This window comes from Phoca vitulina, unplaced genomic scaffold (genome assembly GCF_004348235.1).
Source record: "Phoca vitulina isolate PV1807 unplaced genomic scaffold, GSC_HSeal_1.0 scaffold7, whole genome shotgun sequence".
Taxonomy (NCBI): domain Eukaryota; kingdom Metazoa; phylum Chordata; class Mammalia; order Carnivora; family Phocidae; genus Phoca; species Phoca vitulina.
In genome coordinates, this window is record NW_022589710.1 from 28,225,473 (window position 1) to 28,513,830 (window position 288,358).

Sequence of the window (288,358 nt, forward strand, 5' to 3'; positions counted from 1 at the left end):
GACTCAGGGGTACGACTGATTACTCGTGTCCCTCTGTCACTCGCCATGACCGCCATGACCGTCTCTGCAGTTATCAGTATGGCTCTCTTTCCCTGCCCACACTGATTTCTTTTCCTTCTGTTACTACCCTCCCCTGTCCTGCTTGGCTCCCATCTTCCCTGCCTCCCTTTCTTCCTTACACCCCTTACCCAGTCTGGATCCCACTTCTCCATCCTCTGTCCTGTCCTCCTCAGCCTCTTTCCTGATTTCTCTCCTCCCGGCAACCCCACTTCTCACTTAACTTGAAGCCTTCCTTGTTATTCAACAAGTAGCTTCGGCTGTTATTGGCAAAGTAGAATTCTAGAGGTTTTTCCTAGAATACCCCATTTTTTATTCTAAAGTACTAAAGATGCTGGCCTCTTCACCTCGGCCCCAGGGACTGGGAGAAAGCTACAGAACTGTGCCATAGATGCCACACATGTGAGACTCAGCTGGGATGACTGGTTCCTGCCAAGAAAAAGCCAAATGGGCCCCCCCCCAGGTGGACCCTACAAAAACACTTCATTAGGAATGGGAAGCTGCTCCCTTCTAGAATCTTCTTGACCCTGTGCCTGAACATGAGGCTCTCTACTTGTGGGACTTCTGAAAAGGCACAGTTAAAAAGATCCAGGTCAGCCTAGACCCTGGGCATCCTAGGACTGAGGACCCTCACTAAATACTGGAATGGTCTGATGGTCAGGGGAAAAATTCCTGGTTCTCAGAGATGTCATCTGGGTTAAGGAAACAGGCCTGCTTCAGGCAATGGCAGAGAAGGCTCAGTCTTTCCTTTTTGCCTTACTGACAACATAAAACTATGTCTACCTGGCCCGTTACAGCTGGGGGCCCAGGCTAAATGCAATGAGCCCTTGCGGTAGCAGGAGCCATAGCAAGAACTGGCCTGGTGGGTCGTGTGCGCCTGGGTGGCGGGAGCTGCCCAGAGCTGCTTCTCTGGGGTTTTGAGAGTTCTGCCCACCCAAGCCACACTTGGCTGAGGGCTTCTAGCCTGAGATGGAAGCTGTTATCCACCCAGCTGGTCTCCCTCTGTCTTGTATGTGTGGGGAGATGCCACGGATCTGTTTTTATCAAATACACAATTAAAAAGTCACACTATTAGGAAACTCTGGAGTGTGAACATATGGGCTTCTCCCAAGACTTAGAATTTTTCAGAGCCACTCTGAGAGTGGTGGGGGTCGTGACACTCTAGCACACCAGAGGGAAGAGCTGAGGGAGAAAAAGCAACCATGCCAACTTTCAACCTAAAAGAGCAGCCACTAAGGTTTGGAGATTCTAGAGCGGAGAGCCCCGCATTTCTCAGCCCCCTTTTTTGAACACGCAGTCCTAGGCTTGGAAAATGGCATTTTGCTGCGTGTTGGCAAGAAACCCTGCAGCTGAAACACTTCTCTCCAAATGTCGAGCATCTTTATTTATCCAAATCTTTCCACAGTGTTTGTTTAAAGGGGAGTGCTAGAGAGTAAACTAAATTTTACAATGAGCATATGGATGGTTATAATTGCTGAGGGTTTTTTTTTTTTCATATTTGCTAACTGGCTATATATAAAACTGTGTTTCTATTTTATAGATTTCACACCCTGAAGGCTGCTAATTTTGCATGCATATGATTTTCACATGAATGGATGAAAATACTAAAATACTCTTCCCTCTGGATTGTCTAATTGCCCCGACCCTACTCTGAGAGCAACAATGGGTGGGGGTGGGAGAGACCCTTCCATTCTCCCTGGCTCCTGGCCACCGGAAAGCCCAATCGTCCTCTGTTCATGAATTGGCACCAGTTGCCTTTCAAACCCATTGACGCTGGAATTTGTGTCAGAAAGAACCCTATCTGCTCCCCAGTGCTTTTCGTATTGATCCATTTTGCCCATCTACTCAGAATTTTAAACAACAGAAATGACATCTGCCTCTGAATTAGCCGATAATGGGGAACACAGATTGCAGAGAAAACCTAAATGTATAGCTCATCAAGGAAAACAAATACTTTGGTTTAGCCATTGGTTTCAACTTCCTATCCCACTAAACCACCAACCCCTAACCTCATTTGTCATCCCGCCCACTAGCCCCAAGTGCCCCCTGGTGGAGATTTAAAGGAGCAAGGAAATGGCCTGAAGCTTGGGCCAAAGGATCCTTTCCCCACTTACAGACTGAAGAGCTAAGGCCCAACAAAGAAGAGAAGTTTCCCAGAGTCGCATATGAAGACAGTGGCAATGTTGAGATTCCCAGGCCCTCAGAACATATCCCACTGCTGATTTTTGTCTGCCCCCCAACCCCCATCGTAGGATTTCACAATTCTAAGCTGTCAGAGCTTCCACTTTTTCCTCACTCAATAGACATGTGTGAAGTGTGCCAGCAGACCGTGGCTGGGTATTATGGGAGATTCAGAAAGAGATAAAAGCACTGTTGCTGTCTGCAAGGCGCTTCCAAGCCAGTGAAAGACCCTCAAGAGCTTCCCAGGATGAGGGATGGGGGAGGTACTGACAGTGAGGGCCCCAGCAGAACAGAGGAGGAGGTTCCTTCGGGCTGCTTCCCACTCGGGGGGAGGAGGGACTGGAGCCTGGAGAGATAGGGAGGGTCCAGATGGTAGAGGGGGCTTTGTGGTTAGAATGCACACAGCATGGCCCCAGGCAGTGAGAACCCGCCCAGCAGACATCTCAGACCTTCTAAGTGGCTGGAGGCCGCGAGCACCGACTGGCGCTTATAGTCGCTACAGCATGCAGGAGAGTACCAGCTCTGGAGTCAGACCCCCATGGGTTCTTGTGTTAGCCAGCCAACCTGGCCAGTCACTCCGAGTCCCGCTCAAGAACTGGGCACCTGGCACAGTCGTGGGCTCAGAAGGGGTGCTCACCAATGCTGTGGTTTCCGTTTCCTTGTAACAAAGCAGAAATGCGCCAAGCCCGCTTCCAGGCCCAGGGAGCAGCAGAGCCAAGTCCTGCTCCAGTGAAGTGAACATGGAACTGGGGGCAGGCAGCAAATAAAGAATGTGCCAGATGTTGGTGACAGCTGTGGAGAAAAATAAAGCAGAGGAAAGGGATAGGGCTGGGAAATTTCTGCTCATCTCTAATGTCCTTTCTAAAGAGACAGTAGAGCCAGAGACGTGAAGGCAGGGAGAGAGAAAGTCATGGAAACATCCAGGGACCACCATTCTGGGCAGAGGGAACAGCAGTGCAAAAACCCTGGAGTAGAAGAGGGCCTGGGATGGAACGAGGGGCGGTGAGAGCTGTACACAGGCAAGGGTTAATCAGGGCCAGATCACGTGCGCCTTGCAGGCCATGGCAGGGGGTTGGCTGCTATTCTGATGGGAAGCCGCTGGAGGGTTCTGAGCAGAGGCCTGACAGACTCTATGACCAGCTATTTTTAGTTACGAGTTTTCTTCCAGCCGCCCATGTTCACAATGGACTCTGTGCGTCTAACAGACTCATAGGTTGGTTGAAACCAGAGTGTAACTTACCTCCGTGAGGATCCTCACAGTCCTGTGAGTCCTCCCGGGGTGGAACGGGTGGAGCCCCACAGCACCGTGCACACCTTCTCCTTGTTCTCAGAGTCTCTGTCACCAACATAACCCTTTGTCCCTTGCAGAATTCCAGCTTCCTGTAACTGAACCGGACATCAACAACAGGCTGGAGTCCTTGTGCCTCAGTATGACCGAGCACGCCCTGGGAGGTGAGTGGGTCCTCCTGCATTTTACCGCATGCCTGGGAGAACTAGCAGCCATCTGCTGTCTGCACTCTGCAGTAGCTCAGGAGGAATGGGAAAGGCACAGTGAGAGGTGGGCAGGGGACAGAGCGAGAGAATGGCTTCAGGCTGCCGTGGGATCCCCATCAAGCCGTACCACACCGAGTAGCCCACGATGCCCTGCTCCCCCTTTTCTGAGAGGTGAGTCAGGGACCTGGAGACCAAGGCTGTCCCTTTTTCCTCAGAGCCACCCACCCAGTGCACACTGAGGTCCTACTGCAGCAGCTGTGCCAGCCAAATGCTGGGAGCTGGAGGAGTCAGAAACACAAGACATGGCTTTTAGTGGCAACATCCCCCCCACAGAATTGGATTCTTTCCTTCTCGGCACTAGATCTCCCAGTCTGGTCCAAGCATATCCCAGCTTGTTCTAAAAATAGAATTTTTGAAACAAAAATCCCTGCTTGTTTTTATATCTCCCTGTTCCAAATGGCTTCCACGATGCCTGGAACCCCAAGCAGTCTGAGATGTCCCTCCCAGTGTGACAGGGATGGTCTAGTTCGATGTGCCTATGGGCGGCAGCCCCACAAGGAGCGCCAGAAGCAGCTGGGTGGTCCCACTGTCAGTTTGGTCTGAAGCCCTACATCATCACCAGAGCCCCAGGAGGCCTGCAGTGCCCTCCGGGTACTAACCAAGTGCTTTTCTCCAGCCCGGACTCCGCGCCAGCCCTGGGGATGTTTGGCAGGCAGAGGAGAGATAGCCACCCCTTCCTGCCAACCTCCGGGAGGCTCTGAGTCAGAGAGGCCTCCTGTGACCCTTCCCACCAGTCCTCTCCAGGCGGGATGTGCTCACCCACCCTGGAGATGGGCGGTCGGAACACCTAGAGCCAAAATGTGCGCTCTCTGGCCATGGTGGGGAGAAAGGCTGCTGACAGTTGCTACTCCGGAGAGCTTGGTCCTCCCTACCAGGGACTTTTAGATTTTTAGTCCCTGCAAACACAGTCTTATCCTAACACCAAATATGAGACCAGTAAATGCTCTGCTTGGAGCAGATTGGAAAGCAAGGACTGTACCTACCTGACCTCAGCTGGGCGGGGCTCTCCACAGCCCAAAGGCAGGCTCCACTCAGTACCAGAAGGGAGCTAGCTCAAGGCCTCCCAGGGCTGCTGACTGAAAGGATGGTGGGAAGGCACAGCTCCTAATGTGACCTCCCCAGGGTTCCAGGAACTCCATCTGCAAACACTGCTCTCTCCCTTGGCCACTCATATCCTAGAAGCTTCACAGCATCATTGGTCCATCCCTGGCCCCTCTGTGGGGAGGTGCCACCAGGTCCTCTTCTCCACCTAACCAAGAAGACTGGGTCGGCACACTGATAGCCCCTGATGAGTAATGGGAAACAACCCAAGGGTCCATCAACAGATGGAAATGGATGAACGAAATGCAGACAGTGGAATATCATGCAGCTTAAAAAGAAATGAAGTACTGATCCATGCTACAACATGGATGAACCTTGAAAACATTACACTAAATGAAAGATGCCAGGCACAAAAGGCCACACGGTGTACAATGCCACACAGGAATTTATGATATGTCCAAAATAGGCAAATCTATAGAGACAGATGGTATAGTTTAGTGGTTGTCAGGGGCCGGAGGGAACTGTTGAGTGGAGAGTGACTGATTGATGGGTACCAGATGAAAATGTTCTGGAATTAGATAGTGGGGATGGCTGCACAACTCTGTGAATATACGAAAACCTCTGAATTGTACGCTTTAAAAGCGTGAAATTTGTGGTATGCAAATTATATCTCAATTTTTTCAAAAAGGGAAGCCTCCCAGACCCTGAGAATTCAGACCAAGCTCAGCCCACTGCGGGCAGCCCAAGCTCCCTCCCACCCAACCATGGCTGGTGGGTGAGGAACTCCCAGGCCTTTGAGAGTCAGCAAGGAGAACTGACCTTCTCCCCCAGGGCTTGATATATCTCAGATAATTGGCATGTTGGAAGCCCTTATCAAACTGCTAAGTGCTAACATTATCATCATTAGTAGCAAGAATGCCAAATGCTCTTTATTAAAGGGAGGTTTTCATCGAAAATGCTTCATTTTTTAGCTCATTCTTCTACTTTTACAGAAAACCTCTCTGAACTGATGGTTTTTTGCTAATGTTTTCATCTTGTTAATCTCCTAAGCCTTTTTATTGCTGTGTTTTTCCTCAATAATCCTCTCTGGTGGGAAGCCTCGTAAGCAGTTTCCAGAGCAGAGAATGCAAATTAAGTTCAGGGTGGCCCAGTTGGGCACAGTGGCAGTGAGCCTCCCACATTAGGACTGCACCCTTCTGCTGGCCCACCTCGTCCAGGTGCTGGGAAGATGACCTTGCTGGGGACAGAATGCCAATGAATTAAATCATTTTACAGGAGGACAAATAATTAGGGAGAGGAAAGCAAAGTAAAAGAGGTTCCTCTGCCTGTGTCTCAGGACAGGAGGGGAGGGTGGCCAAGTTCCCGGGACACCACATCCTACGACGGTCTTTCTACTGTGGCTGGTCCACGGGCCCCAGGCCTTGGCGGCCCATCCTTTTGCACTGACATCTCTACTCTCAGTGTCCTCCACTAAGTACAACCCTCCTGGTGCCAGTCTAAGCCATTTCTCTCTTTGGCCTTCCCTTTCTGTCTTTTCCTTGCCCTTCCCTTGGCCCCTCCAACAGAACCCATGAGGAAGCCCAGGAGGTGGGTTGCCTCTGCCATCTTGGTTTGTGAATCTTCATTTAAGGCTTTCATCTGGCTCTGTTGGGCCTGCTCCTGATTGGTGGCTCCGGGTATAAAGGAAGACTCAACACCAAGCCTGGCTGCTATCTTCCTCCTGCACAGGGGTTATATGGGCAGGAACAGCCACGGCTACAAAAGCAAGGCTCCTCCAAGCAGGACAGAGACTGCAGTGAATTCTACCATAAAGAGGAATGCCCAGTCCACTCTCTGATGCTCCAGGATTCATGTTTTCACATGATCCCCTTGCCATTCCTTCTCACCTTCTTTCCTTATTCCTTCTTGGGACTTAACAGCCTCACTTTTAGCTGATATGGAGACTTTGTGCAAATTAGAAAAAGACTCCACTTTCTTAAGATGCTGTTCTGCCATTGGTTTGATATTTGTCATAACAACTATAAAACCTATAATGAATACATGTAAATGGTGCTCCCTGGAGTTGTACACCTTGCACAACTGTAAATGGTGAATCTGGACTTACCTGTTGGTCATCTCCCTGCAGATGAATACTGTAACCCTTGGAGGATGAGGCATAGGATTGGAAGTCAGTGAAAATGAGGCTTGGGGTTGGGTTAGTTGAGATTTTCATGTTTCTAGCTCCCCACTTACTCACTGGCATTAATGAGGAGGCCAGTGAGCCCTGGCAAGAGTGTGCTCCACTCCTACAGACAGGGGAGCGGCCTCTACACACCCACACATGTGTGTGTATATTTACACGCACCCACTGTTTCCCATGAGCCGTTACCACTGCAGAGCCACCACAAGAGGCTCAGGTTAACACCTGCAGAAGTCAGAGAAAGATTACTGATTATAAGCTCACATCTGGGGGCCTCTATGACTAATGGCCTGATTACCATAAACGCTCCCAGGGTCATTTGCTTTTCTTCTTTAAAATCTCTCCAAAAACCATATGGAAATTTATAGACACACACAAGTACAAGTAAAATTGGGAAAATCTGAGTAAGATCTGTGAATTGTGTCAACATCAGTTTCTTGGTGGTAATATTATAGTTTTGCAAAATGTTACCACTGGGAGAAACTCAGCAAACCCGGAAGCCTGGTACTGTCTCTTATAACTGCATGTGAGCCTACAATGATCTCAGTAAAAATTTCAATTAAACATTTCTCCTTCAAGTCCCTGCTGGCAAGACACCAGACTGGCACCACCCACCAGGAGGCTGCGAGGCCTGTGCAGTGGACTCAGTACTCCTCCATATCACTGAGGTCCTCCAGCTTTCCCTGAACACTCTGCCCTCCCCTCTCAAACCTGAGTTCTGCCTACTGGATCTAGATGCTCCTCCTGGTAGACCAGGTTTGTGACATCAAGGCTTAGACCAGGACTTACCTGCTGATGTTTGGATATCAACAAAACCAGGGAGGCATCCTGCATTTACTGGTCACTGAACACAGTCATTTCTACCTCCTACAATGACTCATCCATGCTTCTCTCTGCTCACTGGATAAGCCCCTGTCAGACAAGCCCTAGCGTGGGCCATCATAGGGGCCATCCTGCCACCAGCCTTGTCTTTTTTTAGGTCATCTAACAGCTGCCAGAGAAACCATTCTAAAATCAGATCTAATTACCGCTTAGAATGCCCCAATTACCAAGTCCAAGCTCCTGTTCATGGTACACAAGACCCTTATGGCCTCATTCTGGGGATTCTCCTATAGTCCCACGTGTAAGCAGACAACCATAAAGGAGCTGGGCAGCCACTGGCTCCCTTGGCAGTCTGTCTCACTCGTGGCCTCTGTCTCTGACCTGCACGTCCTCCACTTTATAGCCTGGTCTCACCAACTCTCCATAATGTAGACACAGCCTGTGTTGTGTAGCCTCAACATTCACCCACTTCCACAGGGTCTTTCAGTTCTCAGTGCCCACAGCCTCTAACTATGGTGTCTACCCCTAACCAGATTCTTGAGACAGAGAAGCTAGATCAGTTTGGGTCAGCTGCATCCCCCTGGTCTGTTCAGCTCAGAGTCACAACCACCTCATGCCCGAGCTTTCAGCAGGGACTCGGTGAGGGGGAGATGCTGCCAAAGAAAGGGATGTGAGCTAGACAGGTCCACCTGCATGTCCGTTGCAGCAGCCCCCTTCCCCCGTTCAGCACATCTCCTGCCACTCCTCCATTCCCCCATCCCTCATCCTAAACCTCGACCCAGCCCCCCAGCCCCACCATTTGATGACCAACGTCACACCTATACATGAGCTGTATGCCCTCCGCACACCCTCTTCCTTTCCTGCCTCCTCCTCTCTTCTCCTACCAGCACCATCTTACAAAAGTCATTTCCTCTCTCTGTGAAACTATCCTTGACTTCCAGGGGCAACTTAAATCTTCCTTCCTCCATTTTTCCTGCTGTGCCTGGTATATCCTCCATCGTAGCAATGATCACTCCTACATCCCTGTGGCTTTACAGATCTGTCTCGACTAGGATGTGTGCACTTACAGGGTGAGGACTAGGTCTCCTGTTTGGGTTCCCAGACTGGTTACAGTTCCTGGAAGAATGGCTACTCCGCAGACGTTGAGTGGGTGGGTGTGTGAATGAATGAGTGGATGAATGGGTAAGTGTGGTCTTCACCTGTCTTCAGAGACCAGGAAGCCCAACGTGCACGGTGTGCGACTAGGGGGCCATGAAGGGGACGGTTTTGCTCACCTGTGCCCGTCATGTATTCTTTCTCTCCCAGACGGGGTTGACCGGACCTCCACAATCTAGAAGCTGAAGATGAGAGTGACCGCGCTGGCCGTGAAATCGACTGCTGCGGGTCCAGTGTCAGCCATCTTCAGGGTTGCACAGAATCCTCGGAGATACTTTGCAGCCTTTTTTTTTCCCTGGTCCCTCTCCCATTTTGATTTTGTGAGAGCGTAGGTCGTCCTTGTAAACATATCAGTAGACCGGGGATTGGTTATTTTGTCATTTGTTTCTGTCACGGGATGGCTTGGTGTGCGGGGTGGGGAGGGGTCTCTAGGGAAACGTGGGACTGGGAGGGGATGGAGAGGGAATGCAAGTGGCTTCTTGGATGGAGAGAGGGGGAGAAACGAACAAAAAGAGTACCGCCTACCGCCGTGAAAGAGCTGGGAGAGACGCGGGAGGGAGGCCGAACCCTGGGCCCGGGCGCCCCTCACAGCCCGCCTCCGCAGTCAGGCCCCAGGACGCAGTCGTGGGCGAGTGCGACCAAAGCAAGATGGCGGCCCGCCCTCCCTGCCGCCCGGATCGGCTTTCCCTGTGGACCCGGCTTGGGGTCGAGCCGCAGGAGAGGGCTGCACGGCCCCGGCGGCAGAGGGGGAACGTTCCCTCCAACAAAATTTCAGAGAAACTTTGATTTGTGTATTGTTTACATAACAATTTTAAAGGGTACATAATGTGTAAAGAGTTTGGATAGAACTTCTCTTCATACTATGGTTTTTGTAAAGGATTTGTTGATACGGATTCATTTTTTCCTCTATTTTTGTAATAGCAGCAGGGTTGTCTCTTAAAATGGCTGCCGAGCCGTGCCTGCGGGGAAGGCGGACGCGTCACGTAGGCCGAGGCGGCGTCCGTCTTGCGGCCGCGGCTGCGCGGCGCGTGCAGGTGGGCTGGCGGGACGAGCATGTGGCCGGAAGCGCGGGGAAGGGACGAGGAGGACGGCACCGTGTGATCAGTTAGGGTCTGTTCGCAAGTCACCGCGAGATTCTAGAAGAATCCTGCGGCCCCTTTCTGGGCTGGATTTGCTTCTCACCCAGAGACCTCTCTCCCTCCCCACCCTACTGTGCGGTTTCATCCTATCGCCCCCTGCCTCGCTTCACACACACACATACGCGCGCGCACACACACACACACACACCCGTGGGTACAAGTTCCACTGGAGGAAAAACGACAAGGACCGACAAAAGGCCTTAACGTCAGATAATGAGCTCAAAAAACCGCTTCCACTACGATTGTGCGCAGGAACCTGAGCCTGGGGGCTGCACCCCTCCGGCTCGCTCACTGCTGAGGAAGAGGAGGAGAGCAAGACCCAGGACAGTGTATAACTGGTCAGTGAGCAAGTGGCAGAGAGAGCGTGCGGGGAGACGTGCAGTCCACGCGGCCAGGCGGGCTGTGAAAGCAGATGTGGGAAAGGGCAGCTGCAGGATGGAGACGTGGTTCTCTCCACGTGTACGTCGGGGATTTGCTGTGTCGTTGGCCGATTTATCTATCCAGCCACACAGAAGAGAGAGAGAACCAGTCCTGACATGGAGATTAACAAACTGTGCTACCACAAAGTAATAGCTCTGTTTCTTAAGGGCAAGAAAGACTACGTTTGGGATTCGATGCAATGGAGGGTATTAAAGGAAATCAAAGAGGAGTTGTGCTCTGCACTGGAAAATTGGGTTCTGTAAATGATGGTATGAATGCTCAGCCAGAGGCGAGATCGGGGAGACGGTGTAAGGCCTGTTTATTAAATGGGTGAGTCTGGTGCCATTGCTTTTAGCGAAGTCAAAGTCAAAATTGAAGAGATCAGACCATGAAAATAACTGCGCTTGCTTATGGTTATTTAAAAAAAAGTTAATGAAGTAAATACAGATTTAAAAGGCCTTAATGAAATCTAAACAACTTTCTTTTACCTTCGAGATTAAAAATGTGCACCCAATTCAGCCTTGCTTTTGAAGTTTTTTAAGGTTTGAAAAGGTGGGAGCATCTTAACTGTAGAGAGCCTTTAGTAAGCAGAGGGGGCTTGAACCCACTATATCACATTTTACGTTAAGAAAACAGACCTCCCCTTGGGTGACTACATTCTAAACATGCAAATCCATGTGCAGAAAGAGGCAGCATTTTTTAGTTGATTTTTTTTTTTTAAAACTAAGTGCCATTAACATTCATCCTCCACACCCCTTTTCTAAACAAGCTTAGTGTTATTTGGGGAATGTGTTGGGATGGACGATCACATGTAAGGCAGGAAGACTAGATCAAAAATTTTGAAGGCCAAAGGTAAGACCAGAGGGTTTGTGAAGGTGTTTTTTGGATGCTAAGAAAGTTAATAAAGAAGAAAAAACAAGGGTATTACACATCTCGTGGAGAAATGAGAAAGCATTCAGATCTGCTGCAAAACACATATATCCATAAAGACTTGGGTTGTTCAGAAAACAGATTGTGAACACAATCACATTAGCATGAATCCTTTAAAAGGAAGAAGACCTTAAAATATTTGCAAATCTGGATTTCTATTTATTCCTTCACTGAATATAGAAACAATGGTTATCTGATTATTAGAGATATTATTTTGGATATGTTACTTATTAACTTGCTATGGCTGGTAACCATGATAAAGTCTGTTATTAATAACAACATAATTCTTTTTTTAAAAAAAAGAAAAGCTTATTTTTCATTGACTGTGTATAGATTTATCTACTTAGTTGTGTTTTGCTATTAGTGTTTTAATTTTTTTTTTTTAAGTTGAGTGTTCTGATAAATTTTAGGAGCCTGTCCCCACCTTGTTTTGAGTCCTGTGTTGACTGCAGGTATACAGCTCAATTTTAAAATCCTAAAGCAAAAGAACTTTATTTATAAAAGAATCAAACAGTTGCATGCATAAGGCTGTGAAGTCGGATATTTAGTAATAAAGTGGCAGTGCCTTTTTTTGTATTTACCCATTGACCCCCCCAAATGCAACTGTTTTATATTAATAGTAAACATTAAAAATCTTAGAATAAAATCTATTTCACTACATGTTTTCCCCCCTTTTTCTGATTTAAGCAGTATGTATTTGGCATCTCTATACTGTCCTAGGGACAGTGGTGGTCTATGATATTGTTACCATGTATGATGTTTTATTGGTGCTTTTTATTCATAGTGGTTTCTTACCAGAAACAGTAGGAAGACACACATGAACTGTGTACAAGAATTGAAACATTGCTGCTGATATGTGTCTTTTACCACACGCTTTTTGAGTTTCACTTTTTAAAACAAGGGCCAGCAAGCAAAATAGACGCTGCTGGGCCTGCCTGCAGAGGGCGGCTGTTTGCACCAAGCTCTCAAATCCTGTGTATTGATGGTCCCTTTTTGGTACTCAGGATTGGAACTACAGCTGGGCCCCCATCTCCCATTCCTTTGAAGAGACACTGAGGGAAACAAGGTTTTCTTTTGAGGTGTCACTGGCTGCCTTTTCCGGAATGGGAGCCTTCTCCGGGTCTTGTGTTCTTCTGCACCTCTTGTAGCGACTGCCAGTGCAAGGTTGGTAGACGTGCATCCCCCAGCCAGCCCCGGGATCCCCCCAGAAGCCTGGCTGGGGGAACTGAGCTGGGCTGAATGCATAGGCATGCAACCAGAAGGGCAGCGAGGGGAGGAGAAGCAGGCCTCAGGCTCGTTGGCCCTCTGGAGATGTCTGCAGCGGGCGGCTCCAGCTTGGGTGCAGGGAAGCAGCCTGACCAAGGCACTCAGGGGTGTGCCTGTTACAGGAAGGACCTGCGGAAGGATAATTTGCACATGGGGCTGTGATAACACTAATGTTGATTTTTTTTTTTTTTTTTACAAGTCATCAGAGATGTTGCAAAGTGAGTTTTATTTTTTCGTAATTCCTTTATCTTTACTTAAAGGTGAATGTGTATTCCTCTGGGAGGAATAGGAAGAAAACAGGAATGTTAATAATGTCAAACAGAAGACTTCCTCCCTCATTAATATATAACCCTCATGTATTTATGCCTAATGTAAGCTGACTTTTAAAAAGCTTTCTTTTGTTGCATGCCCCGTGCAGGCATCCCTATTGTACATGCATGCCTCTCGTCCTGTTTTCCTGTATAAAGTTAGTGAACAAAGAACTATTTTTGCCTAGTTCATGTTGCCAAGCAATGCATATTTTTTAAATTTGTCATATATGGAAATAGCATGTTTGTTACATGTAAAGCTTTACTGATATACAGATATACTAATGTTTGAAGATGCTGTTCTTTGCAAGTGTACAGTTTTCAAATGTTGTTACCAGTGAAACACCCTTGTGGTTTAAACTTGCTACAATGTATTTATTACTCATTTCCTCCCATGTAACTAAGAATCATGGCTATATTTCATATCAACGTTATATTGAAAGTGAAGGGAAATGATTAATACAAGGTTTTGTAACACTGGTGTGTGTGTCTTTTTTCCTTTTTGTCGATATGATTGCTTAGAAAACAAGAACTGAATCTTAGAAATAAGCCAGCAAGGAAGAATGAGCATGATATCCCTGTAAACTATTACCACCTGACCTGTCTATGCAAACTGTGTCTTCAACTATGATTCACTTTTTTTTTTAACAAAAGAGTAGGGGGAGAGGTATAAAAATTTATGCAGCTTGATATGTGCTCCAAATAGTCAATAAATGCATCACCTGACTTGAAGGCATGTTTTTAAATACAAATTCTGTCCTTGTAGATGATATTGCTTATAGCTTCCTCTCCATCCTCAATGCTTTTGAAATTCTATTTCACCCCTTAACCATGGCATAAAGAAATAGCAGCCTCCTTGGAGCCTTGGGGTTTTAACTGCATATGGTTTGAATCTCATTATAATACCTCTGATTCCAGTATGATATTTGATATAAATAATGTCAAGCATATGGTTGAAGAGACTAATGTGGGTTTGAAATCTCTGGGTGTGTGATATGCAACAAGTTACTTAACCTCTCTGAGCCTCCGTTTGGTTTGTTTTTTGGCCTATGATACTCAAGGTTTATATAATTAAACCAATAATCCAAAAAAGAAGGTAAAGACAAAAGAAAACATAGGATATAGAAGTTATCGCAGTCCAAGACTTCTCTGAGGCAACCACAGCTTGAACATTGTAAGAATGACCACACAGTGACTCCCTTTTCACCAGGCTCAAGCTGCTCAAGTGACAAGCAAAATCCAAAACAGTCCCTGGAAACATGTAGAAATGCCTCATAAGCTGAGATATTAAATGAAATTCTTTTTTTTTTTTTTAAGATTTTATTTGTTTGACAGACACAGCGAGAGAGGGAACACAAGCAGGGGGAGCGGGAGAGGGAGAAGTAGGCTTCCCGCCAAGCAGGGAGCCCGATTCGGGGCTGGAGCCGGATGTGGGGCTCGATCCCAGGAACTTGGGATCATGACCTGAGCCGAAGGCAGATGCTTAACAACTGAGCCACCCAGGCACCCCTATTAAATGAAATTCTGCCTAAAGTTAAATTCTCATAACTCAAATGAGCTATAGCTCAGTGTATGACCAGAGTATTCTAAAGGGAGGGGGATAATGCGCAAGAGAAAAGTCGAGCCTCACTTTTGCAATGTGTGAATTGAGGGTAAATGTGAAAGGTATATACAAGATGAAGAGAAACAGGGCTCAGCACGGTGCCTGAAAGGAGTTGGTTAGTGATTTTTGTCAGCAAAGCTGCAGCTCTTTGCCACTGACCTGAGTAATGGAACGTTCAATCCTGGAGAGGTTATTCATATAACAAAGCATTTAGGACTTCCCCTAACAGTACTCCCCACAGAAGAGCTTTAATTCCATTATTAAAGGGGGATGAGTAACACCTCTCTAGCATACTGGGTGGGAGGAGGCTGCCGTGGGCTTGTGTGAGCAATCCAGAAGCAGCACAGGTGGGCACTATCAACTCACGCTCTCTATGCTAATGAGGAGACTGCCAATGGGGCAATACAAGGAGAATCCAAACTCCTGTGACAGCACCTTAGCTTGGTCCCTTGAACAGTTACTACATCTAGCCACGGCCCTGACTCCCTATCAGCCCAAGACTTGCAGAAGTTGAGAGGAGGGCTTGAGGACAGCAAAAATGTCACCCATAACTAGAACCTGATCCTTCTCTACAAAGACGTGGAGGGTCAGCATGGACCCGGCCCACCAGGAAGCAGAGCGTGGCAGCCTGTAGGTCATCCGTTGCCCCGTGCCCTGGGGGCAATGCCGGCACATTGCACTCAAGCGCTATCTCACTGACATCACTCCCCAGCCTTCCACAGGCACTTCTGTTCTGTTTTCCAGCCACACATCCCAATACTTGAAAACCACCCCTTCTCTGAGCACTTCAGCCTCTGGATTGTCAACAGCAGCTCTAGGATGCCCTAGCTCACTCTGTTTTTCAAACCATCTATGAATTACACTTGTAGTGGTGGCTATTTATTTTGAATCCACATAGCCCAATTCTTTTGTAAAATACAATAAGCCTTTTTTTAAGACAAGCCCCCGTGTCATACTAGAGTCAACAAAATTATTCTGTCAAATTGCTATAAAAAGTAGCACTGTGTTGGCTCCCTAAGCTCTCGGGTGAGTGTGCAAAATCAGTCTGGGATATTGCCCTCCGGATGAGATGATGGATCCTCATGTCAGGTCAACAACGCCCACAACACAGTAGAGAGGTGCCCATCAGGTCTGAGAAATACCTAGAAGTGGTCCCAAGAACAGCGATGGCTTTATTCCCTATGCATTTCTAAGAGCTGAAAACAAACCAGTTGAGAAAGGGGACATGTTGGAAGGGAAGGAAGAGGAGAATCCAGAAGGTAATGGGACTGGTGGTGGGAGGTGAGAGCCTGAACCTGGAGTCTCTGGAAATGGAACAATAGGACACTGTTTCCAGAGCAACCCCGAGATGGGTCTTCTCACTCCCCACGCTCGGCTGCTGGCCCAGATGGATTGAGAATGGAGGATAGCTCCTCTGTGTGTGTGCGTCTGTCTACACATTGAGGATACAGGTACATGAAGTAAGAAATGTGGGTGACTGGGAAATTGGGGAACTTAGGCAAACTTAAGCATGACATCTCAATGATTGCTGAGGAGCTCCGTTGAAGTCAATGGCCATTCACAGTATCCTCCCAGGTAACATCTTGGCCCAAGGGCTCCATCTGACCAGCTTTGCTCACAGGGCTCTTGCACACAGAGAGTGACTTCTCTGGAATATAAACCTGGGAATTCAACGTCTGAGAATTTCCTCCATGGAATATTTTTCACTCTTAAGTGGTTTCTACTTCAATTTTTAAAACTGACGGAGAAACATTTTGGCAACCTTATAAAGCTCAGACTTCATAAAAAGACAGCTTTGTGTTTATGCTTGACTCCAAATGCATGTTTTTAAATAGTGTGTTCCACAGTTTTTTGAAGTTTGTTTTTTTTTTTTTTTTTAAGTCCTATCCAGGAGAAACAAAATCAGAGCTTTGGTGAGTGAAATGGCCCCATCAGAGCTGCTGGATCTGGAGACAGTAGAGAGGTTCCAGTTAAGTCTTCCTGTGGCGACCACACCCACGACTAGGTGTCCGTTTGCGCCAACATTCTTAGGAGATGGTTCCAGTTTTCCATGCCATAAAATTCTAACAGGCTCCAGAGTGAAGTCCGATGAAACAACAAAACCCCAAAATCCAATCTGTCCAATCAGACCTCACCACTTTATTCCAAACTGAAGTACATACAGAGTCAGCAAATTGTGAATGAGAGAAATAAAATGTATACATGACAAATCATTTCCCCCATCCATCACCAAATGCATATATCTAACCCATGGACAGAGAGCATACACCCTACAGGTCTTCTCCCATCCCTGGGCTCTGGGGTCCAGGCTGCTTCATCTACTAACCTACTCCACTGTCCTCTCCTAAGACACAGAATCTAAGCCCTCGTTCACCCCCAGTTCACTGTGTTTATCCAGGTGTGCCTCTAAAGTGTTCGTGTCATGACAGCAGGCCCTAGGTTTGCTGTCTTCCTCCTACAACAGGACTTCCTGAAGACTCAGTGCTAACCAGCCGGCTATCTGAAGACAGAGGATACCTTGCAAGACACAAGTGCCAAGTTCTTTCTGGAACAGGTAGGTGAAGTTCAATTACAGTGAGGCCTCTTCCCTATACCCACCTGAGAAAAACAGAGATGCCCCAGCAGGCCCTCTGGGGGGTCTTGTGATTCTCTTAGCCTGAATGATATGAGCCCAGGGACCAGGGGTCCCCAAAAGGGCAAGAGGGAGAATAAGGACGGCTGTACAGGTCCAGAGCCCAAAGGAAGCCAGTGGGCAGAGCTCGGTGCTCATCCTTGGGTTCCCTGAGGAAGCCAAGCTCACAGCAGAGGAACATCAAACACCAGCCATGCCATCCAGGTCCCTAGGAAGAAAGGGAACAATACCAGAAGGACAAAGGACAGGAACTGTGGAGAGAGCCTCAGGGGCATTCCCGGTTTGAGGCAAGAGAGAGCATGTGAGTTTAAGGAATGGAGATGAGTAAATATGGGACTGGTATGGAGAATGCAGAGAATAGGGAGCCATGGGGGTGGGGGTCAGGGGCAGGGATGGGATAGAGGCAGAGGTAGGGTGGTAAAGGACCTTATAAATCAGGATGAAAAATGGAGACTCCGCCTACAGGATCATTGCTGTCCTTGTTGGGGAGTGATACAATCAGACATGAGGGGTTTTGTTTTGTGAAACAAAGGGCCTGTGGAATGTCTCCCTCCTGTTCTGTTCCCCAGCCACCACTGCCCTGCCCTGGAAGCATTCAGTGGTAGTTTCTGGGGTGCCCACTAAAGATATTTTATATGTTTACAAACACCGAAATATCCCCCCGCCTTTTACACACACAAGAGCATAGTACGCACACCGTTCCTCATCCTGTGGTATTTTTCTTTCTTCTCTTCATTCAGTTTTGGAAACCATTCTATATCACTGCCTCATACTCTTTGATGGCTCCACAGTGCTCCACTCCATGGCTTAACACGACTCCTTAACCAGCCCCTTACTGATGGACACGCAGGTTGCCTTCACTCTTTCTGTTACAAACAGTGCTGTGATGAAATAAATTGTACATGGGTCATTCCCTTGTGTGCAAGGGTTTCCACAAGTGAGAAAGTAGGGTTGCTGGATTAAAGGATAGCACATCAGTCAGGATGCTCCAGAGAAACAGAACCAGTAGATTACAGAGGAGAGAGAGAGAGACTTATTTTAAGGAATTGGTTGTGAGGGCTGGCGAGTCTGCAATCTGTAGGGCTGGCCAGCAGCTTGGAGACTCAGACAGAAAAGAGCTGATCCTTCAGTCCTGAGGCATAATTTCTCCTTCTGCTAGAAACCTCAGTATTTGCTCTTAAGACTTTCAACTAATTGGATGAGGCCCACCTACATCATCAAGACAAATCTCCTTTACTTAATGTCAATTGATTGTAGATGTTAACCACATCTACAAAATACCTTCATGACAACACCTAGCGTTGGATTAAGTAACTGGGTACAATAGTCTTTCCATGTTGACAAATGACACTAATTGTCACAGGCATCATTGTCATTTTGCTACTTTTTCCCGAGGTACCTTCCATAGAGTTATACGACCAGCAGCAATGAATGATGGTGCTTTTTTCCCTACAATCTCAGCAATTCCTATATAATCAGCATTGTTATAGTTTCCAATCTAATATGTGAAAACAAATATCAGTGTCATTTTCATTTGCATTTCGCTTAGTTGAGTGAGGTTGAGCAGATTTTTATATGTTTAATATTCATTTGTATTTTCCTTTCATCACTCCATATATTTGCCCATTTCACCATTGGGTTGTTGGTCTTTTTCTAATTAATTTGTAGAAGCTCTTTGCATAGTGTGGAAATTAACCTTTTGTCTGCGATATGATTTACAAATATTTTCCCCAGTTTGTTTGTCTTTTGATTTTGCCTATGGTAACTGTTTCCATAGAGAATTTTTTAAATTTAAGGTGAATTTCTTGATTTTTTCCTTTTTGGCTTCTAGATTTTAAGTCATATTTTAAAAGGCCCTCTCCACTTTGAGATATACTGTTTTTCTCCAGTACCTTTCCTGATTCGTTTTTTTACCATTCCTTGTATGAAGTATGAGGTATGGATCCAATTTTATTTCTGTACAAAGTTGACTACCCAGTTGTGCTTATGCTATTTATTGAGTAATCTATCTTTCCTCCACTAATTTGAAATGCTACTTTTTAAATATATAAACTTCCTCTATATATTGAAGTCTATTTCTGGACTTTCTATTTTTCTTTCCATTGATAATGTTTGTCTATTCATGCACCAGCACTCCCACTGTTTTAATTTATGACTTTAAAACTTGCTTTCATATTTGGTAGGGAGACTTGTATTTTAGAGAGATCACTCTAACTACATTTTGGGAAGAGGATTAGAGGAGCATCAAAGTGGGGAGCTAGGGAGACCCACCAGGGGCTACTGCATTAGTGCAGACAACCCACAGGGTGGGGGGTGAAAGGCAGTGGCAGTAGGAATAGGGAGAACTTTTTTTTTTTTTTAAGATTTCATCTATTCATCAGGGAGAGAGGGAGAGCACAAGCAGGGGGAGCGGCAGGCAAAGCAGAGGGAGAAGGAGGCTCCCTGCGGAGCAGGGAGCCCGACACGGGGACTCGATCCCAGGACCCTGAGATCATGACCTGAGCTGAAGGCAGACGCTTAACCGACTGCGCCACCCAGGCGCCCCTGATCTATGAGATTCTTAGGGGGTAGAGTCATCATGGTTAATGATGGGCTGGGCGTGGCAATTAAGGGAGAGACTAAAGAGTTTGGAATGCCTCCCAAGTTTCCAGCTTAGGCAGCTGGGGAGTTGGGGTGCCATGCCCCAGGGAAGGAGTAGACTGGGATAAAGGCAGCAGATGGAATTTGTTGTGACTTCACCTACCTCATCACTCAAGTCACCTGGGAGAAATAATAAATAGCCAGTAGTTACGCAGAGACTATTGTGCTAAGCCAATAAGGCGGACATTAGCTTACCCACTTTGCAGATGGCTTAGAGATGTCAAGCACATTGCTGCAGGTCAGAACTCTTACAGGGAGGGGTGGGGTAGGGCCTCAAATCCAGGCCTGTCTCCCCCCAAATCCTGCTAGGATGGGACCATGGCTGGCTGTCTTAGACTCCAGGAGCCCCTTTGAGCTATGAGCCCTCACACTAAGGAGAGACCTCAGTGAATCTCCAGTCCAACGTCGGTTGCAGCCTGAGACACAAGGTTCTATGTAGACAGTAGAATTCTGCAAATTGACCATCTCAGGACATTGGAGAAAATATGGTCCCCAGTGGAAGAAGAGGAGCCCCCGAGGCTGTGGCTCTCAGCCAGCTGCATAGTGCTCACATGGGGAGCCTTGTCAGCTGCTGGTGCTGGCCCACCCTCTGAGGCTCTGACCGGGTTGGTCTGGGGCATGGCCTGGGCGTGCGGCTTCTGAGCTCCCAGGTGATTCTAATGTGTAGCGAATGTGAGACCCACGCATTAAGAGGACCTGCTTCTCTTTTACTCAAGTGGCCTCTGATATGCTTCTGCAGCTTTAATAGATGAGGGTAAAATGTAGCTGCTTCCATTGACTCATTACAGAACTATAAATAAGCACCTGACCTGTCACAGTCCTTGGGTGTCCTACCTACGGGGAGTCTCTAAGCCAGGGAGAATAAGTGGTGGGGGTTAGCAGGCTCAGAGCCACGTGCCAGATTTCCTCCCCACTGGCTTGCAATGACGCGTGCAGTGCCTACCACAAAGACTCAATTTTGGAAATTAGGGGTATTTTAACTAGGTTAATAAATTTTGTTGCTTGGGATGCATAACACACTAGCCGAGTACTCCATAGTCAGAGTTCATCGATCTGCCTATCCATGTATGTATTAGTTAGATTATGCTGCATTAACAGACACCCCCCAAATCTCAGTGGCTTAAAACCACGAAGACTTAACTTCTCAGCTGCATGCCCATCACATGTCAGCTGGGCCCTCTTCTCCATACAGCACACTCTGGAACCCTGGCTGGCACATCTACCCCCAGCGGGAGCACTGATGTTTGCCCCAGCTGTGGGAAAGAAGGATGTGGCTTCCACCAGCTCACTTCTCCTCCGCCAGAGAAACTCACACGGCCACATCTGACTGGGAAGTACCATCCTGCCCTGTGCCCGGATGGATCAGGCTCCAGGATACCTGTCAACACAGTGTCCAACCCCACCGTTGGGGCACCCGGGTCCATTACATAGACATGCTCAGGTTATTTTATCTGGGTTCACTGCCTCTCTTCAGTCTGGAGGAGCTTGAAGTGGTGTCACTGGACTAGGGGGTGTCCGGAAAGCGAGGTGACCTCCTGTCCACCCATGCTGTGGAGTCGCCGGGGTCTCCATTTCAGGCCCGGCTTCACATTATCAAACTCTCCTACTTGGTCAGCTCCCACTGGACTCTAGGCAGGCCAATTTCTTTTATCACACATCTCCAGCTGGGCTGCAACCTGTGGCTCACTCCAGGTTCAAAGACTCAGAAGCAGAGGAATTTAATGCTCTGAAAGGTGCTTTTATGAGCTGCAGTTCTCACCTTCAGGGCACGTTTGAGGCTGCTCGGACTCAGTCTCCCATTCAAAGGCTGGGTTCCGTGGAGAGGCAGCAGGAAGCCAGCAAACCTGGTCGTTTGAGGGACTGACTCAAAAAAATAAAATTAAATTAAAAGGAACCGCCAATACAGCAGCCAAAGTGCCTGCAGCGGCTTCCCACCCACTTCCACTACCTGCACTGGGAGTGAGGAAGCTTCCTCTCAACCCCTCCCTGCAGCCAGTGGAGGCCCCGGAGGGGAGAGCTGCGGGCCCTCTCCTGCTGGAGGAGGTGTGGAAGGCCTCCGCAGCCTCCCATGGTCTCAGCTGTACCTTAGAGACACTGCCCCCGGGACCCTGGCTCCTGAGCAGGAAAGGGTCTCTGCTCCCAGCATGCACCCCCAACCCCAATTCGGGTACATATTCAAGGTGCTTTGCTTTTCAAATTTATTCCAAATGGGGAATTCCTTGACCAGGACTGTGGAGATCCTAGGAAACTGAATACAAAACATTCATTTTGTATTTATTTTGGAATCTAGCTTCCTTCACCTTGAAAATGAGATTTCTCGCCATCCGGGTGCCTTGAAGAAGGACTACCAGCCTGAATAGACTGGCTTCAAATCACTAGGGCTTTGGGCTCGATTTCCTGAGTTGAGTTCCTAGCTGTGCCCCATACCAGCTATGTGTCTGTCCTTGGATAAATCACATCCCATCTCTGTGCCTCCATTTCCCTCTCTGTGAAATAGGGGTAATACCCAGTGGGGTCTTAAACAGCCAGGAAGGTATTGAATCCTCTGTATTCAGAAGATTAAATGAGGTGATGTATGCAAAGCACCTAGAACAGTGCCTGACACATAGGACATGCACTTGAGTGTTCGTGGCTATTATCATCATCATTATTACAAACTCCAAGTGCCATCCAGTCCACAACTCTTTAGCCAATGGCAGGGGTCATAGATAGCTACAAGTCAGAACCTGGGGCCATTCCCAGCATGCTCCCCCACCTAGAAATGCCTGCAAAGGCCATGACCATTTCTTCATTCCCCTTGGAATTGACAGCCATTGCTTAGGCTTGGAGACTTGATCTTAGAGCCAGGAGCTGTGAGTTCCCATGAAGACGTCACCGAGAGGCTCCTGAGAGAAAATGTCCTCTAGCCCCTCTGCGTCTGCTGTGAGGCGGGAGGTGGAGGCAGAGGGCACAGACACAGCCTACTGGGGGCCCTGGCCAGCACCAGCACCGGCACCAGCAAGGGCCTACAGAGAAAAGCTTTTGGAGCATGGAATTCTCTTGGGGTTTCCTTCCTTCTCCTGTTTGGGGGAGAGATAATTAAGAAAGCCATGCGGGAGGTGAGAAATGACGGATAAACAGGACCAGGGAGAAGTAGTGCTCCAGGGTAGAAGGAGGGATCTGGGAATATAAGGCATTCTCCAAATGTAAGGTATGGGTCCTACAGCCTGACTGCTCGGGGCAGAGAACAGCAGCAGCTCAGTCCATTTCAGGGCAGAGGACCCCTCCGGGCAGAGGACCCCTAACTGACCCAGGACTCGCAACCCACAGCCCTGCACTCATACATCTATACGTATACCATGCATGCTCATGCATGCAAACACACACCACACAGCCTAATGTATGCACACATACACCAGCACACACTCACACACGTGTGTGCACACATGTACACCGTGCAAGCCCATGCATACACACAGGCACACACACACACTCATCCCCAGGGTTGTTATGCCAGTTCCTACAGCACCGTTGGTGAGTAGGAATCCCCCAGGCCTAACAAGAACCAATAAGCAATGTATTCACAGCCACCATCAGGAGGAAAAGGTCACCTTAGACATTTTCCCTGGCAAATCTCCTGTCACATTCTGGCAGCCCAAGAAGAGATTCCAGAAACGAGAAGGGAAACAACGCAGCAACTGACGCCCTCTAGTGGAAAGAGTAGTCTCAGCTACTCGTGGGTTTGCCGGGAGAAGGCAGCTCCGGAACAGCACAACCCAATCTGCCCAGGTCCACGATGCCCAAGGCGTGGAGGGGACGAAGATGAGAAGGAGGCTATCCTTACCCTTGAGGTGTCCACGGTCTCTCCAGTCACCGTCGCTCCCAGCCTGAGATTGTTCTCCCCACCCTGGCATCCAGATGGTAACAACTTAAACAGAATCATAAACAACCACGGAAGCTCCAATTGCTGAATCCCCTTCATGTGCACATCCCGCACAAGGCACTTCTTATCCATTAATTCCCATCATTATTGCAATGCTGTGATGTAATTCTCATCGGATTTTACAGAGGAGGCTCAGAGACGTAAGTGACTTGCCCAAAGTCACACAGCCCATAAATATCAGAGACTTCATTTAAATATACTTTATTTTAAATACAGACAAATAGTACAAAACTCAAATTTTATAAAGGAGTTTATAGTAAAAACATAGCTCCCTCCCACCACTCACCCTCCCAGGTCACCGCCCCAGGGATAAACCGGGTTTTCAGTTTCTGGCTACTTGTCCATACATATTCCCTGCAGATAAAAGGAATCTTTTTAATAAAGCACACAAGGTAGCATACTATACACTCTTCTCAGCTTCGCCTTTTTCACTCAATAATATTTCTAAAGATCCTTCTGTAGCAATAAATGCATAGTGCTGCCTCATTCTTTTTCAGAGTCTGTCGTATGGAAGAACCACTACTGATGGGCATTTAGATGTTGCCGAGCTCCCACCACTACGAACACACTGCAGGGAGCCTCCTTGTGCATATGTCCTTTTGCACGAGTGGAATTGCTGGATCAAAGGATAGGTGCATTTGTGATTTTGAGTGATGTCATCAAACTTCCCTCTATTATCGTTGTACTAACTGATATGCCCTCCCCCCCACTCCACTGTCCGGGAATGGAACCTGGGATCTACTGATTCCAAAGCCAGGACCATCTCCCCCATGCCCTGCCTCCTCTTTGACAACCCCCCAAAGTCATGACTAGGACTCACCAGGTAGATACCAGACATCTTTGGCTGAGCTGCACCAGTAGGCTCTCATGAACCTCCTCAGAAGCACCAGGTTTTTTTTGGGGGGGGGGCGGTGCTTGGCTCTAGGGATAGAATGTCCAGCCAGTCAGCAAGCAGTAGCTTCCGGACAGACTGGGCCCTTGGGGGACATGCCTTGGCCTCTCCAGGCATTAAAAAGGAGGCAGAGAAGTGACCTTTGTCCCCAGCTACTCCTTTGGCCACTCTCCAGACACAGCCAGGCCTCTGCTGAGAGGAAGAGGCTGTTATCAGAGACTTTTGAGACTTTGGCCCCACTGCACTGCGTTCCACACAGGTGAGCCCAGTTACCTGGTCACTTACTACTGAACACCACTTGCCTCTGAGGAGAGACAGCAAGAGGAGGCCCTGGCATCTCTCTGTCTCCTCATGCAGGCTTCTCCACTGGCAAAGTTCCCTTGCCTCGTTCCCTATCCCCTGCTGGAATCGAGGGGTACCAGGTTAGCCAGGGCCAAACCAGTCTTACTCCTGAGGAGACCGTCGTGGATCGGCAGCAGTGCTTTCACCAGCAAGAGACAAGACAGTCGGCCAGGGAGAGTCACACCACACCCTGTAGAGGGCTCCTGAAGGAGGGCAAGCAAGGTAAGAGTCCCCGCAGGACCAGCTCTGCCCACCAGCCTTGGGGGCTCTGGGGGTCAGGGAAGCCCAGCTGGCCCCTGCTGAGCACCAGAAAGGAACCATGACTAGAGCCTGGCACAGCCAGGTCGGGGAGCACATGACCAGCATCACCACACCGTCCCCGGACTCCAGCAGGTATGTAACCAGGCATGGTCACTACTGTCATTATTTCAAGCAAACACCCCCGTGAGCTAACTGGGGCAAAGGACCTCATCTTATAATGCACTTAAGAAAACCACACAGCACATAAACTGCAGAGCCATGAATCAAACCCAGGCTTCCTAACTGGACATGTGAAAGCTAGCATCATTTCAGGAAGCCCGCAGAGTGACGTCATACTAGTAGCCCCAAAGACTATTCCTAGGAAACTCAAGGGCTGCTTCCTTCTGCCCTTTAGGTTCAAATACAAAATTTGTTTGAAAAAGAAACAGAAGGCTTCTACTACAAGATTCTCAGATTCCTAGGACTAAGAGCCAGGAACCCTTTTGCAATGCATGTCATCAGCCTGACTTTGTGCTGTTTTCCTCTTGTGAGTGTGGATTTCCAGAAGCAGAGCTCCTGCCAGCTTTAAAAACACACATCCTCCTCCAACATGTGTCAGGGTGGCTCCTGCTGGCTGAGGAAGTGACCTTCCACTTGGACAAGAGAGCTTATGACCATGGTCCTTACACTTGACTCTGTGTAAGAAACACCCAGAAATTACTGCTCATTTTTTAGGTGGGATTTGATACTGTGGATATGTCTTTAAAAAAAAAAAAAGCTCTGATCTCTTAGCCATACATACTGACCTATCTATGGATGAAATAATGTGATGTCTGGGATTTGATTCAAAATTAATATAAGGGGAAAGGAAGGAGATGGTTAGAGACAAAACAAGATTGTCCATATTGGGGGGCGCCTGTGTGGCTCAACAGTTAAGCGTCTGCCTTCAGCTCAGGTCATGATCCTGGGGTCCTGGGATCGAGCCCCGCATCGGGCTCCCTGCTCAGTGGGAAGCCTGCTTCTCCCTCTCCCACTCCCCCTGCTTGTGTTCTCTCTCTCGCTGTGTCTCTCTCTGTCAAATAAATAAATAAAATCTTTAAAAAAAAAAAAAAGATTGTCCATATTGGGACCTGCTGCAGCTGGGCTGTCGATACATGGGGGTTTGTGATGTTATTCTATCTATTTTTATATATTTTTTAATGTTTCCATAATAAAAGATAAACTGTGCAGGAGGCAGGCATGTGCAGAGGGCTTGGTGAGAACTCAGCTTCCTCAGGTCCCTGCCCCAGGGGTACTGAATGAAGACCGAGGGCCCAGGTATCTGCTTTCATCAAGCTCCCCCAGGTACACTGAGACCTCAGCCTTGGGGCCCTGGGCCACGTGGGGCTGGGTGGTGGGGGCAGAGAGGGGAGACCTGCTGAGGGTGGAAGGTGCCCCTGGAGCCTGCTTGCAAAGGCACCTCTGTTGTCAGCCACCATGTAGGCGACACTCACCCATCAGTGCTAGGAATACGAATCGCCTCAGGCTCAGCCTTTTCATTCCTGCCCTGCATCACTGTCAAGATCACAATAAGAAGAGTGGCAGAATCTACGAGCACCGAGCCAGTTCAATCTTTATTAAAATCTTTTTTGCGCACAATGTTCCCAATTTGTTTCTTTGTTCCTGGTATCTGGAGTCCCACAGCTTCTGATATTCGTTGTGCAGATGGAGTAAGTTTGACTGACATGCCATGGTGGTGGAAAAGAAGTGTTCATATCCTGAAATCCTTTTCCATCCAGCAAGAAACGTCATCCCTGGAGTGAGGCTGCTGGGTCTGGTCGGCCTCTGAGGGGCTTGGCCTCCGCCACCAGCTTGGATGACCCCACAGAAGGCTTCCAGCATGGCTAGCAGAGACATGGGCAGCCCAAGCCTGGACATTATCACGGCTACTCTGGCAGGTGCAGAATTCAACTGAAAGTCAAATCCAACTGAACCTCACCCATGCTTGTAACCTAGAAGGGGTCTTCACTCTGTGTTACCCTTGGCCCAGAGTTGGGGGAGGTGCCTCGGGGCTTCGGGCTCCATGCACCTTCCCAACCCTCCAGCCAAAGCACCTGTCTCCCTATCTGCTTTACTTACTGGGGGTCTAGATATGGCCTTTTCTTATTTTTAAGGTTCTGCTTCTTTAAAAACAATTTTTTATATACAAAAAAGAAGATAAATACATATGTATATGTATATGTGTATATATCTTTTTGTTTGGAAAGCACCGACTTTGCTGTAAGGGAAAGAACGGAAAATGTGTGGCTAGGGAGATTGTACAATTGGGACTGGTGAGAATGTAAAATGGTACAACCATGTTGGAAAACAGTCAGCAGTTTCTTAAAAAGTTAAACATACACTTACCATATAATCCTGCCAGTCTACTCCTAGGAATTTGCCCAATGGAAAGAGTCAGTGGTGAGGAGGGTCTGAGTCTAGAAACCTCAAAAAGCCTCAAAAGTCCTGATCATCCAATAGGAGCCATGAGCCATTCCCTGGGGCTGTAGACACACACAGAGGCAGGATGATCTGGACCTTGTGCAACCAGGACACCTTCACATGGAAGTCTTCCCATGGACAAACTCCATCTTCACATAGACCACTGAGCTCTGAGGGTCAGGTTCAGCCAAGGTGAGGGAATTCCTATGAGTGTTCACATCTTTTAAGGTGAGGGAGAATATAATCACAGGACAAGCCCTACTGTGAAAGTAACCTGTTCCCTGCATTGTAAATTGTAAACTGTAAAGGTAGCTTGTAACTATAAGCATTTATAATAAACATAATAATAGGCATGATAATAGGCTTTTATTGAGCCCTCACCAGGTTCTAAGAACTTAATTTGCTATCAATTCTACAGATATCATCTGATTCAGTAATTCCAACAATGCTATATTCTTCCCATTTTACAAATGAGGAAGTCGCAGTTCAGAGAGGTTAAGTAACTAGCCCAAGATTACACAGCTGATAAGAGGCAAGGCCAAGACTTAGAGGACAGCATTCACTCTTTCAAATCTTGGGAACCCATGTGAGAAGTCACTTTCCTGCTCCCTTCAATGTAGTTGAAGAGATTAATGAAATTCTCAAGGTCAAGTTTTCCATTTTGACCAATTATTGTATTATTGGATAAACTCACAGGTCTGGTTATATTTCCATCAGCCCCTTCCAGAAGTAGATAGAACAATAGCCCTCATACTCTTCATCATGTCCTCAGCAAAGCCACAGAGGTGTAAAGTAGGTATTCACTGGAACCTTGCCAGGAGATAGGGCTATCATGTAACCATCCCAGGCTGCCTCCATCTGGGACATCCAATATTCATGGTCATCACAACTACTGTCATCATAATAGTTAATAGTGCTCACTAATAGTGCTCACTCCATGCTCTAAGTGCTCTTTTTTTTTTTTTTAAGGTATTAACCCAGTTAATCACACAATTCCTTGAGATGAATACTATTATTATCTTATTTTACAAGTGAAAATTAAGGTCAGGAGAGTTTAAATCATGAAGCAAAGATAATAGCTCTCAGGTAAAAGGGTCTCCCATTCCAGTTACACACAGATCCTGGGACAAAAACGAGGCCTTAATGCCTCCAGGTGGAGTGGGAGGTAAGGTTCCAATGGCACCTATAGTGGTCCCCGCCCCCATCCACAGGTGACATGTTCCAAGACCCCCAGGGAATGACTGGAAGCACAGATAGTACCAAACCCTCTATATACTATGTTTCTTCCTATACATACATACCTACGATAAAGTTTAATTTATAAATTAGGCACAGTAAGAGATTCACAACAACTAGTAATAAAATAGAATTATAACAATATACTGTAATAAAAGTTATGTGACTGTGCTCTCTCACTCTCAAAATATCTTAACATTTTGGTCTTCCAAATCCATCCCTGGACCTTCTAAGTGAAATGAATGACATGATAGTCCATTTTTGTATCGTGAAAGGAGCTCTGTACTACTCACCCTTCTTCTTCGTCTTGTGATGACATGAGATGATAAAACACCTACGTGATGAGATGAAGTGAGGCGAATGACGTAGGTGTTGTGACGTAGCGTTAGGCAGTAGTGGCCTCCTGACAATATGTTAGAAGGAGGATCATCCGCTTCCAGACTACAGTTGACCCGCAGGTACCTGAGATCACAGAAAGCGGAACCACAGATAAGGGAGACCACTCTCCTGTGGTCTGACTCTGGGATCTTCACTCTGCCCACCACTGTTCCACAGCACCCCTAGCAGGACTGAGGGTCCATGCCTGACTCCTTACACATGTGCTACCATGGCTTATAAGACACACGTACCTTCTTCCTCCCCACACCTGTTATAAAATGGCCCCTCCCATGAGCTTCAGCAGGTGTTCAAATACTGACTGAAAAACTGAAATTCAATAAACCTGTGGAAAATATTTTATATTATGAAGATCAAATCAGATTTACAAGAAAATACAAAAAAAAGAAAAAGAAAAAGCAGTTTCACTGTGATGATTAATAAAGCCTGACACTCCTCTAAGTTCAACCAAATGCCTCCAGGTTCTTCCATGAGGCAGTTCTCCTCTTCATGGCAGCCATTTGCATGGGCCACCAGTCCCTCCCAAATCCTCCCCTGTGTGCACTCAACACCAAAAGACCCCAAGTCCCTTCACAGCAAAGAGAACTAATGTAAACCCTGTCATGATGTTCTAATAGTCTCAGCCTCTAACTCTCAAGGATCTATGGAGGGTCCAGGATTATGACTTCCGAAGAGCTTAGAGCCCACCTATGCCAAACCTGTTTTTTCCATTGTGAAAATCTTCATCTCTGTGGCATGATGTCACCTTGCAGATCCCTTTTCATAAACTGACTGCAGTAAGCTTTGGCCAAGTTACTTTAGAGTCAAAACCCACAGTGTAAGATGCTATTTGAATTCCTCTCAGCTTCCAGCTCCTCAGAAATGATAGGCATTCATGTTTAATTCTCCTGCCTGTTGCCTCTTTGGACTTATTTATGACTATTTTGGATTCTGAGGAAAGGAAATTATACATAAAACCTCCACTCTCTTTCCCACATTCCAGGTAATGAGGTCATTTCTCTCACACCTCAGCGGCTCTTCTGGGAGCACCTGCCAGTTTGGGATGATGGAGGGGCCATTCTAGCCCAGCCTTCACAAGAGCTACTCACACCACCTGCTTCAGCTGGAGGGAAGCCAGCATCCCCTCAGATTTCACTGCCTCCCAGGCCTTCCCCACAGCCATTGCTTTTCTCCCCATAAACTTGGTTATCGAAACCGGCAAAATACCTCATGATTTTGCCTTCTAGATCCACCCCTGGACCTTCTAACTGGAATGAATTGCACTAAAGTCATTTTTGTATCATGAAAGGAGCATGGCGCATCAATATGTCCTCAAAGCCCAGCCACACCACCCCAGGATTGCTGGTCCACCCAGCACATTGCACATTACAGATTACAGATCTGATCCAGAGTGCACCACATGCCTATAATGCACCTCCCAAATCCAGCTCCCCTGCTGTGACCTCTCTCCTCACCAATCCTATGAGCCTACATACCTAGAAACAACAGAAGCCTGGCATTCATACACAGCTGGTCCTAAACCACCTCCCAGGCAGATTATCCACCCAAATCACACACAAAATATCAACAATGGCACCAAACACTCTAGTTACTCCATCATTTAAGGTAACAGACACCACAAAACAAATGAAAGCTATTTGATATGTGATTATCTGCATGAATGAGAGGAAGAAAGCGGGGGACGACTGGAGGTGGAGGGTATCATTCCATTAGGGAGCCAGGCACCCTGTCTGCAGCCTGAAGCCGCCCCAAACCTCTTGTGTCCCACATTGTGCTCCATCCAGCTCTGTCCTACAGGAGGCCTGGAGGACAAGATTCCCTCAGATTAGAAGGCCCACTCAGGGAGGATTGAAAACAGACACTTAAGAAGATTGGTTTTCGGCTCTGAAGGCTAATAGCCACTACGTTCACTGCCCTCAGCTGCCTGGCAGCACGCCCCAATTTCATCTTCCTAAGTGGTAACTAACAACACTTAAAATCCATCGTCTGGAAGCAGGGGAGCACAAAATATCCCTGCCAGCCAACTAACGGCAAGGAGAATGTTTAACCTCACATAATCCAAGATATTAAAATTAACAAGGAGATGTTCGTTTTTCACCCACCAAATTGGCAAGTATGTTTTAAATTGCAATAAAAGGCATCCATATGCAGCTGGTCAGAAATATATCTACCCTTCAGGAGAATGATTTGGCAATATCACAGTCTTTTAAAAATGCGCTGAACTTTGGGATGCCTGGGTGGCTCAGTCAGTTAAGCGTCTGCTTCGGCTCAGGTCATGATCCCAGGCTCCTGGGATCAAGTCCCACATCGGGCTCCTTGCTCAGCAGGGAGCCTGCATCTCCCTCTGCCTGCCTCTCTCTCTCTCTCTGACAAATAAATAAATAAAATCTTAAAAAACAAATGTGCTAAACTTTGACATACTTCAAGGATGTTCCTTACAGCAATGATTATAATGACAAAAAAGAGTATTGGAATCAACCTAAATGTCACATAATAGGGAACTGGCTAAATAAACCAGGATCTGTCTATATCATAAATGACAGGCAATCAAAATGATGATGTAGAATACTTTAATGGCACGGGAATGCCAATACAATGTTAATGGGAAAAACAGGTGACAAAATAGCATGATTCCATTTTTAAATTTATACATATAGACATATGTAAATGTGGGTGTATCTATACGTGAGTAGAAAAAATCCTGAACTAGATATCTCAAAACGTTAGTAATGGTATTCTGTGGGTTAATGATGTGTTATGGGTGTTTCATATCTTCTTTATGGGGTTTTTCTGTATTTTCAGCATTTTCCACCATGATTCTGCAATAATTGATCATCAGAATTTTGTAAAAGGCTGTCACTGTTAAAGGTGCATCACCATCTCTGAGGTTCTGACCAGTCTTCACTTTGAAGGAAAGGAAGAAAGAGTGGGGACCCTAGAGTTGGCCAGGACATTTCAACAGAGGTGGAGAGAGAAACAATTCTGAATGAGGTGGGACTGTTCCCAAAACACAAGGCTTCTCCACCAACGTGCCATTATCTTAGGTGGGAATGGTGCCTTCTGAGGTCCTTGGAGAATCAGGATGTCCTGAAGCCTTTCTTGTCCTGCCCTGGGAACCTGCCAGTGGGGGCAGGGGTCTCCATTCCCCTTGGAGGAGCCTAACCCAGGCTGTCTCTGTACCAGCTCAGAGAATTCAGATAGAGTTGACTGTCTTGGAAATGGGCAAGTGCATGGACATGCGCTTAGCAACTCACCAGTCATCCAGAGGAAGGTAAGCAGAGCTAGAGAGGCACTCAGCTTGGGGCCAATTCACCCTCTGGAAGTCTCTTGGGTAGCAGGACTAATACAAGTCATGAAAGAACCATCGAAAGAAACATATATATTCAACCAGTGGTGACCCTTCAGAGAAATGGAAGAGGCACTGTTTAAATATGGCCTTCAAGTGGAAGGGATACAAATCATGCAGCTCTTGATTTAACTTATTAAGCAACCAACTGGTGGTCAAAACATTTGGCAAAGATAGTTACATGTTATATGAAAACTAACCAATAAGACCCAAGCACCAAGGCAAGTTCATGTGAAAAAAGTCACAGCTCACAGCTACACAAGGTTTACAAAGCACTACAAAATGGGATGGGTTGGTGGTTTAATGATTGAATATCAATATCTACACTCAACTGTTTATTAACACAAAAGACAGGACTGAATTTTGACCCTTGCTTGGTCAAGTGTTTCCTGAGTGATATGTGAAGGTGGTGTACAAGGATGTCCCAGTCAGATCAATGGCTAGCTGGGACAGTCCCACAGGTTAGTCTAGTTCTTTCAGAGCACAGCTCCTCCCCAGGGCAACAGGCCCATGCCTGCCAACAAAATGGGAAAAAATGGAATATGGAAAGTTTGATTTGGAGACATCCCTCATCTGAAAGTCCTTGTCCCATCCAAGCACAGCCATGTCTCATACCACACAACAAATGCCACAAGAAATTCTCCACGTCCTTCTGCTGAGAGAAGATCACGACTGGCTAGGTCAGATTATCAAGAGCTACCAGAGGATGGAGCTGAGGTCTTACCTCAGACCCGGCCAGGTCAAACACACCCACTGTACTGCAGCCATCCCCCTCCAGTGGTCTATAAGCTCTTCCCACCAACCAGAAGTATGTGAGGCCCAACCTACCTGAATGAGTCTTGAAAAATAATCCACAGCTTGTGAAGAAGATGGGATTGAAGATACTAATTAAAGAGGAATTCACTCCCTCACCCCTTTTCAGGAGCCACATCAGAGAAGATGAAGGGAGCCCTTTCAAAGAAGGAGCTGTGGAGGGCCCGTAGGCAACAGATGCCTCAATCCCCTGACCACAATTCACCACCCAGCATAGCTACCGGGTTACAGAAGGGCCACACTGGGGTGATGTGACACACACACGCTAGGTCCCCACCTGCGTGAACTCAGGGGGCCATGGAGCTACTGCCTCTCTCTCTGGATCTATAGCCTGGAGCTCTATTCCTTGTGGGTCCATGAGGAGACAAACCCTGAAATGGACATCGGCGGCCCAGGACAAAGGGGTCCAGGATGGCAAGATGCTATCTCTGATCTACCCCTGCCCCTTGTTTTCACTATCCTTGAGACTATAGATTTCCAACATAGACCCATACACAAACACATACACACTCATACACACGTACATATGCACACACATGCACACGCACAGCACTTAGAAGGGAAATTCTCTCTCCTGCTTATAACCAGGTCACCCCGTTTCCTGACCTTAAAAAAAGAACCATTTTTTGAAGGTCTTAAACCTTATTAGCCACAGTGGGAAATGACGCTTGAACGGGGCTGTGATGGTCTCAGCCTCAGGCGGCTGTGTATGCAGCCATATTACTTAGCAACACCATACCCGTTTAGGTTTAATTTCCTAGCTTGCCTGATAAGGAGGCTGCAAATGTAATTTGTGATGCTGTAAGCTGGGCAAACTCACCGGGCTATTAGATGAGTCACTGGGTGATCCAGGCCACTATGCCGAGCTCTGCGGAAGGAAAGAAATGAACCCTGATCTGTGGGGCTGATAGCGCTCAGGCGGACACAATTTTCTAAGTGTCTCGGAGCTGTGCTTCCTTCCCTCCTGCTTTCTGGTTTGGTGCCATTATTTATTAAGGCAAGTTTCACTCACCTCTCAACCCCTGTTAGAATCATCTTCCAGCTTCCAGAAATCCTCATGGCAAGAGTTGCAAACTCACGGCCCTGCAGACCAGACAGATAAGAATACCAACAATAATAGCAAACGGTTTTTGAACACTTAGTAGACACCATGCATTCTAGTGGCTTTACATGAGTTATCTCTGTTAATTTTCCTAACAACAGCAGGAGGTAAGTACAACCGTGATTCCTCTTTTCAAACGAGGAGACCAGGATTGAGGGAGTGTAGCAGCAGCTATGACAATAGGGAGTAGGGGGCACGCCCTGCCAAAGGGGCCAACTATCATTCAGGGCCAACCAGCTCTCACCTGGGTGGCCAGATCTTCCACTTTCCTAAAAGCAGCAGGAAATCCAGATTTTTATATAAAATCCCATTGGTTTTAAATATCAACTAATTCAATTGCTTGATAAATACTGTGAGAACCACACCAACCTTGTCTGCCAGCCAGATTCGGCCCCAGGGGCCACCAATGTGCAACCTCTTCCTCATTACAACAAGTAGATATAGTCATCAGTAAATACACTCCAATTTTTGTCTTTGATGCCATGAGTCATTGGTGTCTCAGCCCTTTGTTCACCCTCCCGGTGGCTGTATCCCTTCTAGAGGCTCCGTGGGAGCTCCGTTCTCCCAGTTGCTCATGCTCAGTCTTAGAGTCATCCTTGCCTCCCTCCCTTCTCCCACACCTCACATACAATCTCTCAACAAGTCCTGTCAGCTCTATTTTAAAATGCATCCATAATCTCTCCACTTGGCAACCCCCGACCATGACTGCAAGCCACTATCTGCTCCTCCCTGGAGATCATGAGCCACTGATTATACCCAGCTTTTCCCACCTACTCCATTCCTACCAGAATAGCCCTGTAAAACCTAAGACCCATATATAAACACATACACACTCTCAACACCCCCCAATGGCTCAGTGAAAGTCACTCATTGAAAGTCAATGTCCTAAAGAGTCCACAAGGCCCTTCAGGCCCAAACCCACTGCCCCCCACTCTCCTGCACTCCCTTCCCTGCAGACACTCTGCTTCCTCCTTGATGCATTCCCATCTGGGCCCCGGGCACTCACTGCTCCCTCAGAGTCTCTTCCCCCAGGTATCCTCTTGGCTCGTGCCCTCTCTCCACTCTGTTCAATTGCCAGTTAATTAGAAAGAGCTTCCTGGACCACTTGTCCTAAATAGCAATCTCTCCATCCCTTTCCCTCATCCTTTATTATTACTATATACCATATATTTATCTGTTCATGCTCTCTCCCTTCCCCCTAGGATGCACCCTCCATAAAAGTAGGGGATTTGTTTTCTTCTCTGCTCCATCCCTGGTGTCGGCACACATCCAAAATTCATTAAGTATTTGTTAAATGAAGAAATGAACAGTCCATGCAACAGGCCCTTATGATAGATACCTCCATTCTCTGATGGCTGCACATGACTTAGCCTTGTCTTCTCTTTACTCTGTATGCACCTGGGGACAGGAGGCCTCCCCACTAGCTATTATCAACTCTCCCACCTCCACCATGGCCCCTCCTTAACAATATGAGCTCAGTAAGATGCCGGATTGATTACTGGCTGAAAAGTCAAAGAGACAGTCATTGCTCTCGCCTACCTGCCATGTGGAACAGGAACTTGTGATTTGTAAGCAGCTTGCCCTGGATGGAAGGAACAACTCAGTCGTGGCCATGATGAATTCTATAATTAGTCTTGATGAGACATGGCAGGTTTTCTGTGAGGGTGGAGCATTTTAAACCTTAATTATAAGACTGGATAAAAGTGCTTTGCCCATTTATCTACAGAATTTGTTTGCCTTATTTATTTCTGTGTTTATTTGAAAGCTCATATATCCTAGGAAGATAAACATGGTTCTGTCCTTAATATTTCCTTCACATAAATAGAAAGAGAGGAATATAAGCTGAGTGGTTCCTACTTCATCCAGATCCTCCAGAAATTCTGGACAGAGATGCAACGGTTGGCACAGGTTCCCCCTTGCTGCTCCCCCCCCCCCCATAGACCTCCGTGGCTCTCCTGCCCCCAGCATAGCATAGTCAGCCCCTCCACAAGGTCCACATGCATCTCCCTGTAAGGCAGGGCCCACCCTGATTAGCCACAAGTGATGACCTGGATATGCATCCTTCCTTGGCCACCAAAGAGCACAGCTCAACCAAGAGAGTAAGCCAGGATGCCAGGATGACCCTCCCTGAATCTGAAGCTTACCTGGGAAGGAAGCATAGCCAAGAAGCCAAGACATACACATGCATGGGAGAGAAAAACTTCATCTAGTATGATGGGAGAGGATCTAGGAGGGTGTCCAGAGGCATCACCCAGTTCTAAGCCATGGGTGGAGGGTGCAACTCCTCCTCATTTGCTGAAGAAGCTGGCATACGGAAAAGGCATTCCCCCTTGACGACTTTCTCTGTATCCCCTAGTCTTGCCCGCTCCACATCTTTTCATTATTGTCTCAGAACTCTCAATTCAACGTATTTCCTTGAATGTGTATTAAACAGGTCCCATTTTTGGCATATATGCCCTGCCTGTCATCACAGCCCTCTCACCCCCCAGCTACCCTTCTGAGGATATTATCAGGGGAGTTGTCCACAGCCTTGCCTTCTCTGCCAGCCTGCCAAAATCAAGCCTGCCAATTGTCAGTCGGGCGACTTCCTCTCCGCCTCCCCCTCCCAAAGAGGGAGGGGCCTTGCTTCCGGAGGAATGGGTGGGGAGAGGGAGAGAGGCAGTGTTGGGAAAGAGCTTGAATTAAGGAGGGTGTTCTGGGGCTGCTGGAGGTATGATGGATGTGGTGGAGGAAGGCAAGAGGTTTTATCATTTTTTTCCGTGGTTTATGGAATGGGATTGTCTTGACAGTTTTAAAGAAGGCTAAGCAATGGACTTCAGCTGCTTTGGAGTTGCCTTTGGCTCCTGGACAATATTTCTTTTACCACATCACCCTCCACTTGGGCCCAGACTTTGAAAGAGTTACAAGCAGCTTTAGATCCTTACTCTGGGATGTTCAAGGAGAAAGGTTTGTCATCTGCTCTGCCACTAACAACTGTGTGATCTGGGACAAGGCATTTGAGCTCCCTCAGTTTCTTTATCTACAAAATGAGTGACTCGAAAAGGAATGAACTCTGAGATCATATCAGCCCTAAAACATTATGATGTTTAAAAGTTCTACTCTAGGCATGATGATGATGATGATGGTAACCTAGCATTTACTGGACATTCATTATGTGCCAAAATCTTTAAAAGCACCATCTCAAGGAAAAAGGCCTAAAGTTTTTATTCTGGGTACCATAATTGCCTCAGAAGATGAAAGCCTCTCAGAGTGATGCCCCCGGCTCCTGGGGCTGGGAATGGAACACCTGAGCAAAGCATAAAGTGATAATTCTTTCCCAAAGTATGGTTCCACAATAAGTTCAAACCTAGAGACCCCTCAGCCCACAGAACCTCTCGACAACACAATTCCCTTGGGGGGTTGGAGGACACACAGGCCCACTTACTTTTTATTGCATGTTTTGAGGCTGTTGACCCAGGATTACTTGGGGGTTCTGCATTCAAGATTCCATTTTTTTTTCCAGGTTGACTCATCTGGCCACTGAATCCTTGCTGCAAAAACTTCTATCCAGTTGTAGTAGGGACTTGCCAGGGGCCCCTTCCCCAGAGGGGCTGGGACAAGAAATAAGGCAGCCAGGAAGCCAAAGCAGCTACTGTTTGGGATGCTAGGGTAGGAAGAACTTGGGTTAACAGCTTCAGGTAGGAGTATGCAGGTCAGACTCAGCTGGTACCCTCAAGTTAGGATAGGGCCCTTGTTTATTTAATCTTGGAAATTTTACAAAAGTATTCAGAATCATATAGTAAACTTCCATTACCCAGGTTCAACAATTGTCAACAACTCACTGATCTTGTTTCATCTATCCCAACCCCTACCCCCACCCTTACCCCACTCCCACTGCAGTATTTAAACGTGGATCTCAGACAAGAAGTCATCTCCAAAATGCATGTAATTGGCCCCCTCTCCACACCCACACATCATTGATTTTGTCTGCATTCTTTCTATCCTCTTTCCCATATCTTGCCCACGGGTCATCCCTAAAAGAAGCTCTAGACGCCTCTTCCTTCTCCTCTTCTCTTTTCCTGCCCCGTCATAATCCCCTTCATACCTGTAACCTGCAACCTCTCCTGAGAGACTGATTCTTCTCTTTAACGTAGGGACTTGGTCAAGACTCCCCACCTGAGAAAGTAATTCTCTCAGTTCCTTATCCACGGTAGATATGGCCTCCTTGGCCTCCCTTTCCCTTCATGGCCATCCTCAAAGAAAAGTCTAAACTTGCAGTTTCTACTTCCTCTCTTTCCATTCACACCTTGGGCAGCTGTGGCACTACCGAGTTAATGACTTCCACATACTGAATCCAATGGGCATTTTGGCAGTGTTGTCCTGCCTCCTTAGCTGGGTCTGCTCACCAATGTCATATAAGTTTATTGTGTGCCATTTAGAAAAGAGAGAAGGCAACTAGGAAAATTTAAGTGAGTACTTAATAAATAATAAATGAATATAAAATAGTATTTTCTATTACTCATTTTGATGTACTTCCCACCAGTGTTTTTTTAAAGATTTTATTTATTTATTTGAGAGAGAGAGAGTCGGGGAGGAACAGAGAGAGAGGGACTAGCAGACTCCACGCTGAGCACAGAGTCCAATGTGGGGCTCAATCTCACAACCCTGAGATCATGGTCTGAGCTGAAATCAAGAGTCCAGCACTTAACTCACTGAGCCACCCAGGAGCCCCTGATGTTTTTTATATATATACATTTTTCATATTTTAATAGCTGCATGGAATTCTATCATATGATCATACCATGATTTAGTCCCTGTCACTGGATATTTAAGCTATTTCAACTTTTAAATATGAACAATGCCAGGATAAACATCTTCACCTTGTACACACATCCACCTTGATTTCCTCACATTCTCTCATTCTGGAAACCCCATCTGGACACCGAATGCACCCATCTCTCTGAGTCCTAACTGTGGATGGTCTTTGCGAAGTTCTCCTTTCTCCAGTCTCCTCACTCTGTGCCCTCTCCTGACTGACCTCGGCTCCAGGCACAACTCCAGCCAACTGGTCTGCAGTTGACTTTCACTTCTCATCCCTAAACTTTCATTTCTAGACATCTGCCCTTGGGTTTCCCACAGGGACGTCAATGATCATGTCGACTGAAGGCTCTGCTGCCCACCCCGAGTACCCCCAAAAGCCCATTTCTCTTATCATTACCTCAGTGATCAGTGCTGCTGTGATTCCCAGACACCCAAGCCCCCAAACTGGGGATTGTCCCATATTAATTGTCTTCAGCCATTTGCAGACAAGCTCTTCAGTTTCTACCTCCTAAATCTCTCTGCTGTCTCCTCTTCTCAGGCTCCACTGCCACTGATCTAGTTTGGGCTTCATCATCCCCCCTGAATTAATGCAATAGCCCCCTACACTGTCCATCCTCCAACTCTGATTACAACCCACACTTCCCTGCTTGAAATCCTTCTGCCAGCTTTCCAGAGCTTCAGGATCAGGTCCTGGGCAAGACATAGGCAGGATCTTCTGTAGCCTAGCCCCTGTCAACCTCCTTGACCCTCTTTCTCCATGACTTCCCTCTCCATTGTGGGCTCTACATATATTAGTGCTCTTTATCCAAGAGTTTCACATATTTCTCTACATGTGTCCCTTACTAGACTTAGGACAGAGCAGTCTTACTCATCTTTATATTCCAATACACAACACAGTTAAACCAAAAGGAACAAAGCCATGTATGAGAAGATCTGTGTCCTCCCCATCAATAGCAACTACTGGTGACAAGGAAGGGGGCTGTGGTGCTGTCTCCAGGACAGCCTTCTCAGGGCAGGGAGGACCTTGCTCCCAGGACTCACCTGGTCTGGTCACCTGTGAGTGGAGACATGGCCTGCTATCCATGAAACCCCCCCTTATGCCCAACCCCTCAGAAGCTGCTGGAGCCAGGGTGCCCCAATCCAGCTCTCCTGGAACAAAGAGAACCCAAGTCTTTATACCATGACCTCCTGTATTATTTCTATCTCTGGTAATGAAATTTCCAACAATGAAATAGTCACTGAAATATAGCTTCATTCACAGGGATGTTTCCATAATCTAAACAGTAAAAATAAATGAGAATAGGGAAGGAGGAGAGGAGAAAAGGAGGCCATGAGGACTTTAAAGCCTTCTATGAAATCATTTCCATAAATGCTGGGAAATTGATGCTGATCTACTTCAGGTTAAATTCCTCTTTGCAGCCCACGGCAAAGAACTTTGCCGTTCTTTGCTATGCATGGGAGAGAATCACACGAATGTGTTAGATCTAGAGCCAGGGTCTGCAAATTATGGTCTGCGAGCCAAATCCTGCCCACGCCTGCTTTTTTTGTAAGGTCCATGAGGTACAAATGGTTTTTATATTTTTTAATGATTGAAAAAAATCAAAAGAATATTTTATGACACATAAAAATTATGTGAGATTCAAATTTCAGTGTCCATAAATACAGTTAAATTGGAACATAGTCATGCTTATTCATTTACATATTGCCTATGGCAGCTTTCACACTACAATGGCAAAGTTGAGCAGTTGCAAAAGAAACCACGTGATCTGCCAAGTCTAAAATATTTATATCAGCCACTTTGCAAAAAAAGTATGCCAATTAGCTTGATCTAGCGTACCAAAAGGACTATGAATTACAGAGAAATAAAGACGCAAAAATTCAGGCCAAATAAGTTTAGATGAAAGCAATGCTTTCTTTATTTCATTCAAGAATTCACATACTTCACCTCTATCCTTTTTTCCCAAAATACTACTCTAGTCGTCCGAGGATATTTCAAATAATCATTACAGACACTATACTTACCTTTATTCTCTTGGCTCCAAATATATAGATAAAGATGTATATTTTTAGCTTTTAACAAAATAAATACAGGCACATGATTTTTTAAAAAGTTAAATAGTGACAGAAGGTTTATAATTTAAGCAAGAGTCCTCCCCACCTCCCCACTTAGACACAACTTCTTAAAAGTGGCTTAACTGTATCTACTTGCAGTTACTTAACTAAAAATTGTGCTTAATTGCTCTTTCTTGATTGTTCAGGTTAGATGTTATCTAAACCGTATCATCACAGATGAAGATAGGGTTTATCTCACAACTTTTAGTTAACTCAGTAATCAGTGTTTACATTATTATTATGTAACTATTTCTGTTTTTTTTTTAAGATTTTATTTATTTGAGAGAGAGAGAACGCACAGGCACACACAAGCAGCGGGGAGAGGTAGAGGGAGAAGGAGAAGCCGACCCCCCGTTGAGCAGGGAGCTGGCTTCAGGGCTCTGTCCCAGGACCCCAAGATCATGATCTGAGCCGAAGGCACATGCTTAACCAACTGAGCCACCCAGGTGCCCCAATGACTATGTAACTATTTCTCACCACAGAGACAAGTAGCATTCCATGGTTATATTTCTCAAATCCTTCTTTTTGTTTTGTTCCATGTCTCTGGAAGCTAAGAGGGGGAACTCTGTGTCCCAATACTGTCATAAATTCTAGGTCTCCAATAATGATCTTCCCTAAACTCAGTACACTGCAAATTATCAGAGTAATTACATATCTATAAAACACAGATTATGAAACACAGATGTTGCTTGAAAAATAAACAGTCCATTCAGAATCACAGGCACTCAGATCTGAACTTCCCTTCCATGTCACAATACCTCACATGGCTTTTACATAAGAAAGAGTTTGGGCTTTTTGCTTTCGATCCTAAAAGAAAAGAGTAAGAAGAAAAGAGTGAGGAAGACAGGTCAGCATCGCTCACTTCGTCCGCTTACAGAACATTTTATCAAAGAACCAGTACCCCCAGACCTCCCTGTTCTAGCCTCTTAAACTGAAAGCAAATCAAGAAGGCCATGACTCCAGGTCCACGTGCTATTCTTAGAATGAAATGCTAACTAACATCTTTAAAGTTTCTCAACAAGTACCACCCTAGTTACCTGCCTAATCTCAGAACTTTATTCAGTGTGAGACCAGGAGATAAAAGTGAACAGAGATCAGAATCTGATCCACCTCCAGGTGGGAGGACTCTAAAAATCACAACCAAAACCTCAAATGATCATTTCACATACTTTGGGTTTAGAGCTGACTTATAAACAAGAACTTTCTTGTTACAAACAATGCTGCAATGAATAACCTTGTACACAAACCTCACTTTCACATGTACACATCACTTTCACACATACACAAATACATGTAAAGGGTAAATTCTCAAAAGTAGAATTGTTGGGGCAAAAAATATATGCATTTATTGTTGTTTTCAATGACAAATATTATAGGGTCTTTCAGAATTTGATCTTTTTTGCTTATACTCCATATATGATTTCTAGACCTAAATTGTGCATGACTACATGGTTAAAGTTAAATTGCATCTTCTATGCATCATATATATTCATTTTTCCAGGCTAATTAGGGAATGATTTATCATAGATTGCAGCAACTCCCCATGCTATATTTGCCTGAGGACAGTCCCTTCTAATGCCACCTGCTTATGATCTACCTTCCACCACTGTTCTTTATTATGCCCTCAATTCCAAGTTCATCCATACAGTGTTGTTTATAATCTCCTCAATTCCAAGTTCAGCAATGTTTGACTTTAGCAGAAACAATGGATTATAATAAAGGTAGATCCATACCAATTCACTGTAGACCAGTAATTCTGACCCCATGAAAGGAGATATCATGCCATGATGCATGCCATGATGACTTGGAGTACCCTGACCAGTAACAAGGAGAAAGAATATGATCATTTCTCGGAGAGAGACTGCGAGGGCCCCTCCTCTCAGAGATTACCTCCTCTCAAAGAAAATAAAATTATTTTTCATTAAACTGTACTCAGAAAAGGTAAGTATCCTTTGATTTAGATCAAATCCCTTTTAGAAATAATTTTAGCAAAAGTCTTCCAGTCTTCCCTTAGACAGAAAACCCCATTAAGCAAAATATGATTGCCTCAACCACACAGCAGAGTAGTTAGTACCAGCTTTGTTAAATATAGAAGTCTGAATGCTTATTGCATTTGGCAGCTTAGTGATTTGATTTTTGCTGAAAATAATGTTTTGAATTATTGGACAACCAGAGAAATGAAAGAAACGTCTGCCCCGTATCCTCTAGGAGAATATTGGCAGTACTCTTTGAGACCCAATTTGATAATAAATGTATTAAAAGACTTTAACATAAAGGTAGGACAATGAAAATATTGTTCACTTAGTAACATATTACATTTTTAAAATGATACTCAATGTTGGTAATACCTTGTCTGGAAGCAATTTGGAATGTTTATCAAGAGTCTTTGTGTGTGTGTATGCTTAAAGTTCCTCCTGAGAACAGTTTTCAAAAAACCTCAAAACACACCCTTTCATTTACAAACAATTGATATACTAATCACAAATCATTCTCATCTATTTATTAGCTGGTGTAAAGCCACACATAATTCAAGGTCTTCCTTACAATGCCCTAGTGATTTTTTTTATTATTATTTTAACAAGATGACCTGTGGTTTCTTATACTGTCATTAAAAAGGACTAAAGACCCCAGGAATATCAAAATGCAGAACTCAGATCTCAAGAGGTTTTTTTTTTTTTAAATGTGAAGAGGATGAATGTGAGATTATAATAAAGCAATACAATGGATCCTTGTGATGTTAGAACTGCTGAGTTATCTTGACTGTGGTGGTGGATACACCAAACCACATGTTTATTACTAAAACTTAATACACACATTCACAGGTACAAGTAAAATGGGGAAAATCTGAATAAGATTAGTAAATTGTATCAATGTCAATATCCTGGTTGTGATATTGTATGATGGTTCTGTTAAATTTAGCACTGGGGGAAACCATTGCAGAATATGGAAGGGATCTCTGCGTAGTGTTTCTTACAATAACCTGTATACCTACAAGTGTCTCAAGAAAACAGTCTGTTTAAAAAATGTGAACCTGCCAAGATAAATCACCCTTTTACCTAGGGTGTCCCTAGGTAAAAAAAGAAATTAGCATGTACGTTATAAAAATTTTAGCTATAAGACAGTTCTATAAGAGGATATCTATACATTGCAGGGGTTGGGAGTTAACATGACTAGTCAAGTGAGGTCATCCACTTTTGTTAACTTAGGAGAGGGGAAGGGAGAAAGGGGGGGGACTTTTTATCCCAGTAAATCCCTATCGAGAACCTAATTCTTGCGAAATAAAAATGTTTCCTATAGCATTATTTATAATAATAAAAAACTGGAAACAACCTAAAAGTCCTTCAATATAGAAATGAGCAGTACATTATGATATTTCTACCATGGAATGTCACATGGCCATTTACACAAAGCTGTAAGAGGTACCAGGACCGAAAAAAATCACATATACCAAGAGAGGGAAAGGCTGTGTGTACTTTATAGTACCCAAAGAATTACAGAGAGTTACATGGGGAGAAGGAGGAGACAAAGGCTGGAAGAGTATGTATCGAAGTGTTAATAATGAACTCTAAAAAGAAAATTGAGATAATCTGGAAAAAGGTAAGTGCAGAATGGGTATGATACTAAGTAATCATTGTAGATTTTTGTTGGATTTAGTAATGTGTGTGTATGTGTGTGTGTTTTAAGTGCTTCCTTGCCATTTGTTCATTAGTGTGACATATTGAAGTAAATACAGATGAAATGAAATAATGGGATGAATTTGCTTTAAATATTCCAGGAGTGTGCCTACGTTATTTACACAATGTTAAAAGTAAAATAAAACAAATATTAACAGTAGCTATCTCTGGACTATGTAATTATGGGTAACTAGTCTTTTTCTTTATACCTTACTGTATTTTCTAAGTTTTCTACCATGATCAACTATAAAATCAGATGGGAAAATGTAAGATATATTTGGAAAAATCAGACCAAGGAATTAAGTTATTTATACACAGGTAATTGCAGCACTTATTATATTAATCTGGAGACAGTCCCTTTTAAGGGGCAATTTACCTTTAGACTTATCAGCTGAGTGGTTGCAGATGCCCTTAACCGTGGATGGTGGAACCGATTGCTCACAGCTCACAGAGTGATCCATGCAGCTGTTCTCCTGCCCAAATCACCTGGGCTTGGGCCCAGTGGCTTCCTAATGTGCCCCCTGGGTCTGAATAGTTATATCTTAGCCTAGTGGTTCTCAACCAGAGGAGCCCACCAGAATAACCAAGGGCATTGTTTTTTAAATACAAATACCAAATAAGTCTCCATAGGGTACGGGCACATTGTATTATCTAACAGTTCCCCAGGTGGTTCTGATGGGCACACATCGTCAGGAATTCCTTATTCAAATAAACAAACATATATATTATATATAATATAGGAATAATTCTCTATGTGAGAGAGTTTGCTTATATGTGACTTAAATATTTTTGGAATTAAGAAAGTAGTAAAAAACAGTAATTTGGGGGGAGGGGAACTGGGTGGCTGTGGAGAGAGAGACTTTTCACTGTATATCCTTTCATGCTTTTTAAATATTGTGCAAATGAATGCATTAGCTATTCAAAAATGGTAAAAAGTGAAAAAAAAATTTAAAGAGCCTCTGCTTTAAAACACTCAGTTCATCAGAAGCACTTTTCTTTGTTAAAATGGTCAAATTTCTGTAAAGTGGACAAATTTTTTGGCAGAAGTTTTTGCTAAAAAATTTTCCAAGAAGGCATCTAATGTTGATCTAAGAACACTACAAATAATAATCTTAATGGATCTTACATTCTGATAGTTACAGAAACCACTCACCACTTTAAAGCCACCCATTTTACCATTAGAAATACAAACAGCCTACATGGAGGAAAGAAGGGTTTTCAATCTGCAATAATAGTAAAGCATTTCATAAAATATCCCTGGTGGTAATGGTTGCCTGCCTTACTCAAGGGCAGAAGTAAAGGTAAACTTTTCCTTAAAATCATTTTGTGCTATTTGAATTTTGTTTTAAGTACATGTATCACCAGTATAAAAAATAATTTTTTAAAAATGTGAGCATTTAAGACTTACAACCAGATGAAACTATACAGGCAGCCAATTCACACCCCTATCTTAAAGTTACTCCCCCAGAGCACTTTTGAGTTCAAAGGGTGAAGTCAATTGTAAACATCTTCAAAAATCTGATTCCAGTTCAAAACAATAGGGGCTCAAAGTTACAGAGGTCAGCTGGAAAAGATTAACCAGCTGCAATGATGAGCTAAAAGTAATCTAATGGCCTGGGCCCACTGGTTAATAGAAAGACCAACAGATGGAGAATCAAGATAGGAACCTCTGCTCTTTAATCCAATGACAGTGATGCAAGTTATTTAAGCCTCCTGGAGCCCAGACTTGCTCCCTGATAAAATAGAAATGTTCTTTACTCAAAAAACCGTTGAGAAAATAATACTGTGGGAAGTACTATTGAAAGTTTACTATACCCCATTTTTTAAAAAAGCACCTCATAACAACTTTTCCAATTTAACGTTGGGTAGGCATGCACATGTGTACATACACACACAATGTTAGATCTGGAAAATTTCTCTTCCATCTCCAAAAAACTAAAAGGCAGGAAACAAATTATCATTTCTCAAGACTCAGGGTTTAACCTTGATTTTAATTTTTTTTATAGTGTTCTAGTTTAAAAGGCCATGAGAATTCATTGTTGACCTACCTATACTTCAAATGCACAAGACCCTTTTTATTTTATAATTATTTTCTAAATATTAAGTTTATACAGAAATTCCATTAACAAAATATTCAAGCACTGACATAAGTCATTCTCCTCCTATCCCTTCATGATGAGGTGATTTTGACAACTGCTAAGCAGGACAAGGTCAAATAAGATTTGAATAAGGACTTCAAGTTCACATGCTCCTAGCTCACAGGTGAACCAACTTTCAGGAGAATCAACTTTCAACCCAGAAACGAGAAATGATAAGTTTTGCTCTGAGATTAGTTGTCCTTGGTTAACGTGATTTTCCAAATGACCAATATGAAATAATCCTATGGTCCCTGCTAGTTGTTTTAAACTGATTTTTAATTTACTGGCTTTTCTGTCTCTTTTCAGTTTATCCCTAGGTTTTAGAAGTGAAACGGCCCTGCAAAGAGAAAAATCTCCAGAAAGAAATTTACCATTCAAGATAGAATATGACTGTAAAGATTAGTATCATCACACATATAATGGGAAACCCCACAAAAAAGACAAATTAGAAAGAAAATTATCCCATTTGTCTAGTCATTCAGCACATTTTCAAATAAGAAAAAAATCCAGAAAAAAAGAGGGAGAAAACACTCATCCTAAAGCCAGGAGAAAATCAACAAAGCCTAAGTGTGATGGCCTCAGAGGAAGTTTCCATACATGCCCAGGCATTTCATCACAGGACTCCCTCAACACAGCCTTCTCTGTACTGGCCAACAGCCAAGCCACGTCTCTCTGGGCAGCACATCAGTTCCAGAAGTTAAAGGATTTCTCAAAAGGTCAGGGTTGTGGACACACTGCTCAAACCAAACAGGAAAATGTAGAAATAGGAGGAAAAGCAGATGGGTGTATTAGGGCTGCGTAAGGCATTTGCTAGCAGTTCTCCCAAGAGGATTTGTAAACAAGTCACAACTACACCGTTAGGGAGAGAATACAAGAAGGTGCTTAAACACAAGACCTGGTGTGTCACTTCCTTTCCATCCCAGTCAGCCAGAGCCTGCCTGGTATCCTTACTCAGAGGGCCATACAAATGTAACTGTAATCAGGCACTCAAACACTCTTACCGTCCAAGCCAAACCTCGGAATTCCCCAGGGATCAGCCCTCAAAGTGATGTCAAGTCTTGGGGGATTCACTGTTTCCAGTCCTATAATAACCCTTCCACCTTAACCAAAATCTTGGCAGCCAAGGAACCCACCACACTGAAGCCAAGAAAACCATGTGGTAGATGTTTTAAAACTGAAGCCTATCCAGAAGCGGAAGACACCCAGCCCGACCCACCCCAAAGAGGAATAAATTCTCTTCCCTACCTGGGAGGGTACAAAACTAAAAAGAGCTGTGTCCAGGTTGAAGGTGGAGCAGTGCAGGCTGACCTGGGCTGTCTCGGGAATAGGAGTTTAAGGGCATGAAGGAATGTTGTAGAAGAGAGCAACTCTTCCCTCTGCTCAGTTGAAGTTTCTCTTCATTCGGACAGCCACAGACATCCCAGCTGTTGACATTTCGTGGGGTGCACATGGAGCTTCTCCAAAAACAAATGACCAAATAAATTGTCAGGGAAGTATGAAAGCAAGGGAAAAAGAGGTGAATCTACAACTTTAAACAGACTTATGAAACATATCAACCAATGAACAATCCAAAGAAGAAATTAAGAAAATTCTATTTACAATAAAATAACATCAAAAAGAATAAAATAGATGATTAATAGATGGAGCACAGATATTTAGGGCAGCAAAACTACTCTGTCTGACAATGTAATGGTGGATACAATTATACTGTATTATTATATTGTCCAAACCAACAGAAGGTACAACACCAAGAGTGAAACTTAATACAAACTATGGACTTTGGATGGTTACAATGTGTCCATCAATGTAGTTTCATCAATTGTAACAAATGCACCACTCTGGTGGGGGGTGGGTGGTGATGATATCTGGGGAGTCTACACATGAGTGGGGCAGGAGGTATGTGAGAAATCTCTGTATTCTGCACTCAGTTTTACTGTGAACCTAAAACTGTTCTAATATATAAAGTCTGTTAAAAAATAAAACAAAATACTTAGGAATAAACTTAACCAAGACAGGGAAAGACTTGTACAGTGAAAACTATAAAACAGTGATGAAAGAAATTAAAGACATGAATAAATGGAAAAATATCTCATGTTCATGGATTATAAGACTTAATATTATTAAAATATTCATACTACCCAAAGCAATCTATATTCGATGAAATCCCAACAGCCTTTTTTTTGCAGAAATAGATTCATATGGAATCCCAAAGGACCCCAAATAGTCGAAACAATTTTGAGAAAGGAAAACAAAGCTGGAGGCCTCACATTTTCAAAACATATTACAAAGCTACAACAATCAAAATAGTTTAGTCCTAGCATAAAGACATATAGACCAATGGAACAGAAGAGAGAGCCCAGAAGTAAATCTACATGTATATGATCAAATGATTTTTTATAAAGGTGCCAACACTACACAATGGGGAAAGAGAATCTCTTTAGCAGATGGTGTTGGGAAAACCGGACATCCACAAGCAAAAGAATGAAGTTGGACCCTTACCTTACACCATATGCAAAAATTAACTAAAAATGGATTAAAGATCTAAATGTAAGAACTAAAACTATAAAACTCCTAGAAAAAAGCACAGAAGAAAATCTTCACAACATTGGAATGGACAATGATTTCTTGGATATGACACCAAAAGCATAGGCAACAAAAGCAAAAATAGACAAACAGGACTACATCAAACTTAACAACTTCTGTGCAGCAAAAGAAACAATGAACAGAGTGAAAAGGCAATCTATAAGATGGAGAAAATTTTTGCATAAAGAGCTCCCACAACTCAGCAACAAAAAATAACCTGATTAAAAAATGGGCAAAGGACTTTGAATAGACTTTCTCCTCAGAAGATATACAAATGGTCTCCATGCATTTGAAAAGATGCTCAACATCACGAATCATCAGGGAAATGCAAATCCAAACCACAATGAACTATTACTTCATGCCCCTTAGGATGGCCATAATCCAAAAAAGTTGGAAAATAACAAGTTTTGGCAAAAATGTGGAGAAATTGGAACACTTGGTACACTGTTGTTGGGAATGTAAAATGGTAGAGCCACTATGGAAAACAGAATGGAGGTTCCTCAAAAAGTTTTAAGGAATTATCATATAGAGAGATTATAGAAATTCTATAATCCTACTTCTGGGTATATATACAAAAGAATTGAAAACAGGTTCTCGAGGAGATAATTTGCACTCCCATATTCATTGCAGTATAATTCACAATAGCCAAGAGGTGGAAGCAATATAAATGCTCGTCAATAGATGGATAAATTTTTAAAAATGTACTATATGCATACAGTGGAATATTATTCAACCTTTAAAAAGAAGAAAATCATGTCATATGCTACAACATGGATGAATCTTGAGAACATTATGCTAAGTGAAATTAAACCAGTCACAAAAAAACAAATACTGCATGATTCTACTTATATGAGGACTCTAAAGTAGTCAAACTCAGAAACAGGAAGTAGAATGGTGATTACCAGGGGCTGGGGGGAGGGAGAAAAAGAGTTCAATGGGTATAAGGTTTCAGTTTTACAAGATGAAAAAGTTCTAGAGATCTGTCGTGCAACAATATACCTATAGTTACTACAAACTGTACACTTAAAAATGGTTAGGATAGTAAATTTTGTGGGTTTTTTTTAAGATTTATTTATTTTAGAGAGAGTGCACACCAGCGGGGGGAGGAGCGGGGAGGTGGGGAGAAAATCTCAAGCAGACTCCCTGCTGAGCGTGGAGCCCACTGTGGGGCTCTATCTCATGAACCTGACATCATGACCTAAGCCAAAACCAAGAGTTGGGTGCTTAACCGACTCTGCCACCCAGGAGCCCCTATATTATGAGGGGTTTTTTACCACAATAAAAAAAAAAACCCAGATCAACCAATTGCAATGTATGGATCTCATCTGTACCTTGATTCCAATAAGTGATGAATAAATTTATGAGGCAATAGGGAAAAACTGAATGCTGACTGGATATTTGATATTACAAAGCATTAATTTTTTGTGTGATAATTAAATTTTTGTTTGAATGGGTTTTTTATGTGATTCCTCTCCTTTTAGATAGATAATCTGAAATATTTTATGGGTGAAATAATGTCTGGAATTTGCTTTGAAATAATCCAGTGAGGATGGCAAGTACAGGGGAATAAAGATGGTCATGAGTTGAAACTTATTGAAGCCGGGTGATGGGTACATGGGGGTCATGTAATTATGTACTGTCTACGGTTGTATATGTTTTTTTCCATAATAAAGACTAAAATAAAGCAAATGCCTCTGGAGGGTTGGGGCTATCTGGTATTTATAATTGGCATTGAGCTCATCTACTGCGACTTCCTCTTCTCACTATCAGCGAGAGGACCCAGGCCCTTCGGTGTGTATTTAAGTGTTCTGTGTTGATGACATTCTCAACACCTTTGGTGTTTGCAACTGCTCTTCCACTTAGTTGAGCAGCTCATTGTTTTACTGACACTTGTGAGTTGTGGTTTTAGGAATGTTTGTTCAATAAGCATTCCTAGTTTGGGAGACTAGATTCATTACCCAACAGTCTACAAAGTCCTTCGAGGAGCAGCACACCACTCCAGACCCTAACACCTGGGCACACTGACATCAGTGAGGGCAGGGGCCTCTGCCTAGATAGAGCAGAAAATAGGGAGAAGAACACCCCCAAAGGAGGGAATGATGAGGTCACCAGGCACAGACAAAAAAGAGGCAGCAAAACCTTCACACTTACTCGGAAGTTTTGTCCAGGGCAGGCTCTTCCCTAGAAGAAGGAAGGAAACTCTCCTCCACTCCTTGTATTGCCCGGCTCCCAGCCCCAGCCTGCTCTTCTTTCTCCAATAGCTCCCACACAGAAACAGTGCCAGTTCTCAGAAGGCTGCAGTTTCCCAGATTTAGATTTAGGACAACAGGGACACCAGGGCCACTCAGATTCCTCGCTCTTACCCCAGACCTTCTCTTCCCTTACCAGCCAGAAGGTGAGGACAGTATTACCCAAACCAAATACCAAAGGAAGACAGAGAACCCCAGGTTAATTTGTACTGCCACTGGGATTTATATTCTAATAGCTTGATGACTCAGGGAAACCCTTATGATGGGTATCTTTGGTAAAGAGAATACAATTAAAATAATCTAATTTATTGGTATAGTTATAAAAATGGTTCAAAAACAAACTACTTCCACAAGAAACTAAGTTATAACACTTTAATAATTTCAATAGAACCAGCTTCAGGAATAGATATACACACACATAAAATTCAAACAATTTAATTGAACAGTATACCTAAATGCATCAAATTCTTAAAAATCCCCAAAATGGACTCAAGGCCATGGATATGAAAAGGTAATTTTAAAGTACTACCAACTAGAGTAAAACAGACAAGGTTATTACTTTGCATTTACCAATAAGACGACCACCTGTAGAGACATTAGACCTTTATGAGAACACTTGCAGGCAATGTTAGAACAGAGACTCATTAAAAAGGAATACAATTGATCTCAGAAAGATGAATTTATAGCTAACAATTTCTTTGGTCCTCCAAGTCACATCTGTTTTTACTTTAAAATACCAAACATGAGTGTCTAATTCTACTTCTAAATGTCTATTAAGCAGGGTAATGTTTATATCACATTAGATTTTAAAAGGAACTCAAAATAAATTACCATTGTACTTCAGAAACTCCAAATATAGAAAAATATAGGAAATACAAGTAGGGAAGAATTTTTTTTAAAAAAACAGCACTTCCGCCATCTTGTCCCATCATAAGGCAAATGACATCAAAATGGCAGAGACGGGACTCTCAAGGTTATAGTAATCACTGTAGTTAATTCTTCTTAAGGTAATGGAATAAATTTGAAGAGCACAATGTCAACTAAATAAGAGACTTTTCCATGGAATGACTGTGGTTTTGTTTTTGCAGGGAAGTTGGGTTTTTTTGTTTGTTTATTTTAAGTTGGCCCAGACTGCCCCAGTGGAGGAAATTTTGAGTCATTAATAAGGCAACAGCTTCCTGGACAAGAAGACCTGTATACCACTTAAACAGTTACGCTGAAGACAAGACCCATATGGAGCACAAGAGGAACCAGTATGGGGGCTTCCAATAATTTCTAGTAATTCCAGAAAATTACAGTACATTTTCACAGATACCAATAATGTAGCTTTCATTGAACATTGGATATCACTCACAATGCAGTCCACAGTTCATTCTGCATGCTTTCCTATTCACAGAAGCTATGGTTCTGCAGACCTGAAAATGATGGACATTCTCAAAAGTTTCTGGAAATACTTAGAAAAATATTTGTTAAGAGAAAAAAAAAAAAAGTTTTGAGGCATCTCCGAGGAATACACAAAGTAAGCTTGCAAGAAACTCCTAAAGGTAAAACAGTGAGGACTAGTTATTTGCAGGGTCAGTACTTAAGTCTCATAGAATAATGGCTTTTAAAAAAAGGCCAAGGTATCTACACTCTAAGTGGTGTGATATTCTCATTAAGGCACAGAGAGTTAAATGCCTAAATCCCTGTGTGTTGACATGAGAATACACTTGTAAACAATAGGAACTAATTCCCTGTACTTGAATTTAAAAAAAGAATAGAAAGTAGAAATGTGCCTTTTTAACTCACAAAATCAAAAACAGATATTCCACCACCTGCCTTTGGTGACTAACATTACAACTGGATAGTCAAAAAATAAATATATAAAAAATAAAGTGCCCTGGCAGTTTAATAAATGTGATTAAAGTGAAACCTGTTGGACTTTGAGTTTGCAGAGCGATGCTGCACAGTGTACAAAAATTATTTTAAGCACTACACCATTTGGGGGGGATAGTATATTGGTCATAGTTTTCCCCCATTCCCAACATTCCTATGCTTATGAACCCAATTACCATAGTATTTGAACAAAATACTTGTATTTTTCTTCCTTCCCAGCACCCTCAAGGTTATCTAAATGGCAGTGGTTTTGTGCATGTAACTTACACTATGGGCAGTTTCCTTGAAAGTTACCACTAAAAGGTGGCAAGAAGAAAGTAGAGGGCTCACCCCTTTGTTAATTATTTTTATTTGATTTGCTATAAATAATTATTAAACACCATTAGTGACAAGGAATAAAGTTCACATCTGTAACAATTGAAAATGGAATGTACAAACAATTAAGACCAAACAACGCTATTAGTGACACGATCCTCAAAGCACATGACACACACTGAAGTTCAGCTCTTAATGAGAGTTAGAAACTCTTCCCGAGTCTTTGGGTCTTCCCGGAACACACCCAACATCGTGCTGGTCACAGTTTTGCTGTTCATTTTCTGTACCCCTCGCATTACCATACACATGTGTCTACAAAACAAGACAACAGAGGTGGCTTAAAGGAATAGACAGTTGCTGGTTTGGTTTTTAAAGTCAAAAGCAGGCCAAAAAATTAAATCTGATTATACTGAGTTCACAGCTACCAATTGATCCAAAGATCACTTCTTAGACAAATGTGACCTAAAACTTTTATTTATGTTTCTTAGTCATATAGCTCTTATTCTTAGCAGTGGTTGAATCTTTGATGCATCTAGCAGAAGGGGAAACAAGGGAATTTTCTTCCTAGGTGAAAATAATACAAGGGGTCCACAGAAATAAAAACAACTTCTGGATAAAAAGAAATTCAGAATTCTCACTTGCTCCATCTGTAGGACCCAAACAGCACAATATTAGCTTAGGTATTTGGAGAAATACTGAAGTATGCTGGTGTCACCAGGCAGAATCTAGGGAACAGTGACCCCAGTGCGTGGTGAAGCTGGACAGCCTGCACAGCACAGAGCTCATGCCATGTCACAAGAATGGACAAGATGTGTGCAATTCTCATCATTCATTCTAACTTAAAGAAGTTTCTTCAGGTGCCCTTTATACCCAGTTTTAGCTCCATTTTTTTAAAATGTGTGACAAAATATTAGGAAAAGTCTGCTTGGAGCAACAAAGAGCCAAAGAAGAAATCAAGAGAAGACATAAAATGCTACTGGTTGCACAAATCACCACGCTTAGACTGATGACTCCCGACACCTCCACCATCCCCATTGAAAACAAAACAAAACCAGTCTCCCGTACTCTGGTTCCTGTATCGGCCACACAGTAAATGCAAGAGGTTAAAAAAAAAAAAAAAAGCTTCAGGTCAGAGACAGAAAACGTGACAGTGTCAATGATGTGGCATCACCTGGTGCTGGAAAAACAGAGCAGCACTAAATACCATTTCCGTGCACCACGATGACATCATTAAGGACAAATATGGACTTACGTTGCTTCAACCACCACCCCAACTCCAGCAGGCCGCAAGGCTTCTGTGATTGCTACGGCAATTTGTTTCGTCAGCCGCTCTTGGACTGTGGGGGTGACAAGAAGCTCCGTTGAAGAGTCTGACACAAACAGCGGTCTTTAGAATATTCATTGTCTTTAGAATATTTGAAATCTTAAAAAGCAGACTTCTGTGAGGCTTCAGAACCAAGACACACCAGCTTTTACCAGTTTGCTTTGTCTGCCGCCCACAGGAGACAGCTGTTCAATTCCCTCACCTGCAGGTCAGCACCACTGCAGGGAGTGGGTAAGAATGACAACTGTCTCTTAGGCGTGCAGGAAGACCAACTGATGACAAGCACCTCCATGCAGATGAATAAATAGCTCGCGACAGGATTAACAAGGGCACTAAACCCAATTATTGAATTGTATGTAAAGCTGAAAACCAAGAATCTAACCTAAACAATGCAGTCCCTGTGCTGAATAAAAAATTCGCCTTTGAAAACATATTAAGAGTGTTCACGGCAGCATCGCATCTATTTGAAAACTGACAAAATTTTCAAATACCTATTAGAGCAGGGATTGGTTAAATCAAGCCCCAGCACAGCCGTACAATGGAATGCTAAACAGCCAGCAAAATGAATAAGATAGTTACATGCATGTGGGAAAAAAATGTTTGATTTGTACAAAATGAATAAGATAGTTACATGCATGTGGGAAAAAATGTTTGATTTGTTAAGTGAAAAAAAAAATAGGGGAAAAAAGTGAAGCCCATTACATACAATATGAGCCCATTTAAAAATATAATGAATTGATTTTAAAATGTTGGTAGATGCACAAAATATGAAGGAATGTGCAAATACAACAATGATTTCTTCTGGAGGCTTGAAACACTGCAGACTTTCCCTTTCTAGGTTATATTCCTGTGAGGTTTTGACTTTGGTAAGTCATATGTATTACATGTGTAATGAGAACAACAAAAAATACTTTTTCCTTAAGAAAAAAAATGTTTTTCTGTAAATAAAAGTTTAAAAGTTTACCTTGTAATCGTCTACTATAGATTTCTACAATCCTAGAAAAGAAAGAATTGTTTTAGTTAATCATAAATTTGTTTGAAGTGGAATTGGCAAGGCTTCCTCAAAAGACCAAAAGGACTTTATCGAAGCAATTGTAGGGTGTGGGCAGGAGATAAATGCTTCTAAGAGGAAGAAAGATACAAAAACTACATGGAAATGAGAAGTGGGAGGGTCCTGAGGAGACCATCAAGTATGACACAGAGTGGCAGTTCCCTATGTCCCCAAAGAGAGAGAGAGAATTATGTGCATATTCACTTAGGAAAAACACAATGATTTTAGAGCTCCGAAGTCATCAATTTCAGGCCAAGTCTCAAGCGTTCTAATTAATCATATTGTTTAATCAGAGCTTCAAGTTCAGGTTAAAAATAAAAAGACTATTTGTTAATTAATAGCAGGCCATTGTCAACTACTGTACCCACTAAACCTATTAGAATAATCAGATTAGAACTGAACAGACTTCTTCAGACATCTCTTTATAAGCTACATCTATATAAGCACTCGGTATGATTAACTCCCCAAAATAAAAGCCTCCTGATCTTGGCTTATAACACAATCTGTCAAGTGACGGATTTTCCCCTTTCAACATCTTTCACTCTAGTCGTGAAATGTAAAGATGGCCACATGAATTACCTATTCGAGGATAACAATTCACATTAGGGATCTTTTCTTTAAAACGTGGCCTTTTAGTCATGAATTTGGACTCAATTTAAGGATCACTTCACCTAGGAGGCATTTTATGGCTCTTTCCCACGCCCCCACCCCCCCCACTATAATGCTCAGATAAAATTGAAAAGTTGCTCCTTTATACCCATTATAGCCAAAATACGCTGCCCTGTTTACCACTCAAACTGAAGGCAGGAGCCACCCTGATTCTTCTTCATGTTCCTGGTTGGTTTATACCATTGGACGAATACAATTATATATTTTTGATTTTGAACAAAAACCTGAGGAAGGATGCTGTTCAAGCTCCTGGATAGGAAATATGCCTTATTTCTTCTAGGTCAAATCTCTATATATGACTTCTCATAGCTTTCCAGGTGATTAATTTCTGTTGTATGAATAAGAGATGCCATTGATTTAAAAATTAGTAATGTCTTCCTTCTCATAGTCATCATTTCGTTCTCTCAAGTAGAATTTCAGGTACATTAGACAACAGTGGCAATACTGGGCACTCATATTTTGCTCTATACTTTAATAGGAATGCCTGTAACATTTTACTATTATCGATGATACCTGCCGGTTGCTGGTAAATAGCCACTCTCAGGCCAAAGGAAGGCCATTCACGCAGATCTTTATTGAGTGCCTTCTACGTATATGATTATGTGATGAACAGGGTCCCTATGCTTGGAGAGTTTATAATTTATTCCTGGTTTATTCGGTTTTCATTTTCAAGTAAGCAGAAGGCGTTGAATTTCTATCTTCTCAGCATTAAAGATAATCATATAGCTTCCCTGAATTAAAAAAAAAAAAAACTATTTGGTCCTCTTTCTTTAAGATTATGTGTTGAAAGGTAGTTGTTGAAAAGAGTTCTAATTTAACACTAATATTCATCTGCCTTTTTTTTTAAGACTTTTAAAATTTATTTATTTGACAGAGAGAGACACAGAGAGAGAGGGAACACAAGCAGGGAGAGTGGGAGAGGGAGAAGCAGGCTTCCTGCGGAGCAGGGAGCCCGATGCGGGGCTCGATCCCAGGACCGTGGGATCATGACCTGAGCCGAAGGCAGACGCTTAACCATCTGAGCCACCCAGGCGCACCTCATCTGCCTTTTAATATTGCCATTGGCAAACAATCATCAGTCTAATTGCTGTTACCTTGTAGGTAATGTTTTCTCTGCAGCTGCTTTTATGATATTTCATTATGTGTACTCTGAGGTTTTCTATGTTGTGTCCAGGTGGGGATTTAATTTTTTGTGCTGTTTGGGATTCATTCGGGTTCCTAAATCTAAAGACTGATTTTTTTGCATGTGCTTCAGAAACGTTTTCAGCCATCACCTTCTCTAATATTGCACCTACCCCACGGCCTCTGTTACCTCCAGGAATTTCAATTAAGGATACATTTGACCTCCTCAGTCTTCCACATCTCTTACATTCTCACCCATATTTTCCACCTAGCTCTGAATGCAATTGCTTCAGACCTTTCTTCCAGTTCACTATTTTTGGCTGTGTCTAAGCTGCTATCTATCGATCTTTTTGTATTTATTTGTTTTTTTTTTTTAAAGATTTTATTTATTTATTTGACAGAGAGAGACACAGCGAGAGAGGGAACACAAGCAGGGGGAGTGGGAGAAGGAGAAGCAGGCTTCCCGCGGAGCAGAGAGCCCAATGTGGGGCTCGATCCCAGGACGCTGGGATCACAACCTGAGCCGAAGGCAGACGCCCAACGACTGAGCCACCCAGGCGCCCCATTTTGTATTTATTTGTATTATTTATTTGTATTTATTTATTTGAGAGAGAGAGAGCACACGAGCCGGGGGAGAGGCAAAGGGAGAAGGAAAGAGAGAATCCTCAAGCAGATTCCCCACTGAGTGTGGAGCTGGATGCAGGGCTTGATCCCAAGACCCTGAGATCATGACCTGAGCTGAAATCAAGAGTCTGATGCTTAACTGACTGAGCCACCCAGAAATGTGACTGTATTGGGCTTCAAATCCAATTTTCACTTTTTTTTCGAGACATTTTATTTGGTCCTTTTTTTCCCAATCTAATTCTAAAAGTTTATTCCTTTGCCAAACTTTCTGTATTCTTTTTTTTTAAGATTTATTTATTTTTAAAGAGAGAGAGAGAGGTGGGGGGAGGGAGAATCCCAAGCAGACTCCCCACTGAGTGTGGAGCCAGACATGGGGTTCGATCTCACGACCCTGACATCATGACCTGAGCCGAAATCAAGAGGCACCCAGGCATCCCTCAGGATTCTTATTTTCTAACATACTTGTTGTATGTTCTGTATCTGTTAGCTCCAGCCTCTGCCCTCTTTGGCCATTTGTTTCAGCTGACTCTGATTCATGGTGGCTTTTCTTTTACTTTTGGTGAATTCATGCTCCTTGGAATATCATTTGTGGGAATTCTCTGAAGCCAAAATAAAAGTGCATCAGAGAATGAGCACTTGTTTCTGCTAGGTGCTAAAAGGCTACCTCCTTGGCAACATTTTTAATTATTGCCCTGGGTTTTCTGAGGACCAAACATGGTGATGTGAATTCTGAGCCTAAAACCCTTGTGAATACATGGCTATGTGTTCTTTTTCCTGCTCTCCCCAGAACAAAGCTAACAGGTAATATCTCTCCCAATTTGGGGTGGAATAGGAGGACAGAACCCTGCCTTTGACTCCAGTGCTGGCTAATTCTTGTGAATTCTCACTGGAACTGCCTTACATTTTCCCCAATGTTTGAAATGTTCATACACATTCTATCTTAGTAAACTATACTAGGAGGGATATCATTACCATCTAGTTTACCATAGTCCCAGAATCAGTAGTTCTTAATTTTAATCTAAGCCATTTCTGTATTCTTGGAATAAATCTCCCTGGGTCATGATGGAAACAGTACTTGAGCCTGTTAAAATAGGAGTTAATATTTAGGATTTTTCAACTATATTCATAAGTGGGATTAGTCTATCACCTTTTTAAATGCTAGTTTTATCAGACTTTTGTCAGGGATAGGCAGCTTCATCAAATTAATTGTGTAGCTTTTCAGGTTTTTCCATGCTCTTGAATAATTTAAACAACACTGGAATTAGTGGTTACTTGGAGGTTGTCTATTAAATTGATTATCCACCCCTTTCCCTACCACCCCACTCCCAACATTAATTTGACTTTTTCCAATGGTTACTAATTTATCCAAGTTTTCCAACTCTTGGCTCATTCCCTTCTCTCTCCATCTTTTTAAACTTATTCATAAAGATTTAAAGTTTCTAAAGCATATTTCTGGTTACATAGCCTCTCATTTCTAGGTGTATTTCTCCTCTCAGTCAGACTGCTAAGCAATCTATGGTATATGATCTTTTGGATTTATGTTTTCTATTCTTTTTTAAATTTTCTAATTTAATCATTTTATTTTTCTTACTTCTTTCCTATTTGTCCTATTAAGCTTGCTTTTTCTTTAAAAAAAATATTGAATGTTTAGTTTATTTGTTGGGTTTCTTATTCAATAATGAAAGCGTTTGTGGCTATAAATTTATCTCCAAAGCACAGGTTTTTTTAAAATTTCAGCTTTACTGAGGTATAATGGACAAAGATTGTAAAGACAAAGTGTACATTGTGATCTAACATTATGTATACATTGGAGGGAAAAAAATCCCCCATCTAGTTAATTAAAACACCCATCACCTCACATATTTATCTTTTTTCCCCCCAGTGAGAACAATGAACATCGGAGTAGAGCTATTTCTTTAATATCCTATCTTCACTTCCTCTGGATATATACCCAGAATTAGGATTGCTGGATCATATGCTAGTTCTATTTTTAATTTTTTGAGGAATCTCCATGCTGTTTTCCATAGAGGCTGCACCAATTTACATTCCTACCAACAGTGTACAAGGGTTCCCTTTTTTCGACAGCCTCACCAGAACTTACATTGTCTTTTTTATAGTACTGTAGCCATTCTAATAGTTGTGTGGTGATATCTCATTGTGGTTTTGATTTGCATTTCCCTAATGCAATTAATGAAATTGAGCACCTTTTCATGTATCTGTTGGGCATCTGTATATCTTCTTTGGAAAAATGTCTATTCAGTTCCTCTGCCTATTTTTTAATTGGATTGATGCTTTGCTATTGAGTTGTACGAGTTCTTTATATATTTGCACATTAACCCCTTACCAGATAGGTGATTTGCAAATATTTTCTCCCTTCTGTAGGTTGCCTTTTCATTTTGTTGATGGTTTCCTTTGCTATGAAGAGGCATTTTAGTTTGATGTAGTCCCACTTGCTTATTTTTTATTTTGTTGCTTTTATGTTTGGTGTCAAATCATCACCAAGACTAATGTCGAGAAGCTTACCCCCATGTTTTCTTCTAGTTTTATGGTTTCAGGTCTTATATTCAATCACTTTTTAAGTCGATTTTTGTGTATAGTATATGAAGGGAGTCCAGTTTTTAAGTTTTATTTATTTTTAAATTTTATTTATTTGAGAGAGAGTGAGTGAGCAAGTGCACAAGCAGGGAGAGTGGCAGGCAGAGGGAGAAGCAGGCTCCCCACTGAGCAGGGAGCCCTACGCAGGGCTCTATCCCAGGACCCTGGGATCATGACCTGAGCTGAAGGCAGATGCTTAACCAACTGAGCCACCCAGGTGCCCTAAGTTTATTTTTTAGTAATCTCTACATCGAATGTGGGGCCAAACTCATGAACCAAAGAGTCAACTACATCAGCTTAGTCACACGCTCTACTGACTGAGCCAGCCAGGTGCCCCCCAAAACCAGTTATTAAAGATACTATCCTTCCCTTATTCTTCCTTTGTCATAAATTAATTGGCCATATATGCATGGGTTTATTTCTGAGCTCTCTATTCCATTCCATTGGTCTATGTATCTATTTATATGGCAATGCCATTCTGTTTTGATTATTACAGCTTTGTAATTTAGTTTGAAATTAGAAAGTGTGAAGTCTCCAGCTTTTTTGGTTTTTCTCAGGATGGCTTTGACTATTCAGGGTCCTTTGTGGTTCCATACAAATTTTAGGATTGTTTTTTCTATTTCTGTGAAAAACACCATTGAAATTTTGAGAGGGATTGCATTGAATCTGTAGATTTCTTTAGGTAGTATGGACATTTAATCAGTATTAATTCTTCTAACCCAAGAACATGAGATATCTATTTGTATCTTCTTCAATTTCTCTCATTTAATGTCTTATAGTTTTCAGTGTACAGATCTTTCACCTGTTTGGTAAAATTTATTCCTAAGTATTGGTGCAATTGTAAATAGGATTGTTTTCTTAATTTCTCTGACAGTTTGTTATTAATGTGTAGAAACACAACTAACTTTTGCATATTAATTTGTATCCCTTAACTTTATTTATTAGGGTTATTTGATATGATTGTCTATCATATCAAAGGAATTTAAAAGAACTTTAACTTCCAAAAAGCTCGTTTTTAAAAATAGTTTTGTATTAATTTCAAGTATTCTTGTTACACAATAGCCTATTCTTTTTTTTTTTTTTTTAAGTTAAAGTTTGCCTTTTGGCCAAAATCCTATTACTGTGCTTTGTATAAATTTTTGCCCATCCCTTTTTTATTCTGTTTAGTTTTTGCTAGTTTTAAATGGTTTTGGGGGGCACCTGGCTGGCTCAGTCAGTAGAGTGTGTGACCAACACTGAGAGGTAATTAGTGTTCCACTCACTTCTTTCAGGTTTGTCAGTTTCTCTATGCATTTAGTCCTGTTCCTGTTTTCTGTTTTGAACCAATTTGACCAAAAAATAAAAAAAAGATTCATGACCACTTTTATTATACAAACTTCCTCAATATAAGAGGGCCAACCTTGTCTCCTTTGATAAATTTTCCTTTTTATTTTTAACTTTTATAATTTTTTTTTAATAAAGGGGACATAATTAGGTATTGGATTTAAGTAGACATCTTATCTGAATTGCCCACTTATTGGTCTTATAAAATCTATGCTAGGTCCTCTGTTTCCTTTGTTGCATTATGCTTTCTCTCCTCTTTTTCCTCCTCTGGCAACTAGAAAAGTTATCTGGTAGCTCCTTTGCAGGTGGATGGTATAATTTAACCCTTGCAAATCTTAATGGTATTTTTGATGTCTTCATATAACTTGACTTGTCACCAGGCTGCAAATTCTCAACTATGGTTAGAGCAAAGAGCAAAAAGCAGCAGGAGGTGGAGGTGGATCACAGTGGGACTTTTCAGCTAAAGTAAGGAGTCTGAACTTTATCTTAAAAGCTATGGGGAGCTACGAAGGAGCAGCATCATCAAATCCACACTTGAGAAAGTACATCCTAGCAGTGTAGGAGAGCAGATTTAAAGACACTGAGAGATTAGAGACAAGGAGGAGTTCAGAGTTTTATAATGCATAAAGAACATAAGAAAGGCCCAACAGAGAGTGGCAGCAAGGATGGCAAGAAGGCAGCATGGTAACAGGAGGGAAATGGGGGTGCTGCAGGAGGTCAGTGAGCATACAACAGCAATGGATGGATTCTTTCTCACTCCTTGCACCAAAATACATTCCAGATGGAGCAAAGAGTTAAACATAAAAATAAGACCATAAAAATAACCCAAAAACATGAGTTTATGACTACATAAAAGTTTTAAAACTCCTTTGTGGAAAAATGATATTTTAAAACAAAATCAGAAGACAAATGACAAGCCTGGAAAAATTATTTGCAGCACCTGACCTAACTGGTTTAACATTCAAAGAGGTCATACAAATCAGTAATAAAAAGACAAGCAATCCAATAGAAAAATTAGCAAAGCTAACTAAAAGCAGGAAGTTTCTATAGGGATTCAAACTCTACTAAAGAAATGCAAGTTTTAAAAAAATACATTAAAACACCAGGTACTTTTTTCCTCTTATCAGTTTGGGAAAGATTGAAAAGTGTGATGAAACCCAGTGTTGGCAAAAGTGGAGAAACACACACCCTTTGACCATATAAACTGATACGCTTTTTTTTTGGAGAGCAATTTGGTAATATCAAAAATTCAGCTACTCTGAACCCTGCAATTTAATTCCAGTAATTTACAATATATAAAACATATTGACAAAAGCATTTTTTCCCCTTTTTGACAATAGTCTCAAACTATAAACTATACTTCTATCAAAGACTGTTTAAATGAATTATATTAAACAATTAAAGAAATACTATGTAGCCATTAAAATGAACTCAGACTTTTTGGACTAAAAGATGTCCAAGGGATTTCAAAGTTTTTATTTTATTTTATTTTTTTTTTTTTTAAGATTTTATTTATTTATTTGACAGAGAGAGACCCAGTGAGAGAGGGGAACACAAGCAGGGGGAGTGGGAGAGGGAGAAGCAGGCTTCCCGCCGAGCAGGGAGCCCGATGCGGGGCTCGATCCCAGGACCCTGGGATCACGACCTGAGCCGAAGGCAGACGCTTAACGACTGAGCCACCCAGGCGCCCCGATTTCAAAGTTTTTAAATTAAAAATACCAACAAGGGGCGCCTGGCATGTGACTCTTGATCTCAGGATGTGAGTTTGAGCCCCATGTTGGAATTACTTTTAAAAAAATTAAAAATTAAGAAACAAACAAAAAGCACAAGTTGTGGTATAGAATGTGGGGTATGATCTCCCTTTTTTATTCTGTTTAGTTTTTGCTAGTTTTAAAGAGCTCTGTGTTTGTGTTTGCAAAGAAATTTTCCAGAAGGACAATCTCTAGTCAAGAGACAAGAGATCTCTAGTTTTCATGTTGAGGAATGGAAATAGAAAGGAAGGCTTTCCCTTTACTCACTCATTTGTATTTAAGGTTAATTGGTAAGTATGTTACTTTTATAATAGAGGAAAAAAGAATGTTCCCCTTGTAATCTAATGCCCACCCTATCTTTCCAACTATCTTGCAGTCATCCCTGCCTAAATCTCTTATTTCTACCAATTAATCTGCTCCCTATCCACTGGAATATGGCCTTGTGCCTACCCTCTTATTTGCCTTTGCTTATTATGTATTAACTATACCTAAAGGAATTTCTCTTTCATTTAGAATTCTGCCCAGCCTTCCACCTCTCGGTCTCTTCCACCCTGCCAGGCCACAGTCCTATTGGCTCCTCTGAACTCGGAGCTCCAAACCAGGCATTTCAGAGGCACCTGCTGCCTCACACTGTCCACCCGTCTTGAAGGCAGTGGCTGTGTCCTTTCCAGCAGCCATCGTAGCTGACACAACACCCTTTCACAGTCGATGCTCAGTAAGTAGATTAACCATGGCTACCCTGAGGCACTTCAGTTCTATATTCAAGATTTAATTATGTTCACTCAGTTATTCTAAGGCAAGAAAATGAATATATGTTCAATGCATTTTCAGCAACAAAAGGACCCTTTTTTAAAGATCTTATTTTTTTAAGATTTATTTAAGTAATCTCTACACCCAACATGGGGCTCGAACTCATGATCCTGAGATCAAGAGTCGCATGCTCCTCTGACTGAGCCAGCCACGGACCCCAACAAAAGGAATTTCTATTCAAACTACATTTACTCTAGACTTCTACTAGAGTTAAACCAGATCAACTCACTTCTGGCATTTTCTTGTTACTTAAGGCTTTACTGTTTGATATTTGACTTCCCTGGCACTGAAAGGTCATTCGTTTAAAGGCAAGCATATAACAGACTTCACATACAAGATTAAAATGAGCAGTGAAGTTTTGCTAAGACATCCAGCTTTCTTTATTACTCTTCATTCCCTAAATATTCCTACTTCTTATAAGAAATAAGTGGTTGGATAAAATCTTAGCCTTCTTTCCTGTTTAATAGATCCTTCAATCAAATTTTTTACAAATATCTGAAAGTAACATACACTCTGTTCTTTGGTTTAGTGTTCCTTTTTTTTTTTTTAAGTTTTAATCCCATTAGCATAAGGACAAATCCCCATGCTAATAATCAACTCCTTTGTATTGTTTCATAAAAGCTTAGTTATTAGAGATCTTTCCATTTCACTAGGAAAGGAAGTAACTAAAGATTATTCCTTTCTACCCCTAAATTACCATTTATTCCAAGGTCTCACTGGATTACTCAAGAATCCATTTCCATAGTATTACCCATGGGCTACACAGCGTGGTCTTCTAGAGAAGGCTACTTACATTTAGACCAAGGCTTAATATGGTCTACCAAGCTTCCTTATAATGTGAAAACTATCCACTACATACCTTTCACATATGGACAGTCTGTTAAAAGCATCAGCAGTGCCAGAATTTCCATATAGGAAAGGCATAGAGTTAGCAATCTTGCTGGAAGGGAGCATGCCACGGGGCTGTGCCTGAAGCTAGGTTTACAGGGCAACCACACTGACTTTACTTAGACTGTGTCTTATAAAACAGTAAGAATAACCAATTTCAGTAAAGACACTTCCATTCACAGTTGACATGACTTTATTTATCATTTAGGAGTAAGTTATTAGGGAGGGGGTTGCTAAGAGAAATTATACTAGGATTATTTTCTGCCATCACCACCAATACCCTTTTTCAGCCACCCCTTGGCACTGCCACTGGGTACAGATCACTGAAAAGTGGCGAGATGTTTCTCAATTTGTGTTAAGAGCCTTTCTGCAGTGAAGCAATTACAGTTATGATATAAAAACATCTTTTCATGGTACCAAGTAGCCCTGTCTGATGGAGAGAGTGCTGAGCAGGAATGAGGTCAGAAACTAGGGAAGTTAAATTTCTCTCCTCTACCTACTCTCTCCTTAATCCACAGAGGAAGTGGAAGTGAAAACAAAGTAAAAAGAAGAGCTGTGGAGAGCAGCTGTCAGACTGGCAGGGTGGTTTTTACAGATTCCAGCACAGAACTGAAAAAGAGCTGGACCACCATTTCAGGACTGTGGTGAATCCCAGTGTCTACGTGGAGAAGCAGCAGGAACCCACAGAGCCACTGTATAGTTAGTTGGTCACAAGGTTCATTTATTCCAATTTTGATACAGTCACTATAACCTCAGATTATCCACACCCAGCTTGGTTTATTTTAAAGGGTGAGGGGCACTTGACTACATGTTCATCACCTATTCCCTCATTGTGTTCTTTTTTTTAAAAAGTTATTTTATTTTTTAAGATTTTATTTATTTAAGAGAGAGTGAGGGAGAGAGAGCGCGCGCAACAGAGAGCACAAGCAGGGAGAGGGAGGAGCAGACTCCCCGCTGAGCAGGGAGCCTGATGTGGGCCTCGATCCCAGGACCCTGGGATCAGGACCTGAGCTGAAGGCAGATGCTTAACCAACTCAGCCACCCAGGCGCCCTTCACTCATTTTGTTCTTAATTCTCTCTCAACACACACACACACACACACACACACACACACACACACACACACACACCCCTCCTAGCATTTCCCCATACCCAGGACTCACTAACTCTATACAAAGAAATTACAAAAAAAAAGAATATTTAGGGGCAATAAAGTATTGGTGACTGAGCTATCAGAGATATATGAACACATCCTCAAGTTGATTTCCAGTTAAACATAGATGACCATACTTGTCCATTACTTCTCCTTCCTAAAGCTGAAATAAAAATAGTAGCAAAGGAATTTTTTAAAAGGCATGAACCCACAGGAAAGAATGGGAAAGAAGACTGTAGTAGAAAAGAGAAATAGGAGAGTAAGTATTGTTTCAGAATATTGCTGAGAAAGCCAAGAAAGGCACAGCACAGTCTTGTGTTTGCAGAGGTAAAGAAACCAGAAGTGAATGAATGGCCCTGCAGGACCCCCGAGAGGTGCCCGGAGATACCCAGGTGCAGTGGGGTTGAGACCCCAAACAGTAGTTTGATTAAAAGTCTGAAAACAGTGCAGTGCGATGAGACCCCTGCGCAAGTTTCCTCTTCCCACCAGTTAACTAAACCACCCTTAAGTATGGGGGCTGGACTGAACGCACCCTCGGATCCTTTCCAGTCAAGGAAAGCTCTACAGAAAAAGGTATGAACTAAGACTTTAAGGATGTGCTGGTGGAAGAGGGTTGGAAGGTATGGGAGGAAGGCAGTGAGGGGTGAAAAGAAAAGGGATTTGTGTTTCAGGTCCTCCAAATATGTTTGTCTCTGCAACCATAAATTTTAAGCAGTAACGTGACTTCCAAGTTAGATCCACACCAGTCAAGAAAGCCTTATGAGATTCTTGCCATATAAGGGCAGGTCCTTCACTGATATGAGGAATTCTTAATCTCAGGAAACAAACTGAGGGTTGCTGGAGTGGGGGGTGGGGTGGGAGGGATGGGGTGACTGGGTGATGGACACTGGGGAGGGTATGTGTTCTGGTAAGCGCTGTGAATTGTGCAGGACTGTTGAATCTCAGATCTGTACCTCTGAAACAAATAATGCAATATATGTTAAGAAAGAAAAAAAGAAGAAGAAGAATGTAGCAGGAGGGGAAGAATAAAGGGGGGAAAATCGGAGGGGGAGAAGAACCATGAGAGACGATGGACTCTGAAAAACAAACTGAGGGTTCTAGAGGGGAGGGGGTTGGGAGGATGGGTTAGCCTGGTGATGGGTATTGAGGAGGGCACGTTCTGCATGGAGCACTGGGTGTTATGCACAAACAATGAATCATGGAACACTATATCTAAAACTAATGATGTAATGTATGGGGATTAACATAACAATAAAAAAAATTTAAAAAAAAAAAAAAAAAAAAAAAAGTACAAGTATTCTTCATGTCTCAGCTTTCCCAGGGAGAGATTTCTTGTCCAGTCCCTAGGTTAGATCTCATAGCTCCCTGAAAATCATCTTTTATAATTCTCATCATGCCTTGTTCCTGATTTCTTGCCTAATGGCTTTTCCATAGCTGCAGGCTCTTTGAATTCAGAGACTGAGTCAGCATGGCTTACCACTGTCTCTCCCATATCCAGTACAGCACTTGTCACAGAGTCACTAAGAAGCTGTTTTTGTTTTTGTTTTTTTTTTGATGAATGAATGACCCAAAGTTTGTATTGACTTATCTGGATCCTTGTGAAATTAGCAATAAGTAATAAAAAATAAAATAGTAAGTTGAAATGCAGATGCTGGGCAGTAGGTAGGTCTACTTCTGACTAATGGACTTAGACGTAAGCATGTCTTAGCATGCACTATTTTCAACGTTTTAACCACAAATTTTATAAATTTGTACAAATATTTTCTTAAGGAACCATGAGTAGTTACAACTGTGATTGTTATATGACAGGTCCACAACCTATTATACAATAAACACATTTGTTTCAAAAAAAAAAAAAAAAAAAATAAGGGCAGGTCCTACAAATCTGTTTTCCTATTCACCACACAGTCATACTTACCTCGCAAGTTTGCTGAGGCCAAGGACTTGCTTGTTAGGAAGGTAACCAATGTGAACCTTCAAAGAAGAGACAGAAATCACGACTTAAGTGAAAATCCAATGCTTCTTTGAAACAAAATAAGGAAATAAGGAAACAATACAGTATATGCATTATGTAATTCAACACAATGAAAAATGTATCTTTAAGATACATAGATTAAGACTTAGAAAATGAAGCACTTACAAAAACATTTAGAAAATTACATATATGCAGTAAAAGGAAAATATACATGAATGACTATTAATGAAATGACAAATTTGAAATACAGTCATGGTATTTCCTGGTGAAGTTAAACTCTTGATATAACTCTTAAAGTCCTTCTTCTATTGAGGGGACACACTCTCTAGAAAGTGCAAATTATCTTGTAACAACATTAAAATATAGCCAGGAAAGCATCCTTAATTTTTTTTTTAAGATTTTATTTGTTTGTTTTGAGAGAGAAAGAAAGAGAGAGTATGAGTGGGGGGAGGGGCAGAGGAAGAGGGAGAGAGAGAATCTCCAGCAGACTCCGTGGTGAGCGGGGAGCCTGACACAGAGCTCGATTCCATAACCCTGAGATCACGACTGAGCCAAAATCAAGAGTTGGTCTCTCAACTGACCGAGCCACCCAGGAGCCCCAGGAAAGCTTCCTTTAAATGGCTGAAACTGTAACTATAAATATTGCTATTCTACCTTAAAAGTCCCACCCTGTTGCCCAGAAAAAGGGTCTCCATATTCTCTGTCATGCTTGGTGGCCTCATTTCCAAGCTGCTGGAGAACACTATCTTCCTGATGGGAGATAAAGGACACAGCTACAAATGTGACTTGTCAAGACCTGGACCTTAAGAACTAAGTTCTTATAGGACCTACCTAAGGCCAAGCCAATTCTGTAATCTTAAAAGTCACTAATATCTCCTATGTCCATGTTACCTCTCTTTGAGCCATGTATCAATTATGAGAAAACATTAGTTCTACAAAAAGGCTAATAAATGGTCATTTGTAAGCAATCAGTTAGCCTAATATAAAATCATAGATTCATTTGCATCATGGTTTGCCTGCATTTGTTGCATTGTTCAGCTAATATTTACTATACATGTAAATAATTGATCTAGTAGTAATTAATGATTTTTCATCTATTAGCACTTTGCTTTGAGAGTTTGAGAATACCAATTCATCACCTTCCTGGTCAGCATAAAGAGAAAGTAAAGTAGCACCTGAACACTGGGTATTTCAAAGAAAAATAGAGTTAAAACTTTCCCACACAACTTAGATCTTCTGTACCACTTGAAATTTTTATACTTATGTGCAAAGCCATACTTTATTGTTTGTATTATTTTTTTATCCTTCTGAAGATCCTAAGTCATTTAAATGTCGATTAGAGAAAATCCTCACGGAATAATATATTTTTTAAAAAGTTAGCAAGAACACAAACACAGAGATAATCATAGCAGAAAGTAACAGGATATAGTGGTGAGAGGCTGAGCACAGATCAAGCTCCTAGGTCTAACACCAGCCAAATCACTAACTCCCTCTGTCCTCTTGGACCAATCATAGGCTTTCTGGGCCTAAATCCCTCACTTACAATAAAAAGTAATAAGATAAGCTCAAAGTTCCCCCCCTTCTTGAAAAACCTGAGCTCTGATGTCACGTGGCCAGCATCATTAATTGTGGGATTGCCAGTCAGTGCATGCCTCTTGGTAAGATGGAATACAGAGCCGTCAGCAACTCCATGAACTACTCTTAGTAAAAATGTTTAGCCTTCATATTAGGAAGTTTTAGATCTAGTCTAGTTTATAGGAAATCCAAAGGTTGAACGGAACAAATCCAGAAGGTGGGACACTCCACAGGACAACTGGCCCAGTCTCTTCAGTAAGAGAATGTAGGGGTGGGAGGGAGGAACTACTTTTATAATAAGAGACTTAAGAAGCATTAACAACCCAAAGCAATGCAAATGTGTGACTCTTATTTGGATTCCGGTTTATTTATTTTTAAACATTTTAAGTACTCTCTACATCCAACATGGGGCTCAAATTTACAACCCTGAGATCAAGAGTCACATGCTCTACCAACTGAGCCAGCCAAGTGCCCCTGGATTCTGATTTAAACAAACCAACATTAAGACAGTTGAGACAATTGCAGAAAGGTAAATATGGGTTAGTTATTAGATGCTATTTATGAATTACTGTTAATTTTGTTTATAGTAGTGCTAGTGTGGATAAGAAAATATTTTAGAAATGTGTATTAATAATTAGTGATGAAGAGTCATGCTGTCTACAACATACTTTATATTGTTTAATATGTTGAAGAATTTACTGCTAACTTTTCAGGATAATAATCAAATCAGAGTTACATTTCCTTAAAAATCCTTGTCTTTTACAGACACATACTAGAAGAAATTATGGAAAAAAATAATATGATATCTAGGATTTGCTCCAAAATAGTCCAGTGGGAACTTATATATAACAAGATTGGTCCTTTACCGGTAACTACTGAAGTTGGTTTTAGGAAACATGGAACTTTATCATACTAGTCTTTCTATTCTTATATATTCGAACTTTTCTATAACAAAAGGTTTAAAAAAGAGAGATACCACTACATACATCAGAATACTAAACTTAAAAAGACTGAAAGTGCCAAGTGTTGGCAAGGATGTGAAGTGACTGAGACTCACCTAAGAGTATATGAAGTGTAAAGTGGTACAACCACTTCGGAAAACTAAAGATCAGTATTTATTAAATTGAATATGCATATACTCCATGACCCTGCAAGTCCACTCCTAGGTATATTCCTAATAGAAATGCATGCATATATGCACCAAAAGAATGCTGGTAGCAGTACTGTTTGTAAGAGGAGAGAGGGAGAGAGAGGACAATGTAAATAGCTACCAAGAACAGAATAAACTGTGATATGTTTGTACAACAAAACAATATACAGCAACGAAAATAAGCTACAATGACAGGCAATAACATCAATGACTTTTACAATGTGGAACAACAACAACAAAAAAGCCAGACACAAAAGACTTCATGCTGTAGATTCTTTCCATTTATAAGGTGAAAAACAAGAAAAATGATCTATAGTGTTTGAAATTGATATACTGGTTACTTGTGGGGACAAGGGATGGGTTAGGGATTAAAAAGGGCACAAGATGAGCTTGCAGGATAGTAATAATGTTCTAGTTCTTCATCTGTGAGGTAGTAAGGAATACCTTTATAATTTGTGCATTTTCTATGTTTTACTTTATAAAAAAGTGAAAAAATACTTTAACAAAAAAAAAAGTGAAGCAAATGTTAACACATTAAATTTAGGTGATAGATATATAGGTACTCGTAACACTATTTCCTATAAGTCTTCTGTTTAAAAACTATTACTAAAAAGTCAAAATAAAATAAAATTATAATGGGGGGAAGGACAGACTACTCTTGGTCATAAATCCACATGTTTTCAAAGGGATGTTTAAGTAAAACAAGCTAGATAACATTATCTAGTTTGCATTAGGTTCATTTCTCCTAATACAGAAAAGGTTGGAAACAAATTAAATCCACTAATACTATGACCTCTGCCACAAGAAATTCTGCAATCATTGCTGCTCATGCCATATTATACAATAGTATAACTTGGATCAAACATTATTTAGTCAAAATAAAGAGCAAAGGTTTTCAGAGACTGCAGCAGCTACCTAAAAAAAAAAAAAATGAAACTTTAATCTTATTATTTTAACCTATTAACATGGTATTTACTATGAAATGTTTGCCCTGAGGACTTTCTGCTACTTTGTTTTTGTTTTGTTGGTTTCTTTCCTTTCCTTTTTTTTTTTTTAGATTTTATTTATTTATTTGACAGAAAGAGCACAAGCAGGCGGAGCAGCAGGCAGAGGGAGAGGGAGGTGTAGAGGGAGAGGGAGAAGGAGAGGGAGAAGCAGGCTCCCTGATGTGGGGCTTGATCCCAGGATCCCGGAATCATGACCTGAGCCAAAGGAAGATGCTTAATGGACTGAGCCACCCTGGCACCCCTTGTTTTGTTAGTTTCAAGCTATTAGATTAGTTAGGTTGATAAAGAGTAAATGTTTATGTGTACCTCTACATATCTGGGATATTAGGAATTAGCAGGTGATGATCTTAAATATAATAATCCTAATTTTAAAACTTTAATGTGCTTTTTAAAATTCCTAGGGAACAGAGAAAAACTTACCTTTCCAACAAATGGAACTAGATGATGCTCACACATGGAAAACATATCTATGTCCTTCACAATCACCATCTCATCATGATCTTCATCAAATATAGCATCATTTAGGACATCTGAAATCAGAGGTTTGCTTTAGTAACATTTCCAATTTTATAGAAAGATACAGGGTAGAAAAACTAACAATCTCCATGGATAAATATAGACTGACAGTCAACAAAGACAAAACATTAATCCTAACTAAAATATTAAGGGAATGCAAATTAAAATTAGTTATTTTTCTCCCACCAAATTAGCAAAGTCTTTCTCTTTAAATGATGAAAAAATCCTTAGGATATAGTATTACATAACAAATGCAGGATTACAAACAAATGTGTTTGCTGCGTGACAGAAGGAGAAATTATGCAAAACAAAAGAGTGGCTATTTCTGGTGATGGAAATGAGCTGCTTTCACTTTCTTCCTTATATTTTCTTGTACCTAACAGTTTCTCTAGAATGGATGTGTAGAAAACCATATCTCACTTCTGAGGCCAGAAGTCCTTAGCCATCTGACTTTGAGGTCAGATCTAGACACCTGTAAACTTGATATATTATCTATCCCCTAAGTAATCTACTCTTATAAAATTTTCTAGTTACTGTATGCAAGCATCAGAGTTAAACAGTTGCCTTCTTCCTTAAGGAAATAAATGCTACAATTTTTATGTATATGCCTGTCCAGATTGGATTTTGACCTCTGGATTCTGGTACATATGGCCAGACATATGACAGACATTTAGAAACAAAAAAGCTTTATTTTTATTTTTTTATAGCTTTTGATTCATTTTTATTTTCAAAAAAGCTTTATTTTTAAAAAGTGCACTGATATCTGGACGTCTTGGCAGCCTACACACGTTCAAGACTCCAAGCTGTGTGATTTCAAGGATTTGGGGATACCCATCTACATAGTATGATGAGACAGAGGGGAGGAGGTGCGTTGAGGTTTGCAGCCACCTACGGTTATCTCCCCTCAAAGGCAGGCTGCGGAGTGAGTCACAGGGAAGAAGTGCAAACGTCCACCCACACAGCCTGACCTTCAGTGGCCCCGCTGCTACTAGAATAGAGGCTCACAGATATTGAATCATCATTTAACCACAGTTATCATCCCCTGAGTCAGGCTGTTCAGAGATACATTTGATTGTGTAGTGGAAAAGTCATTAGTGTGGTCAACAAAAGTGAATATGCAGGGTTTAGATACACACAGACAAACACAACACTCCTGGTTGGAGAGGCTGATAAAATCCAGGAAAGAAAAGGCTCAGTGTCATTCTTGAAGTAAATACTTCTCCGAAAACAGTTTTCTATTCTGAATACTCTGCCCTAACCTTCAGTCATATTTCTGAAAGAAGTCTAAAAAATAGACCCTTAGTGCTACCCAAAATATCTTGGATTTCCCCAAGATTTTAAAGTCATACATAACATTAAAATCTTTAGTCACATAAGAAAAATTCCTGAAAGTAAAACAACAAAATTATTTCTTAAAGAACAAAAGACAATCATCGAAAAGCAGCATCCATTTGTTTTCTCTGGCAAAGAATGAGAGCATCCCCATTTCTAAGCTCTGACAACAACCATATGGCCCATGTTAAAATCTGGTCCTCAAGTTAGGCTAAGTTAGCATCTGGGTCCATCACTAACTAGCTATTGAACCTTCAGCAAAGTACTCTGTGCCTCAATCTTCTAAGCTGTAAAATGGGCATGAAAAAAGTGCCTACACTTTTCAGGGGCATCCTGAGGATTAAACGAGATAACCCACATGTGTTTAAAAGTGTGCAGCTGGAGTGAGTTGTAGCTATTGTTATTACTATTATTATAAGTAAGGTTGAGAGAGTCATTAAACTATGTGTCCCATGCACACGAATACACATCAGAATTTAAAAAGCAATAATTTCCTTCTAAGAGACCACAGAAAAGGAAAAATAGTAACTGCAGTGAGGAAACCTGGCAAACACTACTTTATCCAAGTGATCCAGGTTAACTTTACCAGTAATAAGACATATTGATACCACGTAGCTCCTGGTATAATTCGATGAGAAGGGCACATCACCTCTGTAGTGTCCTTCCCCACGTGTATAACTGAGGTCTAATCACCAGACAAATTGAGGGACATTCTGCAAAATACCGCAACAAGTACTTTTTTAAAAAGACATGGGAAGACTGAAGAATTGTCACGGACTAGAGGAAATTAAAGAAACGTGAAAACTAAATGCAATGGAAAAACTAAAATCCACAGGAAGTCTGTAGTTTAGTCAATAGTATTGTACCAATATTAATTTTTTAAGGGATGATAACTGTACCATAGGCCATATGAGATGTTAATACGCGAGGAAACTGGGGCAAGGGTATATAGATACTCTCTGTACTATCTTTGTAAGTATTCTGTATGTCGAATATTATTTCAAAATAAAAAAGTAAAAAAAAAAAAGGCAACAGGACAATGCCCATCAACTGGAATGTATAAACAATAGAGTACCACTCAGCAATAAGGTGGAATACATGTACTACTAATACATGTACTAATATGGCTGAATCTCCAAAGAATTATACAAAGTGAAAGAAGTCATATACATACATACAAAAAACTATGTATGAAATTCTAGGAAATAGAAGTATAAAGAGAGAGAGCAGACAGATGGCTTACCAGGGACCGAGGGATGGGAGACAGGATGGACTGCAAAAGGGTGGAATGAAACTTTTTTGGGTTATGGAAAGAGTCTATACCTTCATTATCCTGGTGCCTGTGCAACCGCATGTATTTGTCAAAATTCACATTGTACACATAAATTTGGTGAATTTTATTGAATTTAAGTTATCCCTTAATGGAGCAAACCTTTTAAAATAATTTAAAAGGCTATAGAATAACCTGCAACCTTTTGTGTAAAGAAAGTGGAAAGGGGGAGATATGAACATATATACATTTACATGCTTATCTTCAAAAAGAAACACTTGAAGAATAAATAAAAAAGCGAATAAAAATGATTAACCCATAAAGGACTAAGAAAGCAGGAGAGAAGAGATATGGATAGAAGTGAGACATCTTTAAACATAATTTGTTACACAGTTGACTTTGAAATCATGTAAATGTTTTACATACTGGAAATTAAACCAAAAAGAAAAAAACTAGTGACCCTCATAAGTCTTAATGCTTTGTGGTAATGGAGCAATATTATGTTGCCTATATCCCATTTCATAAAAGTGAACCCAGGCTATAACCTTGACCAGCCAAATCATTTTTCTTCAATAATGAAGTTTCCCCGCTATATTTATTTATGTTTTGCTCCAACATATCTGAAAGCTACCATCTGTGGCTAATAAGAACAAAACACTATCACAGATTGTTTTAATTTCCTGCCTGTTATCAGCAGCAAGAAGGTAACCCTGGAAACAAGGATTTATGGCTTTCTATTTCCTACTGTTGGTCATAACCAACAAAGGAAACTGAAAGGGCCTCCAAAAGTTAAAGGTTTGTCTATTACAATGTCACACAAAGAAAAATGTAAAAGTATACCTTTCTCGCGTCATTAATGATTAAGCAATGACAACAAAGAACACTGCTGGACAGCCACCCCTTAAGTATTTAGTCCCTTCCTTAAAGTACAGTAAGTCAGGTCCATAACAGGAACCCAAGTTCCTATTTAAGCACCCTCTGAAGCAGGGTGCTTCTCAGACTCCCCCAGTGGGCTTGTTAAAACACAAATCACTGGACCCCAGTTTCAAAGTTTCTGATTTAGTAGGTCTGGGTGGGGCTGAGAATTGGCATTTCTAACAAGTTCCCAGAAGATGCTAACGCCCCTGGTCTGGGAACCAGACTTTGAGAACCCCTGTATTAAAGTTGTATTCAATGTTTTGTGCTGCTACCAAAATCTTCACATCTTCAAAATGCTCCTATTCAAACATAGTAATAGAAGAAACATGGGCCTGCTTCTGCAAAGGTAAAAGGGGGCAAAATCTCTCTCCTGTGAGAGATTCCCCACAAAAGAAAAATTCTACCTAATGGAATTTCTTTTGAATGAATGGTAATAGGAATTAGCATCACCTAGGATGTTTGGTGATCAGCACCAAAAATCAGAGATCTCTGAAGAAGCCAGAATTTCACACCCCATGGACCTTCCTGGAGAACAGTGTTAATAGACAATGAAAGGAGGCTTGGAACACTGAATGTGCATCCATCCTAAGGGATAGGAAAGAGAATGGGGTATGCCAACCAATTTTAGAACTAAGACAGCAAAACACAGAGAGCGAGAGCTAAAAAGTCATGAAAAGCCTCTTTGCTCTTGGCTGGAATTAAATCAACTCAATGGAATGGGTTAGCCTGGTGATGGGTATTGAGGAGGGCACGTTCTGCATGGAGCACTGGGTGTTATGCACAAACAATGAATCATGGAACACTATATCTAAAACTAATGATGTAATGTATGGGGATTAACATAACAATAAAAAAATTAAAAAAAAAAAAAAAGAATTCCTCATATCAGTGAGGTGATATGAAAAAAAAAAAAAAAAAAAAAATCAACTCAATGGACTAACAAAGACAAGCCTACCCTGACTTAGTGGAGAGAGGTCTGAATCACTGGCCCAAACCCTCCAGCATAGAGCTGCCCTCTACCAGCATAGAGCACTTACTTCATCACACCTCCTGGTACCACTGTCATGTGTATGGTTTCTCCCAACCTTGGAGGCAGGCATTATAGGTTAAGATTTTAAAGTTTCCACGCGGTGCCCTATATGCCATGCACAGAGACAGAATTAAACATAGATCTTCCATTTTATCTAATTAATACGTCAGTCTTTACCCTGTGAGTTTACTTTCTTAAGATAGATTTCAAAGAAAGGACTCCAAAGAAACTCATGTGGCCAAAGGAACAGAAGAATTATCATTGCAGCATTATTGGTAATAACAAAATTAGGAATTTAAATGTGCATCAGAAGAATGATTACACAATTTGGGTAGAGTCATACAATAAAATATGGCCCAGCAGTGAAAGTGAGTGAATCAAAGCTGAATTTATTATTTCCTGAAACAATGTCCAATGAAAAAAGCAAGTATTAGAAGTAATAGAAGATACATACAGTATGATGCTTTAAATGAGCTAGAAGAAAAATTACATGTTCTTTATGGGCATACATATGAAATAAAAGTATAAAAATAGACATGAGGGTAGAGGTCAAATTCAGGATAGTGGTTAACTCTGTGGAGGAAGGGTAAGAGGATCAGAAAGAGGTATCTATGAAACTTCATCTATATTTTCAAAAGCAATTATAGCAAAATATTAAGAGTTGTTAAAACTAGATGAATGTTGGTTAAACTAATTCTTTGTGCTTCTCCTTGTATATTTGAGACATTTCATTAATTTAAAAAAATGTTATTGAGTTTTTCATGCACATGCTGGTGTTGTGGTTTTTTTCCTGAAAAAAAGCAAGAAACTGAGGTTACCTTTGCATAGAAGGTCTGGTGCTAGAGGCCAATTACACAGGAAAGACAGAGCCCGCTTCATACAATGCTGCAAACTCCTTCAGAAACTTCCCTAGATCACACTCTGCAATTAAAACAAAGGCTTCTTCTGCCCTCACTGTGGCATTAAAATATTTTGCATTCTACCCCCATTTGAAAAATTTGTCCTACAAATAAGGGCAATGTTAAAACAAATTAAAAGGAAGAAAATCACTATCTCTGCTTTCATTTCCATCATGATGGTACACCTCTTACTAGCACTTCCAACACTCACAGCTTCTTGCACTTAACAAGACAGAGCTAACATTTGTAAAACTTGGCCGAAATAAGCATGAACTCAAACATTCCACAGACTGACATAACGGTGGAAACTAAGATACCATTCACACCATCTGCTGGAGTAGACAGAGGATACGCTCCATGAACTTATTTCATAAACTGCAAGTTTGTCAGCAGGAAAGATCCAATGCGTTGCAGAGAAAAGTAAAAGTTTGGTTATTTTGGAAATTTTCATTCCTGTCATCCCTGGCAGAGATAAATTCCCATGTTGCTTGTAAGCACTTAAAATATAGCCAAGGGGCCCCTGGCTGGCTCAGTCAGTAGAGCATATAACTTCTGATCTCAGGGTTGTAAGGTTGAGCCCCACACTGGGTGTAGAGATTACTTAAAAATAAAATCTTTAAAAAAAATAAAATATAGGGAAGACAACATGGATGGATCTTGATGGCATTATGCTAAGTGAAATAAGTCTTAGTTCACTTGTAAACTCTTACAGAGGGTAGAATGGTGGTTACAAGGGGCTGGGAGGGTGGGAGAGATGGGGAGACGTTGGTCAAAGAATACATACTTCTAGGTAAAGATGAATAAATTCTGGGGATTTAATGCACAGCCGTCTTCTTTTAATGAACACCTTTTATAATATAGTTAATAATACTGTATTACATACTTGAAAGTTGCTAAGAAAGTAAATCTTAAATGTTTCATCACAAAAAAGAAACAGTAATTGGGTGATGGGGAGGTGTTAGCTAACCTACAGTGGTAATCACATTGCAATATGTAAGTATATCAAATCAACTCATTGTATACCTTAAACTTACATAATGCTGCATGTCAATTATATCTCAATAAAACTGTAAAAAAAAATGTAGCCAAGGCTACTGAAATAAATGTACTGGCTGCCCTCAAAATATTACTGATATGCATGTTTTATTCAGCAAATAAAATACTGGAGAGCTATTCCCATCCTCTTAGCTGGGCTGGTCATGAACACAATGTCTGCTGTTGAGGGACATGTTTTCACATATGAAGTTATCTTTATTAACCAAAAGTTTTTCCTCATTACAACAGTAACGTTTGTTGTGGTTTATTTATAAGATACTGAAATACTGAAATGAGAAAATGGAAGTGCATAAAATTTCTCTACCCAGACAGCATTACTTAACTGGCTCTTAGAAAATCACATAGTGGTTCAAAAAGTAGAATGGCAAATTAGAAGAAATGAATTTTAAAAGTCCAAAGACCCAGGTTCTCATTTGAACTTTGTATAAATTGTGACCTGAGCTACAGGGTCCTCACAGGTAAGAGGATGGTTTTAGAGAAGGAAGTTAACAGGACTCCTAGGTTCCTGGCTTGCACAACTCTAGGGGTGTTGGAAATCAATGCCAAATTACAACACAATTATCCTCCCACCCCCACTGATCGGTCACCTTTTGAGAAGTGCAAAGGCAGTGGCTAGCAGCTTACTGTACTGAGGTAGGGAAAAACACCTGTTTTAAAATACTCAGTTTTTTTTTTCATAGATAAAACTGAAGGCTGCCAATCCTAGACATTATTAACTCTCAAAGTTATCCAAGCGTCCAAGCCTAAGGACTCCCAATCTAGTCTCAGTTTACTACCCTGAAAATTTGTGGTAGACAAAAATTAGAGCCTTAAAAGGCTATCTAAGGAAAGAAATAAGAGTGTATTCAAGGAGTCATTAAAAAAAAAAAAAAAAAAGATGCACACTTGCCAAATTTAGTTTTTTAATTGGATAATTTTGTATCTCTTTCACAATCCAGCTGTTAAACTGTAAATGGAATTTACAAAACAGATGTTGGTAACAAGGTCTGGTTCACAGCAGTTCTAAAGAAAGAACACACCAATCTGATAAACTATCCATTTGCTTCAGAAGCCTTTAATAGGCTCATCTCTTATCATCCTACATTCACTTATGCCATGAACTATCAAACAGACTGATGTTATGGAACCATCTGTAATCCTACCCGACAAATTAGTACCAGCAGGGTGTGCAAGCCACCATCATTAGTGACAAATGATTAAGGGAGAAGGGATGTTTTAGAACAGTAGCTCCCACAAATGGCCAATCATAGGGAGCTTTGGAAAATATAGCTTCTCAAGTCACCCTGAGAAAGTTTGATTCACTAGCTTGGGGGTGAACCCAGGATTATATCTTTTAAAAACCCAACAATTCCAACCACCAGACAAGCATAGGCTTTTGAGGGGTGAGAGAAGATGAGGGTTAAAAATGGACCCAGTACTGGCTCTAATTTGCTATTTAGCAAGCATGAACAGTGGGCAATGTAATTCTCCACCATAAGCCCTCCAAGTCAGAGGGTGACAATTCCTGCGGAACACTGTGAGATCTGCACACCAGCTGGGAAAGGAGGCTTGGAACAGAGACAGAGATTGACAGGTGGGGTAGGTAACTGGAGGGAGAGGTAAGGCAAAGAAGCTGGAGCCAACCTTCCAGAGCAGGGGCAGACAAGACCCAAGAGGTCCAGGGAAAAGTAAAGGAAGGAAGACTGCACATAAGAAAGTGGTACCCATATCTCTTAGAAAAATATCAGCGATTTAAGAAACCAGTTGAATCCGACAGCCAACTCACTAGAAATCAGTTTCAAGAGTAACATGATCAAGTTTTCATAGGAAGTTCTGACTAGTTTCTGAGCTAGACACAAATACATCAAACCATGACCTCAAGAAACTTAGGACCTGGGGAAATAAAAAATAAGTGAAGGGGATTAAAAGTACACTTATTGTGATGAGCACTGAGTAATGTATAGAATTGTTGAATCACTATATTGTACTCCTGAAACTAATGGAACACTGTCTGTTAATTATATTAGATTTTTTTTTAATTCAGCCCCCCAAAATGGAGAGAATGCCTAGAAGCTAAACTACAGAAGCAATAGTTTACATAAAGGAAAAATTATGGGCTGGGAAAAAATATGTGACTATATTGAGCATAAAGATTTGATCCAGGCCTTAAGGATAGATGGAAGGAAAGGAAAGTAAGCTTTTCCAGAGGGGTTAAGGAAGAGAGATACTATAGGAAATAAAATACAGAAACACAGGGAACAACAAAAATAAAGTGGACTGCCTGAGTGATTTATGCATTGGACAGAAATCAAATACCCTCCTATTTTAGAGCATTTTTCAAATTAAATTTTACATTTTGCTCATGACTTCTTTCAAGCCCTGCTTTACTCTGCATTCGTCAAAAACAGTTATCTCCATTTTACAAATGAGCAAACTGATGCTCTATTTGGAAACATTAAGTGCCTGCTAAAGATCATACCCGTTAGTATGAGAGCTGGATTTTGACCCCTATCTTCTGATTTCCACTGGAGAGCCTGATTACCAGCCACTGGAAGTCTGAACCTGGCCTACAAGAACAATGAGCTCAAGGCGGAAAGCCCAGAGGCAAGAAACCAGAATCAGGAGTTGCTATAGTTCACAGTCAGCCATGAGGTGACAAGCCTAAAGCCAATGACAGCAAAGGAAACAAAGAGAACAAATCTGATGTTTTAAAATAAAAGTAGTATTAGTGATAAACATAGGGGTTGAAGGAAAGAAGCTATCCGCCAGCCCAAGAGAACAGACTGAAAGAGCGGGCTGATACCCAGAGGCTGCCAGAGCCCAGAGCTGGTGCACACTGTTTGCAAAAGACTATTTTACCAAGTATTTATTTGGTTTATATGAGGGAAAATTCAGTAATTTAATGCCACTTTGACCTTTACTTTTTGAAATGAAACTGGACCGGTTTCAGGGGAAAGGAGAATCCCATTAAATCTTCAAACTAATAAAAAGGCTTAAAAAAAAAAAAAAAAAAAAAGGAACATCTCTATAGAAGTTTATCCTAGGAAACCAGTAAAGAATCACTTTTCAAACCAACCACAGTCTTTAAATCTTCAAGATCCAAATATTTTATGTCTCCTGGTGTGATACGGTATGAAGAAAACAGCATTCTTGCTAAAAATGTTTTCCCTGAATTTAATCAAGTCTTTAGACCTAACCTCCCAGTTCCAGGAATATGAGAGGTAGAGAAACAAGTTAAATGAAAACAAGAAGAAAACAATCACAAATCCCAAAGGTGGAATATCTTATAGGACAATTTACAATCTCTGATAAATCAGTGTCACAGGGTGGGGGGTGGGGGTAGCAAGAAATCTTCTAGATTAAAACCTAACAATCAAATGCAAATGTATGGATCTTGAGGGGGTCCTAGTTTAAACAAATCATGAGTCAAAGACATTTGGGACAACTGGGGGTGTAGAATTAGGTGTTAATTCTACTATTATGAATGTAGATTAGGTATTAAATGATACAAAGAAATTAATAGTTAGTTTTACTAAAGATAGTATAAGTGGTTAAGAAGAAATACACTTTCTAGGGTGACATTTCACCTCTAAATAAATGTCTGATTTGTTCTCAGTAAAATAGGGCATGCCAATATGGCAAAACATTAATTTTGAATCTAGGTAGTAAGTATGTTAGCTGTCCATATACAATTTTGTCCATTTTTATGTTTGAAAATTTTATATAAAAAATTTAAAAGTAAAATAAAATGTCACAGGGCACCTGGGTGGCTTAGTTGGTTAAGCATCGACACTTGGTTTCAGCTCAGGTCATGATCTCAGGCTAGTGAGATCAAGCCCGGTTTTGAGCTCCAAGCTCAACAAGGAGTCTGCGTGAGATTCTCTCCCTCTCCCTCCTCCTCTGCCCCTCCCCTTGCTCATGCAAATGTGCTCTCTCTCTCTAAAATAAATAAATAAAATCCTTTAAAAAAATTTTTTTAAATAAAATAAAATGTCACAATCCTAACAGAGAACATTGGTTTTCTTGTTATTACTGTGCTACCAAGCAATCCAACAATTCCACTTCCAATTGATAGGAAACCTTATTAACGGACTAAACCTCAAGCGCTAGTATGACTAGCAACTGCTTATTCTTCTAGAAGTGTCTACGGTACTCCTGAGGAAAAAGTCCTTAAATAAAGGCTTTGTCTAATCAAAGGGGCTATAGGTTAGAAGACCACAGGCCCTAAAGAGCATATAGATGAAGAACCTTTTCAAAAATCTGCATCACAAGAAAAAAAGAGAGGGACGTGTTACCATAGAAACTATCAGTGTGGTTGAATGTTTCAAAGGAAAACAGCACCTCTAGCAATGAAAGAAGCCTGAGGTCCTTGGTAGAACCTTACCTGTCAGCTGCAGGAATTCAACAGAGCGAGCAATGAAACAATTCTGACAAACACACCCATAGTACAGAGATGCAGGTGGGACAATTCCTCTCCTAGTCCAACTGCCACTCCTTCTAGACCAGATCGAGAAAGCCTTGAACGGAACTTGTCTAGGGTCATAAATTAGTTAGTGGGGATGCTGTAACTAGTCCAGCTTAGTTGTTCTTCCCATTATTCCAGGATGAGTTTGCTGACACACTAAAATCGTTTAAGAAACACCAAATGGACCTAAGGATTATATCAGTGAACAAAGTTTCTAACACACTAACTATAAAGCTGAAACACTTACCTCTCTTATAAAGTACTTCACTTGTAAAGAGCCCTACCCTCAAAAAGCTCAGTTTATAGTGGTGGTGGAGGAATAGGAAGAAATGGATATTAAAATGAAAGAAAAAAACGTGTGGGATAAGCATGACCTCCACCGAGGCAGAGCAAAGGCTCTAAAGGCTGGAGGCTGTAAGCTAATCACTCTGCTGCTGAAAGCCAAATTGTTTCTGATGGCAATCAGGGGCACCTCCATGATTGCCTGTGCGTTAACAGAAGCACTTATATTTTGAAGGGGCAGTCAGTTAGCTCTTTGGCAAAGTCCCCACTCTCAGTTGAACTCTAACACCTACCACCTTCATCGCTGCTCATGAACAGCTTACCATACAATAGATATAATTGTGTTTTCAGCTATTTTAGGGAGAGTTTCCTTGTTTGGGACATTTGTCAATGGCCCTGTTGAAATGGGTTCTGATTCCTACTTAGAAAAATAAATACTCATCTATGTACATAAAACATATCATACCTCACAGCAAAAGCCATATGTTCTTGGCAAAGCTCTTCACTTGAAACAGCATTTGGACCAACTGGACCTCAAAAAAAATTCAATGCAGAACTCAGCAACAGCCAATGTCCTCATCTAAATCTGGTTTCTTGTTCACAGAACTCTAGAGAAGCAATAGCTATTGATAAATGGGTAGTGGGTGGGGATCCTCATGGTTAGCAACCAAAATAATAAAAAAAAAAAGATAGTGAAAAAAAATTAGAGGAAGAGAACAGATAACAAGGGCCAAATATTTTGGAAAAACGAGTCTCAGGCAGAATGTCTGCCTTGATCTCCAGCTCCAGTATGGGAATGAGGCAGCGTGATTTTTCAAGATAGACTATGCACTAAACTAAGATACTACACTGCCCCTCATGAGGGAAACAGTGATGGAACAGAAAGGGGAAAAAAAATGCAGTCAAGAGAATGGAACACAACAAAACCTCACCACCATGGTGATGAAAAACAAGAAAAAAATCAGGCAAGTATTTTCAGAAGGATAAAAACTATTCAATTTTAGTAAAAATCACAGTGGCACTAACAGACTGGAGCAGCACAAGCTAGGTAGCAAGAAATGGAAGTCACTGTACTTCTGGTTAGAGATGACAAAGAGTCAGCAAGAAAAGATAAGACAGTCTAGAGATACTCGAGAAGTACAAGAGTCAGGACTTGGAGCACAAGTAAGCAAAATCAGAGATTAATCAGAAGGAAGAATCACAGATAAAACGGACAACCAGATTATAAAGACTAGACCAATGAGACCAAATAGACCAACTAGCAACATGCATTCAGGTAAAGTTCATAGAAGGGCTGACTGCCCAGAATGGACTTTTAAAACATCAGAGAGAGGAGCCAACTCTAATGCCTTCTATGCTGACCTTTAAAAAACTGACAATAAATTGCTTTAGAAGTTTCATTTAATTTTAACTCTATGGTACCAACAACTATGAATATTAGCATATTCTTTTTAATCCAGAACACTTAGACTGTAGTCTTCTCTAAACCAGCATGGACAATTTCTGTTTAAACAACAACAGGGGTGCCTGGGAGGCTCAATCAGTTAAGCGTCTGCCTTCAGCTCAGGTCATAGTCCTGGAGTCCTGGAATCGAGCCCTGCATTGGGCTCCCTGCTAGCAGGGAGTCTACTTCTCCCTCTCCCTCTCCCTCTGCTCCTCCCCTCCTCGTGCTCTCTCTCTCTCTTGCTTACTCTCTCTCTGAAATAGATAAATAAAAATCTTTAAAAATAAATAAATAAACAACAACAACAAAACACTTGGGGTGCCTGGCTGGCTCAGTTAGTGAAGAATACATCTCTTGACCTCAGGGTTGAGAGTTTGAGCCCTGAGTTGGGTGTAGAGAGCACGTAAAAAATAAAAATTTAAATTTTTAAAAAAAAAAATCCTCAAAATGAATTTCCTTCTAGGTTCAGCTCAAAAGTTACCTCCTCCATAGTTATCTGTGTTTTCAAGTCTCTCCACCAGAAACATCTGCCTCCCTTCTGACCACACAAAACTCCATATGCTCCTCTTCTCAGGAACTTCGTGTCTGGTCCCTGCTAGCATGGACCACAGGTTCCTTCAGGGCCAATACCAGATGAGCTATTTTTGCTTCCCCTTTAACAGTTAGTGTAGGGTCATCCATAGAGCTGATACTGGATACATAAAAACACATACATTTAATATATCTTCAATTCTAAGGATTTCCTAAAGTAAGAAAATAAAAATATGACACAATTTTTTAAGATTTATTTATTTATTTGAAAGAGAGAGAGAGAAAGAAGGAGAGTGAGTGGTGGGGAGAAAGAGAGAGAGAGAGCGAGTCTTAAGCAGACACTGAAGCCTGACACGGGGCTCGATCTCACGACCCTGAGATCCAAACCTGAGCCGAAACCAAGAGTCAGACACTTAATCAACTGTGCCACGCAGGTGCTCTGACATGTATAAATTTAAGAATATACAACATTCTACAGAATGAGTTACTGGTTTAAACAAGGACCAAATGGGTCTTTTCTAACTTTAAAATGGATGAACCTTAAAGACAGTATGCTAAGTGAAATAAGCCAAACACAAAGGACAAATATGCTGATTTCACTCAAATAAGGTACCTAGAATAGCCAAATGCACCCAAAAAGTAATGGTTACCAAGGGCTGGGAGGAAAGGGCAATAGGTGGTTAATTGGTTAATAAGTAGAGTTTCAGTTTGGGAGGATGAGAAAGTTCCGGAGATGGATAGTGGTGATGGTTGCACAACAATGTGAATAAACTCAATGCCACTGAAATATACACTTAAAAATGGCTAAAATGGTAAATTTTATGTTATGTATATTTTACAATAAGAATCAAGCAACTAAAAAAAACAATATACAACAAGCAAGTGTATCCATTTTGAGAGAGTTGCAATTATACAGCAGGGAACACAATTTAGATATGTTAGTACAGATGGAACATAATTATGTTGTATTATATTTGCCTAATTGTTCAAAAAGGAGTTAAAGTAAGTTTGTATCTCTGAAATTTATATACTATTGTAGTTATAGATAAAATTACTCTAAAATATTAAGCATTTATAACTGCATTTAATAAAAAGTACAGCCATAAAAACTAATATTTAAAACAGGAAAGTTTCCGGGCACCTGGGTGGCTCAGTTGGTTGGGCGACTGCCTTCGGCTCAGGTCATGATCCTGGAGTCCCTGGATCGAGTCCCGCATCGGGCTCCCTGCTCGGCGGGGAGTCTGCTTCTCCCTCTGACCCTCCCCCCTCTCATGTACTCGCTCTCTCTCATTCTCTCTCTCTCAAATAAAAATAAATAAAATCTTTAAAAAAAAAAAAAAAAAGGAAAGTTTCCAAACAATAAAACCATTAAAAGACATTTATAAAATATAAAATGACCACAACACAATTAAATGTGCTTTAAACAAAATATATAAAATTTTGGTCTTCAGATATCTCTCTCAAAGGATTAAATGGGAAAAAGTTTCTTATGAATCCACCTTAGAATTGAATGCAATTTAGCTAAAATTTTTGCAATTATTCATGAACTCCCCAGATCAAAAACATCATGAAATATCTTTCAGTCAGGATAGTAAGAAATGCCTCAAAACTAAATCTACTTGGCTTTCTCTTTGCTAAGATTCAAGAAGAAGAGCAGATTTCCTACATATTATGATCCTCACATATTAAATGGATCTCCATATGAAACTGTAACATAGGCACTTAAAAACTGAGGGGGCATGATGTCGATTAGAACATGAATGTTGTAGTCACAAACACCTGGGTTCTGCTCTGTGACCTCTGGCAAGTGACTTAACCTGAGCCTCCTCAGTTTCCACCTCTTTAGAATGGGTATGATCTCCAACTTGACAGGAGTATCATCATGTAAGATCACACGTACACAACCTGACCCATCCCAAAGTTTTGAGTCCCATGCTTTTCTCTGACACCTAAGGCTTTTGTTCACCAATATCCAGCACCCAGCACGTTGATGCCTTGATATACACCAAGGTGAAACTCACTTGATCCTGCCAGTCAGAAAAAGAAAGCTCAAAAATTTTCTTGCTTTCTATAATTTGCCAATTTACTCCCTAAAATCCTAGAATCTGGCTTCTGACTACATTAAGGTATTAAAACTAATACCCCTCCAAATCAAATCTCAGCACTCACGGCTAACATGTACAAAATGTCTACAGAACGTCCCATAGCGCAGGCATTTCTCTTAGCACTTTTTGTGTACCAACTCATTCCATCCTCACATTAGCCCTATAAGATGGATAAGTACTATTAATAGCCCCATATTATAGATGAAGCTACTGAGGCACTGTTGATAACAGGATATGAAGCCAGGCAATCTGGCTCAAGTCTACTATGCCTCATGACCTCTTCCTTTTGTTCCTTGTCTCTCATTCTCTCTCTCTTTTTTTAGAAAGCATCTTTATTATTTTTTTAATTTAAATTTTAGTTAACGTACAGTGTAATATTGGTTTCTGGAGTAGAATGCAATGATTCATCACTTACATACAACACGCAGTGTTCATCACAAGTACCCTCTTTAATTCTGAACACCCATCTAGCCCATTCCCCCACCTCTCTCCAACAACCCTCAGCTTGTTCTCTGTTGTTAAGAGTCTCTTGTGACTTATTTCCTTCTTTTCTTTTCTCCCTTCCCATATGTTCATTTGTTTTCTTTCTTAAATTCCACATATGAGTGAGATCATGTGGTATCTTTCTCTGACTTATTTCATTTACCATAATACACTCTAGTTCCATCCATGTCATTACAAATGGCAAGGTTTCTTTTTCTGATGGCTGAGTAATATTCCAGTGTGTGTGTGTGTGTGTGTGTGTGTGTACCACATCTTCTTTATCCATCCGTTCATCAGTCAATGGACATTTGGGCTCTCTCCATAGTTTGGCTATTGTTGATAATGTTGCTATAAACATCAGGGTGCATTGCACCCCTTTGAATCTGTATTTTTGTATCCCTTGGGTAAATACCTAGTAAATACAATTGATGGATCGTAGGGTAGTTCTATTTTTAACTTTTTGAGGAAACTCCATACTGTTTTCCAGAGTGGCTGCACCAGCTTGCATTCCCATGAAAAGTGCAAGAGGGGAACCTGTTGCATCCTCGCCAACACCTGTTGTTTCTTGTGTTGTTAATTTTAGCCATTCTGACAGGTATGAGGTGGTATCTCATTGTGGTTTTGATTTGTATTTCCCTGATGATGAGTGATGTTGAGCATTTTTTCATGTGTCTGTTAGCCATCTGGATGTCTTCTTTGGAAAAATGTCTATTTATGTCTTCTGCCCATTTCTTAACTGGGTTATTTTTTGGGTGTTGAGTCTGATAAGTTCTTTATAGATTTTGGATACTAACCCTTTAACAGATATGTCATTTGCAAATATCTTCTCCCATTCTTTTTTTTAAGATTTTATTTATTACTTATTTGTCAGAGAGAGAGAGAGAGAGTGAGCGCACAAGCAGGGGGAGCGGCAGGCAGAGGGAGAAGCAGACTCCCTGCTGAGCAAGAAGCCCGACGTGGGACCCGATCCCAGGACTCTGGGATCATGACCTGAGCCAAAGGCAGATGCTTAACCAACCAAGCCTCCTAGGCATCCCCTCTTCTCCCATTCTGTAGCCTGCCTTTTAGTTTTGTTGATTGTTTCTTTTGCTGTGCAGAAGATTTTTATCTTGATGAAGTCCCAATAGTTCATTTTTGCTTTTGTTTTCCTTGCCTCCTGTGACTCTCAGGCACTCTCCCAGCTTCAAATGTCAGCCTTATGCTGATAATTCACAAATTTAAATCCCTGGCCTTAAACCATCATGCCATCTCTTGGCCTATTTAAGTCACTTCCTTCTCCTTTGTACAAATACAAATCTAACCACCCTCATCTAAAATTCGTTCCAGTTGCTTTTAGTGCATAAGAAGACACCCCAGAATTTAGTGGTCTATAACAATTTTATTATGTCCCTGGATTCTGTGGGTCAGGAATCCAGACAGGGCACAGAGAAGATAACTGGCCCCCATGCCTCAATACCTGGGGCCTCAGTGGAGATAGCTAGTCAGCTGGGGGCCGGAACAACCTGGGGGAATCAACTCACATGTCTATTGTTCAGTGCTAGCTGTTGGGTGGGACCTTAGGTGGAGTCATCAGCCAGAACACCCCCATGTGGTCTCTCCATGTGGCAGAGCTTCCTCACAGCATGGCAGTCTCAGAGTAAGTGGACTTTTTACATGGTGGCTTAGGGCTCCAAAGTGTCCCACAGTTCTTCCTCACCATAAAGAAGGAATAGATTAAGTATCAGGTGCTTTTTACCTACCTTAATTCTTAGAAGAGCCCAGGCAAAGCAGGTATTACCATACCTACCCTTTACAAAAAGGGAAAAATGACAAAGTTAAGAGACATGCCAGTAATTATACAGACAGTTAAAAGAAAAGGTCACATTCAAACTCAGGCTCTTTCTACATGCAATAAAGATCACAATGAAGATCAAGCTCACAAATACATACACCTAACTATTTTTCTCTAATTTTAGGGTAAATGTTTTTCAGTTACCAGATCTTTCTTGTTAGCTAGCCCTTAGGTAACAAGGTATTTCTTTTACTCCTAGATTTGAAACAACTTTGCCAAAATATTTTTGATTTATCTATTTGAAAATACATGCACATATCTCAAAAATCAAAAACTGAAAATAGTGAAAAGTCTTGCTTCTACACTTATCTGCTAGCTGCCCATTTCATATTCCTGATTAACATGTAAGCACTGTGTATCCTCTAACTCTTAATGCCAATATAAACAACAGTTTATTGTCCCCCCCACCCCATTTTTCCTACAAAAATAACTCCTCTGAGTAATTTAGCCATTCTAAGGGCCTAGACATTGAGGTTACTTTCACATTCAAGGCTATAGTGACAAACTTTGAGCATACATATTTCATGTCTCCAAGTATCTATCTAAGATAAGTTCCCAGAGGCAGGATTTTCAAGTAGCATATACAACTTTGTATAGGATAGATGTTGCCAAATTATCCTCCATAATGACAGTTATCTTTTCAACAGTAATATCTGTTTCCCTATCACTTCAATAACAGAATGCAGTATCAAATTTCTGGACTTTTGTCAATCTAACAAGGAAGAAATGTATCTTGGCGGGGCGGGGGGGAGGACTGTGTGCATTTCTCTTACTGGGAGTGAAGTCAAGCACCTTTCCAAGTGTCTAAAAGTCATTTGTATTCCCTGTCCCGTGAACTGTCTGCTTACAGGCCTTCCCAATTTTTCAATTCTGTTTTTGGCCTTTCACATTAATTTCTAGCATCTCTTTTTATATTAGTGTGATTATCCTATCATCTCAAGAGGAGTTGTAAATATTTCTTCCCATTTTATCATTTGACTTCATTCGTGTTGGTATTTCACATGTGAAAATTCATAGTTTTTATGTAGTTAAATTATTTTCTTTTATGGCTTCTAGATTAAGTCACAATGAGGTAGATCTCCACTGCAGAATTAAAGAAACTAACTCATATTTTTAAGCTTTATTTTAAATACTTTTAAACTTACTAAATAGTTGCAAAGATAGCCTAAGGTATTCTTTTATACCTTCTTTATAGAAATCCAGTCAATAAATTCAAAAGGAATTAAAGAACCAAACATCATTATTTTGCAACTTATAATTACTGGATCTAGACAATCATCAATGGCTATTAAAAGTAGTAGGTGAAAGACTGGTGGGGAACTTTATAATGGATAAATCAGGCTGATAACACCTAACGCTGATCAATTTTAACATCACAAAAAGACAACTTGATATTTAGCTGCCTCCTCATAGAAGCACATGCCACCATTTATAAATTATTCTTGACTAAGTTTAAGAGTTATTTTTGGGGTGGGACAGGGAGGCACACCTCTAAATCTACTAGTATATAAGCAATACAGGAGCTAAAGGAACATGTTAAACTGAGAAAACAATGAGCAAAACCCAGAATGTGGGAAATTCTATAGGACAAATGACCCTGTTTCTTCAACAAATTCTTAGGGGATAAAAAGGAATAGCAAACTGTAACAAATTAAAAGAAACTTAAGGACATTAATCAAATATAATGTGTGAATATTATTTGAATCCTTATTCAAAGAAACCAATTTGTAAAGAGACACCTGTGGAAAAATCAGAGAAATGTAAACACTGGATAGATATTTGGAAGTAAGGAATTACTGTTAATTTCAAGCATAATATTTTTTAGGTCTTTTTCTTTTAGATATAGTGAAGTATTTATCAATGAAATGACATATTTGGGATTTGCTTTAAAACAATTCAGTGAGGGAAGGTGAGACAGAAGGGATGAAACAAGCTAGACCTATGTTTATGTTAATAGTTGAGGTTAGCTAATAGGCACATAGCAGCTCATTATACTATGCTGTGTACATTTGAACATTTCTATGATAGTTTAAAAACTGATTGCAATCCTGACAGATTTTCTAGAGATTTTTCCCCATGATAATTTTTTGTGCCAGGGAAACAGGCCAGTCACTTTAATTGATACCTTGAAATAATATGTTGACTGACTATAGAAGCTATCTCAAACAGGTGAATTTCGGCAGATGCAGGACTCTGACTTTACAAACATGTCTAAAGGATGACCTCTGGCCTAAAACTATTCAGGAGATCCAGCTGGAATAACTTGTGGCTTTTTTTCCCTAAAGACAAGTCTTCTGAATTTTTCTTTAGTGTGTAAAACAACTAGCGTTTATTGAGCACCTATACACAGAGGATTGTGGTAGAAGAAAGATAAGTTAGGAAGTTTTTGTCTTTATGAAATTAATTCAAACATGTGCTGGGAAGTTTGCTAGGGATGCAACGAGGAGTACAAACAGTCCATCTTCTCTAAAAGGGTCTAAAAAACTGCTATTGAGGCTTATAATCGGACAAAATTCCAGTGAGTAAATGTCCTCTCAGCCTTCAGTATAACAAATTTACCTCAGTTCAGACAATCTTTGATTAACTGAATCCAAATCATCCCCAGATCTAATTGCCATAGATTCAGTAGAGAATATAGAACCATGGGGAATATATTCATTTATATAAACTGGAATTAAGAATGGTTCATATAATCCAGGATTCATAATCTAGGATTCATCAAAGATTAGATAGTTGCCCTCTCCTGGCAAATTTTAATACTGCAGTCTGACTCAACCTAATACTGGACTCAAATTACAGGAGTATACTGCAAATGAGTCAGTGGGGGAAACCCAGCCATGGAAGAGTTTCAAGAGCCGAACAAAGAAAACAGCAGAGAAAATACAAAAAAAGGGAGAGAAGGAGGAGGGAATTTAAATAAATCAGTACCGTATTATGATTAAAATGAAACAGAATGTCGGAGAATATGACTCTCATTCTCTATCATCCTCCCAACACTGCTATTTTCAAGATATGATCTTGGGCAGGTCCTCTCTGTGCCTCAGTTTTCTTATCTGTAAAATGGGAATAACATCACCTCCCCTCTAGGGCTATTGCGAGGGCAACCGAGGCGCTATATGTAAAGAACTCAGAATACTGTTCAGCACCTAGTAAGTCATCGGTGGTGTCTGTTGCTACTCACATGTCAGCTCAGGCATCCACGCTCCTATCTCCCAGCACAGATAAATTCCTTTGCTAAGTGCTCTCATTGAGCTGTGTCCATTTTATCCTTAACATGTCTCAATCTGTAATCACACACTCACTCATGTGATTCTGATGAATATATGTCTTTGTCCAAAAGACTGTAAACTCCATAAGGGCAGAAAACATATCTGGTTTTACTCATCCTGTGTTCCCAGCATTTGGTGTAAGGCCTGGCATTCAATAAATGTGTTACATGAAACTGTAAATTTGCCAGTCAGTCTTATGAAGAATAGTATTTAGCACTGGCATAGGTATAGGTTGAATCGTATTCCTTCCCCAGAAAGATACGTCGAAGCCCAAAACCCCAGTACCTCAGAATGTGACTCAGAATGTGAAACTGAGTAATGGCAGATGTAATTAACTAAAGGAAGATGGGACATAGTGGAGTACAATAGACTCAGTCCTATGTGACTGGTGTCTTTAAAAGAGGAAAATCTGAACACCAACAAGAGTCAGATTGGAAATAATGCAGGCAAATGAACACTGAGGATTGATAGCTACCACCAGATGCTGGGAAGAGGCAAAAAAGGTCTCCCCACTACAATTTTCAGAGGGAGTATGGTTCCACCCACACCTTGATTTTCGACTTCTAGTCTCTAGAACTGTGAGACAATAGGTATCTGTTGTTTAAACAGCCTAGTTTGTGGTACTTTATATCAGCTCAATGAAACTAAAACAAATACCAACCTGATGGCTTTGTCTGGTATTTCAAAGTTATGTGTAGTGAATTTTTTTCTCCCAGGCCAGAAAAATTGTTTATAGATAATATATTTTTAAAAGAAAACCTTAGGGGGCCCCTGGGTGGTTCAGTCAGTTAAGTGTCTGACTCTTGGTTTCTGCTCAGGTCAAGATCTCAAGGGCATGAGATCAAGCCCCAAGATGGGCTCTGCACTCAGCGAGGAGTCTGCTTCAGATTCTCTCCCTCTGCCCCACTCCCACTCACTCACTCTCTCTCCCTCCCAAATAAATAAATCTTTAAAAAAATAATTTAAAAAATAAAAGAAACCATTAAGACAAGTTTTTCTCCTCCATTCTCAATGACTTCTTAACAGCTTTAATCAACTTTGACTACTCCCAAATTCCAGTCATATATTTCAACAGCCTCATTATTTTTCTTCTTTATTCATAGTACTCTTTCTAGCAATAAACAGAACTAAGTCCTACAAAAGTATTTATTAGCAAAATAAATTAAAACAAAATTAGAGAATCAATATTTAAATGAACTACACACATCCAAAAATAGCACCTCTCAATGATGAGATTAACTTTTTTTAATATACTTTAAAACTTGGGACATAAACTCACATTTCACACACAATATGGGAGGGAGAGTAAACAATTTGATTCTTGTCCCCATTCATACCTTATAAATTGTTATAATTTTTAGTTCATCATTGGTCTGATTTGGTAAATCACAAAGATTTGTGATTCAAAAAGAAAAAAAAAAACCTTTGTGAGTACTAGAACATTTCAGCATGAAGTAGCTAAGACTCATTTTTGATTAAACAAAGTCTCTGATTGCCTTGTGTTATCTTTCTTTCTTTCTTTTTTTTGAGAGAAAGTGCCTGCATGGTGGAGGCTGGGGGGCCCAGAGGGAGAGAGCATCTTAAGCAGGCTCCACACCAAGTGCAGAGCTCCACACAGGTGATCTCCTAACCCTGAGATCATGACCTGAGCCGAAATCAAGAGTCGACGCTTAACCAACAGAGCCACCCAGGTGCCCTGCCTTGTGTTATCTCTAAAGGATAGATATCATTTTTTTTAAAGATTTTATTTATTTATTTGATATAGAGAGAGGGAAACTGAGAGGGAGAAGCAGATTCCCTGTTGAGTGGAGAGCCCCACACCAGGCTCGATCCCAGGACCCTGAGATCATGACCCGAGCCAAAGGTAGACAACCGACTGAGCCACCCAGGCGCCCAGGATAGATATCATCTGGCAGTGAAAACTATTGAGGCAGGGACAAGACTCCTCAACCCTGGTGGGAAGATAGTCAAGAAGTCTATCACCTGTGGTACCATCTCCTCATGCTGCATTATATACATGCTCATGTGTTTCCTAAAATTTGGGACATTGTCAACTGATTTATGAAAACTGTTTTGGCATCCTGGATAAGACAAGCTAAAACCTACTCTAATTAGAAATATGACAGAAGAGTCAAGACTCTTGTGTGTTCCCATAAACTCATAAAAAGGACAATTGACAAAACAAGGTATATGCACATAACCTTTGGTAGATAATGCTAATTAAGAGGTTATTCCCATTTACACCCAGGAAGGGACAGGGAATGGGAAGGGTCAGACACAGGGACAAGGAGACCAAGAACCTCAAAGAATAGTAGACCCTCCAATTTAATTAAAGTTCTGAATAAAATATTGGAAATACAGGAAAGATTCCCTATTTAGAAAGGAGACCTCATTGGAGTGCCTGGGTGGCTCGGTCAGTTAAGCATCCAACTCTTGATTTTGGCTCAGGTCATGAGTTCAGGGTCCTGAGATCAAGTCCTACGTTGGGCTCCGCACTCAGCGTGGAGTCTGCTTCTCTCCTTCTCCCTCCGCCCCTCTCCACCCACCTCTCTAAAATCAATCAATCAATCAATCTTAAAAAAAAAAAAGGAGACCTCATCAAGGTAAAACTTAGAATATATAAGAAAACTACGATGTAGTTAAATGGAAATGGGACAGCAACAGAAAGATGAGTTGGTCCAAGAATCATGATGTGATGCCAGATTCAAAGGAGAGCCAGTTCCTGGGAGAGGGCACAGTGTCTCTTTCAGCATCCCCTCCCAACCCAGTGGTGAACAGTGACCAGGAGACTGCACAACCCTGACATAGCCCCATCACTGGTGATCATAGATGTACCCATGGTAAGGTACACACTGGAAAACAGACGAAAGATACACTAAGCAAGGGTCATGGAGAGAAGGGGCAGTACAGGGAGAAATGACAAATTCCCCAGAATGCCAGAAGTTAGCATCAATCCACTCAGGAGGAAGTAACAAGAAATTATTTGAAGAACGTAAAACACCAAGTTATTTTCTATTTTACAGCACTGAAGTCAATACCATTAACCAGGAATTACTACACAGAGATATGAAAGATACAGAGTATCTTGTTTACATGTATAGAAAAGTGAGAGTTTCAAAGAAGTTTGTTTCTTTCCAAAACAATTTATAGTGGTCACTGACTTATGCTCTCTAAAGAAATAAAAATTAGGGATTGTGCAGGATTGTTTTCTTTATTATTCTCTGCCATATTTTCTACAGATTTTTTTTTTTTTTTTTTTAAAGATTTTATTTATTTATTTGAGAGAGAGAGTGAGAGAGAGAGAGAGCACAAGAGGGGGGAGCGGGAGAGGGAGAAGCAGACTCCCTGCTGAGCAGGGAGCCCGATGCGGGACTCGATCCCGGGACTCCAGGATCATGACCTGAGCCGAAGGCAGTCGCTTAACCAACTGAGCCACCCAGGCACCCTTTTCTACAGATTTTAAATATCCCTCCTTCTCTCTCCCACCCAGGCTGGGCCAAGGTCTAGAACACCACCATTTGAGGTTTATTCCTTTAAATTCAGCACCATCCTTGTTGTCCTCTCCTCTCTGTCTTCTAACTGTGTGCCTCTAAGAAATAGGTATTAAGTCCTTAAGCATGAGCCCCTAGCTAGAGGCTTTCAAACTTTTGACCACAAGCCACAGTGAAGAAATATATTTACTTCTAGAGCCAGTACACACCAAAAAAACATACCTATAAAACCTACACAGAAGCTCCTCACAACTTGTACCCTTACTACATATGATAAACTGACCTTCTCCATTCTACTCCACCTTTTTTTTTTTTTTTTTTTTTTTAATGCTACTAACCCAGCTGTTAGGTCATAGCTCACAGTTTCAAATACTTAGAGATAAGATACACTGACACATCAAAAGAACAACATAAGAAAGTAGGTAAGAGTTCTGCATTCAGGCTGTCTGAATTCAAACACCAGCCCTACCACTTGAAGCTGTCAACCTCTCTGCCTCAGTTTCCTTGTCATGGGAATAAAAGAACAGTGTCTATCTCAAAACGAAGGATTAACCAAGACCATTCACATAAAGCAATTAAAGCATAAAAAGTATTCAGTTAATGGCTAGTAATAATTCTTTAATGGCCTGTGGATTTTATTGTGGTAAAATATACATAAAATTCATCATTTAAAAAAATTCATTTTAACTATTTTGAGGTGTACAATTCTGTGGCATTTAGTACATTCGCAATGTTGTGCAGCCACCACCACCACCACTCTCTAGTTCCAGAACATTTTCATTACCCCAAAAGGAAACCCATTAAGCAGCCACTCCCCATTCTATCCTCTCCCCCAGGCTCTGACAACCTCTAATCTGCTTTCTACCCGTAGGTCCACGGACTTTTGAAGTAATAAATTAACATTTGTAAAACCATTTTCTAGTGTAGACTGAAGTGTTCTTTGGATTCATTAGCCCTATGGCTCACAAGACATACTTCTGCTCACCATTTGTTTAAATAAACCTTGTGAGTCACTTAAGGTAATTTTGTGACCTGTCTGGGAGTCAGAAATCCCCCTCTCCTGTGAATTTGGCAAGATTCCCAAAGTCTGACCAATGTTATGAAGAAGACTGCTTTCAGTGTCCACAAGAGGCAGAATGAGTAAGGCCCTAAAAGATGTTTCTTCATTACATCGTGGAATGTCACCAAAGGATAGAATATTCACCAAATGAAGACTGCTTATTCTTCAGTCTTTGCATTTTGAAATTCGGCTTTTCAGTCTCTGAACTTTTACCATCAAGAGGTAAAAAAGTGAACTTGGACAAAGAACTAGAACTTTCTATGTAGTATCATTTCCTTTTGGGGCCCCACCCCTCTCACACTGATTTCCCACCCTTCCTTTGTGGTGTGGAAGGCTGGGCAAAAATAACTTTTTTCTTCCCAGGATCTATAAGGGGAGTCGCCAGATACTCCATTAAGAAAGTAACAGGGACAGAGAAGTTACCTTGCAAAGCAACACTGTTCTTCCTTAAGAAACGGTGAAGGCAGAGGTTTCTTAGGCCAAATAACTAAATGTCACCAAGAGGCACAAAAGATTTAAGCTGGAAAACAACGTCCTTGGTTCCAGTTGCAGAAGTCAAAAGCTTTCTTTCTCTTTTTTGTAAAGAACGGCACCATTCACCCAGCAAATAGGCAGCGAAGTCCTCATTTTCCATTCTCCCTCCCCCATCCCCTACAGCTTTCCAGCCTTCTGGGTGAAAGCCTGACCCGCCTCAGGCACGGATAGTACTAGGCAAACCCGGCCTGGAGGTACTCCGATTCGGGGTCCCAGAGCCCAGCGAACTTCCCCAACTCCCAGCGAGTCACCTTATTGCTTTCGAGCTTTTAGAATGGGGACGGGGGCTTCAAACAGCAAACCAGCCAGAGAAACCTCACGCCTCAAACTCTCGGCAAGTCCATGCCCTGAGCTGTGCCAAATCCTGGGAAAGTCCTGAGATGGAGTTAACTTGAAGTGGACAAAAGAGAATTACAACTTTCCAAAGACCCGGGTGCCCTGGCAAGTCAGTGAGCGTGCGGGTCCCCGAGTTTGCCACAAAGAATCACCCCGGCGCTCCAAGCAGACGAAGCCAAAGCTTCACCCCAGACCTACCAAAAAATTAGACCTCAAGAAGGACGACCTAGGAAGCCCTCCTTTCCACAAGCGCCAGGTGATCCTAATCCTGGCAAGTCTGGGTTCGGCACGTGCTTCAAGCATCCGGCCCTGGGAGCTCTGGCGGCAGGAGCTCCGGCCTCCCACCCATCAGGTAGCTCAGTGACCGCGGTCCCCGCAACCCGAGGCTCAAGGAGAGGGCTGCGCGCAGGACCCGGAGGACCCCACAGGGACCGCTGAGCCAGACCTCGGGCGCAAGGCCCTCGCCTGGCGGGACAGCGCGGCCAGGGCCGAAGGCGGGGTTCGGAAGGTGACAGCACTCTGTCCTCTGCCAAGAGTGAGGCAACTCCGGAAACTTCCCGGAGCCGGGGCGCGCCTCCCGCGGCCACCTACTCCGTGTCCCGCAAGCCGGAGCCGCCGGCGCCCACCCGGCGGGCGCACTGACCTGAGATGGTCTCCTGGTAGCCCTTGGTGAAGAACTGCATGGCTGTGGCCGCCCTCCACGGCGTCTTGAGCAGTCCCTGCCGCTGGGGGTCCTCGCCTAGCGAGCGCAGGATAGACGAGTAGGCGGCCGCCAGGTTGGGGAGGTTCAGCTCATTATCCTCCTCGCTGCGGGGCCTTTCGCCCTTCCAGCCGTCCGCCGGCTGGACGGTCTTGGTCTCCGGCCGCGGCGGCTTCTCGGCCAGCCCGCTCGGTCCGGGTCGCGGCGGCTCCCCCTCGGGGAACCCATTACTGCACCTGGCGCCCCGCGGCTTCGCCGGCGCCCGCACCGGACCTTTCTCCATGGACCCGCCTCTGCCGCTCCGGAGGGACTCTGGGACGCTTCGAGGACTGCAACTAAAGTGCGCCGGCGGCCGCAGGCAATAGGCTGTGGCCAGGATCACCTGAGGAAAGTAGGCGACCGGCCAGTGACACCCTCCCAGCCAGAGACAGTGGAAGCCTGGAGAGCTCGGCAGTGCCTCCTTTTTATCTGCTGGCGGCTCGGCCGGCGCCGCGGGGCGTTCCCATTGGCCGGAGCCTCCGCGCGTCATGGCGCTCGCCCCGCCCCCTCGACTGTCCTCCGCGGGGCTCCTGAGAGGGGGCGGCCCCGAGGGAGGGGCGCGAGGCGGGGGATCGACACCGCGAACTCCGGAAAGGCCGCCCCCGGGGGCGGTGAAGCTGACCCGCTGGGGACTCCTCCGGCGCCAGCCGGGAAGAGGGGGTTGGACCACTTGGGTTGTTGCAGTGTGAACCGAATCCAAAAGGAGGCAGGCGTCGGGTGCTGGAACCTTGGCGTGGGGATGCCTGCCGGGGGCGCACGGTCAGCCCTCTCCTCTTAGGCGAAGAAAACACTGCCTCAGAAGGGCTCTGGTCCCCTCGCTCTGTGAAAGATGACCAAACAGGTGGCCTCGAGGGGAAAAGACTGTGGGTAAGGAGACCAGCTCTTAATGTTTGTAGGGCAAGAGAATAATATGACACAAAACTCGGGTTGGTTAGTTAAAAATTGTCCGACGCTCCTGCCACCAACGAGAACCCTGTCACTCGCGTGAGTCTCTGTATCTAGGTGGATGGTATTTGTGAGGGTCAGAACTTTGACCCTGGAGAAAAATTGATTTACAAGAGAAGAAAAGTTAGGACTTTCATTAAAAACCCATTTGCGCTCTGTGGAAATTTGGTACTGATCGTTTTAGAGTGACGTGCTAAGTAAGCTCCTTTCCCCTGGTGTTGGTACAAATTGTGAAACGTTATTGATCAGCTGGACTCGGAACCAGTGACATCTGCTTTGACTGTTTTCTTTAAGATTAAAAAATGGGCTTTTTAAAAAAATGGGCTTTTTTCCTCACTTGAGGAATTATTTCATAATGCCAACGGTAAGTTTTAAAACACGTATCAAATTAATATATGATTTGCTTCAGAGAGTTTCTAATACTGGCTTTCTGACATATATACAGCTTTTAAAAAGCTTCAAATCAGACAAACCAGGAGAGAAGCCCCTGAAATTATTCTATACTAATACAGTAGCTCAGTCATTATAATTATTAATTAGTATTTATTGGATATCTGCTCCAGGCATAGCCCTGTTCTAAATATCAAGGAAAGAAATATGGAAATTCCTTGGCCTCCTCAGCACCTTTAGTCTAAAATAGAAGAAGTATTCATGCCAATGTGGTTTTTAAAGATAATTATTGAATTTCTATATGCATGAAATACCAAACTACATAAATCAAGAAATATGACCATCCCTTGGGCTCTTTGTCAGTCTGCTAATATTTTTGTAAGGTTTTTCCCCCATCAGCAAGGTCCTGTAACATTTTTTTCCCTGTAACTGCACTGCCCACTGTCCACTGATATTTTCTGGTCAGAGTTATCCACTGGGTCTCAAAATGTGTCAGCATAGATGGAGACAACAGTAAAGAATGGCCTTGTATTTAGCAAATGAAAACAAAGATACCAAGTGAGGTACTTTTAAAAGTGGAAGGATTCAATGGAGACACTTTCAAATAAGATGTTTTCTTAGTGGCAATCTTGTGCCTTCCTTTAAAAGCATTTGTAAACATTAACTAATATCGTATTCTCCAAAGACAATTTCTAATGACATTTTTACCCTAAAAATTAAATTTTCTTATAAACACTGCCACTGAGGCATCAGCATTTTTGTTACCAAATAGTACAAAGTCTCTGGATTTGTTCTATAAAATATTTACTTGTTAAATGGAGGCAGTACCTTTCAGCCAAATGCCCAAAGGTAATACAAGGAAGCTTTATAATCACCATTATATAAACAGTTTAACAGTGAAATGTAGGCTGTTGGCAGGGGTGGTTATAAGTAGAAATGAGAGAAGAAGGAGGAATAAACTAAAATAGGAGGGACATACTCCACAGAATTTATTAGCACAAAATATTTCAACAGTAAAACTATGAGCATTCACAGCTAGAAATTGTAATGACATCTATGTTTCTAACCCAGTAAGGGACCCATTTTCACCTTGGACCCAACCTGGGAGTGGCTTTCTATCAAAAAACCAAGGATTTTTTTTTTTTTAATTCTCCCATTTTTAGGACAGTAGCAGAACAGAGAAGCAGATGAGTGAGATACAGTATCAGAGATTGAATACTGCAGTGCTATAGAAATGTATAGTCACTTACCAAGGGTAACAGGTAAACTAACCTTAGGCATTTGGCAATGGTAACTGGAAAAGAAAAAAGTAAATTTCTTTAAATGCACTTGATGAAGATTTTATATTTGAGATTCAAACTTTAGAGGATATTCTTGACTAAGGTGGAAAGATACACAAGAAAAGTGTCCTTATTCCACTCCTAACTTCCAGAAGAAAAACTGTGAAGTCAATGCAATCCTGAGATGTCTCACTAAATCCCCCAAATGTCAGGGGAAGCAAACTAAATTGAGCCCTTAACTTTCTTCTCCTCTGACTGAGGAGGAATGGAACAACTTTTGGAGAGAAAAATGGAACATTGAGCTGACTCTCTGAGATGGAAAGGAATGAGATCACTCAGCTCTATACTGAGTTGAGGAAGGTGTCCACAGCCCAAAGTTACCTCACAAGGGAAGGGTAGATATACCCCAAATATCACATGTCCCTGGCAGAGGATCTTAAATAACACCTCAAAAGAACTAGCATGTGCTAAAAAGAGGGATACTAATGAAGAGTGCCTTCTACCACAGATGAACACTGTCCCAACCTTCACAGTCCCTTACAGAAGAAAGGATATATCACAGTCACCTCAAGTCCCAAACTGTAGCAGAGTCAGGAAAACAAATGAGGTTCCACAGTAATGGGAACACAAAGAAGTCATCCTCAATAATATCAGGCATGGGTGGAACAGCAAAACGGCACGGCAACCATTGCAAACATACAATAGCCAAACAAAACAGACTAAACAAAGGTGGAAATAATATACCATATTGAAGACACAAAGACAAAGAATGCAGCTGAGTAGGAAATAAAGCTCATGGAACAGAAGAAAATTCCTCAAAAATTTTTTATGCTACAAAACAATAAAAACATGAGTTCAATACGATAAAAAAAAAAAAAAACCAAGAGAATAGAATAATAAAATTGAAAAAGGAGTTACAGATCTAAGGAAATGAATTGAGGACCATCATTATTACGGAATTTGTTAAAAAGAATCATGTATAAAATAGACACTGCAGGGCCCGGCGTGCTGCGGAGGAACGGCTGTTGGTCTGCGGTGGCTTCAGGTCCCCGGCTCGGTGGTGGCTCCCGCGCTCTGCTTCTCCCCACTTCTCTCCAGCAGCTGCCTGGTGAAGACAAAGCCATGGCGCTCCGGGTCACCAGGAACACAAAAGTTAATGTTGAAAATAAGGTGAAGGTCAGTATGGCAGGCGCAAAGCGCGTGCCTCTGGCCACGACTGCGGCCTCCAAACCCGGGCTGAGGCCAAGAACGGCTCTTGGAGACATTGGTAACAAAGTCAGCGAACAACCACAGGCCAAACTGCCTCTGAAAAAGGAAGCAAAAACTTTGGTTCCTGGAAAAGTTATTGCTAAAAAAATACCTAAACCTCTGGAAAAGGCACCCGAGCCTGTGCCTGAGCCTGTGCAGAACCAGAGCCAGATCCTGAGCCAGATCCTGAGCCAGATCCTGAGCCAGATCCTGAGCCAGATCCTGAGCCTGTGCAGAACCAGAGCCAGATCCTGAGCCAGATCCTGAGCCTGTGCAGAACCAGAGCCAGATCCTGAGCCAGATCCTGAGCCCATTAAAGAAGAAGAACTTTGGCCTGAGCCTATTTTGGTTGATACTCCCTCTCCAAGCCCAATGGAAACATCTGGAGGTGCCCCTGCAGAAGAGTATCTGTGTCAGGCATTCTCTGATGTAATTCTTGCAGTGAATGATGTGGATGCAGAAGATGGAGCTGATCCAAACCGTTGCAGTGAACATGTGAAAGATATTTATGCTTATTTGAGACAACTTGAGGAAGAGCAAGCAGTCAGACCAAAATACCTACTGGGTCGTGAAGTCACTGGAAACATGAGAGCCATCCTTATTGACTGGCTAGTACAGGTTCAAATGAAATTCAGGTTACTGCAGGAGACCATGTACATGACTGTTTCCATTATTGATCGGTTCATGCAGAATAATTGTGTGCCCAAGAAGATGCTGCAGCTGGTTGGTGTCACTGCCATGTTTATTGCAAGCAAATATGAAGAAATGTACCCTCCAGAAATTGGTGACTTTGCCTTTGTGACTGACAACACTTACACTAAACACCAAATCAGACAGATGGAAATGAAGATTCTAAGATCTTTAAATTTTGGTTTGGGCCGCCCTCTACCCCTGCATTTCCTTCGGAGAGCATCTAAGATTGGAGAGGTTGATGTTGAGCAACATACTTTGGCCAAATACCTGATGGAACTAACTATGTTGGACTACGATATGGTGCACTTTCCTCCTTCTCAGATTGCAGCAGGAGCTTTTTGCTTAGCACTGAAAATTCTTGATAACGGTGAATGGACACCAACTCTACAGCATTATCTCTCATACACTGAAGAATCCCTTCTAAATGTTATGCAACACCTGGCTAAGAATATAGTCATGGTGAATCGTGGGCTTACAAAGCACATGACTAACAAGAACAAGTATGCCACATCTAAGCATGCTAAGATCAGCACTCTGGCACAGCTAAATTCTGCACTAGTTCAAGATTTAGCCAAGGCTGTGGCAAAGGTGTAACTTGTAAACATGAGTTGGAGTACTATAACTGCAAATAAAATTGGCACCATGTGCCATCTGTACATATTATATGTTACCTTTACTTTTAATAAAGTTTGTGGTCCTTTTCACTTCTTAAAAAAAATAGACACTGCAGAAAATGTAATTACTGACATGAAGAAAGGCAGGTGAATGAATGCAGAAAAGAGAGAAAGATGAAAGCTTTTAGAGAAGACAAAGATGATCCAGCATAAGAATAATTAGGGTTGCAAAGATAGAGAACTCAACAAATGGGAGAGAATGTAGTCAAAGATATAATACAAGCATATTTCTGTACCAGAAAGAAACCCTTATATTTATATGCAATTGATTTTCAACAGGAGTGCCAAGACAATTAAATGGGGTAAGAAGTCTTTTCAACAAATGGTACTAGGGCAAGTGGACATCCTCTTGCATGTAGCAAAAAAAGAACTTGGGGTGGGGGGGTCGGTGAAATGGGCGAAGGGGATTAAGAGGTATAAAATTCCAGTTATAAAATGAATAAACCATGAGGACAAAAAGTATAGCCTAGGGAACGTGGTCAGTAATATTATAATAGCATATGGTGACAAATGTGACTACACTTATTATGGTGAGCTCTGTATGAGGAATAGAATTGTCAATTCACTATGTTATACACCTGCAACTAATATAACATTGTGGATCGCTATCTCACATCATATACAAAAATTAACTCAAAATAAATCAAAGACCTAAACGTAAAAGCAAAATTTATAAAACTCTTAGAAGAAAATATAGGCATCTTCATGTCCTTGGATCAGCCAATTAGATTTCTTAAAAAGACACCCAAAGTGGAAGTAACAAAGGGAAAAGGAAAAGGTAAATTAGACTTCACCAAAATTTAAAACTTTTGTGCTTCAAAGGACACTATCCAAAAAAAGGGAAAATATAACCCACAGAATGGAAGAAAATATTTACAAATCATGCATCTAATAAGGAACTAGTATCTAGAATATATAAAGAACTCTAACAACTCAATAAAAAGACCAGGAACCGATGGGCAATAATTCAATGGACAAAGGATTTGAATGGACATTTTTCCAAAGTATACACCTAGTCAAGAAACACATGAAAAGATGCTCAACACTATTAGCCTTCACGGAAATGCAAATTAGGGTATGAGTGAATACTACCTCACAACCCCTAGGATAGCTCTATTCAAAAAGATGATAACAAGTGTTTCTGAGAACATGAAGAAATAGGAATTCTCATACACTGCTAGTGGGAATATGAAATAGTGCAGCTGCATTAGAAAATGGTCTGTCAATTCCTCAAAAAGTTAAACATAGAATTCCTATATGACCCAGCAATTCCACAGCAAGTAGAAACCTAGGAGTAACAAAAACATGCCTACACAAAACTTGTACATGAATGTTCATAGCACCATTATTCACAATAGCCAAAAAGTGGAAACAACCCAAACGTCCATCAACTGATGAATAGATAAACTAAGTGTGATACTAAGTGTGATATACATGTACACTGGAATATTATTCAACCATAAAAATGAAGTACTGATGTATCCAATAGCATGGATGAACCTTGAAAACATTATACTAGGGCGCCTGGGTGGCTCAGATGGTTAAGCATCTGCCTTCTGCTCAGGTCGTGATCCCAGGGTTCTGGGATCCAGCCCCACGTCGGGGGTGGGGGGGGTGTTCCTGCTCAGAGGGGATCCTGCTTCTCCCTCTCCTTCTCCTGTTCCCCCCGCTTGTGCTCTCTCACTCTGTCAAATAAGTAAATAAAATCTTTTAAAAAAAAAGAAGGGACGCCTGGGTGGCTCAGTTGGTTAAGCGTCTGCCTTCGGCTCAGGTCATGATCCCAGGGTCCTGGGATCGAGTCCCGCATGGGGCTCCCTGCTCCGCGGGGAGCCTGCTTCTCCCTCTGCCTCTGTCTCTCTCTCTGTCTCTCATGAATAAATAAATAAAATCAAAAAAAAATAAAAAAAGAAAAAAAGAAAAAAGAAAAAAAAAAGAAAACATTATACTAAATGAAGAAAGCCACATGCAAAAGGCCACATACTGTGTAATTCTGTTGTGTGAAATGCCTAGAATAAGCAAATGCATCAAGACAGAAAGTAGATTAGTGGTTGCCATGGAGAGACCACTAATAGGGTATGGTTTCTTTTTGGGTGGTGAAAGTTTCCTGGAATTTGTGGTGATATTTGTACAACTTTGTGAATATATTAAAAACTATTGAACTGTACAGTTTAAGAGGATGAATTTTATGGTATCTGAATTATATCTCAATAAAAAGGATATTTCTCTTAAAAACTAAAAATAAAATTTGCAAAATATATCTATAACTTTCCTAGAACCAGATGTTCTAGAAAAATTTGAGACAGAATGCTCAACGCCAAGCTGGATAAACTTCAAGGTTAAAGACAGTTTCAAGGATAGAGTTTTTCAAGCAGCCACGGAAAAACAAAACAAAACAACAAATTGCCTAAAAAGGTTTGCGAGTAAGGATACAAGCTATCCTCTGGTTTTTCCACAGCAACAGTCATTGATAAAAAAAAAAAAATTAATTTTTTTTTGGAGGAGACAGCTTTATCACTTTAAAGAAAGTAAGTTATACCTACTCAAGAGAGTATTTAAGTCCAGGGTACACTGTCTTAAACATGTATGAACTCAGAAAACACAACTCATAGAAGTTTCTTATTGAGAAAACCATGAGATCCTGCTAATTAAGAGATAATCAAAATAAAGAACTCAAGAATGAAGAAGTTATCATAAATATTTAAATATAAAATCAAGGGGCGCCTGGGTGGCTCAGTCGTTAGGCGTCTGCCTTCGGCTCGGGTCATGGTCCCGGGGTCCCGGGATCGAGCCCCGCATTGGGCTCCCTGCTCGGCGGGAAGCCTGCTTCTCCCTCTCCCACTCCCCCTGCTTGTGTTCCCTCTCTCGCTGTGTCTCTCTCTGTCAAATAAATAAAATCTTAAAAAAAAAAAAAGGAAAAGACCTTTAAAAAATAAATAAATATAAAACCAATTTAAATTTTTTAAATATAAAAACAATTCTAAATACAAAGCCAATACTAAATCACTTTGAAATCATTGTTACAGAACAGAACATGAACAGTATGAACCTGGACAATATAAGAATAATACAACTAACCAAAACCAAGAATTGGAGAAGGGTGATGGGCAGTCTTCAGCCTTCATAAAAAGGAGTCAATAATATTATGTAAACTGAAACATATTAGGGGTATCTGGATGGCTCAGTCAGTTAAGCATCTGCCTTTGGCTCAGGTCATGATCCTGGGGTCCCAGAATGGAAGAGTCCTGTTTCTGGCTCCCTACTCAGTGAGGAGTCTGCTTCTTCCTTTGCCCGCGCGCCCCGCCCCTCCCAGCTGGCATGGTCTCTCTCGCTCACTCGCTCACTCTCTCTCAAATAAATAAAATCTTTAAAAAAATAAAAATAAACTGAAACATATTGGTAAAAAATAAAAAAAATCTTCATGGTTTTTGTAATTTCTTTTTTTAACTTTAGAGGGATTGTTAAAGAAATACCACAAAGAAATTTTATGTGTCAACTTGACTGAGGTAAGGGTTGCTCAGATACCTGGTAAAACATTTCTGGGTGCATCTGTGAGGGTGTTTCCAGCAGAGAGTAGCATATGAATTGGTGAACTGAGTCAAGAAGATTGCCCTCCCCAAAGTGGGTGGGCATCATCCAACCTGTGGAGGGCCTGAATACAACAACAAGGTGGAGGCAGGGCAAATTCACTCTCTCTGCTTGGAATGAGACATCCATCTTCCCCTACCCTCAAACACTGGACATCAATGCTCCTGGTTCTCGGGCTTTCTGACTCAGATGAGGACTTATATCATCAGCCCCCCTCATCCCACCCCTGTTCTCAGGCCTTATGGACTCAGACTGAAAGTACAGCCCTGGTTTTCCTGGCCCTCCAGCTTGCTGCAGGCAGATTTTGGGACTTTTGGGCCACATAACCACGTGAGCCAATTCTTATAATAAATCTCCTCTTATATATCTCTCTATATATATTTTATTGGTTCTGTTTCTCTGGAGAAACCTAATACAGATTTTTTCAAATATCTTCCTTCAGATTTGCTTCAGATCCCTTTTCTTCCTATTAAGTTCAAATAAAATGAATGTGTTTCTATTAAAAATAGAATTTCTGATAGGATGCCATTTGGCAAAGGGTTTCAACCAGCTTTTTGCAAAGAGCTGAAAATTCATATTAGAATGCCACTGCATGGTATTCATAGTTACCACTCCAATAAACTGTATGTGGTTCTCATTCTATAGGGTAGGCTCAGTTATAAATTCCATTAAAGTCCCAAGTATGGAATAAGCCACATAGTACCTCAACTGAAGATTGGATCCCGATGCCCAGAGTGGGCAATCAGGTAAATGCCACTCTGGAAAGGCTGTTATAGCCATGTTTCTTCTCTGGGTGTGCTACATGTTAATTGTAGCACAGGAACTATGGTTAAAGAAAGCAAAATCCAAGTTCCTGCTTCCTGAGTAGCTATGAAAAAAGCCAGACAACACATGATGTCACCACCTTAACTTGTGCTAAGATTGTGGAATTCACGGGGAGAGCTAGATATGAAGCATTCTTCAGTCTGCTTGACGATGGGGGTGAGAGTGGGGCTTCATCCTGGCATCCCTTCCTTCAGTTACTGCCCTGGCTCAGGACCATCTGCACACCCACTGTAAAATGCAACAAACCTCTTTCCATCCATGTTCCATGTAACTTAGTCTATGTCAGTAGGCACCAATAGAAGACCCCTACAGACAATTTCCCCTACTCTATATTGAATCCAAAACCAGATGTGGATTTTAAGGTTGAGAATCCCAAGCCAGGAAGGAGAAATTTAAAGTTTCATGAAATTGTCCAAATGCTTTCACTTTGAGCTGATTCTCTCAGGATTTTAGTCAATTTCTGGGTATGTTTAGGGGGCCCTTTTTGGTCTATAGCCTACAATGTGCAAAATATTTGTGGTTTCAGAGATTAACAAAAATTAAGCTTGTAATCTGCTCCAGCTGAGTCAATAAACTTCAGAGAAGGGTTCCATTGCCGTGGCCCCATTGGTCCCATCATGCCATCAAGATCAGGTGTCATTCATTCATTCAACCAATATTTAGTGAACATCTACTCTATGTCAGGCTCTGTTCAAGGCACAGGGAATGCAGCAGTGAACAAAAAAGAAAACAAAACAAGGAGCTTACATTCATTCATTCAACAAGTTCTTTGATGTTGCTACCTCTACAACATATCTGCTTTTTTAAATTATTGGTTTCAGAAGAATTCTAGAGACCATTGCCAGTTAAAAAGTAAAACTATGTATGGGGCAACTGGGTGGCTCAGTTGGTTAAAGTGGCCGACTCCTGATTTCAGCTCAGGTCATGATCCTAGAGCTCGGGGTTCTGGGATCGAGCCCCACCTTGGGCTCTAGCCGCACCTTGGGCTCTGCACTCAGCGGGTAGTCTGCTTGGGATTCTCTCTCTTTCTCCTTCTGCCCCATCCCCTGCTCACACGCGCGATTTCTCTCTCTCTCTCAAAAATAAATAAATAAATCTTTTTTTTAAAAAAAAGGTAAAACTATGTAAGTTCACAAGTTAGAAAAAATAAGGGTCATGTCATATCGTGGTTAAGAAAAAAACCTGTGGGGTCACACTCTCTGGGTTCATGCCCTGGCTCCATCAGTTATCAATTTGGTAACCATGGGCAAGTTTCCTAACTTCTTTTTTTAAAGATTTTATTTATTTATTTGTCAGAGAGAGAGAGAGAGAGAGAGCACAAGCAGGGGGTACAGCAGGCAGAGGGAGAAGCAGGCTCCCCGCTGAGCAAGGAGACTGATGCGGGACTCGATCCCAGGACCCTGAGATCATGCCTAAGGCAGCCGCTTAACTGACTGAGCCATGCAGGTGTCCCAAGTCTCCTAGCTTCTTAAAGTCTCAATTTCCTCATCTGGAAAATGGGTGGTACAATAATAGACCTTCATAGGCTTGTTGTGAGCGTGTGAGACAATCCATGTAGAGTTTGGCAACAGCACTAGATACATAACAATTGAGTGATAAATGTTAGCCATTGTTAACAGTAAAGGTGTTTAAAATGCAAAAAGAATATTTTAATTATCGAAAGATCCCTTGGAAAAGGAGTATTTAAATGCTGATTTACTCAAGGGAACCTAAGTTCAGACCAGAAAAGCTTAGTGTTATCTCTTATGATTAACTGAAAATTAATCAGAAGTTAAAATAACATAAATCAATAAGAATATTTGTTTCAAGTCTTTCAGTAATGGGTTGTGAGGTAAAACTGTGTAAATACTGTGAGTTTGGTATCTTTTCAAATGCACTTTGTACAACCTCTGATCGTGGAGGTGCAGACTCGTACCTATTCACTGAATAACATTTCCTGTTAAAGGCCCATACTTTGAGCTCCCAACCAGGCATTGCAAAATGGCATGATTCAACAAGAAAGGCTGGCAAACTCATGTATGATGGAAAGAATGAGGCAGTGCTCTGTCATCTGAGATAAAGATGATCTGGACACGGACCCATTTATATCCACAAAGAGTGCCATCTCCAACACAGCCATGTCTGAGGGTAAGGCTGTACATCCCACCCTAGAATTTCCACTTTTCCTGACCTCCTCTATCAATTAGCCTGGTACTTACTTCTGGAGGATGCTTAGTTTACCCAGAGTAGAGGATTTGTTTTCTAGTCAGCAGATGCTTTCAAGTGGTAATTTAACGGTCAATGAAAAATAAATAAAAGGTGTTGCAAATTCTGTAAGATCTTAGCCATTTATGGAAGCTCTGTTGTTATTGAATGTATCTTCCTCTCAGTTGCCTGGGGAACTGCATTTTAATGTCACACATCAAGCAGTTCTTTCCTGAATGTAATTGTAGTTTTTCTGACGCCATGGTTAAAGCTGTTCAAATGTTTGGCTTCTGGCAAATATTTCCTAACATCATTCATGACAGTGATGGATCTGAAGCAATTTTAATACATTTTTAAATTCCACTAACTTGTTAAATAACCAGAGAAAGAATCCTATATAAATTGAAAATATCTTTATTACCCAAAGAGGTGTCTGGAGAGATACATTCAAATTTGTAATGATCTGATGCTTTCAAGACTGTGGTTGGTCCTTTACCGAATCACATGTAGAGGGCAGCCATGATCTCTCATAAGAGAGGTGCCTTATGGCAAGATGAAGCCCTGCACTGGGTTGACCATTGGTTTCTGGCAGTCACTGCTAGATGCCTACCCAATATTCTCTCTCACCTTCTTTTTTTACTGACAGCTCTCCAGCTTAGTTCAGAGAGCCAATGTGCCTGGACTTGGCTAAAAACATATATTTTCCAAGCTCTCTGCAGCTTCAATGGTCTTATGACATCATTCTATCCAAAGAGTTATCAGTCACTGGGTGGCACTTCTGGGAAAGACCTTTCAAAGGGTGTGGATAGGTGCTCAGCTGATAGGCACTTTATGCCTTCACATTCTTTCTCTTACCAGGAGTGCAGAAGCCATGCTAGAGGTGGATCAGTCATCTTGTTCCCAGGAAGCCACAAGTACATGCTCGGGATGGCTGAGCAGAAAGATGTGAAGATCCTAAGTCCCTGATAGCACAGCATAGCCTCCATTCCAGCCTGGGACCACCTCCCCCTCCAGGCTTCCCATTACTTGAGAAAGGTGAAACAATTTGTGCCACTAGTATTTGAGTCCCTATCATTAAAAGCCAAACACAAATCCTATCTGATACAAAATTTGGTACCTGTAAATGGAATGCTGCAGGTAAAATTGGGAAACTAAGTGTTTGGACAGAGGGCTCTAAAGATCCACCTGTTGGAGGCTGAAAAGCTAGTGGTCCCTGTTTTGGCAAGGCATTTGATCAAACTGTCTCTACTATACCTTGCTTGCTGTGCTTCAGTCAGCACTATGGTGGCAGATTAGGAAGATAGATGGAATCTGGTCCATCGAGAATTTGCCAAGTCATTCTAGACCAGCTCTGCCACCCCCAGACTTCTTATTGGATAAGAAGAATGGTCCTTCATATTTTCTTTGCATTTTACATTATAGAATCCATTCTAGTTAAGGCACATAAATGAGAGGAATGACTCCAAGTACTTTGCATGGTGCCTGGCATATGAAAACTAAAAGGAATTTGTTGAATAACTAAATGAGACACTCTTATCATCTTATTCTTGTCTCACTTCAGAACATGCATAGATAAGAACCTTGCTTTTGTTGGTTTTACCATTTTCTGCTAGTTTATCATCCTTCCTTCAAGAAAGTGAACAATTTACAAATTGATTAAATAATGCCTGGTTCAGTTGGTAGAGCATGTGACTCTTAATCTCAGGGTCATGAGTTTGAGCCCCATGGTTTAGAGGGTATAGGTATAGAGTTTACTTAAAAAATACATACATACATACATAAGTTGGACTTTCTGATAGCCAGTCCTAGCCAAAACCAATAGACGATAATGCTACCTAACACTTTTTTAATGCAGTCATGTGCCAGGCACTTTTCTAAGAAATTTATTAACTGACTTATTCTTCACTACAACACCATAACATAAGATTATTATTATTATGTTAGTTCTGTCAGTGGGAAACTATTATTATAATAGTTTTGTAGGTATAGAGGGCACATGTAAGTTAGGCATCTTGTCCGAGATCACACAACTAGAATGAGTGAGTAACAGAGCCAGGATTAATCCAAGTGTTCTAGCTCTTGACTACCACACTTTAATGTTACTTTAGTATTAATTTTCTTCATTCTTCGTCATCATCCTCATTCTGATCTTGGCCTCTGAGATAGTTGCTATTACCTTATGAGTTTGGGTTTTTAAAGTCTTTGGTTGACCATGCTGTGTATTTCTCCTTCTACCCACCTGTGAGGAGGTGGTTGGGTTGGGCATCATGGCCCATGGAGGCAGGCTCTCTGTAGGAATGATTAATGTTTATACTTAATGCTTTAAAAAAAACAAAATTGTGAATTTGTTTTCTTATAACAGTAAGGCATAAACATTTGCTGGTTACTAGGTAGCAGAGAATTCTAGATGTCTCTGTCTCCATTCTCCCCTTCTTCTAAAGTAATAGAATCCTAATATTAATCTGGGTACATGGCCACCCTCAATGAAGATACCTTCCTGACAACCTCACACTTAGATGAAGACATTGATTTCTGGACAATGGGATGTTAAGAAAAAGAATGTATTCAACTTTGAGGTTGCATCTCCCTTCTTGTAGCCTGGAATGGGAACATAGGGGCTTAAAGGATTATGTAGACAAAGCAATCCCCTATAGATAATGGAACAACCAGATAGATGGAGCCTGGAGCCTTAGTGACTTTATGGAGCAGAGCCACTATGTCAGTCCAGTCATATACTTGAGAGAAAAATACATTCTTCTGTTGTTTAAGCCCCTGGTATTTTGGACCTCCATTATGGGAAGCAGAACTTATGTCCTAATTAATACAACTGGGATATATAATTTAGACTTCAGAGCCAGACTTAAAGAGATGCAAATGTCAATCATATGATGTTGGCATCCTGCGTGATTTATCTGATTCATCAATCTTTAACTGACATCATTGTTGTAGAACTCTGTATTGAATAAAGAAAATCCCACATTTTAATAAAAAGAACTCTTAATCTTTCCTGGAATTATACCTTTCTCTGATGATCTCTAGTCTCAAAGCCTCTAGATTCCTTTCTATAGCTGTCAAGGACTGTTTACCACTATTAGAGAAATGATCTTGCCATTCCCTTTCACTTTCTAGTTTTTTCTTGTTTGATTAAGTGTATGTTTTCTATGCACCGAAAGGATAGAAAACCCCTCATTCCTGAGCAAACCAGGATGGTTGGTTACACTAGTTATACTTAAAATATGTTACCCTGTTACTTTTCCAAGAGCTTCTGAGTTTTTATCTACAACTACCTTTCTACTTTTTTCTTCCTTTCATTCTGAACTAACATTTGTTGATTTTCCATTATATGCCAAGTATAATATTAGGTTTTGGAGAAGTACAAAGGATAATGGGAAAAGGACCTTTTCATCTACTAAAGGAAACAGATGGGTAAATCTAATTACAATATAGTGTAATAAATACAATTAAAGAGGTAAGTGTGAAATATTTGGGGAGTATAGAGGAAGCAGTAATTTGAAATAATGATTGAGTTAGGAAAGGGCTTCATAGAGAAGGAGGTATTTGATATGCATCTTAAAGATGGTTAGGTATTCATCAAGCAGGAAAGTTGCTTCTTAGCACTTAGCGCTTCCTTTATAATGGAACTTTAATCTGGAATTGAACAGAAGTTCAATACAAAACAAAACACAAAACCTGGAAATGGATGCTCATTATTCATGATTTCTTTTTGTGAAATTTTTATCTGAATCTTTCCCCCACCCAGAAACATGTTGTAGTAGTTCTGGTTAAAGAAATGCAAACAGAAGTTGTTGGAAGGATGGGAAGACTAATCAAGAGGGACATACAGTTGATGTAAGCCCTTTTGCCATTTCCCCTTACCCTTCCTGGGATTCAGAGGTGATGACTGGCACTCCAACAGCCATCTTGGACCATGAGGTAACTTTCAGAATGAGGGCACTAATGATGGCAGATTGGAAAAATAGGAGGTATCTGGCTCGTGATAACTGTGGAGCAACCATAGGAGTCCTGGACTATCTACCTCGGGGCTTTTACAAGAAAGAAAATTAATCTTTTGTGTATTCATACCATTGCTATTTAGGGGTTTGGATTATATGAAGTTAAATCTAATCACAACTAATATAAGTAACAAGTCAAATTTTTAGTGATTACTATATTAGCAGTCAAACACCCACCACTACTATGACAGTTTGAATAAGAATTCTCTGACATAGTACAAAAAATACAGACATCATTTTAGATAACGGAAAAATATCAGACAACCTTTGGCCATATCCCGCCTCAGCCCTGCTTAAGCTCCCATCTCTCTTCAGATGCTGGGTCCCTCTCCTACCACTTCCCTTCTTTTCAGGATTAGCTCTATTTGCCCACCATGTCAACCATTACATTCCTGTCCATTTATTTTGTTAATTAGGTCATCTATACTCTAGGGCTCAGCCTAGCTAAGCCCTGATGATCATGTACTTTATACTCCTAAAATATATTTTGCTTATTATAGACAACTTTCTCCCCTAAAAAGAATTCTGTATTAACTCAAACTAACGTTTTCCCTCTACACCTATATTATCTCACAATCCCAAAGCTTCCTCAACCAACCTGTAGCTATTTGTTGCAGTTCTATATCATTTAATATCCATGGAAAAGCTTGGTCCACAAAGGAAACTCCTAACCAAAGACATGTGGATTGAGTTTATACTGTTAAATGATAAACTGAAGCATATTAAATTTTCAAGAGTTTATTTGAGCAAAAATTGATTCCAGTCAGGCAGCACTAAACTGGAAGTGGTTAGGAACGCTCCACCAAAAGGAGCCAGGGAAAAGACTTTTTATAGAGAAGATGTGGAAGCAAAGCAAGGAAATTATTTGATTGGCTATAGCTTAAGCAGCTGCCTTATTTGGGAAAGCCTAGTTGGCTGTTTGTGATTGGTTGTCCTTGGGTTTTGATTTCTTTACCTTGAGTCGTTTACAGGCTTAGGTTTTGGTTTGCTTACTCAGGCCATAAAGGCATTAAAGCTACCCAGTCTCATGGCCTCCTTGTTTAATTAATTTAACAATCTAAAGCCCTAACAATTTCTTCATACTCCATCTGTATAGTACAAATTGCTTTTCTAAATCTAAGGAATGAGATCATTAATACTAATGTTATATATGTTTATACCCATGAGGTCCCAGAAAAAAACTCTGAGTTAATGTGCATTACTGTTCAGGTATCAGACTTACATTTTCATGAGAAAGCCTAGAGACAAAAAATGTTAGAATTTTAGGCTGGTAGGGAGGTATTCTTGAGCAGGAAAGCCTCAGTGCCCCCCAGTTTCCAATGGATAAGAAGCCCCTACTCCCAACCTTCAGACTCTAAATAAAGCTGTCTTTGGCTTCCATGTACTATGAGGTGTGGGGGAGATGAGAGAGGCTTCAATGGAATTGGAAAAGGGGATATCCCAGCAACAACAGTAAGTCCTGGGTCTTGGGAAATGGCATCACGTGGGTCTGTGTATCTGCAAAGTTGTGAAGAATCTAAAAGGAGAGTTGTATAAACTTTCTTCTCCAAGGCTAAGTCAATTTCCTTCTCTTGACTCCCTGGTTTTACTTGACCTGTTTCTTTCCTCTTCTTTTGGCTTCTTCCATACCTGCCAATATCTGCCCTTCTCACTTTTGTTATATACCTAATATTAATGATATTAATGATTATTTAAAGAATGAAACATATTTCCAAACTGAGTGTGTGTGTATATTTTATATATATATATATATATATATATATATATATATATATATATATATATCTTCTTATTGAAATCTACACAGAATTATATAGGAGTAGGCAGTTGTAACATTTGTGAATAAGTTTGGGAAATATAGCTTACTTAGAAGAACAGTGAAACTTTTCAGAATGCTAACATGATAGGAGCATGTGTTTCAACAGTATATTCCAAGCTTCAGTCATTCAAGTACCATCTGGCTCTCATGATTGTCCTTATTTCTGAGGGTATTTTAAAAGCTCCAGGAGCCACCCCATACAACCAAAACCTTAGAGGGGTGTACAAAAATATTCCCAACCTTGTATGTTGTAATCACCTACCTTAAATATGATTCAAACCATGAAAGAGAACAGGCCCTTTGTGGCTAGGCCAAGAACGGCATCCAACTAAATAAGGATCAAACAGAAATCAAGAAATGAGCAGAAGGCAGAGAAACTCAACTCTCGCCCCATATCCCCTCACCACACTCCCTCAAGCCAAAAGAGAAAGTCACAGCTAAGCTCTAGGCTAATACAGTCTTTACATGGAAATCTGTGAGCAGTGGCAGAGATTGAGAAGAAGAGGCTCTGAAAGCCATCCGTTCTGATTTTGGCAATGATGTAGAGAAAGAACACAGTTTGGCATTCAGACAGGTCTGTGGAATTCCAATTTAGCCACTGATTAGAAGCTCTGTACCTTGGGCATATTCCTTAACCACTCTACTTCATTTTCATCTTCTGGAAAATGGGACTAACAATATCCTCCTTGCAAAGTTACTGAAATAAATTTTTTAAATATAACATACATGATATGATCCCATTGATATAACTTCTACAAACAAGGAGAACTCATCTGAGATGTTAGAAGTTAAGGTATTGGCTATCTTTGAGAGAGGGGAGAGTCTTAGTTGAGAGACGGGTGCAATGATAATTGACTGAGGTTTCCACTTAGGTTTTGGGCACTTTTCTGTATGTAAGTGTATTCGACTTTTGTTAAAGTTGAAAGAAATGACATATATAAGAACCTAGTACTGTGCCTGAGAGATTCTAGGCACCCCGTGAATGACAGTTGTTATTTGTTGGCCATTTTAGAGGTTAAAAGCCTGTTGAAAGACATGCAATTGAGAAATCAGTAAGAATGAAGCCAGATTTTAAAGATTCCAATAATTTGTGCAGAAGCACAACATGTCATTAACAGCCCACATGGGAATTTGAGAAATACTGTCATTAGCATCAGAGGTGGAAGTAACTAGAAGGTGTGAAAAACTGTATTTCATGTAATTGAAGAGGATCAATTTTACTGTTACACAGCACTTCACCTAGTTCCCATGTCCTACTAGAGGCACCCTGAAATCTTTCCCTCTAGTCTGATCCATCCACCATTTAGGCCTGCTTATGTCCATTTTAAATGAAAATTCAGTTCCTGCTAGTTAAACAAATTTTTCCATTGAAAAACTGTGGCAAGCTTTGATCTAATCAAAGCAGTTGATCTAATCAAGACTTGATTGGTAAGCCTTCTTGCAACACTAACAGAAGAAGGCATTTATTTTTTTTTTTAAGATTTTATTTATTTATTTGACAGAGAGAGAACACAAGCAGGGGGAGCGGCAGGCAGAGGGAGAAGCAAGCTTCCCGAAAAGCAAGGAGCCGGTTGGGGGACTCGATCCCAGGACCCTGGGATCATGACCTGAGCTGAAGGCAGACGCTTAAACAACTGTGCCACCCAGGCGCCCAATAGCAAATAAATCTTTATTCTTTTTTTCCTTAAAATCTTCCATCAGCTTTAAACAAAATAAGGGCAAGTCTTTCATCTTTCTAAGAACAAAAAGCCTAACTGGTGTTTGTGTGGCTGCACCTGTCTGTTCACTTACATAGTGTCACCATTTTCCAGGAATCAATACAATTATTTGCCCCTAGACATAGTTTCCCAGCAACACACATCTTGAGCCAATTCAGGTGAATTTCCTTTGTCATTTATTGTCACCTGGCTTCTGCATCAAGTGACTGTAACCTTCCGCAAACATTAGGATTATGCCTACTCAAGGGAAATGAGTACATGTTATGTTTATACACTGTCTTTCTCTTGAGATTTTATGATACTGAGCAAAGAGTCATAGCCAAGGCCACCATAGTCTCTTTGAAGGCAGCTGGCCAGGTATTTTTGTGCCACGCAAACAGAGCAAAACAGATTTACTCCCAGGGTTTTCTGACCGGAAGGAAAGGCAGGACTTTCAACAACTATTGATGATCAAGAGACACCCGAGAAATAATCTGATCTTCCTGCACAAGAGTCTACCCTGACATTTTCTCATTCTTTCCACTGGGAACAGGCTGGCAAGTACCTTTAAGGCAAAACAACAGTCAAGTTATTGCCAAACCATTTAGCAAATAGTATATAAATTTTCCATGTTTTAAGTGTAAATATCCTTCACTTTAAATTCCCTTTATCCTTCCAAATCGAATTTTTTAAACTTTACATTGTCTGAATTCTTGTAGGCAAGATGTTTACTTTGGTATTTACTAAAGTGGTTTTCTTTTGTGATTGCTAAGCAAATTAATCATATTTTTAAATCACGGTGTACAGTTTTTTATTTGAAAAATAATGACAGTTATTTTTGATAGGGTTAAAATCTCCTATAACCTCACCACAGTTGTCATCAATTTGCTGTATATCTTTTAATCTTTTTAATTTCCTATATACAGGTGGTTATTTTTATTTCACATTGTTATATTCCCATTGGCAACCGCTTTGTTCTTTTACCTCTGTATTATATGAATTTTTCCATGTTACAACAAAATTTTTGAAGCCACTTTAAAAAAAAGTAGCTTACTATCCAGTTAATTTGATAAATCTCATAGAGTACATCATTATCGACTATCACTCAAGGATAATCACTCTCAGATGACCTTTGCCAGGGTCTTAAATTTGTACCAGGTATAGATAAGTAAATTAGTCTTTACTTTCAAGGTACTTTTCCTTATTCTGTACTTGGAAAAAATCTAAAGTACAGCTATATTACAAGTGATGTGACCTTGCATGAGTTATTTATCCTCTAAACTCAGCCCTTTTTTTCTGTAAAACGGGGATGATAATAGAACCCCGTTCAAGATGTGAGATCAGTTCCTCTCATACGTTAAGCAATCAATAAATGCTACTAATAAATGAAGGGTATGTTTTAAACAAGATTCATTTCCAGTCAAAACAAATGGAAAAGGAACTGTTGGACTTTTAGTAACAGATTTTAAATTAGGTTATGATCTTGCCCCAAGTGTAGGGGGCAGCCTAAAGAAATGTAAGTCATACAATAAATGGAAAATGTTAACTCCTGATCCAGCAGTGTCCAGCTTGCCTTTGTCAGGCACTCCCAGACCATCTCCTTGGTAGTCAGAGACCATAACACAGCGACACAGTGACTCTCTGCACTGGTCAGCTCAGTGCCTTCAGGCAAGCTAAGGCCAGCTCCTCTCAATTGTCAAGCAAATCTTGAAGCTCTACCAGACAAACAAGACGCTTTCCTGCAAAGAGCAGGACATGTTGTTTTTCTTTAGCCTTCAAATGTCTAGATGTTATTCCAAACAAAATTTTATAATGGAGCCCACATTTACAATTTACTATAAGGTATTTTCCAAAGATTCTAAAATGTCTTGTATGGGGCTGAGGAAGAAAAACTACTAGATTTTTCAGGTTTTTAACAAAATTGGATTTAAATAAAAAATTTTTTTAAAAGATGAGAAAAACTAAAAAAAATAAAATGAAAAAATTTTAAAACATTTCATTTTGAAATAATTTTAAAGAAAATTTGCAAAAATAGCACAAAGAATTCCCATATACCCTTCTATGAGATCCCCTAAATGTTAACATTTTATTGTGCTTGCTTCATCATATCTCTCTCATTTTAAGTCACTGAATACTGCGTATGAGTTCAATGTGTTTTCTTCCTTTTTTTTAAAGTAAGCTCTATGCTCAATGTGGGGCTCAAACTCATGACCCTGAGATCAAGAGTCACACTCTACTAACTGAGCCAGCCAGATGCCCATCAATGTGTCTTCTTTACAATCACTTCCTTCATGTGAACTGGTACTTGTTTCCTATAATGTATAACTCAGCGTATGTTTTTAATATATACTTTAAAGTATACATACACAGATACATACTTTTATATTTTATCAAAGTGATCAACACATACGGTCAAACAATCAAATAGAAAAGATGACTTTATGATGGAATGCTATAGTTCTGCACTCAACTCTGCTCCTCAGAGGCAATAAATATTTTAACCAGTCCTTTTTACTTTGGGTTCTTCCCAAACCTACACATCTCTAAATAATACACTTCTACTGCTATTTCTTACTAATCAACTCTGGACATTTCGTTTTAACTTCCTACTCTGAAAAACAAGAATTTAGCCCATTTACTCCCTCTCTCCCATAGAGATATCACTATTCTTATTCTTCTGCTGGTCACCTCTGTATCCTCAACAAACATACTAAGTCTCCACTTTTGTTCCATAGAAAGACAACTGCTCTCCCACTTTGTAAGCAAAGGATATTAGCATTCTAATTCTTTACCGTCTCCCCTTCATCTAAAGGCTACCCCTTTACTTTTTTTTTTTTTTTTTTAACGATTTTATTTATTTGAGAGAGAGAGCGCGAGCGAGCAGGAGCAGGGGAAGGGGCAGAGGGAGAGGGAGAAGCCTACTCCCCGCTGAGCAGGGAGCCTGACTCAGGGCTCGATCCCAGGACCCCGGCATCATGACCTGAGTCGAAGTGAGGTGCTTAACCGACTGACCACCCAGGCGCACCCCCTCTTTACTTTTACATTGTCAATTTATAACATTTTCATCCTGTTCATTCAAATGTCCATTATTTGTCCAAGTTCATCTTACAAATGGAAAACTAATACGAATTTACATTTCCATGATGATGTAAACATGAGTCATTGCAGAGCAAGTAGCCTGCTAGGAGTCCTTTTCCACAAGGCCAAGATCATGACCACCTGTCACTGAGTGGAGAATGTTCCCCATGTCAAATTGAAATGGGGATTCTAGCTTTCACCTCCACCAAATCTTTAATGGAATCTTCATGTTTGCCAACTTCTCACTACTCCCTGATCAGTCATTGCCTGGGCATCTTTGGCTTACCCCTTCTTTCTCAGGTTTTGTGAGCACACAGGAACCCCCAAAATGCCAGAATGTGCTGCTCTGGTTCTCCATAGAAAATTTGTTTTCTTTCTTTAGATCAGCCTTCCATTTTAATTGGTTGCCAAGAATGAAACCAATTCAGGAGATTTCACATAAATTCTAGATTCCTGTCTTCTATTGAAAAATTATAAAATTGGGTAAGTGGACTCAAATTCTACAGTAATGTGCAACAGAACAGTTTCCTTCCCTTTCCTTGTCTGGCCTCTGAGGTCATGGGTTTTCAACCTTTAAAATACAGACTTGCACTTAATCTCTTTGGCTTCAGCCCCACATCTCACTCCTGCCTCTCTCAGGTTCCAGAGGGCAGGCTGTGCCCCTCTGGGACCGAAGCCCCTCCTTATGTATTCTCCCTTACTTACTGTGTGGTCACAAACCAGAACAGTTTCAGTGACATCACCTGGGAGCTTGTTCGAGATGCAGAACTCCATGCCCCATCCTAGACCTACTGAATCATAATCTGCAGCTAAACGACATTCCCTTGGTGACTCCTAGGCAGATTAAGAAAAGAATTGGTCTAGACTATAGTTTCCCTGCCCTTGCTTCCTTGGGCATCCCCCCCCCTTTTTTTTTGGTCTTCCTAAATTTATTCAATTATCTCATACATGGATGTTCCCCACCCTCCCACTTCATCATCAAGTTTGTAGATTTGCTTTTTATTTTCATTTATTTTCCATTATTTAATAGGATCTCTAGAGACAAAGGAAAAAAAATCGTGTGGTCAGTAATTCAGCAATTTGATAGCTCTTGAAACAGTAGAGCAACAGAAAATTTTGCCATGCCCTGTTTTTGTTTTGTTTGCTTGCTTATGTTTTTCACCTATCCCCTCAATAAGAGCACAGATGTGAGAGGGGATGACAATGTTTATGATCTTGATGAAACAATTTCTCGTGCAGGAATCTCCTGACGCCCTCTGGTTAATTACTTTACACCTGGAAAACTCAGAGATGCTGCGCCTGCAAGGCTGGTGGCCACCATCCTGCCAGAAGTACTGGCATTAAAAAAAAAAAGCAAACTGGAAATTACAAGAAAGACAAAGGGAAAGGAACAGCTTAGCAGAGACGTGCAAAACCATGTTTCTTTGTTGTTCTGGGTGTATTTTTATTTTTAGCCTCACAACTGCTACTGTACATTTGTCCCAGCCAGTCATCCAAGTATTTGTGGAAATTAACTGCAATGTTATGAATGTTTCACAGATGGATGAACCAAAGCTGATGAGAAAACAAACTGGTTCTGATCTTTTCACCATTTTGGGGATCTGAGTTTTATCTGGCTGAAAATAAATGTTTTCAATCAGAAACTGGACGGGGGCGCCTGAGAGGCACAGTCAGTTGAGCCTCGGACTCTCGTCGGCTCAAGTCTGATCTCGGGGTAGTGGGGTCGAGCCCCATGTTGAGCCCTACATCGGGCTCAGTGCTCAGTGCAGAGTCTGCTTGGCTTTCTCTCCCTCTTCCTCTGCCCCTCCCCACCCTGTGCACTCTCTCTCTCTCTCTCTCAAATAAATCTTAAAAAAAGAGAGAGAGAAAAAAAGAAACTGTACCATGCAGAGATTTTTTTTTTCCTGCCAGAAACTGAATATCCTACTAAAAGTGGCTTGAACTAGTGTCTCTCAAAATTGGCTGCACATTGGAATTACCTGGGAAACCTGGCTCCCACATCGCGAGGTCTGATCTCACTGGTCTGGGATGTGACCTAGGCATTGAGAATGATTCTCATGTGCAGCCAAGGTTGAGAACCACAGGCTGAAACGATGCAGACACTTACTGTTTCATTTAACCAGAAGTCTAGAGATGGCACTGTAGGCATGGCCCCGGGATTCAGTAACGTCGTCAAGGACCCAGGCTCCTCCCAGCTTTCTCCTTAGTCATTCTCAGGGTCTCCACCCTGTTACAGAGAGCTGCTGTAGCTCCAAACATAAAGTGGTCAGACACAGCAGGAAAAGGGAGGTCAAAACCACCGCCTCCCACTTGTCCCTCTAGGGAAACTTCCCAGGGAAATGCCACCCTGACCCCTGCACCTCAGGAGATTTCTCATTTCATTGGCTAGAACACTCTTAGACCAACTGCCAGTAAAGAAGAATGGCTTCTATCAATTACCCTGTTGCTGTTACAAAACAAAATGAGGGTTCCATTAAGCTAAGTAAAAAGAGGGGGATGACTGTTGGGTGGGCAACTGACAGTGTCTGTCCCTGTAACCTTGTCATCCCAAACAAATTAGCAATAACTCATCATTAACCTGAGGATGCCATCAGGCTCTGTTGGGCCCTATATTAATTTTTATTTTCTTTTTGGAGCAGTTCTAACTATTTATAAGAAGTAATATTCCATGACTTTAATTCTTTCTTAGAGGTCTTCCAAAGAACAAAGAGAAATTTAATTTTAAAACAAATAGAATAAAACTCATTCCATCTCAGTGATTACCATATGGGCTCATTGACACTTTTTATAAATTTAAGATACATTATGGGATCTCATTGATCTTATTTTTCTTACTTCATGTTTTGCCATTTCATCATTTAGGGAATTCTTTTTTTCATACTCTTCAATTTTTCCTAGCTATATTTTATTTTATTTATTTATTTTTAATATTTTATTTATTTATTTGACAGAGGGAGAGACAGCGAGAGCAGGAACACAAGCAGGGGGAGTGGGAGAGGGAGAAGCAGGCTTCCCGCGGAGCAGGGAGCCTGATGCGGGGCTCGATCCCACATGACCTGAGCCAAAGGCAGACGCTTAACGACTGAGCCACCCAGGCGCCCCATTTCCTAGCTATATTTTAAAAAGCAATTAAATTATAAGAAAATGGAAAAATGATGGAATCATCTAAAAGGATGATACAAATCAATGGTTTTTAAAAAAAGTTATCCTTCAGTTTTCTTTTTTTGTTTTTTTAAGATTTTATTTATTTGACAGAGAGAGACACAGTGAGAGAAGGAACACAAGCAGGGGGAGTGGGAGAGGGAGAAGCAGGCCCCCTGCCGAGCAGGGAGCCTGACGTGGGGCTCAATCCCAGGACCCTGGGATCATGACCCGAGCTGAAGGCAGGCGCTTAACGACTGAGCCACCCAGGCGCCCCATCCTTCAGTTTTCTTATTGCATTGCCCAAAGTATTGCATCAGTTTTCAAGAAGGAATAAAAGAAGACTGGAGGAACTATTTTATAGTTTGCTTTAAGATTTCACAGAACAAGTTGAAATTTCAGAATTTCTCATTCTCCAACCATAGTAGCAAAGGAAAAAGAATTGACAAGAGGAGATGTTTCAAAATTATTAGATGAATCAGAAGATAAATGCAAAGACACAGATAGCAGCACTCTAGACTTTAATGATGGTGGAATTGATCATATAAATGAAATCTCAGATTATGAGTTTTCAGATGATGGTGTTACCGATGAATTTTCTCAAACTCAAAAATCAATAAGTGACCTATATATTTCTTAGGACAAAAAGGAAATGTGGCATTTTCATCCAGTTAGTCATTCATTCGACAGGAAGCATGTTATTACTACACAATATTTTGTGACAAAAACCTGGACTCTCTTGCTTTGCTAAAAGGATGTATGATGGCATCCTTTATATTTTTCTTATTGTTTGTGTGCCAATATTCATTTGAAGTGGTTTGTTATATATAAATTCTTGTTAACTTTCTTAATCAAGTTTTTTTTACTTACTATCTATTTTTCTACAAATTAATCATGACTTTAAAATGGTATAATGAATGTTATTCTTGGTGTATTGACAAAGATCACTCAGATTACCCAGTTGTGGGCTCAGAATCCTTTGTTAGTGTCAATGAGGAAAACATGGTTTAGGAGAGGCACTGTGCCAGGCTTTGAAGATACACAAAACTAGGTCTGCTCTTAAAGAGCTTATAACCCTGTTGGGAGTCAGGAATATAAATTCTCTCCCATTAGCTACAAATGCCATGTAGGGTTTTTCATCGTCAATTGTAGGATATCCTCAGCTATTTTTCCCCATCTTCCCCCAAAGTTAACACCTTAATTATAGTAGAATATCAAAACCAAGAAATTGACATTGGAACAATCCATTCAACTTATTCAGATTTTACCAGTGCAGATTTTGTGGTGTGTGTGTGTAGCTCTATGCAATTTTAACACGTATAAAGCCTCGTGAAACCATCACCATGATGAAGATACTCAACTATACCATCACCACAAGACTTGCTTTATAGCCATATCCCTCCCCTCCCCATCTTTAACTCTGGCAACCACTAATCTGTGCCCCAACTTTATAATTATATTATTTGATGAATATTATATAAATGGAATCATACAGTGGAAGAGAAACAAAATAGCCTTTGAGACTGGCTTTTTTCAGTCAACATAATTTCCTTGAGATTAATCCAAACTATTGTATGGATCAATATCTTGTTCCTTTTTGTCGCTGAATAGTGTACCATGATATGAATATACCATCGTTTGTTTCACCATTTAGCCATGGAGGGACATTTGGATAGTTTCCAGTGTGAGGCTAATCAGAACAAAGCTGCTATGAACAGAGATATTCCTGTGTGAAGTAGGTTTTCATTTCTCTGGGATAAGTACCTAAGAGTCCTCTTAGGACTCTTGCTGGTCATATAGTAAGCCCATTTTAGTTTTGAAAGAAATTGCCAAATTACTTTCTAGAGTGGTGGTACCATTTTACATTCCCACCAGCACTATATGAGTGATCCAGTTTCTCTACATCCTCACTTGCATTTGGTGTTGTCGCTATTTTTCATTTTAGCTGCTCTGATTATGTGTGTAATGTTGTCTCATTGTAGTTTTAATTTGCATTTCTCTAATGGCTAATGAGACCGAACATCTTATCATGTGTTTATTTGCCATCTGTATATCCTCTCGGTGAAATGTCTGTTTATGTCTTTTGCTCATTTTGTAATTGGACTGTATGTTTTATTTTGTTTTTAATGCTGAGTTTAAGAGTTCTTTATGTATTCTAGATATACCCAGCTACTATTTTTAATCAGCTGCTATAGCATTTAATTTGAGGGAGAAATGATGTCATGAAGAGTCTCTATCTCATTGAACCACACGAATACTCCTCCCTCTTTAGAAAAACCATCTATATCAATTCCAATCCAGCTGTCTTCATCGAGGAACACTCTTGGGGGTGGGGGGTAGGTTCCAACCCTAGGCAAAACATTTCATTTGCCATTAATCTGCTCCACACTCTAAAAATTCGAGTGCCGGCTCTTCATCCTTCTTTCTCGAGGGGTTTTGTTATCAGAGCCCCAAAGCAGCTGAGATAATACTGACATGGCAATTTTTGTTTGTTTTTAATTTTTTCCCCTACTTTTCCACTTTCACTAGATGGATTTCTTCTGCCCATTCATTTCTCTGCTTCCGCATAAGTTTAGCTTTCCCCTGCTATGGCTATGGCACTCACTTCCACATGCCTATGCAGCTCAGTTCCTCAGCTTAACTGATTCTGCTTCTGTATCCGAATCCCAGGTTTCTGGGAGAGAGACTGGACCTCTGAATATTGGGGTCAGGTGTGCACTTCCAGTGCAGCTGGCCTGGGGAAGTGAAGTCAAGTGGCAAGTGATATGTGGCTATCCTTCTGGGGATGTGGCCTGTGCGGGTTCTCTGAGACTCAGAAGGAGGTCTAAGCAGAAAATTATTGTCATCTTTGTTAGAAGAACCAGAGGCAAAGAAAGTCAGAGAGGTTAAGTGGTTCCCAGAGCCATCGAGCTCCAGTAGGAGAGGAGGTAGAGGCAGGACATAAACCCTAAGCCCATCAGGCTCCAAAGCTTGCACTGTGTCTACTATGCCAACCGTCTACCACCATGATTCCTGCCCTCAAAATCCTGGGTCTCGGGGTGCCTGGGTGGCTCAGTCGTTAAGCGTCTGCCTTCAGCTCAGGTCATGATCCCAGGGTCCTGGGATCAAGCCCCGCATCGGGCTCTCTGCTCAGCGGGAAGCCTGCTTCTCCCTCTCCCACTCCCCCTGCTTACATTCCCTCTCTCCCTGTGTCTCTCTCTGTCAAATTAATAAATAAAATCTTTAAAAAAAGAAAAGAAAAGAAAACCTGGGTCTCTTGGTGAGATGAACACATATCCATAATTACAATAGGGACACATGAATTCCAACAGAAATATACTAGGAGAAAACAGAAGACAGAGATCTATGAAATGAAATATAATTTATAATTAAAAGAACAATAGCATCATTCCTTTTTAAATAAGTTTTCTAGTAGTCTAAATCTATGCCTATTTTGTTATCCTCCTCATCAAAATACTTTGGTGTGCTTATGAGTCCTGGGGTGACATGGTTCACTGACATACAAAGTTAATTCCACAAAGTGACAGAAAAAAATAGAATGGCACAAATCCCTCTAAACAAGACACATGCTTTTATGCAATTTTTGTCCTCTAATAAGCATTAACTTTCTAATGTTAAATCAATGGTATATCCTTAGAATTGAGTCAATGAGATAACTAAATTGTATTTTTTTTTCACACACTGTGAGATCTGACCTACTAAAATTTTTACTTAGTTTTCATCCATGTTCATGAGTGAGATTTGGTTTATACTTTTCCTTCTAGAACTTTGCCAGTTTTCGATATAATGATTAGGACAGCTGCTATACATAATTTGGTAAGATTGGAATTTTTACTTGACTGTTGATAGACTTTGTTTCTAAATTCATCTAGCCTGGGGCACCTGGGTGGTTCAGTCAGTTAAGCATCGGACTCTTGATTTTGGCTCAGGTCGTGATCTCAGGGTCATGATCTCAGGGTCGTGGAATAGAACCCTGGGTCGAGCCCCTCATCGCAGCAGGCTCTGTGCTCAGCAGGGAGTCTGCTAGAGATTATTCCTCTCCCTCTGCCCCTACCCTGCCCCCGTGCTCTCTCTCTCTCTCTCTCTAAAATAAATAAATAAATCTTAAAAAAATAAATTCATCTAGCCTGGTATTTTCTTTTTGAGAAGAATTTTAAATATAGACTAAATTTTTAAAATTGGTTAGACTATTCAGATATTCCTTTCTTTGAATCAGTTTTTTAAATAACTTCATAGAAGACATCCCATACAGCCACCCACTTAAAGTATACAATTCAGTGGTTTTTAGTAAATCACAGAGTTGTGCAACCACTGTCACACCCAATTCCAGAACATTTTCATCACTCCAAAAAGAAACCTTGTACCCATTAGCAATCACTCACCCTTTCCTCTTAATCTGTACCCTTAGGCAACCACCAAAACTTTGTCTCTATAGATTTGCCTATTCTGGACATTTCATACAAATGGAATCATAGAGTACATGGTCTTTGTGACTGGCTTCTTTCACTTACCATGTTTTCATATTTTATCTATGTTGTAACATGTACCAGTACTCCATTTCTTTTTATTGCCAAATATTCCATTGTATGGATACACCACCTTTGGTTTATCCATGCATCACATGTTGAACATTTGGGTTGTTTTTACTTTTTGGCTATTATAAATAATGGTGCTCTGAACATTCATGTACAAGATTTTGTGTGTACATATGTTTTCATTACTCTTGGATTTATACCTAGTTGTGGAAATGCTGGGTCATATGATAACTCTGTTTAACCTTTTGAGGAACTACAAAACCACCATTTTCAATTCCTACGTTCCTGTATCTGAGGATTCCAATTTCTCTACATCCTCCTCACCAGCACTTGTTATTGTCCATTTTTTTTCATTATAGCCATCTTAGTGGATGTGAAGTGATATCTCTTTGTGGTTTTGATTTGCATTTTCCTGATGGCTAAATACTGAGCACCTTTTCATGTGTTTATAGGCCATTTGCGTATTGTCTTTGGAGAAATGTCTGTTGAAGTCCTTTGACCACTTTTAAATTGGGTTGTCCTTTAATTATTGAGTTTTAAGAGTTGTTTATATAGTCTAGATGCAAGTCCCTTAGCAGATATTATCTGCAAAAAAAATTTCCCATTCTATGGCTTTTTTTTTTTTCACTTTCTTGATGGTGTTTTTGAAGCACATTTTAAATTTTGATGATGTTGACTTCATCTAATTTTTTCTTTTAATTCCAGTTAAATAACATACAGTGTAATACTAGTTTCAGGTATATAATATAGTGATTCAACAATTCTGTACACATCACCTGGTGCTCATCATGACAAGTGCACTCCTTAATCCCTATCACCTATTTCACCCATCCCCCCACCCACATATTTTTTTTCTCTTTGTTACTTGTGTTCCTGATGTTATATCTAAGAAACCCTTGTTTAATCCAAGGTCACAAAGATTTATGCTTGTTTTCTCCATTTTTTTTTTTTTTGTAAGATTTTTATTTATTTATTTGACAGAGAGAGACGAGAGAGGGAACACAAGCAGGGGGAGTGGGAGAGGGAGAAGCAGGCTTCCCGCTGGGCAGGGCGCCCCCACTTGTTTTCTTCCAAAAATTTTGTTTTTAGCTTACATTTAGGTCTTAATCCATTTGGAGTTAATTTTTTTAAGTAAAAATGTATGGGGATGCCTGGGTGGCTCAGTTGGTTAAGCATCTGCCTTCAGCTCAGGTCATCTCAGGGTCCTGGGATCGAGTCCTGCATCAGGCTCCCCGCTGAGCGGGGTCCCCCTCCACCTGCCGCTCCCCATGCTTGTATGCGTGCTCTCTGACAAATAAATTCTTTTAAAAAAATGGATGTATGTGGGGCGCCTGGGTGGCTCACTTGGTTAAGCGACTGCCTTCGGCTCAGGTTATGATCCTGGAGTCCCGGGATCGAGTCCCACATCAGGCTCCCCACTCAGCGGGGGGGTCTGCTTCTCCCTCTGACTCTTTTCCCTCTCTTGCTGTCTCTCATTCTCTCTCTCTCAAATAAATAAATAAAATCTTAAAAAAAAGAAAAAAGAAAAAAATGGGTGTATGTTTCCATGTATCCAGTTGTCCTGGCACCATTTGTGGAAAAGACTATCCTTTTCCCATTGAATTGCCCCACCAACCTTGTCAAAAATCAATTGACTGTAAATGTTGAGAGTTTATTTCTAGACTCTCAATTCCATTGCGTTGATCTATAGGTCTATTCTCTCGCAAGGACCACATTGTCTTGATTGTTATAGCCTCATAGTAAGTTTTGAAATTGTGAAGTGTGAATCCTCCAACTTATTTTCTTTTTCAAGACTATTTTGGCTATTCTGGGTTCCTTAAATTTCTATATGAATTTTAGGATGAGCTTGTAATTTTTTGCAAAAAAAAAAAAAAAAGCCAGCTGGGGTTTTGAGAAGGAATGCATTGAATCTGTAGTTCAGTTTGGGGAGTATTGCCATTTTAATAATGCAATGTTAAGTCTTCTGGTCCATAAATACAGGGTGTCTTTGCATTTATTTAGGTCTTCTTCTATGTCTTTCATCAATGTTTTGTAGGTCAGAGTATAAGTTTTGCACTTATCTGTCAAATGTATTCCTAAGTATTTTAGTCTTTCAATGTCTTGAGTCACTTTTACTAAGCTCTGCTTTTGTAGGTACTTGTTTACTTCATCAAAATTTTCCAGTTTACTGTCATAAAGTTATTTATAATAGCCCCGACTTTGTCAGTGTTCAGAGAAACAGAACCAGTAGGAGAAATATATTAGAAGATTTATTGCAAGGAATTCATTCACACAATTTTGGAGACTGGAAGGCAAGTCTGAAACCCTAGATCCAGAGCGTAGACCTCCAGGGAGGGCAAGCAGGAAATCTGGCTTGAACTGAAACTGCTGTCTACAGGTGTAATTTCTTCTCCCTCAGGAAAGCCTCAGTTCTGCTCTTTAAAGTCTTTCAACTGATTGAATCAGGCCCACCCAGAATATCTAGGATTATCTCAGTTACTTGAAGTCACCTGATTATAATATAATCTATAAAATACCTTCATAGCAATACATAGGTTAGTGGTTCATTGAATAACTGGCAAATGTGGCCTAGGCAATTGACACATAAAACTGATCATGATTGGCCTCTTTCAAAAATCTGTACCATTTGTAGTTAATACATTCCTTTTCATTCCTAATATAACTTTATCACCCTTTTTCTATTATGATTAATCTTGCCAGATATTTTCCTAATTTGTCTTTCAAAGAACCAACTTTTGGCTTTCTGATTCCATTATGTTTATTTTCAATTCCATCAGTTTTTGCCCTTTATGATACAGTTCCAGAGAAGGTAGAAATTGGTATCAACAACAGGACCACTACCAGCAAAAGGCGACACTTTAAATTTTAGGCTTGAGTTGTTTTTTTTTTTTTTTACACACCTTTTGGGAACATGAATTTGGACAACATACCTATGTGAAAGAAAAACACATGCACAGAAGAGAGCCTAATGACATACACCAAAATGTTAACAGTGGTTATCTCCGGATATTAGGATTGGGGGTGACAGTCTTCCTCATTCTTCCCATATTAAAAAGTATGTACTTCTGGGGACCCTGCGTGGCTCAGATGGTTAAGCGTCTGCCTTCGGCTCAGGTCATGATCTCAGGGTCCTGGGATCGAGTCCCACATCGGGTTCCTTGCTCCTGTATGTCAACTATACTTGAACTAAAAAAATGTATGTACTTCTAATTAAACGCAATGCAGGATTTTTAAAAAATTTTTTCAATGCAGGATTCTTGATTGATCCTAGATTGGTTGGGGGAGAGAGGCTAAAGCATACTTTGGGGGAAATTTTAATATGAAATGCATCTTAGGCAATAATATTCTTCTGTTAAATTTCTTTGGTATAATAATATTGTGGTTATGTAGAAGAATGTCTGTTCTTAGGGGACACATGTTGAGGCACTGAGGGGTGAAATGTCTTGATGCATATTTCAAATGGCTTGGGAAAAACCCTATTTATAAAGCATATATTGCAAAATGTCAAGAGTAAGTCAAGGTAGATAAAGGGTATATATTATGTTCACTGTACTACTTGAAATTTTCTGTAAATTTGAAAATTTTCAAAATAAAAACCTGAGGAAAAATTACATACTTCTATAATAAAGCAGATGGAAAACAAAAAAGACCCATAAGACAACCATTCACTGATTAAGATACTTTCTACATGGATGGGTTGCATCCTTTTGCCTACGGGGATCTGTTCCATGTTAGTGACAGTGGCTCACCACAAGGCGCTGCACTGATATGACAGGCTGTAGATTACCACAGCCCCCAGAGTAGGCAGGCCTAACTCAGTGCTCACTCACATGCTTTCTGGAATAATCAGATGATGATCTCTTGATGAATATCAAGTATTAAAATAACCTCCTCTTTGAGAAATTTTTACTACTAGAGAATGAAATTAAGCAAATGGCTATATTCTACAGCACATAATAAGCTCAGAATAGGCAATATTATTGATATCATGATGGTGGTTAATATATTCGTTCATTTCCATTTTCCCATCCTTAAGTCCCAATTCTCTGAAAAAAAATTTTTAAAGGTTTAATCTTACATGGCAAAGGAATAAAGATAATGTATCTTGGTTTCCAAGTTCTGATTTATAATTTAAACTAAGTCAATACAAAAATGTTCCTTCAACCAAATAAAAGGGATTAAAAACACTTTTTTTGCAAATCCTTAGTATTCTCGGTTCCTATGGAGCTGTGATATAACACTGAAGGATTGATTATATCCTATGTACAATAAAGTTGAGGAAATAGAAACAAATGCATGTCTACAAACATGTTTTCCAAAGTATTATAAACTTTTACCTTAGGTTCTTGAAATAAAAATTCATACAGTATTCAGAATGAAATCAAATGATGAAGCAACATTAAATAGCCAATAGTATAACTAATAATAGCTGACATTTATATAAAACATTACTGTGTACTAGGAACTAGGTGCTTTTATCTCATTTAATTCTCATAACCCTAAAGTAGGCACTATTATTATACCCATTTTACAATGAGTGGTCAAAGGTTAGAAACTTGTCCAAGGTTTACTCAGCTGGTAGGTACTACAGTGAGTCTTTAAGACCCAGGTTGTTTGGCTTTGAAATCTGTGCTCCTAACCACTGAGCTATAATGTCTCTTTATACCAGCTACTAATTAAAAAATTAGAAATGTATTCCTTCCTAACCTTAGTCATAATGATAAGGAATATCTTTGGCTTCTACACATCTGAATTTTCAACATATTATGTTCCTTCCAACATATAAAACCATCCTCAAGTCTGAGCCATCTGATTTTATTTTACTACAACCTGCCTCCATTCCCACCCCTGTGTACTCTGCTCTCATTAAGTGGCTGCATTTGTATTAAATTCTGCTTAGAATAATAACCAAAAATGCATGAAATAATTAAATCTTGTTTGTTCAAAATTAAAGAGGAGTTAAAGACTTTCCCTAACTTTTAACTACTGTCTTATCAAGGCTTCAAAGACTTGCTCAGGAAAGTACTGCTGATGATGATAACCAGAGTATCTTACCAGGAAACACATTATGCCCTGGGCTGAAATACTATCAAAACAGTATCTTCAATCTTCTTTTCCATGTGTATGATGTGTAGCAGGATGGGGGCAATGGTGGAAATTATGGCAATAAATATAAACTGTATTTTCTAGAAACATTTTCATTTCATGGAAATACAATATTAAGACCACAGCAAGCTAAATGTGGAAATGTGAAAGTCATTTATTTTTTAAAAACCAGGCACTACAAAGACAACTGAAAGCCATATATGAAGAAATTTCTGAAACAAACAAAAGAAAAAAATCTCATCTACAAAATTATTTACATGTTTAGGGTCCATATTAAAAAACATGGTCCCTAGTCCAGTACAGACATAGAGAAGAGTCTATGGTAACAAATCTGGAAGACAACTTCTATAGTACTTCTCAGTACATGACATAAACCAAATGAGGAAACCCCTTGAAGGTACTTCAGTGCTCAGAGGTTTTAAGACCTTGGCTTTGATGATTTTGAAGGTAAGAAACAAAATCAAACTGGCTTCCACTGGGACATGCCAGTAGCTTCAAGTCAGTGACTAATCACAATGTTTCGGAATGTACCTCCATTTGGAGGCAGAGCAATCTGCAGAGATGATGGTTTTTACACATGCCCTGTTCCCTACACCAATATAATTACTACATTATGTCATAAAGACAAATAGTTGTCACTAAACTCTTTTAAAAATACATAATGAGTTTTCTAAAGATTTTTTTTTAAGTCCAGGTTCATCAATGATGAGTAAAAAATCCACTACCTACTTTCCTACTTTCTTTAACTCTATTCCTGCTTAAATGCAAAAGCTGACAGTTTCTGATTGGTAGAAAGATCTAAAGGTTTTTGCTTTTTAGGCAAATTCAGATTCTCCTTTGCTTTTTCTTTCTCATTTTCAGTTTCATGACTTTCATCAACCACATGTTTTCGCTTCTTTGCTTCAGCTCCATCACTTGTAGTTCCTCCTTTGGCCTTGGAAGCCCATGCCTTCGTCAAAATATGGGAGGAGAAAAGATTTTTAGGCAATAACAAAGAAATAGGAAGGAAATGATTTCCTTACTTTTCCAGGTAACAAACCCATCTATAAAAAGCAGTATTTAAAAAAAATGCAGCATAATTAGCACTCAAATTTTTAAGCTAATCATTAAGGACCCTCAGTTAACAAATCTCTTATTACTTAATTGCAGAGCATGTTAAAAAATTTACATTCTAGGGCACCTGGGTGGCTCAGTCGTTAAGCGTCTGCCTTTGGCTCAGGTCATGATCCCAGGGTCCTGGGATCGAGCCCCACATCGGGCTCCCTGCTCCGCGGGAAGCCTGCTTCTCCCTCTCCCACTCCCCCTGCTTGTGTTCCCTCTCTCACTGTGTCTCTCTCTGTCAAATAAATAAATAAAATCTTAAAAAAAAAAAATTTACATTCTACCTCTAATATTTCAACCTAAACTCTGCTTGTATTTAACCATATTAAGTGCAAAATACTATAACTGCAGGTACTTTCTTAAAAATGAAACTTTTTGAGATTATTCACATGCAGTTGTAGGAAATAATACAGAAGGATCTCGTGTACCAGTTTCCCAGTTTTCCCCAATGGTAGCATCTTGCAAAACTAATGTAATACCATAACCAGGGTACTGACATCAATACAATCCTCCTTTTTATTTCTACTCCTATGTGTGTGTATATGTTAATTCCAAAGTAGATTCTACATTCAAGATACAAAACAGTTCCATCACAAGGATCCCTCATGTTGCCCCCAAAACCTACACTTCTCACCCAGGCCCCAACTCCTGGTAATCGGTACTGTTTTTCATCCCTATCACTTTGTCATTTCAGGAATGACATTTCAGATATTCTTTCAGGACTGGCTTCTATTCACTAAGCAAAGAACCTTACAAAGCTCAGTCGTTTCCATCTGTCTCTTATTGACTGATTTTTTAAGTAGGCTCCACACCCAGCATGGGGCCCAATGTGGGGCTTGAACTCACAACCCTGAGATCAAGATCTGAGCAGAGATCAAGAGTCGGATGCTTAACCAACTGAGCCACCCAAGTGCCTCTCCATCTGTCTCTTAAATCTATTTTAATATGTAATAGTTCCTCCTTCTTCCACTTTGTTTCCTTTCCCATTTCTTTGCTGTAGAAAAGGAACCCTTTGGAGCTGCAGAATTTCTCACATTAACAGACTGGATTTAAGCAAATGTTTAAGGTTTACCTTAACAATACTGATTACATTTTTAAGTATTCAAAAACACAATCACAACTTTTACCAAGTCTCTTCCTCTTCTACTGCATAAGACCATTCATATGCCATTTTATTTATGTCTTTAGAATTTTTATCCTCTTATTCATTCTTATAAAAAATGAGAAGCACAAAGTTGGCAGTGAAATTCTAATGAGGATAGAGGTGGTTCAACCAGTTTCTAGCTTCCTCATTTTGTAATACCTTTACTCCTAAAACCCAGTTTATCAAGGTAAGTATCTATTTCACCAGGTGCCCATGCTGCATACTGTCATCCCTGGGGAAGTGAAATCTGAGGATTTAATTGACATTCCTTCTCCTTGCACCAGAAAGGTGCTCCTAGCCCTCCCTCACATGGCAGAAATTACATGAGGAGCAATAGGTACCAGCCACCTGTCCTAATTTCCAAATGAAAGGCTATAACAGAACACCACCTTTCCCCCCAAAAAGCAGTATTCTCATTCTGGGTTTTTCTGTTTGTTTGTTTTAAAGTAAGCTCTATACCCACAGTGGGGCCTAAACTCACAACCCTGAGATCAAGAGTCACATGCTCTACTGACTGAGCCTGCCAGGCAGCCCAGTATTCTCACTTTGTATTCAATGTGGAAGTACATAGCATTTTAAAAATTTCTGCTTACAAGAACCCTAAGGTCCAAACATGTGAATTAATTTCATTTTTACTTATTAATTTGCTTTTGATTTAGAAGTAATGTACTTTTTCTTGGGGTACCCTCCTAACTTACATTATATAGGAACTTATATACAGATATAAACAGTAAATCTGCCCAAAATTCAACCATCAGCACTAAATAATAATTATTACACATCCATACGGTCAAAGCTGACATTTCAGTTATTTAATTTCCTCTCCACCAAGAGTTTATACCAGAATATCTGCAACTTCCAAAAACAGAAAAAGGCATTTTCTGTAAGAACTTTTAAAACCTGGGATTTACTAAGATCTCAATCTCAGCAAAATCATCCTTACCTTCCTTTCTTCAGCTGACAATACTCTAAATCGAATCATTCCTTCTTTTATTATGTCTGCTTCATCTGAAAAGTCAGGATTGTCAGACAAAATACTACTTCTGTTTTCTTCCAGCCACATCTGGAACCCAGTCTTTGGCCTAAAATAGCAATTATGTGAAAATATTTTATACTTAAGATGCAGTTTAAAGTGCTTTATGATTTTTCAGGTTAGTAATTAACGATTAGTCTTTGCATCCCTATATAAAGTAAGAGAGACACAATTAATTATACTTGTTAATATTCATACTACACATTACTTAAAACTGCCGGGAGACCACGGGAAAAATGAACTGAAAAATCCCCTGTAAGGTCAATTCAAAGATTTTACTTACATTTGTATTTTCCAAGTGGAGCAACCATGAACTCTACACTTCCAGCTCTTTTTAGAATACTGACACGCCCAAGGTCTCCAATTCCACTCAGCCCCTCTGGGCCAATAAAGGTTTTCCAAGTATCCTTGGTGGGTTCTTTTTCCATTTCCCAAACCAGCTATTTGAAATTTTTATCTCTCTCAAGATCTTTACCCATCCCCTCATCCTTGCTCTCATAGCTCTCATACTGCATTGGCAGACAAATAGGATACAGGCAAACAGGAACTCTCATATTGCAGGAGGTACAGAAAATGATACAACATCAATGGAGAAAATTTTGGCAATATCTATTGGAATTACAAGTGCACATTAACTTGGACCATACAGGAATCCATCTTATAGCTATATGTATATGTGAGAAATGACATTCATATAAAGTTATTCATTGTGGTACTATTTGTATTAGCAAACCCCAGCAACCACCTTCTGTCCACCAGTAGAGAACTGAATAAATTATGCCATATCCATTCAGTGGATGTGAAAAGATTAAAGAAACTCTTCATGTAGTAATATGAAATGTTCTACAAAAGCTGCTAAGTGAAAAAAAGCAAGGTACAGAATAATGTGTAAGCTACCATTTCTGTAAAAATAAAAAAAAAGATAAATATAAGTGTTTGAACATGCACAAATAATTCTGGAGGGCTATGTAAGAAATTTGTTGTAGTGATTGTGAAGAGGGAACTGGGTGGACAGGAAAGATATTTACTCTTTATCACACATTTTTTTCTATCTTTTCACTGTTTCTCCCATGTAACTATATCTATTTTAAGATAAACAAAAAAAGAATTAGAAAATATGTACAATTTATTTTTTTTTAAAGATTTTATTTATTTATTTATTTGACAGAGAGAGAGCAGGGGGAGCAGCAGAGGGAAAGGGAGAAGCAGGCTCTCTGCTGAGCAGGGAGCCCGAGGCAGGGCTCAATCCCAGGACCCTGAGATCATGACCTGAGCCGAAGGTAGGCACTTAACTGACTGAGCCACCCAGGCGCCCCAAAATATGTACAATTTAAAACACATATAATTTAGGGCACCTGGGTGGCTCAGTTGGTTAAGCAACTGCCTTCGGCTCAGGTCATGATCCTGGAGTCCCTGGATCGAGTCCCGCATCGGGCTCCCTGCTCGGCAGGGAGTCTGCTTCTCCCTCTGACCCTCCCCCTTCTCATGTACTCGCTCTCTCTCATTCTCTCTCTCTCAAATAAATAAATAAAAAATCTTTAAAAAAAATAAAATAAAATAAAACACATATAATTTATCAGGGCATACCCTAGTAAGTAATATAAATAGACATTAATCAATATTTATGGCTTCCTTTCCTTAAAATTATGTGTTCAGAATGTCCACTACTAGTGTCAATGTATTGTTTGTAATAATGAACAAGAGAGTTGAATAATTCTGTACTGCTGTTTCTGTATGCCTTTTATTGGGATATTACATCTTAAGAATAATAAATTTGGGGACACCTGGGTGGCTCAGTCGTTAAGCGTCTGCCTTCGGCTCAGGTCATGATCCCAGGGTTCTGGGATTGAGCCCCGCACTGGGCTCCCTGCTCAGCGGGAAGCCTGGTTCTCCCTCTCCCTCTGCCCCTGCTTGTGTTCCCTCTCTCACTATCTCTCTCTCCCTGTCAAATAATAAATAAATAAAAAATCTTAAAAAAAAAGAATAATAAATTTGTCTGTGTACTGACCTTTGGTTTTCAGTGTTTTGAGGACACATAGCTGGTGTTTCAGATGATGAATTTTTAGGATGTTCTTCTTTCACATCCTCAGTCTTATCAGTTTGGGAAGTTCTTTTCTGGAAATAGGATGCTGCAGATGCCTGTAAAAACAAACATAATGAATACTCCAACAAAATGTAGTACAATTTTATATACTACAATCAACTTTTGAAAAATGTGGAAAAATGTATGTAGAATTCTTATACCAACACGTGAAGCCCTGGGGTTCTCAACTGAACATAAACATGACCAGAGACACAAACCCCCCAAAAACTACAAATTCCGTATTTTCTAAATGCTGAATTTTATTATATGACATGGAAAAGATAGAAGATCTACTGTACTAATGACAAATCTGGGATGAAACTAGAAGGCAAAATCAGAATACAGAACAAGATTGGGGCCAGGTACTACAGCATCATCATTAAACAAAGATATGCATCAGAATCATCTGGGAAATTTTTTTAAAAACCAGATAGGTGCCTGAGTCCCTGGGCCCTGAGTATAAATATATATATATTTCAAAAAGTGATTCTGAAGCAAAATCAGATGAGAACCACTACCCTCACTAGACAATCAATAATAAATAACTGGAGCCTCCTGTCTCATACCTGAAAGAGTGAACAAAACAAACAGATCATGTGCTGCTTATTGCTGATGTGGGTAGTTGAAATAGTACCTGCTTAGACTTTGGCTTTGGAACTAGAGGCTTTATAACTGGAGACTTTTCATTATTTGTAGCTCGATTAAGTGCAGTAGATTTCTTGGATGATTTGTTCATATTGTCTAAAATATTACTTGACCGTGCTGAATTCACTGAAGTGGCTGGCTCTTTGGAATTGGCTGATACCTAAAGAGCAAACTACTATTAGCATTTTTATGTTTAAAGAAGAAAAAAAAAATCCCAAGAGATTCATTTTTCCTTAAAATATCTATTAGGTCTATACTGTGGTCTCACATTTGGAATTGAATACACTTTGTACAATACAAATTAGACTGATACACATGTTAAATATACCACATCCCCATGGAAAAGAGGGAATATCTTTCAAAACCATTGGTATTTAGAAGATAAGTAGAACATATAACTCTTAGCCCAAGTGTGAACTAGTGCTGCTTTCATCCGTTTTCATAAAGATCTGCTTCAGTCTTTAATGCCTCCAAGTCTGGGGAGTGTCATCTGGTGGTTTGGAAATATTTCTCTGTATAAAAATGTATTGAAACACATTTTAAGTATCACCGGAAAGAGTTTACCTTGAAGGGGTTTACTCGTCCTTGGTTGCTAGAGATAACTGCACCTTTCATAAGAAAGAAACCGTCACTTAATAGTGGTAAAACACAGAAGACTTCTGACTTCTGTAATAACAGATGGAATATTTTAATCTGTATTATACAAAAACAAATGTACTTTGCAACTTTAAAATTATTAACAACTACATAATGACCCCCTACCTATTTCCAAGCCAAAATAAAAACTTTAAATGGGAACTATCCCAAATTTCACTATGAAATATACCAACCCAATATATATAGATCTATCCTTTTCTCCTATTACCATGGAAGAATGGTGCCTTGTTTTAGCTAAGGTTAATAATTTCTCTACTTGTGCTCTAGATCCCATCCCCTCCTGCTTTGTCAAGAAACTTGTCCTATCAATGGCTACACCATCTTTGGATGTATACCATCTTTTCCCTCTTTATTGGCTACTCAAGTTTCCCAACTTCAACAAACAAAAACAAACCCTCTCAACCCCACATCCCCTCCAGCCACCATTTTTAATTCCCTCCCCTATAAAGCCAAATTCAAGAGCTGTCTACACAGCTATTCCCAGTTCCTCACTGTTCATACATTCCAACATCCAAATAATATGGCTTCCAGCCCTACTACCCTATAAAATCTGCTCTTGCTAAGGACACAATAAACTCCATGTGGCCAAATCTGGTGGGTAGTTTTCAGTCATCATCTTATTTGACCCCCTCAACAGCATTCTACAGAGCTGAGTGTTCCTTTCTTCCTGATATTGTCTCCTCCCCTTGACTTCTGAGATTCCGCATTCCTATCTGCTTCCGCTCTTAATCTCATTCTCTTTTGATGATTCCTCCTCCACCTAATGTTTAAATGTTGGGGATTCTCTAGCCCTTAAGCTCACTTTTCTTCTCACTTTATATCTTCCTCCAATGCTCCCTCACCCATGCCCATGATTTAAATTGCTATGGTTATGCCAACAATTTTCACTTTATATGTTCCTCCCAGACTACTTTCCTGAGTTCCTAACCCAAATATCCAATAGTAGTTCATCATCCTCCTATCTAAACCTGAGTTTCCCTAGTGTTTTCTAACTCAGTAAATGGTACCACCATTCATTCAAATATTCAAGCCAGGAAACTGAATCATTCTTTACACTCTGAACTTCCATATTCTCTACATTTTCTTCAGAAACACGTCATTTTTTTCATTCTTTCTCCCATTAGTCACCACCACCCGAGTCCAACCAATATTCAATGTCACTTGGACTGCCTCAGTAGTCTCCTTATGTGCATTCCTCCTCTGCCAGTGTGCACGCTATGCCTCTGCTTGAAACCTACAACAGCCTCCCAGCGACCTCAGAATAAAGATCAAAATTCTTACTGTGGCCTACATAGATCTGCATGATTTAGCTCCCGCCAATCCCTCCAAAACCACTCAGCACCCTTTTCTCTGCCTCTGTGCTCTTCGCACCACTCTTATAGTCTTCACAAATGCTGTTCCTTAAGTCACACACCATTCCCTTGCTTCTGCTCTCACCCATCTTAGCCTAGCTGACTCTTATTCATCCTGCAGGTCTCTGCTTTAAACATTCCATGAGGCCTCCCTTGGGGTCCCAACCAATCCCTTACCCACTGACTAGATTACAGCACACTGTTATATGCTCTTATAATACTCTGTACGTGTGTTTACAGGTCATTTTTTTTAAAATCAAAGGAATATATATACATGGCTTAAAAAGTCAGTTGGTACTATATAAGATTTATGCAGGAATCAACCACGCATGTCTGCTTGACTTCTGTATCTGCCACCTAGTCAAATACCTAACACACAATAGGCATTTAATAAATATTTGTAAAATTAGCAGTTTCACAAACAATATTTCTGATAAAAACAAACCAAGGGCAGAGGGATGGAGGTGGGGGTGGGGGTAAGGGGTGTATTTGAATAGATATATCACTTTAAAGACTAACTTGCACAATTTTGATATTTCAAAATCACAAATATTTCTTACCTGACTTAACAGCTGGCACATCAGAGGGATTTGTACTTTTGGAAAATAGATTCTGTCCTATAAAATAATTAAGATAATACAATGTAAGTAAATGGGGAGATAAAGTTACTCTCTATAATCAACAATCAGCAAAGATATCTTGACAAAGCACAAGTATTCAATTTTCCTCAGCTAAGTAAAATGGGGAAAGCCACACAATATAACATTTCTCATCTTTATTTATTATTTATTTAAATATTTTATTTATTTGACAGAGAGAGACAGAGCGAGAGAAGGAACACAAGCAGGAGGAGTGGGAGAGGGAGAAGCAGGCTTCCTGTGGAGCAAGGAGCCCGATGCGGGGCTCGATCCCAGGACCCTGGGACCATGACCCGAGCCAAAGGCAGACGCCCAACGACTGAGCCACTCAGGCGCCCATTTCTCATCTTTAAATTGCCTTAAAAATGTATCTTATGGTATGCCTGGGTGGCTCAGTCAGTTAAGCATCTAACTCTTGATTTCAGCTCAGGTCATAAACTCGGGGTTGTGAGACTGAGACCCGTCTGGCTCCTTACTCAGTGGGCAGTCTGCTTCTCTCCCTCTGCCCCTCCCCCCCACTCACACACATGCTCTCTCTCAAATAAATAAATCTTAAAAAAAAAAAAGTATCTTGCCATGCTTATGTAATTCTGGTTTTTCTTCTTTATCATCAGCTTCTCTGGTGTCCTCTGCATCTTCTTCAACTTGGTTTCTGAGTCTTGGCTGGCTCCACTCTGTAGCAGTATTACTGTAACTAAAAGACAATATATTATTCAATAAAGAACTATGCAAAGACCAATTTAATATTCAGAATGGTAAAGAAAAATCTAAGCAGCTGATTATTTCTTACCCAGCATTCAGCTCTTTTCTGAAATCCTCCTCTTCCTCTTCTTCTACCTGGGTTGTTGCCAATTCAGCTGCCTTCTCTACAGCCAGTTCACTAAGTCTTTGGGCCAATATTAATCTCCGGGAACGAGAAGCGTATTTAATGGCTAAATTCACAGCATTTTGAGTCATTAAATCAGCTAGTTCCACACAACGGAATTCCCGATCCAGTTTACAAGAAAGCTAACCAAAAATGGAAAAAAAATAAAATCATGTCAAGAGAAACTTTTTATTTTTTTTTTAATTTTTTATATTTATCATTATGTTCAATTAGCCAGCATATAGTACATCATTAGTTTTTGATGTAGCGTTCAATGATTCATTAGTTGCATATAACACCCAAGAGAAACTTTTTAAAAATAAGAGAATGATACTAGTAGTAAAACTGAGAAAAGTTTTCTAGATAATGTATCTCACTGATTCTAAGTTGCATATTTTTATACATTTTAACATCTCTGAAAGTGGCAAGCATCTCACAACTGATGGTGGGTCAGAGTTTAATTTGCAGCATTTTTTTAGGCTTAAATAATGGTGCATTTTACAATCAATAATTGCTTAGATTCAATGAAATAAGTTTTATGATTTCAAGCTATTAATTGCAAGGGAAGTAAGATATTCCTTTAAGATTCAAATGTGGTTTTCTTAACCTTGTTTCACCGCCCACCCACCCTCACCCCACCCTCGCCAAATAGGGCAGCAAGTTCAAAGAAGGAATAGATTGTAAATGATTTGTTATTACTTTGCCCAGAATTGGTACACAAATGCTACTAAGTGAGTTTGGGTGTGGGGAAGTAGATTTATCCATTCGTTTTTAAGTGATTGTCTATGATCTCCAACTACCAGAAATAGTTGTATAACTTCCATATTAACAACTTCCTTTTTCTTGCTCTATTTTTTATATGTAATAATACAAAACAAAGGGCATTCATTTAACATCCTAGAAAATACTTGACTACTTTTCCTTTGGTATGAATTTTGACAACTCAAAGTACAATGTAAGGAAAATTAGTACTTCAAAGACTACTAAGGGTTTCCTAATTCACAGGGTAGAAGGATTATTTTGTTACTTAGACATCCCACATCTGATGCATCAGCACACAAGGCTTAAACAGTCACCTGCATGTCCTTTTCAAGTTTTCTACGATCACTAATCTATAAATAGTGCTTCTTAATCAGGGTAGCACTCTGCCTCAGAAGGCATTTGGAAATGAAAAGTAGTATGGTTCTCATAGTAAGTAGGCTGAACTTCCGGCATTTGCCAGGGCTACAAGAATGCTAAGGAAGACCTGACCAGTCCTCAAGCTACTGATAAGATAACCTGCTGAAAACCACTGTTCCAGAGGAAAAGCTCCTGTAATGCTACATGGTAAATAAACCAAACAGATTTTCTTACATGTGCTGTGGGAAGTAAAAAGGTTACTAGTTCCTAGACCATAAATGACATTTTATAAAAGGAACAAAACTTACTCTAGAATAAGCTAATTAAATTTCTTTAATACTAAACTCAAGGCAGTGTCACAAAATGGTGACAATAGTGAATACCACCTTTTGCAACAACATGATGGATCTAGAGAGTGAAATCAGTCAGAGAAAGACAAATACCATATGATTTCACTCATATGTATATAATTTAAGAAACAAAACAAACAAAGGAAAAAGAGACAAAAAACCCCAGACTCTTAACTATAGAGGAACTGATGGTTACCACAGAAGATGTCAGCAGGGAAATGGGTGAAATAGATGAAGGGGGTTAAAAGTACACATATCTCAAAGGCAAGGGAAACAAAAGCAAAAATGAACTTTTGGGACTTCATCAAGATAAAAAAGCTTCTGCACAGCAAAGGAAACAGTCAACAAAACTAAAAGCCTATGGAATGGGAGAAGATATTTGCAAATGACATAACAGATAAAGGGCTGGTATCCAAGATCTATAAAGAACTTCTCAAACTCAACACCCAAAAAACAAATAATCAACTCAAAAAATGGGCAGAAGACATGAACAGACCACTTCTCTAAAGAAGACATACGAATGGCTAACAGACACATGAAAAAATATTCAACACCATTAGCCATCAGGGAAATTCAAATCAAAATAACATTGAGATACCACCTTACACCAGTTAGAATGGCAAAAAAAAAATTTCTTTTTTGGGGGTTTTCTTTTTTTTAAATTTAAGTTCAATTAATTAACATATAGTGTATTATTAGTTTCAGAGGTAGAGTTCAGTGATTCATCAGTTGCGTTCAACACCCAGTGCTCATTTTATCACGTGCCCTTCTTTATGCCCACCACCCAGTTACCCCATCCTCCCCCACCTCCCCTCCAGCAAAAAAAAATTAACAAAGCAGGAAACAACAAATGTTGGAGAGGATGTGGAGAAAGGGGAACCCTCTTACACTGCTGGTGGGAATGCAAGTTGGTACAGCCACTTTGGAAAACAGTATGGAGTTTACACGAAAAGTTAAAAATAGAGCTACCCTACAACCCAGCAATTGCACTACGGGGTATTTACCCCAAAGATACAGATGTAGTGAAAAGAGGGGCACATAAACCCCAGTGTTCATAGCAGCAACCTCCACAATAGCCAAACTGTGGAAGGAGCCAAGATGCCGTCAACAGACGAATGGATAAAGAAGATGTGGTCCATATATACAATGGAATATCACTCAGCCATCAGAAAGGATGAATACCCACCATTTGCATCGACATGGATGGAACTGGAGGGGATTATGCTAAGTGAAATAAGTCAAGCAGAGAAAGACAATTATCATATGGCTTTACTCATATGTGGAACATAAGGAATAGCATGGAGGACATTAGGAAAAGGAAGGGAAAAATGAAGCGGGGGAATCAAAGTGTGAGACGAACCATGACAGACTAAAAACTCTGGGAAACAATCTGAGGGTTTTAGAGGGGAGGATGGTGGGGGGATGTGTTAGCCTGGTGATGGGTGTTAAGGAGGGCACGTATTGCAAGGAGCACTGGGTGTTATATGCAAACAATTAATCATGGAACACTATATCAAAACTAATGAAGTACTGTATGGTGACTAACATAATAAAAAAAAAAGTACACATATCTGCCTATGATCTTAGTTACAAGGTAATTTCTTAAATATTTTATTTTATTTTTTTTTAAATATTTTAACTGCAACATCAACTGGGAAACAGAACTGAGTAAGGTAGAGAATTGCTGAATAACTATATTGAATACCTGAAACTTATACAACACTGTAAATTATACTAGAATTAAAATCTTAGAAATTAAAAAAAAAAAAGATTTTGATGTTGTGGAACTTGGTGCTAATTCACATACTTTTAAGAAATCCAATCTATAGAAAAGTGTAACTTTAATTTTTCCAGCATATTTATTTTACTCACCGCAAGCATTTTCATTAAAAGCTCCTGTTGTTCTTTTATTGCTTGATTTTTAGTGCTTTCTTCATATTCATAACCATTTTTAGCTAAATAATCAAGGTGATTGTGAAACATGATGGAACGCCAAAATTGTTCCTACAAAAGTGGAAAAAACTGCTTAAACTACCAGCAAGTGTTAAATATTTATCTTAAGATAACAGATTCTGGGGGCGCCTGGGTGGCTCAGTCGTTAAGCGTCTGCCTTCGGCTCAGGTCATGATCCCAGGGTCCTGGGATCGAGCCCCACATCAGGCTCTTTGCTCAGCGGGAGGCCTGCTTCTCCCTCTCCCACTCCCCCTGCTTGTGTTCCCTCTCTCGCTGTGTCTCTGTCAAATAAATAAAATCCTTTAAAAAAAAAAAAAAGATAACAGATTCTGAATAAAATAATTTTTGAAATACTCTTTGTATAGTTTATTTTGTAATTCAAATTTTAATGTGATACCAAAGCTTAACTTCATCTTCTGTCCTTAAAAAAAGGGAAATATAGCATTTTAAATAGTTTCTTAGCTATCATAGTTAATGCTCAGAGAATTTGGTAAACTATTTTTTAAGAGCTGGTTTGCTATTTGTTTAGATTAACTAATTACAAGATTTCAAATGACTTTTGATGGCACAGGGCTAGGACTAAACTGAGGCAAGCCTGGCCTAAAACACAATATTTATGGAGGCCTGCCCTCTCAGGCACTCACCCAACTCTGCGACTGAGAGCCTTACCCTGATGTTCATACCCATTTACCTCACAGACAAAATCCCTGGAAGCAGTGATGGCAATCAGGTACCCTGGTGATCATAAGCAGTCATCGTCCCTCCCTGCTACCACTATTTATTTAATTATAAAGTAATGAGTATTCAACACTGGTCATCAGGGAAATTTTTAAATGTCTACATCACAGGCATTATATTATCAAATTCAGAGTGTCAAGGTAAGATTTCCACATACCTCCATTTGTCCTTTCTCTGTTGCAATCTGACAATAAGGAAGCTTAAAGGATAATATAGCTACAGCAGGGCGCGGAAGAGTGGGAGGAAACCGAGAACCTTTGCAAGGAATGCACCTGTCAGTAAAAAAAAAGTCTCACCACAAAAACTTCCACCCAAATCATAAAAACTGTTAAAATATAAAATTTCTTAAATTCAGTAACTTGGAATAATATTATGCCAATAGCTGGCTTAATAATATACAACAAATTACTCTTTTTAACTTCACACCTGATTAGGTTTAAAAACTATCCCTCCCCATGCATTTCAAGAATTTCAACAATCCCTCCTCACATCAGTTTTTCCTTAGCAAATTGCCCACTTTTAAAATATGGCAGCTGTGCCATAAAGACTTGTCAAGGGATCCATGTTATAAAACAGATCACCCAAGATGAAATGCTGATAAAGCATTTCACTTTTATTTATCAGTTTGGTAAAAGTGTCAAATAAGAGAAAAAGATGGTGTTATGTCCAATACAGATAAGTGTCTATTACTAGATATTGGTAAAAGTGAAGCAGAAAATCCAATATATACCTGGTTATAATATATACCTGCTCTGCTAAATCAATGGTTGCCTTATGTGGTAATAAATAGCTCAGTGGGCAAGAACTTTGTCTAAACCTTTTCTGATTAGGATATGTAAGGTATTTAAAGACGACCATCAGTATGAATACTAATGTAATTTATTAATTAAAAAGCATTCATTAATCACAGAATGATATACGCACGTAGAATACCCTTTTAACTTATGTACTCCAAATTATTTATAAGAAAACCACTGGAAAACCATGCTCACACACTGTAAGTACCTTGGGTGAATTTTCTAATTTTTCTAGTCATTTAAAAATATAGTACAATAGTCAATGCTTATTAATAACCACCCATTTATAGTACAGCCTTTTAGTCATGGCTTAAAGTCATGACTTTCTTAAAGGGAAATACTAAGTAGAAATCAGATCCTCTGGTATAAATTTTTTTCATAAGTGTCTAATATTATCAAATGCCCACTAGAATAATTAAAAATTAATAAGTGGCAATACTCAGGAATTTTTTTCAAACTACAGAGGCCCCCCCTTCCTAATAAGATTTGAATACACCTTCTTTTTGTGACCATATAATAAAAATACAAACATGTTTTTAGAGCTCCAATATTTTTGAACATATAATTTCATTTCTTCTTCTTCCTTCCCTTTTATGATTTCATGTAAATCAGTGGTTGTCACCACACAATGTGAGGTAGCAATGTGAATACTTGAAAAAAATCTCTTGTAGCAATTCTGTCATTCACAAAAGCCAGTGGTTTATTAGTTATGCAAAATGAAAAAGAACATGTGCATTCAGAAAGGAATAAGTCTAATTATATACTTATATATGTATATTAACAAAATCAGAAGTAACATTGGGAGTAATCTTAATTGCCTTAACATTTATTTTTTCTATAAAAATACATACTCTCTTGTTTAAAAACATTTTATAGCTCAAATATTTTATTGACTTAGTCATAGTAAGCAACTGTCACAAAGAAAAATTAGGATTTTATTTATAGTTTTTTCAAGCCACATTTACATCAAAGCAGAGTACTAATTCACATTTCTTATCTTTTAAAGACTTGAAATAAAAAGACCTGTTCTCCATTAAATATCCCTTTCATGGAAGAAGAGGAAAAGCAAACTCATTTGACTGCTAATTTGGTGGGTTTTGCCTACAATGAATGAGCTTCCTGGAAACTGTGTGGCTAAACCATCTGGAGGAGAAAATGGAAAAAATAAACTACGGTTTACCAAGAAGACAAAATTACTTAAATTCCTTTTCAAATTAATAATAAAACTTGCTCTCTTACTAAAGGAAGAGTTGAAAAAATATCAGACTAGAGAAAATTGGGGCCAATGTCCAGACTAAGCTTCCCTCAGGCAACAAGTTTTGCTTTGTGTCCTGGGTTGCATGGAGGAGACTTTGTTCACAACTTGTTTAGAGCAGTTACTCACGAGTAGATAATGATTTTACCAGCCAACTCTTCCACTGCTGGCCTTATTTACCTTTATGTAGTGTAGCACATATAGTCAGTACTATAACAAACGCTAGTTAAACAAACAAAACTCAAAAAAAGAATTTGTTTTCAAGCATGTTAAATAACTCTTAAGAGCTTTTAAAAGCTAAAGAGAAAAGGAAGGGAGGCAGATGTTTGTAGAGAGCAAAGTAAACTCAGTTATATATTAACCAGTAGTGATCATGAAAAAAAATCTTCAGAGGAAACAATAAAGACAGTTTTTGCTAAACTGATGTGCGTTTCAAATGGAGATAGAAGTGACAGCTTCTATAGATTAGTAATTACTCATATTCATGATTAAAGGCAGGTGTTTTGTATGGACTCAAATGACGTGTTTTTAATTCTTTTATTTATATCCCTAGGAGTTGAACAGTTAAGTCATATGCTAACTCTATTTTTAACCGTTTCAGGAAATGCCAAACTGTACCAGTTTATATCCCTACCTAGTGCTGGTTAGGGTTCCAATTTCTCCACATGCTCAACAGCACTAGTTATTGTCCATCTTTTGGATAATAACCATCCTAGTGGGTATGAAGTGGTATCTCTGTGGTTTTGATTTGCATTTCCTTAATAACTAATGATGCTTAATAACTAATGAATATCTTTTCATGCGTTATAAGCCACGTGTGTTTTCTTTTGAGAAATGTCTATTCAAATACTTTGCCTATGTTTTGAGTTAACTTTTTTTGAGTTACAAGAGTTCTTTATATATTCTGATACACATCCCTTATCACATAAATGATGTGTTTCATCTTTTAAAAAATCTACATAGTATTCTAGTGTACACTTGTACATAACATTATTACCTATTCTTCTACTAATGGAAATTTAGGATTCCAATCCTTGGCTAATATCAACAATCCTACAATGTAGGATATCTTTTACATGTATCATTCCCACATGTGCTAGCAGCAGTACTTCCTAAACTTTAATGCGCACACAAAGCACCTGAAGATCTTGTTAAAATGCAGGTTCTGATTCAGTAGGTCTAAGTGATGCCTGAGATTCAGTGTTTCTTTTTTTTTTTTTTAAGATTTTATTTACTTGAGAGAGAGAAAGTGTGCGCATATGCATGTACGAAAGAGAGCATGGCGGGGTGGGGAGCTGACATGGGGCTTGATCACAGGACCCTGGGATCATGACCTGAGCTGAAAGGATATAATTAACCAATGAGCCACCCAGGTACCCTGATATTTGGCATTTCTAATAAGCTCCCTGGTGATGCTGATGCTGCTGGTCCATGGATCACACTTTAAATAGCAAGTACTAGTATATATGCTGGACAAATCCTAAGGCAGATAAAAAAGCACATGCATTTCTAATTCTGGTAGTTCTTGACAAATTGCCTTCCATAGGGATTGTAACCAATTTATACTCCTAACAGCAATTTTAAGTTTGATTATTTCCCCCCAGCCTCACCAACTAAGAGTGTTATCAAATTTTCAGATTTTCCTCATTTGATAAGTAAAAAGAGAATTCTTTTTAGTTTTGATTGTATTTTTCTTATTTTGGTATCTTTTCATATATTCAAGAGCCATTTTTATTTTCTTTTCTAACTACTGCCTTTCTTGAAATAGTCTACTTACAGCTTCTGTGATATGACCCTCTTCAAGTGATTTTTCTCTTATTTGCTTAGCTAATATTCCTTTTCCTCATTCAAAAGCTCCTTCTCCCAATATCTGACCTCTAAATGTTGGAATTTCTAAGGGGTGGGTTCTGTGACCTTTTTTGTTTCTTTCCCTCTCAGTGATCTCGTTTATTATTATGACTTTAAATACGTTCTATATTCTGGTGATTCCCAAATTTATATCTTACAATCATGTATTACAATACCTTCTTGATATCTCCATTTGGATATCCTGCAGGCATTTCAAACTTAACATACCCAAGAGAGAATTCGTTTTCATGTCTCTTATTTCTGTAAATGGTACAACTATCCATCTAGTTGCTTTAATTGGAGACACGGGTGTCATTGAGTCTTCTCTCTCACTCCCAACACCCCATCTATCACAAAATCCTACTGCTTCTATCTCAAATCTAGTTCCCTTAATTTCTACTGCCCCCACACTAATTCCAGCTATCCTTATAGCTCAGCTAGATGACTGCAAAATCCTCCTCAATGTTTCTCAATGGAGGCACTGATAGCACTTGGGGAAGGATAATCTGTAGTTGAGCAGGTCATCCTGCACACTGTAAGATGTTTGACAGCCCTGGCCACAGCTCTCTAAATGCCAGGGTAACTCCTAATCATTGTGATGGCTAAAAATACTACCCCACATCTCCAAACATCCTCAGAGAGCAGGATAAATCCCCTGACTGAAAACTGGGCTCCCTACTTTGTCTTTCCATTTACCACATGTATTTTTCTTTTTATAGTATAAATCAGATTACATCACTCCCCAGATAAAACTGTAGAATGGCTTCATGATACAACTTCAAATGAAATACTAACTTCTCTGTATGGTCTATGATGCAGCCTGTGTCTCACTTCCTGATATCATCATGGACTTAGGCCTCCCATCAACCCTCACTTCTCGTATGCTAGCCACATTTACATTCTTTCAATTCTTTAAACATACCTAGCTCTTTCTGACCTGAGGACCTTTATACATGCTGTCTATTCTGCATGGATCATTTTTCACTCCATTTTTGCCCAACAGACTCCTTGGCTTTGGGTCTCATTTTAATACTATCTGTATTAAGAGTCCTATGTGACCATGCTACCTAGAACGTGCCCTTCTGTTATTCCCCATCATGGGTCTACTCAAGATTAATTTGTGGCATTTATCCCAAGTAGTAATTAACATTTACTTATTTCTGTTATCTGTCTCCCCAGTCTATAAGCTCCATGAAAGCAGAGACCTCTTTGTTCACCAAGTACCTACACAATACCACTGCCAACTACTTAGACCAAGAAGATATCAGGTGTCAAAAAAGAGGAAAATATTTAATATTGAATAGAGACTATACAGATTGAGTTTTACACTTGCAGTCAACTACTAAATTTCTATTAGCCCTCTCCCTGGTTATAATTACTGAGGCTTTTAAAAATCTCAAAAAGCCACTAAATTATTCAATTCTAAATCATAGTTTAAAATAAAAGGCTGTAATAAAAGATGAAATGCCACATTTAGCCAGAACTCCCTTCCCTGTCTGGCTGAAATAATACTACAGTTACACCAATAAACTTAATTTCTATCTTGTTCAGTAAGTTCTAAGTCATGTTGAAAACTTCAAAATGAATATAAACAAATTTCTAAGTTAGTGAATATGGAAAGCAAATAAATGAACTAAGGTAAAGGACAAAAAAAATTTTTAAGTACCTCTAAACAAAAGAGTACAAAACAAAAAATTTCAAAGTACTTTTTAGAAAGAATCAACTAAGCACTTTCTAATAGCCTACCTCAGTTGCTGGGGATTTTCATGGATACCAACCACCCAGTAATGATCAGATTTTCCTTTGCAGTGTTCTCTTGTGTTACATATGGGAGTCCATGTATTACCAAGCCCTCTGTTAAGCATTCGAACAATGCCTTCTGAATCCATGTAACAGGGGGTACCTACACAGCAAATGAAAAAGAAATCACTCGGGGGAAATAGCTACATATTTGTGAAATAAATCCTATTTAAAAAATACATACCAATGATTCAATTGTCAATTCAAAAGCAAAAAGGTGAATAATTAAAGATCATTTCCCACAAAATTTCATTAACCACACAGAGTAAGATCTAACTGAATAAAAGAAAAAAAAATTGCATGTGATATGACTAAAATTTATCCAAGAGAAAAAGCTGATAGTTTCAGTGAGAACTATGCCACCTGCTGGAATATAGCAGTATTTGTAAAAGACAATTTCAGTTAAAAAAAAAAAAAAAAAAAAGTTAAACCTGAATCTGAAGTTTCGCTAGTTAAGAGAGACTTGGAAAAATGATCAGAACCTGATGCACAGTGATGATCTAAAGATCTTTGTCTTTAGTACTCTTCTTCCTCTTGCTTTCTTGGCCTTCTCACTGTTGTTTCCCAACTCCTCCTTGCTATCCATAACAAACTTTTAGAGAAATGTATTTCTCTCTTTGTATGTTCTCTAACCAGAATTCACATGAACAACAGATCTTATACATAAAACAACGGCTACCTTGCCTAACAATTCGTTTCCCACTGCCAACATAGTAAAGGAATTTAAACATACAATATAGACAATTTGCCTTAAAAAAACAATTAGGAATAAAACAATGGAACAATTTCTACTTGAAAAAATGTCTTTAATATAAATAAATGAGTTTATCTTGCCTTCAGCTGAAAATCCAACCCACACCAGGTAGGATTTCCTCGTAAGAGGAAGAGGATCACCATGTAATATTTGTTTTTTCTTTTTCCCCAGCTCTAGCAGTTGAACTCCAAGGCACTGATCACCATCAAATCCTGTACCTAGTGAGAATATATAAATAGAAATCAGGTATCAAAGACTATTTAGCTATAAAGCAGTCTAGAGTACCTTCTGTGAATTGACTTGATTTTGTGATGAATTCTTATATTAACTAACACTACCTTTTATGGATAACCCACCTGGTCTGAGGTACCATTCAGGTATTAGAAGCAGAATATTATGTTACAGGGACTAGTTATATAAAGTGGTATTAAGTGGTAATTCATTCACCCAAGAAATATTTACAAAGAGTTTACTATGTGCCAGGTACTAGGGCTACAATGGTAAAGACATGTCCTCATGAAATTTATATTCAGGTAGGGGAAGACTAACTTTGAAAAAGAAAAAAAATGTGAAGTGTTATCAAAGAATTAAAATAATAATGTGATACAGAGTGTCAGGCTGAGTGATTATTTTAGACTGGACAGTCAGAGGTGGCCTCTTTGAAAAAGTGAAATTTAGCTGAGATATAAATTGCAAATTAGTTAGGGGAAAGAGCTATAATATAGTAAGCAGAAGGAACAGCTAATGAAAAGGTCCTAAGATGGGAACAAGCTTGGTAAATTTGAAGAACACAAAGAAGCTAGTATGGCTAGAATGAATAACATGGAAGTGGCAAAAGATAAAGTTGAAGAGGCAGGCAAAGGTCAGATCATGTAGGACGTTCCTAGCTGTGATACAAAGTTTGATTTTTATTCTAAAGCAATGGGAAGTCATCAGAGGAATTTGAGCAGAAGAGGGACGTGTTCAGATTTATGTTTTTAAAAGATCACTCAGGCTGCTATATGGAGAATGGACTGTGGAAGGCAAGGACTGAAGCTAACAAGCCAGTTACAGGGCTACTAGTTCAAGAGAAGACATCTGGGTTGGACTGGGGTTTTAGTGGAGGAGATGAAAAGTCGGTTTGGAATGTTTTTACTCGATGGAACTGACACGGTGATACAACTTCACTGACAGGGTGATATAGGGGGATGAGGGAAAGAGAAGAATCCATGATTCGTTTCTGCCTTGAGTGGCTGGGTTAATATAATAGTATGCCATTTACTCAGATGGGGAAAACTAAGTAAAAGGCAAGGTGGAAGGTAAAAAACAAAAACAAAACCCCAAAGGTTTTATTATGACCAAGTTAAGTTTGAAATGTGTATCAAAATTGTACAAAGAGATTTGAAGTGGCCACTGGATATGTAAGTCTGTAGATACAAGGAGAGGGTAGGGCTGGTGATACTAATGTATAAGTCATGTACACACAGATATATTTAAAGCCACAGGCCCTGGGGTGCCTGGGTGGCTCACTTGGTTGAGTGTCTGCCTTCAGCTTGAGTCATGATCCCCAGGTCCTGGGATCGAGCCCCACATCAGGCTCGCTGCTCAATGGGGAGTCTGCTTCTCCCTCTCCCTGTCTACCACTCTGCCTACTTGTGCTGTCAAATAAATAAATAAAACCTTAAAAAAAAAATAAATAAAGCCACAGGCCTTAAGGAAATATCCCATAGTTTCTCAAACTGCATTTTTGAGCTATGAGTCAAGAAATCAATTTAAAGTTACAAAGAGTGTTTAAAGGAAACCGAAATCAGGGGCGACTGCCTGGCTAAGTCAGTTAAGCATCTGCCTTCGGCTCAGGTTAGGATCCCTAGGTCCTGGGATCCAACCCCGCATCGGGCTCCTTGCTCAGCCTGCTTCTCTCTCTCCCTCTGCCTGCTGCTCCCCGCTTGTGCTCTCTCTCTCTCTGTCAAATAAATAAATAAATACATAAATAAATAAATAAGATCTTTAAAGAAAACGGAAATCAAAGAGTAAATACTGTCCATGAGACTTTTATTTCAGTTACATTTACAGATATATACAGAATAGCAATGTAGAACGTACTTCTTATTAGGGCTAACAGTCAAAAGACTGGAAGCTCCTCATCTAGAGAGGGTACTAGAGAAGAGAGACAGAGTCCTGGAGCACTCCAGCTAAGAGGCTGGCATAGGAGGTGCAGCCAGCAGAATAGCTAAAGGAGTTATCAGGAAGAAAAACATCCGGAGTGATGTCACAGAATCAAAAAAAGGAAAGTGCTGGATGGGGGATGGGTAAAATAGATGATAGGGATTAAGGAGTGCACCTGTTGTGATGAGCACTGGGTGATGTATGGAATTGTTGAATCACTATATTGTATACCTGGAACTAATATAACACTGTATTTTAAATATGCTGGAATTAAAATTTAAAAAAAGAGAGAAAGATGGAACTAGAGTGTACTGTGCTAAGCAAAATAAGTCAGTCAGAGAAAGATAAATATCATATGATATCACTCATATGTGGAATTTAAGAAACCCAACAGATGAACATAGGGGAAGGGAAGGAAAAATAAAATAAGATAAAAACAGAGAGGGAGGCAAACCATAAGAGACTCTATAGTTAAGAGAACAAACAGGGTTGCTGGAAGGAAGGTGGGCAGGGGGATGGGCTAGATGGATGATGGGTTATTAAGGAGGGCACTCATTGTGATGAGCAGTGGGTGTTACATGTTAAGTGATGAGTCACTAAATTCTACTCCTGAAACCAATACTACAGTATTTATGTTAACTTGAATTTAAATAAAATTTTTAAAAAATAGAAAAAGAAAGTGTTTCCAATGGAATGACCAAAAAAATAAGCATAACAAGATTATCAGTAATCTTTTTTTTTTTTTAAAGTAAGCTCTAGGCCCAACATGGGATTTGAACTCATGGCCCTGAGATGAAGGTCACCTGCCCCATATCAATAATCTTGATAAAATCAGTCTTGACAACATAGTGGTGGGGACTGAAGACAGAATATGAGGTGAAGAAAAGGAAGCAGCAACTTTTTAAGTCATATTCAAGTTGACTTGCTCCTGCACACTAGAAGTTAGTTTATTTTTTGAGGCATTTAAACTCTGAAAATTCTTTTAAGATTTAGACATGGAAGTAACTAACCTTGGAATTCTTTCTAGAACAGTTTCCCTATAAATAAAATATTTTCATTTTCATTGCATTTAGTGAATACAACAAAATTCTGTACATTCAAAGACGACACTGATTCAAATACTAAAACGAATGCAAAAGCAGGTATATAACCCAAAACAACAGAAAGAGAAAAAAAACTCAAGTAATTTTCATTTTACTTCAGGTCCCGGTAAAATTATAAAAGACTAGAAAAAAAATCTACCTCTATGATAAGCAATGAAAAGCTGTTCTCCATGTCCTGCCATTGATACTACAGGCCCAGGAAGACTGAAGAGCTCTTTCTGAACACCTCCAATAGTGAACAATCGAAGGAGCATGGCACTGGTGGCAGCAGCTGCCCATCCCAGACCAAGACATATAGCTTCAATATCTTCATTCTGAGGCATGTCTACTATCCACTCTTTGCTTGAATCCCAAGAACTAAAGTGCAGACAGTGAAGCTTGCTAAAAATTGAGACAAGACAGAAACAACCAAACTTTCATATTTGATATTTTATATATATAAAACTAATCATGATACCCAGTGACAAAACCAAATAGCTAATTTTTTTATTAAACATAAATAGTACAAAAATAGCTTTGAGAAAGTAATTATGAAATATCCTTAAAATGAACTATATTAAAACCATTAACAGTTATGTTAACAGGGAAATGCTCATAACTTCATGTTTCACTAACAGGAAAATGCTCATAACTTAATGTTAAGTGAAAACAGGCAGACTAAAATCTGCAGAATATGATCCTAGGTTGCAAATGTGCAGAAAAATCACAACTAAATTTTTAAAAAGGGAAGAAGCATCAAAATGTTACAGAAGAGTTCTTTCACTGCCAAAAAAATTTAATACAGGAAAACAAAGGAAAAAAAGGAAAAACAATCACACATAATCCCACCAGCAAGATCCCACCACTGCTAACAATTTGATATATGTTTCCAGTCTTTTTTCTTTGCATAGATACATACATGTAAGTTATTAAAGTTAAGCTTGGGAATGCAGATACTATAGTATTTGGAACCAGAGGTAGTACTGATTTTCTGAAGAGTAATTTTAAATTCAATTTTTTTTTTTTTAAAGATTTATTTATTTATTTGAGAGAGAGAGAGTGAGAGCAGGAGCCAGCGGGGGGGGGGGGGGGGGGGGGGGGGGGGGGGGGGGGGGAGCAGCAAAGGGAGAGGGAGAAGCAGAATCTGCTGAGCAGGGAGCCCGATGAGGGGCTCAAACCCAGGACCCTGGGATCATGACCTGAGCCAAAGGCAAACACTTAACCAACTGAGCCACCCAGGCACCCCTAAATTCAATTTTAAAATGAAAAGTAACATTGTATATAGCTGTGAAATAACATATCCAGGAAAATAGAGAAAGACACCTGAAATCAAAATTGCACATGGAAACAAATGTTCTAATTATGTAAGACTCTGAGTTGAAGACACTGAGGCAACAGTGTTTTATTTTAGTGAACTAATTTAATTCAATAATGAAGTATTGAGTGGATTTTACAATGTGTAAATTAGGAAACTATTAAAATGTTAAAATGTGTTTTTCAGACTCTAATGCATACTCAATCACCTGTGGATCTCATTAAAATGCAGATTTTGATTTAGGTCTGGGGTGGGGTCTGAGATTCTGTTTTCAACAAGCTTCCAGGTGACCCATGCCCCTAGTTTGTGGACCACACTTTGAGCAGCAAGAAGCTAATGTATTCAATCAGGATTAATTTCAAATCACCTCGGAGTTGGTAAAATCTATAATCAAGTATATAAGCACTAAAATCAGCTGAAGAAAAGAGATCAGGAAAAGGCAATCTGGCTAAAATAACTGAAAGCTGAATAAAAATATTTTTTCTTCCTTAAAAAAATATGGATAGATTCAGCATTTCACTGCTTTTCCATCATAATTCTGTCTATGTATCTGCTTACCCAATATTGTTCTGCCCCCTCCCTTTTTTAAAAGTTTCAGTTCTAACCTATAGTGACAAAAAAACCCCAAAAAACAAAAAAACAGAAAAAAACCCAGGTCAGTAGTTGTCCAAGGCTGGTATTAACTGCAAAGGGATACAAGGGTACATTTTTGAGTGATAAAAAATATTTTGAGGGGCACCTGGCTGGCTCAGTCAGTAGAGTGTGTGACTCTTGGTCTTGGGATTGTGGGTTCAAGCCCTACATTGGTGTAGGGATTACTTAAAAATATAGCAGCAATGTCCACAATAGCCTAACTATGGAAAGAGCCCAAACGTCCATCAGCAGATGAATGGATAAAGGAGATGTGGTATAGGGACACCTCGGTGGCTCAGTCAGTTAAGCGTCTGCGTTAGGCTCAGGTCACAATCCCAGGGTCCTAGGATCGAGTACCGCATCGGGCTCCTTGCTCAGCAGAGAGCCTGCTTCTCCCTCTGCCTGCCGCTCCCCCTGCATGTGCTCTCTCTCTCTGACAAATAAATAAATTTAAAAAAAAATATGTGGTACACACACACACACACACACACACACACACACACACACACACGATGGAATATTACACAGCCATCAAAAAATGAAATCTTACTATTTGCAATGACATGGATGGAACTTAAGTGTATTATGCTAAGCGAAGTAAGTCAATCAGAGAAAGACAATTATCATATGATTTCACTGATAGGTGGAATTTAAGAAACAAAACGGAGGATCATAGGGGAAGAGAGGAAAAAATAAAACAAGATGAAACCAGAGAGGGAGACAAACCATAAGAGACTCTTAATCATAGGAAACAAACTGAGGGTTGCTGGAGGGGTAGGGGGGGTGGGGGGATAGGGTAACTGGGTGATGGACATTAAGGATGGCATGTGATGTAATGAGCACTGGGTATTATATAAGACTGATGAATCACAGATCTGTACCTCTGAAACCAAAAATATATTTTATGTTAATTAATTGAATTTAAATTAAAAAATGTTTGAAAAAAATTTAAAAAAATAAAAAATAATTTTTTGATTGTGATAGTTTTTACCTGAATACACACACATTCGTTAAACTCATCAAACTGTATACCTAAAACAGGTATATTTTATTGTACATGAATTACACTAATAAAGTAAATTTAAAAAGGAGGCAGGGGTTTATACAAAAAGAAATCTAGAAGAATACATACCAAATTGTTAACAGTGGTTATATCTGAGAATAGAATTCAGGGGGGAGTTTTTATTTCCTAAAAATCCTGTACTGCTTTTTTGTTTACAGTATATATATTAAATATTATATGGAAATAATTATAATAATAATTATATAATATACCATATTATATACATCTGTATATTATATGTATATATCTTACAATAGTAATGAAACAGAGTAACAATGTTTAATCTAACTCTTTAATTTCTCTTGCAATTACAAATTGTGAATTGTGTCGTCAATTCCTCCCCCCTCCAACGCAGGGCTTGAACTCACAACCCTGAGATCAAGACCTGAGCTGAGATCAAGAATCAGATGCCTAACCGACTGAGTCATCCAGACGCCCCATGTCATCTGAAATTGTAATTAGAGAATGTAAAGGACAGGACAATTAGGCAAAAACAGACATGTTCTGAGGTATTATGTATGAAACTCTTCTGTATCTAACAATTCAGCAGTGACAAATTCTTCCTAATAATCTGGAATTTACCTTGCGAGTTCATCAGTGCTTTCACATGCCAACAAAACAGCTTCGTAAGAAAGATCTGCTACTGTGTAATTCAAACTGTTTGATAAGTGTGTTGCATGGTGTATGGAGGTATCATGGAACTCCACATCTATGGCATTGTCTTGTTCATCATTATAGCAGCGAATAATTCCAACAGAGTTCCACACCTACAAACATTAAGGTTAAATACAAGTCTGAGAAAAATTAAAGGTCCTAGAATCAGTAGACTAAAGTAGTACAAATTAATAAATATAATTCAGTCTATCAAAATTGAAGTTATGGGAGCAACCACAGCTCATCTACCTTTAAATAGTTTCAAGTAAGAGTAGTGACATCAGAACTACAATTACTATCTATTCTTTTCATAAGAAGGCACATAAATATTTACTAGCAAATGGAGTATTTCATTTAATATTTTAAAAATTACATGACTGCCATAAAAAAATACAATTCTGAACAACCAAACCATTAAATTCTACAAAAGAAATATCTCAAAAATTTATTTACTTATAAATATGGATACAAATGACAGGATATTTTCCTATTCCAACTAACTGCTTTATACTGTAGGAAAAAATACACACATTTTAAGGCAACATAAATCAATACCGTTTAGAAAACTTACCTTCCACCCATATATACTACAGGCTCACACACTAGGCTCTAATGTTTCCTTTTCTCTACTACAAATAACTATAAATAAAATAGCTGACAATAAAAAATTAAGACCTATTACTTGATGATTACGGACAGCAATAAAAATTTTATTAAAATAAAACATCACCTTTAATATTTACATACAAATTTATGCCAGGCCTATACCTTTCAAAAAGGACAAGAGGCAAAGTCCTCAGTGGAAAACCTTAAATAACCAACAAATAAAAATATTAAACTTTTAGTTCTCAAAACAAAAAGCTAATATATTCATTCATCCATTTAGGAAATATAATCTTAATGCCTACTGTGTCATACCTTTTTCTAAGTGCTATCAGTAAACAAAACAGAAACATTTCTTATTCTTCCGGAATTTACATTCCAGTGGGGTGGGTGGGGAAAAGAGGCAAATACTTTGTTTTCCATAGTACTTATCACCTTCTAATATATTAAACTAGGAGGTGCCTTCAAAAAACACCTTCTGGGGCACCTGGGTGGCTCAGTCGTTAAGCGTCTGCCTTCAGCTCAGGTCATGATCCCAGGGGCCTGGGATCAAGCCCCACATCAGGCTCCCCGCTCGGCGGGAAGCCTGCTTCTCCCTCTCCCTCTGCTGCTCCCCCTGCTTGTGCTCTCTCTCCCTCTTTCTCTGTCAAATAAATAAAATCTTTAAAAAAAAAAAAAACACCTTCTAACTAGTGTTTTGAAATCAGTATAAACTTTTAAATAAAAATATGAGAAATCAAGTTTGGAAGTACAGTCAAGAGATATTGCAAGATATACAGTCACATTATGTTCATTATATGTCACTTTGCAAAGCAGAATTTCATTTAACATGATTTCCAATAATAAGGCTGAAATAAGATTAAAACTGTAAGTTAACCATAAAATAAATCAACCACAAAATTATAATGAACCAAAGTGCTCCAGGCCAGTATCAAGGTTTTTAAAAATATTTTGTACCAAACAAAATTAATTATAATGAGATAAAATACTTACAAGTTAAAGAGTTAGATAAAACTATTTTAAAGTTAAGTGTAGATCCAAGGCTTACCATGAACCTATGTGTGAGATGCATGGGCGTAGAACCTGACTGGAATGGCTTTTGCCGGGGAGTTGGCATTGGCCCATCATAAAACGGCCTTTGGGATGTTACAAGTGGTAGATTATGAATGCTGTCTGCCTGATCATCTTCCTCCTCCTCTCTGAGAAGACTAGAACCAGTTTTTAACATTGTAACATCTAAAAAACAAAGAATTATAATTAGAGAATCATAAATACCAATGATCTTGAAAAAAGAAAGCATTATGCAATCTAAATAACCGTTTCCACTCATACTTAATAATATTAACATGCTATCTGCCTCTTCCACTATGTTAACATTTACAGTGATGGTGCAAAAACAATGGAGGGTAAAACTGTTGGTGTGGTAACATGAATTAGGGTAGTGGCACCAATCTGTATTAGTAGTCGACTAATACAGTTAGTTAACCACCACTCAATTGCAGTAAAAATACTAATTCTGTTGAATCTTGATCTAGCATAAATTTTTAAAAAAATGTTCTCTGTGCTAAAATGGGAAGTGTGCATAAAGTGTGATGTCTGCCCCCCCCCCCAAAAAAAGCATTTGTGCAATTGAGTTGTAAGCTGAACTAGTTGATTTTTTCATGGAACATCATTTTTACTTGAAAGAATGCCAGATAAACTATGGCTATGCCGACCTTGGTATGTGGTAAACATTTTCTTTAAATAAATGAAGTTGATCATTTAAGAAAAATAACTGACAAATTTGTTGTCAATGATAAAATTTGAGTTTTCAAGCAAAAATCAGAATATTAGAAAACTTGTACCTGCCACCATGAGCTTGACTGCTTCCTAATATTTAAAAACTTCTGATGAGATTGGTGATGATACTAACAAATATAACCCTGGATAATGTGTCAATATTAAAAGACCCATAGACCTGCAGAGAATCAGTATTTTCCAAATTACCAATGCATATATTGCAAAATCAAACATGGTAAATTAAAAGATCCGTTCAAGTCAGACCAATGGATTTTAATGTAATACAGCTGGAATGTTCACTGGAGTTTCTGGATTCCACATTGCAAGTAAGTTGAATTTTTGCTACAGTAGCAAAGAAGAATATCTACAAGTATTTCAACAGGCTGTTAAAATATTCCCCTTTCAAACCACATGTTCATGTGAACCTGAATATTCTACACATACGTCAAGCAAAAACAACATATATGGCAGTAGACTGAATTCTGAGGCATGAGAGAATTCAAGTCATCTTCTATGCCAGACCCTAAAGAAACTTGCAAAAGGATAAAATAATGCCACTTATCTTACGAAATTTTCCATTTGAAACGTTTTTTATGTTTACATAAATGAGTATGTTAAATATTTTTTAAATTTCTCAGTTTTAGTTTCTAATATGGTAAATAACAATAGATATAACTCCATAAATGATTTTCTTTGGGATCCTCAAAAGTTTTTAAGAATGTAATGAGCTCCTGAGACCAAACATTTTAGGACTTCTGTCCTATAAAACCCTATATGATTTAAATGTAGCACAATTCACCACCATAAAATGGTATTTGGCATTTTACTTGATAATGTTCAAATGTGCTATTTTAGCATGCAAGTTGTTGCAATAGACACTTTATTTAAAGGTTTTTTATTTTATTTATTTTTTTAAAGATTTTATTTATTTATTTGACAGAGAGAGACACAGCGAGAGAAGGAACACGAGCAGGAGGAGTGGGAGAGGGAGAAGCAGGCTTCCCGCCGAGCAGGGAGCCCGATCCCAAGACCCTGGGATCATGACCTGAGCCGAAGGCAGACGCTTAACAACTGAGCCACCCAGGCACCCCTAAAGGTTTTTTAATTGTAATCTCTATTTCCTTAACAGATACTATACTATTTGGGTTACATATTTCTTGAGTTAGCTTGGTAGCTTGTTATCTTTCAAAGAATTTGTCCATTTTATCAAAGTTGTTACATTTATGGGCACAAAGTTGTTCATAACATTCTCCTTTATTCTTTTGTTATTAATAGCAGTGCTATCTTACAGAAATGAGTTACATATATAATTTTAAATTTTCTAGTAGCCTTATTTTAAATAGTAAAAAAAAAAAACCCCAGGTCTAATTAATTTTAATATTATTTTATATTAAAATACTATAATTTCAACATGTACTCAACGTAAAAAAGGACTAAAATATTTTTGCATTCTTTTCATACTGTCTTCAAAATCTGGTTGCATTTTACACTTACAACACATCTCATTTTGAACTAGCCACATTTCAAGTGCTCAATAGCCACAGGTGGCTAGTGGCTACCATACTGGATACTATAGGTCTATAGGATCTATGGTGATGACTCTCCTCTCATTACTTATATTAGTCATTTGTGCCTTCTTTTTCTTTCTGGTCAGTCAGGATAGAGATTTAACAACTTTACTCATCTTTTCAAAGAATTAGCTTTTGGTTTCATTGACTTTCTTTACAGTTTTTTGGTTGTCAGTATCATTGAATTGTTTTTTATTTTCTTCCTTCTGCTAGTTTGGAGTTAATTTCCTCCTCTTTTTTTTTTTTTTTTGAAGATTTTATTTATTTATTTGACAGAGAAAGACACAGTGAGAGAGGGAACACAGCAGGGGGAGTGGGAGAGGGAGAAGCAGGCCTCCCGCCAAGCAGGGAGCCCAATGCGGGGCTCGATCCCAGGACCCTGGGATCATGACCTGAGCCGAAGGCAGGCGCTTAATGACTGAGCCACCCAGGCCCCCCTCCTCTTCTTTTTCTAAATCTTGCTAAAGCAGAAGCTTAGATCATTGATTTGAAACCTTTCTAACATATATTTAATACATTTCCCTCTATGCACACTGCGTTAGCTACATTCTACAAATTTAATAATGACTTCAAATAATACTTTTAATAAAAAATTGAAAAGATCAATCAACAGGACAGATAATCAGATCCACAAAGTCAATACATACCAACTGAGTTTTCATCATCTTCTAGGATGTGACTTCGCTGTCTAGGACGACCTGAGGCCAGCATGAGGTCGTCATCCTCTTCCTCATCATTTATAATCCTCTTTGAAAAAGAGGGGGTCTCAACTGCATTGTCATTTAGAAAATCACCAGCATTATTTGTATCATCTCCATCAAAAAGATCATTGTAATCCTTTTCCACTCTGCTAGAAACCTTGAACAAATTAACATAAATTACAAAGTATTAGTGAACTATTTAGATAAACTCAATTACTCAAAAGGCAATTCTGTAATATGCACCTATACATTCTACAAAGTAAACAAATGCCCTAACAAGAATAATTAATAAATGTACTTACGAGGACTATATATTTATGTGAGACCTAGTCCTTACTTTAAGTGCCTTATAGTCTATGGATGGGACAGGAGTGTAGGACAGATATGTAAAGAAATACTATATATACCCCAAATACAAGGCAAGATTTTACTCCTCAAAAGTCATTCTCCAGAGAAGTCACCTAAAGTCCCCATAAAGTCTCTTATTATAAGATATTCTCTCATTTACTTTTATTTTAAATATACTTTATTTGCTTAGGTAGGATATGTTTGCTTTCAATGATCTCATTTAAAGCTAGCTTTTTTATGGGCTTTTTTTTTTTTTTTGGATGCTTATAAAAGTAAATGGATAGAACCAACAGACAAAGGAGGCAAGGAAATTCAACATTAATCCCTGACTCCTAGGAATATGAACGTTGTAGATGTAGAATCTACCATTGTAGATCCCAGATATCACTGTAAACAGTTTTTGAGATCACATTACTATATTTGTTGGGTAATCTCCATGCCCAACGTGGGCCTCGAACTCAAAACCCTGAGATCAAGAGATGCATGCTCTACGGACTCAGCCAGCCAGTGAGATCATTTTAAAAAGTGAATAGTGGGTGGCTCAGTCGGTTGAGCACCTGTCTTCAGCTCAGGTCATGAACCCAGGGTCCTGGGATCAAGCCCTGCGTCGGGCTCCCTACTCAGCAGGGAGTCTGCTTCTCCCTCTGCCCCCCCCCCCACCGTGCTCATGCTCTCACGCTCTCTCTTGCTCTCTCAAATAAATAAAATCTTAAAAAAGAAAAAAGTCAATAGTAAGCAGATACACTGTAGAGTTCACAACTGACTCCTATAGGATAAATGAAAACTGTACAAATGTTAAGCCAATGGAAACTTATAATTTGGTATAAAATTCTAATGAGAGTGCCATTAACAGATTCAAAAGGACTTTATCACAAATCTTTTAGATGGAAGTACATAAAATTGTGTTCTAGAAAACTAATGTTTAATGAAATGAGAAAACAGGAAAAATATGCTTTTCTAAACTCCTGTATTTAAACATGATTTGAAAGGAATAATTAAGAACTGAATGCTCTACAAAAATATTTAACTTTTTCTTTATATTTAACTATTTTATCTATAGTCCTAAAAGTTTATGTACTCACTTTGTTAAAAACTTTTTTTGGATTTTCTTATTAAAAAAATGAGGATTTTTGGGGGGCGCCTAGGTGGCTCAGATGGTTAAGCATCTGCCTTCGGTTCAGGTCATGATCCCAGGGTCCTGGGATGGAGCCCCACACTGGGCTCCTGGCTCAGCGGGGAGCTGCCTCTCCCTCTCCCTCTGCCTCTCCCCCTGCTCATGCTCTCTCTGTATATCTCTGTGTCTCAAATGAATAAATAAAATCTTAAAAATAAATAATAAAGGGCGCCTGGGTGGCTCAGTTGGTTAAGCGACTGCCTTCGGCTCAGGTCATGATCCTGGAGTCCCGGGATTGAGTCCCGCATTGGGCTCCCTGCTCGGCAGGGAGTCTGCTTCTCCCTCTGACCTTCCCCCCTCTCATGTTCTCTCTCTCTCTCACTCTCTCAAATAAATGAATAAATAAAATCTTTAAAAAAATTAAAAATTAAAAATTAAAACAAAACAAAACAAACAAATAAATAAATAATAAAAAATGAGCATTTTTGCCTTATACTTATGATGAGGTCCATAAAGTGTTAGAGGTGTTATGACAGAAATATGTACTGTGAAGAATAAAAGCAAAAAGAAGAGTGGGCAATTCTGGATATAAGGGTTAAGGTTTTATAAGAGGTGACCTTTGAACTAAAAACTGTTTCTCAATTTACTTTCTGTTTTTATAATGTTACACATGCATATAAATTAGTCAATTACAAGGTTTATTATAAAAATGAAAACAGTCCTCCTGCAGAGCCTCCAACTTACTTTTCTATTCTTTTAGATGATTCTTTCGATATCTTCCTCCATAGTTTTAAATAATATTCTAGTGCTATTTTTTTGGTTTTTCAGTTTTAATCATTATCTATTAAACTGATCCTATTAACTTCTGTATATTAGGAAACATGAGGATTTGGTGTAATTTTCAACCACCCCTACTCTCTTGTACGTATGTACACTATTCCCCTACACCAATCCTCCCAATATAGATATATTCTCATTTTGGTTGGATCAATATACAGAATTTAGATTATTATGACCATGTAAATGGTATTCACGGTTGAATAAAAATAATAACTTATAAAGTGTTGTGCTAGAGACTGTTCTAATTCTATATATAATTCATATAATTCTCACAATAAAACTCTAGGTGGTAGACATTATTCCTATCCTCATTTTATAAATGTGGTATATTGTGATCACTTTCCCTTCCTTTTATAAATTTTTTCCCTGGAGTTAAGAATCTTCTCTCTCTTTAGGTCTTTTTTTCTTGGACAGATTCCCCAAAGACGATTCTTCCAATCTCTTGCCTGAAAAGCCTAAGACTGGCTGACAATGCTGTAGGAGCCAAGTATGAAAAATAAGCTGGGAATTTTAACATCCAAGTATATACATTTTCATTTAATCCTTTTCAGTACAGTATTCCTCTTCCACCCAATGCTGCTCAACTGTACTTAGTGTACCAACCAGACACCTTCTCTGTTGTACCTTTTCTAGAGGACAAATCTCCAGCATTCTGCCAGAATATACATGGCAGTGAGGGAAAGCAGTTACCTAGCTGTGCACACTAATGTTGAGACTAGAGATATCTACTTGTTTATTAAACCAATCCTCCTGGTTTCAACCCCACTTTTAGAAGTGCCTAGTGCTACCAAATTCTGAATCATTGGGGGATTCAGTCAGGCAGGCTGAATTGCATCTCCGCTTTCCCCCAACTGCAGTCTTAGGAGTCAATTTTTTGACTTTTTGAGAAGCTAAACTTAAGTTTCCCATCATGCTTCTATTTTCCAGGGGTTCCAGGTATCAGTATCTGAGTAAACATAAATGGGTATGTTAAGTGAATGATCTTTAACTGGAACCCTAAACCAAGACTTAAAATATGACTGGGTATATTTGCCAGGCAGGAAGAATAACAAACAAAAACAAGGAGTTGTATAAAACAAGGTGGCCTGTTTAAAGCAGTTCAGTAAGGCCAGATGGCTAAGCATTAAGACATGTAAGGGTAGCTCTAAGAATTAAAGCTAATTCAGAGCAGAAAAGGTTTATAGGCTAAACTAAGTTATAGTTATTAACTCTAATTTTTATCTATATTTATTTAAATAACAATCTCCAAAACACCAGGATACTAAAATAGTATTTCATAATGGTATTCTTTATAAAGTCAAGGAATATTAATAGGCATTATATGGGGGCGCCTGGGTGGCTCAGTCGTTAAGCGTCTGCCTTCAGCTCAGGTCATGATCCCAGGCTCCTGGGATCGAGCCCCGCATCTGGCTCCCTGCTCCGCGGGAAGCCTGCTTCTCCCTCTCCCCCTCCCCCTGCTTGTGTTCCCTCTCTCACTGTGTCTTTCTCTGTCAAATAACTAAATAAAAAAAAATCTTTAAAAAAAAAAAATGGGCATTATATGGAGGGGAAAAGCTTCTCAGTAAAATATATTTAGGAAACATTAGGTTAAACAAGTTTAAACAGTTTTCTTTGTGATAAATCATTACTGAACATCTAATATAATAACATGAATTATAATTTTCTAAGAAAGTAATGTATTTTGTGGTGTTTTCCAAAACCATATGACCACAAAAGACTTTGAAGAAACTATTTCACCATCTATTACTTATTACCTTACTGCTTGATGTCTTTCCACTGGGTTCACAAACATTCTCCAGGAGCCCTAGATTTCCTTCTGCATCAGTATAAGCTATTCGACCACAAGTAGGATGCCATGCCAGGCCACAAATTGCATAACCTTTCTCATGTTTCACCCTAAAAATTAAAAAGTGAGTTCTTAAAACACTACCAAAAGTATATAAACTATACATTTCTTTAGGTAAATTTTAGTTAGAAAAGGTTAAATGACTTCTGACAAACTAATAACTCTATGTTTGTATTCTGACAATCTAATACTTGCAAAAATTTGAAATATTTCATAATAAAGCAAAAATCTAATAGAAATAAGAAAAAAAAAAAGACAAAACGCGGTGCCTGGCTGGCTCAGTCAGTAGAGCATCCAGGGTCATGAGTTTGAGCCCCACATTGGGTATAGAGATTAGTTGGAAAAAAAAAAAAGACAAAAGATATGTTGAATCATACCTTTCCATGCAATCTTTGGTTTCCACATTCCAAACTATAATTAAACCATTAATACTCCCTGCAGCTAAATATTGCCCACAGGGAGACCAGGTTACTATATTTAGGGCCTATGAGGAAAAACAATTAATAAATAACAATTTGCACAATTTGAAACTAAACACTTATTTTATTACCAAATTCAAATTTTTACAACTCATATTCTGTGTAACTTCTAATTAAATTGATTCATAAATGGAAAGACAGTTTGCTTATTTTTTAACTTTCTTTTTCAGTAATATTCAACTATCACTAGCAGCTATTACTTTGTTTACCATGAGAAAATTATACTGGCACAATTTTAAAAGCAAAATCTAAAAACTGTTATTATCCTAGAAGAGAAATCATAAAAAGTATCCTCTCAGCTGTCACTATCAAGATGAAGAGAACCATACTAAGTGAAGTGAATCATATTAAGCCACTGCTGACCTACTGGGCCTCTTGAGAGCCAAATGGAAATGTTTAAGAGAAGAAGAGAAAGAGAATATAGAACATTTCCTGCTCTAAAATTCCAGAGTCTATGATCATAAGTCTCAATGAAACTCACTTAACAATAAAGGCTAATGAATTACTGATAATGTGAAAATAACATGTTCTAATACTATGTTAGGGTTAAATTTGACTTCTTATAAATTAAGAGATTGTCTTATCAAATTTCACAAGGAGAGAGTTCACAAAGGACCTAGCAAAGACCTATCTACTGTCCAGTTACTGGCTAAATGAAGAAAGGCTGAGGGGCAAAAGGTGGACACATGCACAAAATTTGAGGTTGTTCTCCATGTCCAACAATACTTAACTACAACTGTATTTAGGCAAAGTATGCGTGAAATATTCCTGTTAGCCTAATGAAAGTTTCACTTACAAAACGTACCTGAGAGATGAAATTATCTGAAAGATCATGTTGATTATTCCATGTTTCTCTTCTATATAGCTTAACAGACTTTTCCACAGGAACTGCCAGTAACTATTAGGAAAGATAAATGATTTAAACAAAAGTTTACATTAAATTAGAGAGAAAAAAAGAAAAAAAAATCATCCAAATAAGACTATGAAACATAAAGCAAAATTGTACTTTAATTGGCAACTAACAAAACTCAGAAAATTACTTAAAATTTTGATAAGCAAAGAATGAGTGATCACTCTATTGCTTACACTGAAAACCAGAGCACTTGTAGTTACTTTTTTTTGATACTACTTCTCAGGAATCTAAGTCCTTTGGATCTAAACATTCATCTCATTTGCCAAAAGGAAAGAAATAGGTCCAGAATGCTTTAAATATCTTAAGAAAAGGAAACTGATCTTCTTACACATTCTTCCGAAGAAAGAGACTAATAGAAAAAATACAGTATTTCCATGTTTATACAAAAAAGAGAAAAATATTTATGAACAGAAAAACTATGTTAATTGTATTGATTTTTAAATTAGATTAATGTTTCATGAGCAAAGAAAAAATACATACTAAATCCTCAACTATCACTTTAATGCAGAACGTAGTCGTCTTAAGAGTTTACATGCTACAAAAGGCATATATTAAAAGAAAGTCTCCCTCCCACCCCTAAATCCTATTTCTACTTCCCAAAGGTACACATAAGCATAGACTGCACAAGAATGCATAGGTACAGGGGTGCCTGGGTGGCTCAGTCAGTTAAGCATCTGCCTTCGGCTCAGGTCATGATCCCGCGGTCCTGGGATTGAGCCCCTTGTCATGCTCCCTGCTCAGCCAGGAGTCTGCTTCTCCCACTCCCTCTGCTTCTCCCCCTTACTTGTGCTTGCTCTCTGTCAAATAAATAAAATCTTTAAAAAAAAAAAGAATTCATAGGTACATATATATATACACCAAGTACATACACAATAAACAATAGAATTCTATTTATACCTACTGCTCTACAGCTTGATGTTTTTTATTTCACAATGTATCAGAAGACTATTCCCAATGAGGACATACAGATCTACCTCACTTTAACAATTGCAGAATATCCTACTTTCAGGAATACCAGGATTTATTTAACCAGTTCCTATTAATAAACATTTAGTATGTTCCTATTCTTTTGCTACTATAAACAGTGATGCAACATTTTCATTATACATACCCTGTAATGCATATATATAAATACGCTTATAGGATTTATGCCTAGAACTAGTACTGTTGGTTCATTCTGATAAAAACTGCCACTCTCTTCCACATAGTATATAATCAAACTTTTGATGTTTGAACATCCGATAAATGAAAAACAGGCTATCACAAGAGCTTCAATTTGTATTTCTTTTGGTATGAAAGGTTGCATATACTTTCATACATTAAGTCACCTATATTATCTTTTTATGTACACTGTTCATGTCCATGACCACCTTTCTATTAGGATCTTATTGACTTTTTTTTTTTGGAAAGATTTTATTTTTATTTTTTTTCAAAGATTTTATTTATTTATTTCAGAGAGAGAGAGAAAACAAGCAGGGGTAGACAGGCCAAGGGAGAGGGAGAAGCAGAGTCCCCACTGAGCAGGGAGCCCGATGTGGGGCTTGATCCCAGGACCCTGAGATCATGACCTGAGCTGAAGGCAGACATTTAACCAACTGAGCCACCCAGGTGCCCCAAAAGATTTTACTTTTTTCTTTTTTTTTTTTTTAAAGATTTTATTTATGTATTTGACACAGAGAGAGCACAAGCAAGGAGAGCGGCAGGCAGAGGGAGAGGGAGAAGCAGACTCCCTGCTGAGCAGGGAGCCCGATGCGGGGCTCGATCCCAGGACCCTGGGATCATGACCTGAGCAGAAGGCAGTGGCTTAACCAACTGAGCCACCCAGACGCCCCAAGATTTTACTTTTAAGTAATCTCTACACCCAATGTGGGGCTCAAACTCACAACCCCGAGATCAAGAGTTACACACTCCTCCAAACGAGCCAGGCAGGCACCCTGGATCTTATTGATTTTTAAGAACTTTTTTTTTTTTTAAAGACTATTTATTTGAGAGAGAGACAGTCTGTATGTGAGAGAGCACTAGTGGGGGGAGGGGCAGAGGGACAAACCAACTCCCCAATAAGTGGGGAGCCCAATGTAGGGCTTGATCCCAGGATCCCGAGATCATGACCTGAGCCAAAGTCAGACGCTTAACCTACTGAGCCATCCAGGCACCCTGACTTATAAGAACTTTCTGAATATTAAGAAAATTAGCTCTTGGGGTACCTGGGTGGCTCTATGGTCCCCTTCAAACATCGTACTGATATCTTATATTTGAATGTTCTCAAAAACTACAGGTTAATTTAAGAAAGAACTGACATCTTTTTTTTTTTTTAAGATTTTATTTATCCATTTGAGACACAGAGATACAGAGAGAGAGAGCATGAGCAGGGAGAGAGGCAGAAGGAGAAGGAGAAGCAGGCCCCCCACTGAGCCAGGAGCCCGATGTGGGGCTCGATCCCAGGACCCTGGGATGATGACCTGAGCCGAAGGCAGATGCTTAACCATCTGAGCCACCCAGGCGCCCCAGAAAGAACTGACATTTTTATATTGAAAATTCCTTTCTAAAAATGGAATATATTTTTCTATTTAAGTCTTCTTTTACTCTTCTTGATAGAATGTTAAAGTTTTCTTTATATAGCCCTTTCACATTTTTGGTAAGTTTACCCTTGTTATTTCATCTTTTTTGATTTTACAGTAAATGCATCATTTTTTTCTCCACCATATATTTTCTAAATGGCTATTATTTATATATAGGATTATTATTGGTTTTGTATATTAGTTTGTTTCCAACTACCTTACTGGATTTTCTTACTAATAATATTTTTCCCTCAGTTGATTTCTTAAGATCTCCTTATAGTCAACCATTTCATTTGTAAATAATAAGTATTCTTCCTCTTTTCAAACAGTTCCTATCTCCTGCCTATCAGCTACTACCTCCAAAATGTTAAACACTACTAGTAAGAGTAGACATAACAAGACTGTTTCCAGAGTTGTTCCATTAAATACAAAAATAAAGAAGAATATAAAATTAATTCATACAAGGAAAGAACCTTTACAAAGTTAAAATGTTTTGTTTTATTTTGTTTTTTAAGTAGGCTGGAGCCCAACCTGGGGCTTGAACCCACAACCCTGAGAGATTGAGACCTGAGCCCACACCACGAGTCGGATGCTTTAACCAACAGAGTCACCCAGCCACTCCCAAAGTTAAAATGTTTCTTAAAACATATCAATATTAATTGGTTGGCTTGGGGCACTAAAACTTACAACCTAAATGAAACAGTTACAATTTAAAAAAAACGAATTCTACTATTCTCACATTCAAAGTTGACAAGAACTAGAAGAAATACCTAAAACAAAGGCTGAAGAGTAAGAGTCACTTACCTTCCCACTTTTTGGCTGCCAAGCAAGTCTGCAGATTGATTTTGCATTTATCACATCATTGCATTTTTGTAGCAGTGGCCAACTAACAGTACATGTCTGATATTTTAAAAAAGAAAGTTTATTTCCCTTTATGAAACTTCTCCAAGAGATATGCAGAATGGAATATATTTCATAGGTGCTTTCTTCAAACTGACATACTGCTATGAAAAAAGCCACTTGATTCACTTTCATCTAACTACGATATCTGATTTACCTAAATTACTTTAAATAATTCAGAGGTATAAAAAGCACAAATCTTAAATAACTAAATAAGCGTATTTCTTATGTAGAATAAGCGAACAATATACTCACTGAATAAACGTATATACACACACATTTAAAAGAAAAACCAATACATTAAAATCTTAAAACATCTACAAAGATAAAGTTAAGAAATCTCCTATAAAATGTTAAGGTATCAAAGTCAACCCTTTTAAACATTTCAAACATAAGGGGAAAAAACTGTGGCTATTGAGGCATACCCTGCGGGGGATACTTTTCTCAGCAGCCACAGTATCTCTAGAATGCCTCAGGAAAAATTAATGGTTCCCTCTGCCAATCCAGAGAGCTCTTTCTTCATACCTCCTTTAAAACTTTTATCAGGTTGGTTAGAATAAGTCATTTATGTGACTCTCCAAATAAAGTATGGCCAATGTCTTATTTTATTTTTGTATCCCTAACATCAAGATCCCAACACATGGTAGTTCATAGTATAGTAAATATATACTGACTGATTTTTCCCCACTGATTTATAAAACCTAAAACTGAACTATAAATCTATTTCCCTTGTGATTGGGTACAGTTAGTCTTCAACACACTTTCACATTAGATTATTATAGAATTTGATGACAAAAACAGTATTCAATGCTACTCAAAAGAAACAAACTATAAAGAAAAAGAATTATTAATTTAGTCCAAAGCTATGTAACACCTCATTTATGACAGAAACGAGCATAAAGTCTTAAATTCAAATTGATAAGTTTACCTGATCTGAAATTTGCCACACTTTGACAGTTCCATCACAACTAGCTGATGCCTGCAGGAATAAAACAATAAATTTCTCTATAGTTACAGCCATAATACCATATGGAAACTGGTTCAACTGATAAACCAAATAGCCTTTTCATCAACTGTGTGAAATTTTCTGCTAATTCTCTTACAATTTTAAACATACTGAAGGAAAAAAAAAAAAGAACAAAGGGAAAAAATGATTACCAGAAAGATGTCCTTAGGATCAAAGGAAAGACTTAAAACAGGAGCATCATGTCCTCGAAATGTTTTCTGTTGGCTGCAATCCATCACATCCACAACTTTGACTAGAAAATCACTATGAACAGTAAGAGTAATGTATAACGGACATTAATAAATACCCATACAAAAGCCTCTCCTAAAATCTATGACCCAAATATTTCAAAATCACAAGAGTAAATGTCATAATTTCTTTACAGCAACATGTAGGATTTGGCACCCAAATTTAAGGACCTACTTTTTAATCTTGCCCAGTGAAGATACTAAAAACACAACTCAGGATTTCCCTTTAAAATACAAACACTTTGGGATGCTTGGGTGGCTCAGTCGGTTGAGCACCTGCCTTCAGCTCAGGTCTTGATACCCTGGTCCTGGGATCGAGTCCCACATCAGGCTCCTTGCTCAGCAGGGAGCCTGCTTCTCCCTCTGCCTGCCTCTCCCTCTGCTTGTGCTCTCTCTCTGACAAGTAAATAAAATCTTTAAAAAAATAAATAAATAAATAAACTACAAATACTTCCTAACTGGTTTCCTTAGTTACATTTTAAGCTTCTATTATTTATTAATTAAAGTCCCAACCATTTTTATTTTTAAGTCACAACCACTTTTAAAAGTACTATGTCAAGGGCGCCTGGGTGGCTCAGTCGTTAAGCGTCTGCCTTCGGCTCAGGTCATGATCCCTGGGTCCCGGAATCGAGCCCCATGTCGGGCTCCCTGCTCTGCAGGAAAGCCTGCTTCTCCCTCTCCCACTCCCCCTGCTTGTGTTCCCTCTCTCGCTGTGTCAATCTCTGTCAAATAAATAAATAAAATCTTAAAAAAAAAAAAAAAAAAAGTACTATGTCAGGGACACCTGGGTAGCTCAGTTGGTTAAGAGGCCAGCTCTTGATATCGGCTCAGGTCATGATCTCAGGGTCCTGGGATCCAGCCCTGTGTTGGCTCCACACTCAGCAGGTCTGCTTGAGATTTTCTCTCTCCCTCCCCCTGCTCATGCACAATCTAAAATAAATAAATCCTTAAAAAAAAGAAAAAAAAAGTACTATGCCTTTTACTTGACCTCAGCAATTCATTAGTTCCTTTCTTTTTTTCCCTATGACAAATAAGCATCAAGAGAAACAACAAAAATACTGACAGTCCAGGTTCTACCCGAAATGATTTTTAAAATTTCGTATCAAACTATCATGTTTCCCCAATCTTTTTCAGCATTCACTGAACATGCTGTCTGCAAAGCAAGATATGTCAATTCACAAAGAAGCACAAGGTTGCCCTCAAAAACCTTTACTAAAGACTTGAATATAAAAATTAAGTGGGACACCTGGGTGGCTCAGTTGGTTAAACATCTGACTCCTGATTTCAGCTCAGGTCATGACCTTGGGGTTGTGAGATAGAGCCCCACATCAGGCTCTGCGCTGGGCATGGAGCCTACTTAAAGTTCTCTGTCTCCCTCTCCCTCTGAAGCCTCCCCACCCCGCAAAAAATTACGTCACACACACACACACACTCACAGAAGGGACAGAAATGTCCTGAAATGGACAGAAATGTCTTTCAGGACAGAAATGTCCTGAAAATGTAACCCTGAAGCCAATGAATGAGGCCATTCTGTTCTAATATTACTTTCTTTTCTGGTACCAGAGGGCCTTACCTAGATCCGGCAGCAATTTTTGTACCATCCCCATTAAAGACCACATGGTTTGCATTTGTGGTGAAGCGAGTCAATATACCATCTGGAACTCCTTCAGGAAATGTGTGGACTTGAATAGTATTATTGGATACTGCAGTGACCAATTTCCCATTCTAAAAGAAACATTGGCAAAAAAATCCAAATCAATTGAGTCTTTCCACACTTAACAATCCTATAAAAAAACATAAAAATTTATAAATGTAGTTAATGTCAAGAGGAAAATCATCACTCAATGTACAAGTTTCCTGAAGTGTCTATTAGCAAGAAAAATTTACTTACTAACCTTTATGGAATTTAATTCTCCCTTCACCAGCCAAATTTTTGGCCTCTGGATTTTCATTTACTTCTGACAAGAAAATGATTTAAATAGTATTTTTATGCATCCCCAAGTGTCATGAAAGAGACTCAAGAGAGTTTTTCAGAGAAAAAACACAGCTAGTCTCAGTGAGGGAACAGCACATCATACATCAACAACCACCATAGTGTTGCCCTGTGTTTCCACGATAAAATCATTAGATGCCTTTTTGGAATAGGTAAAATCTAAATGCAGAATCCATGGCTTCTCTTTAAAAACACTAAATAGGAAGACAGCAAGTAGGAAGATCCTAAAAAGAATACACTTATAATGCTGAGCACTGTAAAACTGTTGAGAATTACTATATTGTACAACTGGAACTAATATAACACTGTACGTTAATTATACTGGAATTAAAAATATAAATAACTTTCTTAGAAAATAATAAAAACATTAAATAAACCAAGTTTTAGGATCTGAAAATGATCAGCAGACACCACTGCTCTGCATAGATTTTGGCTAAGAATCATAAAAGGTCAAGTATCTGCCCTAGAACCTTAATTTTATTACTTCTCTAGGAGGAACTAAGTCCTGACAGACTAAATCATAGTCTACCAACCATACATGCTCTGATAATTCATATGGCCAATTTATTGAGATTAAATGCTAACTGCCAAAGAAATAAATTACTCAAGTTTGTTAATGAATATCCTACAGCAACAGGTCTCAGTCATATTTGCACATGTAAGACCCTCCGCTTATCTACAGCACCTGCTCCCACTCCAACGGAAAAAGAACTTAGTAATACAGTGACATGTTACTATATAGAAAAATTAGGGAAGATACATACATCTGTTCAAGTAACAGTATAGATGATTCAGATTTGAACTATAATACATACTTATCTTCAATTACTGGAAAATTGGTGAAAAATACTGCTTATGCCTACATTGTAACTACTGTAAGTAATTAAACAATCCACAATACACTAAATCTATCATGTTGAAGCTAAACAACAACTTAAATATGAAAACAAGAAGAGAATTCAAGAAAAACTATAACCAACTCAAGACAACACTGATGATTCAGAGAAACTGCAGAAACACCAACTATTTGTGTTCATGCACAGGAATTTTGCAACCTGGCTGTGCTTTACTTGGCAGACAGATGTCTCAGTAGAATCTGACTAAGCCTCCTGTTAGATCTAGTAAAGAATTTTGGTAATTCTTTAATAAACCATTAACTGGTCCTCTATTCATGTGAAAATATTAAAGTATATATCTGTACTTACTCACCCAAGAGACCTGAATAAAGGACTTGCTTTGAAGTCAATTTCCAACAAATCTACTGGGAAACCACATCACTATCAGTACTTTATCAACTAGTAAAATTAAAAAAAAGAAAACACCCAAAGGATCAGGGATCGGGTCAGATCACTCTTCTCCCTAGTGGATTGAGAAGAATGGATCCCAGCACAGGCTGACTTGAGCTCCAGCCCACTGTGTCTCTTACCAACTGTGCCATTTGACCTTCCTCAGAGCTTTGACTTTCCCAAGAAAAAAATGGAGGTAATTTCACATACTTCCCCATATCTTTGTTAAAAGGCTTTGACAATGTAAAATACTATGCAAGCATTAACTATTACTACCAGTTGATTCATCTCATTTTCACTATTTTGGAGAGTGATATTTTCTCCACTTTGTTCTCAAACAAAACATCTAACTGTACTTCCCTGTACCACTGACTCCAAAAACAGAAAGTATATTTATAAGCAATTATATTTTAAATGAAATCTGTTGTAAAATTGTCAGCTTCACATGGCTGTGTGGTAATGTCATTTCAATGAAGTACCATAAACTCTATTCCTAAAGCCAAAGAAAACATTTTAGCACAGACTATCAGACTTGCAGTTCATTGAATAATGGCCCCCAAAAGACATGCCTAAGTCCTAAGCCCAGGTACCCGTGAATGTGGTCTTATTTAGAAATTGGGTCTTTGCACATGTAGTAAGTTAAGGATCTAAATCTAGGGGCGCCTGGGTAGCTCAGTCGTTGAGCGTCTGCCTTTGGCTCGGGTCATGATCCCTGGGTCCTGGAATCGAGCCCGGTGTTGGGCTCCCTGCTCAGAGGAAAGCCTGCTTCTCCCTCTCCCACTCCCCCTGCTTGTGTTCTCTCTCTCGCTGTCTCTCTCTGTCTGTCAAATAAATAAATAAAATCTTAAAAAAAAAAAGGATTTAGGGGCGCCTGGGTGGCTCAGTCGTTAAGCGTCTGCCTTCGGCTCAGGTCATGATCCCAGGGTTCTGGGATCGAGCCCCGCGTCGGGCTCCCTGCTCCGCGGGAAGCCTGCTTCTCCCTCTCCCACTCCCCCTGCTTGTGTTCCCTCTCTCGCTGTGTCTCTCTCTGTCAAAAAATTAATAAAATCTTTAAAAAAAAAAAAAAAAAAGGATTTAAATCTAATGACTGATGGCCTTGTAAGAAAATGGAGAGATGTGAGACACAAAGACACAGAGAAAAGGGCAATGTGAAGACGGAGGCAGAGACTGGAGTGATGTATCTTCCAATAAAGGAACACTGAGGATAACTGGCAACCACCAGAAGCTAGAAGAGAGGCATGGAACAGACAGGCCTCCAAAGGAGCTAATCCTGCCCACACCTTAATTTCAGGCATTTTGCCTTCTGAACTATGAGACAATAATTTTCTGTTGTTTTACGCCACCAAGTTTGTGAAAATTTATTACAGCTGCCCTAGGAAACTACTACAAGACCACTTTTTTTTTCTTCTTTAAAGTCTTTTCATACACAAATACAGTGCATACATACTGTGGAAGAAAAATAACAACATGAAATTGTTCTGGGCAGAGTGAGTTTCCCTACTTTTACGAAGTAATCTCCATTAACATTTTGGGGTTAAGTCTTTCTAACTTTCTTATATACATTTATGTACATATATCCTTTATTTTAACAAACATAAGACTACACAATACAGACTACTCTGCAACTCTTCTTCATTTTTCAACTCACCATAAATATCTTTGCAGACGAAGATATATAGCACTCACTTTTTGTGTGTGTGGCTACGTAGTAATACATTACATAAGTCTCCCAAAATTTATAAAACAGGGGCGCCTGGGTGGTTCAGTTGGTTAAGCATCTGCCTTCAGCTCAGGTCATGATCCCAGGGTCCTGGGATCCAGCCCCAGTCCGGGTCAGGCTCTCTGCTCAGCAGGGAGCCTCCTTCTCCCTCTTCTCACTGCCCCCCTCATGTTTTCTCTTGCCATCTCTCAAATAAATAAATAAAATCTTAAAAAAAAAATTTTACAAAACAAATTCTCTCTTGAAGGATACTTCAATTAGTTCTAACTTTTGCTATTACAAACAATAGTTTTACTAATATCCTTGACCACACAAATATGAAAGTGTATAAGAATTCCCTCAGGGTAAATAGCCAGAAACGACCGTGTGCATTCGAAGTTTGATATACAGCATGAATTTACTCCCTTTTTTTTTTTTTTTAAATTTGAGAGAGTGAAAGTGAGAAAAGGGGAAGGTGCGAAGAGCAGAGGGAGAGGGACAAGAAGACTCTGCACGGAGCACGGAGCCTAACATGGGGCTCCATCTCACCACCCTGAGATCATGAACCGAGCTGAAATCAAGAGTAGGTCGCTCAACCACTGAACCACCCAGACACCCCTGAATTCACTTCTTAAAAAGCTCCCTAGGGGCACCTGGGTGGCTCAGTTGGTTAAGCATCTGACTTGATTTCAGCTCAGGTCATGATCTCAGGCTCATGAGATGGAGCCCTGTGTGGAGCCTGCTTAAGATTCTCTCTCTCCTCCCTCTGCCCTTCTCCCCCCAAAAAACAAAAAAAAACAAAACTCCCCAGTTACACTTCCAACAACTGTTGTGCAATACTGTAAAATAACAGAAAATACATATTGGTCTCTGCCTCCCATTCCTGGCACAGAGTTCCTAAAACCCTTGTAATTTCCTAAGTGACAAGACTACTAGGAGCAGCTTTTGCTCTAATATTTGGTCTTTGATCCCAGTTCCTGACACAAAGCTCTTAAATCCCTTGAAATTTGATAGAAAAGACATTCCTAAGGAGGCAATTCTTGGTGGACTCCTGGATAGCTTCAGGATGAGGGCTGCTCATCAGAAAAATCAAACCATGATTAGAAGCTTGGAACTTTCAGCCTTATCCCATCATCATCTGGGAAAGGGAGAAGGGCTGGAAATGGAGTTAATAATGGCATAATCAAATTATGCCAATAATGAAGCCTCCATAAAAATCCCAATGGTATGGGGTTCAAGGAGCTTCCGGCTTGGTGAACACATCCCCGTAACAGGAGGGTGGAGGACCCCAACTCCATGGGAAAAAAAGAGCCTTTCAGACCTTATCCTATGTATCTCTTCATCTGGCTGTTCACCTGTATCCTTTATCTATATTTCACTATATAATGAACTGGTAGGAGTGTTTCCCTGAATTCTGTGAGCTGTTGTAGCAAAAGACTGACTCCAAGTAGGGGGTCGTGGGAACCTCTGATTTATAGCCAAGTAGGACAGATGCTGTGGGTAACCTGGGGACCTACTACTTACAACTGTTATCTAAAGTGGGGGCAGTCTCGTGGGACTGAGCCCCTGACCTATAAGGTCTATGCTCACTCCTGTCAGTGTCCAAATTTAACTGAACTGTAGGACACCCAGCCAGTATTGCAGAGAATTGCTTTGATGTAGGGGAAAAAACCCACACATCTGGTGTTGGAAGTGTTACGAGGAAGGTAGTAGTGTGAGAGTAAAGGAAAAAGATGGGAGAGTGTTTTTCCTTAACAAATACTTACTTCTTCAAATCCTCACTATTACGGAATTAGCAATATTTTTCATCCTTGCCAATCTGATAGAAAAAAAAAATCCAATTGTTTAATTTGTACTTCTTTGCTTATTAGTGAAATTTAACTTGTATCTAATATATGTTGGTCGTTTATATTTTTCCATCTGGGAATATATTTTCCATTATATATGACCATTTTATTTTTTTTAAGATTTATTTATTTATTTGAGAGAGAGCACGTGCACGCATGCGAGAATGAGCAGGAGGGGGAGAGAGAGAGAGAAACTCAAGCAGACTCCACGATGAGCACAGAGCCTGACACAGGGCTCAATCTCACAACCCTGAGACCACGACCAGAGCCGAAACCAAGAGTCAGAAGCTTAACAGACTGCGCCACCCAAGTGCCCCTATATATAACATTTAAAAAAGAATATCTAAAGTATCTAAAGACCATCTCATTCATCTACCCTAATGAGCCTGAGTTTGAAAAAAACATGAATCCTGTGAAAATATTTTTTCTACCCAAATACAATACTCAAAATTCATCACAAATAAAAAGCTTAGTGGCTTTTACATACTTAGTTTGCAAAGGCCTTCTGAAAACATGTCTCCATTCTCCAAATAACCTACAGATATCACTCGCATATTTACCTTACATAAAACATTAGAAACACGAAACATGTATATGTCTTGAAAAAGTTAAAATATTCCTCTTTTCTAGTGTAATTAGTTGTCTAAATTAGTGAACTAAAAACGTGAAAATGCCATGGAGTTTTCTCTCAAAGGGAAAAAAAGGGAACATCTAAATCTCAAAAGAAAAAGTATAATTTCTTGCAAATATCTTAATTAGTTTACCACTAATAAACCATTAATCACCTTTAATAAACCATCCAGATTTTAAACCCATTCAGATTCAGATTTTACTTGTAAAAATTTCAGGCAATTTATGGCATTATTATACATATTTGAATATTATTATTTCATAAGAGAAACAAACAAAAAGTACATTTACATTCAAAACTTCAACAAAAATATTCTTCACCCATACATAAAAAAATCACACAGCAGTATCATTTCTCATCGGTTGCTATAAATGTTTTTAATACCTTCAAAGCACATGAATATGCCTTTTCTCCAACGTTAATGGACTTAGGGTCATCATCATCCAAGTCTTCCCAAATCCTCACATCACCATCACTTCCACAAGTCACAATATAACTGTGAAGGAAACACACTCATTAAGATGTCGTCCAAGTTTCAGAAAAGAAAAAAAAAAAAGTCACCCAGTTTCAGGCCTATTAATTTTTTTGGAATACTTTATCTTTTTTCCAATAAAATCAGTGTTAGTCAATGTTTTCTCATTTTACATACATAAACCTCAATAACAAAGCCTGCTAATCTCCTATCCTATAAAATGAAAGGTGAATTTAATGTTCTCTCCAGTTTCTCCGTGGCATAAAATTCTTTATCTGTAATAATGTAAGAAAGATGAATGGGTAATTTTTGTTAACAACAGGGACAAAGTCTACCTTGCTCACCGTTGTGCCTCTAGCACAAAGCAATCTCTGACATATAGAAGTCTTGATAAATGTTTGTTGAATGAATAAGTGGATGGATACAAGAGTTCAATTATCCAAAGCTGATTATTCAAATGGCCATCTGTTATCTCTCAAATCTTGTTTTAAACCCCTTGTCTTCCTGGTGCTTATATTCATTTGGTATGTGTCCTATCTGTATGTGTCCTGACACATACAAAAGCAAACAAAATACAAAAATAACATGGCAAATGGCAAAGAGAAGCTACATAAAGGACTGTAGAGGTTCATAAGAAAGGTGGTATCTACACTGGGAAGTCAAAGGGCAAGCAGGGCAAGTAGAACTGGATATGCTGAGATTGGTGAAAAGAGCAGTTCCAAACAGAGGAAACCACATAAACCAAAATACCAAGTTAGTAAAATATGAGGGAGTTCACTTAGAGCAGACAGTACAGGAAATTGAGAAAGAAAATGCAGATTGGGGGTCACCCTATTTACAAGGATCTTAATCCAAGAGTAAGGAGCTTGGACTCCCTTCTATAGGAAATAAACAGAAGGACCATTAGTCTTTTTGCCTAGGATATTTTTGTTTTTTTAAAGATTTTATTTATTTGAGAGAGGGCGAGAGAGAAAGCACAAGCCAGGGGGAGAGGCAGAGGGAAGAGCAGACTCCCTGCTGAGCAAGAAGCCAGAAGCGGGCTTGATCCCAGGACCCTGGGATCATGACCTGAACCGAAGGCAGGTACTTAACTGAATGAGCCACCCAGGCGCCCCAGACTAGGACATTCCTGATTTATACATCCAGCTGGTTTAGAATCTGTCCTCAATTTTTTTTTTTAAAGATTTTATTTATTTATTTGACAGAGAGGGACAGAGCGAGAGAGGGAACACAAGCAGGGGGAGAGGGAGAAGCAGGCTTCCCGAGGAGCAGGGAACCTGATGTGGGACTCGATCCCAGGACCCTCAGATCATGACCTGAGCCGAAGGCAGATGCTTAACAACTGTGCCACCCAGGCGCCCCTGTCCTCAATTTTTTTATTTTAAGACATATTATTATTGGGGCACCTGGCTGGCTCAGTCGGAAAAGCATATGACTCTTAATCTCGAGTTGTGAGTTCAAGCCCCATGTTGGGTGTAGAGGTTACTAAAAAAATACATAAATTCTAAAAAATAAATAAAATGTAGTATCTTCTAAAAAAATATATTAGTATTATTTGCAACAAAACTGGTTGGGTGAGTTTGACAGACCTCTTCTTTGCACTTCCAGCTTCTGCCATGATCTTGTTTAGTAGTGAAACATGTACAATGAATAGAATTCTCACTTTATCACATAGGTAAATCTGAAAGACAAGTGATTACCCATCTCCCCATTCCAATCCTTTCTTGATGCAACATTACTAATACCTCCTTTCACAGACAACAGGTGCTAACAGACAAAAACCAAAGTGAAGTCAGTCAAGAGGCCCTACAGCGATTTCTTTCAGTCTTCAGTGGTGATGGGGTAAGTACTTCATATCGCTGTCCCTACTGAATACTGCTGTCCCTACTGACTATTTGGTGCAATCAGCCAGCCAGTGAGGGAGATGTAGAAAGTTGCAGCTGCCAGTTGGTAGTACTAATGGAAAATTAGAGTGAAATACAGTGGAATTAGTGAGAAATATATGCAAGAAATAGTTAAGTTAAATAGTTAAGTTGAGCTTTTAGAGTAGTCTGAATATCTTGACAGTGTTTTTGTCATTTACCATAGGAATAAAACTAAATGTTAATTTCATTATTGATTATGCCTTTTAATAAAATACCTTTCAGTAGCAACTAAAAAAAAGCTATCAAGTACATGTTAAACAAAAAATTAAATACTACATTTCTGCTTCTCAAGAAGTTGATAATGGAAATGTGACATGAACAAAATGTTAGTTGACGTTTATCATGGGGGCTGGAGTGATGACACCAACCACAGAAAGTCAGAAAACACAAAATTCCTGAAGAAACCTGAGCATCTACTTTGTAAGTTAGTGATTATCTTGTGACTCCCTGAAAACCATGCTTCTACAGCTGCAGAAAGTGAGTCTGCATCTTGCTGGGCATGACTTTTCATAATGTAGTACTGTCCAACAGAACTTTCTTAGACAATGGAAATGGTCTATATCAGGCTCCTGAGCAATTAAATTGTGGTTTAAAATGTGACTCATGCAACTGAGGAACTGAATTTTAAATTTAGTTAACTTTAATTAAAATCTAAATAGCCACCTGTGGCTGTGGCTATTGTACTGAACATTCAGCATTAAAACAGATGACAGTGGATCTAAATTAATTTTGTTCATTTTTCATTTTAAGTTTTCTAATTTAAGTATGAAGTAAAGTTATAGCTGTTAATACGTTGTCTCCATTAGTAAAATAATTTTTCAATCAATTAAGTGATACTGGTTTTATCTCAATGTCATCAGAAGGTTTAAATAGAAAATCAGTCAGATTGATTCCAATAATGGTTTAGTCTTCTTCTCTTCAGCTCATGGAAACAAAGTAAAGCTTCTAGAAGTTTATTCTGTGGAAGCGAAACATCTATTATTGGGAATTCTATCTAACTTCATTTGAAAAGTTCAATGGTAAAGATAAAATTCTTAATTTTTACAGTAATACAACATTTTGGTTGAGCATAGCACTGTAGCAAAAACAATGTACTTACTGAATTTAGATATCTATGAAACACATATGTACTTCAAATTGAAAGTATAATTCATAACCAAATGCACTGTGATAATGTACCAATCAAAACAGAAGCCATAGTTGTCAAATTTTGAGATCATTTTATTAATACCCAGGATAACAAAATTTTTGTAACAAACTGATATTAAATACATAAAAATACTTCAGCATTGCATAAGATGCTTTCTCTTTTGCCTATCATCAATCAGATTTTCTAAATATTTGAGCCTTTGAAGAGTGAATTTTTTTTAATTTAAATTCAATTAGCCAACATATAGTACATCATTAGTTTTAGATGTAGTGTTCAATGATTCATTAGTTGCATATAACACCCAGTGCTCATCACATCAAGTACCTCCTTAATGCCCATCACCAAGTTACCCCATGAAGAGTGACTTTATAAAACCTAGTTGTCCTATAATGATGGTATTATTATTACTGGAAACAAGTTCCCTAAGTCTTAGTTGCATCTTGCTCAAAATCAGTTAACAATCTTTAATTTAAGCCTTCAACTTAAGGCTTTGAAGCTTTTAGTAAAATGCAGTTAATGAAAACAAAGCTTATGCACAGGAACATACTAAAATATATCCCTACAAAAGCAAATAAGAATTGAACAGAAGCGCCTGGGTGGCTCAGTTGTTAAGCGTCTGCCTTCGGCTCAGGTCATGATCCCAGGGTCCTGGGATTGAGTCCCACATCAGGCTCCCTGCTTGGTAGGAAGCCTGCTTCTCCCTCTCCCACTCCCCCTGCTTGTGTTCCCTCTCTCGCTGTGTCTCTGTCAAATAAATAAATAAAATCTTAAAAAAAAAAAAAAGAATTGAACAAATTGTACATTAAAAGCTGAAAAAGTGAATGACATAATTTTGAAATTTGCTAATTGTACTCTGGAATATCCTGACCTGTGAGAAGAATCTTCTGAGGGAAGTCCTTTTTTAATTGTATAAATTTATGTTCTATGCCAGAATATTAAATTGAGTAGGCTTAAAATTTGTGAAACATTCAAAGAAACCACAGACAACTTCCTTGATGAATTTTGTCTTTAAAAATATTAAAGAACTAAAAAAATAAAATAAAATAAATTTTAAAAATATTGAAGAGCTTACTATTGAAAAAGGGTACTCTGGATACAGGTAAAAAAAAAAAAAAAAAACCAGAACCTGTAAAAATACTGAAGGTGAAAGATTTACCTATTTAAAATAAATTTTTAAAAATTGAGACTCTTTCAGGGCGCCTGGGTGGCTCAGATGGTTGAAGGTCTGCCTTCGGCTTGGGACATGATCTTCAGGTCCTGGGATCGAGCCCCATGTCAGGCTCCCAGCTCAGCGGGGAGTCTGCTTTTTCCTCTCCTACTGCTTGTGCTCTTTCTGTCTCTCTCTCTCTCTCCAATGAATAAAATCTTTAAAAAATTAAATTAAATTAAAAATAAAAATAAATATGGGGCGCCTGGGTGGCTCAGTCGTTAAGCGTCTGCCTTCGGCTCAGGTCATGGTCCCAGGGTCCTGGGATCGAGCCCCACGTCTGGCTCCCTGCTCTGCGGGAAGCCTGCTTCTCCCTCTCCCACTCCTCCTGCTTGTGTTCCCTCTCTCGCTGTGTCTCTCTGTCAAATAAATAAATAAAATCTTTAAAAAAAAAAAAATAAAAATAAAAATAAAAATAAAAATAAATAAAAATTGAAATTGAAATTTTTCCACTTAGTAGAATTTGCTCTGAGCTTACCAGGTATGTGAGAACCTAAAGAAAGTATTTTCTGATTGAAAAATATTATGGTCTAGGGACACCTGGGTAGCTCAGTCAATCAAGCATCTGCTTGAGGGTCCCGGGATGGAGTCCCCATTGAGCTCCTTGCTTAGCAGGGAGCCTGCTTCTCCCTCTGCCTGCTGCTCCCCCGGCTTGCCTACTTGTGTGTGTGCTCTCCCTCTCTCCCTGACAAATAAATAAATAATCTTTAAAAAAAAGAAAAATATTATGGTCTAAAAAAAGAATTAACTGAAGGTCTCACTTTAAGGTCTTACCATAAATGTAACTCTGAGGAAGACTGCAGTCAATTTTATAATAAAAATAAAAAGAAGACTATATTGAAAAAAAATATATTTTTGAGAAAAATATCAGCAACACCATGTTAAAGACAGGCTAAAAAACTGATTAAAGTACATGAATATGTACCAAAAATATTCTACTTATGTAAATGTTTGGATTATATGTTTAATGTTTAGAAAATCAATGTAAAATTTTTTTAATGTTTTAATGTCACAAATGTTTTTACAAAAAAATGTTTTGAAACAGTTTTTGAAAAGAAATGTTATAGATCTACCAAAACAGAATAATTTATCAATCAATCAATAATTTTAAAAACTGTAATTTTAACTCTTGAAATCCTTCTCCTCATCCCCAAAGGTGCCCTGGTTTAGATGATAAGAAAACCACTGTAAGTTTCTGAGTAAGAAAACCACTGTAAGGACTAATTCTATCATGCCTTGATCCTCCTTGTGACATAACTAAAAGAAGCCAATGATTACCAAGGCATTTCTCACCATCTGGATTCTCCAGCCTCACAGAGCAATGTTCTTTCCCTCATATGACCTGACCCTTCCACTGGGCCTCTTGAAATTCATGGTCAGGCACCAGAAAAATCTCTACATCCTCAGCTTTTTCCCCCAACATTTCTTCTGAGAACACTGCTTCCTCTTCAGCCCTCTTAAAAGGTGGCTGATTTCTCTTCTACATTCCTGTGGGGCCTGTTGATGGGCCTTCCTTGTATTTTACTACCACTTCCATTCTATTGCTACAAACTACTCGTTAAAAAAAAAAAAAAAAAAAAAAAAAAAAAAAAGGACAAAAAAACTGCTATCAAAACCCTAAAGAGAAATCTCCCATGTTCCCTAAGGATTTTTAGCACAAGGCTCATTGTCATTCTCTAACACTATTCCTATCATAATTCTTAGTATTTTCAGTATCCATGTAGACAAAACTATATACCAAACCTTGTCCTCCACCTCATCCCCAAACTCCCATGGTCATAGCATAGATTTTTTTCTTTATCAATATTGCAACTGCTTCATAATTTCAATTTCAATTATCCTAATCACTTATCTTTTCACCTTAGACCCTTAATATCCTAACTTCAACAATTTTTTTATTTCTATTAGGATCTACAATCTATTGAAACTACTTCCTCACTGTCTCTCACTCCCTTCAAATTCTCACATCCCTCCTAATCTGGCTTAGATTCCAATCTGTCCTTAAAATCACTCCTTTGCCTCATCCTCAAACTCTCTGGCCCTCTTTCACTGTGTCATACTTACCTAGCAAAATCCCAACCCTGGTTAAATCCAACTCTATGCCTATTAATAAGTTTGCACTTGGGACGCCTGGGTGGCTCAGTTGGTTAAGCGTGTGCCCTTGGCTCAAGTCATGATCCTGGGGTCCTGGGATCAAGCCCCACTGTCAGGCTCCCTGCTCAGCGGGGAGCCTGCTCCTCCCTCTCCCTCTGCCCTTACCCTGCTTGTGCTGTCTCCCTGTCTCTCTCTCAAATAAATAAATAAAATCTTAAAAAAAAAAAATAAGTTTGCACTTGCAGAGCTAAACATGGCTAGAGAAAAACACCTAACTGGGTTGTCTGGTCTCACTTTAAATTCATGATCACTAACCTAAAGTAGGCCTTTAGTGCTGCCCAATATTCCAACTAACATTTCCCTAGGCCTTTCAGCTTTCCTCCTCTTCTAATCATCTACATTCTCCCTATCCCACCTACATGCCCCTTCCCTCCACTTGTGAATTTGACCATGCTCTTATCTTTGGCCACTGTCTCCCCCTTGTGCACTATACTGTTGCCCCTCTCACCTACTAAAGGCCATCACTCCAGCAATTCTCCCTCTTTCTATTCTAACATCAACTTATCCCTCTCTGTTGGATCATCCCCACTCACACATATACTGTATCTCTCACCTTAAAACAAAGACCTTCCCTGACTTCACATTCCTATCCAACTACCCCTACTCTTAGCATGTCATCCTCACTAACTCCAATTCCTTCCTTTCCATTCTCTTGAATCCACTGCGACAAGGTTTTCATTCTTACCACTCCATAAAAAAAGCTCAAGATCATCCAATGCCTCCACATCACTAAATCTAATGGTGGATTCTCAGTCCTCAACTTGACCCACCAGCATTTGACATAGTTTATTATTTCCTTCTCCTTAAAATGCTTATATTTCATTTGCCTTCTAGACATCATTCTTGTCTCTTGATTTTCTACTTTTCTAGTCACCTTTTCTTAGTCTCCTTAGCTGGATCTTCCTAACTTGATCTCTAAATATTTTGGAGTGTCCCAGGGCTTAGCCCTTGAACCTTTTTTCTTTACATTTACTCCCTCCCTAGGTGATTTCATCTAAGTTCATAGCATTAAATATCTACTTATTGACAACTTCCACATTTAGATTTCCAGCCAGGACCTCAATCCTGAACTCCAGTAGGCATCAGCAAAAGATATAGTTTTCTAGGGTGCTGGGATGGCTCAGTCGGTTAAGCGTCTGCCTTCGGCTCAAGTCATGATCCCAGGGTCCTGGGATCGAGCCCCACATCAGGCTCCCTGCTCAGTGGGGAGTCTGCTTCTCCCTCTCCCTGTGCCTGCCACTCCGCTTGCTTGTGCTCTCTCTCTCTCACACTCTCTCTCAAATAAATAAATAAAATATTTTTTTAAAAAGATATAGATTTCTGTCTTTAGCTTACATTTCTTCTCTTAGCTTTCAACCCATTTATCCAACTGTCTACATCTCTAGTTGATCTCAAAGAAATATTCCAAATGTCCAAATGTAAACTCATAATCTCCACCCTCATTCTACCTCTGAAATAAGCTCCTCTCCAAGCATTTCAGGTATCTGTGAATGGCACCATCATTTCCCCAAATGTAACATCCAGAAATACAGATACCTCCCTCTCCTTCGTCTTTAATGCCTGGTCCATCCTATTGACTCTACCTTTTAAGTATTTCCTGATTGTATCCTTTTTTCCACACACATCTTCTCTAGTCCAAGCTTCTATCACACTCCGCCAGATTAATACAGATACCCACAGTCTTTCTGCATCCACTTCTACTTCTCCAATTCATCCTCCATGTACTTCTCAAAAACAAGAATCTGATCCCATCTCTCTGCTTCAAATTTTTAATACATTCCTACTGCTTTTAGAATAAAAACAAGACTCCTTAATAAAGCCCAGAAGGTCCTGGATAGGATGCCCACTACCTACCTTCACAGATTCATCTCTCATCAGCCTCTGTATCACACTCTACATTTTGGCATCACTAGCTTTCTTTCAGTCCTTTGAGCATGGTCCCTACCCCCACTGGAATTTTGCAGTGTTCCCTCTGTCTGGATGTCACCACCACAACCTCACTGCCATCACCACCCCATCTCTTTTTACTCCCTAATGTCTCAATATTCAGATCTCACCTCAAGAAACAATGCCTTAGAGAAACCTTCCCTGCCTCCTCAAGCTATATCAACTTCCCTTCAAATATGCTTATCACTGCACCTATCGTTTACCATTTCTAAACATACATTTACTTTTGTGATTATTTTGTGCTCAATATCTGTCAATTTAAAAAGACTTTAAGGTCAATTAAAGAATAGATTGTGCTTTGTACATACTGTATCTCTAGCCTCCACCAGACTTGACAGGCAAGTATTTTTTCAATGAGTGAATCAACACAGGAATGACAGTGGAAGCCACACAACTGGATAGTACTGCAGAGGAATGGACTTAAAAAGATAAAAGAGACCAGGGTTCTGGGAAAATATCACAACTTAGCAATCAAGGAGAGGAAATAAGTTGGAAAAAAAAGCTGTCAAAAGGGGGGATGGGGTAACTGAGTGATGGACATTAAGGAGGGCACCTGAGCACTGGGTATTATATAAGATTGATGAATCACTGACCTCGACCTCTGAAGCTAATAATACATTATACGTTAATTTAAAAAATAAATAAATTTTTAAAAAATCAAAAGGTTAAAAACAACAATGAAAAAACAAAACGGCATCACAAAAGCCAAGGAAAGAAAGATACAACACCAAAAAAGATAGAACGGGCCACTGAATTTGACAGGTAGGCAGCTAGTGATCTGACAAAATAATAATGTGGGACACAGAGAGGAAGTCAACAAAAGGAAGACATGAGGGAAAGGTCACATTTTTCCAACTCCTCTGGAAGTAAGATTTTACACTTGCTAACTTTTTCGAGATACTAAAACTACAATGTTGGTCCGAACCGAACAATAAATTTAAGGAAAATATATGTGCCATTTTAGATTTCAGCCTTATTTCTCTCTATCTGGGTGAGTCATTTTAGACTGACTACTTTTCTGACATATAACAACAAAAGTTCTAATACTTACACCCGAAACGTTCTTTTTGTTTTTCAAAGCACCTTACCTCCCCAGATCATCAAAGCAGACGTCTGTATGTCCCTCTGTATGTCCAAATCTCATCGGCTTCTGTATGGCAGGCATCTTTTCTTCTACCTACCTAAAAATGTTTTATAAAAGCTACTATTATTTTAAAGGTGAGGAAAGACGGTGGCTGATGGAGAAGGGAAGTTAGTCTCCCGGCGGCCCCTTTCTCCCACCCGAGTGGCACAAACAAGATATAGTAGAGGGTCTGTCAGACAATACCCGGGAAAAGGGCACGCTTCTCTTCGGTGCGCGACACGGCCACCGGGAGCGCGAAGGAGTACTCACCAACGGGACCGACCTCCGCCACCGAGGAAAGGCGCGTAGCAAGCGTCGGCGCAGGTCCGCTTCCCGCGCTCAGGCGTGCTCGCTACACTGCGCCTGCGCCCGCTCGCCCACGCCCAGCGCCCGGCCGGACCGAAGTCGCCGGGTGGTGGCGTCAGCTGCGCGCCGCCTGCCAGGGAAAAAGCCGGTTGCTGGGAGAGTGAGGAAGAAAGGGAGGGTGCCGAACACGGAAGTGATGGCAGCGCCTTGGGAGCAGGTGGAGGCGGTGACCGCAACGTGTGAGACAGGAACTCAACGCCGACGGGTGGGAGCTTGCAGAAAGGCGTCCGCCTTTTAGGATCTACACGAGGTGCAGGAGTGGCTGGGCCTCCCTTCTCCACCTTAGCGAGCACTCAGAGTGATGGCGATGGTGATGGCGGCAGTTACTCGGACAGCCCCAGTTAAGCTGCGCTCTGAGAGGTGAGTGGGGGAAGGGTGGTTGCTGCCCGGCCTTGCCGATTGGGGTCTGCTATCACTTTCCAGGCTCTCCTAACATGCAACCATATCCGAGTGCCTGAACGTGACCAGTTCCTCCTTGGGGCCCGGTTAGAGAATGAGTCTTTGAGCATCTTCTCTCGAGGAGAGCGAGACCCTTCCCAAACCTTTAATCTTGGCATCCTTCGTGCCCTCACCTTGTCGTTTCTATAGAGATGAAGGAGGGAAGACTTTAATCTCAGTTCTCAGTTCCTAGAGGTATGGCCTGTACATTAATGCTTATTTGGGAGGGACTCTACATATATTCCTTAAGAAGAAAGTAACTTGGATTTCCCCGTTCAGACCCCACCTAAAATTCACTGAACTGCATATTTAGAGCTAAAAGAAGAGCCAGAACTAAAGTATATTGTTGAATACTTCGCTCCTTACAATCTGAGCGAAGGTCTTGGCCATTAAGTTTATGCTTTGATTGTGTCCCCGTGTTCTCCCATGTTGGCAGAACGGTCTGATGAATACCTTCACAGTTACGTATTTTTGTTGTACCCACTTCTGGTCTGTATCAGACATAAGTGAGACGTTTTTCTGGTGTAGACATTTCCCCATTGTTTTTCAGTCTAGTTCCATTGTGAAAAGTTGCACAGTTACACAAACGGTGCTATTGTTCTTACTGTCTTGGCATTCTGTGAAGGTTGTTTTGAGTACTAGGGTTCCAAATAGGCTTCCTAGATACTTAAGTTTGGTATATTAATGAAGAGGAAGAGTGATTGGCAGAAAATGAACTTGGGATTTGTGGAAAAATAGCCAAACTATTGTGGATTTCCCATAACAACAAAAGATACCTGAGATGACTCTTTCTGAGTGACTTTATTTGGAGATCATTCGTTAATTTTTAGATAGACTGATGTGTAATTTTTTTATCCAAGTAAATATCACTGGATAGACTATGGGATTGAAGATGAACTCTGTTAATACTCGTCTCTGTATTGAATATATCTTGATGAGATTTCGAGGTAGTGCTATTCAGAGCTCAGCATAAGAAGAATCTGTAAATTGGAATAAGAGTTATAAGTATAAAATGCCCTAACTATGACATCTATAAACCCTGTGACTTTAAAACTTATGAATGGTGTCTATATTTCTCTCCCTTCACTCTCCCTAGCAATCAAGCCATTTGATCCATAGGTTAAAGAAAAATTTCCTTTACAAATTTCACATGTATGGAAAGAGCTTAGGCCTTAGAGTTGAACAGCCCCAGGTTTTAATTTTCGCTCTGACAGTTACTCATTGTATGGTCTTGAATATGCTTTACTTTTTCTGATGTCAGATTCCTTATTTCTAAAATGGAGATACCGACTTCCATCGATTGTTAGTTTTAGTGTATAGGAGATACTCATGGATGTATAAAATTAATTGTTACTAATGTCTGGTGTTATTAACAGAGTACTTTGGGTGGGTACTTAGCGCTTTTATTTATTTATTTTTTTTTTTTTTTTTTAAAGATTTTTTATTTATTTATTTGAGAGAGAGAGAATGAGAGAGAGCAAGCACATGAGAGGGGGAGGGTCAGAGGGAGAAGCAGACTCCCTGCCGAGCAGGGAGCCCGATGCAGGACTCGATCCAGGGACTCCAGGATCATGACCTGAGCCGAAGGCAGTCGCTTAACCAACTGAGCCACCCAGGCGCCCTAGCGCTTTTATTTAAAATAGAGTTTGTTTTGTTTAAATCATTATCCTGTAAAATTTTTCAAGTATTACTTTTGCTAGTATTGCATTTCTCTTTCAGTCAAATGCCAACAAATTTTTATGTCAATGAGTTCATGGTCTTGATGGAAACAGACATTCAAACAACATGTACAAGACAGTGTGGTAATGAAATGCATGTAACTTAAATGTTAGCAAAATTGTGTGGTTATTTAGGATAATGTAGCCTTAAAAAAAAATCCTTTGTAGCTGTCACTGATCTGGCTGTCAAAATTTTCCAAATGGATTTATTTATCATTAACAGTGCGTGTCTCATAGGAGTGGGTAGCTGAATGAACTCACCGAAAATGACACCAAGGTCACGGTTTAAACTGCTGTGGAGATTAGTTAGCTTTGCTCTGTTGCAACCATTTATAGGACCCTTACGCTCACAAATATTGTTCTCAAGGGCAAGAGGGTGAGAAAACATGAATATATTACCATTCTGCTGATGGCAATGACTATTATCTACATCATATACTCTTAGAGACTCAGTTTATTTAAGAAGCATATCAGTATTGCCTTATGGAAGGGGTTTAAAACATGCCTTTTCAATAAAATATGTAGTTGATGTAAAAATCACTAATTATGTGAAAGGTAAGGCTGGAAGAGAGTGTTAAAATAACTGAGGCGAGGGACATCTGGGTGGCTCAGTTGGTTAAGCGTCCGACTCTTGATTTCGTCTCAGGTCATGATCTCAGGGGGGTCATGAGATTGAGCCCCAAGTGGGCTCCATGCTGGGCATGGAGCCTGCTTAAGATTCTCTCTTTCCCTCTGCACCCCCCACCCCATCTCTCTCACACGTGTGTTCTCTCTCTCTCTAAAAAAAATAAAAATAAAAAATAACTGAGGAGAACAGAGTATTGAAGAAAATAATATCAAAGGCAATTTAGAAATCTGAAGATTTGTGTATCTCTGAAGGTGTCCTGAAACTTTCCAGCCTATTTAATTTATTTTTGGAGTAAATAATACTTGCATATGTATAAACTTCCTGAGGTATAAAAGGCAATACAGTAAAAGTTCTGTTCCCAGCTATCCAGTTCTTGTGGCTAAAGACAGCCACAGTATTTGATTGTGTTGTTACATGGATAGTGGATCCTTACACAACAAGGCAGATATAATCACTCTTTTATTGATGACGAAACCAAGACTGAGAGAGGTTATAGTTTGTCCAAAGTCACACTCCTACCGAATGTCAAAACAAAAAATAGAGCACACAGGTCTTTTACCTTCTGATTCAAGATAGTCTACCATACTGCCACTCCATATCATAACTGTTGACATAAAACTTAGAATTTAGTAAAACACATCAGGACATAAAACATTTTATTTAAGTCTAGAGTCACCTTATACTAGTTTGTTAAAACTTGTACTAGTAAAACTTGTCACCCAAGCTTAAATATAAGAATATGTAATTATTATAAAGCAATGGAAAGAATAATTTATAGTAAGTTAAAAAAAACTTTGCCTACTCTTTCTGTTGAAATCTATGTATTTACTAAGTTAGCTTGCAAGAAACTACATTTTTTAATAATTAAAGGTTTGGTTACTTACATCCATAATATTTTTAAAGAATTTAAAATTTTTTAACTTTTTTAAAAAACAGTGTTTAATATCAGGAGTAATATAAAATGCTTTATGATACTTCAGAAATGCTGAAGCCTCCTCAGCCTCAGATTTTCAAGCCTTATATGTGGCCTTTGTTTCTTCTTGTTCCTTTTTTTTTTTAATTTTGCCACTTTTCCATGTCTCATTTTTAGAAATTAATTTCTACATGAAAAGTTCTGGGTACTACTAGAAGGTAGCTAATATGCATTTTCATTAATCTCAGTGTATGCTATTTTCATACATCTTAATCCTGGTGGCAAAAACATCAGGCCGCTGGAATTATCCAGATTTTACAATGTGAAAACTGAAGCTAAATGAGATTTTAAAATCAGGTGATATAACTAGTATGTGACAAAGTCTGGATTTTAGCCCATGTTTGATGATTTAGCCCTTCATGCTATTTCATCGGCACCATGTTTCATTTTTAAATATAATGGAGTGAAAAACTGTAGATTGTTAATTTTTTATAGATGTTTAAAACATTAAAATTTTCTCTTTAGACTAAATTACTCTTACAGGAAAAAAGACTGCAAGGAAGTGAGCCAAAATGTCTAAATTGACTGCCTTTAGGTAATTGAAGTATAGTTTTTTTCCTCCCTTTTAAACTTTTCTGAATGTTCCATATATTTTATGCTGAGCATATATAGTTTTTATAATTACAAAATTATAAATCGGAAAGAAAAAATACATCTGTTTAATCCAGTTTATTCCCTAAAGAGTTACAATCATATATCTTAAATATTCTGGTTTCTAAGATTCTTTTAAGGTCCTTCACTTTTAAAGGCCCAGGTACTGCCAGCTCTTAGTTTTCTGTTCTGTCTTCACTCTAGATTAACCTTCTTCAGTGACAGGTTCCTGAACATTTCTCTTTGGCATGCTCAGGGAATGTATAATCATTTAAATATTAGCCCAAGTTAATATTTCCCCTAAAATTTGCTCCAAAATTATTTGTGTGAGCTAAGTACAGGAAACTATGGCTTAAGCAGACTTCTTAACTCAAGGACCTCTCAGAACCTTTTGCTAAATATACATTGTAATATTTAATAGGGGAAGCCATTCCTAAACTTGTTTAACAAGGAAACCCCATCTCTCTAGAATGTGTATTAACGTCTTTTAGAACTAGTGTCCACGAAAGTACAGACTGGGGGACACTGGCATAAACAAGCAATAATTGGGAAAGTAAGTGGAGAGTGTGGGGAGGAGGAGGATGTAGTGGTACTAATCAGTAATTTGTTTTGTTTATTAATCCATTTAAGTCCCATGAGCCCTGACTTGGTAGCATGAAAATGGCAGACACTAAAATATTTACTGGAAGCGGGGCTCCTGGGTTGCTCAATCGTTAAGCGTCTGCCTTCAGCTTAGGTCCCAATCCCAGAGTGCTGGGATCGAACCCCTGCATCAGGTGCTCTGCTCAGCGGGAAGCCTGCTTCTCCCTCTCCACTCCCCTTGCTTGTGTTCCCTCTCTCATTGTGTCTCTCTCTGTCAAATAAATAAATAAAATCTTTAAAAAAATAAAATAAAATATTTACTAGAAAATGAACCTGTATTGCTCTTGTAATGAGAAAAAAACAAAAAAACGTTTTTTTATTTCAGAGATTTTTTTCATATGAACAAACCTGGTTTTCGTTATTTTTCTTTAACATTTCAAGGAGTTCATATGTCATCTACTATCCAGTATATTCCATTTGTGGGCCCTAAATGTTTCCACAGAATCCTCCTCAAGTATCAAACTATGATCATATGTTAAGGACTATGACCCACAGAATCAAATTCAAATATCACAGCCTATGATCAGAATGCTTTCAGGGAGTTTTGGGACACATAATGGCAGGTAGACTTTGGAGTCGTGGATTTGGTCAGGAAATACCTAGACCTGAATTACTATCAGAGTAATTATTTATAAATTCTTTATGTAGTGTAATAAATAATTATTTTAGGATCAAATTTATTTTAATTTAGTATTTACATGAATTCTGGTCTTAGATATCATCAGCATTGTAGATAAAGTAGTTGTTCAGTGAAAAATTAATATATACAACAGTACTCTGGTAGCCAGCATCACAGAGAATACAATGAATTTTTTAGATAGATGAAGTTTAACCCTTTAATTATTGGCTTTTTTTTTTTTCTTAAGTATAGATTTAAAGTCGACTCCATCCCAGTATGGGGCTTAAACTCACAACCCTGAGATTGAGAGTTGCATGCTCTACCCACTGAGCCAGCCAGCCAGGCATCCCTAATTATTGGCTTTTTAACAATTTTCTGTAGAAATCTTGAATTAAAATCACCTACCTGGCCTTATTCAATAGAAGTAATTAAATGTTATTTAAATCTTTGTTGGTAGAATGGCCATGTTGGATATTAATTCTTGCTCACTGTCCTTGGAGTAGAATCTGGGATCAAATGACTACTGGAAATCTGGGAACTTGCTTTCTTGACAATGGCTTTTATATAAATTTGCTCTTTAGATATTTGCCTCTTCCTCATTAAGAAATAATAATTTTTTTAAAAGATGTCACTGTGTACTCCCCAGAGCAATGTAATTTAGCTGCCTTCATAAAAAATTAATTATTGAATCAAGAGCCAAAGCAGCCTTCTCCCAAGTGATTTTTTCACCATCTTAAAAAAAAAAAGCTTTGCAGTTACCAACAAAGATCTTTGATTTGTCAGCACCTTTTAAATTATGATCTTTGATTTCTATAATACATAAAAGAATGGTAGTAAAGCCACTTTCTTATCACTGTGTATCTCCTCTGCCTCATTTATACAAAGTCTGTAAAATTCCAAGAACTAATGATAGGCTGTTTGAAAGGATTCATTCAGATTCAGAACCCAACACTTTTTTTTACATTTAGATTTTACCTCTATAGGCAAGACACAAAAGCACTTTTCTAAAACTCATCTTTAGTCTTTAAAAATAGAAAAATAAAAATTTTGTTCTCACTAAAAATTAATGTTATTTTTATTGAGAACAGTGTGATTGAATTTTTTTATTTTTAAGAATTTTAAGGTTTGGGGCACCTGGATGGCTCAGTCAGTTAACCTCAAGCTTCTGACTCTTGATTTCATCTCACATCATGATCTCAGGGTCATGAGATTGAGCCCCATGTCAGACTCCACACTGGGCGTGGAGCCTGCTTAAGTTTCTCTCTCTCCCCCTCCCTCTGCCCTGTTCCCCACCCTTTGCATGCACTCTCTCAAAAAAAAAAAAAAAAAGATTTTTAAGATTTAATGAAACTTGTGGAGGAGATTAGAAAATTATTTTTCCATGTGTCTAAGTGTAAAGATGTGAGAGTTTATACATATGCATTTTTATCATTTTTGTAAAGAAATCATGTAATAGTGAAGGAAATTCTGAATATCCTTTTTCTAAAAAGATGTCTCTGTAGCACAAATTTTTTTAAGCAATTACTTTCTTAGTAACTAAGATGTTACCTATACCACGAAGTGACCAGTTAAATGTTTTGTTTTGCCTTTCTTTTTTAATATATCTGCTAAATAGCTTCTGAGAGCCACCTATCCCAGGAAAGATCATCAATTTTAGAACACCTTAAATTTCAGCAACTTCAGTACCTTGCTCTGAGGTAACTAGCAAACCTAATATGTTATAAAATTTCTAGGATTGTGTCTATTTACAAAGTATTCTTAAGATTCTATTATTTAAGGTAATATAATCCACAAATCTATTCCGGCAACATGGAAGCAGGTGCAGTCCACTAAAGGTAAACAAAGAAATGGAGAGGGCTGCCATCAGGTCCTCAGCTTTTTGGAACTCTCACTCTTCCTTCAGGAACAGAACACCATTCCAACAAGTAACTATTTGACAATGAGTGATGGGAACATTGCTAACCATATAATCAATATTAATGAATTTTAATTTTTCTAATGTTTATACAAATATAAATAGAAGTTAAATTTTCTTACTACTTTAAAGACTACAACATTAAATGACATTTTGGACCATATGTTGATATGGTATGTTTTACCAAATCAGTTTTTTGCCATAATTTATAAAAGTGGGAGGGACTTCTGAAGCATGGACTCAGTTTTCTAGCAGAGGAGCTATGTGAAATTTATAGAAGGCTATTATTCTGAGATACATACAAACCTAAGTCAAGATTTTCTGTGCATTAACTCTTTAAGTACAAGTAAATGTATGGAAGATTCATCTAGGGCTATGGTATGTCACTTTATTTTATGGACACCTGCAGCATTAGCACATGTAAGAACAGTTAACCAAAAATCCAGAGATACTTAACTGATTAGTACCTATTATATACAAGTTGGTAAGCCTTGCCAAAGTAAATCTGTTATGTTGGCATGTTAGCTTATATAGAATAAGGCTGGAAATTAGTTCTCTAGGGGAAAATGTCAAATTGTTCTCTAGCTTCATGTTCTCTTAAGTTCCAGCTGTATCTGGCATATTGATCTTTTTTCACTGAAACATGTTATTCTCCTAAAAATTAAAACTTTTTAGTTAGAATTGGACTAGAGACAGAAGTATTCTGTGATGTCGTCATTATAAACTACTACTTTTTTTTTTTTTTTTTTAAGATTTATTTATTTGAGAGAGAGAACAAGTGGGAGGGGCAGGGAGAGGGAGAGAGAATCTCAAGCAGACACTGCGATGAGTGTAGAGCTGGACGTGAGGCTGGGATCAGGACCTGAGTGGAAAATAAGAGTTGGACACTCCGATGACTGCATCACCCAGGCGCCCCATGAATAATTTCTATTAAACTGGCTTATGTGCTTTAATAAAACAATATATCTAATATCTGCTTTTTTAAAAGAACATTTATTGATTACTTAATACGTTTAGGATCTGAGCTGAGTACTTTACACACATTATTTCATTTAATCCCTAGCAGCTGAATGAAATAGATAGCATCAATATCTCTATTTTACAGATTAAAAACACTGAGAGGTTTCAAGTCCTATGGCTAGTATAAAATAAACTGGACTCAAACCATACTAGTAGTGGCCACCATTACTGTGCTGTGGAACTGCGTTCTTGTCATATACATGCATAGAGATATGAAAATGTTAAAATGGTTACTGCTGAATGGTAGGATTATGGACAGTTTTTTGTTTTTTTTTTTCATAATTTTAAGCTTAGTTTGAATTAATGATGATGAGTATGAATTACTGTTATTTATGTTCATCAAAATGATACATGCACCCAGGTTAAAAATTAAGTTGAAAGCTTAGATAAGATAAATGCTACAGTCCTACCCATTCCAAAGGCATCTACTTTCAATCTTTTAACTGTTTTTCTGATATTTACCTTTATATTTCTAAATCATATGCTAATATTTCTTTCTTGATTCATCAATTACGAGACATTATCACTTGACTTCCTTTTATGATAGATAAGGATTTAACTCTCTCTCCTTCCTTCCTATTTTCTTATTGCATTTATATCACAGTTTTGATGAATATGTAAATGATATTTTCACTGCTGAGCCAGGTATTTTACAACTCTGTTTTCTTTCTTGTATAACTCTTGAATTTTTGTGTGATTAATAATTACCTAATTCTTCCTCTGTTTGCATTCTTCTCAATTGAATTTTCCAGAAGTCAGTTCTTTTTTTTTTCCTCAAGATCTTCCACCTTGGAACCTATGGCCTTGTGTGATTCTATGGACTAGATGCTCTGGATACCCTATTGTCTAGAGATTTTCCTTCTTCATCATCCTAAGAATTCACATTTCCTCTCTCCTGTGTTAAATATCTTATTTCCTGTGTTATGTCTTCTGTTGTGGGTGTACACTCTAATTTTAGAAGACTTTTCTTCCAATATGAGGTAAAATTGTTGATGCTTTGCATATCTGAAAATGTATTTTATCGTCATTTGATTGATAATTTGGCTGGTTATCTCTTCAAAGTTGGAAACTAGTCTCTAGCTTCCAAAACTAGCCTCTAGCTTCCAGTGTTACTGTTGAGAAACCAGATGCCATTTATTTACAGTCCTTTGTGACTCTTTTCCCCTCAGGAAGACTGTTTTTTCATTTTTATATATTTTTTGGCTTGGACTTATTTGTTTATTTAATTGTAGTAAGAACATTTAACACGACATCTACCCTCTTAACTTTAGTATCTCCTCTTTATCTCTAGGATTCTAAAATTTTAGAATAATGTAGCTCAGTGTGTATTTTTCCCCCATTGTGCTGGGTACTCAGTGGACTCTCTCATTATGGAGGCTCATATCCTCTGGTTCTGGGATATTTTCTAATACAGTTTCTTTTGTAATTCCCCCCCCCTTCATTTTGTTGTTATTTTCTGTGAAATGGCTGTATTGATCCTGTAGCTTTCTTACCTTTTCTAATTAGCCATTTTTTTTCCTATTTCCTGTTATTTCCTCAGTTTATTCTCCGAACTTTCCTATTGAATATTTTATTTCTGTATTCATATTTTTATTTTACAAAACTTTCTTATTCTCTGATTGTCCCAAACTCCTCTTACTCATTCATAGGTTTAATATCTTCTCTTAACTTGGAAGAAATCAATTTTATTTTCTGCTCTTTTTGTGGTTATTGTTTTCTCTAAATTTTTTGTTTTAACCTCTGTTGTTTCTGTTAGAGGCTTTCCTCAAAAGTCTGCTGATCTGTGACTATTCATTCATATTCTGGAGTGAATGAAGCACAACAATGCTGCCTGGCAGCTGTGTGTGAGTAGGTGGGACTTGTGGACTGGCAAGCTTGGGTGGCCTTCCAGGTTTGTTTTGTTTTGTTTTTTTGATTCCCTTATTTATTTTTAGAGAGAGAGAGAGAGAGAGAGAGAGTGTGTGTGTGTGTGTGTGTGTGTGCGCGCGCACGCACAGGGGAGGGGGAGAGGGAGAGGGAGAGGGAGAATCTCAAGCAGACTCCCCACTGAGCATGGAGCCTGGCGAGGGGCTTGATCTCACAACCCTGAGATCATGACCCGAGCCGCAATCAAGAGTCCACTCTTGGATTGCTCAACCGAGGTACCCAGGCACCTCCCCCCACCCTCAGCTTTTTATTGACAGAGTCCCAGCTGTCAGCATTTAGAGGTCTTTTCTCTTTGGCCATTCTATTTCTTCAGCAAAGTATCTTTTTTTTTTTTTTTTTAAAGATTTTATTTGTCTGGCAGAGAGAGACACAGCGAGAGAGGGAACACAAGCAAGGGGAGTGGGAGAGGGAGAAGCAGGCCTCCCACCTAGCAGGGAGCCCAATGTGGGGCTCGATCCCAGGACCCTGAGATTGTGACCTGAGCCAAAGGCAGATGCTTAACGACTGAGCCACCTTCAGCAAAGTATCTTTTAGTCCCCTATTATAAATCTGGCTGCTGGAGTTCTGGGAGTTGGATGGAAGAAGGAAGTAGGAACTTTCATTCTGATTTTAGTCCCAAACCTCCCCTCTACCCTCTATGATACCCAAAGTCCTGAGCCTCTCTAATTCAGTTTCTCCAAATGATAAATATCCCATCTCCTCTAAGTGTAGGAGTAAAAACTAGAGAGATCCTGTTGTACTTATGCATATTTTCAACCTGCTTCATTTTCCACCCTGTTCTCCACCCACATTTTTGTATCTGGTGCCTCTGGGTCCTGGACTTTGCCTACTCTGTTGGTTTGCTTCTCATCCATGTCATCTGTGTGCCTAGTGTTACCCCCCTCTCTGCTGCTGAGTTATTTACTGCTCCTCCATTCATATTCTGTCCTCATATTTTGTGATTCAGGTTATAGACATCTGCTAGTCTCGTTGAAGATAAGATTTGTGTTTTTATTTCTCATTTTTTTCCTTGTTTAGGTTGACTTCTGAGAGGGATAGAGCAAAAAGATTTTCATTTGGCCATTTCAAACCAAACAATTATTTTATAATCAGAAGAAAACAAAAAGCTATTCTCATTTTGAGGGGAAATGAAGTTATAAGACTAAGAAATTTAGTAATGGAAAGCAGCCGGTGTAGTAGCTAAAGGAAGCATTAGGATCACTAAAGGATTTTACAGGAGATTTGATTGAAGGCAAAGAGAACTTGAGAGAGAAAAACTGAAGCAGGCCCTGGTAAAGGTGGGAATGCCATCAAGAACAGAGATGGGGGGCGCCTGGGTGGCTCAGTTGGTTGGGCAACTGCCTTCGGCTCAGGTCATGATCCTGGAGTCCTGGGATCGAGTCCCACATCGGGCTCCCTGCTCAGCAGGGAGTCTGCTTCTCCCTCTGACCCTCCTCCCTCTCATGCTCTCTCTATCTCATTCTCTCTCTCAAATAAATAAAATCTAAAAAAAAAAAAAAAGAACAGAGATGGGGAGCTTATCTTTGATAATAGAAGTGAAGGAAGAAATGGTAAAATGTAGAGGTAATAGGTAAGATGAGGGAGCTTATATCCAGTGGAGTAAAGTTGGTCATAGAGTTTAATAAACTGCTATTTTGATTTTTTTTTTTTTTTGTAAATCATCAAGCATTTCAAATCTTATATATTTTTCACCACTGAATAAAAAAAGTAGAAACTATGTAGTATTAACGAAAAAGATCTGCTTGGGGCTCCTCTATTACTTTTTTATCTTGAAAAATATGTTAAAGTGTAAGCTCTTAATAACAAGTGTTTATTCTAATCAATGACTGTTCATCTTCTTCAGCTTACTTTGTTGCTTCTTGTTTATTTTTGCTCAGTGGAACTTAATCAACAAACAGCCAAAGCATAATGTTGAATAAAATTTTGGTATAATAAATGATGATGTATCTTCCAAAATCAGATTTAAAAATATTTTCCATATGGATTTTAAATGAGTATATACTAGTGAGGTCACTAAATCAAAATAATCTGTATAATCACCAGGTGCTATTCAGTGTTCAGAAATGGAGTATTTTCTTTGGCAAGTCTGATTCATTAGTTCACACTTTTAAGTACTTGCCAATCATATTTGCTACTACAGATACTTGTTTCAAATCCTCTTGCTTTGAGAATGCATTCAAGTGGCTCTAAACATTTACTTGACTATTGGGATTATAATGTTCCTCTGACATATCAGAAACTTAATTATAATCAGTATGCTAAGTGAGACTGATTTTCTCAGTCTCCAAATCCAAATTTCGTTTGTAAAATATTTGAGATTATAGAATACTTACCCCCAATTCTGGGCTTAAATCTTATTCCACCTAAGAATAGTTAGGCTAATCCCCTCTATGACCAATCATTACTATTAGTCTTAATAAAACTCAGTATTTCACATTGTAAATTCTAATATATCCAGCCAATTTTATGGGAAAGTCATTGGCCTATAGAAATTTATCTGCTTGTTTCTCAGAAGTACCAAGAAAAATACAAAGGTGTATGTGTAAAATAACAAATTTTTATCCAATTCCACATTTTCTAAAAATTTCCTAGACTGATAGTGAGGTTGACCAATTACTGAAATAAGTTGACAAAACTGCATTGGGAATGCTTGCATGGCATTCCCATTGTTCAGTGGTGATTATTTGATTTTTTTTTAAATATTTTTATTATTTATTTGACAGAGAGAGACACAGCGAGAGAGGGAACACAAGCAGGGGGAGTGGGAGAGGGAGAAGCAGGCTTCCCGCTGAGCAGGGAGCCCGATGCGGGGCTCGATCCCAGGACCCTGGGATCATGACCCAAGCCGAAAGCAGACGTTTAACGACTGAGCCACCCAGGCGCCCCTGATTATTTGATTCTTAACAGCTTTTATAACTTAAAGTTCATATTTTCAGTCAATAGGAAAGCAAGGAGAGGGAAGTGAGGGAACTACAGGGTAATGGTTCTCAAACACCAAGAAATATATTTCTCACTGTCTCTTACAAATAATTCACTGACTGGTCTGCTGTGAAATAAAAATAAGGGTAGGAGAGATTGGCATGAGATATACCTCAAGACTAGAAATTGTTCATACAATTTTGAGCATACAGTTGGACTAAGAGAGGCGGCCTCACTTTTTCTAATCTACATTGAAAATTAGCTGTGGGAAAGGAATGCAGATTCTTTTTTTTTTTTTTTAAAGATTTTATTTATTTATTTGACAGAGAGAGACACAGCAAGAGAGGGAATACAAGCAGGGGGAGTGGGAGAGGGAGAAGCAGGCTTCCCGCTGAGCAGGGAGCCCGATGCAGGGCTCGATCCCAGGACCCTGGGATCATGACCTGAGCCGAAGGCAGACGCTTAACGACTGAGCCACCCAGGCGCCCCAGGAACACAGATTCTTGACTCCCGGGCACTATGAAATTACTAGTATATGGTAAAGCAGATCATTTAAGTGAAAACAAAATATCTTGGAACTGTCTTCCAACATATCCAGTACTCTTATCTTGTTCCTGTACTAGTTGTGGTTTTTCATTTTATGTCTGATTGGGGTTTAATATAGAAACTACTGTATGCGAAGTAAATGACAGTTGGACACCTGGGTGGCTCAGTTGGTTAAACGTCCGATTCTTGGTTTCAGCTCAAGTCATGATCTCAGGGTCATGAGATCAAGCCCTATTTGGGCTCAGTGCTCCGTGTGGAGTCTGCTTGAGATTCTCTCCCTCTCCCTCTGTCCCTCACCCCCCACCCCACCCCTGTGCACTTGCTTGCGCTGAGCATGGAGCCTGCTTGGGCTCCTCTCTCTCCCTCTCCCCCTCCCCTGCTCATGCGCTCGCACTCTGTCTCAAAAAAAAAAAGTGAATGACAAATGACTGCTGTTCTGTTTTTTTCCCTTTAGATACATCCAGAGAGTGCCCAGAAGAAACTTCCTGCTGGAAAAACTGAAAAAGCAGTATTTATAACACTGGAATTTGTGGATAATTTGTTAAAATGGCAGAAAATAGTGAAAGTATTAGCAAAAATGTAGATGTAAGGCCCAAAACTAGTCGAAGTAGAAGTGCTGACAGAAAGGACGGTTATGTGTGGAGTGGAAAGAAATTATCTTGGTCAAAAAAGAGTGAAAGTTGTTCAGATGCTGAAACAGTGAATGCTGTAGAGAAAACTGAAGTTCCTTTAAGGAGCCAAGAAAGGAAGCACAGCTGTTCATCCATCGAGTTGGATTTAGATCATTCCTGTGGGCATAGATTTTTAGGCCGATCTCTTAAACAGAAACTGCAAGATGCTGTGGGGCAATGTTTTCCAATAAAGAATTGTAGTGGTCGGCACTCTTCGGGGCTTCCATCTAAAAGGAAAATTCATATCAGTGAACTCATGTTAGATAAGTGTCCTTTCCCACCTCGATCAGATTTAGCCTTTAGGTGGCATTTTATTAAACGACACACTGCTCCTATAAATCCCAAATCCAATGAATGGGTAAACACAGACTTGTCTCAGAGTGAATTGAGGGATGGTCAGCTAAAACAAAGAAGAAACGTGGAAGAAGAGGTAAACTGCTTCTCACATACCAATGTTCAGCCCTGTGTCATAACCACCAACAGTGCTTCATGTAGAGGTGGTCCTGTGACTGGCTCTGTGATGAACCTGGTTTCAAATAACAGTATAGAAGATAGTGATATGGATTCAGATGATGAAATTATAACACTTTGCACAAGTTCCAGGAAAAGAAACAAACCCAAATGGGAAATGGATGAAGAAATCCTGCAGTTGGAAACACCTCCTAAGTACCATACCCAGATTGATTATGTCCACTGTCTTGTACCAGACCTCCTTCAGATCAATAACAATCCATGTTACTGGGGAGTTATGGATAAATATGCAGCTGAAGCTCTACTAGAGGGAAAACCAGAGGGTACCTTTTTACTGCGAGACTCAGCACAGGAAGACTATTTATTCTCAGTTAGTTTTAGACGCTATAGTCGTTCTCTTCATGCTAGAATTGAACAGTGGAATCACAACTTTAGCTTTGATGCACATGATCCTTGTGTCTTCCATTCTCCTGACATTACTGGGCTCCTAGAACATTATAAGGACCCGAGTGCCTGTATGTTCTTCGAACCACTTTTATCCACTCCTTTAATTCGGACTTTCCCCTTTTCCTTGCAGCATATATGCAGAACAGTTATTTGTAACTGTACAACTTATGATGGCATTGATGCCCTTCCAATTCCTTCTTCTATGAAATTATATCTGAAGGAATATCACTATAAATCAAAAGTTAGAGTACTCAGGATTGATGCAACAGAACAATGCTAGGGAAAGTGTGGGAATATGGGAATGATTATATACATATTTTCATTTAATATTTTATTTTTCTTATGTCACTTTGAATTTTTCTACAAGGGCAGTTGAAATAAATCTCTGCCCTAAATTTTACTTCCAGATCAGTTTATTTTTCTTATGATAAACTAATTGTTTAAAGTTACACACTAGGGGTTAATGAATATTTTTGACCAGGTGTTTGGTTTTTGTTTTTACCAAATAGATTGTATGCTTACTTAATTTTTTTTCTTAATTGTAATTCGCTTACAATCCAGGGATATTTGAAATTTGGTAGGCGTTGCAAACACATTAAATAATCTATATTTCATACTTTTCTTTAAAAATAATCTTACGTCCTTTCCTACATGTAAATTCCCTTGTTAACCTATGCCATTGGCATTCCTATACATAAAATACAGTTTCCCCATCCCCCTTTTCAGAGTTGTTTTAAAGTTCTTCAGTAAAGCTGAGTGTGTTGTAATTCACAATCCATACCAATGTATTGAGTTTTGTAACTTAATAAATAATAGGGATGTTAAAGGTAACAAAATGGTTTGAAATTAAACTTGAAGTATTTTCATTTTAAATACTAACTATAAAGCAGTATTAGTAAATTTGATTTATCTGATCAGGAAGAATCAAATGAGAACATGACTTTTTGGAGGTGAATTTATTTTCTACCCTGTAGCATGGTCATTTATTTTTTAGTAGGTCTTTCGCTCAACCTAGATGAGTTGCTATCTTCAGGACAAATATTGTTCCTTTCTCACTGGAAGCTTTAAAAATAATGATAACACTATTAGTAAGTAGTAGTTACTAACATACTAAAGCAACTCTGGGGTTTTTCTGTATTTACTTATGAACTGTTGCTTCTGATTAGCCTTTTCATAGAAACTCTGAGCCTGTTCTTTTGGGGAGATGCCACAGTTTTATAAACAGCCAGAAATTTCCATCGGTAACCAAAGAGGGACCTAAGTAGTCTTCATTATTTTAAAGTGAGCTTCACTAAAGATTCAAGAAGTAAACATGGAGCTCAGTTTTTTGAAACTTAATACTGATTTTGATTTTCGGGTTTCAAATAATTATTCCTATCTTCAGAATTAACATGTCTTTACTGTGGCGTCAAAAAAGGGAAAACATTTTGAGAGCTACATGGCTTATGCCATACTGAACAGTACTAGGCACTAGGAGTAATATTTTAAATTTGCTATCTCAATACGGAAGCATTTTTAGAAACGTCATTATCCCAGTATAATAAAGGTAAATGGAGTGATATCCTATCTAACTCCACTTTTTTAAAGAGTCAGCACGTAATTTCCTAGACAGTCGTTTCTTCTGGTGAGCTGTCTGACCCTTTGTACAAATTGGCTTTTTTAATATCATAGTAATTTATTTCTTGATGATAATTTAGGTCTAGTAGGAAGCTGCGTCCACCTGGACTGAAAGAAATTTGACTCAACTTTCCAAGTTAGAACAGATGTTTCTTAAGTATCATTGCTTTTATTTCCCTTTCCTGCAGTTCTGTTGTAAACATAAAGATGGAATTTTTCAGTAATAGCTTTAAAATAAATTTTTAGCAATTACAACAAAATTAAACCAAGAAAATCTCTTACCATTTTCTAGCATTTTTTTTCTCAGTGATCTCAAGATTGTCTTGGTTCCAGGTAGGGTAACTACTAATTATGGCACCTGTCTGTGGAGTAATGAGGCTCAGGATATCATTAACACCGATATCGGGATAAATATCTCTTCTAAAGATGATATTTTCCTTTTACAAAAGTAGAAAAGTCTCATACTACCTCATCTTTATTGTGACACTTTTGTAGGTCACTGAGAAGGTTGTCTTATTTACCAATAAAACACTTCCTAAATATCCATTTTTGGTGAAAGAACATTAATAGTAAGACTCTACCCATGATTATAGTTTTTTATCAGATTTTGATAATGAGACTTTCTGTTTCTGTGAAACAATTATTGTTTTAAATAGTTTTCTTTTAAAAGTAACTTTTTATCAGTACAGAAAAACCTAAGGGATGACTAGCTAACAAATATTCTGTTAAAGAGTAATTTTATAAAGAAAAAATGAAATATAATTATGTTGTCTTTTATAATGGTAAAAATTAATGTTTATATGAAAATCAAGATATAAGTAGCTTTTCATATATTCAAACTGGTTGCTTGTGATATATTTTCTCTGGCTTTCTTATTTTTTCAACTTCAAGGTATTAATAGCTGTTAACATTTTCAAAATACTGCCATATATATATCCTTGAACTAAATGATCTAATAAATGAGAGCAGGGAAGAGACTCATTTACTCTGAAATGGTTTGTATTTTTCCTTTGGTATTTGCTACAGTGAAAAGAAATCTGGAAAGTAGAAGTATAAAGACTTGAGAAGGGAATTGTTTACCATGAAGGAAAAAGGAAAGAGTAATAATAAATTTTTAAAACATTAAAGAATTGGAATTTAGAAAGGTTAATTCCTTTCTCTGACTTTGTGAGGATACATTTGGAAGAGCATTCAGTATTCACAAACTTATTTTTAAAATGTAAAATATGTAATTATTGGAATATATAACAAAAGTGACTAAGTCATGAGAGGAACATGAGGAAAGATACAAATATATCTAAATATAAATTTTGTAACTCTTAAGTTTGTGGGCATTTGAAAAGTGTAAATTCCAGAGTTGAGAAAGCATCAGCATGGTGGAATTGTGTAGAGCTTATTGGTGAGAGAGGATGGAGCTAAAAGAAACAAGATAAAATATTAAAATTAAGAATTTAGGCATCACCTCAGGGAAGAGCCTTGACAGTGAAAGGGAACTACTTAACTGCTAATAGCTAGTCTGGACCAGACACTTAACTGCGCTTTGGGAATCATCCTGCACTAATCAGGAAATAAACTTGACTTTTCTATTTCTCAAGCTTTTCAGGACAACCCCACCACCACCACCATGCATCTTTTTTTTTTTTTTTTTTAAGCTATAGCATCTTGATTCATACTCTTAATTCTTGAAATATTCTGAATGGATTTTTTTAGATTCCTTGAGCATTTTTGTATGAAGAATCCTATGTGATCTTTCTATAGCCATGCCATTCACTTAAATAATTCATAGAGAGAATGGTTTAATTTAAAGGAAGACCTAATAGGAAGAAGATTAAAGGAAGCTTTTAGTCAGCCTGTGGTTAGATTTATTGATTTGGTGAACAGAACTGTGTTCTTTCCTGAATTTCAGCTAATGGTCAAAGAATGGCTTTCAGTTAAAGTTGTGACTTATTATAAATAATATAAAGAATGTCTAAGTAATTAGAAATCCTTTAAAAAGTAGAGTAAATGTGGCCAATAGGACTCCTACAAATTCCATTTCTTTTTATAAGAAAAACACAAACCATTATTTATTCATGAGCCAAAGCCATTAAGAAGACAAATCAAGTTATCAGCTTCCTGTCTCTCTGAAGTTTGGATCATTTTATAGACCCATGTAATAGAGCGGTTTCTTCCTATGAAACAAAAACCTTGAAACCTAACTCTTATACTCTTAGTTTTCATTTAAAAACTTTTTTGTCAGTTTTAGCTATAATGAGTCAAACAGGCTATATATTGATTTTGGTGGAGTAAATTTCACAGGAAAGTAGACTTAATTATTTCTGGAGACAACACAGGGAGAATAATGTTTAAATGTAAAAAAAAAACCCTGTGTGTTAAGTAATACCCAAATGAATAAAAGATTTTAAGTCAAGCAGGCTATTGTTTCTATTTTGGAAAAAAACCTTTACAATTTTGGTCTTAACTGTAATCAGTTTTACATTTATTTTTATTTCTAAAGAATGAATGGAAAGCACAAAGGTTTTTTTTTCTTTTTTTAATGACCTAGTAGAAATGAGCAATGCTACAAGAGTCTGCCTATGCCATTCTAATATATTAAGATATTCGACACAGTGGAAGTGACTTTTTAAATGGATTGGCTTCTAAGTAGAAGTGTAGACTAACGGATATAGCCCAATGGAAAGGGATTTGAGGCACATTAATCCTATTTCAAATAAAAGCAGAGTCTATTTTTTAATTTTGAATAGATGACTCAATCCTAAATCTTTATCTTCATCTCCTAGCATATAAAATGTAGAAAAATAATACTTGTCACAACTTCCTGAAGGTTAATTCATTTAAGAGATGACCCTTGGAGCATACTTGAAAATAATTTCTGTAATTTCTTGAAAATAACGTGATAGATTTTCAAAGTATCCCCTTAGTGGACCCTGCAAATTCACATTCACTTCTTATAGTCTGTAATAGGCTTTCTTGGCTTGATTTGACAATAGAGGTAACAGTACAATTTGGATTTATGGTTTAGACTCTGGAATTGGATGAACAATTGCAGTTTCCTCCTACCCTTAATAAGGTTTATGTAAAATTGATGTTTGCCTGTTATTTTAAAAGTTGATTATGTTTGCAGGAAGTGAAGATAATCACTTTTGCTGTGGTTATAATCAAATCTAAACTCTCAGACTTAAGAAAGTAAAACTCAAGGAGGTTTACTTAAATTACACTTACTTTGCTAGGATTGAATCAATTCTGTATAAGCCAAGTATGAACTTGATATATACTTGAATATACAGAGTTTAAGTAGTAACTTCACAAAACTGTTAGTACTCTTGTCAGTTGGGCTTGTATGATCCTCCCCTTACCCAAAAAGAAGTAGACTGTTTCCATTTTTATTTCTAATCCTGAAGTTGAATGTTTCTTCTTGGATGTGAGTTCAAATAAATTGATCTGAATAAATTTTCACTTCTTCTTAATTAAAACTTCGTATATAAAACCCAAAGGCTTTGTATTTTGTTTTTAAAACATTGTATATCCTGGGGTGCCTGGGTGGCTCAGTTGGCTAAGCATCTGACTCTTGATTTCAGCTCAGGTCCTGACCTCAGGGTTGTGAGATCAAGCCCCGCCTCGGGCTTCACCCTGGGCATGGAGCCTGCTTAAGATTCTATCTCTCCCTCTCTGCACAAGCTCTCTCTAAAAACAAAAAACACTGTATATCCTGGCTTTGCACATTCAACTTAGAATCTAAAAAAATTGGGGGCGCCTGCGTGGCTCAGTCAGTTAAGCATCGGACTTTTGGTTTCAGCTCAGGTCATGATCTCAGGGTCCTAAGATGTTTGGGAGTCTTTCCCTCTGCCCATCTACCCACCCCCTCGCTTTCATGCCCGCGTACACTCTCAAATCTAAAAAAAGAATAAGAAAAAATTTTAAAATCTGTATTACACATTTTCTCATTCAAAATACACCTTATGTCTTAATGTGTCAGTTTGGGTCTTCTAGAAGCAGATGCCAAAATGCGATTAAATGTGCAAGAGATTTATTGGGGAAACACTTATGAAGAAGGTGTGGAAGTCTCCCTATCACTTTACAAGTCTGACATACATGAAAGAAATGCAAAGATTGAATGAGGGTGGGGTTCAGACTGCACTGCAGTTGTGAAAAAGTGAGATGGGGGGTTTAGTATCCAAGCAAAGGTTGACTGAGGGAGCCCATGTGGGACAGGAATGGCCTAGCTCTAGAACACAGTACGCTGTTACTGGCTGAGAGCATGGGAAAACGAGGCTGTCAGTTACTCTGATAGTGACCAGGACTGGGGTGAGGTGGGTGAGGCACTCAACTTGGGCACAAAAATTTTTTGACCGAAAATCTCGTGTTTCAGTACAACGTTTTAAATTCAGAATTAAGGGGCGCCCGGGTGGCTCAGTCAGTTAAGAGTGTGCCTTCGGCTCAGGTCGTGATCCCGGGGTCCTGGGATGGAGCTCTGTGACTGGCTCACTGCTCAGCGGGGAGCCTACTTCTCCCTCTCCCTCTGTGGGTCCCCCAGCTTGTGCTCTCTTGCTCTCTCTCAAATAAAATCTTTTTAGATAATACCAGAATTGAAACAATAACCTAATGAAGAGAAATGCCAAAATTTTAAATAGTTTTACTGACTTCTGGTGACTCACGCTTCCTTATAGCTCCACAAGGCACTGTGGATTCACTGCCTCCTGAGGGCAGAGTAGATCACACTAATACCCTTTTCCATAGACCATTTTCCCTGTCCAAAAATAAGTCTTCAACAGGCTTGGGTATTTGCAGCTTCTCTATAGCTCGTTTTTCAGTAAGAGAAGTGTGTGTGCTGGAGGAGCATACCCAGGAATGTCTTCGTTTAAGAAATTTCTAATAAAATGCCTATGCCCAGTGACCCACCAACGGGTTACACAAAGCAAAATGTAATGATTCTGAATCCTTCTAACGTATTTTTACGCATATGTACATACTATATGTATATGTATTTTACACACTATATAATTATGGCATCTACAAAACTCGCTAGCAGATTCCTTGGCGCTGGGGGAATTTGTCCATTATCCTTCAGAACTGACCTAGAATAGGTAAAGTTTTATTCAAAGATGAACACGTGGAGGGAAGAGGCATTGATCAGGAAAAGCCTGCACAGACAGCTTTTAGTCAGTATCAATTGCCAAGCCATTTACAGACGTCTTCCCTTTCCCGTGGTGTTCCTTCAGCGCTCCTCCATTCGGGCCCGAGGGCCGGCATCCGCTGGTTGGCCGCATCCACACCCAGCCAGCTTCGAGGCCCGGCTGTAAAAATCCCTAAGCGTAGGAAATCCAGAACCAGTCCTTCCACCACCCCAGGAAACAAGTTAGCAGCTTCCGCCGGGGTGCCCAGAACATCACCGACTACAGGCATTTCCTCCGAGTGCTCAGAATTCCGGAAAACCGGGGAGCTTTCCTCCCACCCACCAGAAGAAAACAGCCACCCTGGGCGAACCCGAAGAGCAGCCGCGCCGCCCCGCCCTGCCGGGCAGGCCGCAATGCCGCCGGAAGCCTGCTGGGGGCGCGCGCGCTGCCCCGCCCGGCCCCGGGAGGAGGGGAGAGCGCGGGCGGGGGCGGCGCGCTCGGCGCTTCCTGTTCCGGCGCCAGGAGGAGCCGCGCGCTGTTAGTGCTGGTGTTGCTGGTGCTGCCGCCGCCGCCGCTAACGTCAGTCACTCCGCGTTCGGTTCTTCGGCACCCGGTTCGCTCGGACCCATCGCCGCTTCTAGACTTTGCTGCGGGCTCGGATCTTGCCGGGTGAGGCTGCTTCGGCGCTAGTGGGGATCGTGGAGGGGCGCAAGGGAGAGCGTCCAAGCGGGAGACGGGCGCGGTAACAGCGGTACCTGGAGTCGCCTTTTCGGGGGCTGGGACTAAGCGTCTGTCCCCGCCATTTTCCTCTGAGCTGCGACGTATCCCCCGAGAGCTCCCCGGGGAGAAGGCGTCGGAGGCGGGTGACGTCGCGCCCGACGGGTTTCTCCGCACTTGACGTCAGGCCTGGTTTGGGGGCGGGGCGGCGAGCGTGCCCGGCCCCTCCCCCACCCACCCCATCCCCACCCTTTCCCGGGCGGCGCGACCCGCTCGGAGGCCGGTTCGCTCCGGTTGATCCCGGACTCCCTTTGTTCTTTTGGCTCTAAATGGTTCCCGGCTCGCGCCCCTCGGCCTCGACCCCCTTCCCCCATTCATTAATTTCTGATAAAACGGGAGAGATGGGCCTGAATAGTCTTGGAATCTGGCACTTGCTTAAGATTGTCCGCAATGTGACAACGTTCTGGTCGTTACTTAAACCAAAGGAGTTGCTAGCTAATACGTTCGATGAATACACATGACAGAAACCATGAGAAGTGCTGAGTTCTGCGATACTCTCTTTTTTAGGATTTAGGAGCTTATGTTACGCATGGAAGGTTATAAATAGCTGAACCATTTCCTCTTTGAAAACCAAGAGCAGTGCTTTTACTGGATAAAATTTCTAATGTTGAGGCAATCGAACCATACCGAAAAAAAATTTTTATAGCCTTAAAGCTAATGTGATGATTAGCTCACACCTGATGATTGTAAAGGCCTGTTTTGAAAACGAATCTTCATTACAGGCCAAGATAGCCTTCAGAGATCTTTCAGAAGTTCTTTGTTCGGCTGTATTCATTGGGCAGGAAGAACAAATTTTTCTTGGTACTGGCGTCTCTGGACCTCCTATTCGAAACTGGTTTGTCTCAGAAACTTGAGTTGGGTTGTGTGTATTAGAATGTTCTTTTCCTCTCTCCAGGAGGAACAGAGAGAGACCCAGGCCGTAACTGCAAGCCTTGGGGCCAGTGTGTTTTGCAATTCAGAAATCTTTGGACTGTATCTTTAGATTTTAGGAAGAGAATAAGATGCATAAACAAGAGGTATCAGCCCCGCAAAGTCGCGGCAGCATCCCTCAGACAACATTCATACTTGTGCAGTGATGGGTGTGACTTAATGGAAACTATAAATAGCCTCAGGTCAGGCTTTGCCACCAACTGTTTTGTGAAGGTTTCTTTTATTTTCAAAAGTTTCTGAATGGAGAACTTCAGAGAAAGGTTTGCAGACCTATAATAGTTGTAAACGCTAACATTTGTTGAGTTTTCCTTGTGTGCCAGACAGTGACCAGGAGATCTGTTTATTATGTAAGTCTCAGGGCAGGTCTGTGAGGTGGATACCATTCCTGTCTGCTTGTATCTCTGAGGTTTGAAGAGTTCAACCTGTCCAGAGCCGGCGAGTGAAGAGCTGTGGTTTTATCTAGGCAGTGGTAACTTTCAGGGTCACCCTTAACCTAGGCTGCATGCCCGTGTACAAAGGAAGGGGGGGAGTGTATCTGTTGCCCACCCACTATTTTTAGAGCACTGTTGTTATAGACAATTTAGGAGTACCATTTAGTCTTTCACATCACTAGCCCCTTTATAGATGAAAAACTGAGAGTCAGTCAGGTGAGCTGAATCTGATGGAGACATTGAAACCTCAGTCTAAAGGCTCTCTGCTAAGACTCCTATCCCTTCCCCTTTCTGTATTCCAACCAATCGGAACTGCTTACACTTCCCATAGTGGGTACTCTTGCGTCCTTCAGCTTTTGCACAATCTGCTCTTCTTTCCTAGGGCCTGTCCCACCATCCCCTACTCCCAGCTCTTTCTTCATTGTTTCTCCAGACTGCAAAGGAGCCTCTTCTCAGGATTCCTCCCCTGACACTCCCTTCCTTGATTCCTTTAGGAGCTCTTTGAGGTACTCTCTTGGTGCCCTGTGCTTACGCCAGGTAAGGTAGATACTGTTTAAAGGGTAGTTCTCCACCAGACTGAATTCCTTAAGGATTTATTCCATGCAATATTACTCATTTCCCTAAAGCCCAATACAGTGCGTGGTATGTATGTTCCAGGCATAAGTATTAAAAAAATGATTTTTTAAAGTTATATGGCTTTAAAAAGTTTAAAATACTCCAAACCTTTATCGAGTCCCCAGATCCTTGAGTTGCCCAAATGTAAAATAGAACATATCTGATAAAAGAGCCAATAGTAAAAACGATATTCTAATTCAAACTTTATATTTTCAGTATATTACCATCATCTCCCCCCATACTAAACATCAATGCAAAAGTCCTGATTTCTCTTAGTTTCTTATTTACTTTTTTAAGAGGTGGGGAGGGGTAAAAGGAGAGGGAGAGGATTTTTTTTAAAGATTTTATTACTGATTTAGAGAGAGGGTGTGGGAGTTGAGGGGAGGGGCATGGGGATGGTGGATCTCAAGGCACTCCTCTCCTGGAGCACAAGCAGGGAGCCCGAAGTGGGGCTTGAGCCCATGACCCCGAGATCATGACCTGAGCTAAGACCAAGAGTGGGACACTCAACCCACTGAGCCACCGAGGCGCCCCTCTTAAGTTTCTTTTAATAAACATCTTACATGTCTGTAGTACTTTATAGATTAGTAAACATGTTACTTTTAATTATCTGTAAAGTAGTCAGGATCTTGCAGATGAGAAATGGTCTGTGGTTAAGGAGTTTGCCTTAGTCAAGAGGATTGATGTCCATATTTCATAACTGTCTAGTTCTATGCTTTTTATCACTCCACCACAATGTGATGGCCCCTTTGAAATAGTGGCCTTGTTTGGTAGTCACTAGTAATTTACACAGTTCAACTTTTTAAAATCTCCTTGTGATTGGATTGCCATTTTACTCTAAAAGCCATAAGAGTTACAGAAATGTTTTACTTTTCTGGTGTATGTCAAAAGAAATTTTGTACTGTTTTTAAATTACTATTCTTACTGCTCAGAAAATAGAATGATTATTTTTCAGATGATGCATAGATCCCGCCATAAAGTAGTAATGGAAAGTTTTGGAAATAATAGCTTTACAGTATTCCAAAATGAAAAATGAAAATCTTTCTTGATTATAAACCTTTTTTTTTTTTTTTGGCCTCATCTTAATTAGCATAATCCAGGGGCGCCTGAGTGGCTCAGTTGGTTATGTGCCCAACTCCTGATCTGGGCTCAGACCATGATCTCATGAGCTGGAGTCCCGTGTGGGGATCCACGCTGGGCGTGCAGCCTGCTCAAGAGTCTCTCCCTCTGCCTCTCCACTCCCCTCTAAAATAATTAGCATAATCTAGGTATTTTGGAATAGTTTTTTAGAAAATCTAGATTTAAAAAATTATGTAACTCAAAAAAATTATATAACTCTTCTCATATTCAGACACTGATGTCCAACTCTATTTTTTTTTTTTTTAAAGATTGTATTTATTTATTTGACAGAGAGAGAGACAGCGAGAGAGGGAACACAAGCAGGGGGGTAGTGGGAGAGGGAGAAGCAGGCTTCCTGTGGAGCAGGGAGCCCGATGCGGGACTCGATCCCAGGACCCTGGGATCATGACCTGAGCCGAAGGCAGACGCTGAACGACTGAGCCACCCAGGCGCCCTCCAACTCTATTTTTTACCTTTTTATGATGAAAGTAAGAATAAATTAGAATGTTTCCTATTAATAAGAACACTGTATTCTAGACACGGAGAGAAGGTCACTTTACTAAAAGTGCTGTAGAACAGAAATGATCTACTTTTAATTCCTTCAGTCAGGGTTTCGTTACTTAATCATAAGATTCTAATACCTCCTTTATCTTCCAGGATTTAATTTTTTTTTTAAGATTTTATTTACTTATTTGAGAGAGAGACAGAAATAGCGAGAGAGAGCACGAGTGGGAAGGAGAAGGAGAAGCAGGCTCCCCACTGAGCAGGGAGCCAGACGCAGGGCTTGATCCCGGGACCCTGAGATCATGACCTGAGCTGAAAGCAGATGCTTAACCTACTGAGCTACCCAGGCGCCCCCAGGATTTAATTTTTAACTTCAAATTTGGAAAGCCAGAGTTGTGAGTCCGTTTAATGTTATTAACTTACGGAATAACTTACATTCTAATGTAATTTTATAGCTAGTTAACTTTATATTGTGTGTGTGTATATATATATATTTTTTTTTTTAAGAGGGAAAAGAGTAATTCTGAAAACCTGAACAGCAGGACCACATGAAATTGAATGTATTGCTTTGTTAGTTCTCCGCTTCAGAATTAATGTGAACTTTGATACAGAACCATTTTCTGTTTCAGAAAGGCTCACCCTATTCGAAAAGCATGTTAATCTTATGTAGACTTTAAACTTGTAATGCACTGATAAAGTTTCTTCAAATGTTCATCTTAAGAATTTACTATTGTGTGATATAATGATTTAGTATAAAACCTTAACGTGGGAGTGAATGGATAGCTGTATTTGCTGTATATTCAGGATGTGTTTTTTGATATTCTGAATAAATAGCAAGGTCATCGCAGTTGTAGGCTTCATATTCTTTTTCTTTAGCATTCCTGTTAGCCAATTGTACTTGAAAATAAAACTCTAAGAATGCAAGGATGGCTCAGTATTAAGCAGCTTTTATATATAATTAACTGTGTACATGGGTCAAAGGAGAAAGACTGTTGTGATCAGCTCATTAGATGTCAAAAAGATCTGAAGAAATGCAGTGTCATCTCTAAATGTTGTTTTTTCCTCTAAATGTTTTTTAACTAGCAAAATAAGAATAAATAAATCTAGCAAGATAGGCATAAATAGACATCTTTAATGTAACTTTTTCCATCTCAAACTGAAAATGGGAGTTTTATTTAAACATTGGAAGCATTTCAAGGAGAGTTGGGAACAAGACCATTGTGCTCACTATCACTATTTAACATTTCATTGTTAAGTTTAGCTGATGCAAAGGAAAAAAGAGGTGTAAATATAGGACAGAGAATGTAAAATTATTATTATTATGATTATTATTATGATTATTATTGCAGATGACATAATTCTTTAGCTGAAATCCCAGGAAATCAACTGTGACACTTTCAGGAATAAAATAATTTAGTAACGTTACTGCTTACAAAAGTGATACACTAAAATTTTTTCACATGGGGTGCCTGGCTGGCTCAGTGAGTAGAGCATGGGACTCTTGATCTCAGGGTTGTGAGTTTAAGCCCCACGTTAGAGCTAGAGTTTACTTTAAAAAAATAAATGAACTATTGAGTGATAAATGACAATGATGGGAACTAGGAAAATCTGCCTTGTTCTTGAATGAGAAGATTTGATATTTTGAATATGTTACATGTTCTCTAAATTAATCTGTAAATTTAATGCAGTTCCAACCAGAACACCTGTAGGTTTCTTTTTATTTTATTTTTTTACAAAATGATCTGGAAAAAATAAACAGTATTCAGGAATCTAGGAGGAAAAGACAACAGCAATAGGTCATCTGACATTAAAATTTGTTAAAAATATAAAGCTGCTGAAATTAAGATAAAATGTTGTGGTGCAGATCAGTAGGGAAGAACAGACTTCAAAATATCAGTGGGAAATAATAGAGGCTCTGTAGCCTGGTGCTTAAGACCCTTGGCTCTGGAGTCAGATTGTACCTGAGTTTGACCCCTTTTCTGCTTGTTACTAGCTCTGTCCCCTTAAACAAGTTAACTTGATGAGCTTCCTTTTCTCAAGCTGTCAACTGAGTGAAAGAATTTGCATCTATTCAGTGAGATTACCCACCTAAAACACTTTGAGCACTGTACCTGTTCCGTGGTAAATACTCTGTATTTGTTGTCAATATTGGCAATACAATGTGTTAAGGGTAGCTTGTCATATACACTGAGAAAAGATAGATTATACATTAAGTTAGGTGGATTATACATTAAGTTAGGGGCACCTGGGTGGCTCAGTCAATAAAGCATCTGACTTCGGCTCATGTCATGATCTTGGGGTCCCAGAATCCAGCCCTATATCAAACTCCCTGCTTAGCAAGGGGTCTGCTTCTCCCTCTGCCCCTCCCGCTGCTCCTTTCTCTCTCTCTCTCTCTCTCAAATAAGTAAATAAAATCTTTTAAAAAAAAAGAGTGTAATTGGCAAAGGACTTTAAAGTGACATGGACTTTTAAGATGTACTTTATTTTAGATAGCCTTACCTGTTGACTGCATATTTAACTTCCAGTACTTTTTCCTGATGACACATTCACAAGGATATGTGTTGAGAAGTGTTCACTCTGTCATTGTTTAAAACAGCTCAAAGTGCAAACAACCTAAACTACCACCAAAATGAGAATGCAAACTATATTGTGGATCACTTTTATATGATGTGCAGCCAGTAAAAGGGGATGACATTTGTAGAACTACATGAACTACAATGAAAGTTTTCCCTATATAAAGAAAAAGACCTTGCATACATGATTAAATAACAGTGATATATACAAAGTTCCTTAAAGAATATATAACAAATGTTAAGCACTGGTTTTGAAGTATTCTCTCTTTTTTTTTTCTTTCTCTTTTTTAGGAAAATGTCTGATGAATTTTCGGTAAGTTGATGCATTTATCCTTCATTAAGTATTTTGGCTCTTAAGAAAATGACCTAGTTCTAACTGCAGGCCATGTAAGTCTTTTAATTTAAAAGAGATGCTTTTTGTGATCTTGCTTTTGGCCGGGGAGAGCATGTGATTTTAATAGCTGATCTGCCTTAATTGACTTAGATGTAATATGTTTGAAATTTTATTCTGTTGTATGTATTTATGAATCCTTAAGTAAAAAAATTTTAAAAGTGTTAAGTTGCTTCTGTTCTCTGTTCACATGACAGTGTTAATAATGGCCAGCATTTTTGGAATATAATATACACCAGGCACTATGTTAAGGGTATTACATGAATTATCTCATTTAAGCCTCAAATTAATGCTAAGCTTTTTTTTTTTTTTTTTTTAAATGAGGAGACTAAAGCTCAGAGAGAGTATGTAACTTGTTTGAGGTAAAGCCAGGATTCAAATCCACAATATTTTGAGTAATCGTATTTAGAAAATTTGATCTTCTCTAAGGAATTTGCATTGTAAAGTTGATTTTTATATTGAACTGTTTTTAAACTGAGCAGTTTGGCTCTTGAAGATGTTCTAGGAGTTTGTAATCCCTCGCTCTACAGCTTACCATACTTGATGGGTTTATAATCATGTTTGACCTGATTTGTCCCTAAATAAGATTGAGACATGCATCTTTTGTATTCCAGTTGGCAGATGCACTACCTGAACACTCCCCTGCCAAAACCTCCGCTGTGAGCAATACGAAACCTGGCCAACCGCCTCAGGGCTGGCCAAGTTCCAACCCGTGGAATACCCCAAGTGCTCCACCTTCTGTGCCGTCTGGACTCCCACCAAGTGCGACACCCTCCACTGTGCCTTTTGGACCAGCACCAACAGGAATGTATCCCTCCGTGCCTCCCACCGGACCACCTCCAGGACCCCCAGCACCCTTTCCTCCTTCTGGACCATCATGTCCCCCACCTGGTGGTCCTTATCCAGCCCCAGCTGTGCCAGGCCCTGGCCCCACGGGGCCATATCCTACACCAAATATGCCCTTTCCAGAGCTTCCAAGACCATATGGGGCACCCACAGATCCAGCTGCTGCTGGTCCTTTAGGTCCCTGGGGATCCATGTCTTCTGGACCTTGGGCACCTGGAATGGGAGGGCAGTATCCTACCCCTAATATGCCATATCCATCTCCAGGGCCATATCCTGCGCCCCCTCCCCAAGCACCAGGGGCAGCACCACCTGTTCCGTGGGGCACTGTTCCACCAGGAGCCTGGGGACCACCAGCACCATATCCTGCCCCTGCAGGATCATATCCCACACCAGGACTCTATCCCACTCCCAACAATCCTTTTCAAGTGCCTTCAGGACCTTCTGGTGCTCCACCGATGCCTGGTGGCCCCCATGTGAGTGTTAAATTTGTTATTTAAAATGCACTAATAGTCACATAAGCACAACTGAAAGATTATTTGCCTCCGGGTTTGGATAGAAGATTAGAAAGCATTTAAAACTTTTAAAAGAAGAGGTGTGTGTATATAAGGTTAAGAGTAAATTTCAGGCTTCAGATAAAGCATTTAGAAGGATGAAAACAAAAGTATTCCTGGTACTAAAAATAGAAAAGTTTCCCAAAGATTCCCAAAGACTTTGTAATGTAGTAAGCAATGTCCTCAATAACATTCTTGAGGTAAACTCAGGTGCATTTCATTGGACTTTTTTTTTTTTTTAGTATTTCTCAGTCGCATTTTATAGCATCACACCAAAGCACAGTTCAGTAAAAAGTCTCTGCCTTTGTGACTTCATACAGAGGTAGATTTTTAGAGCATCTAGGACAGTGAATACATAGCATTTCCTGTCCTTCCTGTAACTCTCCCTAGTGTTGCTCAGCCAAAGTTTTGTTAGATCCTCCGCAGCGTTGAGCTCCAGATTATACCACTACTCTGCATTGTCAGTTACAGGTAATGCGTCATGCTTTACTGTCAGACAAGCCAGAGTGGTAGGATTGACGTCTTAGTTGGAGAACCTGTCTTGGACATAACAACCAAATAGAAAAGCATCCCACTTGCCCCCAGAAGTAAGCCACATGAGTCTTAAGAAAGAATCATGATTCTCCTTGGTGGGGGGGAATGACTCTTAACAAAATAATCAGGTCTCCAACTAGATTAATGAAACATCCACCTCAACTGTAAAGGAAAAGGAATCTTAATAAAATGACCCCAAAACTTACTTTCATTAGTATTAACTTCTTGCTATACAAATTTTCTTAAATTTTTTTTTTGTTTGTTTGCAAATTGTATGCCAAAATAAATGGGATGACTTGCCGTTTGGATTTATTAAGCAGTAAGTTTATTTTAAACCACAGCAAGGAGTTAATAAACTCCAATTAGAAAAACTGGAGGTTTACTTTTTCTTTTTTCTATTGCAGTCTTACCATTAAGTTAATGGACGAAGAGATGACGCTTTGCTTTTTGAAGTACATATATATGCACATGAATGCATATATAAAAATTGCTGGTTTCACTATTCTTAGAGGGCATTCATGAAAGAACAACTCTTGCACCTCTCAGAGAAGATATCTGCCTCTTGTACTTGGATGTATAGTACATCTGATGGATACAATCAGATAAAAATGTAAAAGTAAATCATTCAAATGTGATTTTTATTCGGTTTTTATGGAGCGGTAAAGTGATGAAGTATATTGAAGAGCTCTTTGATACAATTTGTTTAAAACAAGATTTCAATTTGTTTAAATTATGAAACCACACACTTAAAAATCTAAGATGATGTGGATTATTGTTAGAATCTGCAACCTCATTGGCAAATTATTTCAAGTATTTTTCTATAATCACTTTTTCCCTAAATAAACACACTTTGAAAACAATCACATTGTCATAATTTAAACAAATGTTGCCTCTCAACATCTTGAACTGCTCTGTCTATAGAATAAATAAACCTGGTCCTCTTGAGGTTGTAGTTTGGATATATATTTTAAAGCTATTGGTAATTATTGTCAGATGTTGAGTTCATTAGCCTGGCAGTGCTCATTTTTATCCTTGAGCTTTTAGTAAAAACTTTTGTTTGATTTTGAGTTCTACCTGATCTGCTTTATTTTTAGCCAGATGGGTCACACAGCTCTAAAATCTGCCATTTATGAAAACTTTTTTCTTTTTAATGCAGGCCAACGTGTGTGTAAATTATTATTAGAGAATTGGTCATCTCTGTATTGCTTTGGAATAGATTTTGAGATGTCAGTATTGCTTTGGGAAGAACTCGAAGAAGGAAATAATTCTCTCCTTTGTCTTAAACCTCAAGCCAGAGGAAACCCTGGAAATTGCTTCATAGTGACTTGCATTCCCACAGAACACTTCTACTCAGACCCTTTCCTATAGGTCCCTCTGCCTCAGTTCTTTAGAAGGAGCACATCCTTTAGTTCTCCCTGATACGGAAAACTGGCACACTCTAGGGGTCTATTGTAAACACATAAAGCAGTTATGTTTCAAGAACCTTAGTCATTTAGACATGACTCTTTGTACAAGTGCGATCAAAATGTGTACGTGTCTTTCAGAGTCTGGTTAAGCTGTGTCATTGTCCTTTGCATAGTTTCCTGCATCTGTTGTAAAGTGCTTATGGCTCACAGTTCAGTTCTGTGTTTGTTGACAGTAAATAGGTAGGATTGAGTGCCATCCTTAAAAATTATTCTCTAGCTCTAATACTGAAGCTAATAATTATAAGGTGTAGATCTCTGCATTCCGTTGAAAGCAAGCAGTGTGACTGTCGCTTAAATTAGTGTTGTTTGTAACCACCGAAATAGCCTGAGTAGCTTTTTGGCACCTTATCTCTAAATCAGATCCTTAGAGTCTTAGAACTGACTATGTTATTTGTCAAATAACATTTTGAACCTTTGAATGTATCCATCGGGTTACTAAAATATGTCATGGATTTCATGACTAGTCTAGGAGAGATTTATGCTGGAGCTCTTGTTTTTGCTTAGAAATAAAATATTTAGTAGTTTGTTTCTCTTATAGTTAAAATGTCAAGAATGCCAAATGCTGCCAATTTAATGGTTTGATAGCTACCTCCTTTTAAGAAAGCAAGATGGTCATCTTTGAGAAGAACATTCAGTGTTTAAGCTCCCTTTTAAGTAGATGATAGAGTCAGGCTTTCAGAATTGAAGCTGATTTGCTTAGATACCTTCAGACTGGGGAATGTCGTTAGACAGCTCCTACAGAGTGGCGCAAGCGGTCTTGTTTTCTTTCGCTTCCTTGCAAGGACAAGCCGCACCGATCTACAACACTCTTGGAATCTTTGGTCAGAGCAGCCTCCCATTTACAAGGCAGTAGCCCTAGAAGGTATTTTAGCTTAAATGGTCGGGCAGTATGTCAGCTAACTGGGGGATGAGAGGAAAAGTGAGATAGCAGCGAAGATCTCTCTCCTGGTGGTGATTTTGGTTGTGTTAAGTTGGGAGAAATTGACAGCTCTGGCTTTAGATACAATATTTAATGTAACACTAGAGGATACTGTTTGATTAAGAGAAGTGGTAGCACGTTTGGGAATCTGTGATCGTGGAGTCCATTTATTAGAGGAGAAAATCTGCTAAAGGATTTGAAGGAACGTGAACGTGAGATTTGGAATTACTACCCCCAAGAAATACATCAACTTGGCTCGTGACCCGTACTGCCCAATGTGCCCTAGACATCACACCTTTTCTTTGCTTTTCAAGGACTTTCCAACTGGTAGTTGTGAAATTTTTTTTAACCTAAGAATGGAATTCAAAGGGACTAGAATTTGCTTTTATGTTACTTTTAGTTTTGTAGAGCATTATTTCTCAGCTTTCGGGGTGGGTACTCTGGGACAAAAATGTATTTTTAGGTTCAGGGTAAAGTTAAAAGCAGTTGTTCCAGCAGAGGAATGGGGGGAAAGCACGGGGGAAGGTTTTTCTCTTTACAAGGGAATAACATTGCTTTCGAAACCAGTCCTGGTAGGCCGGCATCAGTTTAGGGAAGAGACTGTTTCTTAGAAAGTTTGTTTGGTCTCAGAAGGGAGTACACAGGATGGAATATGCTGGCACTTGGACTGTCTCCGAGCAAGAACTTTAAGACAAATTTGATGGAGGTAATCGAGATGTGTTGAGGATTAGTGTTTCTGGAGTTGGAATCTTAGATTTTGAAATGTTAAACCGGAAAATGAAAATAAAGATCTTAGGTCCTCATCACACACGCAGTTCTCAAGAATCAAGTCTCCTTGGAGGAGGGCTTGTTGAAATACCTTGGCTTGTCTGTCCTGGGCTCAGCCTGACGCCTTTTCATGCTTTTGAAGATGGTGTTTACAACTCGGACTCCACAGCCCTGTTTTATATAAAGTAAAACATAGATTATTCAGCAATAGGCAATACATTTGTTTTAATTACCCAAGGGCCTCCTTCCTTCTTCAGTTTTCCTTTTGTTTTCAGTAGAGAATAATGGGAGAGAAGAAGGGGGGTGAATTTTTGGCCTTGGTCTGGCACACCACTACAATAGAATATTGGCCTATTTTCTAGGAAAAGTCGGTTTTGCCTGTAAAATTTTACCTCACAAATAATAATAAGTGCTATCTATTGTACCCCAATGGACAGCTTTTGAAATTATGTGTACAGAAGGATGAAGCTCTGCTCACGTTTCAGTTGAGATGCTATGCCTCGTTGGCATGTCAGTCAGTTGCCTAGACTTCTAAATGATTAGTGCCAATGTCTTCCTTCCTCACCCTGAGTAAGTGAGTGCTAGATTTGTAAAATGCCAGGGTTATAAACCCTGGACATTAAACCTAAGCACAGACCTTCAAGTGTTGGTTTTTGAAAAGCATAAGGTTAAATTCAGATGAATCACACTGATAGAGGTACTATGCAGAGAAAGTGGTGGGCAGCTTTCAGGGAAGACTAAAATTTAATCTTGAGCAATATTGAGTATTGAAGACACTTTTTTTTTTTCAGAATTCTGCTAAGTAAAATTAAAATTGCCAATAAAATAATCAGTATTAAAGAAATGCCAGGCAAGCTTCTGGCTAGAGAAAACATCTGAGAACTGCATTTGTTCAGCACTCGAGTGTCTGATCCCGGTGCTTTGCCAGCTTCCAGAGCTGCAGAGGAGGAGGAGAATGCCTGTCCCGCGGAGGCTTACCATCTAGGGGTAGCATTTACAGGATGCATTAGTACACCCATTTTTGGTTTACTTAGATAAACATGTTTTAGTTTGCCGCTGGTGGAAATGAGAGGCCAGCCTTTGGACATTTTAAACAGCAAAGTGTGGTGTACCTTTTTTTTTTAAAGTAAGAAATTAATGTTTCTCAAGATTGTAGTGTTGGTGCAACTGTTCACATGTGCAAAGTAACGGGAGGTTTTTCCTCTTCACTTCTTCCCTGGATGAAGGCACTTAAATTGCCTGTCACTGGTTAACAGATACTGATTGTTGCCATTAAGTAAACTTGACTTCTTATGCGTGCTCTATAAAGGTTTTTTTTTTTTTTTTGTATTTTTTAATATTGTGATTTTTAAAATTGACTTAATAATGACAAATTTGATGTATGTAATTGTCTATGCATTTTAAGTTAAACTGCCTAAAATGTGATTTGAGACATAGACATTTGTTTTGTATTATGAACTGTAAGCAATCTGTTTGAGATGTTAGGTTTTATCACCTGCTGCTGTATTTGTAAACAAAGACATGTTGCTTTAAGAAGTAATTATAATTAGGAGTAGTCTATTGATGTGATACTTGATATTTTTTAAGATAAACTTGTTTGCTTTTGTGTATTATACCTGAAAACTTTTTTAAAAAAATGTATTTTCATGGTTTCACAAGTTTTTCCCTGTATCTTATTCCTTAGGCCCAGTTCTGGGCTTCCCTGAGAAGTCCAGAGCCTAATTAATTACAAAATTGTTGTCATAAAGAAAGAAAAAAAGGGCCTGAGATGCTCCTTGGTGTGTGACCTGCATTCACTAAGGCATTTAAATAGGCTGCCTGGGAATGACCTTCTCCAGACCGTCTTTCAGCAACATGGTGTCCACTGTGTGGGTTTCCTCTTCTCCCTTCAAGGCTACATTACTCTTTGTAACCAAGTTATCTGTATATACAGAGTTGGGGAACTTTCTCTCTGCCCAACTGCCACCACCCCCACTTTCTTTTATGAAAGATGGTTCTATTCTTGTGTAACTACTGTGCCTACCGTGAGGGTCACGTTATCAAACTTGGTACAGTTTGCCATTCCCTTTCCACAGTGGGTTTGCTAGCCTGTCTTGAACCCCGGTGTGGGTGGGGCTGTAAATGAGTCATTCGTACGGCATTATGCTTTTGAAAGAGTCTTCTGCTTTTTGCCTTATAATTGGACAAAGTGCAACATAAATTTTTAAGTTAAGTTTGATGTCTTACTTCCTATCCCTTAAAGGTACCCACCTCAAATGGAGCTCTGAAGTAGGTAGTGAAATAAAAGATCATTCTGGAGCAAGGCTAGGGTTTTTTTTCCCCATCGTGAAATGACATCACTTCAGCAGACACGTTCTTCCCCGGGTCCCTGACCCAAGCAGGTTCTTTTTTTACCACCATATTAAAACTTAGCACCAATCCTTTTTGCAACAGATGTCTAAAGGAAAATAGAATCCTATTCACTTATTTTCGGACAATACACTAGAATTTGGGCCATCCCATAGCGTTTGTTCCTGTGGCACGTGAATGTGATTCTTCTTGGGTGGGCATTAAACAGTTATTTTCACTCTATATCGTGGGACCCTAGGGTTCCCGGGATGAGGTAGAGCTTAGTCCCTCCCTACTCCCGTGTTTTCTTTAAAGCAGTTCCTCTCTTCCACTTACCATTTTACTTAGTGTCTTAGCTTGGGCTGCCATAACAGAACATCATAGACTGGGTAGCTTAACCAACAGGGATTTATTTCTCCCAGTTCTGGAGGCTGGGAAGTCCACAGTCAAGGTGCTGGCCTGCTCACTTCCCCACTAGGGGCTCTCTCTCGCCTCTTCATGGCCATCTTAACTGTGTCGTCCTTCATGGGGGAGAGTGAGAAGCAAGCTGTGTTGTCTCTTAGAAGGACACTAATCCCGTCATGAGGCTCCACCCTCATGACCTCATCTAAAGGAATTAGCTCCCAAAGGCTCCGTGCCTAAATACCATCACATCCAGGGTTAGGGCTTCAGTGTGAATTTGGGGGGGACAAGTTGGTTCATAACACAGATACGTTGTTGGGGGAACAAAATGTTTTGCTGCTTTTAAATTCCAAAAATGGTTGTAGATGACTATGTCTCCTAGTTGAGATTTGCTAAAATCATAATCAGACATTCACAAGTAGAAGAGAATCAGTCCATTTAGAATTCAAAGCTATGCTTAAAGTGTTAGTGTCATATAAAAGAGGAAATTTAACACTTTGTTCAGTTTTTGCTTTGTTCCTATTTTATGTTAAGCCTCATTTTTTAAATGGTCATTTAGACTAGCATTCTTCAAAGATTCGTGGGCAGATTAAAAAGAGCCTTTTTTTAGAAGGAGGTTAAGTAAATTCCCAAGGTCATAGTAATAAAGGATGGCGCCCAGTTCTGTCTTCAAGGCTTAGGATTTGTCCACTGTTTTTTGCTCAGGCATCCAGTACCCTTTTTATGCAGTTGCTTGCTTACCAGTCTAGACCTTTGCCAGAACTTCCATAAGACACCCTGACTTGTTCTTGTCCCCTTAAGATGCCACTGGTGGGTGCCAAAGCTATGGGAAAACTCTGGTGAAAACACTCAACTGGTTAACTTTTTAGATAAGTTAAATTGAGCTTCATGTATTTTCCTACTTAACAGCTTAATTTCTTGGGAGCTAATGATAGCTTTTACGTACCTTTTACGTACTTTGGTTCAGTTCTTAACACCCCTGCTTTTGAGATACATACAATCTAAAAGGAGACAAAAACAAGTAGTTGACGCACTATCTCAGTTAAGCAGCACAACAAACCTCTAAGACAAGGACAGTTCTCATCCCCATTTTATAGATGATGAAACTAAGGCTAAGAGGTTATAGAGATCACATAGCTACCACGTAAGGAACTGAGATGAGAATCCTAGCTGTGACTGATACCAAAGCTTTTGCCCTGTACCACTGTACCACAGAATCCTGCTTTCTAAGAACAGCATCTTATCCTGGTCTCCTTAGTGCAGTAGTTCTGCTTCCAAAATTGTATACCTGGAAAGTCAGATCCATCTAACATCGAACATAGCAGACCTTTTACACATTCCATGTCATTGAAGGAGTTGCATTGGAAATTTCACTTTAAGAGCTAGAGTTTGTGTCTGAAATGTATGCCCTTAGAGTTGATGAATAAGCACAGACTACTTAGAACTTAGTTGTGTTTTCATAAACAAAGGCAATTATGTTCAAAGGTGTAGCAGTTAAGAGTAGGTTTCAGATATGGACGTGAGAGTTGTTTGGAAAGGTACTGGATGATCAAACCACCAGTCATAGTCCTACCGATTACTGGGGACACTGTGGGTGTCCGGTTGTTCTGCAGTGGGAAAGGCTTGGACGAGGCTGTCAGGCTGAGACAGAAGAGGCCTCTGTTAGCCGTGGAGGACAGCCAAGATGTACAGGAGAACTGTACAGAGGGTGGGAGAGTCCAAGGGAGGTTCTGCCAAGTATGGCTTGACAGTTCTTTTTTTAAACTTGCCAGTACAGGACATGCTAAGTTAAAACATCTTAACTGTTGCCTAGTTACTGCAACACACAAAATTCCCAAGGACTAAATTTAATGAATACCTGGATCCCTTCTTGAATGCCCAAAGAAATCTTTCCCAAAAAAAGACCAAAAGTACATGACTCATGATTCGGACTAGCACCCAGGATTTTTAGGGAAGTGGGATGAAGAGGATTCATGTGAACTAGGAAAAGCCTCTTTACAAATTTTACAAGATTTCTTATCTGAAAGGCAGTCGTAAGTCTCCACCTCTGGTGAATCTGCAATAGAAATCTGATCAAATTCTAGAAGGCAACCCTTCATGGTTTCAGTGAGCAACACAACGGGACTCAGGGAACAGAGGTTTTAGCTTTAAGCTCAGCTCTGCGGTGTGATTTGCTGCAATTGACTAGTTTCCTGTGCTCACGTTAATGTAAACCAATCATAATACTCAGCACCACGAGGGAAAAAAATGGAACACCCTTCTAGCCAAAGGGATCTATTTGGTGTAGTAGCATAACTAAAAGATTACACCTCAAATACATAATACCTATATTAATGTTCCTTTTTAAAATTAGATTGTCATGGGGGCACCTGGGTGGCTCGGTTGGTTTAGCATCTGCCTTCAGCTCAGAGATCATGATCTCAGGGTCCTGGGATCGAGCCCCGCATCAGGCTACCTGCTCAGCGGGGAGTCTGCTTCTCCCTCTCCCCCTGCTCGTGCTCTCTCTCAAAATCTTTAAAATAAAATAAAATTATAAAAAATAAATTAGATTGTCATGCTTAAAGGCTTAAAGTTACACAATGTGATAATGTACTTATTGAACACCAAGGCTGTACTGTAAGTGGTCATATCCCAGTTTGCCTGGAACAATTCTGGTTTATCTTGTCCAGGTATAATTATTAGTACCCTCCTTGCATTCTCCAGTGTCCTTGTTTTGAGGATAAATTATTATATGCTTATCCTAACTGTAGCAAAAAAAACAACGCAAGTGAAGATTTTCCATATTTGTTTCCAGAGATACAAACTCATCCTAAAGAACATGTTTTAGCATAGAAGTTAACCTGTGACTCACGTATCATTTAGGCTGCCACTCTTACTGCATCTTATAAAGGTGAAAATATCCAAGTCACTTAATTGTAGCCACATTGTCTTCAGCAAATCCCAAAAGCATGAAGAGCACACATTCTAGTTCTAGAATAGGAAGCCATGCCTTTTTTAGGCTAGAAAAGATGGATAGAGGAGTGATGGGAATACTACTTTTCTGGGCATCTCTCCAAGGGTTTCTGCCGCATGGCCTCAAACATGTCTTTTTTTCCCCCAAGTCCTGAAAGCAATTTCCCTTAAAGCTCCAAGTTTCTTTGTTTTTGTTTTTGTTGTTTAACTTCATCTTCCCACACACTGAATAGCACTGAAAATTATGTCCAATTTTTGGGGTCTTTCAGCTGTTGCATACAAACATTACCAAATCTGTAGTAGAATTGCATTTCATCTCCTCCAGCCCTGGACTGACATGAGTGTTTCTAATTCACAGTAATGGTGGGAAGGAGCAGACAGTGAAATTTTTTCAAAGGGTCCATTCATTAGTGGCAGGGAATAAATGATGAAAACTCGTTAAAACCACTTCAGAAATATCTGCTGGCTGGAGTAATGGTTCTCACTTTTTTGGTGTTTGAGACACTTTTTTTTTAAGATTTTATTTATTTATTTGACAGAGCGAGCACAGGCCGGGGAAGCAGCAGAGGGAGAGGGAGAAGCAGGCTCCCCGCTGAGCAGGGAGCCTGACACAGGGCTCGATCCCAGGACTCCGGGATCATGACCTGAGCTGAAGGAGGACGCTTAACCCACTGAGCCACCCAGGCATCCCAAGACACATTTTTTAAATACTGGAACTTGTGGCTCTCCTGTAAAGTGAATTCTTCAGGGGTTGGCACACTAACATTCCCCCAGTATTCCTGTTTGGGTAGAACATTCTGCGGCCACGACCAAGTTCTCGCACACGTTCTCACAGTTTCACAGCAAAGTTCTTGCATGTTGTCAAACAATTTTTCTTTGATGCCGGGCTTGATGGTACACGCCCTCTTTCCCCTTGCAGGTGGAATCCTGCTCTTCACCATCGGCAGCGCTGCTCAGCCTCATCTTCTGACAGCCATTGCCAAAAAAGTACATGTGCCCAACTGTGGCAAAAATTAATTGTGCACATTGACCACAATTTGCTGACACATCAGTTCTCAGCACACTGTTAATGCTGCAGTGGTCGTGAAGTTAGAAACACCTCACTGAAAACATCAGTGTGAATAGGATGTGGAACCTCAAAATACCGATACCGATTTGCTGCTAGCACCTTTCACAACAAAGTACCTGGGAATCACATCTGACTTACTCATCCAAAACATAGTGCTCTCAAACAACTCATACTCTTTGTATAATGAAAAGCATGTTGGGGGGGTTGGGAGAGGGTTGCAACTGGGGAGGGGGCACATGGAGGACTTGGTAGAACCTGATAATACTCTATTGAATGGGGCGATGGCTATACGTAAGTATTCATTCTATTTAACACCGAAGATATTTAATACCCTTTTGTATGTACAGTTTACGTGTTTTTTTGTTTTTTTTTTTTAATATACGGGGCCTGTGCATCTAATCTTGAAAGGAACCCCGGTTCACCCAGAGCCTGAGAAAGGTAGCCAGGCCTCACTTCAGTGCTAGCTGATTCCCCAGGCACATAACAGCGGTGTGAGGCTGTGCCTAGAGTCCACGTGCTTCCTTTACGCTAATAACTGAAGATTTCAATTGCTTTAGGAAACAGATGGTTGTCATTAAGAACACAAAAACATAAAAGGGTCTGCCCAGTGATCCACTCAGTCTAGAGTCCAGTCTGACAATGGAACCAAGAGATGTTTTGTGAGAGAGCATAATTGGTACAGAAACCTACTATGCTAAAGCCAGCGCTAGACAAATGGAGAAGCAACTGTAAAGCATGTGATTACATGAGGCATTGTGTGCGGCTAGCACAGTGAGAATCACAGAGTAAACAGAGCTCCACAAACACAGGCGGAGACAATGGGGATGACATGTTCCACGGTGATAATTAGTGTAGCTGGAGAAAAATGAGGAGAATCTACTGAGAGTGAGCACCGAGGCCGTGTGTACAGGAGTAAAGAGCACAGGTTCCGGAACCTGACCAGCTGTATTTAAACACTCTCTCCCCCACTTAACTAGATACATCACATTGGGAGAGTTACGGAAGCTTTTGGTGGCTCCGTATCTTCAGCTATAAATGCAGAAAACAGTAGTTTGTAACTCCACGGGGTTTTGAAAATTAAATGAAGTAATCCATGTAAAGCATTTAGTGCTTGACCTCAGGCACTCAACCAATGTGAGCTTATCATGGGACCTGGAAACCATTTCCCTAGGCCTACAAGGATGTTACAGTCTAGTAGAGGAAAGAGCAAAGTGAACGAGCCAGTTCCACCCAGTGTGATGTCACTGACGCAGGAGGCATGGACTCCTCTGCGCATACCCAGTGAGCACCCAATACTTAAATGGCTACCACGTCTTGAGCACTAACCATGTGTGATCCGGTCTCAAGCCAGGGGTAAAAGTCAGCTCTGTCCAGTGCAGAGCTAGGTTCCTTCCGCTTCATGATGGCAGGTCTTCGTGAGTGCGTCAAGGAAACTTGCACCCCAGAACAAGTCCTGTCTCAAGAGAAAGCACAAGAGGGAGACTGTCCTCACCTCCAGCCACTTTGTCCCCCGCCATATTTGCCTAATCACATCCATCCGTTCAGGGTGGGCGAGGGAAATCACAAGCCCCAGGCATCGGTGTGCGAGTGAGTTTCAGAGAGAGATGAGAGGCAGGCCGGGATGCTGGGGAGGAACTGATTGAAGTAGGTCGAGTGTAACTGTGGCACCTCCAAGGAGCCGTGTTCCCAACATTCCGGAGAATGTCCCCACACTGGAACAGCTTTCCTTGCATTCTTCCTAGTGATGTCAGCAGCATAACTACAAACACGACTTGCTTCACCGCTGCCCACAGCTACACTGTTCCTTCATCCTGGATTTTGGGAGAACACACAAGCTATTCACTGCGGAGCCTCAAGCTCACTGGAAACCATGAACACTTCATACTTAAAAGGAAAACCATTGCTTTTCCGCAGCTCCTTTGCTCCAGATTACGTGAGAGACTTAGCCTGTATACACCAATGTCAACCAATACTCTGATCAGGGAATAGATATAGGAGAGGCATTCCTTGGAATGCGTATCTAAGAAGAATCTTAGGAGAATCCAAGCCTTGGACAAAGGGAATAGAGAAGCCTTTGACCAAGGACAAAGGAAAACAGAACAGCCCTAAGTTAATTGCAAAATATATCAGCACCTAGATTGTTTTTGATCATTCATTTGGACTTATTAACCACTTACCCTCTGCCATGTCTGGTAATTCAATAGTGAACTAGTCGAAACAATTTCCGCCTTCGTTCAGCTCACAACCTGGTGGGAAAGACAATCATTAAATAATGTTAATTGCACTTATGATAAGTGACAGGGAAAAAAGCATAACTTAGTAGGTAGGAGTCAAGTAAAGCTCACCAGAGGAAACATTTGAGCTGCAATATGAAGGATGAGCAAGATTTAGGCAGGCAATAAATTTGGAGAAGGGTGCTAGGAAGAGAATCCATGAGTGGCAAGAAGAAGGCTACCCTTGTGTGCAGGAAGGGAGGGAGGGGCAGGAGTGGGGAGTACCTGCCTGCATGTTGATGGTGTTGAGGCAGAGGATGTGAAATGGAGCAAAATAGGGTAGAAGACCCATGATCAGCTCTACTTTTCCTCTGTGTTGTCTACTAAATGAAGCAAGCTATCTTGCCATTGATAAATGCTCCAATAAACTCAGTTTCAAGTCTTAAGAATACCTTGACCATCCAGGATAATCATACCATGGAGATCCTCTGCATAGAGATCTGGTTTCCCTGAAGTCCCATTAGGCATATTTTCCCAGCCTGGTGGAAGAGGAAGTCTCCTTTTCATAATCTTAATATCTCTCAAAGCACCTGCCTATGCCAGAGCCCCAGTCTATAAGCTATTTGTGAAAGAATATTGTCAGCACTGTGCTGATTGGGGGAGGGGCCATCATCCCTGCATTTATTCCGAAGGGGAAATTAGAGAAACCCTTGATTGAATAATTTGGTCAGCTCATATCCTGAGTAACTTTAATTTCCCTATCATGCTTCTTGTCATAGTTTTCTTTCTAACCCAGAAAAACAGAGTATTTATACTTTATAAAGTACATAAGGTAATTTCAGATCAACTGCTTGGCCTACACCTGCTATAGTAAACATCTACATTTTCCAGCCCTCTTTAAGGCCTTGCACAGGGCAATTCCCAAGGCAGCATTTCCCAAGATCTGTTCTGTAGAACACTAATTGCTAGAGATGCACCTGGAGTAAAGGGGTTCATCAGTCAATAAGGTTGAGGACACTACATGTGACATCTACTCATAGAAAGGGACCACCACATTAGTGTGTTAAGGCACTAACAAGTCCTATAGCAAAGAAACCCAATAGTTCCCACATATATTTAACTACATACTTATTCTGTTTGAATAAATATGTCTCTAGGCAAGACTACCTGAGGGTATTACTTATTTCTTATTTAACACTTATTCAGTGAATACTATGTGCAAAGTTGGTGACTGTGTCACAGAAAGAAGGACTAATGGAGGGTTTAGTGCATTTGATGTATAGTTTCAAAATATTCAATCCTAGGGACGCCTGGGTGGCTCAGTTGGTTAAGCATCTGCCTTCAGCTCAGGTCATGATCCCAGGGTCCTGGAATCGAGTCCCATATCAGGCTCCCTGCTCAGCAGGGATTCTGCTTCTCCCTTTGCCTCTCTCCTTGTCTTGTGCTCTCTCTCTCACTCTCTGGCAAATAAATAAAATAAAATCTTAAAAAAAAAATTCAATCCTAGGGGTGCCTGGATGGCTCAGTCTGCCTTAGGCTCAGGTCATGATCCCAGGCTCCTGGGATCAAGCCCAGCAACTGGCTCCCTGCTCAGTGGAGATCCTGCTTCTCCCTTTCCCTCTGCCTCTCCCCGCTGCTTGTGTTTTGTCTCTCTCTCAAATAAGTAAATAAAAATCTTTTTAAAAAGAAGTATGTACTTCTATCGTAATGTATATATATGTTGAATCACTGTTATACACCTGAAGCTAATATAATACCATATGTCAACTGTATTTGAACTAAAAAAAAAAATGTATGTACTTCTAATTAAATGCAATGAGGGATTTTTAAAAATTTTTTTCAATGCAGGAGTCTTGATTGATCCTAGATTGGGTGGGGACGAGGCTAAAGTGTACTCTGAGGGAAATTTTAGTATGAAATGCATTTAAGCAATAATACTCTTCTGTTAAGCAAAATCCTGAAAAAAAATTCAATTCTGGGTGCCTAGGTGGCTCAGGCGGTTAAGCGTCTGCCTTCTGCTCAGGTCACGATCCCAGGGTCCTGGGATTAAGCCCTGCATCGGGCTCCCTGCTCAGCTGGGAGCCTGATTCTCCCTCTGCCTGCCGCTCCCCCTGCGTGTGCTCTCTCCTTCTCTGTCTATCTGACAAATAAATGAATAAAATCTTTTTAAAAAGATTTAAAAAAATTCAATTCTATAGAAGATAAGAAAATAAATGGGTGGATGAACTCATAAATCAAGTATAGATCAGTAATTAGGAAGTAGAGTATGTGTGGGTTAAACATCAGTGAAAAGGGCTACAAGATCTAAGAGTACATGAGGTAGTAAACATACATGAGGGGCACCTAGGCACTAAATATTCAATGATACATTAAATAATCAATATTCATGAGTCCTTAATTTGACCACCCACTTGTGATATAGTTTGGTTCCACGTGCCCTCCATGGCTGTTCAACAGACTATTTGACAAGCTACAACTGTGGCTAATTGCATTTCTCTGACAGAGCAAGCATTGCTGACCCAAGACCCCTTGCTCAAACCTCAACTCTTATCTTCGTATCTGCAGCAGGAAAAGCTGATGCAGCAGAGAGATAGAAGACATATGAACATAGCATACCCCAGGATTTCAGTAGCATAGTCCTATCAATACCACTTGTTCCCTATTCTAAGTATTTAACTTGGTCAATCTCCTCCTGCCCCTTGCTTCTCACAGTGTGTTCCACATTGATTTAATAAACAGTGTTATCCAAGCATTTCACTTTCGTGTGTAAGCCTTCATATTCCACGAACTCTGAGATAACTTACCTCATAGTGTACTTGAAGCCTACTATTTAATAAAGGTAATTTTCCACATGACAGAGTGACACAAAGATTTTTTACAATATCTAGTATATACAGTCAATAACATTGATAAACCTAGGCTACATTGATCAGGGCAAAAAACAAATTATCAATGTCAAGAATGAGGGAGATGACATTACTACACATTATAAATATACCAAAAGAAAGCTAAGGAAATATTAACAACTTTATGGTGATAAATTCAGCAACTTTGATGAAAGGGACAAATTCCTTGGAAGGCATAAACTATCAATATTAACTCAAACAGGAATCCATCAAAATCCTAGAGGAGAACACAGGTAGCAACCTCTGTGACCTTGGCCACAGCAACTTCTTGCTAGACACATCTCCAAAGGCAAGGGAAACAAAGGCAAAAATGAACTACTGGGACTTCATCAAGATAAAAAGCTTTTGCACAGCAAAGGTAACCAAAAGACAACCAGCAAAATGGGAAAAGATATTTCCAAATGTCTTATCAGATAAAGGGCTACTATCCAAAATCTATAAAGAACTTATCAAACTCAACACCCAAAAAACAAATAATCCAGTCAAGAAATGGGCAGAAGACATGAACAGACATTTCTCCAAAGAAGACATACAAATGGCCAACAGATACATGAAAAATTGTGCAACATCACTCAGCATCAGGGGAATACAAATCAAAACCACAATCTACCACCTCACACCAGTCAGAATGGCTAAAATTAACACGTCAGGAAATGACAGATGTTGGCGAGGATGCAGAAAAAGGGGAACCCTCTTACACTGTTGGTGGGAATGCAAGCTGGTGCAGCCACTCTGGAAAACAGTATGGAGTTTCCTCAAAGAGTTGAAAATAGAACTACCCTATGACCCAGCAATTGCACTACTAGGTATTTACCCCAAAGATACAAATGTAGTGATCCGAAGGGGTACCTGCACCCCAATGTTTATAGCAGAATGTATAAAATAGCCAAACTATGGAAAGACCCCAGATGTCCATCAACAGATGAATGGATAAAGAAGACGTGACACACACACATATACACACGTAATGGAATATTACTCAGCCATCAAAAATGAAATTTTGCCATTTGCAATGACGTGGATGGAACTAGATGGTATTATGCTAAGCGAAATAAGTCAATCAGAGAAAGACAATTATTATATGATCTCACTCATATGTGGAATTTAAGAAACAAAACAGAGGATCTTAGGGGAAGGGAGGGAAAAATAAAACATGACAAAATCAAAGAGGGAGACAAACCATAAGAGACTCTTAATCATAGGAAACAAATTGAAGGTTGCTGGAGGGGAGGGGGGTTGGGATGTATGGGATAACTGGGTGATGGACATTAAGGAGGGCATGTGATGTAATGAGCACTGGGTATTATATAAGACTGATGAATCACTGTACTCTACCTCTGAAACTAATAATACATATATGTTAATTAATTGAATTTAAATTTTTTAAAAAGACTAAAAAAATACTCAAGAAGAAATAAATAATCTAAATAGCCCCTATCTGTTAAATTGAAATGGTAGTTTAAAACCTTCTCACAGGGACACCTGGGTAGCTCAGTCAGTTAAGTGTCTGCCTTTGGCTCAGGTCATTATCCCAGTGTCCTGGGATCGAGTCCTGCATCGGGCTTCTTGCTCATCAGGGAGCTTGCTTCTCCCTCTGCCTACTGCTCTCTCTCTCTCTCTCCCTGACAAATAAATAAAATCTTAAAATAAATAAATAAGTAAAACCTTCTCACAATAGTATAGCCACTTTGGAAAACAGTAGGGCAATTCCCTAAAGGGTTAAACATAGACTGATTATATGACTCAGCAATTCTACTCCTAGGTGTATACCCAAGAGAAATGAAAACATATGTTGACAAAACACTTGCAACAAATGTTCACAACAGCATTATTCATAATAGCTAAAAAGTGGAAACATACCTGATGAATAGATAAACAAAATGTGGTATATCCACACAGTGGAATATTACTTAGCTATAAAAATGAACGCAACACTGATGCTTGCTGTAACATAGATGAACTTTGAAAACATTATGCCAAGTGAAAGAAGTCAGTCACAAATGACCACATTTAGTATGATTCCATTTATATGAATGTGCAGAATAGGCAAATCCATAAAGGTAGATTGGTGGTTGCCAGGAGTGAGGGGGAAATGGGGACTGACTCCTGATAGGTGCATTGTTTCTCTTTGGGGTAATGAAAATGTTATGGGATTGGGTTGTGGTGATGGATGCATAACTCTGCAAATATAGTAAAATCCACTGAACTGCATACTCTAAAAGGGTGAATTTATGCTCTATGAATTATATCTCAATAAAGCTATTATTAAATCAATCTTTATAATTTGCCATATTAAAGACAAAAATAATAGTCATATGAATAGATGCAGAAAAATGTGACAAAATCCAACATCAATTCTTTTCTTTTTTTTTAAGATTCTATCCATTTATTTGAGAGAGTGAGCGAGAGAAAGAAAGAGAGCATGAACGGGGCAGAGGGAGAAACAGGCTCCCCCACTGAGCAGGGAGCCTGATGTGGGGCTCGATCCCAGAAGCCCACAATTATGACCCGAGCCGAAGGTAGACACTTAACCGAATGAGCCACCCAGGCGCCCCCCAACATCAATTCTTGATTAAAAAAAATCTTGGGGTGCTTGGGTGGCTCACTCAGTTAAGCATCTGACTCTTGGTTTTAGCTCAGGTCATGATCCTGAGGTCTTGAGGTCAAGCCCTGAGCTGGGCTCTGTACTCAGCAGGGAGTCTGCTGGAGATTCTCTCTCTCTCTCTCTCTTTCTCTCTCCCTCTCTTTATGCCTCTCCCCCTGCTGGCACACACTTGCTTTCTCTCTGAAATAAATAAATCTTAAAAAAAAAAAAAATCTTAGCCAACTAGGAATAGAAGGAAACTTCCTCAGCTGTTTATAGGGCATCTACAGCTAACATTATACTAAATAGTGGAAGACTGAGTGCTTTCCCTCTAAAATTAGAAAAAAGCCAAAGATGTCTGCTCTCACCACTTCTATTCAATACTCTACTGGTTCAAGCCAATGCAACAGGGTAAGAAAAAGAAATAAAAGATAATCAGATTGGAAAAGAAGTAATAAAACTCTACTCATAGATGACATAAATGTCTATGCAGAAAATCCAATCAAGTCTATAAAAATAGCTACTAAAACTAATCAGTGAGTTTAGTAAGGTTGCTGGATACAAGTTCGATATATAAAAATAAAGTGTATTTCTATGTACCAGCAAACAATTGGAAATTGAAATTAAAAACAATACCATTTACCCTAAAACCGAAAATATCAAATACATAGCAATAAATTGACAAAGATGTGTAAGCCCTGTACCCTGAAAACTACAAAACATAGCTGAGAGAAAGGAAAGCGAAACCTCAATAAATGAAGAGATATTCTATATTCATGGACCAGAAGACTCAATATTGGACTCAATATAATTAAGAAGACAGTTCTCCCTAAATTTTCACATAGATTCAATGCTATCCTAATCAAAGCCCCAACAGTTTTTTGTGTAAAAATTAAGAAGCTAATTCTAAAATTCATTTGGAAATGAAAAAGACATAAATAAAATAGCTAAACAAATTTGGGAAAGCTACAGTAATCAAGATAGTATGGTACTGGCGTGAACATAGATCACTGGAGAAAAAACAGAGTGTGGAAATAGACCCACATATGTATGGTAAATTGATTTCCAACAAACATGTAAAAGTGATTTAGTAGAGAAAGGATCCTTGGATTAGAATACCAAAAGCACAATCCATAACAGAAAAAAATTGATAAGTTGTACTTCTTTACAATTAAGAACTTCTGTTCTTTGAGACACTGTTAAGAGAATGGTAAGACTAGTTACTGTCTTCAAGAAAATATTTGTGAGGGGCGCCTGGGTGGCTCAGTCGGTTGGGCGGCTGCCTTCAGCTCGGGTCATGATCCTGGAGTCCCGGAATCGAGTCCCGCATCGGGCTCCCTGCTCAGTGGGGAGTCTGCTTCTCCCTCTGACCCTCCCCTCTCTCATGCTCTCTGTCTCATTCTCTCTCTCAAATAAATAAATAAAATCTTAAAAAAAAAAAAAAAAAGAAAATATTTGTGAATCACTTGAAGGACTTGTATACAGAATATATTTTAAAAAGTCTCAAAATTCAACAATAAGAAAACGAATACCCGTTAAAATAGGCAAATGATTTGAACAGATAACTCACCAAAAAGATACACGGGTGGCAAAAACCCATTTAAAATGTCATTGCGGGCAGCGGGGGTGGGGGCGTTGCCTCAGTGGCTCAGTCAGTTAAGTGTCTGACTCTTGATTTCAGCTCAGGTCATGATCTCAGGGTTGTGAGATTGAGCCCAGCATGGAGCCCACTTAAGATTCTCTCTCTCCCTCTCCTTCTGCCCCTCCCCCCCAAAACAAACAAACAGATAAATAAAATGTCATTAGGGAATCTCAAATTAAAATAACAGAGATACCATTACATATCTATTAGAAGACTGACCATACCAACTGTTTTCAAGGATGTGGAGCAACTGGAACTTTCATGCTACTGGTGGAAATACAAAATGGTGCGATTACTTGGAAAATAATTTGGCAGTTTCTTAAAAATTTAAACATATACCTATCTTAGGACCCACCCATTCACCTCCCAGGAGAAACATAAGTATATGTTTATAGAAAGACTTGTACACAAGTGTTCACAGAAGTTTTATTTCTAAAACTTCAAAACTGGAGACAACCCAAATGTTCATCAGTAAGTGAATGGATAAACAAATTGTGGTATATCTACTGAGCAACTGATACCCTCAACAATGGAATACTACTGAGCAACTGGTATACCTAACAACATGGATGAATCTCAAAATAATGCTGAATGAAACAAGCCAAAAAAGGTGCATACCATCTGATTCCATTTATATAAAATTCTAGAAAACGCAAGCTAATCTGTAGAGGCAGAGTAAATAGTGATTGCCTGGGGACAGGAAAAGGGATTACAAAAGGATATAAGGGAACTTTTGGGAGGTATAGATATGACAATTAGGTTGATTACAGGGATGGTTTCACAGGTGTGCACATGTTAAAACTTACGACATTGTATACTTTAAATACATATGTGTATATTGTATGTTAATTACCTCAACAAAAATGTTAAAAAGATCAGAGAATAGGGTTTTCTGAAGTAAATGGAATACCTATTTCAAGAATAATATACATTATTATTGAACATTTTTATATGCCAAACTCTATACTAATTAAGAGTTATTACTTCCTTTCGTCTTCCCAGTAACCTTATGAAGGAGGTGCTGTTATTTCCACTAAGTAACTGACGCAAATCACACAAGCCAATGAGATGCTAAGCCAGAATTCAAACCCTGGACCATTTGACTTTACTACCCACAATCATAACCACTGTATAACCGGGTTCCAGGAGGCCCTCAAGGAATGTGCAGGGCAGTGGAGAGACAGACACCGCCCTCCAACCTACAAGAGAGTAAATGAGGGAGAGAAAAGGGGGAAATTTGGTGCAGATGAAATTAATGTCTTGTTAAGTTCCAAACTAGACCATTGACCCAACGGCATAGGTTCTGGATACAGAGTCCTGGTGCTTCTCAGGCCGCTGGACAAGGGAGGGGTTGGGGAAGGATAGGAAGCCTCTGTCTAGACTAAAGGCGATTGGACCATGCACACCCAGTTCAGGCAGCCCCACCAGTCAGGGCTCCTCCAGTTTCTGCCCAGGTTAAAGACAAGCAGAAGCAACTGAGCAGACATTGCCTTGTCCCATTTCAGGAGTTCCAAGAGAGGTTTATAACTGAAAGTTCTAAGGTTTGGAACCTTGGGTGAGTCCTTTCATTCCTCAGGATTTCCACTTCATCATCTCTAAATGGGGAAGTTGAACTAGTTGTTGCTGTGGGTCCTTCCATGTCTCACATGCTTTGTCCTGGCCTGTTTCTATGATTTTCCCAAAGGGTATGAAGGGCATCCATGAAGTGTCTAGTAGAGTGACTTGACTTCTCTCAGCAGCTCTGCTGACTACAGGGAATCCTGAGATTATAAAGCAACATCACTAAATAACTACAAAGGAAAATCATTAATTTTGGATGCCTTCATATTAATAACTACTTTTCTCATTATAGAAGTAATAGAGGTTAATTATAGACATTTTAGAAAATACAGACTGTGAGGAAAGAGTTAACACAGCAGGTCTGGTTGCTTGCTCTTTACAGGTCTTCAAGGGACCCATGATTAACCCTTAGCAGCCCTTAGAGTGTTCTTCACTTTAGTGGCTGATGGGTTTGTTACATATACCTGGACCAATGGACCATACCCTATGTACTTCTCAGGTTGCTTTGCACAAACATCAGGATCAACAATGTGCACCTAGCTTCATTGTTAGGGTTGAGTTTGGGACGCCATAGTTGGTTGTATATATAGCAGGATATACCTATACAACCAGCCCTCCATAAAAGCCTTGAACTCTGAGACAAATCGGCTTCTCCAGCAGACATTCTACACATGTCGTCAAAGTTAATGGTGAGAGAAAGAGTATTCCTATATGGCCTCAGATAAGGAGTATTTGGACGAGGAGAGACATTGGAAGTCTATGTTGAATGTCTCTGGACCCCACATGTGCATATCTTTTTCCTGCTACTTTGCTCTGTATCCTTTGCTATAATAAATCTCAGGGAGTATATAACCTGCTATTGAATCCTGTGGGTCCTTCTGGTGAATCACTGATTAACACACAGATAAATATAAATATATAAATATATATAAAAATATATGTCAAGAGGCGCCTGGGTGGCTCAGTCGTTAGGCGTCTGCCTTCGGCTCAGGTCATGATCCCAGGGTCCTGGGATCGAGCCCCGCATCGGGCTCCCTGCTCAGCGGGAAGCCTGCTTCTCCCTCTCCCACTCCCCTTGCTTGTGTTTCCTCTCTCACTGTGTCTCTCTCTGTCAAATAAATAAAATCTTAAAAAAAAATATGTCAATATATATAAATTAACCAAAATCCTTATACTTGGAGATAACCATTTGGCTAACTTTAAAATAAAAACAGGGTTTTGACCAACCAAATCATCTTGCAGAAGTCCTTCTAAGTTGTGAGAAGGCAAACAAAACTGCTAATTAAATTGATAAATTGGGGGTGCCTGTTTGGCTCAGTCGGTTAAGTGTCTGCTTTCGGCTCAGGTCATGATCCTGGGGTCCGGGGATCAAGCTCTGCATCGGGCTCTCTGCTCAGCTGGGAGCTTACTTCTCCCTCTCTCTCTGCCCCTCCTCCAGCTTGTGCTCTCTCTCTCTCTTGCTCACTCTCTGTCTCTCAAATAAATAAAATCTTTTAAAATTATTTAAAAAAATAATAAATTGGTAAATTGTATCATGGAGTGAAGATTAAATTTTATGGAAGCCCCATGTTTGGACTTAGAATAAGTGTACTGTTTTAAATGATTATCAAGATTTACTGAACTTTGCTTTTGTGACTTAATAATGGTTTCATCTATGACTTAGTCCTTAATTTGGAATCCAACTTTTAATCTTGATTGGGTTCCTATGGGAAGAGACAGGACACTTTACAAGAAATGGCTTTATAATATCGGCCAAGAACAGGTAGTGAAAAGCAGAGACTGCCTGTGCATGAGGGTCTGGGAAAACCAGGGGTGGGGCAGTGAACAAAACTAACTAGCCTTCCAAGTACCCCTCATCCTGTAAGTCACCCTTCTTTGACAGTTTCCCTCTATGACCTTAATAATAATTAATAATTAATAATAATTACTACTAACATTTATTTAGTACTTATTGTGAGCCAATCACTATTCTAAGCACGTTTTCTCTTAATCTTCACAACGGCCTATTCAGTAAGTGTTACTATTTCCTCCTTTATACAAATGAAGATACCAAGGCTAAGTATAATTAAGGAGCTAGTTTATGAAACCAGTAAATGAGATGGTACTGGGACTTGAACCTGAACTCAGAAGGTCAACTGCTATACTTCATGTCCCCTTATATTTGTGCAAACGAGATGCCACTGATATAAATGGGTTTTGCAGTTAGATTTTGCATTAGGGTTTTCCAGGGAAACAAAACTAACAAGACACACACAGATTTATTTTAAGGAATTGGCTCACACGATTGTGGGGGCTGACAAGTCTGGAATTCGCAGAGCAGGCTGGCAAGCTAGAAATTCAGGGAAGAATTGATGTTGCAGTCTTGTGTTCAAAATCTGAAGGCTGGAAACTCAGCCGGCTTTCTATTTTGCAGTCTTGAAGCAGAATTTTTTTTTTTTCTTCAGGAAACCTCAGTTTTTGCTCGTAAGGATAACCACCTGCATTATGGAAGGTAAAAAAAATCTAATGATTTAAATGTTAATCACACATACAATGTAACCATCACAGTTTTGATTTTTCTCTTTTGAAGAAGAAAGGGAAGGTGGATCCCCAAATGTGATTTGCTCAAGACTAACCCCAAGATGAGCCAGGTCCCTCCCAAGCACCAGTCCCATGAGTTGACAATCCCCTTAGCCACAGCCATGCGAGTGTGGCATTGGCCAGAAGAGGGCACTGCCTTCTACTTGTGTAACCATCTGCAAGGGATGGAAAAAATGTTGACACTACTTTCAAATAATAATTATTTTTTACAGCCCCTGATGTAGCTTACTTAGCACAGTCTTTGGTAGAATGAATGCCTGTGAACTTTTAGTTGTACTGTGAGACCAAAGCACCTCATTGACAATACTCACACTTTACGTTCAATAATGCAGGAAGACGTGGAAGGAGTGTGTCCTTTGGCTTTCCTGGTGCATTATAATTGGCCCAGTCAGGCAGAACCAAACCAGTTTTTCCCAGAGTAGGCCAACTCAGGCTGATGCAGGGGGAAGGAAAAAGCTGGGGCATTTGGCGCCTGAGAGAAAGAAGGAGGAGGACCCCTGGGGCTCTAGGCCGATGAGGAATCTTCTAGCAAGGTACAGAGGATGGGTTTGGGAAGCTACTTCCTGTGTCTGGGTTTGAGAGAATAATACCACAAACCCCTTTGGTGATACAACTCTGTCCAGCTGAGCAGTTAATCTAATCTCTGGATTCTTAATTCGGATTGGAAATCCACATAAGTATAGTTATTCTTTAATTCTCATTAATAATTAAAAATCACCCTTCCCTGCTTCCATTTTAATGACAGCTTCCATTTGTGCAGCTTGAAATTTTGCAGAGGGCTTTTTCATCCCACAGCAAATACTAGAGCAGGTACTAATTATTTCCTATTTACAGATGAGGAAACACAGAGGGTAAGTGCTTTGTTCTGGCTCCGCTGTCGTCCAAGCCTGGGAGGAGACCAGGAACCTGGGGCCTGATCTTAGCTGTGTGCTTTGTCCCCTATCAAAAATACATTCCGAACTCTCATTTACTGCTACTTCCAGGGTCCATTACAGCCGAATGCCTGCAAACACTGTGAGCTAGTGATTCCACTTGCAGGAATGTGTGCAACTGAAATGCATGCACATGAGCACCAATAGAAAGGTGCAAAACTATTCATACCAGCATAATTTGAGATTGCCAAAACAAAAACAGCCCCAAATCCCATCAACATAGAATGGATAAAAAACTGTGGCATATTTCTATCATGGAATACCACACAGTAATGAGAATAAGTAATAAGTAATAGTAATAAGAACAAGATCTACAAAAAATGTGAATAAATTTCACAAGTATATATAAAGGTCAAAACCAGGCAAAAATATAAAGTGTTGAAAGTCAGGTTTGTGGTTATACCTCAAAGGACTACTTACTGGGGGGTGGGGGAGGAGGGGTCCTCTAACATTTTATTTTTGACCTATGTCGTGGTTACCAGGGTAACACAGGTGTGTTCACTTTGCACAAATTCACCAAGCTGTGCATTTACAGTGCATGCACTTTTCTGTATCTGTTACACTTCAAGAAAAACAATTTTAAAATCCGGATTTGTCTAAATAAATCACTTTTCCATGAGCAAACTTTAGTACTGCCCAAATTTAGCTTATCCCTGATTACAGCAGATTGTTGCTCTGCTCTAACAGTGACCACCACATCACCATTCCCCAAAGGGTTTCTGAAGCCCTGCGAGAGCAGGTACACAGCTGCCTTTGCATTTTGTGCACGCAAGAATGCATTTCAGGAGGGCTGCCACCCAGGAAGCTCATCCCCTGCCTCCAAGACTACGAACGTGTTTTCTTTCTGCATGTACAAAAAGTAAGAAAGAAGGAAACATCCAAGCAGGATAAGCCAAACACAGAAAACATCCCATCCAAATGGAAAAGCACCCTTGCCTGTCCCTTTTTTTATTTTATTTTATTTTTTTTTATGGAATGCTTCACAAATTTGCATGTCATCCTTGGGCAAGGGCCATGCTAATCTTCTCTGTATCAGTCCAATTTTTTTAGTATATGTGCTGCCAAAACAAGCCTGCCTGTACCCCCCTCCCTTTTTTTTTTTTTTTAGATTTATTTATTTGACAGAGAGAGAGCACAAGCAGGGGGAGCAGCAGAGCAGAGGGAGAAGCAGGCTCCCCGCTGAGCAGGGAGCCCGACGCAGGGGCTCGATCCCAGGACCCTGGCATCACGACCTGAGCCGAAGGCAGTCGCCCAGCCGACTGAGCCACCCAGGCGCCCTGCCTGTCCCATTTTTTTTTTTTTTTTTAAGATTTTACTTATTTATTTGACAGAGAGAGAGAGAGCACAAGCAGGGGGAGTGGCAGGCAGAGGCAGAGGGAGAAGCAGGCTCCCCGCAGAGCAGGGGGAGCCCGATGTGGGACTCGATCCCAGGACCCTGGGATCATGACCTGAGCCGAAGGCAGATGCTTAACCAACTGAGCCACCGAGGTGCCCTAACACTGGTACTATTTTGCAGGAAAAACAAGAAACCTAACCCCTATATCCCAGAGGTGCAGATGGCGCCTCTAAACAAGAGGGCATGGGGCAGCAAACCAGCGCTGCTCAAAATTCCATGGCAGGCCCTGGTGGAGTCATAAATGGAACCAGATTTCCTGTTTCCCAGGGCACTGTCTGCTTCTCATTAGCCTTTACTGCTTCTTGCAGGACCATGGTGCTCGAAAATCTTAAAGGACAAAAGTACAACAACATATTAGCCTGCTTAAGATTTTCTCTTCCTCTGTCCCAACCCCCACCACACTCTCTGTCTCTCTCTCTCTAAAATAAATAAATAAATAAATAAATAAAATTTTAAAAATAGAAAAGCAATTTAAAAAACCATGACGGGGATACGGTATGGAGGAGGCATGTTTGATGGGGGTGGTCAGCACGGCCAGAGGTTTCTGTGACTCAGGCCTCAGGGCAGGGAGGTAGACTCTCTGAGAGTTGGGGGAGAGGCTCCAAGCTCCTGATGATGCAGAACGGTTCCTTTTTTTTCCCTGTTCTCCCTCTTTGGGGCTATGTTCTCTTGGTTCTCGTTGGGTCACTTCCAACCCTAGGCAGTCAGAGGAGACAGGCCCCTCCCTAGGAAGAGTCAGGGAGGACGACTTGAGCCTACTTGGCCCTAGGCCTTAGAAAGAAACCTCCTCTTTACCTTGGTGCCCATTTCCTTGGGCACTTTTCCTGGGCCTTTGTATCAGAGCAAAGGGTCTCCAGAGGCTGAGGAAAAGGGGCCACAGCACCTGGCAACTTTTAGTCCAGCCTACTATTGCTCTCCACCCAGACTCCACCTTAGAATTGCCTGAGGAGCTTTGAAAAAATATAAGCCTCAAATATAGATATATACATTGAAATAGAGAATAAATGTTTTGTTATGTTAGCAAATGATTGATGTTGGATAAAATAGAAATTTTTATCCATTTTGGAAGGAGTGTGAATTGGTTAAGAGCCTTTAGAAAAGCAGTTAGACAGTATGAAGAGTCTAAAATACTTTCATATTATTTTGTCCGGTAATAAAACTTCTGGAAATTTCTCCTGGTGAAAAGCAAGATGCCTCAAATAAGGAAAATTTATGTGAAGAATTCTCTCATTATGTCTCCTTTTGTAATAGCTAAAAATCAGAAACAAACTAAATGTTCCACAAATGGCAGGTGAATGGTTAAATAGGTGTACTCCGTGGAACATTTTGCAACAATTAAAATTGTAATGAAAATTTGTAATAAGTTGAAGTGTACTAATGATGAACTTGTAACATTTCTTTGGATAAAAGTACTTTTGTACTTACACAAAAGTTCATTCCAGAAGAAAGAATAAATACGTTCAGGCCTCATCCCAGTCTAATTAAATCAGAAGCTCAAGGGGTGGGGACTGCACATGAAAATGTGTTTGTTTCCCCAGATGATTCTAATTGAAGTCAAGGTTGAGAGAGCACCTCTTGGCCTTGGGTCCAAATGAGACTTCCCAGGTCAGGTGCGGCCCAGTCCAGCTCGTCTGGATGGTACTAAATGGCTTGTGTTTTCCTGACTAGAGACACTAGTGGGCCAAGTAGTAACCCCAGTAGGAGGCTAATCATACATTTGAGATCATGGCTAAATAGCTCTACATCTTACCATAATCAGCAGCAGGTAGACTCATTAAGAAGTAGATGGTTAAAATAATCTAGGTAAGAGGCAAGCAAGGACTTGAACTGGGTCAGGACAGCAGTGGGAGGCATAACAGAGGTGAACTGTACACAGCTGGGCACCTGAGCAAATATGACAGGCTAAAGAGTGGAAACCAAATCCCAGAAGGTATGTGGCCTGTCGAGGAGGGGCTCCAGCCCTCCAGGGCCCCTGGTTGCAGGCCTGCTGCTGTCTACCTCTTCAGCCTTGCTGGCAGCAATAAAAGCTTAGAAGGTTTGCCGCTAGGAGGTTCTGTGTCTACCAGGCTCTGCAGAAGAAGGTGCTACAACCGATTTGCTGTTGGACCAAAGGAAACAACAGAAAATCAAATGGGAGAGACAAGCTCAGGAAAAGCAGGCAGCAACAGGGCTGCATCAGGAGAATATAATGATCCCTTTGTGGCCCGACATTCTGAGAACCTCAGGGGAAGAGTAACATAGTGATGCGGCATGATTAGTGGGGCACCAAAGAGCCCCCCGCCCATAAATGTCCTCATCTGGCTCTCTCTGGTGCCTGTAATTCCACTGTTAGGTTAATTCCACCTGGGTTATTAAGCATTGCCCATTCATCTGCCCTCTTCTAAAACACAGACTCCTGAAAGGAATAACACTTGGATTCAACAACGATTTAGTGGAATTAGTTCATGATTTACTCAGCCAATCTGATACCTACTCTGTGCTTGGAATTGCAGTAGGAATTGGGATACTAGAGAGGGATGATCTCATTAGAGTGACTAAGAAGACTCAGGTCAATTCAGAAGTATCTACTGAACACCTCCTGTCATGTGACAAGGAGCGGGCGCTGAGATGGGAGGAAAACAGAAAAATGCACAAGCTTGTCACCTCCCTCAAGGAACCCTTAGCCTTGCTGAGGGTGGGGGGATCCAAGCACACAAAGGCAGAACAAGCAACTGCTTATTAATCCACTGATATAATCAAGGGCCAACATGAAGAGTGGAGCTAAGAGCCTTCGTGTCAAAGAGTCTTTTCAGAAGCTTTCATGACTGAACCACACTACCCCTTTTCATTAGGGAGCCTAGAAAAGAAGCTATTATAACCCCACTGTTTTCTAAATATTAACATGGGTGTGACTTCCTGGTTCTGAGACCTCACCTTAGTTTCTACCCTACACCCTATAGATCTGGCTAGGCTGGGCACTACTGAAAGGGAGTTATTCATTAAGCATTGACAGGATGCATAGGGACCCACACACCTTCTCTGCCTGTGCCCCCCACTCTGGCCATTTGCCGCATCTTGGTGGTGGGCTGAGTGGTTTCACATGTACTAAACGCCCACAAGATACATGGTTTCTGTTTATCATAATCATGCTTACAAGGTACCCTTGTGAGAAAAGCCTCACCAGCTTCTGGCTCCCGATGTCACACGGGAGGATTATGACAGACATACAAGTGGGGTAAGAAAGCAAGATTTAGAAACAGAAGAACAGGGGCGCCTGGGTAGCTCAGTCAGTTAAGCATCCAACTCTTGATTTTGACTCAGGGTTGTGAGATTGAGCCCCGTGGTGGGCTCCATGCTGGGCATGGAGCCTGTTTAAGATTCTCTCTCTCTCTCTCAAAATAAATATATAAGAAGAAAGAAAGAAAGAAAGAAAAGAAAGAAAGGAAGGAAGGAAGGAAGGAAGGAAGAAAGAAAAAGAAAAGAACAGGTGTGACTCAGAATCCAGGTATCAAGCAGGATCACACAGGGCAATATTACCAAATCTTAAGGAGCCTTTTCACGGAATTATGTCTTTTTATGAAACCATCTTTGGTAAATTTGTTATCCTGGAAGCATATTCCAGGCCAAAGGTCCTTTGGGGCTAGATCAAAAGCCCAGGAAGAATGAGGAACTTACCTGGGCTAAATTAATATCTAGCCCAGAGGAGGGGCAGACTCATTGGAACCAGGGGTCAGGAAAGACTGGAAGCAGAATTGGAAATCAAATCTGGAATTGCCAAGAAAGAGCAGACAAAACAAAATCTAAGGCCAGGCATTGAGGTGGCACAAGCCTTGAGGGGGAGAGCACAGAGTAGGGTCCAAGTTGAAGATGGGTGTTCAGAACCAGGGGAGCCAACTGATGTTTACAAACTAAGTAAAATACTGGAACAGTGGCTGCCTCTTGCTTGGGGGGTGGGGGTGTTGCTGGCTGGGAAGAAACAGGATGTGACTTTCTGAAAGATACAGAGATAAACGTTCTGTATCTTGAAAAAAAAAGGTATGGGTTAGGCAGGTATATCCATTTGTCCGAAGTCATTGAATTGTAGACTTGGGATTTGTGCATTTCAATGTATGTAAGTTTTACCCCCAAAATTGTAAACAACTTGAACTTTCATTAGGTTTACTTTTAATGGTACTATGGATTAGCAATTCTGAAACTACAATCTGTGTATTCTTGAGCTTAAGGTTAATATTTCTAAGCACTGGGGAAAGAAATTATAAATTTGGAAAAGGTGTTTGTTGCATCGAAATTGGAGTTATTGGTATAACTATATATTATGTCATATCTATAAATATATAAATATATGTATATATATCTCCAATGTATTTCTAATATATATCTATGCCTCTATATGTATCTATTTCTTTTTTTTAAAGATTTTATTTATTTATTTGACAGAGAGAGAGAGCGTGCAAGTAGGTAGAGCGGCAGACAGAGGGACAGGGAGAAGCAGATTCCCCGCTGAGCTGGGAGCCCGACGCAGGACTCGATCCCAGGATCCTGGGATGGTGACCCGAGCCAAAGGCAGACACATAACCGACTGAGCCACCCAGGCGCCCCTATATGTATCTATTTCTGTTTGTATATGTAATATTACCTAATTCTGTCTGCTAAGAGGGCCCAGAAGCAGTGACACACCAGTAGGAATGAGCATATTTAGCACCCAGATCTTGGTTTCTAAATACCATTACCCACTAAAGGAACCAGGTATTCTTGAGAAATGGCTTATTCTGTGGCTGGGGGCAGGAAAAGTAGAGGATAAGTCTGGAACATCTTACTGTGCTAGAAGGAAGTGCTCAAAGAATCATGAAAATATGTTGAAAAGACTCAGTAGCCAGCTTGAGGGCGCTCCACTCAGTAATCTGGAACAATTCGAACATCCAAATAAATAATATTTGCAATGAATTATACCCCACTGATAGAATAAGAATCATATAGATTAGATAGATAGATAGATAGATAGATGATAGATAGAGGTGAAGGGAAACCTCTTCATTACAGGAGAATGCCAAAATGAGAGACCTAGAAAATCATCAATGGATGTGTAGAAGTTTCATTAAAAATAGGATAATTACACAAACAAAACAAAAAAAAAAGAAAAAACCAGGATAATTGTAGGGGTGCCTGGCTGACTCAGTTGGTAGAGCATGTGACCCTTGATCTCAGGACTGTGAGTTCAAGCCCCATGTTGGGCGTGGAACCTACTTAAAAAAAATAAAATAAAATAGGATATGCAATTGCACTACTAGGTATTTACCTAAAGATTACAAAAAAAACTAATTTGAGGGGCGCCTGAGTGGCTCAGTTGCTTGAGCATCCAACTCATGATTTATGCTCAGGTCATGATCTCATTGGTTGTGGGATCGAGCCCTGAGTTGGATTCCGAGCTCAGTGGGGAGTCTGCTTGAAGATTCTGTCCCTCTGCCCCGCCTCCTCTCCCCCCAACTCTTTCTCAAAATAATTTTTTAAAAGATACTAATTCTAAGGGATACATGCACCCCAATGTTCATAGCAGCATTATCTACAATAGCCAAATTATGGAAAGAGCCCAGATGTTCATCTACTGATGAATGGATAAAGAAGATGTGATCATGGAATATTAGCCATAAAAAAGAATGAATCTTGTCATTTGCAACAACATGGATGGAGCTAGAGTGTATTATGCTAAATGAAATAAATCAGTCAGAGAAAGACAAATACCATATGATTTCACTCATATGTGGAATTTAAGAAACAGAACAAACAATCACAGGGGAAAAAGAGAAGCAAACCAAGAAAAAGACTCTTAACTATAGAAAACAAACTGATGGTTACCAGGTGGGTGGGGGGGATGGGTGAAACAGGTGATGGGGATTAAGGAGTGCACTTGTTGTGATTAGCACCAGGTGGTATATGGAATCACTATATTGTACACCTGAAACTACAATAACACTGTATGTTAACTAACTGGAATTTATTTTTTTTAAAGATTTTATTTATTTATTTGAGAGAGAGAATGAGAGAGAGAGAGAGAGCACGAGAGGGGGGAGGGTCAGAGGGAGAAGCAGACTCCCTGCTGAGCAGGGAGCCCGATGCGGGACTCGATCCCGGGACGCCAGGATCATGCCCTGAGCCGAAGGCAGTCGCTTAACCAATTGAGCCACCCAGGCGCCCAACTAACTGGAATTTAAATAAAAATTTTTAAAAATAGGATAATTACAGAGATGTAAAGTACACCCCCCCCAATTACTTATTGAAAGGGAAAAATAACTTCACAGTAGCAGATACCACTGTGTCAAGTCATCAGACCTAACATCACTTTACTGGTACAAACCAATATCCCAAATCGTGGGGCCCCAATTAGGATGCTTGGAGAAGGGCACCCTATCAACTCTGATATTCCTGCCAAAAATGCATAACCTGAATCTAATCAGGAGGAAACATGAGACAAACCCAAATTGAAAGACGTTCTACAAAATAACTGGCCTGTACTTTTTAAAAATGTTAGGGTCAAGAAACATAAAGAAAGGCTAAAGAAATGTCCCAGAATAAAGGAAAATAAATAGACCCGACAACTAAGTGCTGTGCATGATCTTGAATTTGATCCTGGACTTGGGGGAGGAAAAAAAAAGAGTAAGGACATTTTGGGGGCAATTAATGAAAGAGACAGTAGTATTGTATTAATGCTTCACTGCCTGATTGTATAACTATGCTTTGGTTATTAAGAGAATACCTTTTTGGAAAATGCATATTGGAACAAATAGGGGCACTACATCTCCATCTCACATGCGAGAGGAGAATGGGAGAGAGTGAGAGAACAACTCAGCAAATAAGGCAAAAATGCAAACAAATGAATCAAAGGTTGTAGAAGTTCCTTGTACTGTTCTTGTAATTCTTCTGGAAAATTGAAATTATATCAAAATAAAAAGATCCTCCCCCAAACAAAACAAAACAAACAAACCTATGTATGGGTGTGGTCTGCAGCCTGGAGACCTGTGCTTCCTGCTGGGCCCAGAGCCAGCCCCAAGTATGGCCATTCCAGGGCGTGCTGGAGGGGAGGGGCAATCACCCAGGAGGGTAGGCTTAGTTAGGGGGAACAAGTATTATGTAAATGCTGTCCGTGACTAGACCACAGGCTGGGGTGCAGTTCCTGGCAGGGCAACCAGGTCCTTACAGCGGAGAAGCCCTACAGCTGTTTTGTGTCAGATGATTCATAGATAACATGCAACAGAGAAGAATCATTGGCAAATGTGTGAACTGTGCTCAGATTTCATCTTTTCATAAAAAGAATTGTTAAGTCTTCTGCTTTTGTTATAACCCATCAAGAAATAGAAATGTGTTTGCATTTTTGCAAGGAGGCCTGAATTTTTAAAATCTGGTAAAAGAGTTTAAGGTTCAAAGATTTTAAGGTAAAATCACTTAAGGTTTTCCCGTTTAATAAGAGTAATAATTAAGGCATAAACTTTCCCTAAGCAATTCCTTTCCAAAGAGAAGCATACATTGAAACATAAATCATTTAAATCTCTTCTATATGGCCGTTATTCAATGCTTGGCCTGTTGCCATGGTTCTAGAGCACAGTGATTTTTCTGTCATTTCTTCTTTTAGTCAAAGATTCTAAGAATCTCTGAATAGTTAATTATATGATTTCCTCTAGTCGGTCCCCAGAAACTTAACGGATTTTTCCCCCCATCAAATTGAAAGCCCTATAAATCAAAGACCAATTCTCTGAAAGTAAGACAGGCTTCTTCACATGACCCCTACGTGGATATCAACTGCCTTTTCTCAAAGTGAGAGGTCGCCACGCTGCCTGCTCCCTTCAAAATTGATCCCACTAGCCTCTAATTTATACGTCCTGGGCCGTGCCTGGGAAGGGCCAAGAGTGACAGCAGTTTTGGGGAGTGGAACAAACCAGAATTCACCTTCCCTTTCCCTCTGCCTAACCTGTGGGCAGTGTTTCTAACTCCGATCCTGGCTCACTCCAGGCAGCTGGGGGGCAGCACCTGGCCAATATTAGAGGAGGGGCTGCCCCCCAGGAAGGCCTGGAAAACACCAGTCATTAGAGCTAGGCTGAGTCATCAGGGTGTGGAGGCTGTTGGGCCACATTCTTGCAACATAACAAGCAAACAGAGTACAGGCAGAGAACATCTAGACTGGATCCTATAAAACTTTTTCAAGGCCAGTTCACAAAGGCATTCAGTGTGAAATAAAAGGCGAGCAGAACTACAGCCCCAGACTCAGGTCAGTTAGAACTCCACAAGGTCGGGTTAGCCCATGGCTGTCCCGGACAGCAGAGGAAGAGGCCTCTTCAGGGGCCTGAAGGCTCTGGCAGACGGAGGGCACGAACCTAAGCAAGTCTCTTGCAAGCCTCTGCTCTCCAGGTTTAACTACTCCTGGTCTTGAACTCCTAGCTGGATAGAATTTACCAAAGCAGAACGTAGCCCTTCATACCCCTGAGAACCCAGGCAGAGAGGAGGACTGCTTTGAGACTGGGATCTGTGTCCAGACCTCTGACCCTGGACGATGCAGATCCTTCTTATGAGGGGTCCACAGCAGCTGGGAGCAGGTGTGTCAGAACATGAAGGGTCACACTGACAAGTTGAGGCAGGCCTAACTTATTCTCCTCAGAGCTCAAACCAGTTCTTTCAGGCAGTGGTCTAAAGGTACACACCTGGCCCAGAGACCAAACTAAATGTTCAGGCTTATGAGTAAATAGTTCTGATAGACCATATGGTGGGAGCCTGCAAGAAGCAAAGAATGCCCAGACTAACACACCAGTGTGATGGCCACACCCTACATCACAACCTACATCCCCAAGCGGACATCTTAGACCTAACATTTAACAAGCTATGAGACATTTGTTTTCACTCTCACCATCAAAGTATGAGGAGACAGACGCTTTCTGCCTTTTTGCCTTTGGGCATTTTTCTCCTGCTTCCTGAGCTCTGCTGGGGAGAGACAGAGAAGAAAGGGACGGAGAAACCCAGGAAGCTGAGGGAAAGGCCCCCCATCCTCTGACAAATTTCTGTTCTGCTCCTGTGCCTGGGGGGCCAGGGCCTGGGCTGGCTGGTCTGCTCCACTCACATGCCGGTCATTTTCTGTCTACAATGAGGATGGCCAACACCTCCACTTGTGTGACATGTTTCTGTCCGGGGCCTATGCACAGTCTTGCAAATGTGTCATCGGCAGCAAGGAGGGCCAGGTGTGGCTGGGGACAGACAGATGATGCAAGTCCATCTTTGCCTCTGGAAAAATAAGTTAAGAGGCACGCCTTTCTAAAGGCAATCAGACCCCCTCTCAGTCTAGCATATTTTACCGCATTATGGGATACAGAAGAGACGAGAATCAGCATTTGTTGGGGGCTGGCTAAATGTGCTGGACACTTCAGTTATGTTCTCACTTACTGTCCCAACAGCTCTGAGGCAGGTGCCATTAGACCCATTTTACAGATGAGGAAACTGGGGCTGTGTATTTGATAGCGTACTAGCCACCAGACCTTAGGTAACTGGCAAAATTAGGATTTGAACCCAGGTTAGTATGTACAAAGGCCCATGTGCTTTCCACGGGACTGTTCATACTGTTCTTTGTCATCCCTGGTCACCCAGGCTTCTTAAATCTTCCATGATTTGTCAAAGATTGCCGGGAGTGATTGTAAGGTCATGATTTAACTTCCATCTTTTGAATATATTTGATTTGAATCTTATTTTTAAAATACAGTTGACCTTTGAACAATATGGGTTTGAACTGTGCAGGTCCACTTATTCACAGGGTTTTTTTCAATAAATATAGTACAGTACCATAAATGTATCTTCTCTTCCTTATGATTTCAATGACATTTTCTTTCCTCTAGCATACTTTATGGTAAGAATACAGTACATAATACATATAACACACTAAATATGTGTTAATTGACTGTTGATATTATCAGTAAGGCTTCTAGTCAACAGTAGGCTATTAGTAGTTGTTTTTAGGAATCAAAAGTTATAGGCAAATTTTCCACTGCATGGGGGTAACTGTAACCACTGTGTTGTTCAAAGGTCAACTGTATACATGGATTTCATTTTTAAAATACATTTTAAACTATTTTTAAAAACTATCATTAAAAACACAAACAGGGGCGCCTGGGTGGCTCAGTCCGTTAAGCAACGACTCTTGATTTTGGCTCAGGTCATGAGATCAAGTCCTGCTTCTGTCTCTGTGCTCAGCAGGGAGTCTGCCTGGGATTCTCTCACTCCCTCTCTCTTTGTCCCTCCCCCTGCTCAAAAGCATACGCTCTCTCTCTCAAATAAATAAATAAGTCTTTAAAAAAAAAAAAAAGGTAAAAAAAAAACCCAAACACAAAAACACATGCAGGGCGCCTGGATGACTCAGTTGGTAGAGCATGCAACTCTTGATCTCAGGGTTGTGAGTTCAAGCCCCACACTGGATGTAGAGCCTACTTAAAAAAACAAAACAAAACAAAACAAATATGTTAGCTAGTTACCAAATTATAACACATAACACAATAGAAACACTGGCACATAAATTTCTGCTGACAGATTTTTGAGCCAATCAGGTCCTCCCTCCTTTTCTCTCTCTCTCTTTTGGCTAACAGGGATTTGAAGTATAATTTAACCTACAGTAAAATGCACAATTCTTAAGTGTACAGCTCATGAATTTTCACACATAGGTACTCCATATGACCACTACCCATATCAAGGCTTACACAATGTCCAGCATTCCAGAAAGTTCTCTCGTGCCCCTTTCAAGTCACGAGCCCTTACCACCCTGCCACCCATCACTAATCTGACTCTATTACCATAGACTAGTTAGTCATAGGCCACTGATTGGGAAGGTATGGGTGTGCACTGGCCTTTCATGTCTGTTCCAAGAATGCAGTGCTCAGTCAACTGTCACACGAGGCTCAGAAGCATCTGTTTGGTCCCTGTTAGGCCTCAGTGGGCTTTTATAAGTGAATGCATATCCTGCTACATGGCTCTACGGCTTATAAAAAGTGTTGGGTATTTCATGTCTGACTTTCGTATCTAGGATAAGAAATTCAACAATCTTGATGATTTGATTTAAAAATTTAAAACTGTTCTGGTATTCCTTTCTCAAACTTCTGGATCTGTTTATACAATAGATGACTAGACAAGCTGATTTTAAAAATATGTATGTACTTATTTACTCCTTGCAACTAAAATAATATATAGAAGTAAATTAAATGGCAAGCTTGATTTCAAGATTGCAATGGTTATACCTACATTAATTATTTTAAATTTTGGCATTCATCAAAACAGTAACTTTCCCTCATGTATTAACTGTATACGTGAATGCTAAATAAATTTTAGCTTAAAATGTATACAAATAGGGGGGCCTGGCTGGCTCAGTTGGTAGAGCATGATCTCAGTATTGTCAGTTCGAGCCCCATGTTGGGTTGGAGCCTACTTAAAAAAATAAAATAAAGTGAAATCTTTAAAAAAATGTATACAAAAAATTTTTTTTAAATGTATACAAATAAATTATTTTATAAATATTTTAAAATTAGAGTTCATATAAGATTTGTCTGAAGAAGTTATACTAATAAAATGTTTGCAACCCACATCCTAGGACATAATTTGTCTGGGCATAGAGAGTTGGCCCTTTAAGTAGCAAGATTTTTTTCTTCCTGACATGCAATTTACTTCAGGTTTACATCCTTCTGGACTGCCTTGTTTTCGTCCTATCTAGTTGGAAGCACTTTCTCTATTTGTGGAAGCAATGGAGTGTGTGTGCGTGTGTGTGTATGTGCGCATATTATTAACAGTGTTGGGAATTGTCATTCTTGCTCCCTGCGGGTAAAAATTACTTTTCTATTGTTAAAAAAAGACCATTTTCAAAAATCATTTCCTGAAAAGAAGTAGGAAGGCATGGGTGTGAGGGCAGTGAGTCATCCGAAGGCAGCGTAGAGAGAACATGAGGCTGCGGGTGTAAGCTAGGGAAGCCTTGCTTAACCATCACGGGACTCACATCAATAAGCTGAATGCGATGTCAGGCCCTTCCAACCTGAGAAAAGGAGCTAGTGAGAGGTCTGCACCCAGTGAATACACAGGAGGGTGGTCGGCTGGGGGCTGTCGGAGATACAAGTGGAAGGCAAACAGGTCCTAGGATCCTGGCTGGGGCCACTCAACTGCTAGAAAAGTGAGCGCCAGAAAGTTACTTGGACTGTCTGAAGTTGGACTTAAGGCAGGACCAACCTTAATCTTTGGTTAGGTACAGGCACACTGCACGGGAATGGGACCTGGTCCATGCAAAGTAGGACAATTCTAGTTGGCATGGGGCCCTGAGCCCCTGAGAGGAATCCCTGGGCTCTCAACCTGAGCTAGTTTCAAACAATGCAGACCAGAATGGCCAAAGGGCAACCAAGAGACCCTAACCTGAGTAAAATCTGAGAAGGTTCTGGAAGAGCCTGCACAGCCCACAATCAGACAACAAGGGCAACCCAATCCTGCACCTGTCTAAAATTGGAGATTATGACTCTAGCCTACAACCCTGAGGCAGTGGATGAGTAGGATGATGATTTTCTAGATAACACCTAGACCAACAGGTCCCACCAGAGCTTCCAAGAAGGAATTAGGGATGTAGGAACAAGAGATGCCTGGTCCCACTTGCACCAAAGTATGATATCAACAGCAACTTACTCTAAGTTTCATTGTGGTTAACTACCCATCATTTGCTAACTTTCTTATCTTCTATTTCTCAGTAATTAGCAGTACCCTGCAGTGATTAAGAGTGGTCAAGAAATCAGACTGTCTGGCTTCATATTACAGCTTTGCCACTTATTAATTGTGTGAACTTGGTTTTTAAGTGTCCCCAGGTTTCTACTTCTTTATCTGTAATGTTGGAATAATGATAGGACCAACTCATGAGGTAAATATGATTAAATGAAATCACACATGTAAAGCCCTTGGCACAAGATGAGCGTTCAATAGATGTTCGCCTGTGGTGATGGTGAGGGTAGAAATAATAGCAACAGGAGGAGTAATGGTAGTGACAAACCAAACAGCAGTCGTGGACTCATCTCAGGGGTGGGAGAGTAGAAGAGTGGGGAGGTGGTGCCCTGCAAGCTTGGGCGCCAGAGGAATCTGACAGGAAGAGCTTCATACTGTGGTTAATCTCTGGCCTCCTCATCATGCAAGTCGGTTCCCTTAAACCTGCCAACAGCCCTGGAAGTCCTCCCCTCCTTCAGGTCTTTGCACTGGAACCATCTCAATGGATTCTTTCTCCTGCTGGGACCCTGACTGGTCCAGTAGCTGACGGTGGTTGTGTGTCTGTCTATCTTTCATGTTGGTCCTCCAACCAGTCCCCTCACTCAACTTCCCCCCTTGGCTGTGGGCACCAGCATTTTCCCAAGCACCTGAGTATGACTTTCAGTCAACCCTGACTGGTTTTTCCCTCCCTTTGAGCCCCCACAATCCTAGTCCCCACATCCTGAGACTCTTACCCCACAAAATCTTTCATGCTTTCCCCTCCTTTCCTTTCCTATTTAGATCCTTCTTACTGCCCACTTGGGCTATGACAAAAGCATCCCAACTAGATTCCCAGACTCCAGGCTCCTTGCCTGTACCCATAATTCAGCTGATGATTTGCCACCAGATAAATCTTCCTAAAACTGCGGCTTTCAAATTTTTTTGGCCATGACACATAATAAGAAATATATTTTACTTCATAACCCAGTACACACATATAAAACTTGCAAAGCAATACTGCACTCTGACATTTTTTTTTTTTACTTATGACCCAAGAGATTGACTTGTGACCCACTAATGGGTCATATCCCACAGTTTGAAAACACTGCCCCAAACAGTTCTAATTATGTCATTACCCCAGTGAAAACTTTCAATAGTCCCCATCACTGAGTGAATTTACTATAAGTTTTAACCTGGCATTAAAGGATTCTATAGGATGACCCCAATTTGTCTGTCTAGACATTTCTTGCCCTACCTCCATTTATGTCACTTAACCTTTCTGGGCCTTGATGGCCTAATATATAGGATGGAAACAAAAATATTTTCCCAGCCTGAAGGCCAGGGATAGACCAGATGATTCATTTAGTTTCCTCTCTAAGAGCTATGAGTCTGGGATTATAAGTGCCCAGTATCCAGTAACCAGACATGTCTCCTCTCTGGTGTCCCCTCTCCCACCCCTGTATATGCCTCTGTTTTTGTTGTTCCCTTCAGTCATCTTTCTCCATCTCCCTCTGTCTTCCTATGCTGAAATCCCATCAAAGTTCAACAAGAGCAAAGGACACAGGAAGGAAAGGCCAGAACATATTCAAGGAATGCAATGAGTCCACTAAGGGTGGGGCCACTAAGGCTGGTATGTTATACACTGGTGGAAAGAAAGATGAAATTAAAAAGGTGGGCTAGGCTAGATCGTGCTAAGCTGAGACCCTCAGACTGAGGTTTTTTGTTTGTTTACATTTTATTTTTTATTTAAATTCAATTAATTAACATATAGTGTATTATTAGTTTAAGAGGTAGAGTTCAGTGATTCATCAGTCTTTTATAACACCCAGTGCCTTCACTGGGCTAATGACATAACGTGCCCTCCTTAAATTCTATCACCCAGTTAGCCCATCCCCCATCAGGCTGAGGTTTTATCTGAATTTAGAGGCCATGGGAGTCATTGATGGTTTCAGAGCAGGTGTGACATGATCAAAGGTAAGGTTTAAGAAGACTTGATTTGCCTGGAGCTGGAGATATCAGAGGTTATTTCAATAGTAAAATTGATATAGCCTGGATATATTAGGATAGGCCGAGTGGTATCAGGACAGGATAGACCAGGGACAGATCTGAGAAACCTAGGCAGGCAGCATCTGGGAGGCTCAGCTTTGGCCACAGATAAGCATCCTGGTGAGCAGAAGGAACACAGAGCGTTGAGGTATAAGGAGCAGACTGAGCAAAGGGCCAAGAAGGTGCCTGGCTTCTGACAGAGCCCCAGCTCCGGCAGCAAACTGCAGAAACACAGCCAGGAACTGGGACTCAGGAGCAGGCGGCCAGTCCTTGAGAGGGCCGGCGACAGCAAAGCTTCTGGCATAAAAGAAAAGGAACCACTCTTTACTCAGGTCCTGTATATGACAGTTTCTCTGTCAAGCACCTTCACACACTGGTCTATGTGACTCCAAAGCCAGAAGTCTGAAAGACACCAAACTGTCGCCAAAGTCTCTGAGGACAAGAAGCAAATTCTTTCTCCTCCTGGGACCTAGCACAGTGCTTACATAGAGTAAGCCTAGATAAATATTCGTTGGATTGAATTAAAAAGGGATTATTGTTCCTATCACCCCCCAAGATACCACTACTTGTTTGTCTATCTTCACACTGTTTAACTGAATGTTTGTATACCAAAGTTCTGTGGCTGATTATATTGGTACTCGGAAACTCATTCACCTCAGTGTATTTCTAGATGAAAGGCTGGAGGTACAGCTTCAGTGACTGATGATGTGTGAACAGGCAAGGGAGAAATGAGCGTTACTATTGTCTTTCATTCCAAAGGCCTTGCGGATAGTGAAAGCTCAGCTCTGCGGTGAAACATGAACTATAAATCCTCATGAGATGTGTTTCTCCTCACACAGAGGGAGAAACCAGCACTATTATTATTTTTCTTTTCACGTGCTCTCTTCTAGATATACCATGAATATCTTGGTCTTCCCACAGCCCAGGTGCTCAGTAGATGGGTGGAGCCACTCAAGGAGCCACTGGTGTTGGGAGGAAGCTGAATCTCACGCTGCTGGGATCCGTGTGGACCCCACTGTCATTCTGGCAGCCCCAGCATGGCGGGGAGGAGCTGCCTATGGTCAACACATTCCTGGGGGCGGACAGGGGATGTTTGACTGCCAGGAAAAGGATGTAGAACGGTTTCTCTTGGTAAACTCTCCATAAGCCTGTATTATTCAGAATATATGCCTCCTAGTTATTCAGGCCACACTTACTAAAAGCCCCTTTGCTAGCAGGAAAGCAAAGGAAGGGCAGATCAATCCCACTTTTGAGGCTCCTGGTGTTCTAAAAAACATGTGCACATGGCCAACCAAGATTTTAAAATCGTAGCCTATTTTAATGTTTGTGCTTTTAAAATTAAAATTATATAATGAACATTGTCTTTTTTCCCTCCTGAAAGTACAACTTCGTGTCTGAATTCATAACCTCATTTGCAGATAGCACAAAAGGCCAAATGTAAGGCTTTTTATGAATACGGGACCTGGATCTCTTGCCCCCAGTCCCACCCTTGCGTGCTCCCTCTGTCCCCTACCAGGCCCTAATGTTCAGAGGACCGAACTGCAGGTCCTTATGGCTTTGATTAAAGCCACACTGCCCACTGCTTCCATTCAACGGCAGAGGCTCCCTCTGACTTCAAATCAAGACTGGAGCTTTGATCCACCCGAGGGGCTACACCCAGATTCAAGACTCCATCCTTGTCTGAAGCAAGTCTCCTGGGTGGTGAGAGCCTCTACCGCCAAGCCAGCCAATAAACTGCGCTTCTTGGCTTGAGTTCCATCTCCGATCTCCCCACATGCACTAAAATTGTGAGAACGCCCTATTTCTAAATGCTGGGACATGCTTACCTGGCAGCAAGGAAGGAAGGGATTTCCCCAGAGGGGCTCTTTTGCTTGGGCACATAATAAACGACTCTGAACCCACCAAGCCAGGAATAGGAGGCGCCCTGATGTCCAAACACAGAAGCACATGATTTGATTTCTACTGTGATAATATGCGGAACTGCCATTTAAAAAAAAAAACAAAACAGCCAAAGAGACCTAACCCAAGACATTAACGCCTCTGCTCTATAGGAGATCAGCTTTAGGGAACAATGGTCATGGGACCCATTTCTTTGGACTCTGCTTCTTCTTCAGCTTTGCGGAGACAGAAGCTGGAGGCCTCTGCAAGGCCAGCTGATCTATGAGTCACAGCCTGGCTGGGTTTTCCTCACTCAGCCTTTTCCTCTAAGAATTTCATACCTGTTTCAAGAGCATAAAGGACTTAGCACTCAATCATACAATCCCCATAAAGAAGAGGGGTTCCATCCCTTCTTGAAGTGGGAAATCTGAGGCCCCGGGGGCCTTTTTTGTGTCCTTGAGATGCAGCGGATTCCTGCTCCAGAGTTCACTGACATTTGAAATATAAAGAGGTGGTGAGGAATGGGGAGTGACGCAGTTAGAGAGAGCTGTCTAAAAAACTCGGTAGCCTGGGAGTTATTGATGTGTAAAAGTGCCTACCCTTCAGAAAAAGCAGATATGCTGAGAAAAGAGCAGAAGGAATAACATAGAATTTATAATATCATGAAAGGAATAAAAATATTTTTTCATATCAATCTCATCTTAATTATAAAGAGGCACAAATATGATGATGTTGCTGCCCCTATTGTGTTTTTTGGCAAGCAGCTATATAATTTTGTTTCCTCACAGGCTATGGCAAAGGGAAAACATTAAAAAAAAAATTTTTTTTTTTTTAATCTCGAGGGGAAAGACATGAGTGGAAGGAAAATTTTTTGCCTAGACCTGATCACACTTACGTCGTAAAAAGTAGTGCACCTCTAAAGCGTATATATTCTAGAAAGCGTCTGCTGACCAGATAAATGCTAGAAAACAGAGGTGGTTACTTTGTATTTATCTTGTGTGTTAGTTCTTGAAAGAAGAGAAAATTATAAAGGAAGTACCACCTCCATAACTAATTATTGACCTTCAGAAATCCTCATACAACTTTTAGTTTATGTTTAGTTTTAGTTTAATGTCTTTCTAAGGGAAATAATGACTATTGCCTTCCCTCTCTTTCTCTGCCTTTAAGAGTGAAAATTCTGGTAGAGCTTTTATATGAATTCTGGTGAATTCATTTATCACCAGCTAAAAATGATTTCCTCCATCCCCTACCACCAAGAACATTTGCCCTAGTGACTCCTTCCTTCACGACTAAGAAGAAGTGATGTCATTCAGCCATTCATTCACCTTATTCACTGTGTTATTTATTCAGTCCCTGGTGTTTACCGGGCACCAGGGATAAAATAGTGACCGAAAAAGAACCTTGGACTAGTGGTATGAATCACACCAATAAACATAAAATTACACTCTGTGATTAGTGTCTGTTCTTTCCAAGGACTCCTCCTTGTTCTTAATTCATCTCTTCTTGCTTCTGTGCATACCTGCTGCCTCCCCTCTCCAACTTCGATCTCCTCCTGTTCACCTGATCCTTCCTGCCCATCAGCAACGCCCTCTGGTTTACTCCCTTAACCCTGCCTCCAAACCCTCGACAGAATAGTTTTATATTCCTCACTTTCTTTTCAGAAACCAAACCACATAAGTTAGTTCCCACCCACCCCATACTATCAAAAATTTTCTCTCAACATTGGCAACAAGGATCTCCCCATTATCAAATCCTCGTCGCAACCTTCATCATTGGTCTTGACCTCTCCTCACGGTCTAACACCCCTGACTACCTCCATCTGCCAATGTTCTTTCCCTCTCCTTACAGTGCTGAGGGCCTGGCGTTCCCGAGTTTCATCCTTACCCCTCCTCCATTCTATCCTTCTGGGAGACGGTATTCACTTTCCACACCTCAGTGATACTCCTTCTAATCAGAGCTCCAGTTTAGTCTCTCCTGAGCTCAGAACCAAATTTCCACCTCAAGCTTTACACGTGAAAGCCCTATTGAATTTGAGATCTGAGTATTTGCAAAACAAAGCTCATGGTTTCCCCTTCCAACCCTTTCTCCTTTGTTCTCTATCAGAATCAATAACCTCACTTTCTAGTCAAGCACCCAAGTCAGAAGCCTCCAAGTTAACTGTGACCATCCTCTTTCCCTCATTCAGGCATTCCATCCGCCATTGAGTCCTATTAGAGTTCATGCCTGAAATGTCTATCCCAACAAGGGACGGCAAATAGGTTTCATCTAATGTCCTGACTCTGATCAATTAGTAGTTGCTATTACTATGTGGAGAGCACTGTGTTGAGAAGGATTCTGAGGCAGCATCTGACCTCACCAAAAAAAAGTACTCTGCTTAGTTACCAGTTTTGCTTCGGGTGGTGGTACACATGCCAGGTATTTGCCATCCAGCTATTCAGCTCTAAACCTTCTTTGGTGAACAAGTGGAAATAACCTCTTCCTGCTCCCGTGGCCACTGCTCTGGCTGCTCTCTCGGAGTATTACAATAGTCTCTTATGCCCCCTTGTCTCCTTTCTGCCTCTCTTTTCCCCAATTCATCATTCATCCAGCCTGTGCTTTATTCCCCTACAGCAAAGATCTACCTAATCATGTCCATTTTTTTTATTTTTAAAGGATTTTATTTATTTATTTGACACAGAGAGAGAACAGCAGAGGGAGAGGGAGAAGCAGACTCCCCACTGAGCAGGGAACCTGATGCGGGGCTCAATCCCAGGACCCCAAAATCATGACCTGAGCCGAAGGCAGATGCTTAACCGACTGAGCCACCCAGGCACCCCTAATCATGTCTGTTTAAAAAGGCTCCCTCATACTAGGATAAAGCATATGGCATTAAAGGACATTCAGAATCTGACTACAGCACAACTACCCACCACTACCCACTACCACGCGTCCTGTGTGCTCTCACAGGAAGCACAGAAGAGCATCACGGTTCATAGCATGGCTCGAGGCCTCGCTGCCTGGTTTCAAACTCCAACTCTGCCATGCATTAGTTGTGTGACTCTCAGCAAGTTATCTGACTCTCTGAGCCTCAGTTTCCTTATCAGCAAAATGAGGAAAATCATCATACCTAGCTCACAGATTCATTGTGAGGATTAAATGAGTTAGAGTCTAGGAAATGCCTGGAGGAGCTCCAGGCATGTAATGAACCCAGTGTCTGTGTTCTCTCCTCTCATTGCTACCACGTCAGTACCCTTAGCCCTTGGTGGTTCTGGTCAGGCTGTTTCCATGGCCCTGCCCCACCTTTCCGCACTCCCAAGAAGGGCGACTTGTTTCTTGCTCCATCCTCCCATAGCATGTGCCATCTTCCTCTGCTCCAGCAGTTACCACACTGCACTGTAGTGAGTTGTTTATGCATGCGGCTGTCTGACCCAACGGCTGGGAGTTCCCTGAGGGTGGAGAGCACGTCCTCCCTGTACGTGCTCTGCAGAAGACGTGTCATGCCTGAGTGAATGATGATATGATGAGGAGGGTGGCAGCAGAGGCAGGATGAGCAGTGGGTAGTGATAACGGTTATAGTTGAAACTGTTGTTTATTTGCAAGGGAGATAATAACAGTTCATCTCCTGGAATACTATACCAGTGAGAGGTAAATTTTTCTTGCTCTTATACCAGTACATCACCAGGAATCAATCCCTCAGCTCTGACTTGTCTTTGCCCCCAGGAAGGGCTTTTATTAACTTCAAGGTCATAATGCCCATTCTCATCTCTATAAACATGGACTTCACTTTTCATGGCCTAATTCCTACCCCACCTCCAATCTGATGCTAGATTTAGAACAAACAGAAGCTTCCTATTTAATTGTAACACCTTTGACGTTTACTCTGGATGGGACCATGCGCAAGTAGCTCTGAGTGTCCCAGGATCATCATTATCATTGCAGCTAATGATAATAAGGGATTTGGAGAGCTTTGACTTAAAACTTGGATTAGAAAAATACCTACCACCATTTGCTGCCTCATGTTCTGGGTATGATTAGAATGTGCTTTTGTGGGCAATAGACAGTTTATAGTAAACAGCCAGCTGTAAGTACATGCTTCTTAGCTTCTCTCAAGGCTTATGACCTTGATTCTGCCCCTGTGCATTCAGAGCACATGGCATGCCCTTCAAAAGTTCAGAGAGGGGAAAATCCTCCTTCACATTCTCCTATTTTCTGCACAAACCAGATATCCCCAGTTCATTCCACAGAGATATTTATGGTTGCTGACTAAGAGATGCATTGAAAATATGCACAGCACAGTGCCAATGTACAGATTGGAAGGATCACTGCAAGAGCCTGTCAGTCCTGCTCTGCCCCACCCTGCACAACCCAGCAATGCCCACAGTTCCATTTGCACTCAGACCTCTGGCTCCAGGGAGGCGATGCTAATCAGTAGGGTCCCATGCACTTTCCAGCTGGCCTCCTCACCTCTTCTTTCCCCAACCTAGCAGATGCGCGAGTTGGAGAGGTCGCAGCCAGAGTGTTCTGACTGTTTCAGTTTTAGTAAAGGCCAGGGGAAATCTATATAAAGCGAGAAATGTATTTTTTTGGGAGGGAAAGTATGATTTATGGGGAGAGAAGAGGAAAGAATCTGCTGAGGGATAGGCGGGAAGTAGAATACAGCAGGATGGAGGCCAGAACTCCTGGGGATTTGTTAGGGATGAAGACCAGAAAATCGGGGATCCAAGCAAGCTTGAGCTGACGGTGGACAGGCTGCCTCGCAGAGAAAGTGCAACCCAAGGTCAAGTTCCCAGAAAAGATTTCCCAGTAGCAGGGTGTCTCCCATGCCCCTAGGTGGGCAGTGTGAGATTCAGTGGGGAGATTCTGGAACAGGAGTCAAACGGCAGAAGCTAAGGTGACATCACGGAAAGCCAGCTTTCTCTCGTGCAATTCTAGAGCAGCACAGCTGGAGGACCCAGCCTTCCACAATCAAGCCCACTCCAGGGAGGCCCTGAGGGCGCTTATGTCCTGTGTTAAGGGGTCACTTGGTGGCAAGTGACAGAAACCAGTTCTAGCAAGCCTAAGAAGGAAAAAAGGATTTTAAAAAGCCGGGGGTGTAGGGGTGGTGGTGGCACGGGTGACACATATAATCCAAATGCAGAAAAAAGACACGGCCTCTGAAAAGGCCTAGAACCAGGAGTTTAAATACTTCAGATCTCTCCATGTGTCTTGTCTCACAGCCCCATGTACCAAGTGACTGATGGTCTCTCAGGGGCCCGAATCCCAGCTCCCGGGTGAGAGAAGCCAAGTGCTCAGTTTGTTTCAATAGTTCACTCCTGATTCTATCAACTCCCGCTGAGGTGGGAGGTCATGAGGTACTAACGAAGCTGCCTGGAGCCACCCTGTTAGGGTGGCAAGTAGAGGGCTTCTGGGGCAGGAGACGTCCAATATATGTCTATTCTGGCATTTGTCTCTATCGCCACTCTCAGTGACATTCTGCTTGCTGTCCCCTCTTTCCTCGCAACTTTTTTTTTTTTTTAAGAAAAGATTTATGTATCTTAGAGAGAGAGAGCAGGGTAGAGAGAGTCTTAAGCAGACTGCGCTGAGCACAGAACTCAACGCGGGATCAGCCTCGCGACCCCAAGATCACGACCTGAGCCAAAACCAAGAGTCCCCTTTCCTCACATCTTTTCATGGCTGCCCTCTCCTCATTTTTTAGGTCTCAGCTCAAATATGGCGTCCTTGGAGGAATGTTCCCTGACCACACTAGCTAAAGTAACAATTGTCACCTCTCCACTCCTTCACCTTCTCTCTCCATTGTGGGCTGAGTTGTGTCCCCCTCAAACACCATATGTTGAAGTCCTAACCCTCAGTACCTCAGAATGACTGTATTTGGAGATAAGGGCTTTAAAGAAGAAATTAAGTTAAAATGAGGTCATTAAAGTGGGCCCTAATCCAATATGAGTGGCGTCCTTAGAAGAAGAGGAAATCTGGACAAAGACACGGACAGAGGAAAGACCACGTGAGGAATCGGGGAGGAGAAGGCCATCTGGAAGCCAAGGCATCTTCTTTCTTCAGAAGAAACCAATCCTGCTGACAACTTGATCTCAGACCTCCAGCCTCTAAAACTGTGAGAAGGTGAATCTGTTGTTTGAGCATCTCCCTGCCCTGGAGAGATGCTTCCTCTAGGGCTCTTGCTTTTGTATCATGGTCCTAAAATCTCTGCATCTGTAGAAATCAGCCAGCCTATTGCTTGAGGATTAATACTGGGCTTGTCCCCTTTTTTCAAACTGCACAGTAAACTGTACATAGAAGTTACACAATGATATTTTTAATGATTTTATTAGATCACTTTTTACACTATCTTAGAAGGGTTCATATAGGCTTCAGGTTGGATACTAATGAGCCCTTTTTACCACATATGTAGAAATTAGAAATTCCCCGGACACACCCTGATCACAGCAAAATCCTTTTTCTAGCTTTAAGGGGCATGAAACCAGTGCCAAAAGGGGGTGCATGGGGATATGTGAGTAAGGAAGTGAGGCCAAAAAATGTCTGATCCTACGATTAGGTGTAAGCCCGCTAAGTAGCAAGGGTATGATCTTTATCAATCTCTAAAATGACTCAAGATTACGAGAAATAAAGGCAAGAGGGTGACTCATCCCTTGTCTCCATAACAACCCATTTGGCTACCCCTTTTTCTTAGTACCAGCGGCTAACCCCTTAAGGGAAGCGATGCCTTGCGTCAGTCCATGTGGCCTCATGACTCAAAGTCTTAAGATTTAAGTGTTTACTCATTTTCCTAAGAGACAAAGACCATTCCTGTGGGTAACTCCTTTTTAATAGATACAGGTTAGTCATTTACTATGGATGACCCATTCAAGTAAATTCGTTGCCACGTTCCCTCTTCAGAGAAGGGATAATATTTTCATAATTAATTCCTACCCACACAGTGATTCATCGCCAGCACACAGGGACTTCTCTGTGGAAGCTTAGAGGAGACAACGATGCAAGATGAGTGCCAGCCACTGAAGCACTTTCAGATTTATCCTAGAGGATACCAAGATGCTTTTTCAACTCCATCAAGGGAGTCCTTCATGTGGACATTTTCCTCCTAGGGTGGAAAAATGGATGAAATAATTTATCTCAAACAAGTTATTAATTAGTTGGTTATTTTAGGGAGTGCAGGAATTATTTAGGAGCCAGATTACACCTGGTTTTCTCCCTAGTTTACATCAGCCAGTCCCTGCAAAGATTCTTTGGTCGGTTCTTTTCTAGATGAGTTATAAAAGTCATGACTTCTGGATTATCTTCCTTGTCATGGATGAGTGGAGATAAGTAAATCCCTTTCCCTGACAGCAAAAATGAGACAATACTACTTATCTATTTCTTCCAAGAAAAAGATAAGACAAAGTTAAAATTTGGAGAGTATACATAATTTGAGTTTCCTTTGCAAAATGTATTACAGTAACCCTTCAAATACATTTCGCAAAGGAAACTGATAACTGCTTCATAATGAAGTTGCTTTGAGACTAGGTCTATTTATCCAAAATAAGTGGTCAATCATTAATCAGTTCCCTGGGGAATAGATATAATTTCTTTTTGTATTTTAAAAACATAGCAACTTACTAATTGAATTTTTCTTTTCTTTTTTTTTTTTAAAGATTTTATTTATTTATTTGACAGAGAGAGACACAGTGAGAGAGGGAACACAAGCAGGGGGAGTGGGAGAGGAGAAGAAGGCTCCCTACTGAGCAGAGAGCCCGATGTGGGGCTCAGTCCCAGGACCCTTGGATCATGACCTGAGCCGAAGGCAGTCGCTTAACCGACTGAGCCACCCAGGTGCCCTTAATTGAATTTTTCACTCTTAATTTCTTTAAGGGAACATTAAATAGTGAGCTAGAGGGAACAGCATTGAAAGTGATAAAATAAAACAGCCAGAGGATTTTTCTCTACAGCCCACACTATGAATTTATTCACTTAGCAAATATTGAGGGCCTACTATGTGCCACTTGGATCCATCAGTGAGCCACACAGCGAATAGTGAATAACACTGCAGTCAGGGAGGGGATGGAAGAAAGGCACAGAGAACCAACTATAAACAGTAGACATAAGAAATAAGCAAATTGCAAAGCATGCTGGAAATTAATAAACACTGTGAAAAAAAGAAAAATTAGAGTAGGGTAAAGGGGGGGGTCAATAGCATGAGGAACTGGGAAAAGTTCAAGTTGCAATTTTAAATAGGGTGATACAATAGTAGACTCTTGGATAAGGGGACATTTGAGCAAAGACTTGAAGAAAGTGAGAGGGTTAGTTAGTAGATAATGAGAGAAGAGAATTCCAGACATAGGGAATCACCTATGCAAGGATGCAAAATTGGAGTGAATCTTGTGATCAAGGAGGAAGAGCCAGGGGGCCCTTGTGGCCAGGGTCGGGTAAGTGAAGGAGAGAGTCCTAGGAGGGACAGTCCACGTTAAACTCCAAATTTATTTATTTATTTTTATTTTTTATTTTTTTAAAGATTTTATTTCTTTATTTGACAGAGAGAGAGACAGCGAGAGCAGGAACACAAGCAGGGGGAGTGGGAGAGGGAGAAGCAGGCCTCCATGGAGCAGGGAGCCGGATGTGGGTCTCATTCCAGGACCCTGGGATCATGACCTGAGCCGAAGACAGAGGCTTAACCAACTGAGCCACCCAGGCACCCCTAAACTCCAAATTTAAATGTTTGCTTCCTCCAATTTTCTTCGTAGCAATACAGCTTTATACACATCACATATCCATTGTTCTCAGACATCACAGAATCCCAAAGAGCCCACATTATAAGGGTAGTTGGGTCACTTTATATGATTTCTAAGTTCATAAGAACACTGCAACCCATCATGAATCCTACATTTTAAAAACATTTACTTAAAACATTTAAGAATATCTTATTTTTTAGAGTTATTTATAGATGGATAGACATACTATATATCTAAATGCATCTATATATCTGTATCTATATTTTTTGGGGTAAAATGTAATTTGGGCTCTTCATTAATCTCTACCCTTCGACCACATTGTATTCATGAGATTATACCACAATACCACATTTCCAATTTTCCATTTTGGTTTACCGAGTGAAGTCATTGCCCCAAACACAGAACATGTGTGGTTGTATCGCCAAATGACATCACAACCACCAGCTGGCCAGTTCTAGCCAGGCCTCCTTTGTCCCACTGAGGTTATTTATAAGCTCCCGCAGTCCTTACGTGAGCAGCCTCTCCCCGGCTCTGTGCTTCTGTTAACAAAACTAGAGTGTCAGCCCCGTCAGCTGCAGTATCTGCTCCATCCTTGGGAAATGTCTGTTACCTGCTTGAGGGAACTCCCAGGGACACCGCTAGTGGTTCTCCCTAGTGAGAACCTTAATGTCTGTCCAGGAATCTGCTCTGGAAATCTGCAAAGAGCCAGCACAGCCCTGGGGTATATGGAGAAGGGGAAAGAAGAGCTGCATCCCACCGGAGGACTATTTCTCGTCACTTGGGCCTTGATGTAGCGTCTCTCAAAGCTTTCACAAAGACAGTCCCTTTATTCTCTGGGGCTCCAACCCAGCAAAAGAGGCTGGATTGAGATTGGTTCCCACATCCTCTTCTTAGTCCTTTATCTTTACTCCATTCTTTAGCACAAAATCCCTTCTCCTCTAGCCAAAAATCCAGAAGTCCCAAGACATACATCAAGCACATAGAGAGGTTTCCTCACATATTAGCCAGACACAGAATCCGGTATGAGATAGGAAAACTGTTCCTTAGAATTAAAACACGAAGCCACAGAGCAACTTTGTTCCTTTGTTGTCTCAGAGATAATTTCACCTTGCGGTCAATTATTCTTTCCATTTCTGAATGACCCCTTCCAACTTCAGAATCTCTCAACTTTTGGTGACCTGTTCTTGGTAGTGTTTTTATTCTTCCTTCCACAACTCTCCCTCCCATCCTCCCTCCACCTTTCTCTTTCTCCTCCCCTCCCCTCCCCTTTTCTTTCTCTCTTTCCTTCTTTCTTTCTTTCTTTTTCTTTCTTTCTTTCTTTCTTTCTTTCTTTCTTTCTTTCTTTCTTTCTTTCTTTCTTTCTTTCTTTCTTTCTTTCTTTCCTTCCTTCCTTCCTTTCTTCTTTCTTTCTTTCGTGTTCTTTGCCTCAATCTATTGAATGGCAAATATCCCATTTCCAAACATTTATTTCTCAGACCCTGACAAACTTTCAACTGATCTATGTTGTGATCTTGGTCATATCTAGTACTCTGTGCCTCAGCTTTTTCATCTTTTTTTTTTTTTTAAGATTTTATTTATTTATTTGACAGAGAGAGACAGTGAGAGAGGGAACACAAGCAGGGGGGAGCTGGAGAGGGAGAAGCAGGCTCCCCACTAAGCAGGGAGCCTGACGCGGGGCTAGATCCCAGGACACTGGGATCATGACTGAGCAACCCAGGCACCCCCAGCTTTCTCATCTTTAAAATGGGGATAAAAATTTACCAAAAAAGAAATTGTATCAGTAATCAAAAAACCCCCAACAAACAAAAGTCCAGGACCAGGTGGCTTCACAGGCGAATTCAACCAGACATTTAAAGAAGAGTTAATACAGGGGAGCCTGGCTGACTCAGTAGGTAGAGCATGTGCCTCCTGATCTCAGGGTCGTGAGTTCAAGCCCCATGTTGGACGTAGAGCCTACTTAAAAAAAAAAAAGAGTTAATACCTATTCTTCTCAAATGATTCCAAAAAATAGAAAAAGAAGGAAAACTTCCAAATACATTCTATGAAGCCAGCATTACCCTGATACCAAAACCAAATAAAGACACCACAAAAAAAGAGTACTGCAGGACAATATCCCTGATGAATATAGATGCAAAAATCCTCAACAAAATACTAGCAAATCAAATCCAACAATGCATTAAAAAAAATCACTCACTGCAACCAAGTGGGATTCATTTCTGCGTTGCAAGAGAGGTTCAGTATTCATGTATCAATCAATGTGATATGTCACATCAATAAAAGAAAGGACAAGAGCCATCTGATCATTTTAATAGATGTGAAGAAAGCATTTGACAAAGTACAACATCCATTCATGATAAAAACCCTCAACAAAGTAGGTTTAGAGAGAACATACCTCAACATAATAAAGGGCATATATGGGGTGCCTGGGTGGCTCAGTCGTTAGGCGTCTGCCTTTGGCTCAGGTCATGATCCCAGGGTCCTGGGATTGAGCCCCACATCGGGCTCCCTGCTTCGCGGAGGCCTGCTTCTCCCTCTCCCACTCCCCCTGCTTGTGTTCCTGCTCTCGCTGTGTGTCTGTCAAATAAATAAAATCTTTAAAAAAAATAAAGGGCAAATATGAAAAACCCACAGATAATATCATCTTCAATGCGGAAAAACTGAGAGCCTTTCCCCTAATGTCAGGAATAAGACAAGTGTCCACTCAACACTTTTATTCAACATAGTACTGGAAGTCCTAGCCACCACAATCAGAAAATAAAAGAAATAAAAGGCATCCAATCAGTAAGGAAGAAGTAAAACTTTCACTATTTGCAGAACATGATACCATATATAAAAAACCTGGAAGATTCCACCAAAAAACTGCTAGAACTGATAAACGCATTCAGTAAAGTCACAGGATACAAAATCTACACCAATAATGAAGCAGCAAAAAGAGAAACTAAGAAAACAATCCTATTTATAATCACACCAAAAATAATAAGATATCTAGGAATAGACCTAATCAAAGAGGTGAAAGACCTGTACTCTGAAAACCCAGAAAACCCAGAAAAGGACCCACAATTATATAGTCAATTAATCTTGGACAAAGCAGGAAAGAATATCCAATGGGAAAAAGAGTATATCTTTAACAAATGATGTTGGGGAAACTGGACAGCAACATGCAAAATAATGAAACTGGACCACTTTCTTACACCATATACCAAGATAAACTCAAAATGGATTAAAGAACTAAATGTGAGACCAGAAACCATAAAAATCCTAGAAGAGAACGCAGGCAGTAACTTCTTTGAATCTGCCATAACAACTTCTTTCTAGATATGTCTTCTGAGGAAATGGAAACAAAAGCAAAAATAAACTATTGGGACTACATCAAAATAAAACCCTTCTGCACAGGCAAAGAAACAATCAACAAGACTAAAAGGCAACCTATAGAATGGGAGAAGATATTTGCAAATGATATATCTGATAAAGGGTTAGTATGCGAGATACATAAAGAACTTAAAAAACTCAATGCCCCAAAAACAAATAATCCAATTAAAAATGGGCAGAAGACACGAATAGACATTTTTCCAAAGAAGACATAAAGATGGCTAACAGACACATGAAAAGATGCTCATCATCACTTATCATCAGGGAAATGCAAATCCAAACTACAGTGTGATATCACCTCACACCTATCAGAATGACTAAAATCAAAAACACAAGAAACAACAGGTGTTGGTGAGGATATGGAGAAAAAGGAACCCTCTTGCTCTGTTGGTGGGAATGCAAAATGGTGTGGAGGTTCCCCAAAAAGTTAAGAATAGAACTACCCTATGATCCAGCAATCACACTACTGGGTATTTACCTAAAGAATACAAAAACACTAATTCAAAGGGATACATGCACCCCAATGTTTATAGCAGGATTACTTACACTAGCCAAGATATGGAAGCAGCCCAAGTGTCCATTGATTGATGAATGGATAAAGAAGATGTGGTATATATCCACATGTGGTATATATTCCACACACAGTGGAATATTATTCAGCCATAAAAAAGCATGAAATCTTGCCATTTCCAATGACGTGGATGGAGCTAGACAGTATAATGCCAAGTGAAATAAGTCAGTCAAATACCATATGACAAATACCGTATGAATTCCACTCATAAATGGAATTTAGGAAACCAAACAAATGAGCAAAGGGAAAAAAAAGAGACAAACCAAGAAACAGACTCTAACTATAGAGAACAAACTGATGGTTACCAGAGAGGAGGCTGGCGGGGGAAAGGGTGAAAAAAGGGTGGGGATTAAGGAGTGTTCTTGTCGTGATGAGCACTGGGTGATTAAAAAAAAAACTTGGAAAAAAATATAAATAAATGAATAAGTAAATAAAATGGGTGTACATATATGGGGGATTGCCCATATATGGGCATATATGTACTAAGCATAGTACAAGGCACATAAGTGCTCAATGAATATTAGCTCTTATTATTCCTAACATTATTTTTTGATATACATATGTATTATGAAATGATTACCATAGTAAAATTAGTAACATATTCATCACCTCACACATTACCATTTTTTGTGTGTGGTGAGAACATTTAAGACTACTCTTTCAGCAACTGTCAAATATATGATATAGTATTGTTAATAATAGTCATCATACTGTACATTGGGTTCCCAGAACTTACTCATCCTATAACTGAAAGTTTTTACCGTTTGACCAACATCTCCCTATTTTCTCTCATATCTGCAGGCCCTGGCAACCATCACTCTACTCTGTTTCTATGAGCTCTTTTAGATTCTATATGGTATTTGTCTTTCTCTGCTTGACTTATTTCACTTAGCATAATACCCTGAAAGTATATCCATGTTGTTGCAAATGGCAGGAGTTCCTTCTTTCTCACAGCCTGGATATTCCTGTGTGTGTGTGTGTGTGTGTGTGTGTGTGTGTGTGTGTGTTTGTGACATTTTTTAATCCATTCATCCATCAACAGACTTAGGTTGTTTCCATATTTGGGTTATTGTGAACAATGCTACAATAAACATGGGGATGCAGATATCTCAAGACAGTGGTTTCATTTCCTTTGGATATACACCAAGAAGTAGGACTGCTAAGTCATATGGTAGTTCTATTTTTAATTTCTTGAGGAACCTTCATGTTTTCCATAATGGCTGTACCAGTTTACATTCCCACCAACAGTACACAAAGGGTTCCCTTGTTCACATCCTTGCCAATACTTATCTCTTGTCTTTTTGATGATAGTCATTCTAACAGGTGTGATGAATATCTTATTGTGGTTTGGATTTGCATTTCCCTGATGATTAGTGAGGTTGAATGCCTTTATATGTACCTGTTGGTCATATGTCTTCTTTGGGAAAATGTCTATTCAGGTCCTTTGCCCATTCTTTAAATAGGATTATTTGTTTTGTTGTTTTGTTTTGTTTTGTTTTTGCTATTGAGTTCTTTGAGTTCCTTATATATTTTGGAGATTAACCGCTTATCAAATCCATAGTTCTCAAGTTTCTCCCATTTTGTAAGTTGTTTTTCATTTGTTGATTACTTCTTTTGCTATGCAGCTTTTTAGTTGATGTAGTCTCGCTTGTTTATTTTTGCCTTTGTTGCTTCTACTTTGGAGTTATATCTGAAAAATCATTGCCAAGACCAATGTCAAGGAGCTTTCCTCCTGTTTTCTTCTAGGAGTTTTATGTTTTGAGGTCTTACAATTAAGCCTTTAATCCATTGCGAGTTAAGTTTTGTGAGTGGATATCTGAACTTAAAAAAAATCCATCTTGGACGTCCCTAACCATTTCACTCAGTTATTATCCAGCAAAATTATACCAAATAAATACCTTCTCTCTTGCAAGAATCACTATTTGTTGTTTTTTCTTTTTAAGACTTTATTTATTTATTTGACAGAGAGGGAAAGAGAGAGCACAAGCAGAGGGAGCGGCAGGCAGAAGGAGAAGGAGAAGCAGGCTCCCCGCTGAGCAAGGAGCCCGATGTGGGGCTCGATCCCAGGACCCTGAGATCATGACCTGAGCCGAAGGCAGCCCCTTAACCGACTGAGCCACCCAGGCACCCCAAGAATCACTATTTGTTATAAGAACCTTTTTTAGAGTGGTAGCTTTATCCTATTCCTGTCTTTACCAAAGCCACTTTTGTGCTTAACTCTTCCCTCCTTCATCCGGACTCTCCCCAACCTTTGAGAAAACAACAGGCTTTCTAGGAAGGGATTCATTATTTCGTTCATTCATTCATGAAACAAATCTTTTCTGAGAACTTACTACACACCAAAGGCTAGGTAAGATGCTGAGGATGCAGTGAGGAGCAAACAAACAAAAACAATTTCGGGCTCCCAGTGTGAGGTGGGTCCCCACATCGCAGTTCAGAAAGGGAATGAATACAAGGTCAAGACATCGGGGCATCTATCTCACCCAGCACCTCAGAAAACTTGACAGGGCCCTCCCAGGGACACAAGTCACTGCGCACTTCTTGGGAAGGCTTTGATATTGAGAGAGGATTTAGGTAAAATAAATGCAGAAAGGACGAGAGCGTCTGCAATTCAGGCAGAAAATAAGCAAACTCGGTTAAAACAAGCAAACAAGCAAAACTCTTCAAAGCAGCACACTCTGAAAGCTTCGCAGACTCTCCCCATCCTGGTCTGAGGAGTCACCAGGTGAATCCGGAGAGAGGGCGGTGAACGTGGCCCCACTCCAGGTCTCGGGTGGCCGCGGGACACCAACTGGAGGCTGCGGGGCTGGGGGCCGCCCCGGAGCGTCCCACCGGCCGCTCTCCAGATCCCGAGCTTCTCAGCTGCGCCCTAGAACCGCGCTGCGCGGTGTGCGGTGGGGCGGGGGACGCCGGGCCTGGTCTGCAGGGCGAGGCGAGGCGAGGCCGCGCCGGGCGGGGGTGGGGGCCACGCCTCGGCAGAGGCGGGCCGGGCCGAGCCTATTTGAGGCGCTGAGCCACCGCCCCGTCAGGGATCGCACCACCTCAGCAGAAGCCGCCCCCGCAGCAAGCGAGCTAGCGCCGAGGCGTCGGGTGAGTGGCGGGGCCGCGGGGCCGCGGGACGCGGAGGGAGCCCGCTGACGCCCCCGACCCGGCAGGGACGAGGGCGCCCGGGCGGGGGCTGGGGGCTGGGGGCTTGCCGGCCGGCGGGTGGGCGCGAAGAGGCGGGGGGTCGCGTGAGGAGCTGGGGGCACCAGGGCACTTGAGGCTTTGACCCCTCGAGAGAGCGCAGTCTGAGGCTCTGGGAAAGTTAGCGGCGCTTTACAAAGACTCACGCACTGATCCGGGGGCGGGCGATGAGGGGCGCGGGGCACCCTCCGCGGCGACTGGCAGCCTCCGCCACGGCGTCCCGCCCGCGAGCCGGGGGTGGGGGTGGGGCGCTCAGCAACCCCAGCGGCCCGCCCCAGTGTGGGATTAGGAAGCGGGTCCTCCTTCCCTGGGCGCGGGGGGCCTGCCCAGGGACCCTGGAGGCAGCCCCAGCGCCCCTTGACTGGGCTGCGCGGCCGCTGGATCTGGCTGTGGGGCGCGCGCGAGCCCTCCTAGCAGGCCCGGCCGCGGAAGGGGCTGCCGCCGCTCTCTGGGTGCTGATCCCACAGAAAGTGGTGATGCCCCAGGGCCTGAGTGGGCATGCGTCTGGCTTGGCGAGCAGTGCACATCCAAACTTTTGCAAATCAGTGACTCATCCCTGCCCAGACTGGCTAATTTGGGCATTATCCCAGATCTGTGCTGAGGACGTGTAGGGTGTGGCAGAATGTTGGTCCGAAAATCGGGGGACAGCTTTTAAAACAGGTTTGAAGATGTATTCTGAATTATCAGGTGCTGAAATAAAAACACTATAATGTATCCACTCTGAGGAGTAGGAGCTGAACGCCAGAGAGTCAGAGACACATACGGTGAGGCTGTGACTTCGGCTTCAGGCCCAACCCCTTCAAGTTAGTGATTCCTAGTCCAGATACTGTGGAAGTTTTGTAAAGTGACTCCTGGGAGTTGGGTTGCTAGGCAGTGAAGACAGCTGAACCGCAGTGACCCAGTCTGTTTCTGGGATTCTGGGCAAGGAATGGAAGACAGTTCATCTATGATCGTTGGGAGATGGGAACTGCTTCCTAACTTCATAACGTTTGGGGATTACACTCAGAATCAGCACCTACTCCATGTTCTGGGGAAAAGTTTGATGATGGTCTTTGAATGTTTTGAGGTTCAAAGTGCTAGAAGGTTACTCACCAGGTTACTTAAGTAGCAGAGGAGGGGGAACACTGCCTGATAGATTGACCCCCAAAGCTAGTTTTTTGCAGGGGTCCTTAAACAATGTTGTTTCCCTGTGCTACAAGTATACATCAGTGCTTTACTGTGAAGACTTCACTTACTGCTAGTGAGGTCAAAGGCCAATGCTGGTCTACCTATAGTTTAGGTACCTACTTGCCTAGAACCTCATCAGCCAGACTCAACATCTTAACCGCAGAGACTTGCATGCATATATTATAACCTGAGCATGTCACGTTGACCTTAAATACAGTTGGCTTGTGAGATTATTGTATCTGAGACTCATGGTTAACTGATCTAAAACATAGCCTCCCTTTCCTGTGATGGCTTGGGAAACAGGCTCCTGCTGAGGACAGCTGGGTTAACATTTGGTGTCTAGTGCCTGAACTGGTTCTTCTTCTTTTTTTTTTTTTAATAATTATTTTAAGGATTTTTATTTATTTACTGAGAGAGAGAATGATAGAGAGAGAGCATGAGAGGGAGGAGGGTCAAAGGGAGAAGCAGGCTCCCCGCTGAGCAGGGAGCCTGATGCGGGACTCAATCCCGGGACTCCAGGATCATGACCTGAGCCGAAGGCAGTCGCTCAACCAACTGAGCCACCCAGGCACCCCGAACTGGTTCTTCTGATTAAATTCTCAGTGGTAAGCCTGCCAGAACAGTGCTTGCTGTAAACTTCCAGTGTGCTGCTGACGAAGTATCATGTGTTTGCTCTTGACTGATGTTCAGCTTTTCCATAGGGAGAAAACAGTCAGTAACTGAGAGGCACAAAGTAACTTTACCTTCCTTGATGCTGAGGAACTATGATAAGAAGGAAATCCTAGTAAAGGACCAGTTCCTTTATTCCAACTCAGCATCACCGAATTTGGCTTTGCAAGGTAGACTTGTTTCAGCAAGGGCAGGAAGTTCTTTGCAGAGGAGTGTGGGCAGTGCCTTGGGGTTCTGAGGAAATGCATTCATGATCTACTTCTCTTTCAGCTTGTATAAAGGTCAGGGCCCTTTGTGAGCAGAAATTTCAGAAGTGCTCCCAGGAACCCCAGCTACTGGACTAATTGCTAGGTGGACCTAGAATAGCATAGTACAGTAGATAGCCACTCTTTATTAGAGGGGAAAAAGCTATAATTAACAGCCAATTAAAAGGGTCTACATTCTGACTCATGTTTAAATTCTTTATTCCAAAGCAACACTGAACTACTTCCTGTAGGTGTTTCTAAATGTGAAGACTCAGGTAGTATTTCCTCAATTTTTTGTTTTGCTTTAATGTAGTGTTTCTTTTCCGGCGCTTCTAAATTCTCTGATTCTGGGAATGGCAGGATGGAGTTCACATATCTGTAGGATCTGTAGGGTGAGAAGATTTTTTTTACATTTGATTGTGTCTCTATATAAACTGTTCATCTAAAAGGAAGGAAGGAAGGAAGGAAGGAAAAAGAAAGAAGGAAGGAAGAAAGGAAGGAAGGAAGGAAGGAAGGAAGAAAGAAGAGGGAGGGAGGGAGGGAGGGAAATTTTCCAGGCAAGTAAGAAAGATATTTATCCAAATAGACTTTTTTTAAAGTTCTAAGGTTGCTAACCTTGATTTCAAAAATGTATCAGTTA

The 288,358-nt window shown here is 40.2% G+C and overlaps 7 protein-coding genes and 1 non-coding gene across 14 annotated transcripts in view; 5 read left to right on the forward strand and 3 right to left on the reverse strand.

Moving 5' to 3' along the window:
• Window positions 1–14,267, forward strand: part of SAMD4A (sterile alpha motif domain containing 4A) — a 205,177-nt gene extending 190,910 nt beyond the window's left edge. For 4 of the 5 annotated variants that reach the window (XM_032405149.1, XM_032405150.1, XM_032405154.1 and 1 more), the window contains 2 exons: window positions 3,607–3,690; window positions 9,140–14,267. In XM_032405149.1, coding sequence (XP_032261040.1) covers window positions 3,607–3,690; window positions 9,140–9,168 — 113 coding nt within the window. In that variant the 3' untranslated portion in view covers window positions 9,169–14,267. The remainder of the gene's footprint in view (window positions 1–3,606; window positions 3,691–9,139) is intronic. The other variant, XM_032405151.1, reaches the window with a different exon arrangement.
• A 38,360-nt stretch (window positions 14,268–52,627) lies between these two features.
• Window positions 52,628–101,387, reverse strand: GCH1 (GTP cyclohydrolase 1). The gene is made up of 6 exons (XM_032405155.1): window positions 100,914–101,387; window positions 73,860–73,969; window positions 69,651–69,706; window positions 56,711–56,742; window positions 55,675–55,759; window positions 52,628–54,734 (listed from the first exon to the last, which is right to left on the reverse strand). Exons 1-6 carry the CDS (start codon window positions 101,251–101,253, stop codon window positions 54,608–54,610), a joined length of 750 nt encoding a protein of 249 aa, XP_032261046.1. The 5' UTR covers window positions 101,254–101,387; the 3' UTR covers window positions 52,628–54,607.
• A 3,359-nt stretch (window positions 101,388–104,746) lies between these two features.
• LOC116632661 (G2/mitotic-specific cyclin-B1-like) lies at window positions 104,747–106,261 on the forward strand. The gene is made up of 2 exons (XM_032404599.1): window positions 104,747–105,038; window positions 105,150–106,261. Exons 1-2 carry the CDS (start codon window positions 104,747–104,749, stop codon window positions 106,157–106,159), a joined length of 1,302 nt encoding a protein of 433 aa, XP_032260490.1. The 3' UTR covers window positions 106,160–106,261.
• A 30,647-nt stretch (window positions 106,262–136,908) lies between these two features.
• On the reverse strand, window positions 136,909–195,945 carry WDHD1 (WD repeat and HMG-box DNA binding protein 1). Of its 2 annotated transcripts, XM_032405156.1 has the most exons (26): window positions 195,854–195,945; window positions 195,549–195,641; window positions 185,990–186,101; window positions 179,723–179,874; window positions 178,054–178,165; window positions 177,824–177,874; window positions 176,800–176,895; window positions 173,330–173,422; window positions 172,423–172,529; window positions 171,954–172,095; window positions 167,844–168,054; window positions 164,898–165,085; window positions 163,175–163,359; window positions 159,742–159,983; window positions 156,435–156,572; window positions 155,547–155,703; window positions 150,058–150,172; window positions 149,082–149,213; window positions 145,666–145,883; window positions 145,451–145,569; window positions 144,798–144,854; window positions 142,793–142,836; window positions 142,218–142,388; window positions 141,509–141,639; window positions 139,411–139,549; window positions 136,909–137,171 (listed from the first exon to the last, which is right to left on the reverse strand). In XM_032405156.1, exons 2-26 carry the CDS (start codon window positions 195,623–195,625, stop codon window positions 136,971–136,973), a joined length of 3,390 nt encoding a protein of 1,129 aa, XP_032261047.1. In that variant the 5' UTR covers window positions 195,626–195,641; window positions 195,854–195,945; the 3' UTR covers window positions 136,909–136,970. The 2 variants fall into 2 exon arrangements, with proteins under 2 accessions (XP_032261047.1, XP_032261048.1); XM_032405157.1 differs by lacking the exon at window positions 176,800–176,895.
• Window positions 195,946–195,993: 48 nt separating this feature from the next.
• SOCS4 (suppressor of cytokine signaling 4) lies at window positions 195,994–216,601 on the forward strand. Its single transcript, XM_032405158.1, has 2 exons — window positions 195,994–196,309; window positions 210,339–216,601. The coding sequence occupies exon 2, from the start codon at window positions 210,431–210,433 to the stop codon at window positions 211,751–211,753; it is 1,323 nt and encodes a 440-aa protein (XP_032261049.1). The 5' UTR covers window positions 195,994–196,309; window positions 210,339–210,430; the 3' UTR covers window positions 211,754–216,601.
• A 2,084-nt stretch (window positions 216,602–218,685) lies between these two features.
• MAPK1IP1L (mitogen-activated protein kinase 1 interacting protein 1 like) lies at window positions 218,686–232,926 on the forward strand. Of its 2 annotated transcripts, XM_032405160.1 has the most exons (5): window positions 218,686–218,873; window positions 220,837–220,879; window positions 225,445–225,466; window positions 226,159–226,863; window positions 227,880–232,926. In XM_032405160.1, the coding sequence occupies exons 3-5, from the start codon at window positions 225,449–225,451 to the stop codon at window positions 227,889–227,891; spliced, it is 735 nt and encodes a 244-aa protein (XP_032261051.1). In that variant the 5' UTR covers window positions 218,686–218,873; window positions 220,837–220,879; window positions 225,445–225,448; the 3' UTR covers window positions 227,892–232,926. The 2 variants fall into 2 exon arrangements, with proteins under 2 accessions (XP_032261051.1, XP_032261050.1); XM_032405159.1 differs by lacking the exon at window positions 220,837–220,879 and having other exon boundaries at window positions 218,687–218,873.
• Window positions 232,927–252,760: 19,834 nt separating this feature from the next.
• On the reverse strand, window positions 252,761–252,866 carry LOC116633354. The gene has a single exon (XR_004299643.1). It is a non-coding gene; the product is annotated as a U6 spliceosomal RNA (small nuclear RNA).
• Window positions 252,867–285,214: 32,348 nt separating this feature from the next.
• Window positions 285,215–288,358, forward strand: part of LGALS3 (galectin 3) — a 17,303-nt gene continuing 14,159 nt past the window's right edge. The window contains exon 1 of the mRNA XM_032405162.1: window positions 285,215–285,541. The gene's annotated coding sequence lies outside the window, so the exon portion shown is untranslated. The remainder of the gene's footprint in view (window positions 285,542–288,358) is intronic.

Coding starts and splice junctions, on each gene's coding strand:
- SOCS4 (XM_032405158.1), top strand. CDS start 210,431: ATGGCAGAAAATAGTGAAAGTATTAGCAAAAATGTAGATGTAAGGCCC.
- LOC116632661 (XM_032404599.1), top strand. CDS start 104,747: ATGGCGCTCCGGGTCACCAGGAACACAAAAGTTAATGTTGAAAATAAG. Junction 105,039..105,149: donor TGAGCCTGTGCAGAACCAGA/GCCAGATCCTGA, acceptor GAGCCTGTGCAG/AACCAGAGCCAGATCCTGAG.
- GCH1 (XM_032405155.1), bottom strand. CDS start 101,253: ATGGAGAAAGGTCCGGTGCGGGCGCCGGCGAAGCCGCGGGGCGCCAGG. Junction 73,970..100,913: donor CTACCAGGAGACCATCTCAG/GTCAGTGCGCCC, acceptor CTCTGATTTCAG/ATGTCCTAAATGATGCTATA. Junction 69,707..73,859: donor TAGTTCCATTTGTTGGAAAG/GTAAGTTTTTCT, acceptor TCTTCTTTGAAG/GTTCACATTGGTTACCTTCC.
- WDHD1 (XM_032405156.1), bottom strand. CDS start 195,625: ATGCCTGCCATACAGAAGCCGATGAGATTTGGACATACAGAGGGACAT. Junction 156,573..159,741: donor TTTCATTGCTTATCATAGAG/GTAGATTTTTTT, acceptor TATTCTCACTAG/GTACAGGATTTGATGGTGAT. Junction 145,884..149,081: donor TTTTAATGAAAATGCTTGCG/GTGAGTAAAATA, acceptor ATTTTTGGTTAG/CTTTCTTGTAAACTGGATCG.